This window comes from Macrosteles quadrilineatus, unplaced genomic scaffold, assembly GCF_028750875.1.
Source record: "Macrosteles quadrilineatus isolate MER2022 unplaced genomic scaffold, UCM_ALF_1.0 Scaffold_1__1_contigs__length_201487025, whole genome shotgun sequence".
NCBI lineage: Eukaryota > Metazoa > Arthropoda > Insecta > Hemiptera > Cicadellidae > Macrosteles > Macrosteles quadrilineatus.
In genome coordinates, this window is record NW_026542594.1 from 11,438,761 (window position 1) to 11,712,720 (window position 273,960).

General features: G+C 35.8%; 3 protein-coding genes across 7 annotated transcripts; 2 read left to right on the forward strand and 1 right to left on the reverse strand.

Moving 5' to 3' along the window:
• Positions 1 to 12,273: 12,273 nt before the first annotated feature.
• LOC129003419 (protein phosphatase PP2A 55 kDa regulatory subunit) lies at positions 12,274 to 197,148 on the forward strand. Of its 5 annotated transcripts, none has more exons than XM_054431721.1 (11): positions 12,274 to 12,616; positions 88,845 to 89,010; positions 125,511 to 125,576; positions 169,312 to 169,409; positions 172,711 to 172,876; positions 175,082 to 175,194; positions 177,362 to 177,704; positions 181,512 to 181,636; positions 182,359 to 182,619; positions 191,844 to 192,040; positions 194,997 to 197,148. In XM_054431721.1, exons 2-10 carry the CDS (start codon positions 88,935 to 88,937, stop codon positions 191,994 to 191,996), a joined length of 1,401 nt encoding a protein of 466 aa, XP_054287696.1. In that variant the 5' UTR covers positions 12,274 to 12,616; positions 88,845 to 88,934; the 3' UTR covers positions 191,997 to 192,040; positions 194,997 to 197,148. The 5 variants fall into 5 exon arrangements, with proteins under 5 accessions (XP_054287696.1, XP_054287689.1, XP_054287702.1 ...); XM_054431714.1 differs by having other exon boundaries at positions 191,844 to 192,031; XM_054431727.1 differs by having other exon boundaries at positions 12,274 to 12,485; positions 191,844 to 192,031.
• A 26,887-nt stretch (positions 197,149 to 224,035) lies between these two features.
• On the reverse strand, positions 224,036 to 224,953 carry LOC128994527 (uncharacterized). Its single transcript, XM_054419142.1, has one exon. The coding sequence runs from the start codon at positions 224,951 to 224,953 to the stop codon at positions 224,036 to 224,038; it is 918 nt and encodes a 305-aa protein (XP_054275117.1).
• A 9,837-nt stretch (positions 224,954 to 234,790) lies between these two features.
• Positions 234,791 to 235,438, forward strand: LOC128983056 (cytochrome c oxidase subunit 6A, mitochondrial-like). Its single transcript, XM_054402189.1, has one exon. It carries the CDS (start codon positions 234,887 to 234,889, stop codon positions 235,358 to 235,360), a length of 474 nt encoding a protein of 157 aa, XP_054258164.1. The 5' UTR covers positions 234,791 to 234,886; the 3' UTR covers positions 235,361 to 235,438.
• The last annotated feature ends 38,522 nt before the right edge of the window (positions 235,439 to 273,960 follow it).

A 273,960-nucleotide genomic window follows, 5' to 3' on the forward strand; every position in this document is an offset into this window, starting at 1 on the left:
GGGAAGATGTATTTTGAATCATTGACTACAGCTACTGCTGTGCTACTGGAGTTATATTGATTTTCACTGTTGTGTTGATGTAGTGTGATACCTTTAAATTATTGTCCAGAACAAATGTTTTTATTCGGGTTTTTTTAAAGTAAAAATAAAATAAGATTCCTTACAGAAACAATTAATAACCATCGCAATATGTGGATAATATAAGTTGATTACTACTTATAACATTTTTTTCATACGTTTTAAAGTTTTCCATAGTGTCTAAAATTAGCAGAACATAAAGATAAAGATACAGAAAACTATAAGAAATATAAAGATTCTTATGCCGTTCAGTGTTGAATTTTTTAAGTATGTTAAAGCTGTTTTAGTTTTTATAAAAAAATATACATTACATTTCCATTACTACATTACTACTACTATATCAGGTCACAAACATTGACCAGATTCCTGGGTAGGTTCCATCATAAACATCTGCTACAAAAATATTGAAAGAGAGCTTGAAAAGTTTAAATGTTAAGTTAAAAACGTTAAAACATGCCATTTTCACTATTTATGATCTATTTTAGCGTTGTTGTTGTTGGCTGAGTTCTTGTAGATATAATGCTTGTGTGACCCTATGCATTTTGCCACATGAAATTCAAATATATGGTAATTTTCTACTGTGGAACCCTGATGAACGTAATGGCCTGATGGGCCATTAAATACCTAGGAGTATGGCTGGATACAAAACTAAATTGGAACAACTACCGTTTAAGTAAAAAAAGACTTTCCCAAGGTTATAAAAATTAAAGCCTTGCAAAATAAGCTTTTCTCTTTGATTAGTATTTAATCTAAAACTAATAATTCAACGTTTAATAACATATATTACCTATCTGGGAATTAGCAATTTAAAAAAATTAACTGTTCTAAATTCAAGTGATCCAAAACAAAATTCTTATAATAGTTGAGGAATGCTGTACACGGAGAGCTTGGAGTTGAATCTACCTCGACCTTCATTTCTAAAATCTCTAATCAATGTTCCTGGAGCACTGGCATTCAATCTTGGCAAAACAACAGAAAATTCGTTCCCCAAGAATTGTTGGAAGAAGTCTGAAGAAAATTGAACATGTTTAACTGTAACTAAATTTACTATGTTACGGGGTGTCTAAAGTTTGAGTGAACCCACAATGTTATTAATGTTATTTTCTTTTTCTTATTTTTGTTCAAACTTTTACTTCTGTGAATAATGTTTATATATTGGACCAGGATAGTCATTTGTTTAAGGCTTAAACATAAGGCTGGTGCCACACTATCCGGTTTCGCCGGTCCGGTCAAACGGGAGCCATTTGGGGGAAACGGGAGCCGTTTGGGGGGATGACTTAAACTCATGGGTTTTGATGGGGGCTTGCTGCTGCGGCTTAGCGGGACGATGGGATAAAAAGCGAAACACATGCAGTTAAATGAGAGCAGCCACACCATCCGGTTGTGCTGTGCGTTTATCCCTACTGTTGTCGCTATCAACAGTGATCAGCATGTGATGCTCGCGCTCTTCACTCGAAGTAAATTCCGGTAGAGCAGGAAGGGGTGACAGGGTAATGTCAATGCGGTAAAAGCCCATCCCGCTCAACCGCGTGTCGCTAAACGGAATAGTAAGGTTTCTCTAGTTACACATTATATTTTTCCGACAGTTGCTATAAAGCATATAATTAGTCTTTCAAACACTGTACAACATGTTTTTAGGTTAGGTTAGATCCAAACATTCGCTCGGAAATTCGCTTAGTCTGCAGGTTTGCTGCGACTCGTATTTTATTACTGTTTACACAAAAATATATCTAAAAATTAATTTTCATAAAACTCAGGATAAGAGCCTAGGTCAATTATTATAGAATCTCAATTATTTCCTATATCCATTAATAATCTCAATTACCGCATTTCACAAATTATTAGAAGAGACTCTCAGTATGGATAATAAACATAAACAAATGATGTAACTGAAAGGATGTTTTATCTATGTCCAACCTTTGCTTATACTAATGACATCAACATATGGTTTGACAGTTCCATTTAAGTAATGTTAAATAATGTTTACCTTCGGGCGAATGACATAATTTTTTATACCCTTTCTGTTCTAATATTCTTGCAGTATTTAATATGTTGGAACCAGCTGTGTGGAAATTTTTTTGTTAACATTTTATTTAATTTACAATCTGTTCAACAAAAATAGGGGAGGTTACACTTAACTAAAATATCAAAAATAAACAAGCTGTAAACAGTCATCAGTTTCTCAAATACAAATAAGGGTTTGCAATGTGCGTCATAAGAAGCATCAGATATTAACCTAATTGCCTTCTTTTGAGTAGTTAAGATACTTTTAACATCAGTTGCACTGCCCCATAGGCTTAGGCCGTATAAAATTATACTTTGAAAAAATGCAAAAAGGCTACTTTTAAGTATTGTTTGGGAACATTTACCTTCAAATTCCTTAATAAATGTACAACTCTTGATAATTTGCTGCATGTCACTGCAATTTGATCATCCCATAACAACTTATTGTCTAGGATCAACACTAAAATTGGATTTACACTAAAATATACCACATTTATTCCCTATTTAAATAAAATTAGTTTAAGGAGTACTTAGGTTTGCTGCAACAGGGAGGGTAAAAAAGTGTTTTTTGTTGTAAAATGTTAATAGTTTAGGAACAAATTAATTTATTTTCCAAATTCCATTAAAATATGTTCATTAACAAGCAAACTACAACAGTTGATTTATTCCCCATAAAAATAACATGGGAATTTTAAATTTTGGAATTTTCTCCGTAACCATTAGGCGCACAATAACGCTTCAATATACAAAATGATTTTTTTTAAGCTCTACAAGATGGTTTGGAAAGAAATTGTGAAATTTTGTGTTTTAAGGGTCGAAAATGGGAAAACCCTATTTTTACCCCAAAAAAAACCCCATAAACCCCCGTTCCCATAGTCCGATCATGCTGGTTCGCGAACTCGTTCGAATAAATGTAGGTTTACATGTTCATACCAAATTTCATCATTCCGTGAAAATTTACATTTATGTACCCAGTTTCGTGGCCATCGGTCCAGCGGTGTCTTGAGTTTATCAATGGCAAATATACAAATATAAAAACCAACATCCTCTTTTATACATATAGATAACACTTAACATCGCTTCGTAACTTTGTTGTTATCTATAAATAAAAATGTTAACATTTAAAAGCAACTAAGGCCAAACAAACATCGAAAATAGCGAAACAAACCTAAACAAACGATAAACTATCGATTTCAATGGTTTTTAACTCAAAATGACCAATGGGCGCTGCTACCTTCACACGAGCTGCGCCCACTCTTTTCCAATTCTTAAGCAACTATGGCAAAACAAACGACGAAAATAGCTAAACAAACCCAAACAAACGATTTCAATGGTTTTTAGCTCAAAATGACGGGCGCTGCTATTATCACACCAGCAGTACCCACTTTTTTCTAATTCTTAAGCAACTATGGCCAAACAAACGACGAAAATAGCTAAACCAACCTAAACAAACGATAAACAATCGATTTCAATGGTTTTTAACTCAAAATGACCAATGGGCGCTGCTGGCTTCACACCTGTTACTGTTGCTGTGTTGTGTCTTCACTTTCTTTAACCGAAAATTTAGATTTCTTAAAGAACTTTTGTTTCTTTTGTCCAACAAAAACAGCAGTATCGTGTACCACTGAACCAAACTCACCTTTCATGCGTACTTATTCAGTTAACAACTGATTTTTCAGAAAATGAAAGTAAAGTTCTTATCGTTATCATGCGTGCTACAGGAGCGAATATTTCTTCACATGACATCTCCCCCTGAAGAAATCCGCGAGCAACAAGCCGTGCTTTCTTAACTAGGTTGCCATTAACAGATTTTTCCCGAAAAATCCACCGAGAATCAATTATTTTAGCGTCTTTAGGAGTTTCAAACAAATCCCAAGTTTCGTTTCTGTGTAGACAGTTTAATTCTTCATTCACTGCACTACGCCATCCTTCATCTTGAACTGCCTCCTCATAAGTCTTTGGTCCATCGTTCAAAATTTCATCCACAGAATAAGCAGCTACATAATTTACCTCATATTCATCCAGCCATGTAGGTAGTTTCTTTTGCCTTGTCGACTTTCTTAAATTTTCTTGTGTTTCATTGAGGTGATAGTCATTGACCTCTGGTTCTTGAAAGATTCCACCTTGTTCAATTTCAGGATTTTCATGCAGTTGATTAACATTACCTTCAACTTCTCTATCACTGTCATTCGAGTATACATCAGGTATGTAGATTGAAGATTCAAACTGTAGAATGTCTTGTTTGTCTTTCACATCATAGTACAGCTCATTTTCAAAGAACTTGACATGTTTAGCTAGGATGACTTTTTCTTTCACAGGGTCCCATAAACGATGACCATTGTTTGCATAACCAACCATGATCATTTTTGAACTGCGGTCATCCAGCTTCTTCCGAAGTTCCTTATCGACATGACAGTACGCTACACAACCAAAGAGTTTGATTTTGGCCAGATCAGGTTTATATCCATACCATATTTCAGCAGGTGTAACATTTTTGTCTAGAGTTGCAGTAGGTCTGTGATTTATTAAATACACAGCTGATCGCAAAGCATCACCCCAGAAGTGTTGTGGCATTTTCGAGTCAAGTAAAATAAGTCAATAAGTCATTTATTAGGCCAGATCAACATATACATGCATTAGCCAAGTCAAATTAATCTTAATTGATAAAACATATTGATTATCTTACAGTGAAAACAACTAAAGTACCTACAAGCAACCACTCAATTAAGTTAACTCAAGTTAATTAAACAAGTGCCAACAAGTAAAAGTCTACCAGTTTTCACGGACGCTGTATACTGCCTTATCTAACAGGATGGACTTTAACTCCCTTCTAAATTTACCCACATCCTGTTCAGCCTGTAATGGGAAAGGGAGGTTATTGAAGAGTTTCACAGCATTGTAGTGAAAGTGCCTCTGGAAAAATGCAGTTGAATGACGGGGAATGGCAAGGTTTGAAGTGTTCCGGAAAGAATATCTGTGGTTGACTGGAGTGGTGAAAGATGATATGTTTTTCTTAGCAAATGACAACGTTTCCAGAATATAGATGGATGGAAAGGTAAGGATTCTGAATGATCTGAATATTTCTTTGCAGGAGTGACGTTTTGGAAGGGAGAACACAATACGGATCGCCTTCCTCTGGAGTCTGAACAAAAACAGTGTTCTTTGGGTTTCACAACCCCATACAGGAATGGCGTATGTCAGATAGGGATAGATGAGCCCGTAGTATGCAGACAGGAGAACATCGGAGTTGGCTGTTTGTCGGAGCATTCGAAGCAAGAAAATACCTACCGAAACCCTTTTTACTACATGCTCAATATGTTGATGAAATCTGAGATTTTCATCAAGGAGGACTCCAAGGAACTTCACATTTTGGGAGGGACAGATTATGGTTTCGTCTTAACAGGACATTTAGAAGACTGTGATTTTTCTGGGATCGTCTTTTAGAAATTTGAAATTGTAGAAGTTGGGTTTTCTCAGGATTTAGGGATAAATGATTCTCTTCGCACCATTCAAGAAGACAGTTTGATTCGATAAAAGCGATTTGTTCTAACACCTCCATACTGGGATTGGAGATAGTGAGGGAGGAGTCGTCGGCAAATAAGCATATATTTGCCTTCTTCACACTAGTTGGTAGGTTGTTTATGAAAATGAGGAAGAGGATTGGTCCCAGGATGGAACCCTGTGGCACCCCCCTGCTAACTAAAGCTTCTGAGGAATAAATATTTTTCAAGCACCCCTTTGCATCTACTGCAGGGATCGTGACTGACTGCCTTCTCCCCTCCAGGTATGAGGAGAACCAGTGAAGAGCAGTGCTCCTAATCCCAATTTCATTCATTTTACTTAAAAGTAGCCCATGGTCAACCATATCAAAGGCCTTCGTGAGGTCGAAGAAAATGCCCACCGCAAACTGATTAGAATCCAAGTCTTTTACAACTCTATTTATTAGACTGAGTATGGCACTAGTGGTGGATCTGTTCCTGACAAACCCATGCTGGCCCTCAAACACTATTTCATAGGTTTCAAGGAAACTCCACAATCTTTCCAGAACTGCCTTTTCAAACACTTTGGAGAAAGTCGAAATGAGACTGATAGGTCTGTAATTTTTGCAGCACAATTTGTCCCCAGATTTCAGGATCGGCTTAACAATTGTCTGCTTAAGTTTGGATGGAAAGTGGCCTTCAACAAAGGAACTATTAAGTGTGTGACATAATGGTGCTACAATTATATCCAATATTGATTTGAGCAGTTTAGGAGAGATTTCGTCAACTCCAGCTGATTTTTTGTTTTTCAGTCCACTTATTATGCTTTTCATTTCCTCATTTGTGACAGGGCTCATGAAAAACGAAGATATTATTTGTCTGCTTGGATGACCAAGGGCATTATTTGTTTGTCTTTGGCAGTTGGAATTACCTACTTCAACAAAGTATTTATTGAAACTCTCGCAGACCTCTTCAGGATTCGAAAGTATGTCACCCTTGCTGTTCTTGGGGCAAATGCTTTCTGGTTCTCTCTTTAGATGAGGCCTACTTGCATTTATAACTTTCCAAACTCCCTTAGTTTTATTATCTGCTTTTTCAATTGTCTCTAGTATCGACTTTGCCTTAAGCTCTCTTACTTTTCTCCTATACTGGTATTTAAGCCTTAAGTAATATTGTTTTAGAAAGTGATCTGGATGTAAGTGTTTTGTTTTTTCATGAAATAAAAGACATTGCTCCTTTAATTTTAGAATTTAATCTGTAAATTTGATATGTTTGTTTGTTTTCGGCTTTATTTTTGTTGACTTTTTTGGGGAATGATATTTCGAAGTAATGTTTCAGGAGGCTAATGAATGCATTAAATTTCTCTTCAGCATTCTCAGCCCCGTACACTTCATTCCAATCCTCACGCTTTAGATAGCATTTGAAGGTATCTATATTAGATGCGCTGAAGCTTCTCCCATATCTAAACTTTATACTACTATCATCATCATTGAGATTTTGTTTTATCGTTATAGTTTGAGCAGTATGGTCTGATAATATGGTTTTTATGACTTCGCTCTTGAGATGTTCATGATCATTAGTAAATATATGGTCAATCAATGTTCGTGAGCCCAGAGCCTCCCTCGTCAACTCATGACTTGACAACATTCAAGAGACCAAATGCAACGCAAACACTCACAAATAGTCCTATTAAGCCGTTCACTGCCACTGCATCCACTCTGTTGGGGATTCCGTGGTACAGTATACTCTAAGGTTATACCCTTTTCACGACAAAATTTTTGAAATTCTTTAGATGCATATTGCCCATTGTTATCACACCGAAGGCGGTCAATTTTACTTCCAAAACGTGCAGAAACAGAGGCTTCAAATGATTTAAAATGTTCTAATACTTAATTCTTGGTTCTCATTAAATAAACATAAGTAAAATGTGAATAATGGTCTAGAAAAGAGACAAAGTACTTCATATCATCATATGTCTTAGTTTCAAACGGACCACAAACATCATTAGAAACGACCTCAAGAATTCTCTTTGGTTTCCTTTCAATTGGTAAAGAAGAAAAACTGTTTCTTGTTTGCTTACCCTTTAAACAAGTATCACAAGGTTGTTTACATGGAAATGTTGATGAATGCCCCAACCGTCTATGTAGCCTAATAAAAGTTGATTGTCACTACCTTTAACAACATTAGCTTCAGAGTTGAAGGGTAAACCTAGTTTAACCATGTATAAGTTACCATATATCTGACCTTTCAGAAGTACATTCCCAAGAGGTTTTTCAATGGAACCCTTATTTTCTGAAAATATTACAGAATGTCCCTTTTGCTCAATTCTACGCACAGATAATAAATTTCTTGTAAGGTTCGGACATTCAATGACATTTTCGATTGTGACACTTTTCCCGCTTGGTAGTAGTAACCTTAAATCACCACATCTAATAGCCTTTAGTTGTTGACCATGCTTGGCCACTTGAATATTAAAATCAACATCTTTTACATTTTAAAGAAATGCTCCAGTGATAGAATCAACCAGATGATGTGTAGAACCAGAATCTACTACAAAATTCACTAGAGTCCTACTATGGATACTACTATGAGAGCTACGTCATCTTCAGTCACAAAACATGCGTCATATTATCTGCTATATGAGATTTAAACTGTTTACCTCTTAACTTAGGACAGTCTGCTTTACGGTGTCCTTTTTCGTTGCACTCATAACATCTAAATTTAAACGGTTTGTTTCGCTCTTCACTTTCTTTAACCAAAAATTTAGATTTCTTAAAGAACTTTTGTTTCTTTTGTCCAACAAAAACAGCACTATCGTGTACCACTGAACCAAACTCACCTTTCATGTGTACTTCTTCAGATAACAACTGATTTTTCAGAAAATCTAAAGTACTTGCATCAGGATTTTGGTGAAATAAAATATCTACAGTACGAGTTACTGTTTGATAATTTGAGGGCATAGAAGACAAAAGTGTCGTTATTATTTCCTGATTGTCCATTGTTTCACCAGCAGACTTAAGGTCATTTACCAAAGATTCAAATTTTGTGAAATAAGACAGTAATGAGCTCTCACCATTGAGCTTTAAGTTGGCCAGTTCCTGTTTTATTCTTACTTGCTCTCCAATGCCAGTTGTTCCATACGTCCTCTTGAGGAGATTCATCATCCCTTTTGCTGTTCTCTGGCCCTTGATGGTCGACATGATATCATCCGTGATATGCTGTACTATCAGACCTCTTGCTTTGACATCTTTTTCCATGAAGGCAGACCTTGGTCCTTCTTCTTCAGGAATTTCTTGAGTCAAGACATCTAGGACTTTACCACTGTTCCAATACCTACTCTAATCTGAACAGCCAATTACCAAAATTGTGTCCATCAAAAGGTTTCAATACCAAAATTGGAGTTCCCATTGCCATTCCAAGTCAACCTTATCCTAAATTTAGTATCCCATAACCTGTTATTAGTAGGAAACTTTAAGACTTATTTGGAAATTAAATTAAACTTTTAATAGACAGAACAGAACACAACACCAATACAAACTGAACTAAACAATTACACATTATAAATAATGTCATATGTTTCATGATTTATATGACATTATAAGCAGGCTTATTGAAATTGCTATAACAACACCAGCAGCGACCACTTTTTCCCAATTCTAAAGCAACTAAGGCCAAACAAACGACGAAAATAGCTTAACAAACGATAAACAATCGATTTCAATGGTTTTTAGCTCAAAACGACGAATAAGCGCTGCTAGCTTCACACTAGCAGCGACCACTTTTTTCCTAATTCTAAAGCAACTAAGGCCAAACAAACGACGAAAATAGCTAAACAAACCTAAACAAACGATAAACAATCGATTTCAATGGTTTTTAACTCAAAATGACCAATGGGCGCTGCTAGCTTCACACCAGCAGCGACCACTTTTTTCCCAATTCTAAAGCAACTAAGGCCAAACAAACGACGAAAATAGCTAAACAAACCTAAACAAATGATAAACAATCGATTTCAATGGTTTTTAGCTCAAAACGACTAATGGGCGCTGCTGGTGTGAAGCTAGTAGCGCCCACTTTATTTTTCGTTTTTAAAAGCAACTAAGGCCAAACAAACGTCAAAAATAGCTAAACAAACGATAAACAAACGATTTAGGTTATTTTGAAGTTTATTTTAAATATGGGCGCTGCTAGCTTCACATACCTAAATTCAGCCAGGTAAATGGAAATTCGCTCAGTCTGCAGGTTTGCTATTGCTGCGGTGGCAGCGAGGGTATTTTAAACTAGCCTTTTCCTACAGTCACTCGACAAAGTTACTATGAGCAGCTGAGCTGATTGACTATTATAATATAACTAGCTGGCCCGACAGACGTCGTCCTGTCCTAAAACGTGGTTTTATGTCAAATGCTTGTTCATTTTCACGATCCTGGTTGAAGTTCGTTCGCTATGCTCACTCACCTTTAGGTTCGAGCTCGTTCGCTGCGCTCACTTGCCTTCAGGTTAGCTCGTTCGCTACGCTAACTCTCCTCCAGGTTGAAGTTCGTTCGCAACGCTCACTCACCTTTTGGTTACATAATTAGATGTTGTCAAAAATAAAAAAAATAATCGTGCTGCACCCTGTTGGTAAACTTATTAACTTTTTAATACCATTGAACATCACAGAATCAAATTGCTTAGTTGAACCAGCTGTTAAGATTCTTTAATTCCATTTAAATATGAGTACTCATAAGGTTAACATGGGAAACTCCAGAGCCACTGGGGCGGAGCCCTTTTGACGGATCTGCACCAAACTTCACACAAACCATCCTTGAATAATGCTTAAATGCCTGAAAGTTTCATTACAATCTGTCAAGCGGTTTCGGAGTCCATAAAGGACAAACAAAGAAACATACATACAAACATACATTGGATTTTATATATAGACTACGATTTAACCTGTCATTTCGTGTTTATAGTTTCAGTATTTCTGAATGTTCTGTACTTTTCTTTTAAAAGTTTTTAAAACATTCCTACGATCTTAATAAACAAGAAAATACCTTTAAAGCATTTTTTTAGGCGCGGAAACCGCGTCAAATTACAAAAACATACGGAACTATATTCTCAAGTCGCGGAGCACATTTCTTGACGAGTAAAAAAGCGGAGTGATACGGGCCGGGTACTACTTTCTCTAGGGCATCTATTTGTGTTGCCAGCTGAACCTAAAAACGTGTTGTATAGTGTTTGAAAGACTAATTATTTATATGCTTTATAGTGACTGTAGGAAAAATATAATGTGTAACACGAGTGCAAAAGGCCTTTGCTGCACTCGAGATCATTCCGCACAAGCCGCCTCTTGTGCAGCAAAGTGCCACTTTGCCCACTATAGCCCACTATAGTTACGAAATAGTTATTTGTGTAACTAGTGGTGAAAGTGGCACTTTGCTGCACACGAGAGCAATGTTGTGCGGAATGATCTCGAGTGCAGCAAAGGCCTTTTTCACTCGTGTTACACATTATATTTTTCCTACAGTCACTATAAAGCTATAAATAATTAGTCTTTCAAACACTATACAACACGTTTTTAGGTTCAGCTGGCAACACAAATGGTGCCCTAGAGAAAGTAGTACCCGCGGTCCGTATCACTCCGCTATTTTTCCTCGGCAAGAAATGTGCTCCGCGTTTTGAGAATAAAGTTCCGTATGTTTTTGTAATTTGAAGTGGTTTCCACGCCTAAAAAATGCTTTAAGGGTATTTTCTTGTTTATTAAGATCGTAGGAATGTTGTAAAAACGTTTAAAAGAAAAGTCCAGAAAGTTCAGAAATACCGAAACTATAAACACGAAATGACAGGTTAAATCGTAGTTATAATAGTCAATCAGCTGCTCATAGTATAATTATCTTTAAGTGCTGCCAACCTATTTCCAAGCGTACACGGATTACGCGCCTAATAGAACCACGCTGTTTTGTGTTGTTTCGTTGGAATCCTGATGTGCGGCAAAGTATAAACCGTACGACAAAGTATAAATATGCAGCAATTAGCAACTTTCTGTACTATAAACAGTACAAGGAAGCCAACTTTGTCGGGTGACTGTAGGAAAATAACTATTTCAATTCAACAGTGTATTGTCGGTATTGTTTACCGTACTTACTTTACGTTTACAGCATTGTTTAGTTACTTTACAGTACATGTTTGGACCAATGAGGTTCAAGGAGCGAGAGAAAGAAGTAGATTTGTAAAGTGTTTATCATCAACTTATCAGCTGTTAAGGCCAAATTTAATTGATTAGGTACAGTGAGTGGTTGGAACAACGAGAGTCGTTGCATCACAATCTCACAATCAGTGGCAACGACTAACAAGAGGTTATAAACAAAAACATAACCTCTTTTAGACGTTATGAGGAGTGATTGTTAGTAATAAAAAAGCTGTTGTAGGTAAAGTAGTGTACGCAACTCGCGTAATTAGCCTTCAAGACATTCGTCGCCTTTGCTCGTGTAGGCTACCTTAAATTTTCTACTCGTCTCGTAAACTACTAAATCACTATATGTTACTGTTTCAGATCGTTGATATTGATAATTAATTGATTTGTCCAATACACTTTTGACTTGACTGATATGTGATATGAAGTGACAGTAGTGGTAACACAGGTGACAGGTTGCAACACTGGTTTGTTTCCCACCATCCCACCACAGTCAGTTTGGCAACCCTGTCGTCAAGTTTTAGTTGAGTTGAGTTGGTCATTGGATACAAGCGGGAAAGGACGTTAAAAGCTGCGAGTTTTAAATGGTGTGTGTGTGTCTTCAACTGTATAAAACATTACTGTAATTCTGTCTTTAATGCTAAATTTGTTGGCGCTTCAGTGAAAAAGTGTTGGGATTTTTTTATCGGGGCCGTTCGTCAATACTTTTCACTCTTCGCTCTGCTTAAAGTTATCAGAGTTTTCGTCTTGATAAGGTCAGAAATTGATGTTTGTGTGTGAATTTTATGTCATTTGTTTGAAGTTAATTCTCGCCAAGTCACACAATTAGTTGCCCGACGAGTAGTAAACTGGATGTTTTCCTTAGAAAGCCAGCCAAGATATTTCGGTAAGTCAGTTTTGTGGATATTGGAATGCTCATATTCGTTTGATAACACAATTGTAATGGTAGACATTTCACAAAAATACTCTGTTGGAATAAAAGTTGTTAGTTAATCTATAAGGATGTGATGGGACAGACTTTTCTACAAGTTTTATTAATTTAAATTTCTACATTTAATTAATTTATGCTTGGGTGTACTGCAATGTACTGAGCTAATTATTTTATTTTAATATTTTGTATCTCTGACGAGCTGGAACTAAATAATTAACCTGATAAATAATATAATATACATCGTTAAACGAATGTAAACAACTTCAAACTTAGGTTGTTAAATGTTAAAATCAGTCATTATTAATGATCGAACTAAAAAAATTAGAGTTCAATGAATGCCAGTGTAAAATGAAATCAGAAATCAAAACGATCCTCTGCGGTTTTTCGCTACTACGCAGCCTCAGGTTATAATGGCATCTGACGAAATTTAGTGGAGAAGATCTTATTTATTTGTAGTGTAGAGTCGTTGTGATATCTGATTCCTCTCACACGGACTTCTTGACGAATACCATTTTACTTTTGTTTACAGCTACAGTATTGATTTTCTATTTTGAGTATGGTGTACCTAGTTTGCACATAGTTTTTGGATTCGATTTGACTTGGTTACGTATGGAAGATTTTGTGAAATTTTGCTACCCGAAGTCTCACTCCTACAATGATGATTTTTGATAGTTCTGTATTTTTGGACTAGGCTACCCTTAATTTTCCAACAAAACTTCAAGAACCATCCGGTTGTAATATTTCAATTTCCATGTGAACCATGCTGTTTTAATTAATTTCCAATCGAATAGATAGGTGGTGTAGTGTAAAAATAAAGTGTATAATCACAGTTTATTTTTTCCAATTGACCATACTCGCGCAACCTTGAGGACCAAAACATAATAAATACGTGTGTTTTGATGTATTAATTAACTATCAAGGATACATTAGGCTAAAGTAAAACCCTTCTCTCCGAAAATAATAGAGTTTACAATTCGTGAGTCACAAACCAAGTTATCAATATCCAGTTAATTATTGCTACTACGCAGCCTGTAACCAAATTTCATTATTAATTTTGCTTTCCACAAAATCGCATATTGAATGCTGATATCGGTCTAGGTGATGGCGCCAGTTCATCGTAAAACGACCTCTGTGTGATTTTGTATTAACTGTTGTAACCGTTATTACACATTGTTTGAATAGAACGCGGCGTCGTCGTCGGTAAATTCAATCAACAGCCGATGAGGCAAGAGAGCAAAGAGGAGGTTAGTGAGGAGAGGCAGTGGAAGGGGGGTCAGTCAGCTGATCAACTGTGCGTAAACAGCTGTTGGGGTCAACTTGGTTATTAATTGTTTCTGTTTTGCTGATCATAACTGGAAATCTCGTAATTAAAATTACGTCACTAATGGATTGCGACAGTTGATTGCAGATCATACTGTTCTTGGGATAATTAATTTACAACATCGTATACGTTATAGCCTAGCTGTTAAAATATAATTACATTTCATCATAATTCAAATTTACATTTGATTACACTGTACACATGGATCAATATACTACACGAACTTTTCGTACGCAAAATAGCATTTCTTTATGACCTAATATTAAATAAAAGTATATACTGTATTTTATTTACCTCTACGTGGTTGCTTACGTAAATTCATTACAATATCTCTCAGAGTTTTGGAATCCTCGTAAATTTTATTTTTATCGTATTTTACTGTGACGCCTAGGTGCATTAACGCCAAATTGATATACCAAAGTCGTTGTAGAGATTGACTCAACTAGGAAGTGAAGTCTTCTGAGGTTTTTGGATAATTGTAATGATTTAGTAGGTAAGCCTTGTCACAGCAAAATCGTGAGGCGACTGAGGTGATAACACTCACTAAACTATGTAGTCGCTATCAATTCCACCTCCGAGGTCGACTTTGTGAAGTAAGTGGTTAGTGGAAGTTCAAATTCCTCCACGACCTTCCTTCACCAAACTGCCTTCACATTACCTTCGTTTGAGCTTTTAAATTGTAATTTATTACACCGTTGAACCATATGCGTAATACGCGTCCGTGTTCATCATATTCTTCGAAAATAGACGTTCAAATAAGATGTGCGTAATCGCTTGAAAAAATTATGACATTGATGGTTGCGATACATGGGCTACCGTACATAGCATCATGCCAGGTGCACATTAGCGCGTTACACATGTCGTATACAATTAGTTAGGGTGTGCTGTTAATGAGGTACACTGTATTCAATAGTCTAGTAATCGACTGACATCAGAGACGTCAATGTAAATAGTGAGGTGTTGCATCTCACTACATTGAATAGACAATACAATGTATTCAATAGTATATTTATCGACTAAGGCATCAGTGATGTCACTGTCAATGCCAAGCAGGAAGCAGGGAGGTGTTGCATCTCACTACATTGTATAGACAATACAATGTATTCAATAGTATATTTATCGACTAAGGCATCAGTGATGTCACTGTCAATGCCAAGCAGGAAGCAGGGAGGTGTTGCATCTCACTACATTGTATAGACAATACAATGTATTCAATAGTATATTTATCGACTAAGGCATCAGTGATGTCACTGTCAATGCCAAGCAGGAAGCAGGGAGGTGTTGCATCTCACTACATTGTATAGACAATACAATGTATTCAATAGTCTAGTTATCGACTAAGGCATCAGCGATGTCACTGTCAATGCCAAGTACAGTAGCGAGGTGTTGCATATCACAGCATATCCTATCCTATACTCTAATACGAGCAATGTTTGCTTGTATGTATGTATGCTTGCACCAAGATCTCGAAAACGGCTCCGACGATTTTCTTCAAATGTTGTAAATAGTTTATTTTTGACCTAAAAACGAGTTTACTGCAGTCGGAACTGCCAACAAAAATCTAATTACGTAGAAAAATGAAACTGAAAGTCACATTTTTTTAACATTAGTCTTATGGGTTGCTAGGTAACCATGTTGGCTGAATTAAATAACAAGGAAAAAGTAAACAAAAGACTTGTAATTTGTCTATCCACAGTATACTAGCAAAACAAAATACAGTACAAAAGGAAAACATCAGTTGATACTATTGAGCAAAGATTATAGTGAAGATTACTCGATTCTATAGTCAAGGGTAGCAGTGTGGAGTGTGGGATCTGTTGATGACGATTAGATTACGGTATCTGCAATCCTTAAATGCTATGGGAAGGGAAGGAAACAGGTCCCCGATGTAGGAAGTGATGAAGGAAGTAGTAAAGGCGAGCAGTCCGGAGTGTGGGAACTGTTTATGACGATTAGATTAAGGTATCTACAATCCTAAAATGCTATGGGAATGGAGGGAAACAGGTCCGCGAAGTGGGAAGTGATGAAGAAAGTAATAAAGGCGAGCAGTCTGGAGTGTGAAAACTGTTTATGACGATTAGATTAAGGAATCTACAATCCTAAAAAGCTATGGGAATGGAGGGAAACAGGTCCGCGACGTAGGAAGTGGTGAAGGAAGTAGTAAATGCGAGCAGTCTGGAGTGTGATCTCATTGCGATTTTGGCCACTCCATGGGCAATACAGTGGAAACAAAGAGAGCCAAAAAAGTCAATCTATTTTAAACGTTGTACTGTATACTGCTATTTTAAAAACTCGGATTTCATTTCACACATAAAATGGTAGACTAACGATATTTGTTAGATTTCCCAAATTTTACACACGACCCCGAGTAGTAGCGATGTTTCAGTTTTGCAATCCATTTCCAACATCACCGACGCGACGCCCGAGTTGAGTGGCAGCGCCAAACGAGAACCGGCTTTGCTGCCAAAGTCTACTGTGGTGGCAACTGTTGTTGTTAATCTAGCCCAATTTTTGCACAGCCTTTTTATGGCTGAACCCCAACTCGATACGAGAGGCATCAATTTCCCCGAGTATATACCATAATATCAAACACATGGATTTGTTTTGTCTCAGCACCATCGCCATGTGTGAACGCTTAAGATCCGAGTTTGGTTTATTTCCCCATTCCTCGTTGTATAAAATCTGCTAAGCATTGACTAGGGATGGCTTAATACAGAGAGCATATATTGTCTCAGTCGTGTACTACCTATATGTAAATTTGTTAACATACAGAGCAGATATTGTTGTGCTGGAAGGCACGCAAGTAGCGTGGTCGGTGGTGTGAAAGGTGAGGTTGGCCATGTTCTCTCAGTCGTGTACTACCTATCTGTAAATTTGTTAACATACAGAGCAGATATTGTTGTGCTGGAAGGCACGCAAGTAGTGTGGTCGGTGGTGTGAAAGGTGAGGTTGGCCATGTTCTCTCAGTCGTGTACTACCTATCTGTAAATTTGTTAACATACAGAGCAGATATTGTTGTGCTGGAAGGCACGCAAGTAGTGTGGTCGGTGGTGTGAAAGGTGTCACTGAGCTCAGATGAGGTTGGCCATGTTCTCTCAGTCGTGTACCACCTATCTGTAAATTTGTTAACATACAACAGAGCAGATATTGTTGTGCTGGAAGGCACGCAAGTAGTGTGTTCGGGGGTGTGAAAGGTGTCACTGAGCTCAGATGAGGTTGGCCATGTTCTCTCAGTCGTGTACTACCTATCTGTAAATTTGTTAACATACAGAGCAGATATTGTTGTGCTGGAAGGCACGCAAGTATTGTGGTCGGTGGTGTGAAAGGTGTCACTGAGCTCAGATGAGGTTGGCCATGTTCTCTCAGTCGTGTACCACCTATCTGTAATTTTGTTAACATACAACAGAGCAGATATTGTTGTGCTGGAAGGCACGCAAGTAGTGTGGTCGGTGGTGTGAAAGGTGAGGTTGGCCATGTTCTCTCAGTCGTGTACTACCTATCTGTAAATTTGTTAACATACAGAGCAGATATTGTTGTGGTGGAAGGCACGCAAATAGTGTGGTCGGTGGTGTGAAAGGTGTCACTGAGCTCAGATGAGGTTGACCATGTTCTCTCAGTCCTGTGCATTGTGCAATCTGTATCCTGTTAACATAATGTGTCGCCTGTTGTACATGTGCTATGTGTCTCAACTCTATGTATTTTACCATATAAAATTCTTGACTTGTCCTATTGCATTATCTGTATGCTTAAAGGGATAAATATATATTGTCTTGTCTATAAAACAAACCATGGTAGCCTATATTGCCAGATTTCAGTTTTTGTTATGCTAGATATCGCGTATAATGATGCAAAACAATTTTTTATCGCTACCTATGAAGTTAGCAATCGGTATGTTTACGGCATAGCTGGATAATATTAGTCGCAACCACCGAGCGCAGTATTCGAGAATGAGGATAGTCGCTAAGCTGTATTAATTACTCAATAACTTCATTTATCCAACCAAACAAAGTCAGCGATAAAATAAATAGTTATTAATTAATAATCACATTTGGCCTGAATTGATTTATTTAGCTAATTTCCCATATCCTATATTCTAATACGAGCAATGTTTGCTTGTATGTATGTATGTATGTATGCTTGCTTGCAGAAAGATCTCGAAAACGGCTCCGACGATTTTCTTCAAATGTTGTAAATAGTTTATTTTTGGCCTAAAAACGAGTTTACTGCCGTTAGAACTGCTAACAAAAATCTAATTACGTAGAAAAATAAAACTGAAAGTCACATTTTTCCACAGTATACTAGAAATTACAAAATGCAGTACAAAAGCAAAAACATCACTTGTTACTATTGAGCAATGATTATACTGAAGCTTACTCGATACATTGTAGTAAAGGCTAACAATTAGCAGTGCGGAGTGTGGGATCTGTTATGACGATTAGATTAAGGTAGATTTCCCATCCTTATGGAACAGCTGAAGCTGAAGCCAATTTTATTGTTAGTTCTGTCAGGTTTTCTGTAGATGTCGTGCTTTGTTTACAATTTGTTTCTTGTTATTTCAGTAATTTAAAACCTCGTTTAACCAAATAATACTATTTGCAAACACCCTCGCCAATAGCGTACTACCCCCGTGGTAGTACCGCGGTAGTGCGGTGGTGTACCCCGCGGTTCGTTAGTATACCGTACTATTACTATATTACTATCGTTGGCTATACAGTATAACCAAACAGTGAGACACAATTAATGAGAAACTAACCCTAAAATAATATAAACAAATTGTAAACAAAACACGACATCTACACTACAGAAAACCAGACAGAACTAACAATAAAAGTGGCTTCAGCTGTTCCATAAGGATGGTAAGGTATCTGCAATCCTAATATGCCATGGGAAGGTAAGGAAACAGGTTCGCGACGTAGGAAGAGGTGAAGGAAGTAGTCAATGCGAGATATCCTGAGTGCGGGAACTGTTTATGACGATTAGATTAAAGTATAGTATCTGCAATTCTAAAATGCTATGGGAAGGTAAGGAAACAGGTCCGTGACGCAGGAAGTGGTAAAGGAAATAGTAAAGGTGAGCGGTCCGGAGTGTGGGAACTGCTTATGACGATTATATTAAGGTATATACAATCCTAAAATACTATGGGAAGGGAGGGAAACAGGTCTGCAACGTAGGAAATGGTGAAGGAAGTAGTAAAGGCTGGCATCGCAGAGTGGGGGATTGATTTTCCCCGAGCAAGGCTCGGTCCCCAGGTACTGAGGAATAAATAGAGCATTGCACCGAAGCGGCAATAATGGGTTCCCTAATCCTTTTGATCATTTGGACTTCCTAGAACTTTAAGAATGATTAAACAGGGAAGATGAGAAAAAACATTCAAATCAAACTACTACATTTTATTTCCTGGCCTTGTGACCTACACACTTGACTAAAGTTAACAAACTAATTTCTCAGTCTCTCAGTTGTTTCAGTTTCACATCAATAAACTTTTGCCGTAAGGGTGTCCTTCCTTTGCTTTGACCTTCTTTCCTTTGCACGGGAAAGGTAATGTAGAAAGTTTTTTTGTAAAATACAAATAGCTTAGGATTTAGGATGAAATATACCAATTTACCAAATGTGTTCAAATATATCCATAAACAAGCACACGACAACAGTTTACTTATTCTGCATAAGATATAAAATCTGGCTATTTTAATTGAATCTATTTTATTTCCCCCCACTAAAATATATATTTTTCGAGCATTTTTTTTCTTTCGTAGAAAAAATTATTTGATTAGTTTTATTACTGTTCAGAAATAAATGTTTTGTATAAAAAGATTTCAATTATTTTTAATTTCACTTGACACGCTTTTTAAAGGTCAAGGTAAGATTTAGCAGTGGTTATCAAGTTTGCATCATCAGCATAAAGTACTAACTGACTTTCTGTTCCAAAAATTTTTTTTTATTGAAGGCATTCCTTGGACATAACACAGAACTAATAAAGGCCCCAGAATGGAGCCTTGACGAACTCCATGTTAAATAGTTAAAGTTTCTGACCTAAACATGGTTAGTGCATTTTGGTCTTTTGACACTATTTCTACATATTGCATTCTTTCTTAAAGATATGACCTAAACCAATTTAATGTAGGTAGTGTTGAAAATACGTAAATAATTAATTGTAAGAGGTGGTCTTAACTTTGCCTGGTAAAATAAACATATTTTCATTTCATTTCATTTTTAAAAATACCTAAAGCTTTTAATTTATGTAAAAGAACTTCATGAGATATGCTATTGAATGCTTTTGATAAATCCATAAAAATACTAACTACGTTATTGCCTTTGTCAACAGCATCAATAATAACTATGATAGTGGTTTGAATACCTTATTCATGCAATCCAATTGTTGTCTCCACAACTAGTTTCAACCTGCTAGGAGGTCATCATCAGGTGAGTACAAGGATGAATTACTTCATATGAAGGTCGTCAGTAACAGTTTTTTTTACATTTACACAAACACGATGAATAATAAACACATAGTGCGCACACATATACGGCCGATAAAAACATTGAACTACTAGTTGTGGAGACAACAATTGGATTGCATGAATAAGGTATTTAAACCACTATTATAGTTATTATTCGCAATCTGGAGGCTACCCACACCATAATGAAGCATCAATAATAGTTTCTGAAAAGAGCAGAATTAGTAGATTTACCCTTACGAAAACCATGCTGCTGTTCGTTAAAGAGATTATTATTATGAAGATGAACAACTAATCGATTATACATTACACGTTCGTATATTTTTGATATAGAAGGCAAAAGTGATACAGGGCGATAATTACCTATTTCATCCCCTTTCACCTTTTTTGTAAATGGGCATTACTCTAGACATTTTTTAAGCAGTCAGGGAAAATACCGGTTATTTATGAACTGTTTATTAAATGCACCAGTGGTTTTAACGGTGATTTCGCTATGAATTTGAATAGTGTTAAGGGTACTTCGTCATGACCACTAGATGAGTTATTTTTAAAAGTTGAAATTATTTATCCTATCTCATCTTCATCTACTGAGCTACATCTAAAAGGAATTTTAATATTTATTTGATCAAGATGGCTGGTTATATTTTTATCGTCTTTAGATTGAATATTACATGGGGCACTATTGGTCAAATCTTCTATTACCGTCCTTTGACAAAGTTTGAAGAATGGCGTTGCATACTAGGACAGGGGCAAAGGGGGACACCAATCAGTGTTTACAACGGGTGTCTGAGGATTTAAATAGCAATGGTGCTGGCGGACGTCCAACACTACATTGTACAGACAACTGAGGTAATGTTGTCCTGCAGCATGTCACCACTCACCCCAGTAGGCCAACAAGATCCGTATTGCTTTGCAGTATAAGCACCACTAATGACAACCTTAGCCTTAGTGCCCTAGCGACCTGTTAACGATTCGATTACCACCACCCGTGCATTAAAAACAGATACTTTGTTGTTCTGTTGTGATAACTATAGTCACTTAAAACTACACTACAACAGTCGAAATATGCCATCAACAGTAAACACGACATAAAATACAGTAAACTGGACCACAACAGACGATGCGACATCGGCAAGTGAGGGTCTACAGGTTGCAACGATGACCGAACGCTAGCAACGACTGCAACGACTTGTCGCTGCGATCTACAGAAATTGTTGGAAATTTCCACCAACCTTCCAACCTCATTCTATCTCAGACAAAACGCAACGACTTCCAGTTTGCACGTTTCGTCTTGCTTTAACGTTTTTTCGTTGCAGACAAACAAACCGTTACGTTTTATCGTAGCGTGTAAACCAGGCTTAGTGTTGTTCTGCAGTGTTATACAGTATAGTCAATGGTCAAACTCAGCGACCTGTACAACCCGTGTATTGTACAGTGTGGTGAATGGCGTTGTAATGTAATATGTCAAACAATTATTATTTTCTTTTTTAATGTACCTACTAATAGACGTGACGTTCTGACAAGCGAGTATGTGTTTTCTGTTATCACTTCAGTTACTTTAACTTGTTACACCATTCAACCAATTAGGCGACCATTTAACATTACTTGCATAGCATTAAGGAAAGGAGATAACATCACTCCCATTTCCTAACACATTTTATTTAACTGTATAATGAACCATCGTTCTATAGCACTAGTATTGCTTTCATTGCAGTGAAAGCCAGTTGAGCGGAGCGATCACATTTCATGGGTTTTAAATATAGCATAAAATTAAAACAATCCTATATATTAATAGGCAAGCATTTTTCTTGAAAACCTTTTTTCTCAGTTCGTGTGCATCGCAGGGAATATTCTACGCATATTGTTAGAAAGACATTTTCCTGTAGATGTGCAGAATCCCTTTATAAATTAAAATGGGCTCAAAAATAAGCACAAAAAATAATTTAAAATTAAAAAAATAACATGGGCCTTATGTGTTGCGTTACTGGTGACGAAATAACAACGAAATATAAACTGAAAATCAAAACAAATGGAAGAAATCACATGTTTTATTTACAGCGTGGGGAGAAAATAGAGAAGTTTTCACAATTCATATTTTGGTCGAATTTTCGACCACGCGTTGGCCTTAGTGTTTATAGATGTATTACTACTAGTTAATAAATTTAACTTAGCAGTTTGTCTCAGAACTATTAACTTCTATAACAAGTGAAGTTTCACAAGTAAAGGTGTGGGCATTACATACATATCCTTTGTATCGGTATTTTTTCTATGTTTGCTTGGTAATGTCATCTGGTGAACCAAGAGTTCTGAATAAACCCGAGTAATCAGCGTTTTCTCAATCTTGGCCAGATTTGGCGATTCAGGCAGAAATAATCCCTCATGGATCTTTATGATTAGCAGATATATTTGCTTTGAGAGAATTTTACGAATAGTTTTCACCATACTTTATAAGGTATGTTTCCTTAGATTTTGTACATTTAACATAGGAATAACATTGTTTTCAAGCTAGTGTTCTACAGTCAACTATCTCAAAACATTGCCAGAAGCAGTTGTTCGTGCGTGTCTTGCTCGTTTTAGCTTTCTACAAATATCAAGCAGTTTTTGAGAATACATTCTGAAATTTTCCTTATTACGACACTCTTATGCGAGTTGGTACGTTGTCACTGGTGCGGCTGGAACTGCAGTCGTTGAACGATAATCGTAGAGTGACTGCTTCGCATAGCATTGTTTTCAATGGCACCGTTGTCACTGACGCGACTGTAGCCGCAGTCGTAGACGGTTATAGTACGGGTCTGCTCCTGGAGCAGTCAGAGTCGCAGTCGTTGGACGATTTTTGATGCATTCACGGATTGTTATTGGGATTATACATTATGGCCATCATCACTTAGGCTATCTCAGTTATGAGTTAAGTTAACTCCTTACAATAAAATACAATACAATTAATTTTATATACCGTATATATACAGGGTTAGTAAAAAGTGTGGAGACCCCTGTTATTTTTTAACGGCCCATACTGGAAAAACTAAACTTGGCACACCATTATGGCATGTTATGAAGTACTTTTTGGGCATAACCACCACTTGGTGTTCATCCCCAAAATGGGGGATTTTGGGGGAAACTAAAAAATTTCAAATACAAAGACCCATCGAGTGACCCCTCATTTTAAAAGTCCTGGTAAAAGAAAACCACCAACGCAAATTAGAGGTCTATATCTCAGTTCAATAAAAAATGGCAGCCAATTGAAATTCTCATAAGTTCCCAAACCCAAAATGGGGGATTTTGGGGGAAACTCAAAAATTTTAAATGATAAGCCCCATCGAGTGACCCCTCATTTTGAAGGTCATAATAAAAGAAAACTAACAACGCAAACTATAGGTCTCTATCTTAACACAGAAAAAATATGGCAGCCAATCTATATCTATAAAAGAGGAACTATGTATGTATGTATGTGTGTGTGTGTGTATATACGTTATGGACTCCGAAACCGCTCGACAGATTGTAATGAAACTTTCAGGCATTATTAAGCATCTTTCAAGGATGGTTCGAGGGAAGTTTGGTGCAGATCCGTCAAAAGGGCTCTGTCCCAGAGGGTTTTAAGTGGGCCAGTGTCAGACTTTTTGATCTACAATGTTTACAAATAAATATAATTCAAAAGCAGATGTTTATTTTCACCAATTGTTTTGTAGGTTTGAATAATCACAACATTCTGTATTAGCAATGGTTATGATTTGAAATAGTGCCACAGTGTTTCTACAGAGTGCAGCACAGTAAACTATTTTACTTTTAAATAAGTCCAAATGTATTAAACCCCAATCGCAGCACACCTGTGCACTTAACAACGTTTAAATTCTCCAATGTTAAATATTAAAACATAAAACCCTTTATCAAAGTATTATAAACAATAAAAGGGATGACTTTTTTAAATTTATGACAACAGCTAATTTGCAACCAAAAGGTGAGTGAGCGTAGCGAACGAACATTGACCTGGAGGCGAGTTAGCGTAGCGAACGAGCTAACCTGAAAACAAGTGAGCGCAGCGAACGAGCTCCAACCTGAAGGTGAGTGAGCGTAGCGAACGAACTTCAACCAGGACGTGATTGAGCCATGCGAATACTTATTAAGTTAAACGGGACAAACCCCGTGGGTACAGCTAGTTGAATATAAAATTGCAAGTTATTACCGATTTCTAAAGATTACAATCAGCTTCCATTTTTTACTGGATTGAGATAGAAACCTCTAGTTTGCCTTGTTAGTTTTCTTTTACCAGGACCTTAAAAATGACTGGTCGCTTGATGGGGCTTATCATTTAAAATCTTTGAGTTTCCCCCCAAATCCCCCATTTTGGGTTGGTAAGCAAGTGGCTATTAGGCTTAAAAAGTACTTCATAACATGCCAAAAAGGTATGTAGAGTTTAGTTTTCCTAGTGTGAGCCACTACAAAATTTACAGGGGATCTCCAGACTTGGAAAACTGTAAGTTAAATTTAACTTCTGATAATTTCAATTGGCTGCCATTTTTTACTGGATTGAGATAAAGACCTCTAGTTTGCGTTGTTGGTCTTCTTTTACCAGGACCTTCAAAATGGGGCGTCACTCAATGGGTTTTTGTATTTGACATTTTTAAGTTTCCCCCCAAATCCCCATTTTGGGGGTGTACACCAAGTGACGGTTATGCCCAAAAAGTACTTCATAAGATGTCATAAAGGTGTGCTGAGTTTAGTTTTTCTAGTATGGGCCGTTAAAAAAATAACAGGGGGTCTCCACACTTTTTACTAACCCTGTATATTAACTTTGTATAAGTTAAGTTTTAGTTTTCACCATTGCATTTAAGCTTAAAAAACAAACAATTTACTGCTTTCAATTATTGCTTAAGGTCAATTTGTTACCGAGATATTAAGAGTGCTAAATCTATTGATATTTTCATACAAAAAACCATTTATGTTGTGATCCTTGTTGCAGCAAACCTGTGTAGCCTACTCAACACCAATATTATTCTTATGGAGAATAACTAAAATGTTATATATCGCTTTCGGTAATTTTTGATGCATTATTTTGGTACTTGGTAAGTGGGTTTATGTGGTATTAAGACACACATAAATGCATTGGAAACTCCCTGAGTACTCAGGTTTGCTTTGACTGGGGTATTATTTTGTTTTTATTCTATTATTTTATACACTTTTACCAAAAAAAATGGTTGATTTTGAAAACATGTTATTATTATTTTAGTGCTGCTTCTTCTGTTGAGGCGGGGTTTTTACAATTTATTACTTTTTGTATGTCTACAACACATATATTCAGTGTCTCAAATAACCTGCTTAGTAGTATATACAAAATATTAGCAATATATGTACTTCTTTATTTAATTTTTGAGTACAATAAAACAACGTGAAAGATTTGTAAATAATATTTTAAACGTAAATGCATTTTCATATAACATATTTTAAATAATCAGTAACAAACTCTACCGAAGTTAAGTTTATTGTTTTACTTAAATGTTAGAGATAGTACTTGTGGAATTGTATAACTATCGAACGTCATTACTCACACAGCTACAGTATTAGATTACGTAAATTGTTTCTGTATGATTAGTTGTCAGCAACAGTTCGCTATATTGTTGAGATATCATTGAAAGTGAAACAAAAAGCGCCACCCTCGGCGTCGGGGAGGAGCGCCTGCGCACTCTGCTGGGGGTTATTACTCTTTCTGTACTCTTGCTTAATAATAAATCCTTTGACAACTGTGCAGACTGTGCTCAATCTTGGGATGCCTCTTGGCAATTATCTCCGTCTCTCACTTTAAACCAGAGCATTAAGTTGTTACTGGTTTGTGTTGTGAATAAGCAATGAACACTTGTTTTTATTAGCGAATTTCCCATATAGGGAATAAGCTATTACCGTAGGTCTCATGGTATATATATATTTGTGTGTGTGTGTGTGTGTGTGTGTGTGCGTCCGTCCGTTAGCACGATAATTCGAGAAAAAATGATCCGATTTCGATTAAATTTGGTACAAACGTGTAAACCTACGTTTATTTGAACGAGTTCGCGAACCATCATGATCAGACTATGGGAACGGGGTTTTATGGGGTAAAAATTGGGTTTTCCCATTTTATTTTCTCTAAAAACATAAAATTTCACAATTTCTTTCCAGACCATTTTGTAGAGCTTTAAAAAATAAAAAAATGTTGTAGGCCCTATATTGAAGCATTGTTGTATGCCTAACGGTTACAGAGATAATTTAAAAAAACTTTAAATTTAAAATTCCCATATTATTCTTATAAAGGATAAATAAACTGTTGTAGTTTGGTAGTTTATGGATATATTTTAATCGAATTTGGCAATTTTGTTGATTTCATACTAAGCTATCAACATTTCAATAAAAACACACCTCAATACCTTCCCTAATCCCTGTAGCAGCAAACCTAGGTACTCATCAAAATTAATGTTTTTTTAATAGGAAATAAATCTGCCGATTTTCAGGGAATATTTGAGTAGGAATCCAGCCAGGTAAATGGAAATTCGCTTAGTCTGCAGGTTTGCTGCGGTGGGGGTATTTTTATATAAGATGTTAAATATCATTTCTTCAAGTTTTCAGTGTTACATCATCCAAACATAAACATCAGACAGAGTGGTACTATTTGTCCACCTTGAATACAATCATATATGTAAATTATTAAACCGTCACTTATCGTACCAATAACTAAAACAATTACTGTAGTTCTTTTCAACGTTAATGATGTTTTCATACTGATCTGTACAATGAAGTGGTTAACCGCGTACAGACACGTGTAGAGAAATTAAAGCATTTTAGCTACTTGAAAAGTGTTATAAATGACCAAGTTAGATAGAAGTCTAGTCCCGGTCCTGTGTCTCAGGTAACAATGTATATACAGTACCTGCCACGTTTTACCACGGACCAAGGCTTAGCACAAGGAACACTTGACCTAGAAAGCTGTTGTCAGTTGCGGAATAACAAACACGCTAATGACAGTTCTGAGTCTGACTAACTGTTGCTAACAAGCGAGCGATAATGAAGAGAATGAGAAATTGTTATTAGTACAATTCAGAATGCAGAAGGCAAAGGTTAAAACCACAGTTCAAACGTGCCAACATATTCGTTGTTGACCCCCTTCAACATGAAACCATGGTTTGAAAATCAAAACTAAAAGTGGCAAAGTTAGGGCTATCGATATTGATTGATTTACATACGTAATTTAGTTACTACACAAATCGTCCATGATAGTTTAAAATTTCTGTTCTAGATAGATAGCCAAGGTAGGAAGTGAAGGAAAATACCAAAACGTTTACTTACGTAAGTCCAATGAAGGAAGGCCTATAACAGTAGTATTGTCTGTAAAACATACATGCTTAAAACTCCGTTCAAACAGCCGTGGCACCTGACGGATTAGGAGACCCCATGGAAACCCTTGGGGCCTCATAATCCCTCAGGTGCCACGGCTGTTTGAACGGAGTATAATAGTGACAGATATCAGCTAACCTTCAAGAATATTGGGCAATTAGTGGATAGGCTTTAAACCAGTGGCACTTTCTCCTTATACATTATATTTCAGTCTACACAAAAATACATAGTTTTCATTACACTGTCTCAAAATCAGCTGTCTTACGGACCGTTTTGAGTCCCTAAAGATAGGTTTTTGCGGACTAGTCCGTAAAATTTTACGGACTCGAATCATATGGTTATGTCAAAGCTTATCTGGTTATCTCAAAAACAAATCAGCTGTTATGATCTTTTAAAATGCTTCAACAATATATAAACAAACTTTGTTTGTTTCTTACATAACCTAATTCAGGTTTTGGCTATATTTTGCATTTTCTGCTATAATATATGACAATGTAGTAAAAAATATTGTTCTAACTCGTCCTAAAAATTTTTTGTGACTTAATCGAATTTCCGGATAACACAATATCTTCCCAAAAAGAAATTTTCATTTACAAAGGTGCTCTTGTCTTTTCCAAGAAACACTGAGAAATAAGGACATTATGCGTTACCAACAGACATACACACACAATAACAGAATTGAATTAGGGGATTTGCTACGCTTTAACCAAAGCAAATTACAAACAAAATAATTATTTAAAAGTTTTGATAGTGTCATCAAATGTTATGATAATCGTTTTTAGGCCTAATCAAACTGTAAAATTTGTGTAAATCCGTTACTTTCTAAGTAGGAAAAGTACCGATATCGTTGTCGAAATGTAAGTAGTAAAAACCAAAAGTGACACATTGGAAAAGCGAGTTTAGCTACATCTGTAAGTAAAACCTCTGTTACGATCACAGCAAAATCAGAAAGATCTTCCAAGATCGCAGCAACATCCACGATCACCCAGTCACCCACTGCAGTTGTGATTTTTTACTTTGCACTTTACTTAAATGTCCTAGAAGCACCGTCAATGAGTGGAAACTTTTTTTGTAAGCTACTTGCGATTAATTAACCCGGTTAGGTAAGGCACAACATTTTTAATCTCACTTGGTTTGGATGTGCTAACAAAACTTGATCGGAAATGGTTGCGGTATTTGTAAACAACTTTTACTGTAAACATATCAGTGACAGCTAGAAGTGAGAACTAATCCAAACAGCTGATCGTTATTTCATCAAATGTAATTCATTAGGAGAAAATTTGAAAAAAATCGAACAAAATTGGGTTTTTGATGCTACGTTATTTTGCTTTAAAGGAAGCGAGGCCATGTTTTTATAGCCAAAGACACTCTCACCAATCTAGTAAATACAGACAAATGATTAGAATCTTGATCGGTATTCTAGTTTTCTAGGAGTAGGCCGCGTAAAATGACATTTTGGCGTTACAGACGCAATCACAGCATGGACAAACAGACATACAGACAGAAATTGAGATAAGACTCGTTTCGGCTTTCTTAGGCTATGAAACGAAAAATAACCAAAAACTGCATGATTCCAAGCAATGTACAGACAAAACTGTAATTTTATTTATATAGATTACCAATATCTCCAATATAAGTTATACGAAATGTAGTCCATCTAAAAATACACATTTTTTGTATTTACTATCTTTCTCTAAACCCAACGGTTTTTTAGTTATTTTGGATTAAGTATATTTAATTTTTCTATTTATCCAAAATAGGCAATACCCATGGAAATCGACGGCTACTTTCAAGGTTTACGACAATTCATCCCATTTAGCTAAATAGTGTGATAATATAAAATCTTAAAATTTTACTTTATTTTATGAGTAAAACAACTCCGCCACAGCTAACCTGCAGACTCAGCAAATTTCCATTTAACTGATTGGATGTTTTATTAATACGAGTAAATAACATGTTAACTGGGCGACACTAGTGTCGCACAGTGCTGAGATTTTGTCGCTGAGTGACTATGGGTGGTGCCGGCATACTTTGTAATGATTCACATTTTAAATGTATCGGAATAAAAATACCCCCGCCGCAGCAAACCTGCAGACTAAGCGAATTTTAACTTGTCTGATTACATTTTTGCTAAAATATTTCCATAAATAAGACATATTTATTCCCCATTAATATAATATTAGATTTAACAAGGGCTTACGTTTGCTGCTACGGGGATGGTAAAAAGTGTTATTTGACCATACGTCAATAGTATAGGATAAAATAAATAAATTTGTCAATTTTTATCAATATATATATATCTAAACAAGTAAACTACAACAATTTTCATTTCCTCCATAAGAATAACATGGGAATTTTAAATTACACTATTTTTGAATTTTCATCGTGACCGTTAGGCATAAAACAGCGCTTCAATATACTAAATTATTTCTTTTTTTAAGCTCTACAAAACTGTTGCAAAAGAAATTGCAAAATTTTTATTTTTAGGGTCAAAAATGGGAAAATCCCATTTTGACCCCATAAACCCCCGTTCCCATGATCCGATTATGCTGGATCGCGAGCTTGTTCGAATAAACGTAGGTTTACACGTTTGTACCAAATTTCATCAAAACAGGATCATTTTTGCTCGAGTTATCGTGCTAATGGATATATATATATATATATATATATATTCTTCTAATATATAAAATTCTCGTGTCACAGTGTTTGTCTGCAAACTCCTCCGGAACGACTTCACCGATCGTTATGAAATTTGGTGTGTAAATTCTGTAGGTATGCGAATCGGACGTAAACTATTTCCCGTTTCGAAATTCTTAAAAGGGCTCCGCCCCAGTGGCTCTGGAGTTTCCCATGTTAACCTTATGAGAAATGGAATTAATGAATCTTAACAGCTGTTTCAATTAAACAAGTTGGTTCTGTTCTATGATGTTTAATAGCATTAAAGTTACAAGGATTACCAACAGGGTGCAGCACTATTATTTCTTTTACATTTATGACAACAGCTAATTTGCAACCAAAAGGTGAGTGAGCGTAGCGAACGAGCTCCAACCCAAAGGTGAGTGAGCGTAGCGAACGAACTTCAACCTGGAGGCGAGTTAGCGTAGCGAACGAGCTAACCTGAAGGCAAGTGAGCGCAGCGAACGAGCTCCAACCCAAAGGTGAGTGAGCGTAGCGAACGAACTTCAACCAGGACGTGATTGAGCGATGCGAACGAGACCATCTTGAAAATTAAACGTAACGGTACTTTCTTTCCATCGGTCTGTCTTAGGGGAAACCTATAACTTAGGCGATACGAAGTTCGCCGGGTCAGCTAGTATATATATATATATTAATTTGAACGGATGGTGTTTTTGGCCTCTAGGGACCTCAAAATGAAAAATTAAATCGGTCCTGGGTCCAGGTCTTACCACGACTACGGTAATAGCTTATTCCCTATACGGGATATTCGCTAAAAATAACATTATAAAAATATTTTAGAGTATTGAGCTATGATTTTGGCCCAAGAGGTTGTGAAGGGAGCCTTGTCCTGTTTCAACATTCTAGAATACGTAACTAAGTGAGTTAATATGGACCATGTACAAGCAAATATAATCGTAAAATCCATTAAAAGATACGTAGAAATGTGGTGCATCAAAATAATAAAATGTAACTGTATTAATTGGTAAAAAATTTGGATAAAATATTAATATGACTATTGCGTACTTTACAAAATGTGGTTGATCACCTCACTGCATATATCCGGTACTTGGTACGAATTAATATTACTTAAATAACTTGCTCCACCTCCTTTTGGAATCCCCTTCGGTTAGTATTTGAATCGTGACGAATAATCGCCATATTTTTAGTAAACACAACCAAAATTTGTATATTTAAATTTGTAAATTGTAAATTTAAAACTCCTATACTATTCTTATGAATTACCTAGTTAACTGTTGTAGTTTGCTTGTATATAAATTTATTATGATCAAACTTGGAAAATTAGTTTTTTTTTACTAAGTTGTTGATAGTTTAATAAAAAACACACTATACTACCCTCCCTTTAGCAGCAAACCTAGGTACCTGTTAAACCTAATTTTATTTAAGTACATTTAATAAAACCATAGATTAAACATACTCCCTAAGGGAGTCTATGATAAAACATCCAATCAGTCAAATGGAAATTTGCTGAGTCTGCAGGTTAGCTTTGGCGGAGTTGTTTTACTCATAAAATAAAGTTAAATTTTAATCTATATATATAAAAGGCAGAGCCCTCACTGACTCACTGACTCACTCACTCACTCATCACTAATTCTCCCACTTCCCATTTACCTAGGAGGCTGAAATTCGGTACACCGATTCTTTGGGCATTAAATAGGAAAACTAAGTAGTTTTTATTCTGATCGGGCTTTCGGGCTACGCCCCAGTGGCTCTGGAGTTTCCCATGTTAACCTTATGAGTACTCATATTTAAATGGAATTAAAGAATCTTAACAGCTGTTTCAATTAAACAAGTTGGTTCTGTTCTATGATGTTCAATAGCATTAAAATTACAAGGATTACCAACAGGGTGCAGCACTATTATTTTTTTAAATTTATGACACAGCTGATTTGCAACCAAAAGGTGAGTGAGCGTAGCGAACGAACTTCAACCTGGAGGCGAGTTAGCATAGCGAACGAGCTAACCTGAAGGCAAGTGAGCGCAGCGAACGAGCTCATCTTGAAAATTAAGAAGTTAAACGGGGCAAAGCCCGCGGGTGCAGCTAGTATTTGATAGTATAACACTATCTATACTTATTTAATACGCAAGCAGGTTTTTTGTCACAATGACTCCTCCAAAACGCATGTTTTTGCTGTCATTGGAAAGAGCGTAACGTGAAGTTGTGCAAGAAAATTTTTTTGGGAAATAATTGGAGAGTGAGGCCCTGGGACCCTTTAAAGTTTCTTATTTCTCCATAAGATTAACATGGGAACAAATATTGTTATGACAGTCCAGCTGTTGTCAGAAATTAAAAGTGAGAAGAAGAACATATGTCAATTGTAAACCGTCAATAAGTTTGCTAATTTAACAGTTTGCGAAAAACATTTACTGACTTGGTTGAAAAGAAATATTTACTATTTGAGTTTGGGTTGGCGTAAATATTACAAAGGAAAAAGCGAGAGAGTCTGGATAATTTGATATAATAAAAAGAAAACTGAATAAACACTGTGCTGAATTTCTTAGTAATCATTGAAAGAGCCGATTTGTAAACTATCGAAATAGAAATAATGTTTTTATGAATTTATAATCGTTATTATGGACAACCTAATGCGGCTATAAGGCTATTTAAACACTACAAAACAAGATCAGCTTTTGATTACAAATACAAAAAATGTGTATTTTTAGATGGACTACATTTTGTATGTTTATTTTTTCCTGTATCTCTAATAATAAAGTCACTATAGCCAAAAGTACAGAAATATGCCGCCATTTTCCAACATGGCGGCCGTAGCACAGCTTCAATTTTAGGGGACTTTTAGTATGTTCAAAAGAAAGGTACACCCAACATTTGTACCAATTCCTTGGTTGTGCTTTTTTTGGGCGGGTCAAACATATTTTTATTGTACTATTACTAAACAGCAGTTTCTTCCATCAGCAAATTATATGGAAACAAGTTAGAAGTAGTTTTGAGAGATTATCTTCAAATGAAAACTATTTTTCGTCATACTGCAGCAAAAACAGCCGTTTTTAATGCATGCGTTTACTGGTGTAAAGTAGCATGTTTACGCTCCAGGGAGTCAAAATCATTTTTAGTCCCTATGGAGTAAAGATCAGCTTTTGTAAACAGTTGTAAATTTCGATTTTGGGATGTAATCCTTACATAAACATTATTTAGTTTTCTAGCTTAGTTTGTTAGTTAAAGATGGAATATTTAGAAAAAATGTGTGAAAATGTGAAATATGAGATCACCACTCGGGCAAACAGTGTCTTTTCAACCCTCGCTCATTTTCCGTTCTCGGCTTCGTCTCGATCGTAAAACTTGAGCTCGAGTCGGAAAGAGTCACTTTACGCCCTAGTGATGAACAATATACTAGTTCACAATTGAATCTCTCTTGCAAGTCAAAATATTTTTGCAACACATATTGCACAATACTTACTAGTTAAGCTTTGGCGAATGGACATACCAAGCTTGTGAGAGTGTTAGACATTGAATGGTATGTCGCTATGTCCCTGTCAATGTACCATACATGGTGAACAAGGCTCCATCTTCCTGCAGTCACAACCCAACAGTTGACCAGCTGACCTTGACCCACATCCTAGTGACCTTGACCATGTCACAGACATATGGACTTGTGTCCGAAGTGGCCCATATCCTCATTTTGAGAACTAACCTTGCTATATTTTAACAGTATTTTACTGTGCCCATTCAGGTCTGCATTCAGAAATTCACCGTTCCTAGCGCTATTTCTATTTCCCCCCATTGTGTTATTCTTTGGGAATAACATTGCACATTACTGACTTTGGAATGAGGATCTAACCCATTTCGAACGAACGGAAGACTTAAAAATAGCCAAGAACGTAGAACGTGATCTTAAAACTTATCGGTAAAATTTGCAAAAGTTACATTTTCAAAATTTAACCCCTTAAAAATTCCAAATGGCGGATAGCTGAAAACGCCAGAACACTTTTTCCTACTAGCCCTGGTGGGTCGTATCGCAAAACCACAGATGAAAGACGAGTGTAGAAATGTGAGTAGACTGTCCACTATTTATTCTGTAGTATACCGGACAGCACCAAGTAGACACATTTATATAAATTTCGTCAAAAATTCCATTACTGAGATCTGTAACCAATAGGGTCCACTATAAAGCTTTGCACACTTTATTCAAGGTTTTATACAAGCACAAAATCAGCAATAATTATTAATTACTATCAATTAACTTTAATTTTACGTTAAGGAAGTGTAGATAAACAAAACCCCCTTAGTACAGTTATTTTATAATGAATTATTTTGTTGCAGCCTGAATGAAGCTACGTACTCCCAGGGCCATTTATATTATAAGTAACTAGTGTACCTGTTGCTCGAATTCGAGCAATTGCGAAGCATTACTGGCGTTATTTTTAAACGAATAACGGTCATAATTTCCGATGACTTTATTAAAGTCGACTCAAAGATTATGGAAATACTCACGATGTACACAATAGTTAGATATAATCAAAATTGTTTGTAAATATCTTATCTTTTTTCAAAAGCTGATCTTGTTTTTTTAGAGTTTTCTACAAATGTTTCCCACTCATAGCGGCGTTAGATTCTCTATAATAACGATTATAAATGAAGAAAAAAAACATTCTTTCTATTTCTTCTACTTGGTTGTGTTCTATGACTTTCTTATGTTTCCATTGTTTGCAAATCGGCTCTTTCAATGATTGCTCAAGAAATGTAGCACAGTGTTGATACAGTTTTATTTTAGTAGGCCTGTATCAAACTGTCCAGGATTTCTCGCTTTTTTCCATTGTAATAATAATTACACCAACCCAAGTATCGTCTACAGATGCAATACGCCAAAGAATATCATCTACGTGCAACACGCCTACGTACATCAGAATGATGACACTCTTCAGAGGCTGACTGTTATGACAATAAAGATATTCTTATTCTTACAATCTCGAAGAAGTGGTAAAAAAAGGCAGAAACCAACCCATACAATAGACATAAGTTACCTCCATAAGAAATAATTTTAAGAGTTACTGTGATATTAGGATTTTCCACTGATTTGGTAATAAAACATTATATTGCAATTTAACATGACACGATGCAGAAGAAAATCAATTTTAAAATCTGAAAAAACCATTGCAAATACTTCATTTTGACAAATTCAGTGAATCACAATTTAAATATTAACAGCTGTTTCATTAAAAAGTAGTGTAAACTTTTACTTATGGTCATAATGTAAACAAACCTGCTGAGGGGACTTTAAAGGCCTCTAGGGCAGAGCCCCAAGGGAATTTACCTCGTTTCTCTTTTGATGGCTTATCTACAGACCAAGACCTTTCTTTAGAGACCCCTACCAAGTTTCTACGCCCAGCCGTTCTCTGAAATTAGCTGTGACAAAAACCTGTTTTTCCCTCATAAGAATAACATGGGATGGAAATTTAAAGGCCACTGGGGCAGAGCCCCAAGGGAATTTACCACGTTTCTCTTTTGATGGCTCATCTACAGACCAAGTCCTTTCTTTAGACACCTCTACCGAGTTTCTACGCCCAGCCGTTCTCTCAAATTAGCTGTCACAAAGAAAAACAGTTTCAAATTAATATATAATACTGTATATTTAGCCGCAATTTTTCTATTTCCACTTGTATTAATTTATTCATTTGCATGAAGTTAGGATAAATACTTTTTATGAAAGTATTTTAATTTTTTATTTACAGTACATATTACATTTTTCATAAAAAATTGAAATAGCATAATGTAAGGTAATTGTTCAGCTTTTGTTGTCTTAGGGGGGTTTTCCTGTCCCTTCAGCAGTTTTCACTGTTAAGCATTGACTTCGACTTATATATAATCTACGTTGGCAGTCTCTTCTTTTTGAAATTTCCACCAGCCTTAAGTTAATTACCCTGTATCCAATAATTACTTTTAACAGTTAGGTGACCACGTGTAACCATGAAGAAATTTGTCATATATTGGTATCTTGAAAAGTCTATTATGGTTTTTGAAGGTTTGTGACCGACTCAGTGGTTGTCACTAATGGGATGCAATGGTAATCAATAGTAAATTATTGATTTCATGATCAATGATTTTTTCATAGTAGCCAATTTTGGTCAGTATACAAAATTAGACAGACAGTAAAAACATAATTTTTTCTCAATTTTGTACTCGTTCTAAATTTATAATTAACTAAAATCTTTTACTATTAATACAACTAGACGTTCCATCTCAAATGTATAAAGATGTTGACAGTATTTTTATCAAAATCATCATAGTTGATGTGAGCATCTGACAGAATGAGCTGATCTAAATTACTAATTTTTGCCCAATACACAAACCTGTTTACCAAGTAAAACTGATGGAATCACTTATAGCTACTGTTATGAGACATCAACTTTGTCAGCAAAAAAGAAATAGTGCATATTCTGTGACTGGTTCACACAACTATGTCCTTTTTTTTGGCGACACCCTCTGGTCCATGTGGGTTGTCCTATCTACTTCACACATCTTCCGGTATACAAAAGTCAACGCCAAAACTAAACTAGGATTGCTTTTATAGCAGTGAAAGCCAGGATCACGTTTCATGGGTTTAATAAACTAGGAGTACGCTCCGAAGTCACGTGTGAGAATGAACGAAGACCATTTCATACATAAGTTGATCAGCTGCTCAAGCAGTTTTAACTCCATTAAGGCACTAAGTTACATTATTGACTCTACACATCCTGTGTCAATGGTTACATCAAATCCATAAGCACTTTCTTTACTGCACTTTGGGCTTGCGTCATTAACAAGGATTCATTACAAGGAATCAGGGAGTTGGTTTATGCAAGGAAACTTTGGTCCAAGGTCATAAGGCAGGTTTGAGAAAATCCACTAAAACACAGACAAATCTTTCCAAATTCTGTGATGTACAATTAATGAATGTATTTCAATGTAATACTAAAAACAGCAATATTACTGGAACTGGAACCTACAGTTCTGGTTCAACCCGACCTTGAACCTAAACCAATCGACATTTTCTCAATCTTGGACAGATTATGCAGTTACGGCAGAAATAATCCTGCATGGATCCATACGATTGACGGATGTAACTTTTTGAAGACTTGCCTTCTTTGAGAGAATTACACAAATAGTTATCACCATACCTTATGAGGTTTGTTTTCTTAAATTTTGTACATCTATATATAAAGCCAAAAGTACCCATGAACTTTTGAGAAAACTACAAGTCACACCCCCATAAACAGCCCCCATAACCCCCATAACCATATACTTAAAATGTTCGTCATGACGAGAAACCTTGCGCAAAATTATCCATTATTTCATAAATTGCCCTATAAGGTCGTAATTGCTTTCCAAAGGAAACTTTCCATTTACCTAATGTTAAAAATACCTCAGCTGTTATTATTTGTTTGTATTACCATTACTGTATTCTGTTTTGTTTATTTCATCTTAACTTAACCAATCAATAGTTTTATTAATACGTAGCATATGTAATCTTTGTTAATACTAATGTAGTAAAACGGGGTGGAGCCTGTGGGTAACAGCTAGTTTAACATAATTATGAAAAGCATTGTTTTCAAGCAGGTGTTCTACATTCAACTTCTCAAAACCTTGCCAGAAGTAGTTGTTGTTCGTACGTTTATTGCTCGTCTTCAATTCTACAAATATCAGGCAGTTTTTGAGAGTGCATTCTGCAATTTATGACACTCTTATGCAAATTAGGTATTTTCTTGTAAAACGAAAACGCAAAAAATACTTCATCCTTCTTGGGTGATAATATACAGAGGGTGATTGATATAAGTGAGCCAGCTGTTTTATTCGAAAACTTTAAGAGATATAATAAAAGTTAAATGGCAAGTATCGTGGATTTTTTATCAAACAAATTGCCGTAAAGTCGAAAAAAATATTTTAACTGCCATTTTTCCAATATGGCCGCAAACTTCGATTTTTCTTACGGAACACCCTGTATTTTATTATCTATTCTGGTAGAAAATGTAATTTTAAAACGAGTTTACTCCTGTGTTTTTTTTCATAAACCCAACCGTTTCAAAGACAAAAGACAATAATGGTTAAAGTTGTAAAATTTCGGCATGAGAATGAGTTTCGATAAAGGCCTAAGCAATCGTGCCAGCTGTTTTATTCGAAAACTATTCAATACTAAATCGACGGTTAGATACGCTAAATTCATCTAACTGTGATAAATTGAGTGAAATTATACATACTTTGAGAATATTTTGGAACGTATTTTGGAAGAACCTTTAAATAGTATTAAAATCGTTTTTGTTGATCCTTTGTAGTTAAACACTTCCGCGATTTCATCAGTGTAATGCATATTAATCTATGATTTTATTTGAAAAAAATCTGTTTGTTGGGAATACACGTTATAACTTCAAAGGGAGGTATATCCGTTACAGAGTAAGTTTGATTTTTCCTTAGTTGTCTCAGCCTTATCAATTACATAAAGTTGTCAAAATAATCTCTCTACGGAATGTTAGGTGTAGTGGAATATACTCGAAGTGAAGTTGGCTTTTATTCTTGAACTGTTAGGGGCCTCCTCATTTATATGGTCGTGCGGCAACAAATAATGCAAATCACAAAGTAATGTGGCATTTCCAAAAAGGAAATAGTTATTTGTGCAACTAGTGAGCAATTGACTCACTCGAGAGAAATCCTTACTCACGAGCCGTAGGCGAGTTACTTGTTTTTACACTTGTTTTTACAGTTAAAAAACATTGTTTATCCACTGGCAACTAAGTAAAATATTCTATTTTTATTTTTGGTACAGGCCTACACTTTTATTATTCATCGTAAAGAACAAATTACCATTTAAAATAATAGTTTTTAAGCGCAGCAACATGTGCCGGGTAACTGCTAGTATATCCATAAACAAGCAAACTAGAACATTTTACATTATCTTACTAATATTATAAATGTGCAAGTTTGTGTGTTTGTTTGTTTGTTGCATAAACTACTGAACGGATTGGGCTGAAATTTTGCATGATGATAGCTCATATTCCCGATTTAGGCATATTATTATCTCAAAAATCCTTTCGGGCTCCGCCCCAGTGGCTCTGTAGTTCCCCATGTTACCCTTATGAGTATTCATATTTAAAGTGAATTAAAGAATTTAGTCAGCTGTTTCAACTAAAAAAGTTGGTTCTATGATACCGGTATGCAAAAGCATTAAAAGTTATAAGATTTACCAACAGGGTGCAGCACTATATTTTTTTGCATTTATGAAAACAGCTAATTTTAACTAAGCAGCAGCAAAAAACTGTGATATGCAATGAAAACTACTGTCAAAGTAGGATTGTTTACAGTTATGATTATGTTTTTCATTAATAATTTTTTTTTATTTCGTGAATTTATAATTAATTTTTTCCTATTGTTTAGGTTAAGTGGTGGAACAATATGGCTATGGTATATGTGTGATACTATAGTATACCGTAAATTTAAAAAAGCAAAATTTATCAAAATGTGTCCTCCCCCATTGCAAACGCAAAACTTGAGTATATCTGCAATAAGCATTTTAAATATTTATTTCTCAACCCCGTATGAAGGACAGGTACACTGCTTGTTTTCCATAAGAATCACATGCAAATTTTCAAATTTACATTTTTTTCGAATTTTCTCCGTTACTAAAAACCGTACAAAAACACTTTGATATACCATATTATTTGTGTGTTTTTTTAGCTCTTTAAAAAGGTCTAGAGGGAAACTGGTAAATTTTGTGTTTTGAGGGTTTAAAATGAGAAAAAACCAATTTTTACCCCGTAAAACCCCGTTCCCATGGTCCGATCATTCTGGTTCGCGAACTCATTTAAGTTTATTCGGCCTTACACCTTTAAACCAAATTTCATCAAAATCTTACAAAAATGACTCAAGTTATCGCGTTCACGGACGGATATATATATATATATATATATACAGTATTTATATATATATTGGCCTCTGGGGACATCAAAATGAAAAAGTAAATCGGTCCCGTGCCTAGGTCTTACCGTGCCACCTACGGTAATAGCTACTTCCCTATGAGGAAATTCGCTAAAAACCTTGGATAGTTTGGATGTTAAGCGGTTTAGCCGTTATTGAGATTATGTATTAAAAAGTTTACATTGAAGTTGATCTCAAAGAGCTTCGCTTCGCTCCGCTCAACAACCATTTTACTGTCCAGCTGTCCCATTTAAATAATTCGAAGTGTTCATGCACTGCATATTTAAATATGGTAAAATTGTGCCCTTATCAGTTATAAAAATATCTGATTTCCTAATAGTTTGTGTATTTGGAAGGAGATTTTTTTTTATTATGTCCATAACACTTGTATAGTTGATTGACCTATAAGGTCGTAATTGCTTTCCAAAGGAAACTTTCCATTTACCTAATGTTCAAAATACCTCAGCTGTTATTATTTGTTTGTATTACCATTACTGTATTCTGTTTTGTTTATTTCATCTTAACTTAACCAATCAATAGTTTTATTAATACGTAGCATATGTAATCTTTGTTAATACTAATGTAGTAAAATGGGGTGGAGCCCTGTGGGTAACAGCTAGTTTAACATAATTATGAAAAGCATTGTTTTCAAGCAGGTGTTCTACATTCAACTTCTCAAAACCTTGCCAGAAGTAGTTGTTGTTCGTACGTTTATTGCTCGTCTTCAATTCTACAAATATCAGGCAGTTTTTGAGAGTGCATTCTGCAATTTATGTCACTCTTATGCAAATTAGGTATTTTCTTGTAAAACGAAAACGCAAAAAATACTTCATCCTTCTTGGGCGATAATATACAGAGGGTGATTGATATAAGTGAGCCAGCTGTTTTATTCGAAAACTTTAAGAGATATAATAAAAGTTAAATGGCAAGTATCGTGGATTTTTTATCAAACAAATTGCCGTAAAGTCGAAAAAATATTTTAACTGCCATTTTTCCAATATGGCCGCAAACTTCGATTTTTCTTACGGAACACCCTGTATTTTATTATCTATTCTGGTAGAAAATGTAATTTTAAAACGAGTTTACTCCTGTGTTTTTTTTCATAAACCCAACTGTTTCAAAGACAAAAGACAATAATGGTTAAAGTTGTAAAATTTCGGCATGAGAATGAGTTTCGATAAAGGCCTAAGCAATCGTGCCAGCTGTTTTATTCGAAAACTATTCAATACTAAATCGGCGGTTAGATACGCTAAATTCATCTAACTGTGATAAATTGAGTGAAATTATACATACTTTGAGAATATTTTGGAACGTATTTTGGAAGAACCTTTAAATAGTATTAAAATCGTTTTGGTTGATCCTTTGTAGTTAAACACTTCCGCGATTTCATCAGTGTAATGCATATTAATCTATGATTTTATTTGAAAAAAATCTGTTTGTTGGGAATACACGTTATAACTTCAAAGGGAGGTATATCCGTTACAGAGTAAGTTTGATTTTTCCTTAGTTGTCTCAGCCTTATCAATTACATAAAGTTGTCAAAATAATCTCTCTACGGAATGTTAGGTGTAGTGGAATATACTCGAAGTGAAGTTGGCTTTTATTCTTGAACTGTTAGGGGCCTCCTCATTTATATGGTCGTGCGGCAACAAATAATGCAAATCACAAAGTAATGTGGCATTTCCAAAAAGGAAATAGTTATTTGTGCAACTAGTGAGCAATTGACTCACTCGAGAGAAATCCTTACTCACGAGCCGTAGGCGAGTTACTTGTTTTTACACTTGTTTTTACAGTTAAAAAACATTGTTTATCCACTGGCAACTAAGTAAAATATTCTATTTTTATTTTTGGTACAGGCCTACACTTTTATTATTCATCGTAAAGAACAAATTACCATTTAAAATAATAGTTTTTAAGCGCAGCAACATGTGCCGGGTAACTGCTAGTATATCCATAAACAAGCAAACTAGAACATTTTACATTATCTTACTAATATTATAAATGTGCAAGTTTGTGTGTTTGTTTGTTTGTTGCATAAACTACTGAACGGATTGGGCTGAAATTTTGCATGATGATAGCTCATATTCCCGATTTAGGCATATTATTATCTCAAAAATCCTTTCGGGCTCCGCCCCAGTGGCTCTGTAGTTCCCCATGTTAACCTTATGAGTATTCATATTTAAAGTGAATTAAAGAATTTAGTCAGCTGTTTCAACTAAAAAAGTTGGTTCTATGATACCGGTATGCAAAAGCATTAAAAGTTATAAGATTTACCAACAGGGTGCAGCACTATATTTTTTTGCATTTATGAAAACAGCTAATTTTAACTAAGCAGCAGCAAAAAACTGTGATATGCAATGAAAACTACTGTCAAAGTAGGATTGTTTACAGTTATGATTATGTTTTTCATTAATAATTTTTTTTTATTTCGTGAATTTATAATTAATTTTTTCCTATTGTTTAGGTTAAGTGGTGGAACAATATGGCTATGGTATATGTGTGATACTATAGTATACCGTAAATTAAAAAAAAGCAAAATTTATCAAAATGTGTCCTCCCCCATTGCAAACGCAAAACTTGAGTATATCTGCAATAAGCATTTTAAATATTTATTTCTCAACCCCGTATGAAGGACAGGTACACTGCTTGTTTTCCATAAGAATAACATGAAAATTTTCAAATTTACATTTTTTTCGAATTTTCTCCGTTACTAAAAACCGTACAAAAACACTTTGATATACCATATTATTTGTGTGTTTTTTTAGCTCTTTAAAAAGGTCTAGAGGGAAACTGGTAAATTTTGTGTTTTGAGGGTTTAAAATGAGAAAAAACCAATTTTTACCCCGTAAAACCCCGTTCCCATGGTCCGATCATTCTGGTTCGCGAACTCATTTAAGTTTATTCGGCCTTACACCTTTAAACCAAATTTCATCAAAATCTTACAAAAATGACTCAAGTTATCGCGTTCACGGACGGATATATATATATATACAGTATTTATATATATATTGGCCTCTGGGGACATCAAAATGAAAAAGTAAATCGGTCCCGTGCCTAGGTCTTACCGTGCCACCTACGGTAATAGCTACTTCCCTATGAGGAAATTCGCTAAAAACCTTGGATAGTTTGGATGTTAAGCGGTTTAGCCGTTATTGAGATTATGTATTAAAAAGTTTACATTGAAGTTGATCTCAAAGAGCTTCGCTTCGCTCCGCTCAACAACCATTTTACTGTCCAGCTGTCCCATTTAAATAATTCGAAGTGTTCATGCACTGCATATTTAAATATGGTAAAATTGTGCCCTTATCAGTTATAAAAATATCTGATTTCCTAATAGTTTGTGTATTTGGAAGGAGATTTTTTTTTATTATGTCCATAACACTTGTATAGTTGATTGACCTATAAGGTCGTAATTGCTTTCCAAAGGAAACTTTCCATTTACCTAATGTTAAAAATACCTCAGCTGTTATTATTTGTTTGTATTACCATTACTGTATTCTGTTTTGTTTATTTCATCTTAACTTAACCAATCAATAGTTTTATTAATACGTAGCATATGTAATCTTTGTTAATACTAATGTAGTAAAACGGGGTGGAGCCTGTGGGTAACAGCTAGTTTAACATAATTATGAAAAGCATTGTTTTCAAGCAGGTGTTCTACATTCAACTTCTCAAAACCTTGCCAGAAGTAGTTGTTGTTCGTACGTTTATTGCTCGTCTTCAATTCTACAAATATCAGGCAGTTTTTGAGAGTGCATTCTGCAATTTATGACACTCTTATGCAAATTAGGTATTTTCTTGTAAAACGAAAACGCAAAAAATACTTCATCCTTCTTGGGCGATAATATACAGAGGGTGATTGATATAAGTGAGCCAGCTGTTTTATTCGAAAACTTTAAGAGATATAATAAAAGTTAAATGGCAAGTATCGTGGATTTTTTATCAAACAAATTGCCGTAAAGTCGAAAAAATATTTTAACTGCCATTTTTCCAATATGGCCGCAAACTTCGATTTTTCTTACGGAACACCCTGTATTTTATTATCTATTCTGGTAGAAAATGTAATTTTAAAACGAGTTTACTCCTGTGTTTTTTTTTCATAAACCCAACCGTTTCAAAGACAAAAGACAATAATGGTTAAAGTTGTAAAATTTCGGCATGAGAATGAGTTTCGATAAAGGCCTAAGCAATCGTGCCAGCTGTTTTATTCGAAAACTATTCAATACTAAATCGACGGTTAGATACGCTAAATTCATCTAACTGTGATAAATTGAGTGAAATTATACATACTTTGAGAATATTTTGGAACGTATTTTGGAAGAACCTTTAAATAGTATTAAAATCGTTTTGGTTGATCCTTTGTAGTTAAACACTTCCGCGATTTCATCAGTGTAATGCATATTAATCTATGATTTTATTTGAAAAAAATCTGTTTGTTGGGAATACACGTTATAACTTCAAAGGGAGGTATATCCGTTACAGAGTAAGTTTGATTTTTCCTTAGTTGTCTCAGCCTTATCAATTACATAAAGTTGTCAAAATAATCTCTCTACGGAATGTTAGGTGTAGTGGAATATACTCGAAGTGAAGTTGGCTTTTATTCTTGAACTGTTAGGGGCCTCCTCATTTATATGGTCGTGCGGCAACAAATAATGCAAATCACAAAGTAATGTGGCATTTCCAAAAAGGAAATAGTTATTTGTGCAACTAGTGAGCAATTGACTCACTCGAGAGAAATCCTTACTCACGAGCCGTAGGCGAGTTACTTGTTTTTACACTTGTTTTTACAGTTAAAAAACATTGTTTATCCACTGGCAACTAAGTAAAATATTCTATTTTTATTTTTGGTACAGGCCTACACTTTTATTATTCATCGTAAAGAACAAATTACCATTTAAAATAATAGTTTTTAAGCGCAGCAACATGTGCCGGGTAACTGCTAGTATATCCATAAACAAGCAAACTAGAACATTTTACATTATCTTACTAATATTATAAATGTGCAAGTTTGTGTGTTTGTTTGTTTGTTGCATAAACTACTGAACGGATTGGGCTGAAATTTTGCATGATGATAGCTCATATTCCCGATTTAGGCATATTATTATCTCAAAAATCCTTTCGGGCTCCGCCCCAGTGGCTCTGTAGTTCCCCATGTTAACCTTATGAGTATTCATATTTAAAGTGAATTAAAGAATTTAGTCAGCTGTTTCAACTAAAAAAGTTGGTTCTATGATACCGGTATGCAAAAGCATTAAAAGTTATAAGATTTACCAACAGGGTGCAGCACTATATTTTTTTGCATTTATGAAAACAGCTAATTTTAACTAAGCAGCAGCAAAAAACTGTGATATGCAATGAAAACTACTGTCAAAGTAGGATTGTTTACAGTTATGATTATGTTTTTCATTAATAATTTTTTTTTATTTCGTGAATTTATAATTAATTTTTTCCTATTGTTTAGGTTAAGTGGTGGAACAATATGGCTATGGTATATGTGTGATACTATAGTATACCGTAAATTTAAAAAAACAAAATTTATCAAAATGTGTCCTCCCCCATTGCAAACGCAAAACTTGAGTATATCTGCAATAAGCATTTTAAATATTTATTTCTCAACCCCGTATGAAGAACAGGTACACTGCTTGTTTTCCATAAGAATAACATGAAAATTTTCAAATTTACATTTTTTTCGAATTTTCTCCGTTACTAAAAACCGTACAAAAACACTTTGATATACCATATTATTTGTGTGTTTTTTTAGCTCTTTAAAAAGGTCTAGAGGGAAACTGGTAAATTTTGTGTTTTGAGGGTTTAAAATGAGAAAAAACCAATTTTTACCCCGTAAAACCCCGTTCCCATGGTCCGATCATTCTGGTTCGCGAACTCATTTAAGTTTATTCGGCCTTACACCTTTAAACCAAATTTCATCAAAATCTTACAAAAATGACTCAAGTTATCGCGTTCACGGACGGATATATATATATATACAGTATTTATATATATATTGGCCTCTGGGGACATCAAAATGAAAAAGTAAATCGGTCCCGTGCCTAGGTCTTACCGTGCCACCTACGGTAATAGCTACTTCCCTATGAGGAAATTCGCTAAAAACCTTGGATAGTTTGGATGTTAAGCGGTTTAGCCGTTATTGAGATTATGTATTAAAAAGTTTACATTGAAGTTGATCTCAAAGAGCTTCGCTTCGCTCCGCTCAACAACCATTTTACTGTCCAGCTGTCCCATTTAAATAATTCGAAGTGTTCATGCACTGCATATTTAAATATGGTAAAATTGTGCCCTTATCAGTTATAAAAATATCTGATTTCCTAATAGTTTGTGTATTTGGAAGGAGATTTTTTTTATTATGTCCATAACACTTGTATAGTTGATTGACCTATAAGGTCGTAATTGCTTTCCAAAGGAAACTTTCCATTTACCTAATGTTAAAAATACCTCAGCTGTTATTATTTGTTTGTATTACCATTACTGTATTGTGTTTTGTTTATTTCATCTTAACTTAACCAATCAATAGTTTTATTAATACGTAGCATATGTAATCTTTGTTAATACTAATGTAGTAAAACGGGGTGGAGCCTGTGGGTAACAGCTAGTTTAACATAATTATGAAAAGCATTGTTTTCAAGCAGGTGTTCTACATTCAACTTCTCAAAACCTTGCCAGAAGTAGTTGTTGTTCGTACGTTTATTGCTCGTCTTCAATTCTACAAATATCAGGCAGTTTTTGAGAGTGCATTCTGCAATTTATGACACTCTAATGCAAATTAGGTATTTTCTTGTAAAACGAAAACGCAAAAAATACTTCATCCTTCTTGGGCGATAATATACAGAGGGTGATTGATATAAGTGAGCCAGCTGTTTTATTCGAAAACTTTAAGAGATATAATAAAAGTTAAATGGCAAGTATCGTGGATTTTTTATCAAACAAATTGCCGTAAAGTCGAAAAAATATTTTAACTGCCATTTTTCCAATATGGCCGCAAACTTCGATTTTTCTTACGGAACACCCTGTATTTTATTATCTATTCTGGTAGAAAATGTAATTTTAAAACGAGTTTACTCTTGTGTTTTTTTTCATAAACCCAACCGTTTCAAAGACAAAAGACAATAATGGTTAAAGTTGTAAAATTTCGGCATGAGAATGAGTTTCGATAAAGGCCTAAGCAATCGTGCCAGCTGTTTTATTCGAAAACTATTCAATACTAAATCGACGGTTAGATACGCTAAATTCATCTAACTGTGATAAATTGAGTGAAATTATACATACTTTGAGAATATTTTGGAACGTATTTTGGAAGAACCTTTAAATAGTATTAAAATCGTTTTTGTTGATCCTTTGTAGTTAAACACTTCCGCGATTTCATCAGTGTAATGCATATTAATCTATGATTTTATTTGAAAAAAATCTGTTTGTTGGGAATACACGTTATAACTTCAAAGGGAGGTATATCCGTTACAGAGTAAGTTTGATTTTTCCTTAGTTGTCTCAGCCTTATCAATTACATAAAGTTGTCAAAATAATCTCTCTACGGAATGTTAGGTGTAGTGGAATATACTCGAAGTGAAGTTGGCTTTTATTCTTGAACTGTTAGGGGCCTCCTCATTTATATGGTCGTGCGGCAACAAATAATGCAAATCACAAAGTAATGTGGCATTTCCAAAAAGGAAATAGTTATTTGTGCAACTAGTGAGCAATTGACTCACTCGAGAGAAATCCTTACTCACGAGCCGTAGGCGAGTTACTTGTTTTTACACTTGTTTTTACAGTTAAAAAACATTGTTTATCCACTGGCAACTAAGTAAAATATTCTATTTTTATTTTTGGTACAGGCCTACACTTTTATTATTCATCGTAAAGAACAAATTACCATTTAAAATAATAGTTTTTAAGCGCAGCAACATGTGCCGGGTAACTGCTAGTATATCCATAAACAAGCAAACTAGAACATTTTACATTATCTTACTAATATTATAAATGTGCAAGTTTGTGTGTTTGTTTGTTTGTTGCATAAACTACTGAACGGATTGGGCTGAAATTTTGCATGATGATAGCTCATATTCCCGATTTAGGCATATTATTATCTCAAAAATCCTTTCGGGCTCCGCCCCAGTGGCTCTGTAGTTCCCCATGTTAACCTTATGAGTATTCATATTTAAAGTGAATTAAAGAATTTAGTCAGCTGTTTCAACTAAAAAAGTTGGTTCTATGATACCGGTATGCAAAAGCATTAAAAGTTATAAGATTTACCAACAGGGTGCAGCACTATATTTTTTTGCATTTATGAAAACAGCTAATTTTAACTAAGCAGCAGCAAAAAACTGTGATATGCAATGAAAACTACTGTCAAAGTAGGATTGTTTACAGTTATGATTATGTTTTTCATTAATAATTTTTTTTTATTTCGTGAATTTATAATTAATTTTTTCCTATTGTTTAGGTTAAGTGGTGGAACAATATGGCTATGGTATATGTGTGATACTATAGTATACCGTAAATTAAAAAAAAGCAAAATTTATCAAAATGTGTCCTCCCCCATTGCAAACGCAAAACTTGAGTATATCTGCAATAAGCATTTTAAATATTTATTTCTCAACCCCGTATGAAGGACAGGTACACTGCTTGTTTTCCATAAGAATAACATGAAAATTTTCAAATTTACATTTTTTTCGAATTTTCTCCGTTACTAAAAACCGTACAAAAACACTTTGATATACCATATTATTTGTGTGTTTTTTTAGCTCTTTAAAAAGGTCTAGAGGGAAACTGGTAAATTTTGTGTTTTGAGGGTTTAAAATGAGAAAAAACCAATTTTTACCCCGTAAAACCCCGTTCCCATGGTCCGATCATTCTGGTTCGCGAACTCATTTAAGTTTATTCGGCCTTACACCTTTAAACCAAATTTCATCAAAATCTTACAAAAATGACTCAAGTTATCGCGTTCACGGACGGATATATATATATATACAGTATTTATATATATATTGGCCTCTGGGGACATCAAAATGAAAAAGTAAATCGGTCCCGTGCCTAGGTCTTACCGTGCCACCTACGGTAATAGCTACTTCCCTATGAGGAAATTCGCTAAAAACCTTGGATAGTTTGGATGTTAAGCGGTTTAGCCGTTATTGAGATTATGTATTAAAAAGTTTACATTGAAGTTGATCTCAAAGAGCTTCGCTTCGCTCCGCTCAACAACCATTTTACTGTCCAGCTGTCCCATTTAAATAATTCGAAGTGTTCATGCACTGCATATTTAAATATGGTAAAATTGTGCCCTTATCAGTTATAAAAATATCTGATTTCCTAATAGTTTGTGTATTTGGAAGGAGATTTTTTTTTATTATGTCCATAACACTTGTATAGTTGATTGACCTATAAGGTCGTAATTGCTTTCCAAAGGAAACTTTCCATTTACCTAATGTTCAAAATACCTCAGCTGTTATTATTTGTTTGTATTACCATTACTGTATTCTGTTTTGTTTATTTCATCTTAACTTAACCAATCAATAGTTTTATTAATACGTAGCATATGTAATCTTTGTTAATACTAATGTAGTAAAATGGGGTGGAGCCCTGTGGGTAACAGCTAGTTTAACATAATTATGAAAAGCATTGTTTTCAAGCAGGTGTTCTACATTCAACTTCTCAAAACCTTGCCAGAAGTAGTTGTTGTTCGTACGTTTATTGCTCGTCTTCAATTCTACAAATATCAGGCAGTTTTTGAGAGTGCATTCTGCAATTTATGTCACTCTTATGCAAATTAGGTATTTTCTTGTAAAACGAAAACGCAAAAAATACTTCATCCTTCTTGGGCGATAATATACAGAGGGTGATTGATATAAGTGAGCCAGCTGTTTTATTCGAAAACTTTAAGAGATATAATAAAAGTTAAATGGCAAGTATCGTGGATTTTTTATCAAACAAATTGCCGTAAAGTCGAAAAAATATTTTAACTGCCATTTTTCCAATATGGCCGCAAACTTCGATTTTTCTTACGGAACACCCTGTATTTTATTATCTATTCTGGTAGAAAATGTAATTTTAAAACGAGTTTACTCCTGTGTTTTTTTTTCATAAACCCAACTGTTTCAAAGACAAAAGACAATAATGGTTAAAGTTGTAAAATTTCGGCATGAGAATGAGTTTCGATAAAGGCCTAAGCAATCGTGCCAGCTGTTTTATTCGAAAACTATTCAATACTAAATCGGCGGTTAGATACGCTAAATTCATCTAACTGTGATAAATTGAGTGAAATTATACATACTTTGAGAATATTTTGGAACGTATTTTGGAAGAACCTTTAAATAGTATTAAAATCGTTTTGGTTGATCCTTTGTAGTTAAACACTTCCGCGATTTCATCAGTGTAATGCATATTAATCTATGATTTTATTTGAAAAAAATCTGTTTGTTGGGAATACACGTTATAACTTCAAAGGGAGGTATATCCGTTACAGAGTAAGTTTGATTTTTCCTTAGTTGTCTCAGCCTTATCAATTACATAAAGTTGTCAAAATAATCTCTCTACGGAATGTTAGGTGTAGTGGAATATACTCGAAGTGAAGTTGGCTTTTATTCTTGAACTGTTAGGGGCCTCCTCATTTATATGGTCGTGCGGCAACAAATAATGCAAATCACAAAGTAATGTGGCATTTCCAAAAAGGAAATAGTTATTTGTGCAACTAGTGAGCAATTGACTCACTCGAGAGAAATCCTTACTCACGAGCCGTAGGCGAGTTACTTGTTTTTACACTTGTTTTTACAGTTAAAAAACATTGTTTATCCACTGGCAACTAAGTAAAATATTCTATTTTTATTTTTGGTACAGGCCTACACTTTTATTATTCATCGTAAAGAACAAATTACCATTTAAAATAATAGTTTTTAAGCGCAGCAACATGTGCCGGGTAACTGCTAGTATATCCATAAACAAGCAAACTAGAACATTTTACATTATCTTACTAATATTATAAATGTGCAAGTTTGTGTGTTTGTTTGTTTGTTGCATAAACTACTGAACGGATTGGGCTGAAATTTTGCATGATGATAGCTCATATTCCCGATTTAGGCATATTATTATCTCAAAAATCCTTTCGGGCTCCGCCCCAGTGGCTCTGTAGTTCCCCATGTTAACCTTATGAGTATTCATATTTAAAGTGAATTAAAGAATTTAGTCAGCTGTTTCAACTAAAAAAGTTGGTTCTATGATACCGGTATGCAAAAGCATTAAAAGTTATAAGATTTACCAACAGGGTGCAGCACTATATTTTTTTGCATTTATGAAAACAGCTAATTTTAACTAAGCAGCAGCAAAAAACTGTGATATGCAATGAAAACTACTGTCAAAGTAGGATTGTTTACAGTTATGATTATGTTTTTCATTAATAATTTTTTTTTATTTCGTGAATTTATAATTAATTTTTTCCTATTGTTTAGGTTAAGTGGTGGAACAATATGGCTATGGTATATGTGTGATACTATAGTATACCGTAAATTTAAAAAAGCAAAATTCATCAAAATGTGTCCTCCCCCATTGCAAACGCAAAACTTGAGTATATCTGCAATAAGCATTTTAAATATTTATTTCTCAACCCCGTATGAAGGACAGGTACACTGCTTGTTTTCCATAAGAATAACATGAAAATTTTCAAATTTACATTTTTTTCGAATTTTCTCCGTTACTAAAAACCGTACAAAAACACTTTGATATACCATATTATTTGTGTGTTTTTTTAGCTCTTTAAAAAGGTCTAGAGGGAAACTGGTAAATTTTGTGTTTTGAGGGTTTAAAATGAGAAAAAACCAATTTTTACCCCGTAAAACCCCGTTCCCATGGTCCGATCATTCTGGTTCGCGAACTCATTTAAGTTTATTCGGCCTTACACCTTTAAACCAAATTTCATCAAAATCTTACAAAAATGACTCAAGTTATCGCGTTCACGGACGGATATATATATATATACAGTATTTATATATATATTGGCCTCTGGGGACATCAAAATGAAAAAGTAAATCGGTCCCGTGCCTAGGTCTTACCGTGCCACCTACGGTAATAGCTACTTCCCTATGAGGAAATTCGCTAAAAACCTTGGATAGTTTGGATGTTAAGCGGTTTAGCCGTTATTGAGATTATGTATTAAAAAGTTTACATTGAAGTTGATCTCAAAGAGCTTCGCTTCGCTCCGCTCAACAACCATTTTACTGTCCAGCTGTCCCATTTAAATAATTCGAAGTGTTCATGCACTGCATATTTAAATATGGTAAAATTGTGCCCTTATCAGTTATAAAAATATCTGATTTCCTAATAGTTTGTGTATTTGGAAGGAGATTTTTTTTTATTATGTCCATAACACTTGTATAGTTGATTTAGTTTAATCCTACTAGCTGAATATCGGGCTTGCTGGCTGTTCCAGTTTGGAATCAGAGCAGTCGTGATATAAACACAGTTTTAAAACTGTTCTTATTTTTAGCTGACACTGGCAAGTCCATCAACCGAGTTCCATATTTACTCCTTCTCTTACCGCAGAGGACACAATTTAATAAACCATATATAGTCCATAGTATCAACTCAAAGAATTCATTAAACAGGAATTATTGATTATACATCTCCCCTTGGAGATGATTATAGGAGCTTGGGGCAAGAGTGCGTACTTAAAGTTTAACTCCCCAACAAATAGGTCAAATGATTAACAATTGAAACAAAACTAATAGTAAGCAATCGTATGATAGTTGATAACCAAACTACATTTTATTTTTACAATTATTATCATTAATGTATCCATTTAAAAAATAATAATGTTACAAAAAGTTACATTTGCGAACTCCTGCCCCGTGGGTGGGACAATAGTTCTGCACGTAACGGGGCAAGAGTACGCACATTGTTTAAAAAAGCACGCAAGACATACTGAAACAGATTTTATTAGTACAGTGAAAATAAGTTCTTTTTAGCAGTAATCAGAATTGAATTTGCTCCCATCCTCATAATTTGAACAAGAGTCACGAACTTGCATGAAATGCTTTAAATCCAGTCCTCCTTTGGCGGTTCCGCTGGACAGATAATTTTGGTACTTGATGTCCTTGGTTTTTTAATTGTTCTTTTACCTTTGTGTTTTTTCAACGAGGTGTGAACACTGAAATAACATGTTTGGGGCATTCGAACTCTTGCCCCAACGGCATGCGAACTCTTACCCCACATTCAAAGTTTTGTACATGTAATGAGCTGCTGCTCGCCGTGGCCATTAATGGATCTAAACTAACATGGCTATAACTAGAGAATTAAATGACCATTTAAACAATATAGGATTGAGACGATTGAATTAATTATTGGAACAACGTATATTAATTATCGAATTCTTATTAGATCAAAATAACGGTAAAAATATTTTACCTCGTTGTGAGATGAATGAATGAAGAGGAACCATCAAACTACGGAGGAATGACGAGGGTACTGTCTTGCACCAGATGAGACTTAGTGGTACCAACTAGCTCAAGCGCAAAGTACAAATTTTTTGCTCTGTGTACTCTTACTCCGTATGCACTCTTGCCCCGAGTTACTCTACTACAATGTATAATATCGATGCAGGAATGTACTCTGATGCCAGATATGAAGTCAATTTTTGCAAAATATAATAAGCCAGGTTTTACGCTTTAAAAATGTATTTAGTGCACATGTATCTGATTGTTTTTCTAGTTTCCATTTTAGCGAACTCCCTATAGGGAAGAAGCTATTACCGTAGGTGGCACGGAAACACTTAGACCCGGGACCGATTTACTTTTTCATTTTGCACCCACATTGCAAACGCTCACTAATAATAACTGTTATTACACAACAGCTACTTGAAAAAAAAAACAAAGGCATCCATAAAAAATACATGAACCACATACATGAATACATGAAATACATGAATACATGAATAATTACATCCGAAGTAAAGTGTACATGAACAATTATGACGTAGGACGTGTTGGGAAGAATGTTGGTGTCCCCAGAGGCTAAAAACACTATTCATTCAAATTTTTATTAATATGTATTATGTCTGTGAAAACAATAAACCAAATAATTTTGATCCGATTTTGATTAAAATTGGCATGAATGTGTAAAGCTTAATACACTTGAAAGTGTTCACGAACCAGCAAGATCGATTAATGAGAAAATAGGGTCTTATTGGGTTTTGAAGTATTTTAAAAATAAAAATTGGGTTTTCCAAATGATTACTCATAGAATGTGGAAATGCCCTATTAGGCCAGTCAAATTGGACAATAAAATCGCAAAGCGTGATGTATTGCTGCATTTTTAATATGTTGTTGGGACCAGTTAGGGTAACTCAAAACCAAGTTTGCAGCTTCGAGATCCCTGTGCTCCCTGCGTAATAAGTAAAATATTAAAAAACTTATGTATTTTTTTTAGTTTTTGGTCTATAACTTATTACCAGTGAATTTTTCTTAATACTACTTAAATGTAATAGTTAAAGAACATAAAATTTCCAACAATTTAAGCATAGTTTCATTTTTGTGTGTGAAATAGTTTTTGAGCAATGGTTTTTTAAATATTACAATTTTTTTTAAAGTAGTTACCATAGTTTACATTTTTCCTGGGTTGGACCCACAAACACTGTGTAATACCCATATTATGTGAGAATTCTTAAAAACTGCTTTTATAGTAAATTTTATTGGCTTTCGTTTTATTACAAAGCCAAGTCTGTACCTCCAACACCTTTCTTAAAACTTTACAAATAATAATTTAGGAATATAACGATTTTTTTATTTAATGTGTTGAAATAATGTCCTCCAACCATTAAGTGATAAAAAACAAAATGAGGAAAAACATATTTAAGATTAAAAGTTATATTTCAAGATAAATTATGACAAAACTTTCTTATAATTAGTATTTTGGCTTTTGAACACTGAAGACAAGGTATAAGAAATGTTTCCTGATTCAAACTCATCGGGTAAAGACATATTATCGTCAGGGTCATCTTCATCCTCTTCAATAAATGGTAACGTAATATTTTGGCAAATCTTAGCAGAGCAAGGAGTACATAATGGTGAACACTTTAGCACGGCCTTCCGACATTTTAATAATCACCCGTGTATCCCTTTTTGCACCTACATGACATTAGTTTCAGAAGGTTGGATGGAGCTGGACTGCATGAGGTTGTCACTGGAACCAATCCTGCTGTGCTGTTTGACCAACCCCACTCTGTGGGATCCTTTTCAATCCCTAACCATTTTTGCACTTAGTGGTATGCTCGAAATGAGTGGAAGGAAGCTGCATCTTGGGTGGGGGAAAAGCGTGATAAGTTTACCTTAGTGCTGGCTGCTGCCTTTAACAGGCGGAACCGAAAGTTTTTTGATTCATCGTGGAATCTATTGCCACCATACAAAGCAATTAGGCACGTTTCTCCAGCTTCCTAGGAGGAATTTTTAGGTTGAGAATGGGGAAACCTATTTCAATCCCATAAAACCCCGTTCCCTTTAGTACGATCATACTGGTTCGCGAACTCGTTCGGATGTAAGAATAACATTAGCTTCTAATTTGAACAAAATTGGATGAGTTTTACTCTAGTTAATGTGCTGATGAACATACACACACATTTACATAAACTTGAACGGAAGGCATTTTTGACCCCTGGAAATTTGAAGTCGAAAAAGTTAATCAGTCCCGGCTGTGTATAAATAATGATATATTTTCGACATCTAAAGAAACAAAATTATAAGGTTTTAGCAAATTTCCTATAAATGGAATGAGCTATTACCGTAGTACTCATGGTAAGACCTGAACCCGGGACCGATTTCAATACAGTACAAAATCAATAATATTCACCCTATAGATATGAATAGCAGATCAACTCAACTCTTATCTTTTGCCATTTTAACTTAACAAAGTCATTTTTCCATTTGTTTTAATAAAAATCCTGCAAGTGACGTCCTTGTCCTTTTAACCAGTGAACAAGGTTGACAACAACAGGAGGTCGTCTTTCAGGCTCTCGGAAAAGATGCTGCGGGAAAAGGTACATCAGCAATCAGCTGAGTCTTATTGATGTAGAACCTGTACTATTGTAGTTAAAATGCATAAAATCAGTATAGTCTTTAGCCTATTTCATATTGTAGCCTACATAAATCAGTACATGGAATGGCGTCAAAAACTATATCTAAAACTTGAACATAAAGAAAACAATTCTAATAGAAATAAAACACTAATTTTAACATATGAGTATATTCTTCTTTTTTACTTACTAATAGGAAGTAGCTATTACCATAGGTGGTACGGTAAGGCATAGTGCCGATACCGATATATTTGATCCTTTTCTGCGGTGGGGATATTTACTGTAAGTTATTTGTACACAAATTTATATTATATTTATAAAAAAAATTGCATAGTAAAATGTATTTAACTAACTCTCAATAACTCAAACACATGTTGTAAAAACAATTAACTCGTTATATGAAAAAATAGTGATATTCATAAATTATTATTTGTATAGTTTTCAGAGAAGTATTGGAGTTGCAGACTTGACTTTGTGATAAAACGAAAGCCAATAAAATTTACTACAAAAGCAGCTTTTAAGAATTCTCCCTTAATATGAGTATTACACAGTTTTTGTGGGTCCAACCCAGGAATAATGTAAATTATCGTAATTACTATAAAAAATGTGTAATATTTAAAAAATCATTGCTCAAAAACTATTTGACACACAAAAATGAAGCTATGCTTAAATTGTTCGACATTTTATGTACTTTAATTATTACATTTGGGTAGTATTAAGAAAAATGCACTGTTAATAAGTTATAGACCAAAAACTAAAAAAAAATACATTAATTTTTTAATATTTGACTTATTACGCAGGCAGCACAGGGATCTCGAAGCTGCAAACTTGGTTTTGAGTTACCCTAACTGGTCCCAACAACATATTAAAAATGCAGCAATACATCACGCTTTGATATTTTAGCCTCTTTTTATGTACGATTTGACTGGCCTATATCCTATACTCTAATACGAGCAAAGTTTGCTTGTATGTATGTATGTATGTATGTATGCGTGCACCAAGATCTCGAAAACGGCTCCGACGATTTTCTTCAAATGTTGTATATTTTTTTTTTTTTTTTTTTTAAAGAGGTTGGCGGCCTCTTTTAACCTTGCATTTGCCCGTCCACATAGACTACAGATCTGTGCGTGGAACGTATCCAGCAAAGCAAGGGGTGAGCCGGTACAGTACAAAGGTGAACTGTACTGATAAAAGTTAGTGGCAGTGACCAGGATCCGAACCCACGACACTACTGCCTTGGGCCCGAAGTCCGCGACGCTACCGACTGAGCCACCGACTCACCTGTCAGATATAGTTTATTTCTGGCCTAAAAACGAGTTTATTTCTGGCCTAAAACAACTCAAGAAAAATTATACAACAGATATGATAGCAACCAAAAAGAGGTTTATTGAAAGTAGCATAGAAAATGCTGACAATGTTATCAAAGCCACGTGGAAAATAATAAATAATGAGATTAAAGAAAATTCTTTTCACAACGATGAAATTAAATTAGTTGTAGACAAAATATTATATACAAATCCTAAAGATGTTAGTGAAGTTTTTAACGAGTATTTTGTAAGTGTTGTTGACAAATATATTAACCCTAAACTAAATAATCATAGACAGTTTGTCCAAATGCCAATTCCAAATAATGTATCAAAATTCCATATTAAACCTTTAGATGAACCAGAACTCGAGCAAATATTATCTTCTTTTGATAACAAGTTCACTTCAGGCTACGATGAGATTCCAATGCCCATTATAAAAAGTTCTAAAAACGCATTACTAAAACCCTTGGTACATATTATCAACTCTTCTTTCATTTCTGGAATTTTTCCAAATAAACTAAAAATTTCTAGAATCAAAACATTACACAAAAATGGAAAAAAAACAGTACCATCTAATTACAGGCCTTTATCAATATTGCCCACCATATCTAAGCTCTACGAGCGTGCAATGTACTCCCGATTGGTAAGTTTTTTGGAAAATAATCAATTATTTGACGAAGAACAACATGGTTTTAGGTCTGGAAAATCTGTAACAACTGCTGGTATTGATCTAGTTGAGGCTATTATTGATGCCATTGATAGAGGTGACAACTCTGTTGGAATTTTCATGGACCTTAGTAAAGCTTTTGATAGCGTTTCGCATCAGACACTTATTTCAATATTACAACATTTTGGTATTACTGGTAATTCACTAAATTGGTTTAAATCATATTTAGAAAACAGGCAGCAATATGTTGAACTGAATACGATTACAGAATTCAATCAATTACTTAAAGTCAAATCATCTCTAAAACAAGTCAAATATGGAGTCCCTCAGGGGTCTATTCTTGGTCCAATTTTATTCCTCTGTTATATAAAAGGCCTGCCTTCAGCTCTAACAAACTTAAATAGTAAATTATGCCTCTATGCTGATGATGCAAATTTAATAGTTTCTGGTAGATCAAAAAATGACATTGAATATATAGGCAATAGTAGCCTTGAATCTATATATGAATATTTATCTTGCAAAAACTTATTGCTTAACTCAGAGAAAACCAATTACATAAATTTTTCAACTGCCCAAAAAAAACCTTTAAAACCTAATTTAAAAATTGATAACAATTACTTAACTCAAGTGACTCAAACTAAATTCTTAGGACTAATAATTGATCAACATTTATCTTGGTTGTACCACATTGATAAACTAAAAAGTAAAATTTGTTCAGGTCTATTTATGCTGCACAACTTGTCTAAACTCTGCTCGTTGAATGTTTTACTGAAGGTTTACTATGCTCACATAAACTCACATATTGCATTCGGCATTGAATTATATGGTGCAACAACCATTCAAAATTTAGATGGTATATTAATTTTACAAAAGAGAGCCATACGTATCATGTTAAACTTAGGAGAAAACCAATCGGCTAAACAGTATTTTGCTAAATTAAATATCTTTACAGTGTATGGATTATATATTTATAAAACTATAATTAATCTAAAAAGTGAAATGAATACACATACACTTCCAAAATTGGGAATGTCACATAATTATAATACTCGGCATCGGAACTACCCAGCCATCCAGAGGCATAATTTAGAGTTTTATAATAAAAAACCCACTGCTGCAGGTACTAGGTTTTTTTATGCTCTGCCTAAAGATTTAATGGAAATTAATAATATTAAGACATTTAAAAAGAAATTGAAAATATTTATATTAAGCAAATGTTACTACTCATTTAGTGAGCATTTTGATAATATTTTATAGAATTAATTGTATTTATTGACGCCATTCTGCATTTATATTTGTAAAATGTAAATCTTGAATAAAGTGTTTCTGAATCTGAATCTGAATCTGAAGTTTACTACAATTAGAACTGCCAACAAAAATCTAATTACGTAGAAAAATGAAACTGAAAATCACATTTTTTTTACATTAGTCTTATGGGTTGCTAGGTAACCATGTTTACTGAATTAAATAACAAGGAAAAAGTAAACAAAAGACTTGTAATTTGTCTATCCACAGTATACTAGCAAAACAAAATACAGTACAAAAGGAAAAACATCAGTTGTTACTATTGAGCAAAGATTATACTGAAGATTACTTGATTCTATAGTCAAGGGTAGCAGTGTGGAGTGAGGGATCTGTTTATGACGATTAGATTACGGTATCTGCAATCCTTAAATGCTATGGAAAGGGAGGAAAAAAGGTCCACGACATAGGAAGTGGTGAAGGAAGTAGTAAAGGCGAGCAGTCTGGAGTGTGGGAACTGTTTTACGATTAAATTAAGGTATCTGCAATCCTAAAATGTAATGGGAAGGGAGGAAAACAGGTCCATGACGTAGGAAATGGGGAAGGAAGTTGTAAGGCTAGCAGTGCAGAGTGTGGGAACCGTCTGTGGCATTTATGTATCTGCAATTCTAAAATAGTATAAGGAAGGAGGGCAAACAGGTCTACGACATAGGGAGTGGTGAAGGAAGTAGTAAGGGTGAGCAGTCCGGAGTGTGGGAATTGTTAATAACGATTAGATCAAGTTATCTACAATCCTAAAATCCTATGGGAAGGGAGGGAATCAGGTCCGCGACGTAGGAAGTGGTGAAGGAAGTAGTAAAGGCGAGCAGTCTGGAGTGTGAAAACTGTTTATGACAATTAGATTAAGGAATCTGCAATCCTAAAATCCTATGGGAAGGGATGGAAAGAGGTCCGCGACGTAGGAAGTGTTGAAGGAAGTAGTAAAGGCGAGCAGTCTGGAGTGTGAAAACTGTTTATGTCGATTAGATTAAGGAATCTACAATCCTAAAATGCTATGGGAATGGATGGAAAGAGGTCTGCGACATAGGAAGTGGTGAAGGAAGTAGTAAAGGTGAGCAGTCCGGAGTGTGGGAAATGTTTATGACGATTAGATTAAGGTATCTGCAATCCTAAAATGCTACAAGAAGGGAGGAAAACAGGTCCATGACGTAGGAAATGGTGTAGGAAGTAGTAATGCTAGCAGTGCAGAGTGAGGGAACTGTCTGTGGCATTTATGTATCTGCAATTCTAAAATGGTATAGGGAAGGAGGGCAAACAGGTCCACGACGTAGGGAGTGGTGAAGTCAGTAGTGAAGGTGAGCAGTGTGGAGATTGGGAGTGGAGTAATGTATCTGCAATACTTTTTAGAGTAAACTAATAATTTTCCCCGAGCAAAGCTCGGTCCCCAGGTACTTTTCATTAAAACCATCATGTAACTTAGAGCTTAAAAAAACAACAATTTCGTACCAAATAATTTCGATCGGATTTTGATAAAAATTGGCATGAATGTGTAAAGCTAAATACACTTGAAAGTGTTCACGAACCAGCAAGATCGGTTAATGAGAAAACAAGGTCTTATTGGGTTTTGAAGTATTTAAAAAATAAAAATTGGGTTTTCCAAACGATTACTCTTAGAATGTGGAAATTAAATAAAAAACTGTTTAAAAACACTAAGAAGTAGAAAATAATTTATAAATATGTGGAGAGTATAAATACTTGTAAGATTTAAAACGAAAAACGTGGGGTGCATGCAATAGATAATTTACGATTACCTTCACCTATTGAACTAATGTATTATTATCAATTGCATGCACCCCACTTTTTTCGTTTTAAATCTTACATGTATTTATACTCTCCACATATTTATAAACTATTTTCTACTTGTTAGTGCGTTTAAAAATGTTTTGTTTTAAAAAAGTTTTTAATTTATAAATTATTTTCTACTTTTTGGGTTTTAATGTGTGTGGATGTTAAATATATTTCAAGCATATATATCAGATAGACAGTCAGAGGCATGTGGGAAATCTAAGGTTTATTTGAGTTTCTTTTCATATAATTATGTTTTAGATTGAATGTATGGCCTACCTACTAACTATAAATATATCAATCTATTTAATTTATTTTTTACTTTATAGAATACAAAATAAATAACAATTGACATTATTAACAAACACCTTTATATCTGCAATCAAATTTTTTTTATCTCAACGTGAGCTGAGGTCCAAAACATGAATCCTTTTCAGTCTGTATATAGCGGAACTGTTGTCCAAGAGGTTTTTAATAGGAGACGTTAATATAAATATTTTGGAAAGTAGTCTGTTAACTGATAAATACAATTCCTGTTTTGCTATGTATGGATTGGAATGTTTGATAAAGGAACCTACAAGAATAACTAGTGAAACAATATCTTGCATTGATCACGTTTTTGTTAAGATATCTAACAAAGATGAGGTGGAGGTTGATAGTAAAATACTACATGCCAATGTGACTGATCATACAATGGCAGTGGTGAGTGTGCGTGTCGTGCGTGTGGCGAGTCCGCAGGGGGTGGAGGGGCTGACGGAACAGCTGATCGCTCCGACGACCTTGCGTGCCGCGTGGACTATCGGCTGCTCTCCTCACTCCTTGATAACACTGACTGGACAGATGAATACAGTAGTAGAGACCATTCCGTTGCTTTTGATATATTTCATCTCAAATTACAATATGCAATTCTTCATAGTAAAGTTGCAAAGAAAATTAAAATTCAAACAAATACATCCTTGGATGAATCATAAAATCTATGACAAAGTTAGAAAACATCCTAATCCTATACTCTAATACGAGCAATGTTTGCTTGTATGTATGCTTGCACCAAGATCTCGAAAACGGCTCCGACGATTTTCTCCAAATGTTGTATATAGTTTATTTCTGGCCTAAAAACGAGTTTACTGCAATTAGAACTGCCATCAAAAATCTAATTACGTAGAAAAATGAAATTGAAAATCACATTTTTTTAACATTAGTCTTATGGGTTGCTAGGTAACCATGTTGGCTGAATTAAATAACAAGGAAAAAGTAAACAAAAGACTTGTAGCTTGTAATTTGTCTATCCACAGTATACTAGCAAAACAAAATACAGTACAAAAGGAAAAACATCAGTTGTTACTATTGAGCAAAGATTATACTGAAGATTACTAGATTCTATAGTCAAGGGTAGCAGTGTGGAGTGTGGGATCTGTTTATGACGATTAGATTACGGTATCTGCAATCCTTAAATGCTATGGAAAGGGAGGAAAACAGGTCCACGACATAGGAAGTGGTGAAGGAAGTAGTAAAGGCGAGCAGTCTGGAGTGTGGGAACTGTTTATCCTATACTCTAATACGAGCAATGTTTGCTTGTATGTATGCTTGCACCAAGATCTCGAAAACGGCTCCGACGATTTTCTTCAAATGTTGTATCCTATACTCTAATACGAGCAATGTTTGCTTGTATGTATGCTTGCACCAAGATCTCGAAAACGGCTCCGACGATTTTCTTCAAATGTTGTATATAGTTTATTTCTGGCCTAAAAACGAGTTTACTGCAATTAGAACTGCCATCAAAAATCTAATTACGTAGAAAAATGAAATTGAAAATCACATTTTTTTAACATTAGTCTTATGGGTTGCTAGGTAACCATGTTGGCTGAATTAAATAACAAGGAAAAAGTAAACAAAAGACTTGTAGCTTGTAATTTGTCTATCCACAGTATACTAGCAAAACAAAATACAGTACAAAAGGAAAAATACCCCCGCCGCAGCAAACCTAGAGACTAAGCGAATTTCCATTTGACTGATTAGATTTACACTGAAATGTCTACTTAAAAATATAACATTTATTCTCTATTTAAATAGAATTAGTTTAACTAGTACTTAGGTTTGCTGCATCAGGGAGGGTAAAACTGTTTTATTTTTTTGTAAAACGTTAACATTTAGTAAGAAATAAAAACATTTTCCAAATTTGATCAAAATATGTTTATAAACAAGCAAACTACAACAATTTACTTATTCTACATAAGAATAACATGGGAATTTTAAATTTACAATTTTTTGGAATTTTCTCCGTAACCATTAGGCGCATAATAACGCTTCAATATACTAAATTATTTGTTTTTTTAAGCTCTACAAAATGGTTTGGAAAAAAATTGCTAAATTTTATGTTTTTTGGGTCAAAAATGGGAAAAACCTATTTTTACCCCATAAAACCCCCCCTAAACCCCCGTTCCCATGGTCCGATCATGCTGGATCGCGAACTCGTTCGAATAAACGTAGGTTTATACGTTTTTACCAAATTTCATCAAAATCGGATCATTTTTGCTCGAGTTATCGTGCTAACGGACACATATATATATATATATATATATATATATATATATATATATATATATGAATTTGAACGGATGGTGTTTTTGGCCTCTAGGGACCTCAAAATGAAAAAAAAAATCGGTCCCGCGTCCAGGTCTAACCATGAGTACTACGGTAATAGCTTATTCCCTATATGGGAAATTCGCTAACATCAGTTGTTACTATTGAGCAAAGATTATACTGAAGATTACTAGATTCTATAGTCAAGGGTAGCAGTGTGGAGTGTGGGATCTGTTTATGACGATTAGATTACGGTATCTGCAATCCAAATGCTATGGAAAGGGAGGAAAACAGGTCCCCGACGTAGGAAGTGGTGAAGGAAGTAGTAAAGGCGAGCAGTCTGGAGTGTGGAAACTGTTTATGACGATTAAATTAAGGTATCTGCAATCCTAAAATGTAATGGGAGGGAGGAAAACAGGTCCATGACGTAGGAAATGGGGAAGGAAGTTGTAAGGCTAGCAGTGCAGAGTGTGGAAACCGTCTGTGGCATTTATGTATCTGCAATTTTAAAATAGTATAAAGAAGGAGGGCAAACAGGTCTACGACATAGGGAGTGGTGAAGGAAGTAGCAAGGGTGAGCAGTCCGGAGTGTGGGAATTGTTAATAACGATTAAAACAAGTTATCTACAATCCTAAAATGCTATGGGAAGGGAGGGAATCAGGTCCGCGACGTAGGAAGTGGTGAAGGAAGTAGTAAAGGCGAGCAGTCTGGAGTGTGGAAACTGTTTAAGACGATTAGATTAAGGAATCTGCAATCCTAAAATCCTATGGGAAGGGATGGAAAGAAGTCCGCGACGTAGGAAGTGGTGAAGGAAGTAGTAAAGGCGAGCAGTCTGGAGTGTGACAACTGTTTATGACGATTAGATTAAGGAATCTACAATCCTAAAATGCAATGGGAATGGAGGGAAACAGGTCCGCGACGTAGGAAGTGGGGAAGGAAGTTGTAAGGCTAGCAGTGCAGAGTGTGGAAACCGTCTGTGGCATTTATGTATCTGCAATTTTAAAATAGTATAAAGAAGGAGGGCAAACAGGTCTACGACATAGGGAGTGGTGAAGGAAGTAGCAAGGGTGAGCAGTCCGGAGTATGGGAATTGTTAATAACGATTAAAACAAGTTATCTACAATCCTAAAATGCTATGGGAAGGGAGGGAATCAGGTCCGCGACGTAGGAAGTAGTGAAGGAAGTAGTAAAGGCGAGCAGTCTGGAGTGTGGAAACTGTTTAAGACGATTAGATTAAGGAATCTGCAATCCTAAAATCCTATGGGAAGGGATGGAAAGAGGTCCGCGACGTAGGAAGTGGTGAAGGAAGTAGTAAAGGCGAGCAGTCTGGAGTGTGAAAACTGTTAATGACGATTAGATTAAGGAATCTACAATCCTAAAATGCAATGGGAATGGAGGGAAAGAGGTCCGCGACGTAGGAAGTAGTGAAGGAAGTAGTAAAGGCGAGCAGTCTGGAGTGTGACAACTGTTTATGACGATTAGATTAAGGAATCTATAATCCTAAAATGCAATGGGAATGGAGGGAAACAGGTCCGCGACGTAGGAAGTGGGGAAGGAAGTAGCAAGGCTGAGCAGTCCGGAGTGTGGGAATTGTTAATAACGATTAAAACAAGTTATCTACAATCCTAAAATGCTATGGGAAGGGAGGGAATCAGGTCCGCGACGTAGGAAGTGGTGAAGGAAGTAGTAAAGGCGTGCAGTCTGGAGTGTTGAAACTGTTTAAGACGATTAGAATAAGGAATCTGCAATCCTAAAATCCTATGGGAAGGGATGGAAAGAGGTCCGGGACGTAGGAAGTGGTGAAGGAAGTAGTAAAGGCGAGCAGTCTTTAGTGTGAAAACTGTTTATGACGATTAGATTAAGGAATCTACAATCCTAAAATGCTATGGGAATAGAGGGAAACAGGTCCGCGACGTAGGAAGTGGTGAAGAAAGTAGTAAAGGCGAGCAGTCTGGAGTGTGAAAACTGTTTATGACGATTAGATTAAGGAATCTGCAATCCTAAAATGCTATGGGAAGGGAAGGAAACAGGTTCACGACGTAGGAAGTGGTGAAGGAAGTAGTAAATGTGAGCAGTCCGGAGTGTGGGAACTGTTAATAATGATTAGATTAAAGAATCAACAATCCTAAAATCTTATGGGAAGGGATGGAAAGAGGTCTGCGACATAGGAAGTGGTGAAGGAAGTAGTAAAGGTGAGCAGTCCGGAGTGTGGGAAATGTTTATGACGATTAGATTACGGTATCTGCAATCCAAATGCTATGGAAAGGGAGGAAAACAGGTCCACGACATAGGAAGTGGTGAAGGAAGTAGTAAAGGCGAGCAGTCTGGAGTGTGGAAACTGTTTATGACGATTAAATTAAGGTATCTGCAATCCTAAAATGTAATGGGAGGGAGGAAAACAGGTCCATGACGTAGGAAATGGGGAAGGAAGTTGTAAGGCTAGCAGTGCAGAGTGTGGAAACCGTCTGTGGCATTTATGTATCTGCAATTTTAAAATAGTATAAAGAAGGAGGGCAAACAGGTCTACGACATAGGGAGTGGTGAAGGAAGTAGCAAGGGTGAGCAGTCCGGAGTGTGGGAATTGTTAATAACGATTAAAACAAGTTATCTACAATCCTAAAATGCTATGGGAAGGGAGGGAATCAGGTCCGCGACGTAGGAAGTGGTGAAGGAAGTAGTAAAGGCGAGCAATCTGGAGTGTGACAACTGTTTATGACGATTAGATTAAGGAATCTACAATCCTAAAATGCAATGGGAATGGAGGGAAACAGGTCCGCGACGTAGGAAGTGGGGAAGGAAGTTGTAAGGCTAGCAGTGCAGAGTGTGGAAACCGTCAGTGGCATTTATGTATCTGCAATTTTAAAATAGTATAAAGAAGGAGGGCAAACAGGTCTACGACATAGGGATTGGTGAAGGAAGTAGCAAGGGTGAGCAGTCCGGAGTATGGGAATTGTTAATAACGATTAAAACAAGTTATCTACAATCCTAAAATGCTATGGGAAGGGAGGGAATCAGGTCCGCGACGTAGGAAGTAGTGAAGGAAGTAGTAAAGGCGAGCAGTCTGGAGTATGGAAACTGTTTAAGATGATTAGATTAAGGAATCTGCAATCCTAAAATCCTATGGGAAGGGATGGAAAGAGGTCCGCGACGTAGGAAGTGGAATCTGCAATCCTAAAATGCTATGGGAAGGGAAGGAAACAGGTTCACGACGTAGGAAGTGGTGAAGGAAGTAGTAAATGTGAGCAGTCCGGAGTGTGGGAACTGTTAATAACGATTAGATTAAAGAATCAACAATCCTAAAATCCTATGGGAAGGGATGGAAAGAGGTCTGCAACATAGGAAGTGGTGAAGGAAGTAGTAAAGGTGAGCTGTCCGGAGTGTGGGAAATGTTTATGACGATTAGATTAAGGTATCTACAATCCTAAAATGCTATGGGAATGGAGGGAAACAGGTCTGCGACGTAGGAAGAGGTGAAGGAAGTAGTAAAGGCAAGCAGCCCGGAGTGTTGAAACTGTTAATGACGATTAGATTAAGGAATCTACAATCCTAAAATGCAATGGGAATGGAGGGAAACAGGTCCGCGACGTAGGAAGTGGTGAAGGAAGTAGTAAAGGCGAGCAGTCTGGAGTGTGACAACTGTTTATGACGATTAGATTAAGGAATCTACAATCATAAAATGCAATGGGAATGGAGGGAAACAGGTCCGCGACGTAGGAAGTGGGGAAGGAAGTTGTAAGGCTAGCAGTGCAGAGTGTGGAAACCGTCTGTGGCATTTATGTATCTGCAATTTTAAAATAGTATAAAGAAGGAGGGCAAAAAGGTCTACGACGTAGGGAGTGGTGAAGGAAGTAGTAAAGGCGAGTAGTCTGGAGCCTGGGAACTGTTTATGGGAACTACATTAAGGTATCTACAATCCTAAAATGCTACGAGAAGGGAGGAGAGGAAAACAGGTCCATGACGTAGGAAATGGTGTAGGAAGTAGTAATGCTAGCAGTGCAGAGTGTGGGAACTGTCTGTGGCATTTATGTATCTGCAATTCTAAAATGGTATAGGGAAGGAGGGCAAACAGGTCCACGACGTAGGGAGTGGTGAAGTAAGTAGTGAAGGTTAGCAGTGTGGAGATTGGGAGTGGATTAATGTATCTGCAATACTTTTCAGAGTAAAGTAATAATTTTCCCCGAGCAAAGCTCGGTCCCCAGGTACTAATATTAAACTGAAACAATATAACCTTCAGAAATAAATTAGTTGTTGAAATAAGAAATTTAAAACATATGATGGTGTTTTAAAAATTGTATTGGTGATTCTAAAAAAATTTGGAGAACTGTAAATAGTGTTACTGGACAATCTCGCAATAAGATAGCAATTAAGAGTTTAAATAATAATGGTAATTTAGTAGATGACGAGAAAATAATCTGTAATGAGTTTAATAACTATTTCTTATCAATTGTTCATAAATTAAATATAAATGAATCGAGACCAACTACTTTTGATCTATGTAATGAAAGTAGAAGGAAGTAGTCAAGGCGAGCTGTCCGGAATGTGGGGACTGTTTATGACGATTTGATTAAGGTGTCTGCAATTCTGAAATGCTATGGGAAGGGAGGAAAACAGGCCCTCTACGTTGGAAGTGGTGAAGTAAGTAGTCAAGGCGAGCTGCCCGGAGTGTGGGAACTGTTAATAACGATTAGATTAAGGTATCTATACAATCCTAAAGTGCTATGGGAATGGAAGGAAACAGGTCCGTGACGTAGGAATCGGTGTAGGACGTAGTAAAGGAGAGCAGTGTGGAGTTTGGGAATGGATTTATATATCTCCAATACTAAGACTGATTTCATAGTGAACTAATGATTTTCCCCGAGCAAAGCTTGGTCCCCAGGTACTGTCTTTAAAAAACGGAACTTCTCCAGGATTAGATGGTATTAGTTCTTTTTTAATTAAATCAATATTTCCTAAGATAATACACGTTTTGTTACACTTAGTTAATTTGAGCTTTGAGGAAGGAATCTTCCCAGAATGTTTAAAAACGGCTGTGGTGATTCCCTTGCATAAAACCGGCTCAACGTTTGATTGCAATAATTATCGGCCAATATCTCTTCTTTTGAACTTCTCCAAGATTTTTGAAAAGGTAATGAAGAAAAAAATCATAAAATATTTTGATATGACAAAAATTGTTTAGCAAGAATCAATTTAGTTTCAGGGAAGGTTTGAATACAGAATCAGCGTTAAAGAGCTTTATGGATTGTGTTTACAATGGGATAAATGCAGGTCAAAAAGTCACTGGGATGTTTCTTGACATCAAAAAGGCTTTTGACACAGTTAATCATAAAATTCTTTTGGAAAAACTGTTTAATTGTGGTATAAGAGGGGTAGCCTTTTCGTGGTTCGAATGTTATTTAACACAGCGAACACAGTTTGTTAAATTAATAATACTTTAAGTGAAAAAGGTTATATTGAATATGGTGTAGGCTACCCCAGGGCTCTGTATTGGGTCCAATATTATTTTTAATTTATATCAATGATCTTTGTAATGCTAATTTGAAAGGTAAACTAACATCCTTCGCTGACGACACTGCATTGTGCTACTTAAAAGACAATTGGAGCGATGTAGAAGAAGCAATAAATTCGGATTTGAATGCCCTAAAATGGTGGTTTACTACAAACCAAATGCTGTTAAGCCCTAAAAAACAAAATTTATAAATTTTAATTTAAAATTTGAAAAGAGATTTGTAAGTTCTATTTATTACAAATGTGTTGATTGTCTTTGTAATAATTCACAGTGTTCTGTGTGTGCCACGGTAGAACAAACAAAAAAGATCAAATATTTGGATTTAATCTTGGATCAAGAATTACTCCCTACGTCGTAGACCTTTTTGCCCTCCTTCTTTATACTATTTTAAAATTGCAGATACATAAATGCCACAGACGGTTTCCACACTCTGCACTGCTAGCCTTACAACTTCCTTCCCCACTTCCTACGTCGCGGACCTGTTTCCCTCCATTCCCATTGCATTTTATGATTGTAGATTCCTTAATCTAATCGTCATAAACAGTTGTCACACTCCAGACTGCTCGCCTTTACTACTTCCTTCACCACTTCCTACGTCGCGGACCTGTTTCCCTCCATTCCCATTGCATTTTAGGATTGTAGATTCCTTAATCTAATCGTCATTAACAGTTTCAACACTCCGGGCTGCTTGCCTTTACTACTTCCTTCACCTCTTCCTACGTCGCAGACCTGTTTCCCTCCATTCCCATAGCATTTTAGGATTGTAGATACCTTAATCTAATCGTCATAAACATTTCCCACACTCCGGACAGCTCACCTTTACTACTTCCTTCACCACTTCCTATGTTGCAGACCTCTTTCCATCCCTTCCCATAGGATTTTAGGATTGTTGATTCTTTAATCTAATCGTTATTAACAGTTCCCACACTCCGGACTGCTCACATTTACTACTTCCTTCACCACTTCCTACGTCGTGAACCTGTTTCCTTCCCTTCCCATAGCATTTTAGGATTGCAGATTCCTTAATCTAATCGTCATAAACAGTTTTCACACTCCAGACTGCTCGCCTTTACTACTTTCTTCACCACTTCCTACGTCGCAGACCTGTTTCCCTCCATTCCCATAGCATTTTAGGATTGTAGATTCCTTAATCTAATCGTCATAAACAGTTTTCACACTCCAGACTGCTCGCCTTTACTACTTCCTTCACCACTTCCTACGTCGCGGACCTCTTTCCATCCCTTCCCATAGGATTTTAGGATTGCAGATTCCTTATTCTAATCGTCTTAAACAGTTTCCACACTCCAGACTGCACGCCTTTACTACTTCCTTCACCACTTCCTACGTCGCGGACCTGATTCCCTCCCTTCCCATAGCATTTTAGGATTGTAGATAACTTGTTTTAATCGTTATTAACAATTCCCACACTCCGGACTGCTCAGCCTTGCTACTTCCTTCCCCACTTCCTACGTCGCGGACCTGTTTCCCTCCATTCCCATTGCATTTTAGGATTGTAGATTCCTTAATCTAATCGTCATAAACAGTTGTCACACTCCAGACTGCTCGCCTTTACTACTTCCTTCACCACTTCCTACGTCGCGGACCTGTTTCCCTCCATTCCCATTGCATTTTAGGATTGTAGATTCCTTAATCTAATCGTCATTAACAGTTTTCACACTCCAGACTGCTCGCCTTTACTACTTCCTTCACCACTTCCTACGTCGCGGACCTCTTTCCATCCCTTCCCATAGGATTTTAGGATTGCAGATTCCTTAATCTAATCATCTTAAACAGTTTCCATACTCCAGACTGCTCGCCTTTACTACTTCCTTCACTACTTCCTACGTCGCGGACCTGATTCCCTCCCTTCCCATAGCATTTTAGGATTGTAGATAACTTGTTTTAATCGTTATTAACAATTCCCATACTCCGGACTGCTCACCCTTGCTACTTCCTTCACCACTCCCTATGTCGTAGACCTGTTTGCCCTCCTTCTTTATACTATTTTAAAATTGCAGATACATAAATGCCACAGACGGTTTCCACACTCTGCACTGCTAGCCTTACAACTTCCTTCCCCACTTCCTACGTCGCGGACCTGTTTCCCTCCATTCCCATTGCATTTTAGGATTGTAGATTCCTTAATCTAATCGTCATAAACAGTTGTCACACTCCAGATTGCTCGCCTTTACTACTTCCTTCACCACTTCCTACGTCGCGGACCTGATTCCCTCCCTTCCCATAGCATTTTAGGATTGTAGATAACTTGTTTTAATCGTTATTAACAATTCCCACACTCCGGACTGCTCACCCTTGCTACTTCCTTCACCACTCCCTATGTCGTAGACCTGTTTGCCCTCCTTCTTTATACTATTTTAAAATTGCAGATACATAAATGCCACAGACGGTTTCCACACTCTGCACTGCTAGCCTTACAACTTCCTTCCCCATTTCCTACGTCATGGACCTGTTTTCCTCCCTCCCATTACATTTTAGGATTGCAGATACCTTAATTTAATCGTCATAAACAGTTTCCACACTCCAGACTGCTCGCCTTTACTACTTCCTTCACCACTTCCTATGTCGTGGACCTGTTTTCCTCCCTTTCCATAGCATTTGGATTGCAGATACCGTAATCTAATCGTCATAAACATTTCCCACACTCCGGACTGCTCACCTTTACTACTTCCTTCACCACTTCCTATGTCGCAGACCTCTTTCCATCCCTTCCCATAGGATTTTAGGATTGTTGATTCTTTAATCTAATCATTATTAACAGTTCCCACACTCCGGACTGCTCACATTTACTACTTCCTTCACCACTTCCTACGTCGTGAACCTGTTTCCTTCCCTTCCCATAGCATTTTAGGATTGCAGATTCCTTAATCTAATCGTCATAAACAGTTTTCACACTCCAGACTGCTCGCCTTTACTACTTTCTTCACCACTTCCTACGTCGCGGACCTGTTTCCCTCTATTCCCATAGCATTTTAGGATTGTAGATTCCTTAATCTAATCGTCATAAACAGTTTTCACACTAAAGACTGCTCGCCTTTACTACTTCCTTCACCACTTCCTACGTCGCGGACCTCTTTCCATCCCTTCCCATAGGATTTTAGGATTGCAGATTCCTTATTCTAATCGTCTTAAACAGTTTCAACACTCCAGACTGCACGCCTTTACTACTTCCTTCACCACTTCCTACGTCGCGGACCTGATTCCCTCCCTTCCCATAGCATTTTAGGATTGTAGATAACTTGTTTTAATCGTTATTAACAATTCCCACACTCCGGACTGCTCAGCCTTGCTACTTCCTTCCCCACTTCCTACGTCGCGGACCTGTTTCCCTCCATTCCCATTGCATTTTAGGATTGTAGATTCCTTAATCTAATCGTCATAAACAGTTGTCACACTCCAGACTGCTCGCCTTTACTACTTCCTTCACTACTTCCTACGTCGCGGACCTCTTTCCCTCCATTCCCATTGCATTTTAGGATTGTAGATTCCTTAATCTAATCATCATTAACAGTTTTCACACTCCAGACTGCTCGCCTTTACTACTTCCTTCACCACTTCCTACGTCGCGGACCTCTTTCCATCCCTTCCCATAGGATTTTAGGATTGCAGATTCCTTAATCTAATCGTCTTAAACAGTTTCCACACTCCAGACTGCTCGCCTTTACTACTTCCTTCACTACTTCCTACGTCGCGGACCTGATTCCCTCCCTTCCCATAGCATTTTAGGATTGTAGATAACTTGTTTTAATCGTTATTAACAATTCCCATACTCCGGACTGCTCACCCTTGCTACTTCCTTCACCACTCCCTATGTCGTAGACCTGTTTGCCCTCCTTCTTTATACTATTTTAAAATTGCAGATACATAAATGCCACAGACGGTTTCCACACTCTGCACTGCTAGCCTTACAACTTCCTTCCCCACTTCCTACGTCGCGGACCTGTTTCCCTCCATTCCCATTGCATTTTAGGATTGTAGATTCCTTAATCTAATCGTCATAAACAGTTGTCACACTCCAGACTGCTTGCCTTTACTACTTCCTTCACCACTTCCTACGTCGCGGACCTGTTTCCCTCCATTCCCATTGCATTTTAGGATTGTAGATTCCTTAATCTAATCGTCATTAACAGTTTTCACACTCCAGACTGCTCGCCTTTACTACTTCCTTCACCACTTCCTACGTCGCGGACCTCTTTCCATCCCTTCCCATAGGATTTTAGGATTGCAGATTCCTTAATCTAATCATCTTAAACAGTTTCCATACTCCAGACTGCTCGCCTTTACTACTTCCTTCACTACTTCCTACGTCGCGGACCTGATTCCCTCCCTTCCCATAGCATTTTAGGATTGTAGATAACTTGTTTTAATCGTTATTAACAATTCCCATACTCCGGACTGCTCACCCTTGCTACTTCCTTCACCACTCCCTATGTCGTAGACCTGTTTGCCCTCCTTCTTTATACTATTTTAAAATTGCAGATACATAAATGCCACAGACGGTTTCCACACTCTGCACTGCTAGCCTTACAACTTCCTTCCCCACTTCCTACGTCGCGGACCTGTTTCCCTCCATTCCCATTGCATTTTAGGATTGTAGATTCCTTAATCTAATCGTCATAAACAGTTGTCACACTCCAGATTGCTCGCCTTTACTACTTCCTTCACCACTTCCTACGTCGCGGACCTGATTCCCTCCCTTCCCATAGCATTTTAGGATTGTAGATAACTTGTTTTAATCGTTATTAACAATTCCCACACTCCGGACTGCTCACCCTTGCTACTTCCTTCACCACTCCCTATGTCGTAGACCTGTTTGCCCTCCTTCTTTATACTATTTTAAAATTGCAGATACATAAATGCCACAGACGGTTTCCACACTCTGCACTGCTAGCCTTACAACTTCCTTCCCCATTTCCTACGTCATGGACCTGTTTTCCTCCCTCCCATTACATTTTAGGATTGCAGATACCTTAATTTAATCGTCATAAACAGTTTCCACACTCCAGACTGCTCGCCTTTACTACTTCCTTCACCACTTCCTATGTCGTGGACCTGTTTTCCTCCCTTTCCATAGCATTTGGATTGCAGATACCGTAATCTAATCGTCATAAACATTTCCCACACTCCGGACTGCTCACCTTTACTACTTCCTTCACCACTTCCTATGTCGCAGACCTCTTTCCATCCCTTCCCATAGGATTTTAGGATTGTTGATTCTTTAATCTAATCATTATTAACAGTTCCCACACTCCGGACTGCTCACATTTACTACTTCCTTCACCACTTCCTACGTCGTGAACCTGTTTCCTTCCCTTCCCATAGCATTTTAGGATTGCAGATTCCTTAATCTAATCGTCATAAACAGTTTTCACACTCCAGACTGCTCGCCTTTACTACTTTCTTCACCACTTCCTACGTCGCGGACCTGTTTCCCTCTATTCCCATAGCATTTTAGGATTGTAGATTCCTTAATCTAATCGTCATAAACAGTTTTCACACTAAAGACTGCTCGCCTTTACTACTTCCTTCACCACTTCCTACGTCGCGGACCTCTTTCCATCCCTTCCCATAGGATTTTAGGATTGCAGATTCCTTATTCTAATCGTCTTAAACAGTTTCAACACTCCAGACTGCACGCCTTTACTACTTCCTTCACCACTTCCTACGTCGCGGACCTGATTCCCTCCCTTCCCATAGCATTTTAGGATTGTAGATAACTTGTTTTAATCGTTATTAACAATTCCCACACTCCGGACTGCTCAGCCTTGCTACTTCCTTCCCCACTTCCTACGTCGCGGACCTGTTTCCCTCCATTCCCATTGCATTTTAGGATTGTAGATTCCTTAATCTAATCGTCATAAACAGTTGTCACACTCCAGACTGCTCGCCTTTACTACTTCCTTCACTACTTCCTACGTCGCGGACCTCTTTCCCTCCATTCCCATTGCATTTTAGGATTGTAGATTCCTTAATCTAATCATCATTAACAGTTTTCACACTCCAGACTGCTCGCCTTTACTACTTCCTTCACCACTTCCTACGTCGCGGACCTCTTTCCATCCCTTCCCATAGGATTTTAGGATTGCAGATTCCTTAATCTAATCGTCTTAAACAGTTTCCACACTCCAGACTGCTCGCCTTTACTACTTCCTTCACTACTTCCTACGTCGCGGACCTGATTCCCTCCCTTCCCATAGCATTTTAGGATTGTAGATAACTTGTTTTAATCGTTATTAACAATTCCCATACTCCGGACTGCTCACCCTTGCTACTTCCTTCACCACTCCCTATGTCGTAGACCTGTTTGCCCTCCTTCTTTATACTATTTTAAAATTGCAGATACATAAATGCCACAGACGGTTTCCAAACTCTGCACTGCTAGCCTTACAACTTCCTTCCCCACTTCCTACGTCGCGGACCTGTTTCCCTCCATTCCCATTGCATTTTAGGATTGTAGATTCCTTAATCTAATCGTCATAAACAGTTGTCACACTCCAGACTGCTCGCCTTTACTACTTCCTTCACCACTTCCTACGTCGCGGACTTCTTTCCATCCCTTCCCATAGGATTTTAGGATTGCAGATTCCTTAATCTAATCGTCTTAAACAGTTTCCACACTCCAGACTGCTCGCCTTTACTACTTCCTTCACCACTTCCTACGTCGCGGACCTGATTCCCTCCCTTCCCATAGCATTTTAGGATTGTAGATAACTTGTTTTAATCGTTATTAACAATTCCCACACTCCGGACTGCTCACCCTTGCTACTTCCTTCACCACTCCCTATGTCGTAGACCTGTTTGCCCTCCTTCTTTATACTATTTTAAAATTGCAGATACATAAATGCCACAGACGGTTTCCACACTCTGCACTGCTAGCCTTACAACTTCCTTCCCCATTTCCTACGTCATGGACCTGTTTTCCTCCCTCCCATTACATTTTAGGATTGCAGATACCTTAATTTAATCGTCATAAACAGTTTCCACACTCCAGACTGCTCGCCTTTACTACTTCCTTCACCACTTCCTACGTCGTGGACCTGTTTTCCTCCCTTTCCATAGCATTTGGATTGCAGATACCGTAATCTAATCGTCATAAACAGATCCCACACTCCACACTGCTACCCTTGACTATAGAATCTAGTAATCTTCAGTATAATCTTTGCTCAATAGTAACAACTGATGTTAGCGAATTTCCCATATAGGGAATAAGCTATTACCGTAGTACTCATGGTAAGACCTGGACGCGGGACCGATTTTTTTTTTCATTTTGAGGTCCCTAGAGGCCAAAAACACCATCCGTTCAAATTCATATATATATATATATATATATATGTGTGTCCGTTAGCACGATAACTCGAGCAAAAATGATCCGATTTTGATGAAATTTGGTACAAACGTATAAACCTACGTTTATTCGAACGAGTTCGCGATCCAGCATGATCGGACCATGGGAACGGGGGTTTACGGGGGGTTTTATGGGGTAAAAATAGGTTTTTCCCATTTTTGACCCAAAAAACATAAAATTTAGCAATTTTTTTCCAAACCATTTTGTAGAGCTTAAAAAAACAAATAATTTAGTATATTGAAGCGTTATTATGCGCCTAATGGTTACGGAGAAAATTCCAAAAAATTGTAAATTTAAAATTCCCATGTTATTCTTATGTAGAATAAGTAAATTGTTGTAGTTTGCTTGTTTATAAACATATTTTGATCAAATTTGGAAAATGTTTTTATTTCTTACTAAATGTTAACGTTTTACAAAAAAATAAAACAGTTTTACCCTCCCTGATGCAGCAAACCTAAGTACTAGTTAAACTAATTCTATTTAAATAGAGAATAAATGTTATATTTTTAAGTAGACATTTCAGTGTAAATCTAATCAGTCAAATGGAAATTCGCTTAGTCTCTAGGTTTGCTGCGGCGGGGGTATTTTTCCTTTTGTACTGTATTTTGTTTTGCTAGTATACTGTGGATAGACAAATTACAAGCTACAAGTCTTTTGTTTACTTTTTCCTTGTTATTTAATTCAGCCAACATGGTTACCTAGCAACCCATAAGACTAATGTTAAAAAAATGTGATTTTCAATTTCATTTTTCTACGTAATTAGATTTTTGATGGCAGTTCTAATTGCAGTAAACTCGTTTTTAGGCCAGAAATAAACTATATACAACATTTGAAGAAAATCGTCGGAGCCGTTTTCGAGATCTTGGTGCAAGCATACATACAAGCAAACATTGCTCGTATTAGAGTATAGGATACAACATTTGAAGAAAATCGTCGGAGCCGTTTTCGAGATCTTGGTGCAAGCATACATACAAGCAAACATTGCTCGTATTAGAGTATAGGATAAACAGTTCCCACACTCCAGACTGCTCGCCTTTACTACTTCCTTCACCACTTCCTATGTCGTGGACCTGTTTTCCTCCCTTTCCATAGCATTTAAGGATTGCAGATACCGTAATCTAATCGTCATAAACAGATCCCACACTCCACACTGCTACCCTTGACTATAGAATCTAGTAATCTTCAGTATAATCTTTGCTCAATAGTAACAACTGATGTTTTTCCTTTTGTACTGTATTTTGTTTTGCTAGTATACTGTGGATAGACAAATTACAAGCTACAAGTCTTTTGTTTACTTTTTCCTTGTTATTTAATTCAGCCAACATGGTTACCTAGCAACCCATAAGACTAATGTTAAAAAAATGTGATTTTCAATTTCATTTTTCTACGTAATTAGATTTTTGATGGCAGTTCTAATTGCAGTAAACTCGTTTTTAGGCCAGAAATAAACTATATACAACATTTGGAGAAAATCGTCGGAGCCGTTTTCGAGATCTTGGTGCAAGCATACATACAAGCAAACATTGCTCGTATTAGAGTATAGGATTAGGATGTTTTCTAACTTTGTCATAGATTTTATGATTCATCCAAGGATGTATTTGTTTGAATTTTAATTTTCTTTGCAACTTTACTATGAAGAATTGCATATTGTAATTTGAGATGAAATATATCAAAAGCAACGGAATGGTCTCTACTACTGTATACATCTGTCCAGTCAGTGTTATCAAGGAGTGAGGAGAGCAGCCGATAGTCCACGCGGCACGCAAGGTCGTCGGAGCGATCAGCTGTTCCGTCAGCCCCTCCACCCCCTGCGGACTCGCCACACGCACGACACGCACACTCACCACTGCCATTGTATGATCAGTCACATTGGCATGTAGTATTTTACTATCAACCTCCACCTCATCTTTGTTAGATATCTTAACAAAAACGTGATCAATGCAAGATATTGTTTCACTAGTTATTCTTGTAGGTTCCTTTATCAAACATTCCAATCCATACATAGCAAAACAGGAATTGTATTTATCAGTTAACAGACTACTTTCCAAAATATTTATATTAACGTCTCCTATTAAAAACCTCTTGGACAACAGTTCCGCTATATACAGACTGAAAAGGATTCATGTTTTGGACCTCAGCTCACGTTGAGATAAAAAAAATTTGATTGCAGATATAAAGGTGTTTGTTAATAATGTCAATTGTTATTTATTTTGTATTCTATAAAGTAAAAAATAAATTAAATAGATTGATATATTTATAGTTAGTAGGTAGGCCATACATTCAATCTAAAACATAATTATATGAAAAGAAACTCAAATAAACCTTAGATTTCCCACATGCCTCTGACTGTCTATCTGATATATATGCTTGAAATATATTTAACATCCACACACATTAAAACCCAAAAAGTAGAAAATAATTTATAAATTAAAAACTTTTTTAAAACAAAACATTTTTAAACGCACTAACAAGTAGAAAATAGTTTATAAATATGTGGAGAGTATAAATACATGTAAGATTTAAAACGAAAAAAGTGGGGTGCATGCAATTGATAATAATACATTAGTTCAATAGGTGAAGGTAATCGTAAATTATCTATTGCATGCACCCCACGTTTTTCGTTTTAAATCTTACAAGTATTTATACTCTCCACATATTTATAAATTATTTTCTACTTCTTAGTGTTTTTAAACAGTTTTTTATTTAATTTCCACATTCTAAGAGTAATCGTTTGGAAAACCCAATTTTTATTTTTTAAATACTTCAAAACCCAATAAGACCTTGTTTTCTCATTAACCGATCTTGCTGGTTCGTGAACACTTTCAAGTGTATTTAGCTTTACACATTCATGCCAATTTTTATCAAAATCCGATCGAAATTATTTGGTACGAAATTGTTGTTTTTTTAAGCTCTAAGTTACATGATGGTTTTAATGAAAAGTACCTGGGGACCGAGCTTTGCTCGGGGAAAATTATTAGTTTACTCTAAAAAGTATTGCAGATACATTACTCCACTCCCAATCTCCACACTGCTCACCTTCACTACTGACTTCACCACTCCCTACGTCGTGGACCTGTTTGCCCTCCTTCCCTATACCATTTTAGAATTGCAGATACATAAATGCCACAGACAGTTCCCTCACTCTGCACTGCTAGCATTACTACTTCCTACACCATTTCCTACGTCATGGACCTGTTTTCCTCCCTTCTTGTAGCATTTTAGGATTGCAGATACCTTAATCTAATCGTCATAAACATTTCCCACACTCCGGACTGCTCACCTTTACTACTTCCTTCACCACTTCCTATGTCGCAGACCTCTTTCCATCCATTCCCATAGCATTTTAGGATTGTAGATTCCTTAATCTAATCGACATAAACAGTTTTCACACTCCAGACTGCTCGCCTTTACTACTTCCTTCAACACTTCCTACGTCGCGGACCTCTTTCCATCCCTTCCCATAGGATTTTAGGATTGCAGATTCCTTAATCTAATTGTCATAAACAGTTTTCACACTCCAGACTGCTCGCCTTTACTACTTCCTTCACCACTTCCTACGTCGCGGACCTGATTCCCTCCCTTCCCATAGGATTTTAGGATTGTAGATAACTTGATCTAATCGTTATTAACAATTCCCACACTCCGGACTGCTCACCCTTACTACTTCCTTCACCACTCCCTATGTCGTAGACCTGTTTGCCCTCCTTCCTTATACTATTTTAGAATTGCAGATACATAAATGCCACAGACGGTTCCCACACTCTGCACTGCTAGCCTTACATTGTTTTGGTCTGTCGAACGAGCAAATCAAGACGTCAGAGGCCAATGTGGACGGGCAAATCAGAGGTTAAAAGGGTCGCCAACCTCTTTAAAAAAAACAAGGTTTTATAAGATGTGGTTGCAAGAAGAACTGAGTAAATCATGTAAATGTGTCAAACGTAAAATGCAATTCTAAATGCCATGGCAGCACCTCTTGTGCCAATAGGTAAAAGAAAGATGTAACAAGAACTGTGTGATAATCGGCGTTTTTAAGGCTACTCCTATTTTTGTAAAGCGGAAAAACATAATTTCAATGTATGTGTAATGTACCTTTTTATATTTGTTCCAATTCGGTAATTTGCTGTTTTTTTGTATTTTCTTAAATGCTATTTATACATTAAATAATTAGAATCACAAACATAAATTTTATTTATTTTACCTAGTGATTGTGGATTTCATGTAGATTTATGGGTATACGGTAGTTTATAAACTACTAGTCGGCGTTTGCGCAAACTAGAAACACCCACTACCTGACGTGGGCAATCACTTTTGCTCACATCGCGTTGTGGGTATTTTGAACTTGCTCAATCGCCGAAGAAGGTTTCGACTTCGGTGTTTGAGTAAATCAGTTTACCCACAACGAGGTCTGGGTATTTCGTTTCGGCCAATGTCCGAAATTAAATGCTCACATCGCGACGTGGGTATTTTACACTATGCACATTGCGGAGTGGGTAGAAATTTCGGACATTGTCCGAATTCGGAGATTGAGTGTAACATATATATAGATAGATAGTCTACCTTTATGAATGAAAATAGGCTGAAAAATAAGCACAAAAAATTAGTTAATTTTTTTTTTAAATCACATGGGCTTTATGGGTTGCTACGCTGGGGACGAAATATAAGCAGAAAAACAAAACAAATTAAAGAAATTCCAATCACATGTTTTCTTTACAGCGCGGCGTTTAATATTAGTATTCAATGAACATTATTAAAATTTACTTTATATATATAAATAAACGTGTTTGACAATAGGCAAACATGTTCTTTAATAATTGTTTTGCTCTTTCGCTTTCAACTTACGATTATTCATAACTAGCTGTAACCCGCGGGCTTTGCCCCGTTTAACTTCTTAATTATCAAGATGATCTCGTTCGCATGGCTCAATCACGTCCTGACGTCCTGGTTGAAGTTCGTTCGCTACGCTCACTCACCTTTTGGTTGCAAATTAGCTGTTAATGTAAAAGAAATAATAGTGCTGCACCCTGTTGGTAATCCTTGTAACGTTAATGCTATTGAACATCATAGAACAGAACCAACTTGTTTAATTGAAACAGCTGTTAAGATTCATTAATTCCGTTTAAATATGAGTACTCATAAGGTTAACATGCGAAACTCCAGAGCCACTGGGGAGGAGCCCAGAGGTCGGAGGGTAAAATCCTTTCTTAGTGAGCGTCTACTACCCAAAAGGAAGGTGCCTGCCAAGTTTCAGGTTCCTAGGTCTTATGGTTTCTGAGATTTCGTGATGAGTGAGTGAATGAATGAATGAGTCAGTGGTAATTGAGCTTTATGTATATAGACTAGCTGTACCCGCGGGCCTTGCCCCGTTTAACTTCATATGTGAGCTCGTTCGCATGGCTCAATCTCGTCCTGGTTGAAGTTCGTTCGCTACGCTCACTCACCTTTAGGTTGGAGCTCGTTCGCTGCGCTCACACGTCCTGGTTGAAGTTCGTTCGCTACGCTCACTCACCTTTACGGTTGGAGCTCGTTCGCTGCGCTCACTTGCCTTCAAGTTAGCTCGTTCGCTAAGCTAACTCGCCTCCGGGTTGAAGTTCGTTCGCTACGCTCACTCACCTTTTGGTTGCAAATTAGCTGTTGTCATAAATTAAAAAAAATAATAGTGCTGCACTCTGTTGGTAACCCTTGTAACTTTAATGCTATTGAACATCACAGAACATAACCAACTTGTTTAATTGAAACAGCTCTTATGATTCATTAATTCCATTTAAATATGAGTACTCATTAGGTTAACATGGGAAACTCCAGAGCCACTGGGGCGGAGCCCGAGAGTCCGATCAGAATAAAAACCACTTAGTTTTCCTATTTAACGCCTAAAGAATCAGTGTACCAAATTTCAGCCTCCTAGGTAAGTGGGAAGTGGGAGAATTAGTGATGAGTGAGTCAGTCAGTCAATCAGTGAGGGCTTTGCCTTTTATATACTGTACTAGCTGTACCCGCGGGCTTCGCCCCGTTTAACTTCATAAGTATTCGCATGGCTCATTCACGTCCTGGTTGAAGTTCGTTCGCTACGCTCACTCACCTTTAGGTTCGAGCTCGTTCGCTGCGCTCACTTGCCGTCAGGTTAGCTCGTTCGCTACGCTAACTCGCCTCCAGGTTGAAGTTCGTTCGCTACACTCACTCACCTTTTGGTTGGAAATTAGCTGTTGTCATAAATAAAAAAAAAACATAGAGGATACGCGTCCGGTAACCGGGCGTGGATAAGGCGTACGGCAATGACGTCATGGGGTTGCGGGAACCTGGAACGCCTTTACTACAACAATACCATCACCAACCATCGGTGGTCGTGGTGTAGTGGATAAGATGCTCGACTGATATGCAAGAGGTCCAGGGTTCAACCCGGAGGCGAGTTAGCTTAGCGAACGAGCTAACTTGAAGGCAAGTGAGCGCAGCGAACGAGCTCCAACCGTAAAGGTGAGTGAGCGTAGCGAACGAACTTCAACCAGGACGTGTGAGCGCAGCGAACGAGCTCCAACCTAAAGGTGAGTGAGCGTAGCGAACGAACTTCAACCAGGACGAGATTGAGCCATGCGAACGAGCTCACATATGAAGTTAAACGGGGCAAGGCCCGCGGGTACAGCTAGTCTATATACATAAAGCTCAATTACCACTGACTCATTCATTCATTCACTCACTCATCACGAAATCTCAGAAACCATAAGACCTAGGAACCTGAAACTTGGCAGGCACCTTCCTTTTGGGTAGTAGACGCTCACTAAGAAAGGATTTTACCCTCCGACCTCTGGGCTCCTCCCCAGTGGCTCTGGAGTTTCGCATGTTAACCTTATGAGTACTCATATTTAAACGGAATTAATGAATCTTAACAGCTGTTTCAATTAAACAAGTTGGTTCTGTTCTATGATGTTCAATAGCATTAAAGTTACAAGGATTACCAACAGGGTGCAGCACTATTATTTCTTTTACATTAACAGCTAATTTGCAACCAAAAGGTGAGTGAGCGTAGCGAACGAACTTCAACCAGGACGTCAGGACGTGATTGAGCCATGCGAACGAGATCATCTTGATAATTAAGAAGTTAAACGGGGCAAAGCCCGCGGGTTACAGCTAGTTATGAATAATCGTAAGTTGAAAGCGAAAGAGCAAAACAATTATTAAAGAACATGTTTGCCTATTGTCAAACACGTTTATTTATATATATAAAGTAAATTTTAATAATGTTCATTGAATACTAATATTAAACGCCGCGCTGTAAAGAAAACATGTGATTGGAATTTCTTTAATTTGTTTTGTTTTTCTGCTTATATTTCGTCCCCAGTGTAGCAACCCATAAAGCCCATGTGATTTAAAAAAAAAAATTAACTAATTTTTTGTGCTTATTTTTCAGCCTATTTTCATTCATAAAGGTAGACTATCTATCTATATATATGTTACACTCAATCTCCGAATTCGGACAATGTCCGAAATTTCTACCCACTCCGCGATGTGCATAGTGTAAAATACCCACGTCGCGATGTGAGCATTTAATTTCGGACATTGGCCGAAACGAAATGCCCAGACCTCGTTGTGGGTAAACTGATTTACTCAAACACCGAAGTCGAAACCTTCTTCGGCGATTGAGCAAGTTCAAAATACCCACAACGCGATGTGAGCAAAAGTGATTGCCCACGTCAGGTAGTGGGTGTTTCTAGTTTGCGCAAACGCCGACTAGTAGTTTATAAACTACCGTATACCCATAAATCTACATGAAATCCACAATCACTAGGTAAAATAAATAAAATTTATGTTTGTGATTCTAATTATTTAATGTATAAATAGCATTTAAGAAAATACAAAAAAACAGCAAATTACCGAATTGGAACAAATATAAAAAGGTACATTACACATACATTGAAATTATGTTTTTCCGCTTTACAAAAATAGGAGTAGCCTTAAAAACGCCGATTATCACACAGTTCTTGTTACATCTTTCTTTTACCTATTGGCACAAGAGGTGCTGCCATGGCATTTAGAATTGCATTTTACGTTTGACACATTTACATGATTTACTCAGTTCTTCTTGCAACCACATCTTATAAAACCTTGTTTTTTTTAAAGAGGTTGGCGACCCTTTTAACCTCTGATTTGCCCGTCCACATTGGCCTCTGACGTCTTGATTTGCTCGTTCGACAGACCAAAACAATATCTTACAAAAGGTAATCACTGAACATATATTAACTTGATCATGTGCATATCCCTACAGGACAGCAACTTAACAGTTAAAGAAAACACAATGCAGGTGCAGGCCCGTCCATCCTAATCGCAGATAGCGCAAATGGTAGGGGTAACATGTCTAAACGTAAATTCGGCGTTTGCACAAACTAGAAATACCCACAACCCGACGTGGGCAACCCCTCTTGCTCACATCGCGTTGTGGGTATTTTAGATTTGCTCAATCGCCGAAGAACGTTATGACTTCGGCATTTGAGTAAATCAATTTACCCACAACGCGGTCTGGGCATTTCACTTCGTCCAATATCCGAATAAAATGCTCAACTCCGCGACGTGGGTATTTCACACTATCCACATCGCGGAGTGGGTAGAAATTTCGGACATTGTCCGAATTCGGAGATTGAGTGTAACATATATAATACGTGAAGCCGTTTTTTGTTAACGCAACTCCTCCCTTATTTTTGGGCCAATTTCAACGTTTAAGGTGTCAACAGATTCGTCTCAATATGTAGTTTTGCAATAAAGTTTTAGAATTTTAAAACTACTCTTAAGGACGTGCGACCCTCTCAAAGGTCGGGTTTTCCCCATAAGAAATACATAGAACAGATTTAAAAACAAAAACAGCTGTTTATAAAAAGAAACTCATCAGTTTTTTGGGACTTTGGGAGTAAATATCAATGTTTGTAATATTGAAAAGGTTAAGGCCAAGTTAAACAGTTTTTTGTTGGAATAACAGAAAATGTCTCAAGTTCAAAGAAAAAATATTGAAAACGGGAGGAGGAGAATATTAATTAATAATAAGATATATTATGCGTATGAGGAGAGTAGAAAAAGACAGGCCTGGTCTAACAGATACCCATCCAGATACACATTCACTTAATGAGATGTAGTAATAAAGATCGATGAGTGAGATGAATAATATTTGCCAGTTCTGCTATGCAACTTACTTTGGAAGTGAAAAAAATATACGAAGCACATGTTGTTGTCACGGTGGTAAAGTAAACTTGCCTATTGTCAGATCAAATGAATGCATGCAAGAAATGTTTACTTCTGACCCTGCTAGATCGTGATATCTCAAAACATTTAGTAGAAACTATAATAATGCCTTGACTATGATAAGTTCAAGTAGTGAGATTATACAGTACCAAATCATGGTGAACCTTTTGTTTTTATTGTAAACTTTTGTACTACTTGCTTTACTCCAATTGAGAAAAAAGGAAATGGATTGTTTACTTCTAGGTTATGTTGCCAGTTCCTCGGACAAACTTAAAAAGATTTTTGACTGAATTCCCCAAAACAATCCAGACATTTTAAGTTTCAAAAACTCATTTGCTATTGAAAGTTTTAGTGGCAATATTAGACCAAACATAAGTGAAGGAATCAGTGTTAATGTATTCAACGATCGAGTAGTTACTGCAAGTTTATTTTTCTGATTCAGGAGAGGCAAATAATATACGCTGTTCAAAAAGAGAAAATGTAAAGTGCTATCCAAATCTTATAGCTACAAGAGTTATCCAACCAATTTCTACAAACGAATCCATACTTTCAAAACTTTGGGACAGGTATATTAAGAGAAACTCCACTAAACAACGCGTGAGACTGCCAGACAATACGTTAAAATACGTTCGTTAAACAACTTCCAATGGTGTTGCTGCTTTAGCCTATTCAAAGCAGATTATGGCTGTCCAATTGGTAACCAAGAGTTTGTGGGTAAAAAGGCCAATGTTAACATTTAAAACTTTGAGTTACTTTTAAATTATATAGGCACTATCAAAATTTGAAATTGGTTACGTCTAAACCATCCAAACATTTGATAAAACAACCTTGGTAAGTTTGGCTAAAATATGTTCAGCCGTTATTGAGATTAAAATTGTTGTATAATTATTGCATTGAAGTTGATCCCAAAGAGCTTCGCTTCGCTCCGCTCAATAATCTTAACATTCTAATGGCAAATTACAGCTTTCCTGGGAAGTTGAGCAGTTAAAGTGTTCGCCTAACAATCAAAAAAGGTTGCCAGTTTGATCCTGACAAAAGTAGTAGCTTTTGGATGGTTCAAAACCAGACTCCAGCTGGTCCTGATCATTGGATGAGCTTTAAAAATAATGATCCTGACTGATGAACCAGCTGATCTTAGTCAGTAACTAACAAAACTACACAACACAGATCATCTCACATTTACTCATCCATCACTCATATTTGGGTTAAAATATGCACCTTGGTGGCGCCCCAATTTCAAATAATTAACAATTGATAATTGGCAGTTAAAATACACCAGTTAAATTTGAAATGTAATGAGTAATTTAAAAGTTCAATGAATTTGTCATCTGACTAAGAATAAAAGTACTGAATGTTAAGGCCTGGTTCCACAGGATGCGGAATCTCCGCCGTGCGGTGCGATTTTTTCCGCTGCGGAATTAAAACGACACTGGTTTAATGGAGTTCCCATGTGTGCGGTTCCACTGACTTGCGATTCCGCATCCCGAAATTTCCGTTCCGCATTGCGGAGAAATCATACTGGTCTGAGAGCAGTAGCAGTGCGGATTCCGCCAGCGGAGAAGAGCCATCAAATATTGTGACCGTCAGTTTCATTATGTCTTGTGCTGTAAAAAGAGTTATGGATGAACGTTTTTATTCGACCAAAGAGGAAGAACTTGTCGAGTTGGTGTCTCAACATGATGTGGAAATCGCATGTCAGTGGATTTCTGAGAAATTAGCGAAGACGTATGCACACAATCACACCAGAATACATTCAATGATAAAAGTAATGGTTTTTTTTAGGTCACGTTTACCTATACACAACATTTGAGCCAATTGTAAGTAATACCTATAATCGCAACACCGACTTTCAACAAACTAACTGCTTAAATAAATCATTATAATACATTTAACATAAACTGTCGAAAATGGTAGACCTGACGAACAATTATCCTGAGACGTTTGGGTATCAAGTGTTGAACGGGATCTGATCGTGATTGGAACCCCTTAAGTTTCGTTAAACAAATAGCAAAAATATTAAGTATTGGTACAAACCCTAGTGTAACCGCTAGTTTCATCTCGGCATTCAATGGTTGTTTCTTGTTTGTCTCGATTAGTAGCGTTGGTGGGTAAGTCATCTTTGATGAGATCAACCAAAAAGAAAAATTGGTCTTTTGACACACGGAAGTACTTAGTTTCGTTATAGCACTAAATTATTACGAACCAGAATGTTATACGCCCCTTCACTGTCCCGATTCTTAAATATGTCACTTCGGTCACTGCGACTTGACACTAACAAGGATAAAAGATCTACAACATCATCATCAATGTCATCATATAGCATCAAAGCCAAAAGGGCTTTCCTCTTTCTATTCATACTCGTCGCTAGTTTGGACGGAACTGAATCTCCGCAACGTTATTTTCGCAGTCTGTAGAACCACCCCTCTGATTTTTCGCTGCGTAATTTTCCGCTGCGAAAGATTACGCACCGCATGGCGGATATTCCGCATCCTGTGGAACCATAGCTTTACTGTGTATGAGTGTACTGTGTAGGCTAATCATAAAACCAACGATTGTGTCCCATGTAAATCTGTCCCTTCGTCAGTTGTCCTTTACTGCAATTTTCATCTGAGACGGGCTATATAGCAAGTTTGTTTGATCCTAGTGTTTATTTGTTACAGGGAAGTGTGTCAGCACCGTTGGACACAATTCGCCACGCGGGGGTGGTGGGGCTGTGGGGCTTGGCCCCCTCCCCCACAGAAAAGTTGACTATGATCCGACAATCTAGCCTCACCAGGCTGGGGGTCATGATCAACACTGCTGTCAATAAAGGAAAAAATAATTCTGGTAGGTATCATAATATGTCAGGGTTACACTATTACTGGGGAGTGGGGACTCCACTAGGCATTTAAAAAAAAAATAGTAGTATGTTTTCTGTGCTCTTGGGCACCTATTTGTGTTGCCAGCTGATCTTACTAATATTATAAATGTGAAAGTTTGTGTGTTTGTTTGTTTGTGTGTTTGAAGTTCAATCACGCATAAACCACTGGACGGATTGGGCTGAAATTTGGAATGATGATAGCTTACATTCCCGATTAACATATAGGCATATTCTTATCTCAAAAATCCTTTCGGGCTCCGCCCCAGTGGCTCTGTAATTCCCCATGTTAACCTTATGAGTATTCATATTTAAAGGGAATTAAAGAATTTAGTCAGCTGTTTCAACTAAAAAAGTTGGTTCTATCATAGACTAACCAACACAAGTAGACTTCTCATCCCATTGTAAATTTTGAAGCACGTTTTTCGTGTATAGTTCATGTACGCGACACAAAGGCGCTAGTGTTGATGAAACTTTGTTTCCATTATTTTAGGGTTAATTTCTTGATTTGTGCTTTACTGTTTGGTTATATAACTAGGGGACAAGTTATTATGTATGATTAGATCGTATTATTTGGTTAAACAAGGTTTTAAATGGCTGTAATAACGGGAAACAAATAGTAAACAAAACACGACCTCTACATAAACCGTACATGAACTAACAATAAAATTGTCTTCAGCTGTTCCATAAGGATAAGAAATCTACTAAGGGAGTATGTTTTATCTATGGTTCTATGATATGGAAAAGCATCAAATAGTAAGGATAAGATTTACCAACAGGGTGCAGCACTATATTTTTTTTGCATTTATGAAAACAGCTAATTTGAACTAAGCAGCAACAAACAACTGTGATTCGCAATGAGAACTGTCAAAGTAGGATTGTTTACAGTTATGTTTATGTTTTCATTTCATGAATAATTTGTGATATTTTGCGAATTGTTGATAATTTATTTTTCTCTATTGTTTAGGTGAAGTGGTAGAACATTATGGCTATGGTAGATGTGTAATACTATAGAATACTGTAAATTTAAAAAAAGCAAATTTTATCAAACTGTGTCCTCCCTTATTGCAAACGCAAAGCTTGAGTCTAACTGCAATAAGCATTTTATACTTATATTCCAAAACCGTACGAAGGACAGGTACTCTGCTAGTTAGAAATAAAGATTTAATAAGCGATATATCGAACCGCATTGAAATCGATATTTAATCCAATAATACCTCACAGGTTATATGTTGAACTACATCGACGGTACAGTAATTTATTACACTTATTAATAAAACGCAGATTGAACACTGGTCTAATTTAGGCATGTGGGGAAGGTAGGTTGGGGCTTATGAGTATTCGTGACTACATTTAGTGTTTTGAAGTAAGGTTAAATTAGGAAGGTAAAGTGTAGGTTATAGGTAGTTGATCGGGTTGTTTATTTGTGTTGCACTATATTATTGTTATCTTTTGGAATAGTTGGTTAAATAGTCTAGTAAACTTATGATTTGACTGGGTAAAATTGCTTTATAAGCCATTGAAGTGGTATTCGACTCAACAAATGTTACTGAGATGACTTTCGAGTGGAATATTAGAATATAAAAAGACAGAGTGTTGAAAATAGAAGTAACTGTGTTATATTAAAGATCAGAATAGAAAAGTAAACAGCATTTCATAATAAACATTTTGGTTGCTATGGTAACAACTACATATGTTCATAACATTCTCCCCCACTTAATCGCTGGAGAGCAAAGTCCTTAAAGATAGGACGGAACCTTGCGCTGTCCGCAAGGACGAGTTAATTTGTTTTCTTTTTGTTCTGTGGCTTGAGGTCTGTCTAGATTTTCTTCCCTTAGAGTACCGTCTAGTTCTGTTGGATTGTTTGAACTTGATTCAGACTCTGGGTGGATCTCTTGTGGTGGTGCTTGACAGTCTATAACAGGTATCCGTCTTGGAACAACAGAACTATCTTGTTCGTTGTGTCTTGTAAATGTAACTTTCTTCTTGAATACAAGAGTCGAAATCAATTGATTTATATGTGTCGTTTTAAACTTCGTCCAGAATCCAATTCAACAATGTAATGGTATTGACCTAATTTTTTCTTGACTGTACCAAAACTGCCATATGTCTTTATTTCCCAGGTGAACTCTTGCCTGAACTCTCTCCCCCACTTTAAGAGAGCGGAAGCGAAGAGGTGCAATTGATTTTGATGGAAGTTTTGCCTTTGGGTTAGGGAGAAGTGTGGCAAGTCTAATCCGAATCTTCCTGTTCAAATACAACTCTGCTGGAGTCTTGCCTGATGCCAAAGGTGTTGCTCGATATCTGAACATAATGTTTTGTAGCTTTGTGGTAATTGGGGTTGGATCATCGGCAGCAGCAATAAGTCTTCTCTTTAATGTTTGTATGTTTCGTTCCGCCAGGCCATTTGTTGCAGGATGGTTAGGAGCAGTAAATTTTTGGAAAATCCCACGTTCTTTACAGTAGTTGATAAACTCCTCACTTTTGAATATAGTGGCATTGTCCGAGACTAAGAACGAGGGGTACCCATGAACCGAGAAAATATTTTCAAGTAGTGTCATCGTCGTTGCTGAGGAAGGAGCATTTCGAAGAATGCGAACTTCTGCCCACTTTGATTTAGCATCTACACACATGAGGAAATAATTTCCATCCAATGGACCGGCATAATCAATATGCACTCTTTCCCAGTTTTCATCGGGCTGATCCCACGGATGTACCGGAGCTTTTGGTGGATTGTGACGAACTTTAGCACAAGCTTCATAGCTTTTCACTAATCTTTCTATGTCTTTGTCCATACCTTCCCAATATACATATCTTCTAGCAAGCTGTTTCAATTTAGTAATTCCGAGGTGTGATTCATGGAGCTCATTTAAAATTTGATTTTGAAGACATTTGGGAATTACGACTCGATCTGATCGGAAAAGTATGTTGTCTGAGATCATGTAAGGGCTATCTTTGCGACTATTTTTCAGTTCATGTAAAAGAACTTGAAGCTCAGGGTCTTTTGCTGTTTCTTCTTTTATAGTTTCTGCGGTTATCACTGTGCTGGAGATTTGAAGTAAGGTTTCTGCATTGATTGTGTTTATTTCTTTGTCGAATGTTAGTTCAGATGAAATTGATGATTGAACTGGGCTTCGAGACAAACAATCCACGTTTTCATTGTCTTTCCCTTTCTTGCATCGAACTGTATAGTCAAGACCACTGAGGAATGAAGAATAACGCAATAAGCGAGATGATGTCATTCGTGGCAGAGCACGTCCTGGATGAAAAATATGTGACAATGGTTCAACATCAACTGTATTCATCGGTGATTGCTTTCTGTTGTCTACCTCACTGAGTTCAATTCCAAGTCCACGAATCCAAATTCGTCCTAACAAAGCAGAATGACCTGCAGGTACTATAAATAAATCAGCATTTAGTGATTGTAAGAGACTGAGCCAGTTACTTTACCTTTAGGTTTTATTATATGGTCAGAGTAAGAGCGAAATGAGGTAGGAGTTGGTTGAAGTGGCACTTTAAGTCCAAGTTTATCAAAGTCCGTTTCTGAGATTAAGGAAAATCGTGCACCAGAGTCTACTTCAAATGTTTGAGGCTTGTTGTTGATAGTGACTGTAACCATGTACCTATTTGTCTGAGTCTGGTCCTACTATGTAAAGATCTTCCACATCGTTGATTTGTGTGATTCCATACTCATCTGGGTGACTGGATTCATCTTCTGTGTAGTGAGACAACAGGGTGTTTGTTTTAGAGTTCTTTAGTAGAGACGTTATACACACTTTTGATACGTGGCCTTGTTTTCCACAGGAAGTGCATTTAAGATAATTCCGATTAGTTTTGCATTCATTAGAATTAGACTGATGGTTTGATCGACCACATTTGAAACAAAGTCCATCAATACCCAAAGCTTTGTAGTCAACGTGTCTTTTTAAGCTTTTGTTACGGAAATGTTGTGATTGAGATCTATTGGAAACGCGGTCATCATATTTGGGAGTCTTAAATTGCTTGAAACTTTGATATTCCTTTGTCTTAGACCTTGAATGCCTATAAATTTTGTGTGTATCTGCATTTTCACTTGATTATTGTGTGACAGGAATACAAATTTTATTTGATTCATAGCGGGAAGCTTCTAGGGCAATTGTTTTTTTGAGGAGTGTGTCAAAACTGTTGAGATTAGTGTCTTGTAGAAGTTGTTCACGTATCCAATTGTCTTTTAGTCCTCTAATAAATTGAGGGCGGAGAAATTCATCAGCAATTGAAATTTTACTTTCACATTCATTGCAAGAAGTGTAAAAATTACAATCATTCAGGTTACCTTTCAGGACTGTGACAAAATCAGAGATAGATTGATGCAACTGTTGTGAAACACTGAGAAAATAGTGTTGTGCAACAATATGAGATACTGTAGGTAACAACATCACTGTGAAAAATGTTCGATTAATTTTGAAAAATTAAGGTCTTTTACAGGATTGTCTGGGCCCAAAAGAGTTGTCAGATTATTGTAATGTTCCTTACCAATGGATGAGCACAGGAGTTGAGCTTTCATCTTGTCTTCTTTAATGTTCTTCAAATTGCAATAATTTTCAAAACGTTCCAAATATGATTTGAATTTATCATTATTTGGATCAAAATGTTCAAAGGGATTGATCTGAGGAGTTGAAGTTTTATTACCTAGAGCTGCAGCCAAAACATTCATGAGCCTTTAAAATTGTTCTTCATTCATTTTAAGTTAAAATGTTTAACAAAATAAAATATCTTGAAAATAATAGAATAAAACAAGAATTGATAATAGTTTTTTACCAAATCGTCGCCAACTGAGATGACTTTCGAGTGGAATATTAGAATATAAAAAGACAGAGTGTTGAAAATAGAAGTAACTGTGTTAGAAAAGTAAACAGCATTTGATAATAAACATTTTGGTTGCTATGGTAACAACTACATATGTTCATAACAGTTACTTTACAACATATCCAAAATCCGACAATGGGAAAGTGTCTAAAAATAAATTTTAAAATGGCGGCTATTTTTCTTAAGAGCTATTTATTTTAAAACATGAATAGTCAGATAAATATGGGATATGGCCTTAAAACAATGCAAGAAAACATTGTATGGTTTTATTTGGTATAGTGTTAGGTGTGCAGAGTGATGTACCTACTAAAAGTTGCCTATAATCGGTCTACAGTAAACCCCCTCAAATGACGATAAAAAATTGCGGTTATCCCCAACATTGGACACATTAAAAAATATATCACATGCATTTTTATGCATATTTTTGAGATATTCACTTAAGATTACCACCGATATTTATAGTGTAGTTAATCCTTTATTTTGATAGGGAACGCATTTTGGCCGCCATTTTGGATCTGCCATATTGGATCCACCATATTGGATATAAATATATATTTTTAAACGTAATGATAGTGTTGTGACACGTCATTATAAATTAGATTTTCACGCTGATTTCAATGCTGAAATCCGTTTTTAAAGATATCTTTTCGTTTTGAAGATATATTCAAACGAAGATTCTTCCTCATACATTTCTTATGGACGTTACGTAGTTTGAACATTTTTTAAGATAATTTTTCTTTTATCTCCAGTTGTTACTAACGCTTGCAGTTTGTTCTAGCCTTAAAATATTCGGTGATAAAAGTGTTTTCATTTGAGCTATTGATCATTAAAATCGGACATGTTATAGACGAGCTACAAACCCTAACACAATATTAAATTTAACTTTTTAGAAATAATTTTTTATTAAAAGATGTATATCTCGGGTTGCTAATATGTAACCAAGTTCTTTCTTGTCTCAAATTACTCAGTGGATGTTTGGCTTTAATTTTATGTATTACATAATAAAATCTGACAAATTTAAAATGAGTCATGAATCTTTATTTAACAGTAAATTATTTCTTTTACAAAATTTGTCTTTAGTTTAGGGAATTTATCCCCAATTTTAATAACTCCCAAAAAGTAATCCATAGCTAAAACAAAAGTCAATAATGTTACTATTTATTTAAGACTGTAGAGATTTTTGGGAGTTATTTATAATTGGGGATATATGTCTAAAACTAAATACCAATTTTGAAAAATAAACAATCTACTGTTAAATAAAGATTCATGACTGAATTAAAATTCATCAGATTTTATTAAATGGTTAATAAAATTAAAGCCAAAGATTCCCTGAGTAATTTGAGACCAGAATGAACTTGGTGGCATATTAACAACCCGAGATATACATCTTTTAATAAAAACTTATATCTAAAAAGTTAAATTTAATATTGTGATAAGGTTCGTAGCTCGTTTCTAAATCATCCGATTTTAATGATCAATATCTCAAATGTAAACCATTTTATCACAGAATATTAGAAGGCTAGAACAAACTGCAAGCGTTAGTAAAAACTGGAGTTATAAGAAAAATGATCTTAAAAAATGTTCAAACTACGAAACGTCCATAAGAAATGCATGGGGGTACAACTTTTTGTTTTGTAGTCTTTTTGCATTTTATTTTATTTTATTTTATTTATACATGCCAACGGCTAAGCAAGCCAATACATAGATGAAAAAACAAGCTGAACAATAATTCAATACTCAATAGAATACAAAATACATGTACATCAAACATTGCCTGTTTTGATATGTTTACTGTTTCATACTATAGTATTCATGTTTATTGTTTCCTATAATAGTTATTTTTTCACACATTTGTTCAAACGTCTGAGAATAATGTCCTTCTTCGTGAAAAACTCGTACTACCGTACAGTATCTGATACAGTATACAGTACTACCAACCCTAGAGTGATTATCAGGGCCGGATCTAGTATTTTGGCGCCCCTAGGCCCAAATAATTTTCCGCCCCCTAGTCTGGTCACAGTTAGGCCTACTTTCCTTCAAACCTTTATTAAAAACTATATCATGCCCATAGGCCTAAAAATACCACTCCTCGTCGGAATTTTATCATTGCAAGTTTTTTGAAGAATTGACTTGTTTAGCCTTAACAAAATGCCGTCTTATACACCTTTAAAATGCTCACGTTTGTGGCCTGTGGGGCTAAAACAAAAAAACTCAACCGACCGAGCATTACTGCAAAAAACATGGCCATTGATTCCAATTTCAGGTCCAAAAACATGAACTCCATGCAGTACGTAATACCATAGATTAAACATACTCTTTTAGTAGATTTGTCATCATTATGGATTAGCTGAAAACAATTCTTGTTATTTAAACCTAGTTTATGCAAAATAAAACGATCTAATCATAAACAATAGATCGTCTCCTGGTTATATTACAAGAAATTAAAACATACATAGAACTAACCCTAAAATAATAGAAACAAAATTACGTCAAACAAAACTAACGTCCAGTGTCACCAACATGAACTATACATGAAAATACTTTTGAATTATCAATGTGATAGAAGTCTACTTGAGTTATATTTAATCTATGGTGGTACTGCATCTAGGTTAAATTTCCAAAGCAAAACAGAGCAATATTCCGGCCAACCATACCGATCCTTAGGTCTGAGGATAAGATGACAGCATTAATGGTGCTTTGGAGGGTATTGATTTTTTCTAAAACCTATTGCAAACTGAGATTAATATTTTTTCGTTGATTTTAAAGATACATTCATGGTTTATTTTTTAATATTCAACACATCGTATTATATATTTTAACTTTATACTGCAGATTGATGTTAACTAATAAAAAGATTAGTTATTTTTTGTGAGGTGAGGGAGGTAACAGTGTCTAGCATGCATGCGCCCCTAATCACTCCGATCAGTAGCGCCGAGCCAGCATAGTGGCAGTGCAGTAGCAACTAGCTACTATCCCCGGCCCTGGTAGCAACGATGCGTACCGTCACAGAAGTATGTTTTCTGTGGTACCGCTCGGGCGCTCGTCAACCCTACATCCTACCCGTATAACCAATGTTCGTTACCAATGTTGTAATAAAATTGATGCATAATTCTGAAAATTAGTTTAAATTCTCCAACAATTATTTCTTCCTATAAACTTAAGAATCAGAATGATTTATTAGCCAGAGTTTTTTTTTATCAATTATTTACTTTTATTTTTAGATATTCAAGCCCTGTACACACCGGAGCGATACTTTATCGCTAGAGTGGCGCGATACTTTTCTTAGAATTATATCTGCGATATTTGGGCGATAATATCGCAGCGAAAACAGGTGCTTCCATACCAGAGCGGGAAAGGGACGCGCGGGAAAGCCAGTACACCTCAGAGGGTGCGGTGGTTGTGAGACTCTCTAGTTGCAAAAGTGTTGTGTTATAGTTAGTGTTTGTACACTGTACTGTGTGTAAACTTAAAACTATGACATGGTCTGATGAAGAAGAAGCTTTTCTGTTAACTAGCCGTGCTATTATAGAAGATGAGAGAGCAAGGAAAATGTGGGTATACGACATAAATAAAGAACGGCTGCGATTTGGCGAGTACCATATACGCTCATGACCCAGTTAAGAAAAGATTAAACAAGATTCTACATATTCTGGAATTAATCAGGAATGTTTTGACGAGTTGCTGAGTTTGATTTCTGGCATTATCGAAAAGGAAAGTACCCACTACCGTGAAGCGAGTGCCGAAGAACGGCTAGCAATCACTTTAAGGTTTTTTTCCTAGGACGCTAGGCACGAGCCTGGGATTGTTTTTCACATTACTTCAGGCTAGACCTAGGGGTTGCGGCATTACCAGTTAGATAAAATCCATTGGTGACTTGGCGGGGATCGAACCCGGGACCTCAGGGACTGAAGTCCCGCGCTCTAACCACTACGCCAGCTCGCTCCCCAATCACTTTAAGGTAAGACTGGTATGTAGATATATTTTTCAATGAGTTGACGGATCAATTAGCATTCCACCCACCTCCATTACCATTACCATTACCTACCATCTCTCTAGTTCGTCTAGTCTGACTAGCAAAACCTCTACAATATGCTGTGCTATAGCTAATATAATATTGTATGAACTATTAAATAGTAATTTGAATCATCATCAAACCAGTATTAAACGTTATTCTGTCAGCAATCACCCAACATTGGATTGACAGCGGCACTGGAAAAACTATTGATAATTCAAATCAAATGTTTAAGTGTTAAAATCTATATATATATATATATATATCTTACTAATATTATCTATATCTATACTATTATATAAAAATCTAATGGTGTCTGTATGTGTGTTACTAATAGGTACAAAAACTACTGAACCAACTGGGCTTAAATTTTTACAAAAACATAGCTACCATACCAAGGACCCTTATAGGATTATTCACATTTCGATACTGACCGTAGGCTTTGCCCCTTTGGCTTAAAAAGTACTGAGGTGAACATTTTAAAAGTAAATATTGATTGGTCTCCATGGCTGCGATTTGAACACTAACAATGTTTGTATACATTTGCTTTGACATTTAAATGTAAACAAGAAGAACTGCTAAACTGCATATTTCACAATTTCAGACAGCTGATACAAAGAAATTAAATATAATATTTTCCATAACTATGAGGTAGGTTTATTTTAATCTAACCTTTTATCGTAGATTATTTATTCAAAAAACTATGTCAATGATTATAGAAAAAAAAGATTCTATAACCGTTGCTGTATCAACTCCGGCTCTGCTTTGGATTTTTTAAAACGTCTAAGTTATGAAAATAATGTTATTGATATGTTTTCATGGAAACAGTATGAAAATTACAATGTATAGATGTTTTGTATGAATTTGGAGGCTACTTTAAATAAATTATAACTGCTTAATTAACATGTGTTGGATTAACTTAACATAACTTGCACATCACATTGTTTTTATATTTAGGTAAATTGAGTTGTGTTTTGCTAAACCTATGCTTTAATCAAACTAAAGAATATCATCAATAACTAAATTGTACGTCGTTGATTTTTGTTTTCTAAAATCTGTTGTATATGTGTAACTATATTTAATTATCAATAGTAATATAAAATACTCTTATTTTATCTTAACATACCTTTCAGTTCACATTTACTTTATTTAATACATTTCTTATTTGTGTTTTGCCACACCACTGATTAATTTTAAACCAAGGAAATATCATAAAACTAAGCAGTACACAGTGTTCTTTTGTTTCTAAAATATCTGTTACTATGTTTACTTAATGGTAAGTGTGAAAATGTAAAGGCAATGGACGATGGAACTGATTAAAAGAACTGGTTTGTATATTAAGTTGTTTGTTGATATTTTTAGAGTAGAATCAGAGATGCAATGAAACATATACTGTATTTGCTATTACATTTTTTAGTCCTTGATGCTGTGATAATCATATTAGTTTTGTCTGCTGTCCTTAATGCTAAATTATTTGTTTAAAATTTTTTATAGTACGTATGGATATAGTTTCTTTAATATTTCAAAATTAATAAGGCACAGCAATATTTCTAAAGTTTATAACAGCTGACTTAGTTTTGCTAATGATTTATTGTGAGTGAAGAAACTGAAGATGGAAGGATTTGTGATTTAATATAAAGAAGAGTGAAATTATAAAAATGTTCATTTAAATTTAATAATTAGTAGGTACTTTTGCAACTTCAAAATTGAAATTTAAAATGTCAATGATAAATTTAAAAAATACGTAACTAAGGGGCATGAAGGCAAATCATGTATGTCAAAGTTTTATTCGAAGATTTGGTCAGTTTTTCTCACATCAGCCAACACAAGATTTAAAATTAATCAAAACCAAAATGGTGGTATCCACTACATACCAGATTTAAAAGTCATAACTTAAACGTTTCTATTATGGCTATAAAAGTTGAATATTGTTTCTAAAAGCGTTGACAGATGTGTAACTATTATATGCAACATGCAACAGATGTAAAGATTAAAATGTTTCTATTTTGTGTCCTCTTCCCGTTGCAAAGCACGGGTACAACAGCTAGTATATATATATATATAAGGCAAAGCCCTCACTGACTCACTGACTCACTGACTCACTCATCACTAATTCTCCCACTTCCCATTTACCTAGGAAGCTGAAATTTGGTACACTGATTCTTTAGGCATTAAATAGGAAAACTAAGCTATTTTTATTCTGATCGGACTCTCGGGCTCCGCCCCAGTGGCTCTGGAGTTTCCCATGTTAACCTTATGAGTACTCATATTTAAATGGAATTAATGAATCTTAACAGCTGTTTCAATTAAACAAGTTGGTTCTGTTCTATGATGTGCAATTAGCATTTAAGTTACAAGGATTACCAACAGGGTGCAGCACACTATTATTTTTTTAAATTTATGACTACAGACATCTAATTTGCAACCAAAAGGTGAGTGAGCGTAGCGAACGAACTTCAACCTAGAGGCGAGTTAGCGTAGCAAACGAGCTAACCTGAAGACAAAGTGAGCGCAGCGAACGAGCTCCAACCTAAAGGTGAGTGAGCGTAGCGAACGAACTTCAACCAGGACGTGATTGAGCCATGCGAATGAGCTCACTTATGAAGTAAAACGGGGCAAAGCCCGCGGGTACAGCTAGTAATTAATAAATCCAAGATGTCTGAATGTTTGGGAATTCTATTGTAAATTCTTCAGAAAAACGTAGTTTAATAACAAATAATGAAGACGAACCCTATTTTAAATTTCTAGTTGCTAAAACGTGATATAAATCATAGTGCATCGGGTATGTATAAACAACTTCAAGTAAATGTTCGGTGATACACGACATGTTGTTGTTGTTTTTACACGTACAGAGAAAAGACAAAACTGAGTAGTTCATCGTTTGGCCACATTGGTATCGCCGCGATACAGCGCTGCAAACAGTGCATGCAGCGTTACCGCGATACTATCGCTACGGTATCGCATTCGCCTCGGTATCGCGTATCGCGGTTCGCTCTGGTGTGTGCGGCTCCATAAGGCTCCATGGTTTCGCAAGAGAATTTCCAAGAAAAAGTATCGCGCCCGCTCCAGTATCGCACGGAGTATCGCTCTGGTGTGTGCAGGGCTTCAAAAAGATTTTCCTCTCGGCCGTGCGCCCTTCGGGAGCTCGAGCCCATAGGCCCGGGCCTACCGGGCCTATTGGGAAATCCGGCCCTGGTGATTATTGAAAATGGTCCATTCTTCTTTTATGACCCATTGCGCAACTGTGGGTGTAAAAGGCCCTTATTAGACGAGGCAGCCAAGTTGCGCAGCCAGCCGGGCAGCCAGTCGGCCAGCTAGTCACTGGGCATTGGTTCTTATGGAGCTTATTACACGAGGGCAGCCAGTTGCGCAGCCACTGTTTGGCTGCCGGCTGGTTGCCGAGCCCGGCGACCGCACAGGCAACCACTGGCTGCTCGGTCTGGTCGCGCTCCTGTGTAGCTTACGGATCTTATTACACTGGGCAGCCAGTCGCCCTCTGCCACACACATCAGTAGTAGATCATCACTCGTGGAAGTGCGGTCATCTCTGCCGGTCACATCATTGTGTGTTGTTTTCCTCAGTATTCTTGTAATATAATTGTGTAATTGGTGTAATATAATCCTTTTTCTGTTCTTGATGAAAGAATAGGATGTATATGCATTCTTCTCTTCCTTCATCTTCTCTTTTTCATGAGTAGCAGAAGAAGCAAATATTCATCTCGCATTCTGACAGCGTCTCTCCCCAACAGAACTGTTCCACCAACACTGTTCCACTGTCAACAAGAGACTGGCCTATTTGGTAATTTTGTGGCTGCTCTACTGGTTGCTCTACTGGTTGCTACGCTAGGCAGCCAGACAGGCGACTGGCTGCCCGGCTGGTTGCGCAACTTTAAGAGCCTAAACAGAACGGACTGTCTTGTTCTGCTTCTTGAGGGGAGTGCCAGATCAATTACCTAATGTGAGAACATTGAAACAAAATGATAACAGTTAGGGGCCTATTCAAATTAATAGTTTGTCAAAGAAAACTTATTAAATTTAGTTATTTTTTGTAACTATGGAAACTTAAATGTACATACAAATATGCCCTTAACGTTTTAATAAAGTATATATCTAATTTTGTATCAAGATTTGGGGAATTTCACTATTTTTCCCGCCGTCACGGGGTCGAGACCTTTAATTTGAGCCCTCTCCCGTCCTTCTACAACTTCCCAGTCGCCCATAATTTTGACGCAAAGAATCTGCTTACGTAATTAATATATACATAGATATTATTGTATTTATTTGATATTTCAATATCCAAACTGATATTTAATTTATGTATATGTGCTTTCCCATCATCCCATACCGCCAAAAGTCTTAAAACAAAAATCACAAAAATTTGAAATTTTGCCGCCATTTTGAATTTGATTTTTTAATAATTTTCCATCGTCGGATTTTGGATGTTATAAAGCATAATTTTCTGTGTTGAATACCACTTCAATCGCTTTTGAAGCAATTTTGCCCAGGTTTAAGGGTAGGCATCCTAATTTGGCTTAGTTTGACTGGACTAAAACGGGCAAACGATTTCAAAAATTAATGCTTGCATGGTCTTAACCATCTACAGTATTCTAGCGGGACGATGTCGAAGTTGGACAACGTTAAACGTGGACTACGTTAAAAGCAGACACCGCCTCCATCAGACAACGATAAAAGCAGACAACGACGAACATGGACACATTCAAATGTGTCCAAGCTTAACGTTGCACGCAAACGACGAACCTGGACACATTTATAAGTTGTCCAGGGGTGGCGTTGCACGACACGACGAATATGGACACATTCAAATGTGTCCAAGTTTAACGTTGCATGCAAACGACGAACCTGGACAAGTTTTCAAGTTGTCCAGGGTTGTCGTTTGCGTGCAACGTTACCCTTGGACACATTCAAATGTGTCCAAGTTTAACGTTGCATGAAAACGACGAACCTGGACAAGTTTTTAAGTTGTCCAGGGGTGGCGTTTCACGACACGACGAAACTGGACACATTCAAAAGTGTCCAAGGGTAACGTTGCACGCAAACGACGAACCTGGACACTTTTAGTTTTTGAATAGACTGTACACCAGGCTCATCAAATTCTCAGTCTCGCTCGGTTGGTAAACTCAGAATGAGCTTCCTAAAACAGAAATGCCGTGAATACGCCTTATTGTTACAAGGCTTCTTTCTAACACACTGTTACTAATACACTGTGTTGTAGTGACTCATAGTCCGCGAAACACATTGTACATTATAAATTCGGAAATTTAATTGCATGTTTATTTGGTCGTTGTAAATGTTTGCTGGATATTAACTAGTAGTACGCTTATTCCGCGCGTAACGGGATGAGTGAACATGAGCGCAGTAATGAAAGAGTCCACCCACACCTAGCCTACTTACCGGTGTCACTGGTGAACACAATGTTATTTGTATGGGCAAATCAACCAAATCTTAGTCAACAACAATCCTAACTTCTCATCCATTAATCAACCAAAGTCATTGGTAATATACGTAATGGATTTCCAACAGTTATTGATAGGACGTAAATCCATCGTTCCTGTACAACATGTCTTTTGATTAAATGAAGCCTATTTCCATATTTGTTATGAGGCCTATCATAAACAAAACTAAGCCAAACTGAACTAATCTAACTTAACGTAATTGCCAAAGCACGATGTAAGGAATCTCCTAAAAAATATCGTATGGCTTACAATGATGATTTAAAACAACGATATCGTAATTATATCATCTAAAAATGATTAAAAATCCAATATATGTTTATCTAACTAATGAAGGGTCCCCACACTCCGGACTGTCCGCCTCAACTACTTCCATCACCACTTCCTACGTCGTGGACATGTTTCCCTCCCTTCCCATAGCATTTTAGTATTGCAGGTACATTAACCTAACTGTCACAAAGGGCCCCCACACTCTGGACTGCTCGCCTTGACTACTTCCATCACCACTTCCTACGTCATACCTGTTTAATTCCCTTCCTTTAGAATTTTTTTTGATTGCAGATCCATTAACCTAACTGTCGCAAAGGGTCCCCACACCCCGGACTGCTCGCCTTGACTACTTCCATCACCACTTCCTACGTCGTGGACATGTTTCCCTCCCTTCCTATGGCATTTTAGTATTGCAGGTACATTAACCTAACCCTCACAAAGGGTCCCCACACTCCGGACTGCTCGCCTTGACTACTTCCATCACCACGTCCTACGTCGTGGACATGTTTCCCTCCCTTCCTATGGTATTTTAGTATTGCAGGTACATTAACCTAACTGTCACAACGGGTTCCCACACTCCGGACTGCTCGCCTTAACTACTTCCTTCACCACTTCCTACGTCGTGGACCTGTTTCCCTCCCTTCCTTTAGCATTTTATTAATGCAGATACATTAATCTAACTGCCACAAAGGGTTCCCACACTCCGGACTGCTGGCATTGACTACTTCCTTCACCACTTCCTACGTCGTGGACCTGTTTCCCTCCCTTCCTTTAGAATTTTTTTATCACAGATCCATTAATCTAACTGTCACAACGGGTTTCCTCACTCCGGGCTGCTCGCCTTGACTACTTCCTTCACCACTTCCTACGTCGTGGACCTGTTTCCCTCCCTTCCTTTAGCATTTTATTAATGCAGATCCATTAATCTAACTGTCCCAAAGGGTCCCCACACTCCGGACTGCTCGCCTTGACTACTTCCATCATCACTTCCTACGTCGTGGACATGTTTCCCTCCCTTCCTATGACATTTTAGTATTGCAGGTACATTAACCTAACAGTCAAAAAGGGTCCCCACACTCCGGACTGCTCGCCTTGACTACTTCCATCACCACTTTCTACGTCGTGGACATGTTTCCCTCCCTTCCTATAGCATTTTAGTATTGCAGGTACATTAACTTAACTGTCACAAAGGGTTCCCATACTCCGGACTGTTCGCCTTGACTACTTCCTTCACCACTTCCTACGTCGTGGACCTGTTTCCCTCCCTTCCTTTAGCATTTTTTTTATTGCAGATCCATTAATCTAACTGTCACAACGGGTTCCCACACTCCGGACTGCTCGCTTTGACTACTTCCTTCAACACTTCCTACGTCGTGGACCTGTTTCCCTCCTTTCCTTTAGCATTTTATTATTGCAGATACATTAATCTAATTGTTACAATGGGTTCCCACACTCCGGACTGCTCGCCTTGACTACTTCTTTCACCACTTCCTACGTCGTGGACCTGTTTCCCTCCCTTCCTTTAGCATTTTATTATTGCAGATTCATTAATCTAACTGTCACAAAGGGTTCCCACACTCCCGAGTGCTCACCTTGACTACTTCCTTTACTACTTCCTACGTCGTGGACCTGTTTCTCTCCCTTCCTATAGCATTTTTAGATTTGCAGATACATTATTCTAACTGTCACAAAGGGTTCCCACGCTCCGGAATGGTCGCCTCGACTACTTCCTTCACCACTTCCTACGTTGTGGACCTGTTTCTCTCCCTTCCCATTGCGTTTTTAGAATTGTAGATACATTATTATAACTGTCACAAAGGCTTTCCACACTCCGGAGCGCTCGCCTTGACTACTGCCTTCACTACTTCCTACATCGTAGACCTGTTTCCCTCTCTTTCCATAGCATTTAAGTATTACAGATATATTAATTTAACAGTCACAAAGGATTTCCACATTCCGCACTGCTCACCTTTCCGCTTCCTTTACCACTCTCTACGTCGTGGACGTGTTTCCCCCCTCTTCGCATAGGAGTTTAGTACTAAAATCTTTGAATTTTTAATATTCAATGCCAACATTAAATTGAATAATGTATAAAGCTGCTTTGTTCTAAATATATACATATATATTTTTAATTTAAAGGTGAATTTTAATACTGAATAAAAACGGTATATAACTGCCGATAAATATTGTAAAGTTCAATTTATTATTCAGAAAGTTGTGAAATTTAATTAACTTAAACAACATTATTCTGAAACCTGTGAAATTATAATGATATATATTCATAGACGCCAAACTGTTTACTCCATGAATAAAATAGCTTAGAGTAAAAGTCGTTCTCTCTGTCTTAAGTAGACAACAAAATTGTTGGTCGCAAAACGTAAACAAATAATAAGAAGAAGAAGGTAGCTCCTAATGTTATTCTTATGGGACAAATTTAAAAATGTTTTTAAGGTTTTTATAATTACTACTGAACGGAATCGTCTAGAATTTTAATGAGGTCTTCCCACTGGTGTCATAATTATTTGTGCAAAATTTGAACGCTATAAGTGCGACGGTTCTTGAGTTTTTGGTGCGAACACACACACAGATAGACAGACAGACAAGCGGACAACTTTTCTCCGACTCCGCTATACACGATACATAGATTCGTTCACTTCGTTCACTCATCTATAAAAAATTAAAACCTATGGGACCTGGATACACCGCGTCCCAAACGGACGGTTCAAATCTACAGCTTTTGTTCAATATACGTGTTGCTAAGTGTCGTAGAAAAGTTAATTAAGTCTCATTTTTAACCGACTTCCCCACTACCAACAAAAGGAGGAGGTTCTCAATTTGTTTGTGGCGATGTTTTTTTTTCTATGTATGTTCACCAATTTCTCTGTGATTCCTTTACCGATCAGTGTGGTTCCACCACCAAAATAGCCAGTAGAGTTTCTATTTGGTACCTTATATATTATGTTTAAGTATAATATTTGTTTCGGTGAAAAATTCTGAAAACCTTAAATATTCAACACTTATTTTGTTTACATTTGTGCAGAGAAGGCAATAAATAATAATAACATTCCTACAGCTGTTAGTTGAAACCATTTAAATGAAGCTACAGACAATTCTTCATGAAACAGTTGCTTCATATTGATCAATAAACTATTTCTTGCCATGGAGCCTAAATGAATTACATTGAGAAAAATGCATTTTCTTTTGGTTACTATAAAAAATATATTTCGACGTTTGACCTGATTTGTGTATACAGTAATTCTGTTTTTAGTATTGAATATTCTGACTTACAAAAACATATATGTTTCAGTGAATAGCTGTATGCTATTGACAAATAAAGGTGTATTGTGAAAACCAAAGCATTCGTAAAACAGGTCTAAATATAAATCAAATGCAATTATTCCTCACACGACCTAAGAAGTGTGACAGTGCATAATCGTCAATTGTCTTAAAAGTGTTAAATATTTTAATTACTAAACATGCATTTGCAGATGTGGAATGTTAATTGAAATTCTCTACCCAGTTACTATATCATATCTATACTATTATGCCTGCTTCGGAAAGTCCTAGAGGAAGATGATTTGCAATTTCGACTAGGCTATATCTTGAGCAAACAAAACCCCCTACATGACTTACACCATTTTTAGCTGAACCAATCTTCATATAATATTTTCCAAAGGTACTATACGAAAGGTACTATGGTGTTAACGACCAATTTTCAACTTTTGAAAGATTTTTTAGTGCTGGTAGCTGAGGAATAACTTTCATATTGTTCCAAAAGGCTTGAGACGTTACTGTATTTCTTTTTATAATGTAGAAGTACACCAATTGCAGGAAACGATGATGTCTGACATTTCATTGTATCTAGAAAAGACAATTAGTTTTTCATTAGGCCTAATGTAATGGACAACTCTTTCTTTCTTAAGGAATATCTAAAGATGTTTATTTTCATACCCATTGATTATGTAACCTGAACAGGTGACTCAAGCAGTTTTAAAATAATGATTGTTCTGTGGAACTTTTGATTGTTTCATACAGTTTTGCTTATCAAAAATCCTCAAGTAATTAATATATAAAAAATTATATAGTCACTAAAAATCATGAAATAATTTATTTTTGTAAAAAAATACAACCGACTTCAAACGCTCTAAAAAGAATGAAATAATTTCAATAAAGTAAACTTTTGTATTAGGCAAGCTCACGTATTTCAAGTCGGCGCGGCTCAAACTGCAAATATGATTGAAATTAAATATTGTGTGTGTATTTTGAAAATCAATAAATTGTAGCTGGATAACATAAATATATAAAAAACATACTGAACTGTTTTGTTTATATATCAAAGGAAATATTTTCTTGTATTTTATGTTTACTTCAGAATAAATGCATTATGAAAATAACACACACAAATGTTCTATATGAATAGGAAAATAATTTAGTTTGATATTATGATAGGGAAAAGAAGCTAGTTTAGTATTAAAACGTTACTTTCCCAAGTTAGAAGCATTTAGCGTTATAATCTTTTTAAAGATACTCGTTAATACCACTATAATGCCGATCTCTGATTACGGTAATAAAATAACACTTAGCGCATAACTATAAAAAAGACATGCAGATTAACACCTTTAGTTATAGATAGTCACCTGCAATATAGACACCCTCTTTCAATTTTGTATCAAAAATCATCATAGAGCCGCACCGACTTAAAATACGTGAGCTTGCCTAATACAAAAGTTTACTTTATTGAAATTATTTCATTCTTTTTAGAGCGTTTGAAGTCGGTTGTATTTTTTTACAAAAATAAATTATAAAACTGCCATATTAAAGTGATTTTTAGTGCCCTTCAATAGTAATTAGCTGTCCATTGTTTTTGGCACATTTGAATCTTCAAAACATACATTTGCAATATGGAGCTGCGGCTGAAATCAAAATTTGTTAATGGTTTATAGAAACGAAATATGTGGAATGTTTTTGTCTGGGGGTTTGTCCTTGGTTTTTCAATGATTGATCAGTCGTCAACCTCTAACATGGATAAACTAACAAAATGAAGCAAACCTTAGATTTTAACGTTTTCGTGGCGAAACAACTGCAATAGAGCAGTCAAATTGTTATGGATTATTTAATTACGGTATGTGTAAATGGATCCTGCTCGACTAAACCTGTTTCACAATGTGCAGTCTATCGTATCCTACGATCACATATCGTACCTACATAGGTTGAAATAATAAAACTGATTCGTTTGAGGATTATTTGAACAAAGCAGCAAAATAGCGGTGACACACAATGACAACATATCAGGCGTGTATTTGAGATCGTTAGTGAATCCACTACGGGTAATACTTTGCAAAACCGTTACGGAACTATAACTACACCCGCCACAACGAACCTGCAGAAAGCTACTTTACTTTAGTCTGACTGTGTTGTCAATAAAATATCTCCTTAAAAATGAAATATTTATTCCCTATTACTATAACATTAGTTTAACAAGTTTTTGTGTATGCTGCTACAGGGAAGGCTGTAAGGTGTTTTTATAGTTCAATGTTGACAGTATAGTATAAATAAATACATTTTCCAAATTTGATCATATTTTGTTTAAAAACAAGCAAACAACAACAGTTCACTTATTCTCCATAAGAGTACTCTCCTAGGGCTCTGCCCTGCCTGCCTTAAAAGTTTCTACGTTATTCTTATGAATACACTAATATTGGAATTTTCAAATTTATTACGTAATTTATTTCATTATATCGTATAAATTTATACGAAAAGTAATTTGAAAATGATCAGGCTCCTGATCTATCGAAATTTTGTTTATTTATTCGTTGGTTCTTTTCATCCAGTATATCTATGGAACATATTCTCTCTCGCTGCGAATCACGGATATAGCACGGACGTAGGAGGGAAGAGAACACGGTGAGGGAAGTAATAAAGGTGAGCAGTGTTGAGTGTGGGAATTGATTAATGTATCTGCAATGCTAAAATGTTATGGGAAGAGACTGTAGACTGTAGGTTAAAATGGTTACGAAGCACGAATCGATACATATTTTCGATATATGCAATCGTTTACGATAGAAATTTACAACTGAGTTGACAACAGCTGATTTTTACTCCATAGAGGCCTAAAAATGATTCTTATTCCCTAAAGAGTAAAACTGCTACTTAAGACCCGCAACGCATGCATTAAAAACGACTGTTTTATGTAGTATGACAAAAACAATATATTATGAACCCTTGATGATTCCGCTCAATTTTGTGGATGCTTCTGCAAACGCCACCTAGTAGTATAAACCTGAAATGGCTAACAAAATACTAAAAGCTTTTTGGTTATTAGAATTTGTAAGAAAATTGTAGTGGAAAATATAAACTTAGTTCCAAATCATAACATATGTAGCATTTGAGACTAAATCTTTAAGATGCTGTCTGACTTCTGGCCAATTAATCATACATTTAAATAGCTCATAATGTATTTGGAAGAATTAATAATTATTTACCACTAGGCCTTCTATTGTAGCGAGAGAAGTGTCTTGCTTGCATTTAAACACAAAAATGAACAACTTAAATAAGTAAAATTAATTATGAGATATCAGAGATTCCAAATATAAACTTTCAATCCTAGCCAAAAAACAGTAACTAACTGAGAGAAACTTATCTTACATATTGGACAAAAAAAGCGTGGAAGTTCAAGAATAGACTTTTAAATATCAAAGAATTTATTTCCCTCTCCCAAAACGTAAAAAAATCTTAATACAAAAACAAATATACAAATCAATACACATCTAAAAATTATTACAAAGAGACAAAGAAATATTTACATTTTTACAAAATTTACAAAATAAAAGCTCTTATAAACTTTCCCACTATGGCACGACATGCCGGGCAGGTGATTGGCAATCGAATGTCTGTTTCGCCAATTTCGCCACTTGCCAGAGTGACACGGTAATACATCTCCTGCCCGGCGAGGTCCATGTCACAAGTGCCGCACAACACTACGTGTCCACAGGGACTGCATAACCTCGTTGGTTTTTGTGTTGTGCAAATTAGGCACACGGGTCCTCCATCTTCTGCCGTTTGAAGATAGAAATCTACGTTTCATATTAGTTATGTATGGACAACATATACAATATTTACATGCTAATAATAAGAAAGTCTGGTCTTTATACACACATTCCAATCAAAAATAATTTTATGTGAAATGAAGAGGCTTGAAAACCAAACAGATATTTTTAAATAGTCGCCCGAAACTATATTACGATTGGCAACGTTAGACGTATATGTAATCTTACTAATACTGTCATTATTATTTCATTCATTTAATTCATAATTTCCGTAAAACTAAAAATAATACTAAGCTATGAAAACAGAAAAAGTATAGTTCAAATAATCTGAAAGATTGGCGACAAACATGGACAACGCAAAACAAAAGCCTGAGGGATGCATTTTCTTTATCCTAAAGGCGGTTCCAGACATGCGCCAGTCACCAAGCACGAAATATTAACGTTCAGTGATTTAGTTGTCTTGCTATTCACCGATTAAAAAGTAGACTTATACTACACACATGTGTTGTTTTAAGAGCAAGTGTTAGTTTTTCCGTCCGTAGGGAACAGAAAATATTCGTTTACTTTTATGTATGCAAAAATACCGATTATGTGCAACACTACGTCACAGTGGTGGATAGTTGTACGAAAATGTAACCGTAAAATCTGAAAACAGCCAGCTTTATTACCTAAAACATATGGGATATTGCAGTGAATCTATCCACTAGTGTGACGTCATGAACCTTCAGCATGGCGTGTTTTTCTAGTGGGGCCTTGGTCGAAATCCCAAACAATGGACTTTGACAGGTAGAATGTACAGTCAGGTCCCAAAACAAGAGACTTAAGACAAATGTCCAGATTCGTCGTTGCACGACACGACGAAACTGGGCACATTCAAATGTGTCCAAGCTTAACGTTGCACGCAAACGACGAACCTGGACACATTTATAAGTTGTCCAGGGTTGTCGTTTGCGTGCAACGTTACCCTTGGACACATTCAAATGTGTCCAAGTTTAACGTTGCATGCAAACGACAAACCTGGACAAGTTTTTAAGTTGTCCAGGGTTGTCGTTTGCGTGCAACGTTACCCTTGGACACATTCAAATGTGTCCAAGTTTAACGTTGCATGCAAACGACGAACCTGGACAAGTTTTTAAGTTGTCCAGGGGTGGTGTTGCACGACACGACGAATCTGGACACATTCAAAAGTGTCCAAGGGTAACGTTGCACGCAAACGACAACCCTGGAAACTTAATCTGTCCAACTTTAACGTTGTCCACGTGTGTCGTTGTCCAAGTTCGGCGCGGTCCCATTCTAGCATTGACTTTAATAAAGTCAATGATTCTAGCAAATTACTACATACAGACCAAAATAAAACAATATTTGGATTTGGACCTTTGGAGTATGTTTTATCTATGCTTTGACCATAGCAAAACTAACATATAATTTATGAAATGTGAAAAGTTGTATATCATTAAATACTATTCTGTAATTATAATAACGAGGTGTTAGCCCGTCCTACGTACGGGAATTCAGTAGTCAGTTAAAACCGTGTACAAATCAGATCAGCTAGTTTACACATAGGCTAAAGACAAAGTTTTTTGCAGTTTTAATGTGAAAAATCATCTTGTAAACAAATGTTGTGTGACCAAATGTGTTTTTATTCCATCATAGGCCTATACGATATGCATTTTAAATCTGATAATTTTACAATAAAACAGCAATTCTGCAATTTTTACGATGTGAAAAGCGTTGAAGTGAGATTTGCAGCCGATTCGCACAGACGCACACTGACTATAAGTAGCCTACAGTAGAGAGAGTAATAGCTTGAGGAGTATGTTTTATCTATGGTAATAGTCAATTGAGAAGTGTATAGACCTAGTCAACGATACCACCTTCCATCGCATACCTGCCTCTTTCATAATTATTATCACCACAATACAACTACTATACACAATTGCCAGTAGGTCTGAATAGAAACGACCTAAAATAAAACGATAATATCCAATAAAATTCACAGTACACATAATTTAAGTTTGGTGTCCTAACATCAAAACTAATCGTCACACCTATCCTTTATATTTATATCAATTATTTCACTGCATTAGTTGCTAAATAAATAAGTGTAAACAAAGAAAAGTAAAAACAATAACAGTTTGTTTTGGAACAGCTGTTTGGTTCAAATATCATTCATTTGAAAAAAAGAACTGGTCACATGTAGCAGGAATATAAAAAGTAAACACGCTAGTAAAGCTAATGACGTAATTGTCAATGTTTATTATCCATGCCGTTATCAGTTCTATCATAGATAAAACATACTCCCCCAAGTGTTTGTTTAGTTTGTTGTGTTGCTTAGTCTATGGTTCTATCCTTGACAATTACCCACCCTCATTGAATAAATATACATCGTAATTTCCCATATTAGTTAATTTAAACTACAATATATTCATAATTGAAATAAAAGAATTATTTTCACGTTTGGGGGTGCTGATATAGGCACCCCCAAACGTAACCACAACTGAACACGATTTCATAAAAGGATGGTTTGTCTAATTGCAGTATCCTAGGTCAATGTTGACGTTGTGTTCAATCTATGTCATCCTTCTGTTTATCTTTGTATAAAACCCGGCTTAGGCCCCCCATACACGTAACGATCGGCCGGCCGGCGAGAGCCGGAAGGCCACACGCAACGATTCGCCTGCCGGCCGGACTGAAATTTCTCCGCCTAGTGGCAAGTATGCACTCAGTTTTGTACGGCAAAAACGTTTTTGTTAACTTGCTATAAGCTGGATCTTTTAAGTCCCTGTTGTGGTATGCCTTTGTTTTGACCCTCCGCCGACATTCATGCTTTCTGTATTCTTCTATAAAGGCTAGCACATGCTGATTAGTCCACGTAGCCATATTAGTACAAAGACTGAACAGAAAATAAAGTTAGGTTATGTCAATGACCTTAAAAATGAACGTAAATAAAAAAAATAATGCTACTACTGTACTGTCGGCCTTCCGGCGGCCTGCCGGCGACCCCATACACGTAACGATCGGCCTGAAGGCGGGGGTTGGCCGGACAACGACTGATGGGAATCCCATCAGTCGTCAACCGGCCAATTTGGTCGTCCGGCGGCCGGACGACGACCCCATACACGTAACGATCGGCCGGCCGGCGTGGACTGTTCAGGCCGGGCCGGCCGGCCGATCGTTACGTGTATGGGGGCCTTAGGTTGTGGTGGTAATTTAAAATCGTGATTCCTGATTATTCTTGATCTTCTTTTTATGACATCAATATTTCCGGGCCTAATCCAAACAAAGTTAAAGCAGACAAACATTAATTGTAAACAAAAGGCTACCATGAAGAATTAAAACATGTAAACATTGTCATTTTTCTAATCTTTCCTTGAAAAGTGGAGCAGTAATATAATTTGCATTTATCCTTTTTTAATTAGACTCGTGTACAGAGCCTCGATTTGTACTGTGGTTTAATTAATTTTGGTCTAAACTATTTTAAACTGTGGTCTAATTATCTCTACTAATCTTACTTATTTCCTATAATCAATGACAAAATAAGAGTAAATAAAATAACCTCATAGTTCCATAGTTTATATTTAACCAGCTGTTAGTTAAAACAAATTATATTGCTCTAAAACAAATCGAAGATTACAAAGATTGCTTTAAAAAATAATTTGAACATCCTAGTATTTTACTATGTATATTTAATTAATCTGTCATCCTCTTACAGAAGAATTGAACGTATCAATGATTAGCATTACACATAGTATAAATAAGTCAACCCTATGTATGTCTTTACATTTTTACCCAAATGCTGAATTTGTGACACAAAAGCTGAATGTTTACAGCTGTTATGTAAAGCAAATTATTTTATGCCAAAAGCTAGTTTAGAATCTTAGCGTCGGCTGCTAGACTTTTTAAAAATTAAAACCTAATTTATAAAAAACTGGGACCCTAAACTAAAATTATGGCTTCGACATTCCCTAGTTCTCAAAATTATCTTTCTTTCAATACAAAAATCATGAAAATCCGTCGAGTGGTTGATTCAGAATCGTGAAATAAAAAAACACTGTTTCGTTTTAATATTATAGATAGATAGATTGTTCGGCAAATCCCCATTTTAATGGCTCGGCTGAAATGGAATCTGCATTTTGTGAAACAGTAATTTGGTAACAATTCAGCAATTTAAAAATGTTGATAATAGTAGCCTATCCTATATAAATACTGTTATTTGATTGCCAAGCCACGGACTATACATACGTCCAGTTACAACCATAATAATAAGTTAATAATTAATTAACTAGGCTTATAGAAGTCCACTTTTAACCACGGTATGGATAATTGTCTAGGCCTGTCCAGAAGTGGAAGTAGGCTACTAATTTCTAATTATATATATAGCCTACTAGCAACAGTGCCCGTTGTGGTTAAATACAACGGTCTCTAGTAAAATAATGGTTATGAAATCCATACACCACTTTACTCAATAATATTAATGCTACAGTTTAAGCACATAACATTAGAATCACACATTTAACATAAGGAACACACTTTAAACATAAATGCAAATTGTTAACAACAACATTTAATCAAAGAATAATTAATTAGATAACAATATAACAATAAGCTGTTGAATTATTAACACATGTTTCGTATGATTAGATTATGCATACTGGTAAACCAATTATTGCCATCTGAAATAGTTATTTGTGTAACTGTAACTAGTGGTGAAAGTGGCACTTTGCTGCACACGAGAGCAATGTTTATGCACGAGCCGCAGGCGAGTGCGGAATGATCTCGAGTGCAGCAAAGGCCTTTTTCACTCGTGTTACACATTATATTTTTCCTACAGTCACTATAAAGCATTTAAATAATTAGTCTTCCAAACACTATACAACACGTTTTTAGGTTCAGCTGGCAACACAAATGGTGCCCTAGAGAAAGTAGTACCCGCGGTCCGTATCACTCCGCTATTTTTCCTCGGCAAGAAATGTGCTATGTGCTCCGCGTTTAGAGAATATAGTTCCGTATTTTTTTGTAATTTGAAGTGGTTTCCGCGCCTAAAAAAATATGCTTTAAAGGTATTTTCTTGTTTATTAAGATCGTAGGAATGTTTTAAAAACGTTTAAAAGAAAAGTCCAGAAAGTTCAGAAATACCGAAACTATAAACACGAAATGACAGGTTAAATCGTAGTTATAATAGTCAATCAGCTGCTCGTAGAATTTTTATCTTTAAGTGTTGCCAACCTATTTCCAAGCGTACACGGATTACGTGCGTAATAGAACCACGCTGTTTTGTGTTGTTTCGTTGGAATCCTGATGTGCGGCAAAGTATAAACCGTACGGCAAAGTATAAATATGCAGCAATTAGCAGCTTTCTGTACTATAAACAGTACAAGGAAGCCAACTTTGTCGGGTGACTGTAGGAAAAAATAATTGGTTTTTCTTTTCCGAGTCGGGTTAGCTCTTCTACCTGACCGATTTTCATAATTTTGGCCTTAAACTAAAGGTATGGACGTGCCACAGATTTGGCATCAAGCATCGGCATTCATTTTGACGTATATTTCGAGTTATACACGAACTGCCTCCCTGTACATTTCTTATGGGAGTTAAATTCGGTTTTTTTCAAGTTCAGTGTTTCGCAGGCGGGCAATGGTTTACAGGAGGGCTCTTCTACCTGCCCGATTTTCAAAGGCCTTAAAATAAAGCTATGCAAGCACATATTTGTCATCAAGCATCATCATTAATTTATCTAATGTATTACTCTACGAAAGAATTTTTATTCTCTTCAAATTAAAAATGTATTTTAGCATTTCTAATTACACTATACATTTTGGTCTAAAAACCTTAAGTGAAATACCAGCTTTCATTTGAGCTATTGATTATTAAGATCGGACTACCTAAAGCACACTGCTGAATCACGAATCAAAAATACAACCGTTTTAGTACCTATCTGCAATCAATGATACGTAACTCTATTTTTATTTAAGTTTTTTTATATGTCTTGGTCTTAAAATACTTCAAAGGCTTTCACTTGAGATATTGATAGTTTTAATCAGTTAAGTTCAAGATACTGTATCGCTCAATCAGAAAATATAAATTTGATTATATCTTGGATATGGAATATAGTTTTAGATACATTTACTTAATTATAATTACGTTATTCTATTTGTTTTGGCCTAAGAACCTTCATTGAAATACCAGCTTCCATTTCATTAAAGCACGCAGCTAAATCACGACCAACACAAATTGTTCAAAAAATTGAGTTGTTTATCATCGATTTATAGCCAAACGATCTTACTTGCAACCTCAACAGTACTTTCATAATTATTTGTAAATCTTTACAAATTAGGCTATCCAATGACCTATTAAAATAAAGTCGGTTCAGTAGAACTGTAGATTTAATTGTACAAAGTTTAACAACAACATCTTTAATTCAGTATTTTCTCACTACTATAAACCTGGAGGTTGCTTAACGTTTTTGCAAATAACTTTGAAACGGCGAGGAAATCGACCTAAGTGGAAGGTGATATTCTGAAAGAGAATAAAATTTCCTACAAATTACTGTTATGAATTTCTTGAATATACTGAATAAAGGCAGCCTAAAGTTGGCTACAAATATAAAATTGAAAATATAAACCTGGAATAAAAGGAGTTTTAAATGTATTATTTTTTATTTTTCATTTTTTTACCTTAAATATCGAATAAAATCAAACTTTCATAATTATTTGCAAATCTACACAAATTAGGCTTTCCAACGACCCATTAAGTAACAAAATCGGTCTGGTAGAAGTCTAGATTTAGTTGTACAAAGTTTAACAAAAATATATCTAATTCAGTATTTTCTCACCACTATAAATTTGGAGATCACGTAGATTATTGCCAATATCTTTTAAATGGAGGGTAAATCGACCAAAGTGAATGTGATATTCTGAAAGAAAATAAAATTTACTACAAATAACTACTATGCAATTGTTGAAAATACTTAATAAAGGCAGCCAAAAGCTGGCTACAAATAGAATCTTCAAAACAGAAACTTGAAAAACCCAGTTTTTCATGTATTTTTGTTATTTTTAATTTTTCACCACAAATATTTAATAAAATCACAATTTTATAATTATTTGCAAATCTACATGAGTTAGGCTTTCTAATGACCCATTAATTACCAAAATCGGTCGAGTAGAAGTCTAGATTTAGTTGTACAAAGTTTAACAAAACTATCCCAAACTCAATATTTTCATATTATATATAAATTCGGAGGATGCTTAGCTTTTTTGTAAATAACTTTTAAATGGTGAGGAAATCGACTTAAGTGGAAGGTGATATTCTGAAAGAGAATAAAATTTCCTACAAATTGATACCGTGCACTTCTTGGAAATATTCAAAAATGGCAGCTAAAAGTTGCGCCCAAATAAAAAGTGTGAAAAACGCCGTTTTCAATGTATTTCTTATGGAAAACACGTTTTCTTTAATTTATCACCTTAAATCATAACAAAAACAAACTTTCATACTTATTTGCAAATCTACACGACTTAAGCTTTCCAACGACCCATTAATTAATAAAATCGGTCCAGTAGAACTCTAGATTTAGTTGTACAAAGATTTTTAAAACTGAATTATATATAGAATAGATTGAATAATTATTTGTAGTTTATTAGGAATGTATTTTCCTACAGTTACCTAACAATGTACATGTTCTCTCACTGATTTGAGAAAGCAAAGTGGCCAATTCGCTCACCAGTGAGACAATGTTAACATTGTCTCACTCTAATTACTTTGTCTCACTCCAGATTCGCAACGTGAAGGCACGAAATAGTGAGCACGAAACATGCAGGCAACGTCGTATGCGCGCGAAATACGTTGGCAGCACTGGCTGTAAATCAGCTGGTCAGCTGTTGTACTGTTGTATTTGTCACTTCACGTTAAATGTTATATTAAAAGTTCACTTCTGTGTAAAAATAGGTTATGTTTCTTCGCCAATTTATTTGTTTTATTGTAACTGTAGGAAAAGTATAATGTGCAACTTGAGTTCAAACTTCAAAGTACAATTGCCTCACTCGAGAAACCATTCCTCACTCGCCTACGGCTCATGAGTAAGGATTTCTCTCGAGTGAGTCAATTGCTCACTTTTCTATCTAGTTGCACAAATAACTATTATTTATTCTTGCTATCATTCATTGTTGGGAATATAACTTACATAATATTTAATTCATTCATTCACTGTACCGCAATTCATTCGGTTCTACCACAGAAAACATATTACTATAACCATAGTAGTATGTTTATAGTATAGTATGTTTATAGTTGGTTATAGTAGTATGTTTTCTGTGGTTCTACACAGTATTTTCCATTCGCCAATCCCGGGAGTAGTTGTCACCAGACATTATTAGAAGTCTCTAAATCGTCCTAATATTGGTAGAAGACCTATTCCAGTTACATTACAATCATATCCTCCATCAAGAATACTTGGTATTAACAATCATAAATTATTTCCAGCAAAGAAAGCTGAGTTTAACCGATTGCAAGGGTTGTAATGAAGACAAATTTTTATGTTGCACAGTTGTATTTAAAAATGTCAAATTTCCCCTCCTTATTTTATACTTAAATACTAGTTTTTTAAATAGTGACTGTTTTTTTTTTATACCTACATACTTTAACCGATTGTAAGGGTGAAAAATGAAGTCCAATGTTTTTGTTCAAGGCTACATTTGAATTTGAATGTTAAATTTCCTTTCTCTTTTTTATACTTTAATGTCCTTTTTGGATGTTAATATCAGATACTGTAATATTTTCCTGGTCAAAACTACCATAATCCACTTTTGGAAGAGGTATCTGAATAACAAGATGTAGTAAAAATAACTAAATTTGAATTATTATAGTTTTAATTAATAAAACAAGCTTTATAAACCACATATATAACCACTGAGCTATAATTCTAACTGGAGGTAGCACTGAAGCCTCGTCAGTGTCATCCCTCGACAAAGACTCAAGTGAAGATAAGTCATGGTTTCTCAGTGCCCTAGATGACCTAAAAACTAAAATCAATTCTAACACAGACGAAAGGGTATCAGCTCTTCAACAACAACTGTCTGAGTTTAAAATTCAGTTAGACACCATAGTCCGGCGTACAGACTCCGTGGAGACGTCTCAACAGCATCTGGAAGAGAGATGTACCAAGTTTGAAGAGGAAAACGTGCGGCTTCGTGACGAGCTCCGGACGACGCGCATGCAACTCGCTGACATCGAGCAGTACACCCGTGTCAACAACCTCGAGATCACCGGCATTCCTGTAACTGCGGAAGAAGACATTTACACCTGTCTAGAGATGCTAGCCAATGTCATCGGCGTTACATACAGGAGGGCGTTCATCTCCATTGCTCATCGGCTTCGTTTGTTCTCGGATAAACTCGACCACCCTCCCATCATCGTACAATTCACCTCGAGAACAGCGAAGGACGCCTGGCTGTCAGCGGCGAGGCGCAAGAAGACCATCGAGACCAGGGAGATCGCCGCAAACCTTCGTCCAGGGAAGGTGTACGTCAACGAGCATCTGACACCTCTCAACAAAACCATCCTGGGACGGGCCAGACGACTGAAAAAGGCAGGGAAGCTGCACTACGCGGGATTCGTCAATGGCAAGATCCTCGTCAAGCTGTCCGAGGAAGCAGCCGCCATCCGGATCCAGCAGAAGGCAGACTTGGATAAATACGATGATGTTAACAGTAATTAGGTAAAACTACCATTTTTTTCATAATTTATTTTAGGCATGCATAAAATATACTACAAATCTACTACAAAATAAAAATTTATAATATTTTAATTTTATGATAAACTTATATGTTGTATTCAGTTATGTTTCTTTCTATGGTTAAAGCTAAAGTAGTTTCATTTTTATCAAAATATTTATTGATCTCAGTTCAGTTAGCTTTGCTCTTTGAATTTAAATTTAGAATCACTATTTTAATGTTTCATTTAATCAAGGTCGTTGTTAATGTTATGTTTATGTCTTTCACATTTTTTTTTTTAAAGCATGATTATTGCAACATAAATATGTTTCATTATTCATTAACTTTTATTTATTATTTGCAAGTGTTGACTTATTTTTTTTTACCAGCCTTTATCACTACTATTGAGAGAAAAACTAATTATCTAGTACTCTAAAGATCATGTGTTGAACAATTGCATGGAGTTTAATAAGTGAAATATTTCATTAAATTATTTGTTACCTCAGTTCAATCTTTGTAATAGCATGTTTCTTTGCATGTAAAATTAGTAGAATTATTTATTCAGTATTTAATTGAGATGCAAGGGATGCAAGAAAAGTCCATTAGTTATTTTATAATATTTATTACACCAAAATACCATTAATTTAATTTAAGCTATTCAATAACAATTTTATTTATTTAGTTCCAAAAGAAATTTATGTATTTAAGTGTTCTGAGGTTAAGCAATCCTAATAGTAAACTTTTCGTGTATTAACTCATATTATATCTAATTCAAGTAATTTTCGATGATTAGATTTGTATGGTTTGATTAATAATTGCATAATTTCATTTTATGTATGTAAATATTAATTTATTATTTAAGTTATCAGGATAGGCACGGGCAGGGGGGCCTATGCGGGACGATGATTGGCAACATAGATGAAAATACACCTTTTGAATACGATTCTTGCTTGGAGCTGGATAATGTTTTTGAAAGCGAAATTTTTTTTAATGAACCCCCAATAAATAGTAGTCTTAAAATATTTCACACGAACATCAGAAGTTTCTCAAAAAATTTTGACAATTTATCAGTGTATTTACAGTCTTTGAATGCTAATCTAGATATCATCGTCTTATCAGAGTGTTGGTTGAGCGGGGGGAGGTGGGTCACATGGACGGGTTTGACTGTACAATGACGGATACACAAAACAACAAAAATGACGGAGTCATTGTTTTCATCAACAAACAACTGTCTGCTACCGTAACACAAGTAAACATCAACAGAGTTTTTGGTATTTCTTTGGAATTCAGTCTTTTTAATAAAACATTCAATCTGTTAGCTGTTTATAGGACTTTTGATTGTGAAATTGATCATTTTATATCTGGTTTGGAATGCTATTATAATCGCATAAGTAAAGATACTAACTGTATCTTTTTGGGTGATATTAACATCGACTTACACAAAACTGATGCAATAACGGATCTTTACTTAAACACTTTACTAGGCGCTGGACTAGTCCAGTGCATCGACAAGCCGACCAGAGTGACACACAACACATCTACTTGTATTGACCACATTTTTGTCCGTTTCCAAGATATGAGACGAGTCAAATCTGCTGTCATACACTCTCATATCACTGACCATTACAGCACTGCTCTTACAATCACTAACACCATTCAGACACCTACAGGAACTGAAACTCAGTCACAGAACCAATTTCGCACCTACATTGATCACGCTACATTAACTGAACATATTACAAAAACAGACTGGAGTCCAATCATGAGCAATCACGAGGTTAATCAGTGCACAGCATGTTTTTGTTCGACACTGAGTAACTGCATCAAAGCCTCAACTAAAACAATCAAACATCACTCTACAAGATTAAAAAAAATAAAGCCTTGGATTACCGTAGATCTCATAAAATTAATTCGAAAACGAGACAAGCTAAGTAAAAAGATCAAAACCCAACCGTTTAATTTATTACTACTAGATAGATTCAGGGCCCTGCGCCTATCTTTAAATCAAAACATAAAAATTGCAAAGAAAAATTATTATAGGGGTAAAATTTCAGAATCTAACAGGGATCCAAAATTATTTTGGGGCATAGTTAGTGAAATATCAGGCAGGAATTGCACTAAGGACCATTTCCCATTTGAAAAAGTTTTACCTGGTTCTTCGAATAATGCGAACATTAAGATTAAAATAGCAAACGATTTCAATAACTTTTTTACATCAGTAGGTTCTAAATTGGCCAACTCAATAAATTCAGCACACGGTCACACACGCTGACATAGAACGTTACGTCCAGGGTCTGCGCGGAGGGTCTGCGCCGGGCCATGATGGTATCTCGGCCTTTGTTCTTAGAGAAAACATCCACTCTCTATGTGCTCCTCTTCTGCACATTGTCAATATTAGCCTGACATCTGGTATATTCCCAAACGAGCTGAAATTGGCCAAGATCATTCCATTGCACAAATCTAATGATTTCACAGACATGAATAACTATCGTCCGATTTCTTTGTTAAGTGTAATTGCTAAGCTTTTAGAGAAAATTGCCAAAGACCAACTTGTTTTTTACCTCCACCAGTGCAATATTTTAAGTGAAAATCAGTATGGTTTCAGGAGTGACAAAAACATATCTGATGCTTTATTTGATATTAATAAATACATTAACGAGGCAATTTATGGCAACAAACGAAGCATGTTAATTTTCTTAGACTTGAAAAAAGCTTTTGACTCAGTGGACAGAAGTAGATTGTTGCGTAAACTTGAGCTTGTCGGGGTGCGTGGCACCTCGCTCGCTTGGTTCAGCAGCTACCTCTCTGATAGGCTGCAAACTGTCGCACTTGGTGAAGTGGCAAGCGATGTATTGCCAGTGGAGTATGGTGTAGTCCAGGGTTCGACCCTTGGTCCTGTTTTATTCCTCATTTATATTAATAATATTTCTAAAATTCAAACAGAAGGAAAATTAACATTATTTGCTGATGATACTCTAATATTTGTAACCGGAGCATCCTGGGAGGAGGTTAAAAACAAGGCAGAATCAGACCTCTGTTTACTAAAAAAATGGCTTGATCAAAATGTATTGTCCCTTAATATATCTAAAACAAAATTTATGCCAATTTCATTACGCAAGATAACCGAATACAAACTTGATAACCTAACTATTCATGTCTGTGGAAATCATTTCAATAACTCTTGTTTTTGTAGCAAAATTGAAAAAGTTGATTCATACAAATATCTTGGTATTGTTTTTGATTCAAAGATGAAATGGTCGGAACATGTTGAATACCTAAAAAATAAATTACGTAAATATATTTATGCATTTAGGCAACTTAGTGATATTCTCGAAGAGCAAGAAATTAAAATAGCATACTATGCATATGTTCAATCATTGTTGTCTTTTGGAATTATTGCTTTTGGTGGTGCTTACAAAACTATCTTGCAACCTGTTTTTGTAGTGCAGAAAACAATACTTAAAGTTGCTTTTAAAAAACACTTTAGATATTCAACTGACGATCTTTTTGTAGAATCGGGAGTTTTGACAGTCAGGCAGTTATTTTTAAAATTTATTTTAGTTCACATGTACAAAAACTTTGATAATATTTTTGTAAAAATTACTCATCCCCACAATACGCGCTTTTCTCGAAATGTTGGTGTAAGTGTTCCACAAACTTTCAAATCATTTTCAAATACGAATTGCTTTCACTTAACCCAAATCATTTATCGTAACATGTGTAACAGATATCAAAATGTCAACATTCTAAATTCACCCTCTCTCTCTCTATTTAAGAAGCATGTTGTGGGGTGGCTTGTTGGTCTGAGTACGGAGGACACCGAGGCCGTTATCGCGTTGGGCGGACCTGACCGTTGACCCTACACAATCACTGATACACCACTTTCACTGACTGACTAATACACTACACCCCACCTCTCCTCTTCAATCTTCACCAGATATTATAAATTACCTCTGTTTGCACAAAGAGTTTTTTTTTTTTTTTTTTTTTTTTTACCGTCAATTTATTCCAGAACACTAAAAATTCAGCTTCAAGCAAGACAAATAAAAAAAAAGGTTTAAATTATACGATTTTTTTTCTCCTATATATTTTTACTTCCCATTTAAATTAATCTTTTCGCAACTCAGTCTACGCACAGGCCCTGCCTATGTAGACTTTTTCCTTTCTTATAGAATGTATTTTTTTTTTAACACTTTTATTTACTTATTTCTACAGTATATAATTTTTGTTTTGTTAGCTAGTTAGTAATATTTTGCTGTTTCATATTTAAGAAAAGAAAAAAATACAATGTACTTGTCTGTAAATAATTAATGGGAAATAAAATATTATTTCATTTCATTTCATTTCATTTCATGAATGTCAAAGATGCGTGTCGCCAGCCGCCATGTTTGCGTGAGTCTGGTGTCATAAGAAGCCATATTATTGCTATAACTATTATTATACTTGGCTTAAAATACCTACTTTGTATGGTCGCCATTTCAAAGAAAATTATTAAAGTATTAAAAGTATTCAAGTATGACAAAAATACTCACTGCTATACCAACCTAGTTATAAGAAGCCATGTCATTGCTATGGATAAGAAAACTTACTGCTATACCAACCTAACAAAATCAGCGACACGCTTTTGACAGACTTCTGCCATGGCAGTGCTACCTCCAGTTATAATTTTAGCTCAGTGCGTATAACCAATATAACACATCACTAAAATGTTAAACCTCTTTGGAAAAGCTGTGCGCTTGCTTCCTTGCTTGTGCTTTTGCGCTTCTGTGAGTGACGTCATGTGTAGATTATTTGCACTGGTAAATGCCGCCATTGTGTACGAGAATTCTTTCTCAAAATAAATCCCATTTAATCCATGTTTATATTGCAAATTTCTAATGTTTGAGGGCTGATGTAAAAGGAACAGTGAGTTCAGTTTTAGTTAAGATACCTTCGCTTTGATATGGCCGGTAAGTGTAACAAGTTTTTCAATTGCAAGTGGGTCGAAGATTGACCTAGGTTCTTGCGTCTTGCCCTATTTTAAATTAAACGTTAACATTGAAAGCCATTTGCTTGTTCAAAGACATATTTATCACTTTGTACAATGTTTTACACATATTTCTCTTACCACTATTTGTTTCAGGGAACGGTGACATTCAATGGTGTTTTTCTCAGGTGAAAGGGACGCTCGACGACGACGTTACCGAAGGTGAGTTAATTACTAAAGATTTAATGTTAGGTATACCCTTAGTGCTTAAATTGTGGACTAGGCCTATGTTCAGTATCTGTTTCTTCTATCTTAAATCTAACTTAAACAATCTTAAAGGTTTCATCCTTTTTGAGGCGTAATAGATCAATGTTTACTACACAGTTAGTTGCTTCTTTGAGGTTAGGCCAAGTTATATGCTGGTAAGGTAGGTAGGCCTAATCAGATCTTTATTAGAAAAATTGACTTAATTTCTAAGTATAGACACGGCAATTATGCAGGAGATTGTGACCAAGAGAACTATAGAAATTTAGGTAATTATTTACCCTATTTACACTGGGATTTGATGTAATTTATATATGTCTACTTACAGTATTTTTAACGCTGAATCAAAAAATGCAATCAGTTTTAGTCGGAGAGATTCCTAAGTAGCCGTACAGTTATATAATTAATATTAAGCTTCAGTTTTGTTGATTTATTAACATATTTGTGGTACACTAATAGGGGTGGGAGGTTTGTGGAGTGGAAACAGCTGTCGGCTGTATACATTCTATACTAAACAGACAAAACCACACACAACGCCATGAGAACAAAATCAGAGTTGTTACAATATGCAATAACTAGATTTTAAAAAGAAAATGGACTTTGGTGCTGTTTAGAAAATACAATAAATCAACTACGATAATCCATTTTCCTAATCCATTTTTGGATTACATAAACTATTACTGTAATCACATGAACATAAATTTTAAAACAAAATAGGCCTATAATTTATTCACGTGAAATATCAGTAATAGAAGCTAGGCCACTGCCGCCATGATCATCGTCCCATTCCAATTCTCAACCATTGACTAATGCCTCAACGTCTGGTAATGAACGTGCTATAGTGCATAATCCCATAGTACATAAGTTAATCCCATTGTGTCTAAAAGTGAAAACGTGCCACAGTGCATAATTGAATGTATCAGTAACTAACCCAACCCAACCTTAATATTAATGTTTAAATCACATTTTATGTCAGAAAAGGCATCTGAGGAAGATAGGCCGGACTTTGTGCGGATTCGTGACTATATTAAGACCTTTAAAGTGAGGTTAGATTAGGAAGGTAAAGGTTAGGTTATAATGAACCGACTCATTAATTTATGCAACTTCCAGACTGTTTTTGCACAATTAAATAGTGGGTTAAACACATTGAAATAACTATTTAAAAAATGTGCAAGCTTTTTGACCTTCCTTTAACCTTTAACCTTCCTAATCTAACCTCACTTCAAAACACTTAGGCCTAATACAGTCACGAATCCGCATAAAACCCAACTTACCTTCCTCACATGAATAAATAAGAACTGATTATTTGGTTTCAAAACGAATTGATTTGATTTCATTCCGCATTAGATGAAGTACATAAACAGTTGTTTGCTCTTCTCACTCAGTCCTCACTCTTCACTCTTCAATCACTCAGTACGGACCCGTCCAGACCACGCCATATTACCATTAGCCTACCACCTTCAGTACCGCTCAATTATCCTTAGATTCGTAATCCTAACCTTCGTTTTACGGCTACTTAGGAATCTTTCCGACTAAAACTGATTGCATTTTTGGATTCAGCCTTAAAAATACTGTAAGTAGACATATAAAAATTACATCATATCCCAATGTAAATAGCCTACGGTAAATATTTGCCGAAATTTATATATCATTAGAAACTAGATTTTTACCTTAAAACAATCCTGCAAAAAATTGCTGTCAAAAAGTGAATTAAACTACGTTTGAAATTCATTTTAATGTTGTATTAGGAACGTTGAATCTGCACTTCAATATTTACACTTTAAAATTGAAGGGTAATTCTGAGCAATTACTTGGTCAACCCCAATTTTTTTCATATTATAACTTACTACACAGTCATTAGGATGTTCTCAGAAAGCAAGAAACATATCATTCAAGCCCCGCTAGGCCATCGTATAGTTTGCCGAGCGATAAGAAGGTTTAATGTCCAAGCGATAACAGAGGCTTGCGGGAAACGCGCGGAAGGCCACTTGTGACAGTACCGCTATGGCTTAGTGGTTCCTCCGAATCCTTTTCTATCTGACGGGTGTGAGAACACGTTACTTAGTTTAGAATACTGATCCAGTTGCCGCTGACTCGGATGAGGACGTTGAACCCGGCGATTACTGAGGTAATTTCTATTTGTATATAACATATATTAACTTTCCTAAATTATGTTTTTTTTTTAGTTTTAGGTAAGTACATACATCTCTAAGGCCAATTGTGACAGTACCGTTATGTTAGGTTAGGTAGCAGTTTAAGTAAGGTTATTAATTAACCTAACCAAACCTAACGTAACCCAACACCCGTCACATAGAAAAGGATTATCAGAGGAACCACTAGCCATAGCCATAACGGTACATTCACAACTGGCTTTCCGCGCGTCTCCCGCAAGCCTCTGTTATTGCTTGGACTTTGAACCTTCTTATCGCTCGGCAACATGTACGATGGCCTTGCGGGGCTTGAATTATAAGTTTCTTGCTTTCTGAGAACATCCTGATGACTATAGTAAGATATGAAAAAAATTGGGGTTGACCAAGTACTTAATTGCTCAGAATTACCAATCGAAGTTATTAGGCCAAGTCACATTAACTTATTGATTGATTATACGGTAGGCTATGCACGGCTATTAAAGAAAATATTACCCTCAACCCACAATCAGACAGGTAGGCCTAGGCTAGGATTTAAATATGTTAAATTAGAGGCTAAATGAAATATTTGGTAATTATTTGATATATCTACAATGCTATAACTTATCGTGCAATTTTTAGATGTCTACTTACAGTATTTTTCACGCTGAGTCCAAAAATGCAATCAGTTTGTCGGAGTGATTCCTAAGTGGGCGTACAGTTAAAGATTCATATTAAGCTTTAGTTTTGTTGGGATATTCACCTATTTGTGGTTTGGACGAGTCCAAGTTCTAGTGCCGACTAACACTGAAAAGGGTGGAAGGTTTGTGGAGTGGAAACATCTGTCAGTTGTTTACATTCTATACTAAACAGACAAAACCACACACGACGCCATGAGAGCAAAATTAGAGCTACAATATACAATAACTCGATTTTTAAAAGAATATAGACTTTGGTACCGTTTAGAAAATACAATAAATCAACTACCATACATAAACTATTAATCACATCAACATAAATTATTAAAAAAATTAGAATTGATTCACGTAAAATATCAGTAATAGAAGCTAGGCCACTGCCGACATGATCGTCCCCATTCCAATCCTCAACGTCTGTTAATGAACGTGCCATAGTACATAATCCAATTGTGCCTAAAAGTGAAAACGTGCCACAGTGCATAATTTTATGTATCAACAACTAATAGCCTAAATGATGTTAGGCTATATAATCTAATCTAATCTAACCTAACTCAAACCAATTTTAATATTAATTTTTGAATAAAATTTTATGTCAGAAAAGGCATGTGAGAAAGATAGATCGGGTTTTATGCGGATTCGTGACTGTATTAAGTGTTTTGAAGTGAGGTTAGATTAGGAAGGTAAAGGTTAGGTTATAATGAACCGATTCATTAATTTATGCAACTTCCAGACTGTTTTTGTACAATTAAATAGGTAGTGGGTGAAACACAATGAAATAACAATATCAAAAATGCGTAAAAATGTGTCTTATGGAGAAAAAGAAAATTGTTGTAGTTTACTTGGTTATGGATATATATTGATAAAATTTGGTAAATTTATTTATTTCATCCTCTACTGTTGACATATGGTCAAAAAACACTTTTTACCTTCCCCGTAGCAGCAAACCTAAGCACGCATTAAATCTAATGTTATTTAAATAGGGTAATAAATTAAAAGAATAACAAACAAATAAGTACAGCTGAAGTATTTTTAACGTTAGGTACTGTATATGAAAGTTCCCTTTAGAAAGGAATTACGACCTTAAAGGGCAATTTGTGAAATAATGGATAATTTTGCGCAAGGTTTCTCGTCATGACGAACAATTTAAGTATATGGTTTATGGGGGTGTGACTTGTAGTTTTCTCAAAAGTTCATGGGTACTTTTGGCTTTATATATAGATAGGGAATAAATATGTCTTATTTATAGAAATACTAGCTGTACCCACGGGCTTTGCCCCGTTTAACTTCATAAGTATTCGCATGGCTCAATCACGTCCCGGTTGATGTTCGTTCGCTTCGCTCACTCACCTTTAGGTTGGAGCTCGTTCGCTGCGCTCACTTGTTTTCAGGTTAGCTCGTTAGCTACGCTAACTCGCCTCCAGGTTGATGTTCGTACGCTACGCTCACTCACCTTTTGTTTGCAAATTAGCTGTTGTCATAAATTTTAAAAAGTCATCCCTTTTTTTGTTTATACAGTAATACTTTGATAAAGGTTTTTATGTTTTAATTTTTAACATTAGAGAATTTAAACGTTGTTAAGTGCAAAGGTGTGCTGCGATTGGGGTTTAATACATTTGGACGTGTTCAAAAGTAAAATAGTTTTCTGTGCTGCATTCTGTAGAAACACTGTGGCACTATTTCAAATCATGACTAATGCTAATACAGAATGTTGTAATCATTCAAACCTACAAAACAGTTGGTGAAAGTAAACATCTGCTTTTAAATTATATTTATTTGTAAACATTGTAGATCAAAAAGTCTGACATTGGCCCACTTAAAACCCTCTGGGGCAGAGCCCTTTTGACAGATCTGCACCAAACTTCACTCGAACCATCCTTGAAAGATGCTTAATAATGCCTGAAAGTTTCATTACAATCTGTCAAGCGGTTTCGGAGTCCATAACGTATATACATACACACACACATACATAGTTCCTCTTTTATAGATATAGATTTTAGTAAAAATGTAATAGACAAGTTGAAATTCACTTAGTCTGCAGGTTTGCTGCGGTGGAGGTATTTATATTTTACTGTGTTCCAACTGAATATATTTCTAGTGCGGTTAGTAGACTACAGTAGCCTAATAGTTTTGTTTTAAAAAAATAATCCCCCTTTAAACAAATTTCCCACATATAATAGGGAATAAGCTATTACCGTAGGACTCTTGGTAAGTAGGTAAGATCTAGACCCGGGCCCAATTTACATTTTCATTTTGAGGTCCCCAGAGGCAAAAAAAAAACCTGTGTACAAATTGTACAAATTTATATATACTAGTTCTAGAAAACATAGTGATTCTTCACTGACTTTGTCCAATGCAAACTGCTAGTTGATTAAGCACTTGTTCTTGATGTAAATTAATTTTTTGTCCATGTCACAAGAAAAAATCTTGCCACCGTCTTGGGATATCGGAAACGGTAAGAATTAGAGAAAAATTTTCATGGGAGACATTCCTTTATATTTTGTGACAATTAAAAATATGAATTTAGTTTTAGCGAATTATCCATAGAGGGAATAAGCTATTACCGTAGGTCTCATGGTAAGACTAGCTTACCTTCCTCACATGCCTAAATAAGAACTGATTATTTGGTTTCAAAACGAATTGATTTCATTCCGCATTAAGTCAAGTATAAACAGCTGTTTGCTATCCTCCTCACTCAGTCCACAGTCCACATAATAACCTCACCATATTACCATCAGTACCGCTCAATGAACCTTAGATTCATAATTTTAACCTTCGTTTTACGGCCACTTATAAATCTCTCCGACAAAAACTGATTGCGTTTTTGGATTCAGCGTTAAAAATACTGTAAGTAGACATCTAAAAATTACACGATATCGCATTGTAGATATAGGCTATCAAATATTTGATCAAAATGTAATTAAGTTAATCTAAAATTAATAACACCTAAGTCGGACTTATTTAACTTGGACTGGACTGGATTATGAAAAAAGAAGAAGGAATTCATATAACTTAGTTCTTCTCTTCACTTTACCGAGTGGCTTAGCTTAGGTTTTGACCATGTAACTGTTTTGACCAATTATGATTATAGTGTAGGCCTAGTGGTAGTTTCAATATAACGAATAAACAACATATTGACACTATTCTAACCTAACATAATCCAACCAAACTTCTCGAATAGCCCAGGCAAATTAGACATATGCTCCCAAAAAAATCGTCTAAAACTGGAAAGTGTTTTAATACCTTTTGGGGGTCCCAAATAAGACTCCTGTGAGTTTGCGACGGATTCTGACATCTGCTTAAGTTTTGGGAGTCGAAAAACTATGAAAATTTCGCACTTTTTCAGTTTTTCGCTTATAACGCCTAAATAACGAATCCTAAGGAAAATGTTGATCAGAGGTGTCTTTTAGTGCATTAAATTCCGTGTCGATTGATGTTAAATACGTCAAAATCGGCCGAGCCGTTTACCTGCTGTAGCTTTTCAAAGTTGGGATATTTTCATCAACATGGCCAAAAGGTTGATTATTTTACCAGTTTTCGGCTTACAACTCCTAAACGACGCATGCTATACAAAAATGCACCTGTAGTTAGTTTGGAAAACACAAAATTTGGCGTAGAATTATGATTATGAATTGCTAGATAGTGGTTTATTCCATGGTTATCATCCAGAGGTTTATCCAAGAATGTGTGAAGGGAAGGGTAGCAAGACCCCCTATGTAATTTTTAATCTAATATCGTTATCTGGGGTTACAAAAATTCTAGAATTTGTCCTAAGCTCCCATTTATGCGATCCCATCTCTTGACACTCCAAAATGGTGTTAAGCGATTCTAATATATAGGCCTAATAAGATATTACAACGAGAAAGATTTTATTAAATGTAGCAAAAATGTTATTTTTAGCGAATTTCCCTATAGGGAAGTAGCTATTACCGTAGGTGGCACGGTAAGACCTAGACCCGGGACCGATTTACTTTTTCATTTTGATGTTCCCAGAGGCCAAAAACACCATTTGTTCAAATTTTTATATATGTATATATATATATATACGTCCGAACGCGATAACTTGAGTAATTTTTGTCCGATTTTGATGAAATTTGGTTTAAAGGTGTAAAGCGGGATAAACTTGAATGAGTTCGCGAACCAGCACGATCGGACCATGGGAACGGGGCTTTACGGGGGGTTTTATGGGGTAAAAATTGGTTTTTCTCACTTTTGACCCTCAAAACACAAAATTTCCCAATTTCTCTTTAGACCATTTTAAAGAGCTTAAAAAAACAAACAATTTAGTATATAAAAGTATTTTTGTTCGATTGTTAGTGACGGAGAAAATTAAAAAAATTGTAAATTTAAAATTCCCTTGTTATTCTTATGGAGAATATTGTCAAATGTTGTAGTTTGCTTGTTTATGGATATATTTTGATCAAACTTGGCAAATTTATTTATTTTGTACTAAGCTATCAATATTTTACTCAAAAACACAATTTATTAGTTTCCTTGTAGCAGCAAACCTAGGTACTCGTTAAACCTAATGTTATTAAAATATATTTAACTGAAAATCAATTCAGACAAATGGAAATTCGCTTAGTCAGCAGGTTTGCTGCGGCAGGGGTATTTAGCTTAATAAACGAAAGATGATAATGGGACGGATGTACATAGTTTTACTATGTATTTAGCCTATTAAAAAAAAACCATTGGGAGTTTTCGTAGATTTTACCATATAACTTTTCTACTTCTCATCATTGGAATCTTAAGAATAAGGATTCATTCTTTGCTCTTATTGGTCTTGCCACAAATGGTGACATTCGGTACCATCTTTTTCGTCAGATATCGAATTGAGATAATCGTGCCCCTTGCAAGTCTTTCAGACAGTAGTGCATTATATCCCTGCATTTCAAAAGGAGCAAGATAATGTAAACCTTTTTTAACATGTACACCATAGTCGAGATAGGTAGACGGAGTTGAGAAGTTCTTGTCGAACCGGTGGATTAACCGCAGTGATGTGAGTTAACCCATTGGCGTTAATTTTCCATACCTATCTCTCTGAATTAAGCACACTTTTAAATGAGCCCTAAAGGATTGGTGGATGAGCAGCCCCTTTTGTTAGAATCAAAGTCAAAATTAGTTGAAAGTGTCTTCTAGAAGAGACCAACCCTCACTTGATTTGGATATTTTCTGCTCCCAAGCATGTATAGGGCCAACCTGCTTCTGCAACTTCGCCAAGCGTTGTAACCCGTCAGAACACAGTGAGATCTACATTGAATGGAGTAAACAGCATGAATAGTTTTAGGCTACATGAATAGTTAGATGTTCGACTCTTCTACATCACGCTTTCTTCATCAAACTGCGCTAGTGGGTACGGCCCTATTTTTAATCCAAATTATGATTGAAATTGAGGCTTGGATTTAATGTGGAATATCATGTGCTGACTGATGGGGGCAGATTCTTCTTAAATCTTTGCTGTTGCCATCACAACTCGCAATTAAGGTCACCACTTCCATTTATTCTGCACAGTTTATGGTCATTATAGGCTTGCCTATTTACGATTTTCTTGCAAACTGTGCCTTTTCATTATGCTTTATACATATCTTGCGTTGATGCTATCATATGGGATAACTGCTGAGCTGATTGACATGAGCGAACTATTTTCAGTAAATGGGTCGTGACACTGGAACCATTTGATGAATTTCTTTTTGATCCCACCGTATCCGTGGAGTTTATATTGTCAACTTGCTGATAATATGTCGAAGAGGTGATCCCACAATATCCCTTAATTTGATGGGTAGCATTCACTGCGATGGGCATGCCAGCTATCCATCGTGCTAGATCCCCATCATTGATTCCTCTATCTCAGAAAAGCTCTCCACAGTAAGATGTTGCTCTCAAGAGCACTTACTTGTTCATAGGCCATGCTGCAGGATCCATGACGTCACACTAGTGGATAGATTCACTGCCATATCCCCTATGTTTTTGGTAATTATGCTGGTTGCTTGCCAGATTTCAATGGTAAACTTCGGAAACTTGACAAGCATCTGATCTAGTGTTAACAATCAATAGCGGTTAAATGGTGAAGCCGATCTTAATTAATTGGAAAACATTCTACGCAGACGTTTATATGCTCTTCAAACTAACTACAGGAACATTTTTTTATAGCATGCGTTAGAAGATGTAAGCCAAAAACTGAAAGATGAATACAGGGATAGATCGTATATAATGGGTGGTTGGGATGAATCCTAGAATTTTCGGAAACTCAGACAACAATATTAGACTTAAAATTACATAGGGGGTCTTACTCTCATCACACCTTATTAGATAAACCTTTTGGATGACCATCATGGCATAAACCACTATCTAATAATTCATTATTCATTTAAGGACAGGATCTATGTTGTTACCAATTTTAGTAAAATTTCCCAACCTATTAAAGTATTTAACTTCAATAGGTTAAGTATTAATACTTAAGTGATTATTAAGTATTTAACTATTGTATTTAACTTTAATACTTTTTTCAATGAAATGGCGACCATACAAAGTAGGTAACAATCAATTGCCGTTATTGATTAATAAAAAAAAAACATTATACACAGAGTTTTGTGTTTTCCAAACTAACTACAGGTGCATTTTTGTATAGCATGCGTTGTTTAGGAGTTGTAAGCCGAAAACTGGTCAAATAATCAACCTTTTGGCCATGTTTATGCAAATATCCCAATTTGAAAAGATACAGCGGCTAAACAGCTCAGCCGATTTTGACGTATTTAACACCAATCGACGCAAAATTAAATGCACCAAAAGACACCTTTGAACAACATTTTCCTTAGGACTGGTTATTTAGGAGTTATAAGCGAAAAACTGAAAAAAAGTGTGAGATTTTCATAGTTTTTCGTCTCCCAAATCTTAAGCAGACGTCAGAATCCGTCGCAAACTCACAGGAGTCTTATTTGGGACCCCCAAAAGGTATTAAAACACTTTCCAGCTTTAGAAGATTTTTTGGGGAGCACACCCTATATTTGATCTAATTTGCCTGGACTAGAACAGCTTTTTTATAAGTTGAAAAGACATGTGAGGTAGGTAGGTCGGTCGTTATGCGGATTCATGAAGGTAGGTTAGATTAGGGAAGTTAAAGTTTAGGCCTATAGAATCGAGTTGTTGATTTAAGTATGTTATCTCCAGGCTATTTTTGAACAGTGCATTTGAATGCATCAACAGTAAATAAAAAATATGATTAGGCCTATGACTAAATTTTGGGTAGAGAGAAAAAATTATCTTTTAAAATCTGGCAATAGTGAAATAATGAGTTATTCGTCTCACCTGAAATTCAGTCACACCTTAAAATTTGTCCAGATAGCCTAGCCTACAATGAGATAGTCTAGTATTCTAAATGTGTACGTTAATAATTATCGTTTCGAGCTCAGACTCGGAATATAATTACAACAATGCTAATAACTATATTAGCCTATCTTATCTTAAACAAGTGATCATCACAGACACTCGAAATATGCGTTGAGATCGAATTTGGAATTTAATACCGTGCGAATAAGAATATAACGGAATAATTTAACGAGATTTAATAAAAACGAGAATTGATACTTGTGTCCTAATAAATGTGTCCTAATAATAACTCGGTCAATCACCAGAGTCGTTCGTAACTAATTTTATTCAGCTGATATAACGTGGTGTTTATAACACAAATTGAAATAGCCTAATAAAATGTATACAGTAGACTCCCTCTTATCCGTACACCTTTTAACCGGCCATCGGTTTGACCGGACTACACTCGGTAGAAGTGACATCTCTTTATCCGAATAATTTTTATCAGCAGATCGGTTTAACCGTACTAGATTGGTAGGAAGTGGGCGGTGTGGTACTGAAACGACTGTTATTTATTTATTTATTTATTTGTTTGTTAACGGTTGCACCATTTTTACATGAATAATACAATGTCTTACATGCAGAAGAAGCAGAAAAAAATCACAGGCCAGTACAAAAGTAGGGAAAAAAACTGGAAAGCAAGACTTCAATAACAAGTCATAAAAAGATAAATAACAACTATAAATAGGTAACAAACTATAATAACAAACTATGAATAACAAACTATAAGTAACAACTATGAATAACAAACTATCTGAACAAGTTGACAAAATGAGATATTCGAAAAACAAAACCAGTATAGGAACAATAACAATGATGCAATGCAGTAGCCGAGTGAAACTTCAGTAAAGAGACAGAACAAACTTAATGAAAAACAGATAAAACTTTCAGAAAAATAACAATATGATAAACTCTGTACAAGAACAAGATATAACAATGCAATAACAACAGGATAGACTATATTAACAAAAATAGATAACAATGCAATAAAAAGAAAGTTTGGAAACATGCAAAGATTGATGCAGGAGTTCAGGATAGAGTAGGAGTTCAGGATGGAGTAGGAGTTCAGGATGGAGTAGTACAAAGGTCGGAGGTAAGCATTACCCTCAGCAAACCGATGCCAACACACGCACAACCCCTGGATCCCCCCACTGACCCCACACTATTGACATAGACTCACTGAACCACCGTGTTCTCGTGGGAAAGATTTGAGACCAGTGATTACGTTTCTAAATACAATGCTCTCCTAATTTTAAGTCAAATACTGCATAGAGTATGCATTTAAACGGTCCGTTTTAACGAGATTTTGGGGACGTCGGTATAACCGGAAAAACCGTTATCCGGACTGGCCTCAGTCCCGAGGAGTCCGGATAAGAGGGAGTCTACTGTATAATGCTTGGTAACCACCAAAGCCTCGTGTAAGACAGAATCTACACTTACTCGTGCATGTAGAATCCTGCCTTGAACATGTGAAATAGACTAATGCAAAATATAACTTCAAATAATTATATTAACCGGTCCGACTGGTAAATAAATAGAGCATGTACACTTGCCAGTGTTCGTATCGTCTCGTGATTTTAATATCGGCTATCGCCAGATATTGGTTTATAGGGAGTCGTGTAGCGAACGTTTTGTGGTTGAAGGACGACTGACAAACCCGGGGCGCTTCTTGAGTGGTTCTCTCCTACCACCCCCGGTGTCGGGATTGAGAACTACGGTCCTACAGCCGCGTTACCTACAGCACCTACAGCGTACCTACAGCGTTCGTTGCGGCCTGTTTGTGAAACAAATCAACGTATTTGGGATGACCATGAAATATTACCTGACGTTAATTTGGACCCGTTGCATGATCACTACAAAATAGAACAATAAAAGAGCTATCTAAAAATATATACTTAGCCTTAGCCTATTGGAATAATGAGCTAGCAGCAACAAATTAACAAAATTTGATAAATTAACACAGACCAGGAGCAATGAATTTACAGTATAGGCCTATTCTAAATTAGGCCTAGATACTTGTTAACCCTAGATCTGGCGCTTGTTGATTATCGACCAGAAAAACGTGAGTCATCAGTGGCACTGGTCGATTAAGTTTATCGACCAACACGACATTGGTCGGGTTTTTCTATGAAAAAGGCTTAAAAACGCTATGAATCTTATACCATTATAAAGATGAGATTCTGAGGATTCTTTTTTATATATAAAACATTAATGAGCGAGTATTATGTAGCGAGAAACATTGTTTGAAAAACTACAGAGTTTAAAATATATTTTGGCGGCTTAAATTTTTCATCACCTGACTACTAAAAAAGCTGTTTTTGGCGATCGACAATAATTCTGTACAACATTATGAGGCCTACATATTCTGAAACTACAATAAATTCGCTCCGAATCTTTATCAGGTTGGTTATAAGATTTTATGTGGTTTGAAAATGTCATAAAAATTGTGTTTTTGTAAAAAATTCAAAATTTTGCATTCAGATGTCAATTACTCTGAAATTTTAGAATTCAACTCCATATCTAGGGTAGGCTAAGTATATATTTTTAGAAAGCTCTTTTATTGTTCTATTGTGTAGTATTATATTTATTTACTGTTGGTGCATTCAAATTATTTCCTATGAAAAAAAAATTATGTTGAATTTTTTTGTCATAATTTTACTTATTTTTATATGGGTTTTTAAAAAACTAACATTGATATTTCTACGTAGGGAATGATATTTCACACTCCTTTATATTTAGATCAAATGTGTAAAAAAAAAAATATTTTGTGGTTTTCTTGTGGGTTGCTTTCAAAATTTTTAATTTTTATCATAGGCCTAATCCAAAAATTCGCAGATTTGGTTACTACCCCTAAACGCATTGCTGGAAAAAAATTTTAGATTGTTATATTCTACGTTTATCACTGAAACAGAAAACTTATTTAAGTTATTTATGTAACCTACTTATATTCACAAATAACTGTTCTGTGGCAAAATATATGGTACCACTACAAAAGGGCCGAAACATACCCACCACTGTAAACATATATAGGAACTTTACATATACCTATAGGGAACATGTAAACATATAGGCTATAGGAATAATAATTTGACACAGTTTTATCTTTTATAATTATAGTTATCTTATATACAAAATAATTAAAAAAAATCTATAACGGTCTCACAGACCCCAAGTGTCATAATAATCATGACACCAATCTAGGGTTAACCTACATTTATTATTGTTAAATCACTCTTATTTATTGTTAACTGCAGTCTAACCTTGATATCACGAATCTCGACAATAACAAATTCCGTGTTGTATAACAAATTTTTTTAAATCCCCTAGAACTCCCCATATAAGACATAATGTATGTTTTACTTCTACAACAAACAAACCATCTTATTAACAACCTTGATTTAACAAATTTTTTATGATTCCGGCTAAAATAAGACACCTCAATATAGCAAATTTATCATTGTTAGAACCTCTACATAGTGAATTTAACCTCTGCTTAACGAATTGTCTGTGTCTTTCCCTCAATATAACGGACCTATAGGTATATAGTTTTTGCCATAGGTACCATGTTTGGCTAGAATTTAGGTGGAGTAAGCTGTGATTAAAATAAACGTTGCAGTTTGTAAACTGAACTTACCAAGGTCAAAGACTTGAAATGTCATGATGCGCATTATTAATGATTGTGTAATATTGTATTTTGTTGATTAAAAATGTAAATTGTGACATTAATCAAGGCCCCACTAGAAAAAACAGGCCATTCTGCAGTGCAACACTACGTCACAAAGGTGAATAGTTGTACATAAATCTCCCCGTCAAAATCTAACAAACAGCCATCTTGTTTACCTAAAACATATGGGATATTGCAGTGAATCTATCCACTAGTGTGAAGTCATGGATCCTGCGGCATGGCCTGTTTTCTAGTGGGGCCTTGCATTAATAGCCAAATTTTTATTTACACAGTATTATAGTGTTTTTATGGGTTTGTCATCTTATTTTATACCATGTTGGATTAACCGTGTTTTTCACTATCCGTAGTCTCCCTCCACCTTATTACCCCTCATAATCGAGGTTGTACTTACTTTACTTCAATGTCAATACTGTTGTAAAGTATTGTATCCTTTTCTACTTTAATGTGTTATAATGAGGTCAAATCTTGACCTATATTGACAGATGCTGTTTCTGAACCTCGACTTAGCGAAATTCCTCTAAACCTAACCTCAATATAACAAACAGCAACAACGTCAATATAACTAATGTATTGTATTATAAAAATGGTCTTTACCGTTGAAAATAAATAAAATTAAATTAAAACCTTGTTTTAATTATTAAATCGTTATTGTTGTTATTATCGATTATTAACTACTATTTATTATTATTCGTTAGTCTATGAATGTTTCACATTAATATCCTATATTCTAATACGAGCTATGTCTGTTTGTCTGTCTGTTTGAACTTTGGACTTTGTCCGCCTCTGCCATTTGTGTCATCTAGTTTTGACCTTTATAGTTTTGTAAGGGATACAAACAATAGATTTGACTGGAAAACACATTCAACAAATTTTGAGAGTGTTTCCTTGTAGCTTTATAAATCTCATAATTTTCCAATGCAGTTAATCTATGTCCTTTTCTATGTCCTTTACTGCTAATGTGTATTGGTATTAAATTAGTAACAATACGGTATTTGTATAGTTGTGGTTACTATTGGTCAGATGTGTTATTTGAATACGGAATACATTTCACACTTTTAAGGAGGTATTTGAGATAAAATACAATCACGCAAATGGAAATTAGCTTATTCTGTAGGTTTGCTGCAACAGGGGTGTTTTCAAGTGAACAACTAGTATTGTTTCATCCACACAGTATCCACACATCCACACTGTATCCACACAGTGATTATTGGAAAAATTATGATTGTTTTGCATAGGTCTATTACTTAGAAAGTAAAACATGTATCAAATACAAGTTCAAGGCTGAAGTTAAAATAAAAATATGTCGGGTTGCTAATAAATAAATTTAAATTTGGCAGGTTTCCTAAGAGTCCACTCCTACATTCCTCTGGCCACCCATAGTTTTATTTAAAGTGTCACCGTTAGTGCTCATGACTTGTCATGTGAGCAGATGTGATTTTATTTGGGATTACCAATTACGTAAGTGTTGCCAAATGAAGTTTACAGCTCTCATCAACGATAACAGTTACCTATTATTTCAAATTATTCTTATTTTCCAACAAATGTTTCTTCAAGCAAACACCAGATAGGTGCTACTCACATGGCAGCTTTGCAATTCTATCTCTTAGTTTGGTGTATAGGCCTACAAGGACTTTGATTATAAATTGAATACTTTTTAGCTAACTAACTTTTGTCTGCACCCTGTTGGATTATAAGTTGAGTCTACAATTATTTGATTTGACAGTTAATTTCTCAACACTTCAATGTTTTAAATGTAGGATATTAATTTATTCTTTGAGGGAGTGTATTATACTGTTTATATATGCTCGGTTGTTTAAGCATCAGGTAGAGCCTCCAAAGTTATTTTACCAAAATAGGGTTTTATACGTACAGTAGAACCCTAAAATCCGGCCTTTATTTTACCGCTCCTCATTTATCCTGCCACTTCTCGGAAGCCAATATCAAAACGTTTTTCCCACCGCTTACATAACTTACGCAGTTGCAAACAATAGTCTCCACGACTCGAGTACTCTCACGATTAGGCCTATCTATTTTTAGCGAATTTCCCATATTGGGAATAAGCTATTACCGTAGTACTCATGGTAAGACCTGGACCCGGGACCGATTTAATTTTTCATTTTGAGGTCCCTAGAGGCCAAAAACACCATCCGTTCAAATTTATATATATATATATATATACTAGCTGTACCCGCGGGCTTTGCCCCGTTTATCTTCATATGTGAGCTCGTTTGCATGGCTCAATCACGTCCTGGTTGAAGTTCGTTCGCTACGCTCACTCACCTTAAGGTTGAAGCTCGTTCGCTGCGCTCACACGTCCTGGTTGAAGTTCGTTCGCTACGCTCACTCACCTTTACGGTTGGAGCTCGTTCGCTGTGCTCACTTGCCTTCAGGTTAGCTTGTTCGCTACGCTACCTCGCCTCCGGGTTGAAGTTCGTTCGCTACGCTCACTCACCTTTTGGTTTCAAATTAGCTGTTGTCAAATATAAAAAAAAAATAATAGTGCTGCACTCTGTTGGTAATCCTTGTAACTTTAATGCTATTGAATATCATAGAACATAACCAACTTGTTTAATTGAAACAGCTGTTAAGATTCATTAATTCCATTTAAATATGAGTACTCATAAGGTTAACATGGGAAACTCCAGAGCCACTGGGGCGGAGCCTGTGAAAGTCTGATCAGAATAAAAACAACTTAGTTTTCCTATTTAATGCCTAAAGAATCAGTGTACCAAATTTCAGTCTCCTAGGTAAGTGGGAAGTGGGAGAATTAGTGATGAGTGAGTGAGTGAGTCAGTCAGTCAGTCAGTCAGTCAGTGAGGGCTTTGCCTTTTATATATATAGATAATGTGTCCGTTAGCGCGATAACTCGAGCAAAAATGATTCGATGTTGATGAAATTTAGTACAAACATGTAAACCTACATTTATTTGAATGAGTTTGCGATCCAGCATAATCGGACCATGGGAACGGGGGTTTTATGGGGTGAAAATGGGGTTTTCCCATTTTTGACCCTAAAAACAAAAAAATTTTGCAATTTCTTTTTAAACCGTTTTGTAGAGCTTAGAAAAAGAAATAATTTAGTAAATTGAAGCGCTGTTGTATGCCTAACGGTCACGGAGAAAATTCAAAAATAGTGTAATTTCAAATTTTAATGTTATTTTTATGGAGAAAAAGAAAATTGTTGTAGTTTACTTGTTTATGGATATATATTGATAAAATTTGGTAAATTTTTTTATTTCATCCTATACTGTTGAAATATGTTCAAAAAACACTTTTTACCTTCCCCGTAGCAGCAAACCTAAGCACTCGTTAAATCTAATGTTATTTAAATCTATATAATTAATACGCTACATGAAACTTTGTCGGTTGAACTCCTCCACCATTTCTTAACCGATTTTATCCATTGACGTCTCATTGGAAAGAGCGTGTCGCGTAGATTTGCAAACTGGCCTTACATTTTTGAAAAAGTCCCTTGGGCACTGCCCCAGTGGATTTGAAAGTTCCCATGTTATCCTTATGAAGAACATATGTGTTTACATTTTGATCAGCTGTATAATTTAATTGCAGATATTTATTTTTCAATTCATTGAAACGCATTGCGTACATTTATTTACTATTTCAGTTTGTGTAAACATAACCTCCTAGACGGATCGCGTTAGTATGGTTGTATCTATCGTGTATTTATCGTTGTTTTGTGCCCCTATGACGGATTGTGTTAGCATGATTGTAACTTAAATTTGTGTATTTATCGTTGTTTTGTGTCCCTATGACGGATCGTGTTAGCATGATTGTAACTTAAATTTGTGCATTTATCGTTGTTTTGTGTAGCTATAATTTGTTTATTTGTTGTTTTTTTTTCTCTTTTAAATGCCTCCGACGCGACGACAACGAAACATAGACAGGAGGCATAATCGTGATAACGAACGCAGCTACAGAAAAGTGGCGCGTAATAGGCAATCAGCACCTGACCCCTGGACAATCTCAACTATTAGGTTACAAATGCGCCCTAACACTACCCCAAAACGACTTTTCGTTCTCAATTGGCCCTCTATCAATGACCTGTGTTGCCTGTATGTACAGCGAGGCATTTTGAGAAGAAGAAAACCGGCCGGAATGTTTTAGGTTTTTCAATAACGAATATAAACTTGGTCTGAGTTTCACACCGGTAATCTTTAAATCGACTCTTTTAAACTCATCGTATATATGACTGTTATTCGTTTTGAAATAACTCCTGTAATACTTTGCAATTGCTCGAATTCGAGCAACATGTACACTAGTAGGGAATAAATGTGTCTTATTTATGGAAATATTTTAGTAAAAATGTAAAATACAAGTTGAAATTCGCTTAGTCTGCAGGTTTGCTGCGGCGGAGGTATTTATATTTTACTGTGTTCCAACTCAGTTGAGCTGGTAGGCCAGAACCTTTAAACCGTTGGTTGAATATATTTCTAGTGCGGTTAGTAGACTAAGTAGCCTAATAGTTTTGTTTTAAAAAATAATCCCCCTTTAAACGAATTTCCCACATATATAGGGAATAAGCTATTACCGTAGGTCTCATTGTACGTAAGATCTAGACCCGGGCCCAATTTACATTTTCATTTTGAGATCCCCAGAGGCCAAAAAAACCCTCTGTACAAATTGTACAAATTTATATTATACTAGTTCTAGAAAACAGAAAAGATATAGTGATTCTTGGGTCGCCGGAATTTTATCCCCCTGGAATTTTACCCCCTGGGCAAAGCTGACGTCACTATGACGTAGTAACCTGAGCGGCCAAAAGTTTGTTCGCGGCCGGAATTTTACCCCCGCGGATATGGAAGTCTAATGAAAATAGTCAGAGAGTGATTAATTAGATTAGCGATGAAAACCGGAATTTTACCCCCTGTCCATATAACTAGCGTTTAGACAACTAAATATGTACGGGCCGGATTTTTACCCCCGGAATTTTACCCCCAGATTTTCACCCTCCGGAATTTTACCCCCGGAATTTTACCCCCTAGCCAATTTTAGAAATTGAATGATTGATTTTCTTATTTCTGTTTTTAATTAATTGTAAACATTTCATTATTTAGTAGCCTATCTTTATTTATTTTGTAATCTCAACTAAGTAACCAGAATTTGCTGTTTAATTTTGATCATATTAACCGACAGTTGGCTTCAAAGATCGAATCCTGATACTCGAATCTCAAAATTAAAATTAATAAGCTGTTCAATTAGTTAATGTTACAAATAAATTAATAATAAAATGTTTAATATTAAATTAAAACTGAATGAATATAATTAATCATTCTCACTAATTTATATATCTGGCCAGGGGGTAAAATTCCGGGGGTAAAAATCCAGGGGGTAAAAAGAATTAGAGAAAAATTTTCATGTGAGACATTCCTTTATATTTTGTGGCAATTAAAAATATGAACTTAGTTTTAGCGAATGAATTATCCATAGAGGGGGAATAAGCTATTACCGTAGGTCTCATGGTAAGACCCAGACCCGGGACCAATTTACTTTTTGTTTTCCCCAGAGGCCAAAAACACCATCCGTTCCAATTCATATTCATATTCATTAGTTAATGTTACAAATAAATTAATACAGTAATAAAAGGTTTAATATTAAATTAAAACTGAATGAATATAATTAACCATTCTCACTAATTTATATATCTGGCCAGGGGGTAAAAATCCGGGGGGTAAAATTCCGGGGGTAAAAATCCGGGGGGTAAAAATCCGGGGGGTAAAATTCCTGGGGGTAAAAATCCGGGCCGTACATTCTAGGTTTTTATAATTTGATGTGTTCTGATTAAATTCACAACCGTGAAAATATATGTTTAATTCCGTGTTTAATCCATCGAGCTGATGTCGCGAAACTCAAAAGTTCGCGGCCGGAATTTTACCCCCTGGTTTGTGACGTCACGTTTGCCCAGGGGGTAAAATTCCAGGGGGATAGAAATCCGCTACCCCTGATTCTTCACTGCCTTGTCCAATGCAAACTGCTAGTTGATTAAGCACTTGTTCTTGATGTAAATTAATTTTATGTCCATGTCACAAGGAAAAATCTTGCCACCATTGGGATATCGGAAACAGTAAGAATTAGAGAAAAATGTTCATGTGAGACATTCCTTTATATTTTGTGGCAATTAAAAATATGAACTTAGTTTTAGCGAATTATCCATAGAGGGGGGAATAAGCTATTACCGTAGGTCTCATGGTAAGACCCAGACCCGGGACCAATTTACTTTTTGTTTTCCCCAGAGGCCAAAAACACCATCCGTTCCAATTCATATATATGTATGTCCGTTAGCGCAATAACTCGAGCAAAAATCATCCAATTTTAATGAAATGTTGTACAAACGTGTAAACCTACGTTTATTCGAAGGAGTTCGCGAACCAGCATAAACGGGCTATGGGAACGGGGTTTTATGGGGTAAATATTAATTTTCATATTTTTGACCCAAAAAACACAAAATTTCATAATTTATCTCCAAACCATTTTATAGAGCATAAAAAAAGAAATAATTCGTATATTGAAGCGTTGTTGTATGCCCAACGGTTACGGAGATAATGAAAAAAAATTGTAAATTAAAAATTCTCATTTTGTTCTTATGGAGAATAAATAAACTATTGTAGTTTGCTTGTTTATGGATATATTTTAATCAAAATTGGCATATTTATTTATTTCATACTAAGCTATCAACATTAATAATAATAATAATAATAATAAAACACCTCAATATCTTCCCTGTTGCAGCAAACATAAGTACTCACTAAAATTAATGTTAATTAAATAAGAAATAAATCTGACAATTATTAGGGAATATCTTAGTAGAAATCAAACCGGGTAAAAATGGAAATTCGCTTAGTCTGCTGGTTTGCTGCGGCGGGGGTATTTTGAAATTCAGCTGCCATTTTCCAATATGGCGACATCTTTGAAATATCTTATGGGACTTTGTATATTTTATTGGTTTTTGGATAGAACATGCAATTTAAAAGCATTTTTATTCTTGAAATTTTTTTCTTTAAAGCTCGTTTAGGAGTTATAGCCTTATAAAAAATGACTCCCGGTGTACATTTAGCATCATGTAGCTCCTAAACGAGTAAGTTTAGAGCGAAAATGCGAAGAGTAAATAAGTCTTAAAATTGTATCTACTGTACATTATATAATACATAATAAAATACAGTTTTCCACTTAAAAGTTTGCTGCCATTTTGGAAAATGTCAGAAATTTTTAATAACTTAATTTCAATTGAAATTGTCAGATTTATTTTCTATTTAAATAACATTAATTTGAGTGAGTACTTAGGTTTGCTGCTACGGGGAAGATATTGAGGTGTGTTTTGTTTTTTAATAATGGAATAAATATTTTTGATGTTGATACCTCACCAGGGGTTGCTGGTCGGCTTTTGATTTTTAATGCAAACTCTTAATTAAGGGTAGGTGATGAAATTCAAAATCATGTTTAAAAGTGTGTTTTTTATCACCCTGGTCACGTGTACTAAAGGTTATTTGAATTACAGCCATGAAAAAATAAAAGTGAAGGAATGTAAAGTTCCAGTTAAATTAATGTCTAACATTTCTTGCCATAACTTTTTGAAAATTTGTCTTCTCAAAGTCGGATTTGTGGCATTAATTATTTCCTTTTTTAAAGCTCTTTAAAGTGATATACAACTTGATAGGGGTTGCCATTTAAAAATTTAAGTCACCCCCAGCAACTCCTGTTTGGAGGTAGGGGTGACTTTAAAAATACCCCGAAAAAGTACATTACATTACCCACAGCGTGTATCGAAGGTCGTTTGAATATATGCAGACATTAAAAAATTAACTAGGGGGGAAGTATTACACCCGGTATATGATAAAGAAGCCCATGATTTACCAAATAAAATTATAGTAGTGTCTAAAAAGCTCAAATGTAAAGCAAATTATTGTACTATTAAACATAGGATGAAATGATCTTTCTCGCAGCCAGTGGCGTACCGACGGGGCGGTCTGGCCCAGGCCCCAAACCAACAGAGCCCCCAAATCAGGGCCGTATTCCCCTAACGGCGGACACGGCGATTGCCGAAAGCCTCGGCCTAGGGAGGGCCTCACTTGGTTCTAAAAAAAACTTAATTAAAATATATATATTTTAGAGTGTTTTAGCGAATTTCCCATATAGGGATAAGCTATTACTGCTGGTCCATGGTAGACCTATACCCGGGACCGATATTTTTTGTTTGTTTTTATGTCCCCAGAGGCCAACAACACCCACCATCTGTTCAAAATCTTAAAATTCCGTGACCAATCATTTATTTTACTATATAGCTAACTTTGTATTACGCAAATTAAATTACCACTCCAGATAAGAAACATGCAAGCCCCTATCAATGTTTATAAAAAGGCCTTAACTATTTTGTTGTTGGAGATGGGCACAGATAATGCTAAGTCGCTTATCAGCTCGGAATACTCACTGTGACGTTTACAACAGAACATGACTTTCCTTACAATTCATTCTGCTTCCCTAGTCACTTAAATTCAACCTAGTGTGTTGTGAAAAAAGAATATAATTTTTTTTAGTACATATTTTTCCCCATTTGCTGTATAAATTTACCTTTACCAAATAACGTTAATATTATTTCATCACAAATTGTAAGCTCTTAATATTTAACATTTACTGACAAAAGAAACTGAGTCTATTTGATTACTGTCCAAACCTGCAGTCCCCAATCCATTTCCTAATCTCGCCCCACCTAAAATGTGTATTTAAATTATATTAGACTAAGAAGTGTAAATGTTTTTTTTGTGTGTAAGTAGTATCAAGATAACCATTAAGCAGACAGTGATGAACTCTTATCAAGCACAGGCAGAAGCCCATGTGATAATTTTTATATATAGTATATATAATTATGTAATGCTGCACTATCATTTGTAAAAAATAAAGATTGATTTGATTTGTTTTACACCAAGGTATTAATATTTAAAAAAAAAACACATTTAATTAGCCTCCCTGTAGCAGCAAACCTCGGTAGGCCTACTCTTTAAACCTAGAATGTTATTAAAATAGATTTAATTGAAAATCAATTGTGGCAAATGGAAATTAGCTTAATGTGCAGGTTTGCTGCGGCAGGGTTATTAATCAGTGTTTTATAGGTAGGCTACTCTTTTTATGGTTAGCCTACAATGGCCATTTAAAAAAAAAATAATAGTTTTATTTTTTCAACACTTGTGTTAGGTCTACTTTAAAAAACTAATTGAATAGAAAATACTTCAAATCGACTGACCATGATTAGTTTTTGGTTTTAACGCAAGTAGGCCAAATACAACAGGTTCACGAAGCTGTGAAAGCAGCGACCTAGAATTAGGCAATGGAGATTTATGGCTTAGAAGGGCAGATTGGCACATCCTACTGTACTACCGAATGTTAATCAATTTCCTCACCACCATCACTTCCCCCTCAGATAACTTTATTTCCGGCTGTTAAAAAACTTAATTTTATTCAGTACTACGAACACCTTCCGTGCTGATTAGAAGACAACACTTATTTTAAACAAATGGATCGGTTGTATCTGATTTTTGTTTACAGCACGGAAACATTGACTTGGTCTTATGCTACCCTCAAATGTTTTCTACATAGAATGTTTCCATAGTTTTTTTAACTTGTATGGTCGCTAGGGTGAATCTTTCTGGGATGTTCTGCAATTAGTTGTACTGTATGTTGTTAAATAATAAAGTCTTAGGCCAGGCGCACACAGGCGATTTTGAGTCGCGCAACAGTTGCCCGACTAAAATGTTCAACATTGTTTTAAATTGGAGTGCGCACACGAAGGAAACAGTCTGGGGACAGTCGCGCAACTGTTGCAACCGATGTTCCCGGACCCAATTTGCCAGCAACTGCTCTGCGACTGAATTGTTGCGGGACTATCGCTCCAGGTTTGGTATCCATTGAAACTAGTGTAGATGCGCACACATGCAACTAAATAGTCGCTGTGTCGCCCAGTCTCACCCCAGGAATTCAGCTACTCGTGGCCAGAACTGTCACTAGTGTTTGCTCTCTTGTTGTGTGAAGGTTTTTTGAAAATTACAAGTATGAGTGTGCGTGATGAGGATGTCGAACAATTAATTGATGGTGTTGAGAAGAGGCCGACTATATTTAAAGTCATTGAAACTGTCCTTTCACAAGTCGCTCACTATATATAAGGGATGAACCCAGTATCTTCTCTTTTTTTCGCGCGCGAAACTTCAGCAACAAAGCACATACTACGGCTGTATCATTGAAATCCATTCGGAACGCTGTAACGAATGTATTTCCAACACGTCTCAAGACTAGATCCGCGACTAAAAAGTTGCCTGTGTGCGCACTCCAGCTCAACTGTCGCTAGACTTCAGAGTCTCCGAGAGAGTTGCGCAACAGTCCCCCGATTAGTCGGGCAACTGTTGCGCAACTCAAAATCGCCTGTGTGCGCCTGGCCTTAGATATTTATTTTGCTTGATGATTTAGGTGTGTGTGGAATGTTGTTTTAATAAGTGCATACCAATTTGGCTACTTTGTTTTATGGAGGTGGAATTAGATTGATAACTGGTCTGATGGGGGTTTCCTACTTTATGGGGTTTTATTGACAGTTTGAAGATGGGTGGGGCTGGGTTATTGTTTGATTGGTATTTTATTTTGTTTGGATAAATGTTAGAATTGTTAATCAACAAGTTTTTATTACCTTGTTGTATTCTTTAATTTAGATTACGTTTCTTTTGCAGGAAATAAAACATATACAATTAAGTGTATTTTTTAATAAAAAAAGTGAAATTTACTCCCTCTTATCCAGACTCCTCGGGACCAAGGCCAGTCCGGATAGCGGTTTTTCCGGTTAAACCGACGTCCCCAAAATCTCGTTAAAACGGACCGTTTAAATGCACACTCTATACAGTATTTGACTTAAAATTAGGAGAGCATTGTATTTAGACACGTAATCACTGGTCTCAAATCTTTCCCACGAGAACAGTCGTTTAACTACAGCCCACTTCCTGCAAATCTAGTCCGGTTAAACCGATGTGCTGATCAAAATTATCCGGATAAAGAGATGTCACTTCTACCGACTGTAGTCCGGTCAAACCGATGTCCGGTTAAAAGGTGTGCTTTGAATGAAAATCAAAATAACATAAAGTATTAAATAATAAATGGACATAATAAAACTCAAGCTGTAAACATAACCTCTTTGTACAAACTTTGTTTGTTATTGTTATAAATAAATACAACTTTTGGTAGGAATACTTACTCTTAATTTAGGGTTTTGGTGGGAAAATTACCTTATTAGTTTTACATGAAGAGACAGGAATTCCTAGTAGTATGGCGGGGTGTTATGATACTGTCTAAAGAGGGTTTGAACTGGAAGCAGTTGGCTCTACATAATTTCCTAAAGGATAAAGTATTTGGAGGAAAAGCAGTTTGAGCTGTGTGTCTCTTGTTTTATTAAAAGTAATTTTTAATTATTTTAAATTATTGTTAGTAATAGGCATTTATCGATCTACAAATTGAAATATAAAGATTTTTCTAGACAGATTAAGTACTGTGATTGATTATTTTTTTACAAGTTTACAAATGTGATAATAGGAGGAGATTTAAATATAGATGTTATTAAAGATGATTATAAACATAATTTACTGAAAGACCTATTGAAAAGCCATGACATGAAATATATGGTCAATTTTCCAACTAGAGTAACTGATAACACAAAAACAGCTATAGACAACTTTCTTGTAAATGCATCAAAATCTTGTGATAGACGATTACAGGCATAATAAATTATTTATTAGATCATGATGGGCAAATCTTAAAAATTAAAATTCCCAAATTAGAAAAGCATTACCAACAGCCAATTATTAAGCAAGAAATTTGTAAGTTTTCTTGTGAAAAGATAGAATATTTTGTTAAACTTATAAAATATGAAAAATGGCTTGGTTGTTTATTTAGCTCCTGTAGAAAATAAATTTGACATCTTCCAAAAAACATTTATTTATTACTTTAAATTGGCTTTTCCAAAAACTTAAATAACAAAAAATAGTAAAAAAAAATTGGCTTACAGAAGAAATAAAAATCAAACGTCACATACTCATGGAAATCAGTAAGGAAATCAGAAACAAAAAAAAAAACATTAATAGAAGTATATTTTCAAAAAAGAAGTAAAAGACTTTAAGAAAATATTAACCTGAAAAAAAATAGAAAATATTAAATCAAACCAAAACTAACTATTTTACAAAAAATTAATAATTCTTCTAACATCCAAAATACCTCCGCCGCAGCAAACCTGCAGATTAAGCGAATTTCCATTTGCCTGATTGGATTTACACTAAAATGTCAACTTAAAAATATAACATTTATTTCCTATTTAAATAGAATTAATTTAACAAGTACTTAGGTTTGCAGCATCAGGAAGGGTAAAACTGTTTTTTTTTGTTTTTTTTTTTTTTTAAATATTAATAGTTTGTAAGAAATAAAAACATTTTTCAAATTTGATCAAAATATTTTCATAAACAAGCAAACTACAACAGTTTACTTTTTCTCCATAAGAATAACATGAGAATTTTAATTTAAATTTTTTTTTAATTTTCTCCGTAACAATTAGGCGCATAATAACGTTTCAATATACTAAATTATTTGTTTTTTTAAGCTCTACAAATGGTTTGGAAAGAAATTGCTAAATTTTATGTTTTTTTGGTCAAAAATGGGAAAACCTATTTTTACCCTATAAAACCCCCCCGTAACATAGTCCGATCATGCTGGTTTGCAAACTCGTTCGAATAAATGTAGGTTTACACGTTTATACCAAATTTCATCAAAAACGGATCATTTTTGCTCGAGTTGTGCTAACGGACACACACACACACATATATATATATACTAGCTGTACCCGCGGGCTTTGCCCCGTTTAACTTCTTAAGTTCAAGATGATCTCGTTCGCATCACGTCCTGGTTGAAGTTCGTTCGCTACGCTCACTCACCTTTAGGTTGGAGCTCGTTCGCTACGCTAACTCGCCTCCAGGTTGAAGTTCGTTCGCTACGCTCACTCACCTTTTAGTTGCAAATTAGCTCTTGTCATAAATAAAAAAAATAATAATAGTGCTGCACCCTGTTGGTAATCATTGTAGCTTTAATGCTATTGAATTTCATAGAACAGAACCAACTTGTTTAATTGAAACAGCTGTTAAGATTCATTAATTCCTTTGAAATATGAAAATTCATAAGGTTAACATGGGAAACTCCAGAGCCACTGGGGCGGAGCCCGAGAGTCCGATCAGAATAAAAACAACTTAGTTTTCCTATTTTATGCCTAAAGAATCAATGTGCCAAATTTCAGCCTCCTAGGTAAATGGGAAGTGAGAGAATTAGTGATGAGTGAGTGAGTGAGTGTGTCAGTGAGGGCTTTGCCTTTTATATATTTAGATAAACGGATCATTTTTGCTCGAGTTGTGCTAACGGACACACACACACACATATATATATATACTAGCTGTACCCGCGGGCTTTGCCCCGTTTAACTTCTTAAGTTCAAGATGATCTCGTTCGCATCACGTCCTGGTTGAAGTTCGTTCGCTACGCTCACTCACCTTTAGGTTGGAGCTCGTTCGCTACGCTAACTCGCCTCCAGGTTGAAGTTCGTTCGCTACGCTCACTCACCTTTTAGTTGCAAATTAGCTCTTGTCATAAATAAAAAAAATAATAATAGTGCTGCACCCTGTTGGTAATCATTGTAGCTTTAATGCTATTGAATTTCATAGAACAGAACCAACTTGTTTAATTGAAACAGCTGTTAAGATTCATTAATTCCTTTGAAATATGAAAATTCATAAGGTTAACATGGGAAACTCCAGAGCCACTGGGGCGGAGCCCGAGAGTCCGATCAGAATAAAAACAACTTAGTTTTCCTATTTTATGCCTAAAGAATCAATGTGCCAAATTTCAGCCTCCTAGGTAAATGGGAAGTGAGAGAATTAGTGATGAGTGAGTGAGTGAGTGTGTCAGTGAGGGCTTTGCCTTTTATATATTTAGATATATATACACAGGGTGACCGTTAAGTCTTAGGACGACTTTATAACTTTTAAACGACAAACGATATCACAACCACATTTGGTATACCGTTACTGGAAATTGTAAGCTACTTTTCTGTGTACATGGTGGTCGGATATCACCTTTGGGGGACTAAAATTAAAACACTTTTTTAAATCTTTAAACAACTGTCATTTTTTAACGGATGGTCCTTTTGAAGTACGGTTTGCGGCATTCTTCTTTGCTTAAAATTCCCTTTAAAATGATCCCCATAACTTCACATTCAGTGATCCAAATAACTCTTCAGGGCGACGGCCCATAAGGAGTCGCAAGTAAATCTTGAATGGAAGCATAGGTTGATATGCACATCAAATTAAAGGTATTTATTAGTAGAATACAATGCCGCAAACCGTACTTCAAAAGGACCATCCGTTAAAAAATGATAGTTGTTTAAAGATATAAAAAAGTGTTTTAATTTAAAGAAATTGGCTAATTTTGAAAATCTTTGAACATCTGCCATTTTGCGCAGGATCACCCGTTTGAAGTGCGGTTTGCGGCATTGTTTTCAGTTGAAGTAGACCTTTAAAATGATGTACAACTCAACATAGGCTGTCATTAAAGATTTTCTTCTGACCCCCGACGGGCCGTCCACGGTGAGGTGATATCCGACCACCATGTACACAGAAAAGTAGCTTACAATTTCCAGTAACGGTATACTAAATGTGGTTGTGATATCGTTTGTCGTTTAAAAGTTATAAAGTCGTCCTAAGACTTAACGGTCACCCTGTATATGGATTTGAACGGATCGTGTTTTTGGCCTCTAGGGACCTCAAAACGAAAAAAAAAAAAATTGGTCCCGCGTCCAGGTCTTACCATGAGTACTACGGTAATAGCTTATTCCCTATATGGGAAATTCGCTAAAACTGTATGGGACATTATTAACTCGGAAGTTGGAAATAAAAAAACATGGGCATGATGATGTACCTATTAATTTACTTATAAAGTAGGTCATAATATCAGTAAAGTTTTTACTCATCTGATAAACTCTTCCTTCATTTCTGATTTGTTCCTAGATCAATTAAAATACCCCCGTCGCAGCAAACCTGCCGACTAAGCGAATTTCCATTTGTCTGAATTGATTTTCAACTAAATATATTTTAATAACATTAGGTTTAACGAGTACCTAGGTTTGCTGCTACAAAGAAACTAATAAATTGTGTTTTTTAGTAAAATATTGATAGCTTAGTACAAAATAAATAAATTTACCAAGTTTGATCAAAATATATCCATAAACAAGCAAACTACAACATTTGACAATATTCTCCATAAGAATAACATAGGAATTTTAAATTTACAATTTTTTTAATTTTCTCCGATACTAATAACCGAACAAAAATACTTTTATATACTAAATTATTTATTTTTTTAAGCTCTTTTAAAAGGTCTAAAGAGAAATTGGGAAATTTTGTGTTTTGAGGGTCAAAAGTGAGAAAAACCAATTTTTACCCCATAAAACCCCCCGTAAAGCCCCGTTCCCATGGTTTGATCATGCTGGTTCGCGAACTCATTCAAGTTTATCCCGCTTTACACCTCTAAACCAAATTTCATCAAAATCGAACAAAAATTACTCAAGTTCACGGACGTGTATATATATATATATATACATATATAAAAATTTGAACAAATGGTGTTCTTGGCCTTTGGGAACATCAAAATGAAAAATAAATCGGTCCTGGGTCTAGGTCTTACCGTGCCACCTACGGTAATAGCTACTTCCCTATAGGGAAATTCGCTAAAAGGAAAAAATTATCACTCTGCATAAAAAAGATTATGAGGCAGATGTAATAAACTACAGACCCATTCCACTTCTTAAGTGATTATCTTGAAAAGTTCAACTTACTTGATGTTTACTAGTATGGTTTTAGGGCTGGATGGTCGGTTGTCACTGCTGCAGTATCATTTTTAGAGTCAGTTATTGAATCTTTTGAAAGAGGTGAAACAACAATTGGCATATTCATGGACCTATCTAAAGCTTATGATAGTGTAAAACATCCAATAATATTGAATAAATTTAAATTTCTTGGAATAAATGAAAATGCATTGCAATGGTTTTAATTCCTATGTACGGAAAGTAAATAAAGAGACGTCTTATAACACTTAAAACATATATTTACGCTTATACTGTTGCTCACAAGGCGGTAAATATACAAAAAAGATGGTAAGTGGTGATTGATTTCGATTGGAGTGTCCAATCTTGAGGTACTCCATATTTTATTGTTTTAATTTCTGAGGCAGTTTGAATAATTTTATTATTTTTGTATTGAGTATTTCAACATATTGTGTTCTATTACTCAGATAGGAATTAAATAACTTCTTGATCAGCATTGTACGTGTTATTAAATTTACGGAAAGTAAATAAAGAGACGTCTTATAACACTTAAAACATATATTTACGCTTATACTGTTGCTCACAAGATGGTAAATATACAAAAAGATGGTAAGTGGTGATCGATTTCGATTGGAGTGTCGAGTAAAATATAGGTTTTAAGTGTTATAAGATGTCTCTTTATTTACTTTCCGTAAATTTAATAACACGTAAAATGCTGATCAAGAAGTTATTTAATTCCTATCTGAGTAATAGAACACAATATGTTGAAATACTCAATACAAAAATAATAAAATTATTCAAACTGCCTCAGAAATTAAAACAATAAAATATGGAGTACTTCAAGGGTCTATTCTAGGGCCATTGCTATTTTTGTGCTATTTAAAGGACATAAGCAGTGCCCTAGTATGTAGAACTAGAAGTGAATTGTCCCTGTATGCTGACGATGCTAATTTAATGATTTCCTCTCCTACACTGGAACAAACAGAAATTTCTGCTTTCCTAGAACTTGGAAATTCTGACAGTTATCTGGTGTGCCAAAACCTAAAATTAAATTTAAAAAAAAATAATTTTATCACATTTAAAACACCACAAAATCAAAATTCTAATCACCAAATAATAATGCATGACTCACAACTTATTGAGCCAAAGACCAGCACAAACTTTTTGGGTCTAACAATAGATGAAAATTTGAATTGGAATGAGCATACAAAAAAAAATAGTTTCAAAAATCAACTCTAGAATTTTTGCCCTTTCGTCTCTCTACTGTGATGTTAAAACTTTGAAAAACATTTACTTTGCATATATTCATTCGCATATTTCCTTTAGTATCTGTCTACAGTAGACTCCCTGTTATCCGGACTCCTCGGGACCGAGGCCAGTCCGGATAGCGGTTTTTCCGGTTAAACCGACGTCCCCAAAAACTAGTTAAAACGGACCGTTTAAGAGCATACTGTAGACAGTATTTGACTTAAATTTAGGAGAGCGTTTACATGATCACTGGTCTCAAATCTTTCCTATGAGAACAGTCGTTTCAGTACCGCCCACTTCCTTCCAATCTAGTCCGGTTAAACCAATGTGCTGATAAAAATTTTCTGGTTAAAGAGATGTAATTTCCGCCGAGTGTAGTCCGGTTAAACAGATGTCCGGTTAAAAGGTGTCCGGATAAGAGGGAGTCTACTGTGTATGGAGCAACAATTCAAATCAATCTAGATAAAATATTAAAACATCAAAAAAGAGCAGTGAGAGTACTGCTCAGACTAAATTCTGATGTCTCGGCAAAAGAGCACTTTAAACAGCTAAACATACTAACTGTTTATGGGCAATATATTTTTGATTCAATTTTAATTTTTAAATATAAAACCTCATCCGATGTATCCAATCTCCAAACCAGGTTCACCAATATGAAAGAAGGAAAAAAAATCTTTTTTTGCAAAATATGCACAGATAAAAGTTTTATGAAAAAAATTCATCAGTTTTAAGAAAAAAGTTTTTTAACCATATCCCTAGAGCAATTAGAAATTTAAAAGATCTAAGAAAGTTTAAAACAAAACTAAAAGATTTCTTAATAAACATGGCCATTTATTCTCAAGAATTTTTCCACCTCCCTCAAGAATACTAAGAAGGCATCTATGGGAAGATGTATTTTTTAATTTATAATTTATTTTTTTATCTGTATTTTATATTTTAATAATTGTAACCTTTGACACTTTTCAAATGCTGTATTATCTATACTTCTCAATGAATAAAGAAATTGAAATTGAAAAATATGATTTGGAATATTGTTCTGGCTGTGTGCTGTCAAAAACAAGTGGGTACTGTAGAGGCCAGTGACATTTAGTTATTGATCTTCTTTGTGTGTTGGGCTTAAAACCATAAATTTATCTTTCAAAAAACACAATACAGTAATAATAATTTATTAAGTAATCACTGAAACTTTCAAGATAAATTCAAACGTTAATGCCTATTACGCACATAATTATTGACTATGAACATTTTATGACTCAGTATATTCAATTATAAACTGTCATCTGATGATCCACAAATAAAAGGCAACCCATATATATAGCTCTACATTTAAATTCACTACTTTTCACTTTGGTTGTTTGTTATCATGATTAGGATTGTGAGGGTTCAATTTAGTCTCAATCCTATCAGTTAAGAACATTAGTTGTAATCATCTGTTGCCGCGCTTACACCGGAGTTAGGTACACATGTTTACAAACATGTTCCTAAAAAACCAAGAAACGCTGCCTTTGAACAGAAACACTTTGATGATGGAAACAGTTTTTTCTAGTGATTACAAGAGAATTTTTTTTCTGTTATCGCTATATATTTAATTGAAATGGTATCATTGTAAGTGATTTGTAAACTTAAGCTATCCCAAGTCTTTGTACAAAAAATCTCTCCTTGTCATAAGAAAATTCTTTATTTTTATGCCCATCAAAATTGTAAACAAAGATTTATTAAAAAAGTTTAAACTAAAAAAAAAAACATGTAAAAATTGTAATCATGCCTCATGATGCTTCCAAGAAAATTGATCAAAAAACTTGAGAGCAGAACCTAGGTTGATATATACGCACGGTCATTCTATGACCAATGGTCTTTTTTTTAAGGGAGGCTGAGGTAAAATACTTTTACCCACACAGGTAGCCAGCCTGTAGTGTGTGACTCCTGAATCTACTACTCACTAAAAAACCTCCTCTACTCTGTTGGACACAGACCTGGAATTGTTTGTCACATTACTTCAAGTCAGGCCAACATGTGACCTAAGCCCTCAGGGCTCTCACCGTTATTGGCATTTAGATACTTTATGACTTACACCACATCCCGGTCAAGATCGAGCTTCTTGGCGCTTCCTGGATGTACTGTGACACACACGTTTCCACAGACAGCAGTCCTACTAACTGTTGAGCCTCCATGCAGGGCCTTTCCCAATGCTGGCAGTGGAAAAAGGTATGTTCCACGTCATCGGGAATGGGAATGCCTGGGCAGTTTATGCAAACAGGTGACACGGCTTTGTCCATCCTGAACAGGAACGACTGGAAAAAGCCGTGACCTGTCAGAAATTGGGTGAGGTAGAAGTCCATCTCCCCGCACCGCCGATTAACCCAAGGTTTGACTTGCTGTATCAGTGGTGAAGGTCCCTATGTCTGGTTTTTTGGGTGGCTATTGCATGTAGGAAGGTTTGACAGATGTGGAGTGACACCATAGTTGTTCTTTGAAAGGTTCACGGCTGCTGTCTTGTTGTCCAATGCCAACCAAACACCTGAATGCCCTCTTTTGTTGGATGAGAATGCGCTCTAGGTTGAATGCAGTGGATCCCCTCCCAGACCTCTATGCCATGTCTCACGTGAGATTAAAAAAGAGTGGAATAGGCTACCTTTGCTGAACCTGTTCCACTTATTTGTTTTATCCTTCTGATGACGTAAGTGGCAGAAGAAAGTTTTTTGCATAGTGGGTCTACGTGAGGTTTCGATGTTAGTCTGGAGGCAATGGTTGTTAGTTCTTATTTCTGTGACTCTATTCATGTATGTATGTACAGTTTGAATAAAGATGATTTGATTTGATGGTCATGCCAAGGTACTCCTTGAAGGGTACAATATATGCTCACGAGTGTTGCTGCGATGGCGCAAGAAAATCACTTTGCCAAGACTGAGCTATACAGGGTGTCCAGCTTCAACTAGGACAAACTCCTGGAAATGGTTCTACGGGTCAAAATGAAGAAAAAATCTAGAATGAAACTTTTCCAAAATCTCTATGTTAACCACATATCCACCATTTTATAAGTGTGCCAGCTGTTTTATTGAAAAATTATAAAGACTACCTTACCCCGTCGTAGCTTTGCTCACGAAAACTTCAGTGAGTTTTATGTGACCACTTTAGTTAATTAAACTAAGAGAGAACTTCTTCATTTAAAACATTAACTGTCCTTCTACCAGGAGCTTTGGACTGCTCACTCAGAAACCACCTACATAACATTTTGACCAGAAAACTATTTAATATAATATAAAACTATATATATGTATACACGCTGTATCTACTTTTAGATAGGTTTACATGCTTAAACCTTATTATCCAATAGTACTGTCAGATCTCCCATAAATATATTGGGAAGTTTGATGTCTTATCTTAAAGTAACATTAAGTGATATTAAACCTTGTACGATGTTTTATTGTGGTTCTTATAACCATCAAAGGGCCTAAACAGTTGCAGGTCTTCAGTATCTATGAGGCAAACTTCCTGGAATTCTGAGTCTGTAATGTCACTAAGTTAATTATTTTTAATTTTATTATTTAACATGGGTTTCTTCTACTTAAGCATGCATACCAAGTTTCATAACAATCGGTTGGAACAATACAAAGATAAAAATGTTTATGTAAAAAACACAAAATGGCGGATAATCTGGTTAGCGAAGCGATTAATTGGAAAATGTTTCATTCTAGATTTTCTCTACAATTTGATTCATAGAACTATTTCCTGGAGTTTGTCCTAGTTGAAGCTGGACACTCTGTATAGTGGACAATCGTCGTATCGCTGAGGGTGTTATATTATCTGGCTACGAGTGTTGCCTTGATCGTGGGAGAGGGAACTGGTCACTAGGTGGGGGGAAGACAGGAAGATGACTTTTTCGAGGGAAAAGGCAGTGATGGTGCTCCTGAACCTGAAAGGAAGGTTAGTCGAAAGATTCATCCGTGTCAACATTGGAGACGTGAAAATCCTGTGCTCAAATGAGACAAAGTATTTGGGAGTCAAAGTAAGAAGTGGATTGAAGTTTGCAGAACATTATGACCAAGTGATCGAAGGCATTCGGGAAGCTAAAAGGACTGGCCAAGGCAAACAACGGCTTGAGATGCGAGAACTTAAGAAGATTGTACATTGGTGCGCTTGAACCAATGGTGCTGTACGGCTGTGAGATTTGGGGTCAACAAATGAGGGAACGAGATGAGAAGTATAAGTTGATGAGTATTAAAATCCATTTTTAGCCCCTGAGCTGTGATATTAATTAAAAATAGGTATTTACCTTCGTCTACAGCTCAATCTGTTGTAACTTGGGTTACGGCCGTTTCGGCATTATAATGCCATCGTCAGACGTTGAACATTCAGCTGAAGTAGCGTCGTTATAGTTGAAACACATAACACGAACACGAATAACATTTTACAATTACTAACGAAGACACAACGAACAGGCCTGTCGCACACACGGTACCGGTAGACATTGCCCATGTCCAAGAGCCGACAAACAAAAATCATCCTTTGCTCAACACCTGGTTGACAAAAACCATGACATGTATGATCTGAACACTGGCCTCGATATACTCCACACAAGCAAGAAAGGAAATAAATTGGACACATTAGAAGAATACGAAATTTACAGAGCCTATACAGAAAATAATTTTGATGACACAATATTAAATGACAAACTACAATATAAATCACACATCATTTTCAATAGTATTTTAGACCAGGACAAGAGACAAAAGGCAGGAGTACAAAGGTCAGCTGATAACACCACTACGCAAAGAACGATGCAGGATTAACCTCCAGTCGGCATCCAGTTCAGATCGTGGCAATGTCTACCGGTACCGTGTGTGCGACAGGCCTGTTCGTTGTGTCTTCGTTAGTAATTGTAAAATGTTATTCGTGTTCGTGTTATGTGTTTCAACTATAACGACGCTACTTCAGCTGAATGTTCAACGTCTGACGATGGCATTATAATGCCGAAACGGCCGTAACCCAAGTTACAACAGATTGAGCTGTAGACGAAGGTAAATACCTATTTTTAATTGATGAGTATGCAGAGAAAACTGTTGTTGGGTGTGATCAAGGGCTACAGCTCGATATCCCACGAAGCTGTCCGAGTGATTGCCAGGGTCATCCCGCTTGACTTGATGGTTGAAGAAAGGATTAGAGATGAAGGGACAAATAAGAAGGTGTCGACAACAAGGATAGCATTAGGATCCGAAGAAAAGAAACACTCGTTGACTGGCAGAGACGGTGGAAGTCAAGAAAAAAAGGAAGGGAAACCTTTGCGTTCGTTCCGGATGTGAGGTTCAGGAAAAAAGTGCATTGGGGACATCACTACACGACACAGTTCGTTAGCGGACACGGCAACTGCAAGGCCAAGCTGAAAAGTTTCAACCTCGTTGATGATGATCATTGCACTAATTGCGGAGAGCTGGAGAAATCGCAACACGTACTCCATTCTCTTCTTTGTACTGATGGAGTGCCCATTCTACGAAGAAGAAAGAAGCAACATGAGGGAATTCTTTCGACAAAAGACATGGAATCGGGAGAAGATTAACTTCTTGATAAGTAAAAATTAAGATGATTGAAAAAAGTTAAATCCGATGATCCTAGTACAGAGGGTACTAGGACTAGGTGAGGGGAGAGGTGTTGGTTAGGCACAGAAGGAAAGACAAATAATGAAGCCGACAGCTGGAAGAGGAATCCGAAGATTTTTTCAGGAAAGCGGTGAATAAGTCTCTGACTTAAACTAGGGGTGGTGGTGGGACCGCTGGGCTTCGGCCAAACACCTCTCTCTCTCTCTCATTCTTCACTGTAACGTTGTAATGAGGATATTTACTGTACCTAGTTTTAGATAAGCTTATCTTTTTGTCAAGATGCAAGCGTTTAAGGGACTACAATTGTTTTGTAAGAATATTTATAGGATTACAAATGCTGCTTAATACGGTTGACAGAACAACTATAAATTAGGTCAATAACTAACCAGTGTGTTTGGCAGGTGTTCCCTCCTTTGAGCGATGTTAAATACAGTAGTTAAGTATTTCGGTCCTATGTTTTTATGAGATGGGATTACTTTAAATTTCCACTTATATTTTTAAGGAAATCTTGCCATTTGAAATTTGTTAAACATCTAATCTTAGTGTAACATGTTACTGTATTTTTTAAATTTGAATTCATGTAAATAAGGCACAAAACCTACAGCAACATCAATTGTCGTTATTGTTTACCATTTTTGTTCTCTAAGTGTTGTAACTGTATGAACAATAAACATGTAATTTTTAAGAAGACATTTTTTAGTAATAGTCTGATCAGGCAAACAGAAATTCGCTTAGTCTGCAGTTTTGCTACAGCGGGGGTATTTTTTTTAAATTTCAAACATGTTACAAAGCCTTTTTCCAATCATATAGTATAGTAGATAGATTTAATTTTTTTTTTTTGTAATTTGAACATAACAGATATTGTTTGTGCAAGTGTAGGCTATAAGTGTGAGTGAGTCGTTGGACGGTAGAGATGTGAAAGTGACCCGTTGAGATCTGGCTTGTCCAAGTTTGGCAGTCACTTCTGGGCATTTAGCCATGGCAATGTGTCATATAACACTTTGTTCAATTAGACATATCTGATCAACTACCTAATCAATCTATTCCTCACATGTGTTCAATGAACTCGCACTTATTTCTTATCCATTTTAACAGCATTTAATATGTTTAATATTTCTTCTATTTATTTTGCAATATTATTTTGTAGGCTAATTTTAGAACTATTCATAGAAATAATTACAGCTATTATTTTGAATAAGGAGACCCGTACTCAAATTGCATTTTTTAATTGGGTTCGATTTGGAGTCTATAAACGAATAATGGAATACACTTTTTACTTTTCAAATATAATCGTTGTTTGAGGCAGTTAGGTGAATAATTTTTTTGCTCTTAGATCTACAACATGAAGAGTGATTTAATCAGTACCTTGAATCAGGTTACATTTAAAACCCGTTTTCATAAACTATTTTGTCTCTTGTTTACAATCTGTCTTGTGGTTACATTCAACTGAAAGATCACCGGTTCACAACTAAATTGGGGTAGCGGATTTTTATTCCTCTGGAATTTTACCCCTGGGCAAAACTGACTTCACAAACCAATGGGTAAAATTTTGGCCACAAACTTTTGAGTTACACTACATCAGTTTGATGGATTAAAGATGGAATGAAACATATAATTTCACAGTTTGAATTTAATCAAAACACATCAAATTATAAAAACCTATAGTGTACGGGCCAGAATTTTCGGATATTTACCCCCAGCTAGTTTTGATGTCCCCAGAGAGCTTATAGCCTATGTGTAAGTCTCCATTACCGCAATAGTCATCTTGCACACAACTTTCGTCTCATATGTTGGACAATCTGTTTGTGTGCAACAAACTTTCCGCGCAGCACACACAATTAGTTGTCAAGGTGGACAAAAGTAACTACTCCTCCGAGTCTGATATAGAAATTGAGGAATTGGTTCTTTTTTATTGTGTTTCGTACTTGTGCCCAAGTTGTGTCGCATGCGTCATTAACTGTGACATGTCAGTTCACGCATGTGCCAGACACATACATGGGTGCGTCTCAGCTTACGCGGCGCCATAAGATAACATGACGGCACAGTTTGCTTTCTGCTGTGTTGCGTGCATTGCACCAAGAACGTTTCAGTATATGCCCGGCATAACCTGGCATGCTTAAGAAAAAACTTTCGTTAAAATTCAATCAGATAAAAATTAACTCGGTGCTGGGGGGTTATTTTGTGTCTAAAAATTCTCTCAAAATGAATTGCGTTGCAGTTCATCTAGTCACGGTGAGTACTCACGAATACCATGGCGCGCAACAATTCGTCTAGTTACCACTAGATGTCACTAGCCAAATTGCGCTGCTGTTTGTCTAGTCACCGCTAGGATTCTACATCCATCGGGTTGTATTGGTTTATTATCAATAAAAAAGTATTAAATTATAATAAATAAACTTAGCTTAAGTTACGAAAAAGCTACTAGTTAAAAACTAAATACAAATTTTGTGATTTAAAGTCTCTTTAGCTTGCTATGAGTCCTCTGGATCCACCGACACTCGCAGGGATTTTTGAGTAGCTAGTACATGACTACCGCGTTTGACTACGAGAAATATGACATAAACCATATGAAACTCAACCACTGTTTGAAAAGCCAAGAGTCAAGTCTCTAGTTTGAGACTGATGATTGGCTTATAATTAATTATAAAACCATTTCAGCCTCAGCTCAGCTTGGGTGTGACCGTCAGTGTAGGCAGTTCCCTCGTCCCTCACCCATTTGTCTAATTTTATTAATTCATCCCAGTAAACCGGAAAATGTAAACCGGGTTCTACGTTCTAAGGGTCAAAATAAAGAGAAATAAAGTCAGCTGATAAAATAAACATCTGATTGCAACGGCCTATTTTATTTTCTGAAATATAAAAATATTATAATTTATGTTATGTCCTAAATAAATTGTGTTATAAGTTTAAAATGTACTAATTTTTCTGTGTAGTACAATGTAAAGTATCGTAGGTTACTCGCACGAAAAAACACCACTTACCGGGCTAGTAACGTAATATATTATTAAATTATGATCAGCTGGATAATTTAATTGTTGTTAATATTTTAGTTGCAATTTAAGGAAACGTGTGCTACAAGGAATATTTAACATATTTCTAGATTTAATACAAGTACCAAAATACGTGTACATCTATGAAGAGAGAAAAAAATTAATTCCATAACCACTTATTGTACATTGTATATTTTTATACGGGCAAAACCGGGTTTTATACCTTCTGGCCAGATATAGAAAGTGAGAATGATTGATTTTCTTCTTTCAGTTTTAATTTAATAGTAAACATTTTATTATTAAGTAGCCTATCTTAATTTATTTGTAACCTTAACTAATCAAACAGGTTTTAAATTTTAATTTTGATATTCCAGTTTTGGGATTTCATTTTTGGGGACAACTGTTGGTTAATATGTATATACAAACATTTAGGGTTCCTTTGCTGTAGTCAACACAACAATTGGTCGAATACTTTGTACCGTATGCCTATAACTACATTTACAACGGGCATTTAGATGGCCTTTCTCAGTACAAACCATAAATAGCTCTTGGTTTGTGCCTGAAGAAACAAAAAGGCATATTGTGTTATTGTACAACAGAAACAAGATAAATTGTTTTTTCACAGTGGTATATTAAATATTTTAAGAAATGTATAATAAATAGTAAGAAATGTATCATTTAAATGAGATACTCAGTTTATTATACATACATATTAACCCACAGTTGGCCCCAAACCCAAATCCCGAAATCAAAATTAAACAGCAAAACCTGTTTACTTAGTAGAGATTACAAATAAATTAAGATAGGCTGCTTAATAATAAAATGTTTACTATTAAATTAAAACAGAAAGAAGAAAATGAATCATTTTTAATAATTTCTATATAGGGCGGAAAATCTGGGGGTAAGAATCCAGGCTGTAATCTACAGTTGCCTAAACACTAGTTAATTGGACTAGGGGTAAAATTCCGTTTTTTTATTGCTAATCTAATTTATTACGCTCTGACGCTCTGTTTATTTTCATTAGACTTCCAAATCCGCGGGGGTAAAATTCCGCCCGCGAACAAACTTTAGAGCACTCAGGTTACTACGTCATAGCGACTTCAGCTTTGCCCAGGGGGTACAATTCCAGGGGGATAAAATTCCAGGCGACCCATTAAATTGACATAATAACTGCTGTTATAAAAGTTGGTCAGCATTATTACTGCAACTTTGAAAGCAAATTTTGTAATAACTCAGACGCTAGGGAGTTTTACAGTACAATAACAATAACACCTCAATCGTACAAATCGGTTAAGTAGCTCAGCTGAAAAAGGAGAAACGTTACAGAGAAAACCCTTTTTGTATTAAACATAAATAGATGTTTAGTATTTCCTCTATTAATTGTAACATGTAAAATAATTTTAGAACTGTTATACAAATAATTAGACATATTATTTGAAAGTTTTTGTTCAAAAAGTTTTTCAGTACAACCTACAACAATGAGTGGGACAGCTGTTGCTCACAATGTACAAATGCACAATTGAACTTTTGAACTTTTCCAAATAAAAACACGCGTACATTTTTAACATGCACTCGAAATGCACGTTTTTAATTCAGAAAAGCTTAAATTTCTCCACTGTTAGTTGTCCGATCATCATAATTTTTATTATCAGAGTTAATAGAGTATTATTAGAGTTAAATTTCACAACTTTTTGTCTCTTGTAAAATGTTTTTTTTTTAATTCATGATTTTTAAGATATTTAGCCTTAAAAACAAAAAACGGCTGCCATTTTGAAACGGTACAATGTAGAAACTTGGTACTCAATACCGAAATACATCCTGTTATTCCACATGCACATACCAAGTTTGAATTTAATACCTCAGGAGGTTCGTAAGATATGATAAATTATGTAAAAAACAGACAGAAAATTAAGCGCTTTAAAACGTATGTTTATATAAACTTTTTCTTATTTTCACCTCTACAATCATGTACTGAAATATTTTACCATAATTTTCAGGCACCCTGCATATTACAGTTTGAATGAATAGTGTATCCCTGGGGACATCAAAATGGATAAAGTAAATTGGTCCCAGGTCTAGGTCTTACCCTGCCATCTATGGTAACTTCTCTATAGGGATATTCACTAATAATATCAATCAGTATTTTAACTCTTTTGAAGTATGGTTTAATTTTAACAATTAGGAGACAGTTAAACTATTTTATATGTTGATTGATTAAAAATATATGTATGTAAAAAATATATGTTGACCAATTATTAAAAAAAAGTTGATTAGCTTAGTTCATTTAGCAATACTGTAATCTGTTAGTGTTTCTTCCTTGTAATTTTGTCTTTATTCACTAGAAGCTTTGCCAATTAGAGGAGTTGTTATTTAATTAAGACATTAAGAGTGTTATAGACATAGGTTCTTTGTGATTAGCTTTTCCAAATTTAAACAATGTTTTATAGGCCATGGATATGTTTAAAGAACTCTTTTTCAATAAGTAGTATAGGCCTAACAGTAGAGGAGATGTAATATTGATATCATTGTTATCTTACTTCTTACTTAATATCTTACTAATATTATAAATGTGAAAGTTTGTGTGTTTGTTTGTTTGAAGTTCAATCACGCATAAACCACTGGACGGATTGGGCTGAAATTTGGCATGATGATAGCTTACATTCCCGATTAACATATAGGCATATTCTTATCTCAAAAATCCTTTCGGGCTCCGCACCAGTGGCTCTGTAATTCCCCATGTTAACCTTATGAGTATTCATATTTAAAGGGAATTAAAGAATTTAGTCAGCTGTTTCAACTAAAAAAGTTGGTTCTATGATATGGAAAAGCATTAAAAAGTTATAAGATTTACCAACAGGGTGCAGCACTATATTTTTTTTGCATTTATGAAAACAGCTAATTTGAACTAAGCAGCAACAAAAAACTGTGATTCGCAATGAGAACTGTCAAAGTAGGATTGTTTACAGTTATGTTTATGTTTTTCATTTCATGAATAATCTGTGATATTTTGCGAATTGTTGATAATTTATTTTTCCCTATTGTTTAGGTGAAGTAATAGAACATTATGGCTATGGTAGATGTGTAATACTATAGAATACTGTAAATTTAAAAAAGCAAATTTTATCATACTGTGTCCTCCACCCATTGCAATCGCAAAGCTTGAGTATAACTGCAATAAGCATTTTATACTTATATTCCGACCCCGGTACTCTGCTAGTAATATTATAAATGTGAAAGTTTGTGTGTTTGTTTGTGTGTTTGAAGGTCAATCGCGCATAAACCACTGGATGGATTGGGCTGAAATTTGGCATGATGATAGCTCACATTCCCGATTAACATATAGGCATATTCTTATCTCAAAAATCCTTTCGGGCTCCGCCCCAGTGGCTCTTTAGTTCCCCATGTTAACCTTATGAGTATTCATATTTAAAGGGAATTAAAGAATTTAGTCAGCTGTTTCAACTAAAAAAGTTGGTTCTATGATATACAAAAGCATTAAAAAGTTACGCATTAGTTAATAAGTATAAGATTTACCAACAGGGTGCAGCACTATATTTTTTTTGCATTTATGTAAACAGCTAATTTGAACTAAGCAGCAACAAACAACTGTGATACGCAATGAGAACTGTCAAAGTAGGATTGTTTACAGTTATGTTTATGTTTTTAATGTCATGAATAATTTGTGATTTTTTAAAATTTGTAATACTTTATTTTTCTTTATTGTTTAGGTGAAGAGGTAGAACATTATGGCTATGGTAGATGTGTAATACCATAGTATACCGTAAATTTAAAGAAGCAAATTTTATCAAACTTTGTCCTCCCCCATTACAAACGCAAAGCTTGAGTATAACTGCAATAAGCAATTTAAACTTATATGCCAACCCCGTACAAAGGACGGGTACTCTGCTAGTTTATAATAAATTAAATGAAACATGGCTTGATGACGTTACCTGACAACATTAGATGATAAAGTTAATACTGGCAAGTCCTCTTAACCTCTAAAAAAATTAATAATCCCCTAATATGAAATAACATCGATGTATTATTACAACTGTGTAAAATTAAAAATTATGTTATCAATTATTTGTTGTTGCAGCGGACATCATATCATGTGTGGAATTCAACCACGATGGAGATCTTCTGGCCACTGGGGACAAGGGAGGAAGGGTTGTCATCTTTCAAAGAGATCCAATTGTGAGTACTTATTGTTAGAAAATAATTGAATGATTAAAAAAGTAATAATAGGCATATTTATAGTCGGTCCTGTATGGCTTTGGTAGTAGTGGTTCTGGATTTATTTTAAAAACAAGAGTGATAATGTGTTTGATCCTAGTATATTAGCATTATACTTGCAAAGTTAAAGCTCAATTCATTGTCAAATAGTTTTTAGTGAAGAAACAATAAAAAGTACACAGTAAAGAAGGAATTCTTCACCTATCATTGAGTTCTTGGCTGGAAAGTTAATGTTAATGTCAGTTTTGTAGTATCATTGACTATTGGATACAGAAGAAGACATCCCACATATGTGAAGAAAGACATATATGGATCAGCTGTCGCCAATTTTATTAAAAAAGAATGTAGGCCTAGTTTTGTGAGCCAGTCACAGATTGCGCTAGTGTCTAAAACTCTATTTTGTACCTTATTTTTCGTTACTGTCATAGTTGCTGGGTCACAATAGTTGCTATAGCTCATAATAAGTCATTCCATCGGTAAAAACCATCATGTAATCGGCAGAAATCAGTAATTTAGATCAGCGCAATCTATAGAGGTAGTATGCAATTTTGCAGCTGGGATGGTTATCATAGGACTGCTTCAGCCCTTGTATTGTAAAAAAAAAATCCTTCAGTGAATTTCTCTACAGGGAAGTGGCTAAGACTGGTGGTCCTTGTTGTAAATCTGGATCCAAGCTAACAGTACCATTTTGTTTTTTTTCCCCCCAAAAAACCCGCTGTATGTTCATTTTTATATACAGTGGAACCTCAATAATTTGAAAACCTTGATAAATTGAATTTTAATTATTCCCCTTAAACTTTTCTATCTGTTGCAATGTTAATTTTACCTCTACAATTTGAATAGTTCACGAGAAATACCTTGATAGATCAAAGTTTTATGGTATTTTCAGTCTTAAAAGTACCTCTATAAATAGAAATTTTTGTCCAAAAACCTCTTAAATTGTAATTAGTGCAACTACCCCACCTCTACAATTTGAAGTAATAGCAAGAAACCCTGTATTAATCGAAGTTGTATGAAATTTGTTATGATCAAAACATCGATACTGTATTTTACTGCGCCGAGTTTCAACAGGAAATACCAATTCTTTATTCTGTCCAACTTCCGCTCCTGTTGCGATCTATGTCAGTCATGGACGAGATTTGAAAGTGCATGTACTCGTGTACTTTAGATACAGTGTCTCCTTTGTTTTGGAGTGTTTGGTGCTAGTATGTTTCTTTAAGCCAATATGGCAAAATGTCCTTACTAGACACTAACCAATGAGGATAAGTTAAAAGTTATCGAAGCCGATCATTCATTGTAAAAGTGAAATTCCAAACAGGTGATAAGAGAGCAGAAGCCTGTCTTGTAATAATCAGGTAATAGCCGAGGGGCGATAAACTGAGAGGGCTCATTTATACCGATGACTCATTTGTTTGTTTACTCCATCCCCTACTCTATAACCGTTCCACTGGAAAATGGCTAAGAGCAGTAGAATAGGTTTAACAAAGAAGCAGTTTGAAATTAAATCTAACTTAACTCCCGATTAACCACGTTGTGGCTTAATCAGTAAACGTTCCAGGAAAAATAATTAAAATTAAATGCAGACGGACAGTCTTAATTACCAACACAAGTCAATGTTTTTGAACTGTAAATCCATGTTTTTAAACTGCAGTGTCTTTTTTTCCGAAAGAAGGGCAGTAGGATGTAAACAAACCATAAATCACTGTCACTAGCCGGGCCCGGGCCAACTCAAGGTCATATATATTCGTTTTTACCCTCTTACCCCGTTTGCAAAACAATAAGTACAAAATACAATTATTTTTGTATTTTAATACCATTTCTCATTCAATTCTATTTTTGGGGTTAACTGCGATTTTACATATCCGGGAAGCCTCAACCCTCCCGGTTAATCAGGAGTTGAGCAGTCGTTCCATTTTAATGTACTAAATTTTATATTTGCACTAGCTGAACCCGGCAGACGTTGTCTTGCCTTTGACTATTTATAATTTAAGTACCGTAACGTTTAATTGTCTTATTGTATATGAAGTGCTTATAACTAAATTAAAATACGTACGACAACTAATGAAACAAATATAGTACAAAGGATAACCGATTCTTTATTATTGCTCTTATATTAATGCTAGTGGGTAGACAATATTTTTTGTCTTTCTATTCGGCTCAATCACGTCCTGGTTGAAGTTCGTTCGCTACGCTCACTCACCTTTACGTTGGAGCTCGTTCGCTGCGCTCACTTGCCTTCAGGTTAGCTCGTTCACTACGCTAACTCGCCTTCAGGTTGAAGTTCGTTCGCTATGCTTACTCACCTTTTGGTTGCAAATTAGCTGTTGTCATAAATGTAAAAGAAATAATAGTGCTGCACCCTGTTGGTAATCCTTGTAACTTTAATGCTATTGAACATCATAGAACAGAACCAACTTGTTTAATTGAAACAGCTGTTAAGATTCATTAATTCCATTTCTCATAAGGTTAACATGGGAAACTCCAGAGCCACTGGGGCGGAGCCGATTGGACGGATCACGAAATTGATGGTGTATAAACCTATTCCATGAAATTCTACACATATGTCCCAAGTTTCGTGGCAATCGGTTCAGCGGTATCTGAGTTTATCACTGCCAAATATATATATATATACAAACATCCTCTTTTATACTTATAGATTATTATCCAGTCATTTACAATGCACAACGTACAAAATACCATATTTTAGAAGGCAATCAATTCGCCTGATTTATTTTTTGCACTGAATTGAACCATTGTAAATCTAATTTTGGGGAGGATGAACCTTGATAAATCAAACCTTTATTATTACTCAATAATTCAAAATTTCCTCGTTCCCCTTGGGATTTTATTTATTGAGGTTTCACTGTTCATGCAGAGTATCAAAATAGTGTTGTTAGCTATTCATATTTTTATTCAACATGCAAAAATAAATGAAAATAATCAGTTACATATTACTTTTTTCTTTTTAATATCAGTCGAACACCAATGTTTTAATTTCAGTCCCTACTCTATCTCGATCATTAATACAATTTTTAACCCTGAATCTATCCGTCCATATAAGCCTTAAAGGTCTGTGTGTGGAATATATAAATTTCAAGTGGTGGTACTGGGACACAAACCCAAAGACATCACTGTCCATTGCGCTGGGCCTACTGATTGAGCTGCAGACTCACTAACTAGTGGTACTATTGTACAATGTTGTAGCATGTTATAATCAACAGTGTATTTAAATATTTTTCTTATAATACATTTTCTTTTTTAGAGTAAAAATTGCATTCCAAGGAGAGGAGAGTACAATGTGTACTCCACCTTCCAAAGTCATGAGCCTGAGTTTGACTACCTCAAGAGTTTGGAGATAGAAGAAAAAATTAATAAGATTAGATGGCTCAAGCGGAAAAACCAAGCCCATTTTCTCCTATCCACTAATGGTAGGTATTGCAGATAGTTCTCCGCTATGCATAGTCCTGGTTTGCTTCAAGTTGCATACTTACAGTAGAACTGAAATTGTCCCAACTTCAATCACACTGATTGCCAATCATCCGTATCACCTCAAGGAGAGAATAACAAATCATTCAGGAAAATTAATTTTTATGCAGTTTTTGTCATCTGTTTCATTTTTTAATGTATTCCAATTGATTTCATTATGTGGCGAGAGTATCCTAGTGTCGTACCAATTGGCGGGTGATTAATTCATCTGTCTAGTGATTTGTTTTGTACACTTTTTAATGGCAAAAGCCATCTCTGGAACTTTTATTATCTGGGCCATTAACGCTCCTTTCACACTATCCGATTGTTAGTCGACGGGAAGCCCTCCCCGAGTGCAGTTCATTACATATAGTTTTAAGATATATTTTTGTACAGTTTAAATTATTTAGTTACTGAGTTAAATTGTATTTGTTTCATTTAGTATTCAACGTACGCATTAGGCTATTAAACAATTTTTATTTTAAAATGTAATAAAATACATATTTTATCAGTACTTAAGTAAGGCATTATTATGAAATGCTAATATTCTACTCATTGTGTAGTGATACAGAACAAGATAAATATAAAAACCATCAAAATGAAAAAATCAAGATTTTTATTATCTACTAGCTGCAAAACCTGGTGTTGCTTGAGTCAAAATGAAATTTTACAATAATGGTAATTCTTTCTACAACATTCAAGACAAACCTCTATCAAGCATTTCGATAGTTTGTTTGAAAGTTGTAAAACAGACTTGAGCATTTAGAGTGTTTTTACGCCAGTGGCATTTTTTAAGTTTTTGGAAGGGAACAGTCCAAACCCTGGTCTTGATACAGTCAACCTTTTTGTTAGATAGCATCATTAAATCATAGCACAATGACAAATGGCATCTGGGACTGGAAACGATCTCCATGATGATGATTCCAACCAGCAACCTTCAGATTTGAGCACTCGGCTACCTAGATAATTAGCATTACCGATTGAATTTCCCTGTAGGGAAGTAGCTATTACTGTGGGTGGCACAGTAAGACCTTGAACCGAGACCGATATACTTTTTCATTTTGATGTCCCTAAAGGCCAAAAACACTATTCGTTCAAATTTTTATATGTGTATTTTTTTATACAGGGTCAGTTTTAAATGAGTTCCCCCCTTACTTCTTCCTACATTTCTTTTTTTAAGATATCAACTCCGGACCACGTCAGATCATTGTAAAGTAGTAAGTACTTAATTTTGACTGGGTATAAATTTTTAGACGCCATTATTGGATACAAAGTTTTTTTTTTCAAATGTAAAGGTAGGGTTGTGATCCATCAATTCAAACTAGAATTTTATGCTGAGTAAAATCCATTTTTCAAAATATTGATCCGTTGAAAAGTTATAACGAGTTTTCAAAAATTAATTTTTGAACCAGTTCGTTTATAACCTAATGTTAAAATATGCCCCTAGTCTCAATAATTACCTAGAAAAGGAGAGAAATGTACCACTCAACATTTCGGGTCATATTTTCTTCTTTTTGACGAATTGGACATTTTCAGCCGCCATATATTGGATACAAAAAGTTTGGAATGTCAAATTTACTTCATTTTAACGAATTATTAATTTTCGGTCAAAAAAATTTATACAAAAATTATTTAAGAAATTCCTAATAACTCTCTAACGGATTAAGATTTTGAAAAACGGATTGCAGCATTGTATTCAGCGTAAAAATCTAGTTTAGTACGATTGGTCACAACCCAACCTTTACATTTGAAAATAAGTTTTTGTATCAAATATGGTGGATTCAAGATGGCGGTCAAAAATTTATACTCAGTCAAAATGAAGTACTTTCTACTCTACAATGATCTTACGTGATCCGGAGTTGATATATACTCTATTATATTTAATCAAATAGCACCACACAATAGTCTGTTGCTCATCGTTGGGTTGACAGTAGAGCCGTGGTGCTACAGTAACTGAACTGGTCAGAAGTCTGTCAGGCTCTTCATGCTAACAGATCTTTGTACAGTTTGTACATGACTTCTTTATTTTAGTAACACAATTGTTTAATTAATTAAAACAAAAATGTCTTTATTGAGTGTTTCTCTGGTCCACCTGACTTCAAAACAACTTTTGTCACATTAAAGATTGAAACCAAATAAATAGTACATTGATTTTGATTTGTTTACAGATAAAACAATAAAGTTATGGAAAGTGTCGGAGCGAGACAAGAGAGTTGAGGGTTACAACACCAAAGAGGAGAATGGCCAAGTTAGGGATCCCACAAATGTTACTGCATTGAGGGTGAGAGTGCTAAGTATATCTTTATATTAATAACTAGCAGAGTACCCGTCCTTCGTACGGGGTTGGCATTTAAGTATAAAATGCTTATTGTAGTTATACTCGAGCTTTACGTTTGCAATGGGGGAGGACACAGTTTGATAAAATTTACTTCTTTAAATTTACGGTATACTATAGTATTACACATCTACCATAGCCATAATGTTCTACCTCTTCACCTAAACAATTGAGGAAAAAATTACAGTAGAACCTCTTTAATCCGAACTAATTGTGACCGGGGGTAGTTCGGACTATTGAATAGTTTGGATTACAGAACATATTGTTGTTTTTACATAACAATAGGTAGGGAAAAGTGAAAAATGCTTTATAAAGTAAAATACAGTGTTTATTTGATACAGTAGTAAACATAGGGAATTATCAGTACCTACTGTACATTACAATCGAAATAATTACGGTGCGTAGCCTACATAAATAAATACAGTATACAATAAAGAACTTCTGTACTGTGTATAGAGTACAGTAATGAGGCGTTCGGATTAGTGGACGTTCGGATTACAGGGGTTCGGATTAAAGAGGTTCTACTGTATTAGAAATTTGCAAAATGTCACAAATTATTCATGAAATTAAAAACATAAACACAACTGTAAACAATCCTACTTTGACTGTTCTCATTGTGTATCAGTTTTTTGTTGCTGCTTAGTACAAACATAGACTAACCAACACAAGTTGACTTCTCATCCCATTGTAAATTTTGAAGCACGTTTTTCGTGTCTAGTTCATGTGCGGTGACACTGGGCGCTAGTATCAACGAAATTTTGTTTCTATTATTTTAGGGTTGATTTTTTTATTTGTGCTTTACTGTTTGGTTATATATTTAGGGTGCAAATTATTGTTTATGATTTGATGGTATTATTTGGTTAAACGAGGTTTTAAATGACTGTAATAACGGGAAACAAATTTTAAACAAAACACGACCTCTACATAATTCGTACAGAACTAACAATAAAGTTTTCTTAAGCTGTTCCATAAGGATGAGAAATCTACTAAGAGAGTATTTTTCATCTATAGTTAGCTGTTTTCATAAATAATAATGCTGCACCCCATTGGTAAATTTTATAACTTTGCTTTTGCATATCATAGAACCAACTTTTTTAGTTGAAACAGCTGACTAAATTCTTTAATTCCCTTTAAATATGAATACTCTTTAGGTTTACTTGGGGAACTGCAGAGCCCGAAAGGATTTTTGAAATAAGAATATGCCTATACCTATGTTAATCGGGAATGTGAGCTATCATCAAGCCAAATTTCAGCCCAATCCATCCAGAAGTTAACGCGTGATTGAACTTCAAACAAACAAAGAAACACACAATCTTTCACATTTATAATATTAGTAAGATTATAAGGCATAGTAAGCTTTTAAAATGTATATTTTCATTTTGCTTTTTACATAATCTATCTAGCATAAATTGTCTTCGCAAAGAAGGAGGTATTCAGGTAATCTACAAACAGTGCCTGTATAAGATAGGCTATACCAGCAGCCCTCAAAATTTAAGATTGAAATTTTACTATTGGTGCTTGTTCTCCGACATTAAACTGTGCAGCTGCAATATAGTAGTAACAATAACTGTTCATCATCATTCAGTAACATAAAAACACAATAGACAACATCAAGATACAAATAAGGACCTTTCTTAAATCTTATCTCAATCCTATGAAGTGCATATTCAAAAACATGTTAAAAATAAAATAAAAATAGTTTATAATACACAACAATCTAGTAGAGTGCATGACTAAATACATGTTAGAACGGTATAGCCTACCTCAAAATTGTAACACCATTGGTAAGCTGTTGTTAATTTTACTTCTTTTGAATTATGTTTCCATAACATAACAACGGCATTAAATAAGATTAAAAATATAAATCTAATTTTCAGTTAATACTGTTCATTTTATAGACTTGTTTCAAAACTTTCTTTTTATGCACAGGAAAAAAAATCCCGTCCCGAAAATCGGGAAGGAAATAAAAATCCTGTCTCGTCCCGTCTCGAACTAAAAATTAAATCCCATCTTCTTGTGTCGCGACGTGATAGCTTTTTTTATAATAATAGTAATAAGCTAGAAATAAAACCTGATCTGGTAAACAAAAATGTAATAACAATGGTCAATGTAGGTACCGGTGATAAAGCCAATGGAGCTGATGGTTGAAGCATCCCCACGGAGGATATTTGCCAACGCTCACACATACCACATAAACTCCATCAGTGTAAACAGTGACCAAGAGACTTATCTGTCTGCGGACGATCTCCGGATCAACCTGTGGCATCTGGAGATCACAGACCAGAGCTTCAACATCGTAGACATCAAGCCGAGCAACATGGAGGAGTTGACAGAAGTGATCACTGCAGCTGAGTTCCATCCCCAGGAGTGTAACTTGTTTGTGTACAGTAGCAGTAAAGGGACAATACGCTTGTGTGATATGAGACAGGCAGCACTTTGTGATAGACATTCTAAATGTGAGTAGCTTAATTACCTAACATCTATTGCATCAGTGTGCACAGTATTCATTTAGAGTTGTTTTATTTGGTAGACCCTGGACCAATTTACATTTTCCAGGATGTCTAGTAGTCGTGAAAGTCGGGAGTTAGTATTAAATTTCAAAATGGTCTTGAAAAGTCGGGATTTTTACTTTTCGATATCAAAGTCGGGAATTCTCATGATTTTGTCACGTTCGCGCTTAAGACGATGATTGTGTTCCCATGATCGCGGGAGACGATGATGATGTCTACAAGGGCGGGATTTGTTCATGATTAAGCCGCAATCGCGCTAGATGACAATCGCGGGAAAAATGATCATGATTTTGCCACAATAGTGGACAACGACTATGACGTTTCCATGACCGTGGGAGACGATGATGTCTACACGGCCGCCACAAATGTTCATGATTTTGCCGCAGTTGCGGACGACAACGAAAATGTTTCCGTGAAAGGTTAAAAAAATCTGGAATTAGTCTTGAATTTAAAAATGGAAAAAATAGACATCCTGTTTTTCGTTTTGATGTCCCCAGATGCCAAAAACACTTTACAGAAAAAAATCACAGAATTGTAAATTTAAAATTCCAATGTTATTCTTATAAAAACTATTGTAGTTTGCTTGTTTACGGATATATTTTGATCAAACTTGGCAAATTAATCTATTTTATACCAATCCTTGTTTTTGTCCCTGAGCTGAGATATAAACAAAGTAGGTTTTACCTTTGTCTACAGCTCAATCATTTGTACCTTAAGTTATGGCCATAAGTTACAAGTGACTGAAGATGTCTCATGATGGCATTGCAATGCAGAAACAGCCGTAACGCAAGTTACAACTGATGGAGCTGTAGATGAACGTAAAACCTATTTTCCTACAGTCACCCGACAAAGTTGGCTTCCTTGTACTGTTTATAGTACAGAAAGCTGCTAATTGCTGCATATTTATACTTTGTCGTACGGTTTATACTTTGGCGCACATCAGGATTCCAACGAAACAACACAAAACAGCGTGGTTCTATTATGCACGTAATCCGTGTACGCTTGGTAATAGGTTGGCAACACTTAAAGATAATAATACTATGAGCAGCTGATTGACTATTATAACTACGATTTAACCTGTCATTTCGTGTTTATAGTTTCGGTATTTCTGAACTTTCTGGACTTTTCTTTTAAACGTTTTTAAAACATTCCTACGATCTTAATAAACAAGAAAATACCTTTAAAGCATTTTTTTAGGCGCGGGAACCACTTCAAATTACAAAAACATACGGAACTATTATATTCTCAAGTCGCGGAGCACATTTCTTGCCAAGGAAAAAGCGGAGTGATACGGACCGGGTACTACTTTCTCTAGGGCACCTATTTGTGTTGCCAGCTGAACCTAAAAACGTGTTGTATAGTGTTTTAAATACTAATTATTTATATGCTTTATAGTGACTGTAGGAAAAATATAATGTGTAACACGAGTGCAAAAAGCCTTTGCTGTACTCGAGATCATTCCGCACTCGCCTGCGGGCTCGTTCGTAAACATTGCTCTCGTGTGCAGCAACAAATAACTGTTTATTAACATTTTACTAAAAACACAATTTATTACCATTTACCTACCCCCCTGTACCAGCAAACCTAAGTACCAATTGGGGACGAAATCTGACATTTTTAAGGGAATATTTAAGTGAAAATCCAATCAACCAAAAAGAAATTTAGTAGAACCTTGTAACAAGACTCTCATGAGAAATTATTAAAAAAGACTTGTTATCAAGGTTGCCTTCTTATCGAGGTTTGCAATAACATATGATTAGGGGTAAAATAAATTCTAGGGGATTTAAAAATTACACTTGTTATTAAGGGCGACTTGTTATCGAGGGTCTTTTTATCGAAGTTCCACTGTACGTTTGGTCTGTAGGTTTGCAGCAGCTGGGCCGCTGAGATATTACTTATATACTCTCCTTTATTTTTCAAGAGTGTTTGGGGTATGGAAAATAATTCAAACTTAACAAACTTAGGCAAATAGATTTTAACTGTAGGACTGCCGATGTCATTTTATTGCCGATCCGGGTCCTTTGTGTACCATTCTATCCAGTATATAAGCTTATAATTTACAGATTGACTTATGTTAAGCATGGATTTAAAGTTTTAGTTTAAGATGTTTGTAGGGCTATCCTGCTAACTTGCTCGTAATATTTTTTTGTTGGGTTAGCGTAGTTGGATACTTTTTTCTCCGTCTACTGACTTCAAAATTCAAGGTCAGCCTATGAGTTGTTTCATAACCAAACAACAAAACATTCCATTTTTATAGAAAATTCACAACAAATAATAAAAAAAAATACAAAAGAGTTATACTAGGTATGGACGTGTCCCAAAATTTCAGGAAATTTCCGGGAAGAAAATATTTCCGATTTTCGGGACTGGATTACGTTTGATTTGGGAATTTTTCAGGACAGGATTTGATCCGTCGGCGACTATGTCTCTTCGCAAGTGACGATGACGCAAACGCAGGAGGCTAAGTCATTTCAACGAATGTGCCATCACCACGAGTAAATTCGATGATCGCACCTTGACTGCGGAGTCATACCGACGATCGTGCCATGACCGCGTAGTCATACCAACGATCGTGCTGTGACTGCGGAGTCACACGTTTCTATACCTGTAAATTTTTACCCATTTTTTTGTTTTTGCCTAGATCAGTGCCACAAATGGTAAAAATTGATTTTGTTTGTCCTTTTTGGTAACTGCAATACTCAAGACTTTCTTTTTATGCAGAGGAAAAATCCCGTCCCGAACTAAAAATTCAATTCCGTCCATTCCTAAGCAATACTAATATCTATATAATGAAATTTAAATATGGTCTATTTTTGATATGACCCATAAGAAATATATAGTATGAACATTTTTGGTAGAACCTAAAATTAAAGTGGTCATAAAATAATATGTAAGGTAGGTTTTATTACGATATATATAATATAATAATACTCTCAGTTTCTTGCTGAAACAAATTATATACAACATAGTATAACTTTCTTAACCCTCTGAGTGCTTGGCCAATAGTTCATATTGTGTAAGACTTTTTGTTTGCCTTTTAATTCCATTGCCTGATGTTAAATTGTAACTGTATTGTTCACACTATTTTATTAATCAGGCTAATCCATATATAGATCCCAAAGTATCCATGAACTTTTGAGAAAACTGCAAGTCACGCCCCCTTAAACTTAAACTTATTTTAATATTTTTATTCACTTTTTAAATTCAACTTGAAAACTCAAGGTCAGCTGTTGAGCTGAAGCAGTTTAAACAAACAAAATCATTCAATTTGTATTGGATGGAAAGTTACAACAAAAAAATACTTATTTCCAATAAGTAAATAAGATTTCCTATGAAATGTATATACACCGTTCATCGTGTATTTTTTAAATGACCCATAAAATAGGCTATATAATATGACACTTCTGGGTACAACCTTTAAATAAAGAGGTTATAAATATTGTGGTTAAGTGTTGTCATCACAATATAAATAACATAATAATGTTCTCTGTTTCTTCCAGAAACAAATCATACTCAATATTTATCCAACATTCTTGAAAACAATATTTTTTATTTGACTTTAAAATAACTACAAACTGCAGCAAAATGTGCTAGCATTTTAACGGATCTAATCGGCAGTTCCAGCATTAAGCAAGTAGCATTTATGTATTTGGGCCATGTGTAATTAGTTATTAACACACTTGCTTGGCCATCATTAATATACAACTCTCTGGCCATAATTTAATCTATTTTTATTATGTTTACTATTTTCAGTATTTGAAGAACCTGAAGATCCTACAAATCGCAGTTTCTTCTCTGAAATCATATCCAGTATTTCTGACGTGAAGATTTCAAATTCCGGCCGATACATGATCTCAAGAGATTACCTTTCCGTTAAGGTAATTTATACAAAATGACTTGACAAAAACTAAAAAATGCCTGAAATGATAACAAAAATTACAAAATGTTTGAAATTTTTGGGAGTTGCTTGGTAATTAATTAACAATAAAGGGATACAGTATTAGATTTTTTTAATTTGAAGCACAGTTGACTTATTTCTTTGAAGCAATAGAAAATAACAATTGGGAAAAAATGATACTATTAGATAATTAAATCAGAAGTAATTACAGGAATGTAAAATTGAATCAAGTAAACTCTATTCAAGGATGTTAAAAGTCCTGTAATTGTCCTTGAATTGTAATCGTTGTTTTGAATATAAATTATAATGTAACAATATTGAGAAACTACAGTAAAATATCACTAACTTGATACCCGGTAACTTGACAGTCCATGTAAGCCGACAGTCAACAGCGTACCGGACACACTAAAAAAAGGCAATTTTTTTGTTTTAATTGTTGGATATTCAACATAATAAAGATAAATACTCACCACACAATAGTCTGTTGCTCATCATTGGGTTGACAGTAGAGCCGTGGTGCTACAGTAACTGAACTGGTCAGAAGTCTGTCAGGCTCTTCATGCTAACAGATCTTTGTACAGTTTGTATATTTTTATTTAGCCTATAACGGTTTTGATTTTCACATTATTGTGTAATTTATTGTTAATTTTTATCTAATTGCTGTGTTTCTATTGATTTTTCACAACACCGCAATTATTTCAGGTTTGGGATCTTCACATGGAAACAAAACCCATAGAGTCGTTTCCGGTTCACGAGTATTTGCGTTCCAAACTATGCTCGCTGTACGAGAACGACTGCATTTTTGACAAGTTTGAATGCTGTTGGAGTGGCAACGACTCATGCATCATGACTGGCTCATACAACAACTTCTTCCGCATGTTTGACAGAGGCACCAAACGGGATGTCACTTTGGAGGCTGCTAAGGAGATAGCTAAACCCAAAACTGTCTTAAAACCAAGGAAGGTAAATGTTATGTAGGCCTCAATTATTTGACCACCGGGAGGTATGGTTATCTAGAGTGTGGGGGGTTTTCTCTGGAACCTCAATTGAGTTAAGGGTGTCTCCACCTTTGGTGGATAGGTTCATCCGGGTGGGTCCCACTTCTAAACCCGCCTCCTTTTGGGAAACCCTGAGGGCCTGGCAGTGATGTTGGGCTTGATGGGCAAACGAAGTAGATCGGGTGTTGGGATCAAGCCCGCTAGGGGTATCTGGGGATCTATCGCCCTGGGTATCCCTGGTTTCCCAGCAATGGGATGGCCTCGATCGGGTAGTGGTGGAAATGGGGGGTTGGTGTTCCCCCGTCAGCTTGCTGGCGGTCCCCTTCCTCCTGGCTTTGATGGCGGGTTTCGGCCTGTCAGGGATTGGATAGGTCCCGAGTGTTGCTTGCACTAAATGCGTCAGGGCATTTCATTATGGGCCTTCAGGTTTTGTACCTGCTGGTTCCAGGTGGAGTGACGCTTAACCAAGTAGCCGGTATCCCTGGTTAGGATTGAGGGGCAACCCTCTTTCCGAAGGGTTGCTTCGGCAGCCAGTGAGCCTGATGACCTTACGTCATCCGCCCATGGTGTACCAAGGTTGGTGCGTATGCTCCGGCCTACACCATGGGGCCCGGGTATGTTTAATTATAGGTACCGGGTATGTTTAATTATAGGTACCGGGTTGCAGTTGAAGGGCTTCGGCTCTTTTGACACAAACAAATGGAAATGGTAAGGCCTCAATTATTAAGTGTATCAAGAATTAATTTTTTATTTTACACAACCCGCCATGTTTAACTTCCCTATCCCAAGCGTGATGTAAACAACTTCTTTACTTCACTTGTGAAGTAAAGTTTCAAAAACTCACTAGTGAAGTAATGAAACCCATTTAAATAACATTGAGTGCTCAACGTAAAAAAATATACCTCTATGGAGTCAACGACGTTCAGCGCTAGAAATCAGCTGTGCGCTTGAATGTTATTGATATGCTTTAAAGAATTTTCCTAACCTAGCTTTTGTCTGTAGAAGAACGTTACTGTTTGAAGATGAGTGAAATGGATAATGAAAAGTATTGTACGTAGCCCCCTGTATATTGTCGGGTCAGGTAAAATAGTGTATCACGTTACCCAAGAGTGTGTTTACATTACTTAGATGAATTATGCAACTTGCTTCCGCTCGTTGCACAACATTCACCTGCCTGATGTAAAAACGCTCTTACTACACTTGTAAGGTAAATAGCTATTATGGAAGCTTTAAAATTATAGAAAATATTATTTTAGAAAACTGTCATATAGCCCATAGGCAAATACCTGCTTGGATATTATTGTCTATGTAATGAGACTTAGGTCCAGGACTACTGTGATTGCTTGGTTTTGTTTTGATTTTAGGGTTCCAGAAGGCCTAAATCCTCTGTTAAAGTGTATATATGTATAATGTTTTGCTTGTGTATAAATATATAAATAATTAACGGATTGTAGATATTTAGGCAAGCACTGTGGATGCGATGCTCTCTGGTGTGGATTAACTTCTGCACTAGTGATAACTATGACTATCCACAGTACTATCCTGAAAATTAGACCAATTTGTTTATTACAAGGAAAAATGTGGTTCGGATTCCACTATAAACTGTAGGTCCCTTAGTTGCCATTAGCTGTATGGGCTATTAATTAACATCTGTGTCTAAGGAACATGTCAAGCCTTAGTCACTAACAAGACTAGAAGATCGCGCCACTCATCCTTCACACATATTTGTGTTAAAATATGCACATAGTGACGTCCATATCTTAAATAATATATGTAATTGAATTTGAATTGATATATCTCAATAAAATAGATAAGCTATTTTAATTTCAATGCAAAAAATATATAAAATTAATGGCAGGATATGCTACATACATTTGCAATTGTTACATATTAAATAAAAGATGTGTAAAATAAAATAGGTGTATTCTGAATTGAATCCTAAATAACAATGATTGTAAACAAAAACAATGTTAACTTATTAAACATATCATATGGTATTTTGTTAAACATACAGTATGTTAGAAAAGACACATCAATTTTCCCCCTTTAAGGGCCGGCGCGCACTATCCCGACCACGACCACGACCACGACTCCGACTGGTCGGATACGACCAGTTTTATAATAGGAATAAATGGAACAGCGCGCACTGGTCGACTGGTCGGACCCTGGTCGGGCCCTGGTCGCACGACCAAAATTTTCCAGTTTGGTCGGGCCCGACCCGCTGGTCGTTGCAGCCAAAAATAGCACACAATGTAATGGGACGACGCGCACTACCCCCGACTTGCCTCCGACCCGACCAGTACACCACTCAACCCCCAGTATTCCTAGACCAATCAAACGGTGAGCACTAGTTTTTTGCGCCGGTCTGTAAAGTGACTCATTTGGTAAAATGTCGCAGGATTTTGACACTTTTGAAACCTGTCTTCATATTGACGTAGCTCTTCATAAAATGTTGCAAAATGCCCTTTCAGACCTGACAATTAACATTGGATGTACCCAGTATAGTTTCTTCTTCCGCTTAACGTACTTACAATACAAATGCGCCATAACAACTACTTCTTCAACAATCATCTTGACACTGAAGTTTGTAAAATATTCGTTGCCTTGGTCGGGTCGTGGTCGGGTCGTGCTCTGGTCGCATGGTGAATGACAACCACTGGTCGGGCGTTTGGTCGTGGTCGTGGTCGTGGTCGGGATAGTGCGCGCCCGGCCTAAAGTCTTGATCGCAGCATTTGATCTACATGTCGTCTGCATGTTACTCCGTTCTCCAGTTCAACGTTGTAATGTAGATTTCCATCTCTTGATGTAACTTTTCCGAAACTCCATTTTGTCTGACCCTTGTAGTAGTTTCTCACTTGAACACGGTCTCCCACCTTAAATATGCGTGTTATACCTTTAGGTTTGTCTTTTGAGTCCTCGATTCTAGAAGGTATCATAACACTGAGGTATGTTCTTACTTGTCTGTTGAACATGAGATAGTATGCCGAGTTTCCTGTTGAGTTTGGTACTTGACGGAGTTGAATTAACGCCTTGTGAATTTTACTGTCAAGTGTTCCTGGTTCATCTAATATCGACTTCAACATCTTCTTCACTGTTTGTACAAAGCGTTCAGCTTGTCCATTAGATGATGGGTGGAACGGAGCAGTCGTTTTGTGTTGAGTTCCACATGACTTAAGAAACTCTTGAAAAGTAAGAGAAGTGAAACTTCGTCCATTGTCTGAAATTAGGAGGCTTGGAAGACCAAAAGTACTAAAAAGTTTCTTCAACTCCTTAATAGTCCAATCGGTAGTTGCTGTTTTTGTGGGTATTACCTCTACCCATTTGGAGAAGGCATCAACAACAATGAAAAATTGTTGTCCATTTGTTGGGCCCATGAAATCTATATGTATTCTCTCCCATGGCTGAGTTGCTGGTTCCCAAGGATGGTTGATCTCTTTCGTTGGAGAATTTTGTTTCTCACGACAAGGCTTGCAAACAGCAATCATGTTTTCAATGTCTTTATCCATTCCTCTCCAAAAGCAGTAACTTCTTGCCAAAGCTTTGGTTTTTACTATACCAATGTGCCCGTAGTGTAGTTCATTGAGAATTCTTTTCTTGAGGGAATTTGGGATGATTACTTTCCACCCTTTGAAGAGGCATCCTTCATGTAATGTAACTTCATTATCGTGAAATCCCAATGGCTCTAATGATTGACCCTCCTCAAGAGCCTCAAGAATTTGTTTTAGATATGCGTCCTTCTTAGTTTCTTCGGCTAGTTCTTTGGGATTGATAGTTATGGTGTTCAATTGGTTTGTTTGAAAATGTCCAAACTGGTCAATACTTGTAAATTTTGAATCTTCCACAGGAAATCTTGAGAGGAAATCTGCATTCCCATGGTCACCAGTTCTCTTGAATTCAATTGTGTAGTTAAATCCTGATAAAAAATGGGAGTAGTTGAATAGTCGCATAGCTGACATTGACGGTAGGCTCTTGTTGGGATTGAAGATTGACACTAATGGTTTATGGTCCGTGATGAGTGTGAAATGACGTCCGTAGCAATAAGAAAAAAATTTCTTTAACCCCCAGTATATACCTGTGGCTTCTTTATCGATTTGGCTGTAATGTTTTTCAGCATTGGTCAATGATCTTGAAGCAAAAGCTATAGGCTTTTCACTTCCATCTGGGAAACGATGTGATATCACTGCTCCAAGTCCCACTGGTGAAGCGTCAGTTGCAAGGATCAATGGCAGGTCTGGGTTAAAGTGACAAAGAACTGTGTCACTTGTTATTCTTTTCTTGATGTTTTGGAAACTTTCTTCACACTTACTGTCCCATATGAATGACTGCCCTTTTCTTAGAAGTCTATGTAAAGGATTTAAAACAGTGGACAAATTCTTTACAAACCGGTTGTAGTAATTAACAAGCCCTAGGAAAGATCGGAGTTCCTGTATGTTTTGAGGTCTTCGTGCATTTATAATTGCTGTGATTTTATCCTTACTTTTGTGGATTCCAGTGGCATCAATAACATGTCCTAAGTATTCAATTTTCTTTTGAAAAAATTTGCACTTGTCACGGTTCAACTTCAAATTTTGACTCCTTAAACGCTCAAACACTTGCTTTAGTCTTTCTAGTGGTTCTTTTGATGACGTTCCTTGAATTATTATATCGTCGAAGAAGCACTGCACACCTTGAAGGTCTTGAAGGATTCCGTCCATCACCTTTTGCCAAACTCCTGGAGCAACTTTTACACCAAACATCAGTCTGTTAACTCTGTATTGTCCTTTGTGAGTGCTCAAAGTTTGAATTTCTGCACTCTCAGCATCCATTTCCAAGTGGAGATAAGCGTTACTTAAATCCAAAGTACAGAACAACTGTCCTCCATTCATTTGAGCAAAAATGTCTTCGATCCGAGGTATTGGATGATGTTCTTCTTTGATTTGTTTATTTACTGTAACCTTGTAATCAGCGCATATTCGTATGTTACCATTAGGCTTTACTACAGGTACAATTGGAGTACCCCAATCGGACTTGTCTGTTTTGGAAATGATTCCAGCTTCTTCCAGACGATTCAACTCGAGTTCTACTTTTTCAGTTAGTGCATATGGGACTGGACGAGCCTTCACAAAAATAGGTCTTGCCCCTTCAACAAGCTGTAAGTGTGCTTTTTTGTGAGGTATGAGTCCTACTCCTGGTTCAAATAATTCCTTGAATTCATCCAAAAGATCTTCGAGTGCAGTAGATGTAGTATTGTTACTAACTGTTTTAAGTTCTGCCCAATCCAGTTTGACCTCTCTAATCCATTCTCTTCCGAAAATTGCATCGAAATTTTGGTTCACTATGTAGAGTTTCCCAACAAACACCTGATCATTGTAAGTGCATTCTACAAAGACGACACCCCGGGGTTTGATTATTTCGTTTGAGTATGTCCTTAGTTCTATGTTTGTGTGGAAAATCTTTTTATTTATGTTGAGACTTTTGAAGGTAGAGTATGGTAGAATACTTATTGCTGCTCCAGTATCTAACTCCATCCGCACAGGTTTACCTTCAATAAGTATCTCGACCATAAACTTGTCATTACCGCCACTCTGGTTGTGTATCTTAAAAACCTCTTGTTTCTCTTCCTTATAATAGTCTATAGTATTGTCAGTTTCGGTACAATGAATTTCTGTTTGTTTTGTGCCTAAACATACGCTAGCAATATGCCCTTGTTTGTTGCATTTCTTACATATTTCTCCGATAAATTTACACTGATGTGCCCTGTGTCTAGGTGATCCACAACGATAGCATTTACCTTTGAGGCGTTCAAATGGAGACTTTAACTTTTTGTTCCAAGTAGGAGAAAAATGGGGTGGTTTTGTTCCTGTACCTGCTATCTTGTTGATTTTCTCATTTGAATGAATGTTTTCTTCTACTATATAGCTTTCGTTCTTTGCCAATTCCATGATGGAGGCAAGTTTCACTACATCTTGAAACGATGAAGCAGATCTTGTAATAATTTTGTTCTTATGTCTGAATTGCTAATACCTCTTATAAACTGCATGCGTAGTAATGTGTTTGCAATTGATTTCCCACAATTATTACAGTTGAAGTCACAGTCTGAAGATAACTTTTGAAGCTCAACGGAATATATTTTTACGGTTTCTTCAGATTCTTGTGTTCTTGTCATAAATTTGTGTTGTAAGGCCCAAGTACTAGGTTTAGGGTCAACATAATCAGCCAAAAGATTTACTAATTCAGCATATGTTTTATCCAAAGGACTTTCGGGAGCGCACAAATCATACAGCTTCTGATGTAAATGTGGGGTTAAGGCATGTAGCATTGTGTACACTTGATCCTTTGGTTCCAATTCTTGGCTATGTAGATATAGAAATATCTCAAATCGACGAATAAAGTTCTTGAATGATTCATTTTCCTGATATGGTGTGAAAATCATTGAGGAAGTAGTGGATCGACGTTGTGGAGTAGACAAATTTGATGTACTAGGCACAATATTTTGAGTGTTCACTTGTAGTTCTGCAAGCTGTCCCATACGTTTTTGTAACTCATCCATTACCTTGTAATATTTGTCCTCCATTTCTACTCTGTAATCTATTTCTTTCTCAATTTCAGCTTCTTCAGTTTTCTCTTCTATTAATTGTTGTACAGAATTAAATCTTTCCCAATAATCTTCAATTGTTGTTATCCTGGTTTTGATTACTTCTTTTGACATGTTTTGTAGGTTTGCTAGCCATCTTTCAGCCTTAGACAACTGGCCCTTCACTACTACTCTAATCTTCTTTAAATCAGTCAAACTTTCAGTGTAACTTAGGTCACTCATATTAAAAAAAATAAATTGTAATAAATAGAATGTAAAAAAAAATTAAAAACTGGTTTTCCTCGTCGCCAAACTGTTACATATTAAATAAAAGATGTGTAAAATAAAATAGGTGTATTCTGAATTGAATCCAATTATCAATCAATTATCAATTATCAATTATTTAAGATGGGGACGCCACTATGTGCGTATTTTAACCCAAATATGAGTGAAGGATGAGTGTAGGATGAGTGGCGCGATCTTGTAGTCTTGTTAGTGACTAAGGCCGACATGTTCCTTAGACACAGCTGTTAATTAATAGCCCATACAGCTAATGGCAACTAAGGGACCTACAGTTTATAGTGGAATCCGAACCACATTTTTCCTTGTAATTTACGAATTGGTCTAATTATCAGGATAGTACTGCGGATAGTCGTAGTACTCACTAGTGCGGACGTTAATCCACACCAGTGAGCATCGCATCCACAGTGCATCCCTATAAATATCTGATTTGCACTTGTCACGGTTCAACTTCAAATTTTGACTCCCAAAATGTTTGAATTAGCCTACATCAAACAATAAAAAAAATCCTAAATAACAATGATTGTAAACAAAAACAATGTTAACTTATTAAACATATCATATGGTATTTTGTTAAACATACAGTATGTTAGAAAAGACACATCAGCAATAATCCCAATAATTTTCCTACTTTCTGAAAGGGTAGTTTTTAAGGATAAAAAGCAACTTGGCTTTAGAATTATTGTTAAGGAAAGGAAGGATACACAACTAACTCACCTGAATAAAGTGTCCCAGGAGGTTAATAGAACACATACAAATTACACATTAAACTGATATTTCGGGCCTTTCAGGGTCTTCTTTAGGCCGCGGCTCCACTTGCCGTAGATTGCTGCGCTGCAAATTGTAGCTTGTCAGTTGAGGAAATGGGAATGCAGCGATCAAACGAAGGTGGCTCCACTAGCGACAGTCTGCAGCGCGCTACATTTTACAGCGCGCCGTAGAATGTAGCGTCGCGCGGGAATGGAACTCGGACCATTTTCGCGCTACATTTTGCAGCCAAAAGGTGGCTCCACTAGCTGTAGATTGTAGTGCCGCGCCAAGTTAGTGTACGTACAGCCGACAGGCATACATGGACAAGACACACACGCTACAATCAGTTTCGACTTTTTAGTGTCTTTAGTTTTTTTTTTTTTGTTTTTTTTTGTGGATTGATTTGTACCAATGGAGCCTGAACTGGACTGTGAAATTTGTATATTAGAAATTATTAAATTATTACATCGGGAGTGTGGGAATCTTGTTTTATAGAGGTTGTGTAGGGGTTTCCTACTTTATATTATAAAGTAAAACAGTAGTGATTGGAGAAACAAATATGTGAAAACATTCAATTTGTTTTTAAGTGCAGCAGTCGTACAAATTGTTATAATTATCCCTATAATAAAAAGCTCCTAATGGCTGTTTTAGATTATTTTTAATAGGTGCAACAAAAACTCACGAAACTCATATTGATATTCACCTTACATTGGTTACTTAGAAATATTACTTCTGAGGTTGAATAAAATTAATTACACTAAAATTACCTTAATGTCACTGGGAAAACCTTTCCTATACTCCAATTGCTTCTCTTAGTTTGGTATCCTTCTTAAAACGTGTTGATACTGATTCTATTAAGCAATCAAACGAGTTTTGGGACATTCGATAATATTCAAAAAACTTGTCTGAATACTTTCAGTATGCAATGTGTGGAACATCCCTTCGGACTTTACGTTGCTTAATATTGGATGGATCCACCATTTTCCTGCTGTGATCGGCGTCGTCTTGATAAAGTACACTGATAACGATAACAACACTACGAATGTTAATTTGCGGCATGATCCAGGGCCACGTTTACCTCCGCGCTACACTTAACTGCTAGTGGAGCCACGGTGCATCTGAGGACGCTGCAGATTGTAGTTCGTACTCTGCTGCTAGTGGAGCCACCAACTGTAGCGTGTATCGCGCTACAATTTGCAGCGCGACAATTTACGGCAAGTGGAGCCGCAGCCTTAGAGGTAGAAGGTAGAATGGCAGTTACAGTTCTAGCACTGTTAAAACTTTCTGAATGTAATGTAATATTAGTATGTCACCAAAATGTTTGAATTAGCCTACATCAAACAATTAAAAAAATTAAATTATCAAAATCTCTTAGATAGTTAATCTTTCTATTGGTAATACCACAATAAGGATAAGATGCCAATGCCTTTATGTTATTTATTGAATTTTAAACATTAATTGAATTCAATTTGATTATACTGTACATTCTGATTTTTTTGTAGAATTTATGATTTACGACCTTATCTGTGCAATTATCGTTTGAGTTCATTAGTGTGTGTCAGGTATGCAGTTTTTGTGTGTGTCAGGTATGCACTGGAGGCAAGCGAAAGAAGGACGAGATCAGTGTGGATTGCCTGGACTTCAACAAGAAGATCCTACACACAGCCTGGCATCCCTCTGAGAACATAATAGCAGTGGCAGCCACCAACAATCTGTTCCTACTGCAGGACAAGTTGTAGCCCCAGGCTCTCACCTGCCTCCCCCTGCCTCTGGGGTAAACCAAGTAATCATACATACTACTACCTCCCCTCCCCCAATACGCTACTTAGTCCAGGATAAACCTTAAACACACGACATAAACATAAGAATAAATACATTCAACAGGATAGTTTCTACACGGAAATTCAACATTGCCAATCCGTGAGCATATCTGGTTGAATTGTCTTTGTTATCAATGGTGAGCTGATCCATATATGTAGTGGGTTGTTGAAAAATAACTTGAACTAGTTTCTCGTTGATGAACATAAGTGATCAGATGAATTTTTTTTTCGACTTTTATATCTCAAATTCCTTAAAAATATCCACTTTACACCTCTTGTAACACACACTTTCAAACATTTTATATTTACATATGTTGTATAAAATATTTAGACATTCGCCAACACTATTAGAAACAAAATTCAACCATACCACTTGATAAACGTTTATGGCTTTTAAGTCAGATAAGTAGTGGAATTTTTATTTGTTTACACCAAAACATATCTTTATTTGTAAAACCAACAATGTACAATAGGTAGGCTAACATTCTTAGCAATGTGATGAAGTAAAATTATGAAATAGCAGCTCACTGACATTTCCAGCAATACAGGTTCTTCTAATATATGTTTAAAAATAAATATTTTTCACCTAAAAGTCATTTCCATATGTATGAATAGGCCTAATACCACATCAACAGAAATGTGCATTACACAAACTAGCTGTTACCCACAGGCTCCACCCCGTTTTACTACATTAGTATTAATAAAACTATTGATTGGTTAAGTTAAGATGAAATAAGCAAAACAGAATACAGTAATGGTAATACAAACAAATAATAACAGCTGAGGTATTTTTAACATTAGGTAAATAGAAAATTCTCTTTGGAAAGCAATTACGACCTTATAGGGCAATTTATGAAATAATGGATGATTTTGCGCAAGGTTTCTCGTCATGACGAACATTTTAATGGTTTATAGGGGTGTGACTTGTAGCTTTCTCAAAAGTTCATGGGTACTTTTGGCTTTATATATAGATGGGGTCAATTTTAATTATTGTTACTTCACTCAATTGACAAGTATGAATAGAAAAATGCCGTGTTGCTTTGAATCAAAAATTTGTTGCTGGTTCACACACCCCTACTATTTATTATAATCATAAATAACATGATTATAATATTAAAACTGGACGGTCATTTTTGATCGAATATTGAAAGTAATGTGCTCGATTTTTTTATGTAACAGGAACCGTGTTCTGACTGAAAGCATAAACTTTCAAAATAAAATATGTGGATGCTGTAAAATGAAAGACAATAATGTGACCACCCTGGGTAGCCGATAGTCATGGCCACATCTTATCAGATGTATAGTATATATTTTTGTGACTTTATTATGACTGATTTCTAATAGTGATGGTCGGATCCGGATATCGGACTACCGGATCCGCCGGATCCAAGCTAGAACCGGCACCGGATCGGATCCAAAAAATTCCGGATCTTGGGCTGGATCCGGTTTTGATGGATCCGATTTTTTCAAATTTTTCCCGATTTTTTTCCTAACACAAAGCTGTCTGTATCACTGTACAACCCCGATTTTTTTTACCAATACAAAGCAGTCTGTATCACTGCACAACCCCGATTATTTTACTAACACAAAGCTGTCTGTATCACTGTACAACCCCGATTTGTTTACTAACATAAAGCTATCTGTATCACTGTACAACCCCGATTTTTTTACTAACATAAAGCTGTCTGTATCACTGTACAAACCCGATTTGTTTACTAAAATAAAGCTGTCTGTATCACTGTACAACCCCGATTTGTTTACTAAAATAAAGCTGTCTGTATCACTGTACAACTCCCAATTTTTTTACTAAAATAAAGCTATCTGTATCCATGTAAGAGACCGATTTTCCCCCGATTTGTTTACTAACACAAAGCAGTTTGTATCTCTGTACAACCCCGATTTGTTTACCAACACAAAGCTGTCTGTATCACTGTACAACCCCGATTTTTTTTTACCAACACAAAGCAGTCTGTATCACTGTACAACCCCGAATTGTTTACTAACATATAGCTGTCTGTATCACTGTACAACCCCGATTTTTTTACTAACACAAAGCTGTCTGTATCCATGTACAAGACCGTTTTTCCCCCGAGTGTTTGTCTCTTGATGCAAACAACTTATATGGCTAGGCCATGACTCAGTGTTTGTCTCAGATGCAAATAACTTATATGGCTAGGCCATGTCTCGATGTTTGTCTCAAATGCAAATAACTTATATGGCAAGGCCATGTCTCGATGTTTGTCTCTAGATGCAAATAACTTATATGGCAAGGCCATGTCTCGATGTTTGTCTCTAGATGCAAATACTTATATGGCAAGGCCATGTCTCGATGTTTGTCTCAGATGCAAATAACTTATATGGCTAGGCCATGTCTCGATTTTTGTCTCTAGATGCAAATAACTTGTATGGCTAGGCCATGACTCAGTGTTTGTCTCTAGATGCAAATAACTTATATGGCAAGGCCATGTCTCGATGTTTGTCTCTAGATGCAAATACTTATATGGCAAGTCCATGTCTCGATGTTTGTCTCTAGATGCAAATAACTTATATGGCTAGGCCATGTCTCGATGTTTGTCTCTAGATGCAAATAACTTATATGGCTAGGCCATGTCTCGATGTTTTAGATGCAAATAACTTAAATGACAAGGCCATGACTCAGTGTTTGTCTCTTGATTTAAATAACTTATATGGCAAGGCCATGTCTCAGTGTATAAGATATATTAACCTTCAAACATTACCGATTTAATTTTAAACAGTATGATTTAAATTGGCATTCTGTTAATTAGGTTTTTTTTACCCGCCTTTATGACAGTGTGTATCTGGATCCGGATCTGGCCGGATCCGGTACCGACATTTTCTTGGATCCGCCCATCACTAATTTCTAATTCTGTGAGAGTAGTATTAATTATTTTGTTTTAGGGCAGTGTCAAAGTGGGAGGAGCTCGATGCGCGGATCGCGCGAAGCCTTAAGAAATACACACTCTGGTGACATTTGGGCTTCCAGTGCCATGGGTGTCGCACTCGTCTGTGTGGTACAAGGGATTAGCTTGTTTTGTGCCTTAGTTTGACAAATAAATAAAGCTAATCTGTTTTTCCTTCTGGTAGATAACTAAACAAGCATAAGCTTTAACTGTGGCATATTTCAATGTTGCGGTGTTGAATATATTATTATGACAACTACTATAAACAGTGCAGCTAATTTAATATTTGACTCCCAGTTAAATTTATACTGTTGTGTACACATATTTATTTTTGAGGTTATGTGACCTATATATATGAAATAGTATTTTTATAAATTATCTTGTTTTTAAGTAGCATACACATTTTTTACGCACAATTGAATCGTAGTGTTACCTCAGTACCACACAGATGGAATGTTGACCGCTCGGACAGAACAAATCTCGAGAATCAAAATAACTCACATGTGCGTTGTGTGAAGGTATTGACCAAACAGTGACTTCGAGTGGATCGAAACATTGTTGTTGTTGATTATTGTATATTTGCGACCTTAAAAGTTATTCATTTCATTTCTTAGGTTTATGTGCATCACAGATGTATTTATAGATAATTTTATAATATATATTTTCTTAGGAAACGAATTAAAACCTGTGAATGCTTTGTATGTTAATTTAATAAGTTTTATGGTACTCTCACTAAAATTTCATGATCACAATGTACGAATAAACCTATCCATTGCCTGTCTTCTTTTAACTATAGTAGATTTTGTAATCTTATTACTGGAAAGAAAATTTACTTGTAAAGAAAAGTTTGCTATTTGTAAGATTTCAGCAATAAAATGCAATAAATTATATAAAATTTACTTAAACCTAGACTGGTATTTTGTTTTAGCTTTATTGTTTTTAAGTATTTTCGTACTCTGCTTTATTTTATGTTTAAAATATAGCCATGTATACAACTAATTGAGACATATTATGAATATATTTAATGATGTGTGATTTTTAATGTACTTTGTTTAATATTTGTATGTTAGAGCAGAAAAGATTTTATATGACAAAAAGTGCTCAATTTAATTGAATTTCATTTATTGGTATTAGATTGTTTTGTGAATTGTGTACATATGTAATATTTTAGTGTTAGGAAGACATTTTAGTATTAAAATTAATTCTTTTTTTTTACTTAATTGTATTAAAAGACCCCAGTCTTTTATTTATTCCCCTACAAGCTTTCAAGATACAGGTAATATTACTTCATGTCAAATTGCATACAATACTTGATTGTTTACATGTTACATTTATAGTACCGTTTTCTTTTTGTATAGTTTTTGGTTATTTCTCTTGTTTTGTATTCATACAAGTAATATCTTACTAAGGGTTTTATCTGTAGTTGAAAACCTTCCTTGACATGACTGCAGTAAATTGCAAATGAACTGTCTAGTGAAACTATTTTCTCCTGATGCTGTTTTAGCAGACAACAAGAAAAATTACATTTAAACTAAGGAGTTAACAACTCTCAATTTAAGTAAGAATTTGAAATTCGGTCTATAAATTTTAATCAGTACTGCTGGTGTCTTAATTACATGTTATTGTTATAAAGGAAAATTTATTTTGTAAAATTGTAAATATTTAGTTGTAGGCAATGTTTCATTAACTACCAACTCGAAGGCTGGATACGTGATTTTGTATATTTGTAATTGATCTAGTTTATTTTACATTGTGGTCATGAAGTGTCTCTGTTAGTAGTTTATCGTAATATTTGTGGTTTTGTATCAAACAAAATTATGAACAAATGTATTATGGTTCAAAATAATGCTTGTTATGGTATAACCTCATTTACCACAGTTAAAAACACTTTTTAAGATCTCTATTTTTAATATGTTGTAAATTTTAGTTACTGTTTTGGTTTTTTTATATCTCCGGTGCTACTGAAGCAAATTTATCTGCTTTAGCTTCATCTCAATGATAAGTATTTAAGTACTCATATTTAAAAGTATATTAAACTGTCTGGCTGCACTTGGGTACAGAACATTACAAAATCTAGTAATTTCAATTTAAATTCCACAAGAAAAGTTATACTAATTTATTTTTCTCAATAAAACAAAATATAAATCACATTTTATGTGTTTACTTTACAAACTGTTGCCTAAAAATTTCTATCCAATGCAGAGTAGTGCTTCATTCTATAATATTATGGACGCGTTGCAGAAAGTCAACAGTGCCGGAAGGTCAAATAATTTATACTAGGTATACATATACATATAAATACTTTATAGGTCAAAAACTACAATGTTTGCAGTGTCTGTAGATCAAAAATCCCAGTAAGTCAAATAATACAGTCCGTGCTAAAAACGTAGTCTATGTTAAAGCTATTGACACATTGGGAATTTGACCTAATGCAACAGCAGTTTTAATATGATGAAATACGATAAAATATAAGTTCAGTTTCGCTGAGTCAACAGTGCCGGAAGGTCAAAAGTATATTCTGTTAAAAACAACAATAGTCCTCTCGACGCATGACTTCAATGATTTCGTGTTTTGGTGTACAATACTTAAAGTTGTGCTAAAATTTTGAAAATTGGCACAGAGCTTCTTGGTTAGTCCTACTTGATGACCGTTTTGTTGGAACTTCAAACTATTTACCGATCTAATTAATAAAAATTTATATGTATGGTGAAATAGTTTTAAATCGTGATTTGTAATATGAAAAAGTTGGCATGCAAGAATTTTTTTTTTTTTTTTGTTAGAGAAGATTTGTCTGTGGCAAAGTTGTAGCCAAAAGTTTGATGCGTAAAATATAATTCTTTGAATTTTTTACAATCAGTGGTTCAATAGATAACTTGGGTTGAAGAGGAATGGAAATTTAGCATTTCGCAACGCATGGAAAGGATCGTACAATGCGCCTGCTGAGTCGACGTTTACTTAACAGTTCTAATGACAAGAAAAAGATTAATATTATACAAATCATCAGTACATTCATATTATTAAAAAAAAAACATCTTTCTGTATTACCAGCTTACATTTTTCACTTAAATTCATAAGAATACAACATATATAGGGTGTTTAAAAAAGGAGGGGGCTTATTTTACCTAGTGATTCCTTGGGTCAAAATAAACAGAAAATCAAAGATAACATTTTTTCCAAAATCGCTTCGTTAACCAGATATCCGCCATTTTGTATTTTTACATACAAATAATTATCTTTAGACTTTTCCAACCAATGGTTATGAAACTTGGTATGTATGTTAAGGTAGGAGAGACGCATATTTAAAAAAAGATTAATCTCGATTCACCTTAAAATTTCAAAATGGCTGCCATTTCAATTTCTCAAACCTAAACTACTCTAAAACTGCAGATTTTGTGAAAAAATGCCAAGAACACTTTAATTTAGCATTGTTAATTCCCTATCAAACGATACCAAGTTAAAAAAGACCAAATAATAAATAGCTGAAATATACGATTTTAGCTGTAAAAGGGGGCAAAACTGACTAGATCACCCATTTTTTTACCCCATTTTAGAACTAAAATTCTTAATATTTCAGCAATTTCTTTTTCGATCTTTTTGAACTTGGAACCGTTTGATAGGGAATTAAAAACCCTATTTAAAAGTGTTATTGACCTTTTTTCATAAAATCAGCCGTATTTGAGTCTAGTAATAAGATTAGCTGAAATATTAAGATTTTTAGTTGTAAAATGGGGTAAACAGGACTATTTTAGCCTTATTTTACCCCATTTTACACATGAAAATCGTAATATTTCAGCTATTTATAATTTGATCTTTTTTAACTTGGTATCGTTTGGTAGGGAATTAAAAATACCAAGTAAAAGTGTTCTCGACATCTTTTCATAAAATTTGCCGTTTTTGAGTAATTTAAGGTTAAAAAATTTTAATGGACGCCATTTAGAAATTTTTATTTAAATCAAGATGATTTTTTTTTCTAACACTAGTCTAGTTTACCTTAACGTACATACAAAGTTTCATAAAGATCGGTTAAAAAACGCAAAAGAGAAAAATGTTTTTCAAAAAATACAAAATGGCGGATATCTATTTAACGAAGTGATTTTAGAAAAAATGTTATTCTTTATTTTCACCTTTTTTGACCCATAGAACCATTTCCCGCAATTGCTGTTTACTTACGGGACACTGTATATGCATGAAAATGTATTAAATTTGGAAATTACATGAAAACTATAACTATAAACCTACGAGAAAGCTATAAAATTTCAGAAACATTGTTCAAGTGTTTCTTTTATCAGATCAGGCTAGCAATTTGTACAACAGTATCATCAATAATTCACAAGGCTGAACCTTCCACTTACTGTAGCTGACAATTATTTAGGTAAACTAGTATCTCCTCACATACAATTTATTTGTCGATTTAGCAGAGTAGAAACAGCGATGCATCATTTTAATGAAAACACAAATCAAATAGAATATTCCTAAAATAAAGAAAATAGTTTACAGGTAATCATGACATGTAAATTAATTGTTCCTAAGGCTGTGGTTTCCTAGACGCGTAATAGATGCGCAGCGGTTTAGATGCGCAGCGTCTTTTATGCAGGTCCCAAAACGCAGCTACCGTGAGTGGTTTCCTAGACTGCGTACAATACACACGGTTGATGCGTAATATAAGTTCACGGGAGAGATTACTAGTGGCTACTATGATGTTATACGATGATTTAGATAATGAAATGGATATTTTGGCATTAAAAGCTTTGAAGAAGCGTAAGCAGTGAAAAGTACATGTTAGGAACTGTACGTGGCCCTCACGCATCTTTTAACTGTAGTGTTAAAGCAAACATGTCAATTTAAAATGAAAACAGTAAATCTTAATTTACCCTGTCAAACTTTGCTTTTACTGTTATTATATTTACCTCTTCGGGATTTACTGAATCGATGAAAATAGGCCTACCTTTTACAAGTATAACTGCAATAATCATTTTATACTTATACGCCATCCCCGTAAGAAGTTTGGGTACTATGCTATAATTACTATAGAGTTATTACTAAGGTGTTCAGGAGTTCTTAAAATAATTATGGGGTCACTTATATTTGGGAGTTGGTTGTGCTGACTTGAAAAGAATATTTTTTAATATTAGGTTTACAGTAACAACAATAAGAAAATATGTGAGGACAAATTAATTGTAGGGAACATGTAACAAGGGGATTAAATATTAAAATCACACATTATGGGGAAATTAACACTACATAACGAATGATATGAAATATAAGACTATAAAATTTTAATTGTATGAACAAAGTATTTCCATAATATGTCATTAGAAGAGACAAATTCAATCAATTTTTCGTCGTTGTTGGAGAATTTTGCCTTTTGTACAACATTTATTTGCGTATCCATTGCACAAGACATGTCTAAAACGCAGCGTAACTCAGATTCGACTGCTCCGAGAGCAGTCGGTCAAATACGCAGCTATTGGTGCGCGCGTATTAGATGCGCGCGCATTAGATACGCAGCCTTGGAAACCGCTTACACGAAACTCCATAAGACAAGTGTGCTGCGTCTTAGATGCGCATGCGCAGCGCATCTATTACGCGTCTAGGAAACCACAGCCTTAGTTGTTAACATAACAATAATTGATTTTTTATCGGGGCTTTAGCGGCTTCTGCCCCTACAAGCCACTAGTCATATTATTTTAAAACGTGGTTATTTGCGTCAAAATTGTGGGAGTCTGGAAAGCGATAGACAGATAGGAGTGGGCGTAAATAAAAGGCATACAATAGTGGAACACCGAGAGTGTCAACAAAATTGTTTGACATAAAATAGTCAAAGGTATAACGTAAAATTTTATGCGTAATAATAGCGTTGGAAGTCATAATTAGCTGATTTTTAGCTAATTTCTCAATAGGGAAGTAGCTATTACTGTAGTTGGCATGGTAAGACCTAGGCCCGGGACCGATTTACTTTTTAATTTTATGTCCACAGAGGCCAACAACACCATTAGTTCAAATGTATGATATTTTGGTTTCATATGTATACATGTACATATTTATTCCCTATTTATATAACATTAGATTAAACGAGTGCTTAGGTTTGCTGCTACGGGGAAAGTAAAAAGTGTTTTTTGACCATACATCAATAGAAATAAATAAATTTGCCAAATTTTATCAATATATATCCATAAACAAGTAAACTACAACAAGTTTAATTTTCTCCGAGACCGTTAGGCATACAACAGCGCTTCAATATACTTAATTATTTATTTTTTTAAGGTCTACAAAACGGTTTAAAAATAAAATGCAAAATTTGTTGTTTTTAAGGTAAAAAATTGGAAAACCCCATTTTTACCACATAAAACCTCCGTTCCCATGGTCCGATCATGCTGGTTCGCGAACTCGTTCGAATAATTGTAGGTTTACATGTTTTTACCAAATTTAATCTAAATCGGATTATTTTCACTTGAGTTATCGGTCACATATATATCTATAAATATATATATATATATATATATATGAATTTGGACGGATGGTGTTTTTGGCCTCTAGGGTCTTCAAAACGAAAAATTTAATCGGTCCCGGGTCCAGGTCTTACCATGAGTACTACAGTAATAGCAATAGCTTATTCCCTATATGGGAAATTTGCTAAAAATACACAAATTTGAAAAGTTTCACAGTATAGTTATTTGTGTAACTGTAACTAGTGGGCAAAGTGGCACTTTGCTGCACACAAGAGCAATGTTTACTCGCCTGGAATGATCTCAAGTGCAGCAAAGGCCTTTTGCACTCGTGTTACACATTATATACCAAACATACAGTGGAACTTCGATAACAAGACCCTCGATAACAAGTCGCCCTTAATAACAAGTGTAATTTTTAAATCTCCTAGAATTTATTTTACCCCTAATCATGTTATTGCAAACCTCAATAAGAAGTCAACCTTGATAACAAGTCTTTTTTAATAATTTCTCATGAGTCTTGTTACAAGGTTCTACTAAATTTCTTTTTGGTTGATTGGATTTTCACTTATTCCCTTAAAAATGCCAGATTTCGTCCCCAACGGGTACTTAGGTTTGCTGGTACAGGGGGGTAGGTAAATGGTAATAAATTGTGTTTTTAGTAAAATGTTAATAAATAGTTATTTGTGTAACTAGTGGGCAAAGTGGCACTTTGCTGCACACGAGAGCAATGTTTACGAACGAGCCGCAGGCGAGTTGAGAATGATCTCGAGTGCAGCAAAGGCCTTTTGCACTCGTGTTACACATTATATTTTTCCTACAGTCACTATGAAGCATATAAATAATTAGTATTTCAAACACTATACAACACGTTTTTAGGTTCAGCTGGCAACACAAATAGGTGCCCTAGAGAAAGTAGTACCCGGTCCGTATCACTCCGCTATTTTTCCTCGGCAAGAAATGTGCTCCGCGACTTGAGAATATAATAGTTCCGTATGTTTTTGTAATTTGAAGTGGTTCCCGCGCCTAAAAAAATGCTTTAAAGGTATTTTCTTGTTTATTAAGATCGTAGGAATGTTTTAAAAACGTTTAAAAGAAAAGTCCAGAAAGTTCAGAAATGCCGAAACTATAAACACGAAATGACAGGTTAAATCTTAGTTATAATAGTCAATCAGCTGCTCATAGTATTTTTATCTTTAAGTGTTGCCAACCTATTTCCAAGTGTACACGGATTACGTGCATAATAGAACCACGCTGTTTTGTGTTGTTTCGTTGGAATCCTGATGTGCGCCAAAGTATAAACCGTACGACAAAGTATAAATATGCAACAATTAGCAGCTTTCTGTACTATAAACAGTACAAGGAAGCCAACTTTGTCGGGTGACTGTAGGAAAATATAATTTATTTCCACATTCTATAAAGTTACTAAAAAGTCTTAATTATTATAGGTAACGTTGTCCCTGGATTTATATAGTACATTGCAAAACTTATTGGCAAATAAGTAATCCAAATAAATATTAACATTGCGTACTGGCTTGATGGTAAATCACGATCAGCTTTATTGAAGTACAGTAAACAAAAATCAGCAGTAAATGGCTTCTAAAGCTATTCTCATGGAGAACATTTTACGTTATATCTCATTTACTGGTAACTTTATGGGAATTCTGCTATTTTTCCCTAGTCCCTAGGGTCAAGACCTTTAATTTAATACCTCTCCCACGTTTCTGCGACTTACCAGACTTTCACAATTTTCTGGTAAAGATTTTGTCTTACAGAATTATATACAGGGTGTCCCGTAACTCTCTGGACACTTGTATATAGCGTTATTCCTTAGGTCAAGACAAACACATTTCACCATAGGAACATGGGTCTGTGGTGTCTAGTTTACCGACTGTCGGCATTTATGTGTTTTTTACATAAACATTAATAACTCCTAAACAGTTTGAGATACAGCTTTGATATTTTGCAAAAATGTTAACCTTATGAAGACCTATTATCGTTAGAAATTATACTAAAAAATCATTATCCGTTTCAAAATGGCGGCCATTTAAAATATTTGATGCCAAATTTCACAAAAACCGTTAACTTTACAAAAAAATTGCAAGAGACAAAAAAGTTTGTAAATTTTATGTAGTTTTCAATGATACCTTATTTGTTAAGATTGGATAATTAATAACAGAGAAACGTGTTGTTTTTGTAATGTATGACCACTTTTCTCCATTTAAACAATGCTAATACTCCTTTTACATTGTTTAATGATTTTTTAGTATAATTTCTAACAATAATAGGTCTTAATAAGATTAACATTTTTGCAAAATATCAAAGCTGTATCTCAAACCGTTTAGGATTTATTAATGTTTATGTACACATAAATGCCGACAGTCGGTAAACTAGACACCACAGATCCATGTTCCTATAATGACATGTGTTTGTCTTGACCTAAGGAATAACGCTATGTACAAGTGTCCAGAGAGTTACGGGACACCCTGTATAAGGATATGGGTAAACAACTTAACTGTGCCACCATTGGTATCTCAGAAACTATTAGATTTAGAGAGAACATTAAATGGGGAACTTTAACTAGTTTTTAATGATATTAAAAAATATGAATTCCAATGTTTCAAAAATGGCCGCCATTTTCCAATATGGCGGAGACTTTGAAATTTCTTATGTAACACCCTATATTTTATCATGTTTTCAGAAAGAACATGCAATTTAAAAACTTTTTATTCTTGACATTTTTTCGATAAACCCAGTCGTTTAGGAGTTACAGCCTATGGAAAAATTACTTCCGGTATACATTTTACATCATGTAGCTCCTGAACAAGTAGGTTTATAGCGAAAATGCGAAGAGTAAATAAGTCTTAAAATTGCATCCACATTCCTTAAAGACCATAAAATACACAGTTTTCCACTTTTCAAGTTGGCCACCACTTTTTAAATAATAGAATTAATATATTTAACAAATTTTAGTTTCAACGGTAATAGCTTATTCCCTATATTGGAAATTCGCCAAAAACCTAATCTATAAAGTATAAAAGAGGATGTTTGTATATATATATATATATATATATATATATATATATTTGTTTAGCAGTGATAAACTCAGACACCGCTGAACCGATTGCCACGAAACTTGGTACATACGTGTAGAATTTCATGGAATAGGTTTATACACCATCAATTTCGTGATCCGTCCAATGGGCTCCGCCCCAGTGGCTCTGGAGTTTCCCATGTTAACCTTATGAGAAATGGAATTAATGAATCTTAACAGCTGTTTCAATTAAACAAGTTGGTTCTGTTCTATGATGTTCAATAGCATTAAAGTTACAAGGATTACCAACAGGGTGCAGCACTAGGGGATTTCTTTTACATTTATGACAACAGCTAATTTGCAACCAAAAGGTGAGTGAGCATAGCGACAGTGACGTAGCCAGGGGGGGGTCCTGGGGGTCCGGACCCCCCCCTTCTGGTCTTAAATATAATATTTTTTTGTTAAATTAAATGTAAAAATCATATAATCATACTGTATTGACGTTGAAGCTGATTATTTTCAATGCCAAGAGAGCTAAAAAAGACCGATTTAGGGCCTATATTTTTAAAAATTTTCCCGGACCCCCCCTTTTACCTGGGGGACCAGAACCCCCAGTCGGTCGACCCCCCCTATTTTGAAATCCTGACTACGTCACTGATAGCGAACGAACTTCAACCTGGATGCGAGTTAGCGTAGCGAACGAGCTCCAACCTAAAGGTGAGTGAGCGTAGCGAACGAGCTCCAACCTAAAGATGAGTGAGCGTAGCGAACGAACTTGAACCAGGACATGATTGAGCCATGCGAACGAGATCATCTTGAAAATTAAGAAGTTAAACCGTGGGTTACAGCTAGTAGTTATATAGAATAATATTACATTCAACCGGCTGTTAGTTAAAACAAATTATATTGGGCTAAAACAAATCAATGATTACAAAGATTGCTTTAACAAATAATCTAAACATTCTACCACTTTTACTATGCATATTTAATTAATCTGCCATCCTCGTACCGAAGAATTTAATGTATCAATGGTTAGTAATCCAGAGACTCCGACTAAAACCCAGATTGCCTCAAGATTTTATTTAGTGTTTTTTATATTAGGTATACTTATATATTTTATATTATATTTTTATATTTTTTTTTATTAGTGTTTTATTATAACCATTTTTTTTTCATTTGTGTTTCATTGGTGGACAGTGCCTTTACAGTCCGACCCGCTAAAACAGTGACAATAAGTGCCTGAGGGGCTAGCCATAGCTGACCTCTACCTATGTTAATGTAATTAATAATGTTATGTTTTCTTTCTTATATTATACCTAACCTGTATAGCAATGTAATTCTGATTGGTTAATAAAATCTTTTAAAAAAAAGCTAGCTTAGAAGGTTAGCGTCGGCTGCTAGACTTTTTAAAAATTAAACCTTAATTTCTAAATAACTGGGACCCTAATTTACAAATATTCGAAAAATAAACTATACCTATTTACAGTTTTGACCAAACAGTTGGCAAGAAGCATTAATAGATAAGCTATGTACCAAATATGATAATTTTAGCTCTATTCTAATTATGACAAAACACGAAGTAACTAAAAGCGCGTTTTGTTGGTTGTGAGCGTTGCAGGAGGTCTACACTTAACTCTGAATCGACGTTACTTTTAATTGCTTTTGACCTTCCGGCACTGTTGACTCAGCGAAACTGAACTTGTATTTTATCGTATTTCGTTATATTAAAACTGTTGTTGCATTAGGTCAAATTCCCAATGTGTCAATCGCTTTAACATAGACTACGTTTTTTGCACGTATTGTATTATTTGACTCAATGGGATTTTTGATCTACAGACACTGCAAACGTCGTAGTTTTTTACCTATCAGCATAAGTATAAATTATTTGACCTTCCGGCACTGTTGACTTCCAGTAACATTCCCAATACACGTTCGGATGTACACATAAAGAATATGCCTGATAATGAAACAACAGTTTGTGAAATATAAGTTAAATACTTGAAGCATGTTAAACAAGTTACCTGCTACAGGGTGTCCACCCAACAGGGACTCCGGTAATCATACGGGAATTTTATATCGGCTAGAATTTTCCGGGAATTATACGCGATTTTCATATTATTTTATGAGTCATTAACGTTAGTTTTAAGCCAGAGGTTGCTAAAACCATAGATAAAACATAGTCCCTTAGTAGATTTCCCATCGTTATGGAACAGCTGAAGCCAATTCTATTGTTAGTTCTGTCTGGTTTTCTGTAGATGTCATGTTTTGTTTACAATTTTTTTTCTATTATTTTAAGGTTAGTTTCTCATTATTTGTGTCTCACTGTTTGGTTATATAGCTAGTGGACTAGGGGCAGACATTTCATCAGGGGCAGACACGGGAACTTATCGTGCGTCTATCTGAGTCAGAGCTACGGTAGAGTCGACATGCAGGTCATACGCAACAATGTGAACCTGTTATGTGTTTTCAAGCAGAATAAACACTACACAAAGCGTATCTATGACGACTTTGTGGGCGCCGATCGCGATATGACGATTGGTGAATTTGAAACAATGTGTAAGAAATGCCGGTTGGATTTTTGTCCATAAATATGACTAAAAAGGCCCACAATGGTAAATATATGCGCAACCTGAAAGACACATTGACAAACAATATTACTAAAGGGCCTGAGGGTGTTTTACGTTAAACGATATATACGTCATATTTTCGAAATCCGTGTGTATGTGGCGTTTTTTTGCAGACCTAACAATAAACGCTATATATACGTGATATTTTTGAAATCCGTGTGTATGCAGCGTTTTTTGCAGACCCAACAATAAACGCTATATATACGTGATATTTTTGAAATCCGTGTGTATGCAGCGTTTTTTTTATCATAATACATATGAAGACACGATGTTTTTTAATATAAAATTAACAAGGTTTTAATGGTTTATTGAGCGGAGCGAGCGAAGCTCTTTGAGATCGGAACTTATGCAAACTATGTAATCAATTAACTCAATAACGGCTGAACATATTGAATCCAATCTTACCAGGGATATTTCGACAAATATTTTTGATGTTTCGAAACAAACAAATTTCAATTTGATGATACCTGTACAATTTAAGACTGACATAAAATTTGCAATGTTTAACATGTGTCTTATGAGTTGCCATGATGGTTACGAGATAACAACGTAGATGTAAACAAAGAATCGAAGCGTATGCGACTCGACATTCTGTACCCACGCGCACCTCAGCTTGCACATGCACGTCACATCACATGGCCTATTAACAAAAGACAGTACAAAAGAAAAGGAGTCCGATGAATACCATTAAGTGTTACACCGATTCGCATAATTTCTGGCGGCCTTACTGAATTATTCCAAGCAGATTATTTCTTTTAATTGTTGTTTTTAGTTTTGTGGTGAATATTAGTCCGGAGTGTGGTAACTGTTTATGACGATTTGATTAAGGTATCTGTTATCCTAAAATGCTATGGGAAGGGAGGGAAACAGGTCCGCGACGTAGGAAGTCGTGAAGGAAGCAGTAAAGGTGAGCGGTCCGGAGTGTGGGAACTGTTTATGACGATTAGATTAAGGTATCTACAATCTTAAAATGCTATGGGAAGGGAGGGAAACAGGTCCGCGACGTAGGAAGTGGTGAAGGAAGTAGTAGAGGTGAGTAGTCCGGAGTGTGGGAACTGTTTATGACGATTAGATTAAGGTATCTACAATTCTAAAATGCTATGGGAAGGGAGGGAAACAGGTCCGCGACGTAGGAGGAGGTGAAGGAAGTAGTAAAGGCGAGCACTGTGGAGTCTGGGAACTGGAAACCAATTGTAACAGTTCGATTTCTGCATCTGACATTGAAATACTGAAATGCTATGAGATGGGATGGAAAGATGTCCAAGACATAGGAAATGGTTAAAGAATTAGTAAATGCTAGCAGTGCGGAGTGTGGGAAATGTTGTTGGCAATTTGATTAATGTATTTAAAATACTAAAATACAATGGAAAGAGATGACAACATGTCCACGACGTAGGAAGTAGTAAAGTTTAGCATCGCAGAGTGTGGGAACCGTTTGTGGCAGTTAGATTAATGTATCTGTAATACTTAAATGCTATGAGAAGGGAAGGAAACAATGACGTAGGGAATGGTGAAGGAAGTAGTAAATGAGTAAAGCATCGCAGAGTGGGGGAATGATTTCCCCGAGCAAAGCTCGGTCTCCAGGTACTTAGTTTATAAACAGTAAAAGAGAGTATTCAAATTGAAAACTATAGAAACTGTATTTCCGAAGCAGAAGCAGGAATTCAGTATTTTCAAATATTATTAACGGTAGCCTATCCTAAATAAATACAGCGATATGCTGGGCTTGCACACTAAAGTCCAGTTGCGACTACAATAAATAAATAATTAATTAAATAAATAATTATTTATTTTAATAATTTATTATTATTATTTTATAGAAGTCCACTTTTACTAAGGCGTGTAAATAATTTGTTAGGCTTGTACAGTTACGATTACGATGCGTAGGCCTAATGCCTAGACTGCTAGGCCTATACAGAAGTTCAGTTATAGCTATTTATTATAATAGCTAACAGGTTTCCTAAAACTGTATTCTTATCGCTCATTGTGTCGGGCTAGCCGACGGACAACAGCTGGTTTAATTTATTTTGGTGAGTCCTGCAGTCGTTCATACAACCTATTCGTTTAACTCGGCAGAATGTAAAATATTAAGTTCAACATTTTGCTTGGCTTGAATAATTTTCAAAAAATGTTGAGGTGAAATGTTGATCAATTTCTCCAATTACTTATGAAGTGTGTAACGGTTTACATTCCATAGTTAATGACTGCAATTTGAAAACATCAATCATCATAATAACACTTGCTAGTTACACAAACTAGTTCACCACCTAATTATTGTACAGTTGTTTTTCCTTGCCAGAAGTCATACTCTTGCACTTGAGCGGAGCGAGCGGAGCGAGCGAAGCTCTTTGAGATCGGAACTTATGCAAACTATGTAATCAATTAACTCAATAACGGCTGAACATATTGAATCCAAACTTACCAGGGATATTTCGACAAATATTTTTGATGTTTCGAAACAAACAAATTTCAATTTGATGATACCTGTACAATTTAAGACAGACATAAAATTTGCAATGTTTAACATGTGTCTTATGAGTTGCCATGATGGTTACGAGATAACAACGTAGATGTAAACAAAGAATCGAAGCGTATGCGACTCGACATTCTGTACCCACGCGCACCTCAGCTTGCACATGCACGTCACATCACATGGCCTATAATGTGTTCTTGGTTCTCGTTCGCTGCGCTCACTTGCCTTCAGGTTAGCTCGTTCGCTACGCTAACTCGCCTCCAGGTAGAAGTTCGTTCGCTACGCTCACTCACCTTTTGGTTGCAAATTAGCTGTTGTCATAAATTTTAAAAAATAATAGTGCTGCACCCTGTTGGTAATCCTTGTAACTTTAATGGTATTGAACATCATAGAACAGAACCAACTTGTTTAATTGAAACAGCTGTTAAGATTCATCAATTCCTTTTTAAATATGAAAAATCATAAGGTTAACATGGGAAACTCCAGAGCCACTGGGGCGGAGCCCGAAAGCCCGATCAGAATAAAAACTACTTAGTTTTCCTATTTAATGCCCAAAGAATCGGTGTACCAAATTTCAGCCTCCTAGGTAAATGGGAAGTGGGAGAATTAGTGATGAGTGTGTCAGTGAGTCAGTGAGTCAGTGAGGGCTTTGCCTTTTATAAGTATAGATTTTAATAATTTTGTTGTACAGTAGTTTATTATGCATATACAGTATTTTACTTAATCATGCTGTAATTTAGCATGAGGAATAAATATATTCTTGTTTAATTCATCAATTCTCTATCCAGTGCCGTCTTTAAAATCTAATCTATTTATTGAGTACATCAGTAGGCCTATTTTGGCAACGGGGCGGAGCTAGCGCAAACGTCACCAATTCAATGCCACCATCAGCTTCTTGCAGCTTCGCGGCAACCACCATCTTTTTTAGGGTATCATCAGCTCGTGAAATTAGCCACGCCTTATTTCCTGTGGTGACCATTGACTATGGTATTGCTATATAGTCACCTTCTTCTGTCATTCTGTTCGCTGAGCAAAGTTTACTAATTGGCTAAATGTTTTAGTTGGAGAAAATGAGAAGGAAGCCTATAGGCCTATTACATAAATGGGAGCTAAACAAACATTAGGATATTGACAAAATAATACTTATCTTTATGCTATTACAAAAACACAGTTTTACTATTAGGCTACTCATATATACAAGTAAAAATCAATGACCTAATAGAAACAGCTGACTGGATTCATATTTCCTTCAACTCTTCCAACCAACCACGAGAATTCAATTGGATTGTTGCTATGGTGACGTCATCATGTATTCAATTTGAATCATGAAAACAAATTAAAGTTATTTGTTTATATCAAAGCTTGCTTACTCCGCTCAATTGGCGGACCTGAGGCCGCATGCCTAGTATTTATTTTTTTTCAACCTTTTAGCGAATTTCCCATATAGGGAATAAGCTATTACCGTAGTACTCATGGTAAGACCTGGACCCGAGACCGATTTAACTTTTCATTTTGAGGTCCCTAGAGGCCAAAAACACCATCCGTTCAAATTCATATATATATATATATATATTTATATGTGTCCGTTAGCGCGATAACTCGAGCAAAAATGATCCGATTTTGATGAAATTTGGTACAAACATGTAAACCTACGTTTATTCGAACGAGTTCGCGATCCAGCATAATCGGACCATGGGAACGGGGGTTTATGGGGGGTTTTATGGGGTAAAAATGGGTTTTTCCCATTTTTGAACCTAAAAACAAAAGATTTTGCGATTTCTTTCTAAACCGTTTTGTAGAGCTTAAAAAAAAGAAATAATTTAGTATATTGAAGCGCTGTTGTATGCCTAACGGTCACGGAGAAAATACAAAAATAGTGTAATTAAAAATTCCCATGTTATTCTTATGGAGAAAATGAAAATTGTTGTAGTTTACTTGTTTATGGGTATATATTGATAAAATTTGGCAAATTTATTTATTTCATCCTATACTATTGACGTATGGTCAAAAAACAATTTTACCTTCCCCGTAGCAGCAAACCTAAGCACTCGTTAAATCTAATGTTATTTAAATAGGGAATAATGTCTTATTTATGGAAATATTTTAGTAAAAATGTAATCAGACGAGTTGAAATTCGCTTAGTCTGCAGGTTTGCTGCGGCGGGGGTATTTTGTGAAATGAAACTGGAAAAGTCAAAACAGTTATAGATATGAAAAATAAGAGGAACACTGACGATAAAGACATTATCTTATCTTATCTTATCTAACAGGGGCAGGTCGAGACCTTAAAGCACTTAATCCGAAATCGAATTATTGCGCACCCCAGATACTTAATTGCTTTCTTGTTGACCTACAAGTTGAGGCGCCCAATGAATGCCTGTAGCTTCCCAATTAGTTCATCCTCAGGAAGATATCTACCTCTAGCCATATTTCCAAGAGTTATCAATTTAGCGTCAGAGAGCTCGTTACAATCAAAGAGTAAGTGATCAGCTGTCTCTTCTGACCTATCACAGTACCTACAGATCGGTTCACCATCATATAAGCCCATCCGTTGTAGATGTTTCCTGAATCTTCCATGACCAGTTATCAGTTCAACAATTAATTTAATTCTTCGTCTGTCTAGTCTCAAGAGGTCAAAGGCAACCTTTTTGGATGGCCTAAACAGAGTAAGCTTGCTGACCCTAAGAAGGGGAACATCGACCCAGCGTTTGCGATGCTTTTCCTTGGCCCATGACGCAATCGCAGAACATACACTGTTTCGTGAGATGCCACAGAAGGGTTGTGGGCCTAACAGTGATGTTGCAGAGACAGTATTTGCCAATCTGTCTGCAGCTTCATTTCCTTTAATGCCTGAGTGTCCTGGCACCCAGCAAAGCGTAAGGTCATTTTTCCTACCCAACTCAGACACAGAAGCAAGACAATCCCACACGAGCCTGGAGTTGAATTCGTAAGAGTTTAATGCTTTTAAGGTTGCTTGACTATCAGTATAGATATTGATTGCTTTGTCTCTGATATCTTTGTTAAGATGTTCTTGAGCACAAACTAGAATGGCAGTGACCTCCGCTTGAAAGACAGTTGGGTACACCCCCATTGGAAGACAAATGCCAGTGCCTCCATTCATCCAATGCACACCTGCTCCAGTGCCGCCATTTTTGATCTTAGAACCATCAGTATAGCATTCTAAGTCACCTGTGGGTATAGGTCCTTTTCCGCCAGACCAATCCTTCCTATCTGGTATTAGTACTTTGAAAGGCTTTCCAAAGGAGTATTTTTTGGACATGTGATCTGAAGGTAAGTCCAATTCATCATTACGTACCACCTGAACAATTTTGGAGTGCCCTTTATTGTTTCCTGAGGCTATCCATAAGTTTTTGCATCTAAGGCGTTGGGCTGTTTTACTTGCTACCACCTTAATATAAATGTCAATAGGTAGCATGTCAAGCAGACAGTCAAGTGCCGCTCCAGGACAGCTACTTACTGCCCTAGTTATCATAATAAGAGCAAGCCTCTGAACTCCTGCTAAAGCTTTAACAGCTATAGTTGATTCCATCTTTGGCCACCACACAAGCGAACCATATGTAAGGGCGGGTCGAACAACAGATGCCTGCATGCCATAAGGGACCATTTGCCACGCTCAGTGACTTTTTGAAGATGTGGTCCCCAGTGAAGTGATCTGTCCAAAATTACACCAAGATACTTCACCTGATTCTGCAGCTCTATTACAGTACCCTGCAGTCTTAGTGGGCCGATCCCATCCAGTTTCCTCCTTCTTGTGAAGGGTACCATTACAACTTTCCTGGGATTTATAGAGAGCCCAACTTCCTGGGATAAAGACATTATAAAGACGCTGATAAAAAAACAAAAGATGGCGGATAAAAAGTGGCCCGACGAAATGACTTCTGAGGCAGCAAGAAGAATTGAAAAACTGCAGGAACAGTGGAAAACAGATGGTGAAATAAATCAACGAAAACAGGCAGAAGAGATGAGAACCATTTTCAGTGTGCACCCGACTTTCCCTACTAAGCCGAAAAACCAAATGATACTACCAACTAAATGCGAAAACAAACCCCTAACTGTTAACAGGGCTAGGGCGTTGGATAAGCTGCAGGACAAATTAAAGAGTGATTCTGAAACTGTACGAGTATCTGAGGCCGATAATGCACGTAAACGGGAGGAAATTCAGGAGCCTATTGTTAAGGCGATAAAAGAACAGACCGAAACTATTAAGTTTGAAAGAAAACCTAAACGCGTACAAGTCATTAGAAAACCGTCATTAGGAGTGACGTCCGAGCTTCAGAATCGCCATTACCTAAAGATCCAGAGAACGTGTTTGAAAATCCTACTGTATCTGCAACACCGGCTGTGGAAGCTGAGGAATTGCAAAATCGATCGATGCGCGAATTTACAGAAAATGAAAATATCGGAAGTATTGCAAAACAATGTCTCGCATCCAGTAATGACAAAACTTTTGGTTTTTATTACGACTTCAACAACAACAAAGTCGCGATTGGATCATAGACTGTGTCGATCAAAAACAACGACAACATTTTAGATAAAACGATGGACAGATATGTCGGAACTCCGGGATTGTTGAAACTCTTAACGAGGACGGAACTTCCCGGTATAAATTCCGAATCGGCTGTTGGTGTCACATCGAGGATGAGGCTTATAAGTGCGGGCGTGTTCACTTCACAGGATTTTGAAAAATACTAAGACATCTTAATTAAGACGCACGCCCTGTATCGAAACAACGATCCTTTATCACGTAGGCCCAAGTCGAGTGGGGGTTGGAAATGGACGAACTTGATAAGTGATATATGGAGGGATTTTTAAAAGACTCTAAAGCACAGGGTAAGGGTCTGCTTATAGACACAAACAACCCTGTGGAATACAGATATATAGACGATTACAACAAACTGAGTGATAGAATAAAATTCATACAGGCAGAGGAAGAGGCCGGCAACAATAGTTTCAACAATGAGAAACTCGCAATTGTTAAGCTCTTGAGCGATAAGATGGAAAAAGCTATCCCGAGACCAAAGGGTATCTCGACTTTAAACGGATGCCTAACAGTACTCTCAGAGGGGGACGGGATAAACTCTGTCTTGTCTAAATGTTATAGACACAACGGTTTGGTGTCGGACAGAAAAAAATATATACACATGTTCAACAGAACATGAATTTATTACAACTTCCGTATTCTGTGTCGATTTCTTAAAAACAACATTGCGAGGTTTTATATTTTTTATTGGGGACTGAAAACTTGAAATCTATATATAGGTATGGAGAAATATTATAATGAGGCATCTGACAAGATTGAGAGGTGTGAATACAACACCGTGCTGCCCGTGTCGGATCTGAACTTCAATTCGCCCAATAAATTTACAGTGTTCAAATTAGACCACGGGGATTCGTTCTACGACAGACGCATACAGTTCCACATACAGGGCGAGGTGGTTAAATAAGGCAGGTGGGGCTTATACCCAAACGGATCCGATCAGGCTTATAGACAATTTTGCGGCGTTTCTGTTTAAAAGAATCGAACTGAGAAAACACAATCAGCTGATCGACTCTGTGGACGAGGTGGGTATCACTAGCACAATCAAGGCGTTGACGACGTACAGCAAATCGGGCGAAAACACCTACAACAGCAGTGGGTTCAAATCGAAATGCGACAAAGGGGGAGGTAAGTTTGAGGCCATAGGCACACTTTCCCACTTGGAATTAGCGTTTTTCGATAATCAGTTGTACCCCATGTACAACTGTATGGGGCATTATAAATTCTGAAGTTGGAGCTAACAACAACAAAAAATATAGTGATATTAGTTTAGTTAGGGGCAAACATCTTATAGAAGATCCTAAAAATGTCTCAGATACTTTTAATAATTATTTTATAGACATAGTAAAAGACGTAGAGCCAGACTATAACAGTAAAGTGCCATGCATAGATGAAGAAGCTATATCTGTTCAGGAATGGTCAATTAAGCCTAAGTTTAATTTTCAACCTGTTGATAAGAGGGAGGTGGAAAAAGTTATATCATCATTAAAAAATAAAAATTCCAGTGGCTATGATGAAGTGCCTGTTACACTTCTTAAGAGTATAAAATATGAGATAAGCCAAATTATAGCTCACTTAATTAACTCCTCTTTCGTTACAGGTATATTTCCAGATCAATTAAAGAAGGCAAAAGTCATTCCAGTACATAAAAAGGATGACACAAAAATATTATTAATTATCGACCTGTTTCGTTGTTACCAGCCATTTCCAAAATTTATGAAAAAATAGTAAATAGTCAGTTTACATCATACCTTGAAAAATTTAATCTGATGGATAGTAATCAACATGGGTTCAGGTCTGGGAGATCGGTTGTTACTGCTGCTGTTTCATTTATAGAGTTAGTAATTGACCGTGTTGATAAAGGTGAAAATACAATTGGCATATTCATGGACCTATCTAAAGCTTTTGATAGTGTCAAACATTCTTTACTTTTGAAAAAATTACAAACTATTGGAGTATCAAATAATTCATTGCAATGGTTTCATTCATATCTAACAAATAGAACTCAATATGTGGAAATCACACATCAAAAAAACAATAAAATCATTAAGACAGCATCAGATTTAAAGACAATAAAATATGGCGTTCCGCAAGGGTCTATTCTTGGTCCATTGCTTTTCCTGTGCTATGTCAAGGACATGGACAAATCACTTTCATGTAAGCCTATCAGTGAACTATGCCTGAATGCTGATGATTCTAATTTACTCATTTCAACACCTAAAATAGAACAAACGGAAATGGCGGCTTTCATAGAACTTGGAAACCTTGGAGATTACTTAACGCAGGTATCAAAATTTAACATTAAATCATGATAAAACAAATTTTATTACATTTAAAACTCCACAAAGTAAAAGTCAAATAGAACCAATGATTGTGTCTGATTCCCACATAATTGATCCAAAGTCAAGTACAAATTTCCTTGGCCTGACTATCGATAAACACCTTAATTGGAATGAACACGTAAACAAGATCTTGACAAAAATGAACTCTGGCATTCACGCGCTTTCAAAAATGTCTTTTTATTGTAATGTAACAACATTGAAAAATATTTATTTTGCTTACATACATTCTCATATTTCTTTTGGTATTTGTTTATTTGGAGCAACAAAAAAAACAAATTTGGATGGTATGTTAAGACTCCAAAAGAGGTCTATAAGAGTAATGCTGAAATTGAATCAAGATGATTCGGCCAGAGAACATTTCAAACAGTTAAAAATACTGACGGTTTATGGCCAATATGTTCTTAAATAACTTCTTGATCAGCATTGTACGTGTTATTAAATTTATGGAAAGTAAATAAAAGAAACGTCTTATAACACTTAAAACATATATTTACGCTTATACTGTTACTCACAAGACGGTAAATATACAAAAACGATGGTAAGTGGTGATCGATTTCGATTGGACACTCCAATCATCATCAGACCCAATAGGCGAATGACAAGAATCTTGAATGGCGTCCCTACTTATACCCTATTGGCTACCGGAAGCACCGGCCAATACATTTTTATAAGTACAACTGGAATCAAAATGTATTTGTTCTAGGGATGGACGGGATTGAATTTTTAGTTCGGGACGGGACGGGACGGGATTTTTATTTCCTTCCCAATTTTCGGGACGGGACGGGACGGGATTTTTTTCTGTGCATAAAAAGAAAGTACTGTATTGCAGTTACCAAAAAAAGACATACGAAATAAATTTTTACCATTTGTGGCACTGATCTATAAAAACCAAAAAATGGGTAACAATTTACAGGTACCCATAGTAACTTGTGACTCGCGGGTCACGGGGTGATCGTCTGTATGACTCACGGTCACGGCGAGATCGTCGTCATGACTCGCGATCACGGCGCGATCTTCGGTATGACTCGCGGTCACGGCGCGATCGTCGGTATGACTCGCGGTCACGACGCGATCGTCGTCATGACTCGCGGTCACGGCGCGATCGTCGGTAGGACCCCGCGGTCACGGCGCGATCGTCGGTATGACTTCGCGGTCACGGGGTTATCGTCGGGATGACTCGCGGTCACGGCATGATCGTCGGTATGACTCGCGAACACGGTTCGATCGTCAGCATGACTCCGCGGTCACGGCGCGATCGTCGTCATGACTCGCGGTCACGGCGCGATCGTCGGTATGACTCGCGGTGACAGCGCGATCGTTGGTATGACTCGCGGTCACGGCGCGATCGTCGGTATGACTCCGCGGTCACGGGGTTATCGTCGGTATGACTCGCGGTGACAGCGCGATCGTCGGTTTGACTCGCGGTCACGGCGCGATCGTCGGTATGACTCCGCGGTCACGGGGTTATCGTCGGTATGACTCGCGGTCACGGCGCGATCGTCGGTATGACTCGCGATCACGGCTCGATCGTCAGCATGACTCCGCGGTCACGGCGCGATCGTCGTCATGACTCGCGGTCACGGCATGATCGTCGGTATGACTTGCGGTCACGGCGCGATCGTCGGTATGACTCGCGATCACGGCTCGATCGTCGTCATGACTCGCGGTCACGGCGCGATCGTCGGTATGACTCGCGTTCACGGCGCGATCGTCGGTATGACTCGCGGTCACGTCGCGATCGTCGGTAGGACTCCGCGGTCACGGCGCGATCGTCGGTATGACTTCGTCTCCTGCGTTCGCGGACCTATCGCTCGCAATAACGGCGTTATCGGCACTCGCGAAGCGGAAAAATCGCCGACGATCGGACCAAATCCCGTCCCGAAAAATTCCCGAGTCAAATGTAATCCCGTCCCGATAATCGGGAATATTTTTTTCCCGAAAAATTCCCGAAATTTCGGGACCCGTCCATCCCTAATTTGTTCATTAATCAACTTATTTCTATCTTTACATTTTTCCTTATAAATATACAATTCCTCCCAAGCATTCATTACATATCCTTTCTTACAATTCTTTAAAATATCTAGACTATCCTCCATTTTTCCTAGTGAGTGCCCATTTTGTAACAGGTGTTGTGCGACATTTGATCTTTCCGGTTTGTTGTTCCTCCACGCAGATATGTGGTTTTTGAAGCGGTTTACGAAGTTCACAGTCTGTCCAATGTAGAAGCTATCACAATCGTTACAATTGATTTTATAGATGCCCGAAGTGTCAAATTTGTTACAATCTTCTATTTTTGGATGCAGTATTTTACTCATGGTGTTCTGAGTCCTGTAGGCTATTGAAACTCCGTATTTCTTGAATCTGTTAGCAGTCCTTTGTGTTGTAGTCCCCGTGTAGCTAAATGTGATATATCTGGTGCTTTCCTCTTTTATCTCTTCTAATGTTGTTCTGCTGTTTAGTGTATTCTGTCTATCGATTTTTCTCCTCGTCTTCCTTGCGATGTCCTCTATCGTCTTGGTTCGAAATCCATTCACTTGGGCGATCTTCTTAATGGTGTCCAGTTCTTTTTTCCTATTGGCTTGGCTAAGTGGGATCTTATAGGCTCGGTACAGCATAGATCTAAAGGCTGCGGTCTTGTGGATTGTCGGATGGATAGACTTGTTGTTGATTGTAGTGTCCGTTTGCGTAGGTTTCCTGTAGATGCCAAACTCTATCTTGCTGTCTTTTCTCTCTAATGTGAGGTACAGGAAGTTGATCTTTTTGTTTTCTTCAAACTCGTTGGTAAAGGTGAGGTTTGGGTGGTGGCTGTTTAGTGTCTGCATCATCGTTTCATGCTCCTGCTCCTGGGCTTGTCTGAAGATAACAAGAATGTCGTCTACATATCTAACATACAGTTTTACATCATGATTCTTTCTTAAATTCATTAACATTTCTTTTTCCTGGTGCTGTAAAAATATTTCTGACAAAATTGCCGAAAGTGGACTTCCCATAGCTAAACCATCTGTTTGTTCGTAAAATCTATTGTTAAATCTAAAATAATTTTGCTTCAAAACAGTCACAAGCAATTTTACAATCTGATTGACATATTCATCGTCTAAACTATTCTGCAAAAGCCTACATTTAACAAGATCTACAGTTTCTGATACAGGTATGTTTGTGTACAGATTTGCGATATCAAATGAGACTAGCCTACTATTCGAATCTATATCTATGTTCTTTACACGTTCAACAAATTCATAACTATTCTTTACATTGTATACATATTCTAATTCTAAATCATTGCTGAGCTTACTTGCTAACAATTTTGAAACATTGTAGGTAGGAGCACATTTAAAGTTAACTAATGGTCTGATGGGTACATTCTTCTTGTGTATTTTTGGGATTCCTTTCATCACGGGCGCTTTAGAATTTAGGATGTTCATCTTCTGTCGATATTCTTCGGGAATCCGGGAACGGGAATACACCACAATACGCTAAAATCAAGGTCAACTGTAATACCACTGCCGCTAAAAGAACAAAGGAACAAGGAGAGGTATTATTCATCAAAAATATGATCAAACAACTTTACTGTGAAAAAGAAGAACTGAACCAGATTGCCTACGACATCCACCTACAATTTTTGAGATTATACGGACTAATTGCGTGGAATTTACTACACGAAGTCGTCAGTGAAGAGGTTGAAGACGCCATGGACCGGAAATATTTACGGATAAACGACAAATTAGACAAACTCGTAGAGAAGAATACACCTAATGAAGACTTGGATAGGACCAATACAGAACACAAATTCCAGAAGAGAGTCATCAACCTTACAGACATTCAATTCAGTGAAGAAGAAACGAAAATACTGAACTACGGAATGAAGTACAATTTCCCAATGAAGAAGAAGGACGAAAATGAACTACTAGCTACTGAAGTCGAAGCAAATGTAAAATCACTCAGAGACGTAGACCATTATGCCGTTCGGAAGGAAGTGACAGCCAACGATTTCACCAGCCTAGGACCCATAGACCCCAGCAGAAATGAAGAACTGAAGACATGCAACAATATAAAGAAGAAGCTGGAAGAGAATAGCTCAATTGTTGTGAAAGCAGACAAAAGCAACGCCATCGTAGTGCTCGGAAAAGAAGAATATATAAAGAAGACGGAAGATTTCATCAAAGAAAATAACTTCAAAGAGCTGAAAAAGGATCCAACGCAGAGGTACCAAAGAGAGCTGTCCGACGTCGTGAAGAGATGCACCAGAGTGATTCCCGAAGAATATCGACAGAAGATGAACATCCTAAATTCTAAAGCGCCCGTGATGAAAGGAATCCCAAAAATACACAAGAAGAATGTACCCATCAGACCATTAGTTAACTTTAAATGTGCTCCTACCTACAATGTTTCAAAATTGTTAGCAAGTAAGCTCAGCAATGATTTAGAATTAGAATATGTATACAATGTAAAGAATAGTTATGAATTTGTTGAACGTGTAAAGAACATAGATATAGATTCGAATAGTAGGCTAGTCTCATTTGATATCGCAAATCTGTACACAAACATACCTGTATCAGAAACTGTAGATCTTGTTAAATGTAGGCTTTTGCAGAATAGTTTAGACGATGAATATGTCAATCAGATTGTAAAATTGCTTGTGACTGTTTTGAAGCAAAATTATTTTAGATTTAACAATAGATTTTACGAACAAACAGATGGTTTAGCTATGGGAAGTCCACTTTCGGCAATTTTGTCAGAAATATTTTTACAGCACCAGGAAAAAGAAATGTTAATGAATTTAAGAAAGAATCATGATGTAAAACTGTATGTTAGATATGTAGACGACATTCTTGTTATCTTCAGACAAGCCCAGGAGCAGGAGCATGAAACGATGATGCAGACACTAAACAGCCACCACCCAAACCTCACCTTTACCAACGAGTTTGAAGAAAACAAAAAGATCAACTTCCTGGACCTCACATTAGAGAGAAAAGACAGCAAGATAGAGTTTGGCATCTACAGGAAACCTACGCAAACGGACACTACAATCAACAACAAGTCTATCCATCCGACAATCCACAAGACCGCAGCCTTTAGATCTATGCTGTACCGAGCCTATAAGATCCCACTTAGCCAAGCCAATAGGAAAAAAGAACTGGACACCATTAAGAAGATCGCCCAAGTGAATGGATTTCGAACCAAGACGATAGAGGACATCGCAAGGAAGACGAGGAGAAAAATCGATAGACAGAATACACTAAACAGCAGAACAACATTAGAAGAGATAAAAGAGGAAAGCACCAGATATATCACATTTAGCTACACGGGGACTACAACACAAAGGACTGCTAACAGATTCAAGAAATACGGAGTTTCAATAGCCTACAGGACTCAGAACACCATGAGTAAAATACTGCATCCAAAAATAGAAGATTGTAACAAATTTGACACTTCGGGCATCTATAAAATCAATTGTAACGATTGTGATAGCTTCTACATTGGACAGACTGTGAACTTCGTAAACCGCTTCAAAAACCACATATCTGCGTGGAGGAACAACAAACCGGAAAGATCAAATGTCGCACAACACCTGTTACAAAATGGGCACTCACTAGGAAAAATGGAGGATAGTCTAGATATTTTAAAGAATTGTAAGAAAGGATATGTAATGAATGCTTGGGAGGAATTGTATATTTATAAGGAAAAATGTAAAGATAGAAATAAGTTGATTAATGAACAAATACATTTTGATTCCAGTTGTACTTATAAAAATGTATTGGCCGGTGCTTCCGGTAGCCAATAGGGTATAAGTAGGGACGCCATTCAAGATTCTTGTCATTCGCCTATTGGGTCTGATGATGATTGGAGTGTCCAATCGAAATCGATCACCACTTACCATCGTTTTTGTATATTTACCGTCTTGTGAGTAACAGTATAAGCGTAAATATATGTTTTAAGTGTTATAAGACGTTTCTTTTATTTACTTTCCGCAATATGTTCTTGACGTCATTTTGTGTGCAAAGAACAAAATTCCTAATGATGTCCCTCACGAACCCACACATCATTATAACACTAGAAAAAAGAACTCTATAAGGCAAAATCAGCACAGACTGAAGCTCTATGAAAAAAAAACCAACATACGTTGGTGAACAGTTTTTAAAATTAATCCCAGAAAATATTAATAAAGAAAAAAATTCAATTAAATTTAAAAGACAACTGAAAGCTTATTTAATTAACGAGGTAATTTACTCGCTGGATGAATTTCTAAACCTCCCTCTTAAATAAATAAACTAAATATGAATGTATCAACAAAGCTTCCTTAGATGAGTTGTAGGAAATAATGTTAATTTAAGCATTGATAATTTTAAGAAACCTTTGATTATACTTTTTCATACCTGTATTTTGACACTATTTATGTATGTTATATGCTACTTACAAATAAAGATTATTTGAATTTGAATATACTTGGCAATGTGTCGAAAAATTTGGCATATTCGGCTCGTCGTTTAGTTTTGATGTATCAAACATATTCAGGAATATTTCCAACCCCATATTCGTAATCGTGGGGCTGCAGACAAATCGTAAGAACGATCAAACAAAGGACCCCAGCAAATTCGACAGTGTCAATATAAAAAATTACAGTGTTAAAATAAATGGTCTGCGCTATCCATAAGAGCCGCAGAACCTGAACATTACGGAAAAACAATATGGTGTTTTATACAAAAGCTATTCCGCCATCCGGCAGGTGTTGTTTAAAGACGAAGATGTGTATCTAAACGATGTGGACTTTGTAAATAATTACCCACTGATCGTCGTGGACACTCATCATCATCCGTTTAGCAGCGACATGAACAGGAACGATATTCAAATAAATTTGGACTTAACAAACGCCGTAAGTAGTCCAGTAGCCGATCAGGGGACAACTGCTTATGTTGTAATTATTTCAGAAGCGGGGTTCACTTATGACATTAATAAGAATTATATTAAAATGTTCTGACTCATATTTTTTTATAACACAAAAAAATTTACAACAAATGTTTAAAATACAAACCGCTTTCGGTCTGAATAAATTATTAATATATGAAATACGAATTACTAATATAGGAATGGATAATTTTGCATCGTTGATTTGGAAAGAATACAGGGAACCAAAAGGGGTTCTCACAGACAATTTTGTCAAAAGGTTCGATCGCTATGTTGATTGGAGTCCGCTTTCGAGGTATATTATGCCATAAACGCACCTTTTGAATTTATCAGAATGTATCAACATCGATTGGTGTGGGCGACTCTATTACGATTTCGCACATTTTCAGAAAGCGAACTTGATGAAATGATGATTCATTTTGACGACTGTTGGCAGGCGTTGAGTAGATATCAAAAACTAACAGAGGAATTTGTTCACAACCACAGATATAAAGTGGATTGGGAGATGATTGGAAAACACCAAAATGTCAGTGATGCATTTTTGAACAATCATAAAAGATATGCATCCGCCGAAGGAGGCTATTGAGTGATTATTTGTTTTTGTAATTGTTATAAATAATTGAAAAAAAATATTTTTTTTACTCTGTCGATATTTTTAATCTATATCTTCAGCCGCTTGAATCTCCAGCTCTGCGACTAGTTCAATCGGCACGTTGTAATGGCCCCACGGAAGAGTGTCAATGCCGTTATCTAGAATGTAGTGTTTATCATCATGAGCAGATAGGGACTTTTTGTGCAGCTCTATCGAGTAGAGTTCGTGGCCCTTGCTTCTTATGGAGTTCATTGTTTTATAAATGTCCACACTGTCAAACAGGCAGGTCTTATAATCGTCGAACGTCAGCTCGTGTTTTACTACGGATTTCTTCACACCTTTGGCCTTCTTTCCGCTTTTTTTCTTTTCGTCCTTGTATGCGTACATCTTCGACCTCAGACCCACAAACTCCCTCATCACCACACCGGTGAGTTCGTTTTTCCACTTACCCAAGACCTTCTTGTTTACGCGGGGCATGCCGTAGAGGTTATTTTCTTTATAGTCGCTGGTATCGAAATGCTCAATCATGCTTTTCACATCCTCGTAAACATCATTGGTGACTATGGCCACGTTAAGAGAATCTGTGTCAGTATACTCGACTCTAACCCTGTTGCCATATTTCTTCTTCAGAACATTATAATGGAAGTCATAAAGAAACGTCTTCGATATGTCCAAAACACTCATTCCGACATAAATGGGCTTGTTGAAATAACAGGTGGTTTTGCTCATATGAATAGCGGCCAGGTTTTCTGTGAAAACAGTGCTGCTCTTGAAATTGGGCCGGGCAACCCACTTCTCTATCTGTCTGTCTTGTGTGGCGAGTCGGATGTCTACGCGGTTCCGGATGTTCTCCATAGTTTTTCCAAACACCGAATTGTTCATGAGTTTAAAGAAATCCTTTTCAAAATCGTTGGTCGCTTTGGTTCTCATATCTGTGTTTAGATCTATATATGGCTTCAACCACGGTCCTTGGTGAAACATTATAACTCTATGGATTTTTTTCAGTCTCATCCCCAACGAGAGGTATAATTTCAAGTTGCGATAATGTAGTACGTATTTTTCTTTTTCATACAAGGTGGTGAGTAGCTTTTTAGTTTTCGAACCCGGAGGCGATCGTAACTCTGGTGCTAGTGGGAGATCTCTGTGCTTGTCATGTAGCTCTTTAGGATACTCCAAATCAACCTCTAGTATATAACCAGTCGACGATGTGTCTGATACCCCACGTACGCCAAAATTATCTATGTTCTCTAACCACCGTATATTCCCCTAACATAGCAACAACACCATAGCAAAACCATACATATTGTTCTGGTCAAGGTATAAAAGATAGGAGTTGGGTTCTTCTGGATCATAATCGTGCATATATGGGTTGTTGGCCTTAGCGTATCGGTGACAACACTGCGAGACCCCTCCTCGAATTCCTTTGGTGATCATTAAAACCATCTCATAGTCTGTTAACTGATCCAGACTTACACGTGAAATTTTCAACATGGCGTCCCACGCTAAGCCCGGAGAGGTATAATACCAAGCCGGATCGAGTTTGTAGGTATTCATACAAACTTCACGAAAGTTCTCAATGACATCCGCAAGGAGCAGCGTGTCTGTTCTGTTATACAGCATGGTGTATTCTTTTAAGTTTTTAATCTGGAAACTCTCCCACACTTTGCAGGCATGCTCGTAGTCGCTATCCTCGATGTTGGATTTATTTAATCTATATAAATAAAATTAGAGTTTTGTCTGTATATTGCTTAGAATCATGCAGTTTTTGGTTATTTTTACGTTTCATAGCCTAAGAAAGCCAAAACGAGTCTTATCTCAATTTCTGTCTGTATGTCTGTTTGTCTGTTTGTCCATTCTGTGACTCCGTCTGTAACGCCAAAATGTCATTTTACGCGGCCTTCTCCTAGAAAACTAGATTACCGATCAAGGTTCTAATCATTTTCTGTATTTACTGGATTGGTGAGAGTGTCTTTGGCTATAAAAACATGGCCTCGCTTCTTTGAAAACAAAATAACGAACCATCAAAATCCCAATTTCGTTCGATTTTTGTCAAATTTTCTCCTAATGTTAACTACTACATTTTATGAAATAACGATCAGCTGTTTGGATTAGTTCTCACTTCTAGCTGTCACTGATATGTTTACATTAAAAGTTGTTTACAAATACCGCAACCATTTCCGATCAAGTTTTGTTAGCACATCCAAACCAAGTGAGATTAAAAACGTTGTGCCTTACTTAACCGGTTTAATTAATCGCAAGTGCAACGATTGTTCTTGAGTTATGATAACCGGGGAAAATGCCGTAAATCAGTGTTGTATTAGTGCTGGGAAACTTACCAACATTTTTTTAATCATCGTCACCAATAGCTTACAAAAAGGTTTTCACTTATTGACAACGTTTCAAGGACAGTTGTGTAAAGTGCAAAGTAAAAAATCACAAATGCAGTGGGTGATCGTGGATGTTGCTGAAATCTTGGAAGATCTATCTGATTTCGCTGTGATCGTAACAGAAGTTTAACTTACAGATGTAGCTAAACTCGCTTTTCCAATGTGTTGTTCACTTTTGGTTTCTACTTATATTTCGACAACGATATCGGTACTTTTCCTAACTAGGAAGTAAAACTAAAAACGTCCAAAACCCCAGATTTGTGCGTTTTTGTAACATTTCCTCCGAATGTTTGCTAGATATATGTACCGATTATCGTTTAGAGATTACGTAATCTTTTAAATAAGAAACCCTTTGTTTGGATAAAGGTGGTTTCTTTAAACTGTCATTAATATGTTAACATTAAAAGTTGCTTACAAATAATGCTATTAATGGGAAATAACTTTGATTTTTGAAAACTTAAAAAGAAAATTAAAACCAAGGGAGATTAATAACTTCGGTACTGCACCCCCGACTGCACCCCATCAAGTGCAAGTTTTTTTTTTTAGCAAACCATAGTGAGTTTTTAAAGCTTTACGTTGTTAACGTTACATGTTACATGTTTTGTGGCCTGTGTATTTATTTATTTATATATTTGCCAACGGATTAACACCTATAATACAGTTTGATTAGAAGGACAGTTTGAATTGGTCGTAAGTACTATAGTTATTTTCTTAAATGTAAACGTTGGTTTTTGGTACTGCTTCTTTTCCTTAGAACCGGTGGTAGCAGTAAGAATCATTTTTACGTACAAACACATTACTATTTACAACTAGCCATTTGATGACACTATAAAAACTTTCAAATAATTGTTTTGTTTGCAATGTTAATGCGTAGGAAATCAACCTAAATCAAACCTAATTCAATTCTGTATTTGTGTGTGTATGCTGTCTGTTGGTAACGCATTAATGTCCTTATTTCTCAGTGTTTCGTGGAAAAGACGAGATGTTTTAAGCATTAACATTAAGCACCTTTGTTAATGAAAATTTCAACCCGAATAAGTGTGCAGTAGTGAGGTTGAGGTAGTATTTTAACTACTTTTAACCAGTGTGAAAAGTAACTTTTAATTACAGGCCTACCTTACTCCTTAGGCGTATGCCTCATAGATCTATGAAGCAATTCCTTTTATCATTAGATATAAAATATGGACTAACACGATTGGGTGACATATAATTTTGAAGCATTTGTTTTGGCTTTGAAACTGTCAGATATTGTATTTGCGAAGGTTGATATGTATTCCTATACAGTAGTTTTGCCAGCATATCAGGAAATATTCATATGCAAACCAACTCCTGTTCTGAAAATAAGAAGGTTTCAACTTGCTACAAGATTCCCGTACGTAGAACGGGCAAACAGCTAGTCTGTTATAAAATGACTCTTTCGGGGGTAAAGCGGTCTCATCAAACTTTTCAATACAGTCCATATAATCATATGGATACACTCCTTTTTTACACACCAGTTTTAGTTTATCCCCACTAAAATATTTTGAAGTGTGTCGGAATTTATCTCTGTTTAGGTTTTAACCAAACTATCAAGGCTAGAAGGCATGAATCTGAATGAATCTAAAAATCGTAAATTTACACCACCAGGAACAACCACCTCATAAGATATGTATTTTTCTTCATTATTAGGCACAACACGAATGTTCTCATTGTTTATACCAAACATCTTTACAAACAGGTGGGTGTCATAATTACTCAAATTGTGAACAAAGATTGGTGTGAAGTTGGGTTTGCGGAAATTCAGATTACAAACTTTATCATGTGCCACACCTCGAAACTTTCCAGAGAGATGATCGTGGTCAAGAGCTCTCTCATCTTTTTCGTTAAAGCGCCCACAACAAATATGACAGCAGTAGCTATAGTTAGACGATCATCATCTGTTAAACACATGGGTTTGGTAGCATCTCTACTGTATAATGTGGCTACTTCTTTAGATACATTCTCAATACTTTCAACAAACATCTTTGCAGCATCTGGACCGAAATAATCAATTGGGTCCTTATAATCACCCTCACTATATACAACATATAATGAGAAACTGATGGCTTCGTGAGATTGATATTTTTTGGTATATGACTTATCATCCGACAACTCGGGATCACATGACGCTATGGGTGCTAAAATACTTTCAAAATCGGCATAGCATACAAAGGGGACTTTCATCTTTTTATAATGATTGCGGAAATAAACCTGTGGAGGAAAATCCCCACTCTTTGTAGTTATCATTTTTGGCATTTTTACACTTATAGGATTATGATTGTTGCAATTTTCCTTGTGTGTTTGTAGTAGACGCTCCTCTCTAAAATGCATGAGGCAGCGATTACATATCCATTTTGTGTGTGCATTTTTACTGATTTGGGTTGACACTAATCGACTTAAGTTTTTTTATCCAGCAATACCTTCTACATTTTTTAAATACAACGAATTTACATGACTGTCTTTTTCGTCTTTAGTTATGTATAATGGATATGTAATGTATTTTGATTTATTTTCCTCAGTTTCTTTGTAATTTTTCTTGTTGCATCCAGGATAATCTTCAAAGTATTCCCCATCATTGATATTTTCTTGTTTTTCACAACCATACACATTTACAGAAACCCCCGATCGTTTTTCAAATTTTACTACATCAGTCAAAACTATTGGGAAATCAATATCTTTAAAAGCATCATCAAATTTGTGTTCATGTTGTTTGTATTTTGTAACTCTTTGAGGATCCTTTGCGGCAGGATAAAGGGCTGATAAAACAGACCACAAGAAACACTTGGTCATTGTTTCTCACATTTATTACAGCCTTTTTTCTCTTATTCCATCAGGCAATTCTATATAACTCGAACCCCTGATTGGTTTGTATTAATTTATATGCAGTTCTAATCTAATAATTTTGCTAAGTGACAAACCAGAACCTTTTTTTGAAAAATCCTCCATTTCTGCTAAAAGATCCCCTATAGCGGTCTCAAAATATTCTGATAAATCACTTGCTAATAAAATAGGTTCATATTTTGTTTTATAATTAAACTCTGCAATTTCTGGATCCCTCACATAATCAATCAGCAATACAAATCTAACTTTAACTTTAGATGTTTTCAGGTGGTGTTGAATTTTCTCAACAACTAAACTTTTAAGTCTATTTAAAAATGTTTTGGGATCTTTTATATTATGATTGTTTTCTATTTGATAAACATTCAATCTCCTCTTAAATGCGTGTTTGCTAAGAGTAATTTCAGCATCAGTAGTCGGAGGATAGTTGGTATTTGTTACAATCTTCTTTATGCCAGAATAAATAGAGCTCGCAGTATTATATATTTTGTTAAACATTGAAGGTGGTGTAAATGGAATACCGGAAGGTCTAAACCCATTTTCCAAACGTATAACTTTATTTGGGGACTGCCCATTAGTAATCGAATCCGGTAAGGATTTACGTTTTAAGCTACTAATCCCACTAGTGCTGGGTTGAGGCTCATCTTCATTAGAAGGAGCCAACCGATTTGTTATAGGCTGTTGTATGGTTGGATTTTATTTACAAATATCAACATGACTAGAAAGATAGTTTTCATTAAACAATATTCTACAATAATCACATGGCACTTTAGGATTCCGATTAGGATTCTGCAGATATATTTTCTGTGCCAGTCCCAATGAGAATCACAAGCATTCAGAACAGACAACCTATTTTTTCTCTCTTGTCATTACATGTTTATGTCTTTTCACTGTAACATACTTTCTCAACTTTTCCTTTCTACGGCTTTATACCTTTTTCAGTAGGGGTGTGAACAGAGTAAACAGTAGCATGAGCATTGATTTTCAAATTCCTTTCCCAGCTGACGTGAGCTAGGCGATGACCGGTAGGGCTAACTTCTAAGGAACAACTATAACCTATAAGCCACACACACTATTGGTAATCAGCCAATGAGAAGGTCCAATGAAGAAGGTGGAGGGGTGACTAGTCTTGGAGTTGGAGGACCTGGGAGGAAAAATCGAGGAGATTACCGCGAGCTGAAAGGAAGATTGGAGTGCGTGTGTTGTGGGTGCGTATGCTTCAGGGACCATTTGGCAGTATGAAAAATAAACTTAATTTATAAAGATTTAAAAAAAATTAAGTCATATAATTTGTTATTAACTCATCTTTTAATTTTTCCATTTTTTTTTTTACTTAACCTTATAAATCTTTTTTTACTATTGTTGCTCTTTATTTTTTCAAATCGTGATTTCAATAAGGTGAGTGATGCCCAAAATATGTATCATACCGTACTGAAGTATTGACCTCACCTAATATACCATGTCGTTTAGGAATTCACACAGATCTTCAGGAAGAACTTCATATTGGAAAGCTTCATTACCAGCCCAGAATGTAGTAAAGGCAACACGTCTAAAAGAAATATATAGTCCCAAATGTCATGGCAAGATCGTCGGATTACAACTTCAAGCCCATCAAAAGATCAACCATATACTTAATCTGCTAAAAGCAGTACAAAAAAAATATATATATAAAAAAAATACAAATTATTACCGATATACTCCCGTCAAAACCTTTAGCTTAGTTTTAATTAATGTAAGTTAGTTAGGGCCATCAACAAGTTCAAAAGTATAATTCCACAAACAAACAAAATTGTTCGATCAATAGTTCATTAGTTTAGCGAAGGGATAGATATATTTTTCCCTCTCACAAAACCAGACGCACATTATCAAAGCACAAGCAGTAGTATAAGGAAGTCTCAACACACCAGAACATCCGAAAAGCACCTAAGCCTCAGAAGTACAGTGGTGACTGTCGCGCTAGCCCGCCACTGGATTGCCCATGGTAGCAGGGACCCACGCCGAGACGTGCCACGAAGGAAAGCGCGAACTCAAGCGGCACCACCACTGTCATCAAGTACCCAAGTCCGGCGCAAACACAGGGGTAGTTCTACCTAATACCTACCCTACCTTCCTACCATACCTAAAAATTTTCTTTCTTTTTTAAGTCAGGGAGGTTGTGACGCTCGCGTCACAGCTGACCGCGTCATACCGTATATCAGCTGACATCTGGAGAACTTGGGAGGGGGTAGGAAAGGCCGTGAGACTAGGATTTGTGTGCCAGGAGTCTACCCGAGTGGATTCATGCTGGACGCCTGTCTACAGATGGATAAGTTTTACCACTAGAACTAAATATTTATATAATGTTCAAAATCTTTCAGAAAGGGGGGGGGGATAAGGGGTTTAGGGGACTATTAACTATATCTGCTTAGTATGTAAATTATACTTTTTAGCACACTCCGGCCCTTAAGGTGCGAGTGGAAGGTTTACTTGTTCTTAACTTTATATATTTAATCAGATGAATTAGAAATACTAGGGGAAACCCGTCGAAATCGACGGTTACTTTCAAGGCTTACGTTAATTCATCTAACTGCGATAAATTGGGTGAAATATACATATTTTGAGCATTTAGCATTGTTTAAAGGGTAGTAAGTGTGAAAACAATAATGATTTTAATTGCGTTAGTTGCCAAATTTGGTTGATCATTCAATGATTAAAATATTTCCCATACCGTACGTCATTTGACTCATCGGAGTTATTATTAGTATGTTATATGATATCCCTTCCTTTGGAAGAACCTTTAAATAGTATTAAAATCGTATTGGTGGGTCTTTTGTAGTTAAACACTTCTGTGATTTCATCAGTGTAATATGATTTTATTTTAAATGAAAATATTTTTTGGGAAGAAATGTTCTAACTTCAAAGGGAGGTATATCCGTTACAGTGTAAGTTTGATTTTTCCTTCGTCACGTTGCGTCAGTTCATATCGTACTTCTGTGCCAATGAATGAACCCTCTAGCATAGTTATGAGAAATTTATTGTGGGGTTACTGTTAAAGCTGGAATTCCTTGACATGGGGGATGTCAGTTAGTTGTCTCAGCCTTATCAATAACATAAAGTTGTCAATATAATCTCTCTACGGAATGATAGGTGTAGTGGAATACTTGAAGTGAAGTTGGCTTTTATTCTTAAACTGTTAGGGACCTCCTAGTTTATATGGTCTTGCGGCTTCATTGGCAACAAATAATGCAAATGACATAGCAATGGGACATTTCCAAAAAGAAAAAATACTGTAAATTGGCTGTTGCGTATATATTGACGTTTACATATTGTAAATCAACGTATCTTATAAAGGATTATGAGGTCTAGTTTAAAAGGAATATGACCTTTCTGTCATGACAGTAACTGCTAAAATAGTATTTTCTCTTTGTACCATATTTTACAGCCAAAATGTCGTGTTATTTTCAATAATGTTACCAACCCAGTGCGCCAAAGTCCGTAATATAGGCAGGTGCAAATAATTTGTTGCAATGTTTCTATGTTTGGATTTTATTAGACACGATAAGAGCAGATATTTCTACATGAATATTTGATATGTGTAGAATAATATGATAAAATTTAGGCAAAAGTGGTGAAAAAGGCAGACACCAACCCGTACAATAGATATAAGATAGTTCAATAAGAAATAATTTAAGAATTTCTGTTATCAAAGGATTTTCCACTGATTTCGTAATAGAACGTTATATTGCAAAACATGACATGATAAAGAGGAAAATTAATTTTAAAATCAGAAAATAACATTGCAAATACTTATTTGGTACAATTCAGTAACCCAATAAATATGTGTGGTTTGAAATACAATTTAAAAATGAACAGCTGTTTTATTAAAAAGTATTATTCACATGGCCAAAATGTAAACAACTCTGTGGAGGGATCTTTAAAGGCTTCTGGGGCAGAGCCCTAAGGGATTTTGCTTAGTTTTTCTTTTGATATCTCATCTACAGACCAAGACCTTTCTTTGGACACCTCTACCAAGTTTCTACGCCCATCCGTTCTCTCAAATTAGTGGGGACAAAGTTTCCAATTAAATATTTAAATTCCCCCATGTTAATCTTATGGGAGAAAATCCAACTTTGATGGCCTGTGGGGCAAAGCCCGAGGATTTTTATTACATGAATTGGTGAAAGGGGGCGTCTACACAAAAAATACTTTATTTTGACACGTCGTTTGTAAAAATCCGTCCATTATTAACGGAGGAGTAGTGTTTTCAAGAAATCGCCTTCACGTATTATATATAAGGATTAGATCATCAAAATGGCTGATATGGATGTGGTTTGGCTCAGTAATTAATTTAAATTTATTATAATTCACCTTAGAATGTTGCACACATCTATAAATTGATTATATTGAACATTAACGATCCTTATGAGTCCAGTACCGTAACTATGAATAATAGTACACGCTTCACATGCCTCTCTTAAAATAAAGTCTCTTAAAGTTACACTCGCTTAGCTGTTCTAGAGAGGTGAAAGGGTGTAAAAGACATAAGACTGCTATAGGTGTGACTAAACGAGTAAAAAACAAATAAATTTAGAAAACAAAAGAAGTTACAAAGGGTGATAACAGCAAATAAGAACTTTGAAAAAAATAAAGAGCAATAATAGTAAAAAAAGATTTATAAGGTTAAGTAAAAAAAAAAATGGAAAAATTAAAAGATGAGTTAATAACAAACTATATCACTTAATTTTTTTTTTATCTTTATAAATTAAGTCCCTGAAGCATACGCACCCACAACACACGCACTCCGATCTTCCTTTCAGCTCGCGGTAATCTCCTCGATTTTTCCTCCCAGGTCCTCCAACTCCAAGACTAGTCATCCCTCCACCTTCTTCATTGGACTTTCTCATTGGCTGATTACCAATAGTGTGTGTGGCTTATAGGTTATAGTTGTTCCTTAGAAGTTAGCCCTACCGGTCATCGCCTAGCTCACGTCAGCTGGGAAAGGAATTTGAAAATCAATGCTCATGCTACTGTTTACTCTGTTCACACCAACTGGTCGACTAAGTGTAATGTGAACAGGAGTGTCTGCGTAGATGATCACCGTGTGTACAGGGTTAATCCCCTTTCTTACAGTATCATAATTTCTTCAAGTGTTCAGTCAATGAGAGTCCTGAAAAAGGTATAAAGCCGTAGAAAGGAAAAGTTGAGAAAGTATGTTACAATGAAAAGACATAAACATGTAATGACAAGAGAGAAAAAATAGGTTGTCTGTTCTGAATGCTTGTGATTCTCATTGGGACTGGCACAGCACTTCAAAGCAATGATATTCCCATTCCAAGGAGTCAGTTATGCTAAGGTCAGATAAGGGGACTTCTACTGTATTTATGATGTGGATATTAATACAAGACGTAAAAGCGATAGTAGGGGGTATTGCTAACTAATTATCATTCACTCTTATAGAAAAGTGATCATATCAAATTAAGATAATTAATAAGTAACCAAAAATCAAAGGCAATTTTCAATATAAAAATACTGATATAGGTAACCAAGCCTGTAACAACTAACAATCAAGTTTATAAATAAGCCATATGTTGACTATTGATAAAATCTGTTAAACTGCTAAATAAACATTTGAATATTAATTTCAATCAACCAAGTAAAATCAAAATTATGTTTTGTAAATTATGAATTGATAATGAAAATATTTAATATGTCTCTTTGGTGCAGATTAATTGGGAACTGGAGTTTTACTGGGCAATGTCGTCTTAGTTCCACTCTCAAGTATGCACTAGAATGTAAAAACAATGCCTCTACTAAACATGAACTTCCGTGCCAAGAAAAGGAGAGGAAATCTGTGTGTCCACCAGAACTGCGCTGCGATGGACCTCAGCAGACCCAAAACGGAGGCCACAGTTACAAAACCTACAAGGCGATTGCTCTGTTTGTGTGTTTACCTGCAATATTGGTAACTACCGTTGTGCAGTACAAGAGTGCTGTTGCTAAGAAAACCGAGTGTGAGGAACAGCTTGAGTTTATTCCCTACGATCATTTGAGAATCCGTACAAAGAAATTTCCCTGGGGCGACGGTAACCATTCTTTCTTCCATAATGCTCATGTCAATCCATTACCAGATGGGTATGAGGAGAATGAAAATGAAGATGATGACTAAGCAGTAGGCCCTACACACAAGATTAATGATAATTGTCATTCATGTCCAATCAAAGTCGAATAAATTACAACTCTAATAGAGGTGTCCTTATTTGTATATTGCATGATCTAGTTTGCAACCATGAGCTCAAAAACACCTAAACAGTGGCAGATCTAGCTTTAGATTGAGGGGGGGGGGCGAGATTAGAGGCAAAGCCCTCCCCCCCACATCATCGTAATTTTCTCCCACGGTCACGCCAAAACCCTGAATAACTCCCGCAGTAATGGAACATCATCGTCGTCTTCTGCAATCGCAGCAAAATCATGAACAACTCCCACACAATCCTATTCAGATTCATAATATTTACAGGGTGTCCTTCAAAACGATTCAGGAATTTGGTATGATTCCTCATACCAAAATAAAGAAAAATGTTCATATAAAGGTATGTCAGAACATGAATATATACCCAGATATCCACCATTTTGCTTTTTATACATTTTTATCTTTGACATTTTCCAACCGATCTTTACGAAACTTGGTGTATTATGTTAAAATAGTAGTTTAGGTTGATCTTTTGGTGGCTATAGGGGTGGGTAGAATGGCTGCAGAGGAAGTAGCTACTGTATTACCCGTAGGTGGTAAGACCCAATACCGATATACCTTTTAATTTTTATGTCCCCAGAGGTCAAAGTCTTATTTGATATATATGTATAGGCCTAAACAGAGTGTCCCGTAAGAAAACAGCTAAACTCTGGGAAATGGTTCATCGGGTCCAAATAAATAGAAATTCAAGAATAACATTTGTTTTAAAATAAATTTGTTAACCAAATATCCAAAATGTTATCTTTTAGCGAATTTCCCATATAGGGATTAAGCTACCGTATTACCGTAGTACTCATGGTAAGACCTGGACCCGGGACCGATTTACTTTTTCGTTTAGAGGTCCTTAGAGGCCAAAAACACCATCCGTTCAAATTCATATATATATTTATTTTAAAATATTGTAGTAAATAAGTACAACTGAGCACCCTGAATATTATATTTTTTAAAGAAGTGACATGTTTCGAACATAAGTCCATTTTCAAACTTCAAATACATTAAATACTTAACTGTTGTTTATATTGTTTGTTTGTATATAAATAAATATAATTTAGATATACAGATGATTTATGAACGTATTTTGATCAAATTTGGAAAATGCATTTATTTCTTACTAAACTATAAAATGTATTTATTTATTTATTTATATACATATGTGTCCGTTAGCACGATAACTCGAGCAAAAATGTTCCGATTTTGATGAAATTTTGTATAAACCTACATTTATTCAAACGAGTTCGAGTTCGCGAACCAGCATGATCAGACTATGGGAACAGGATTTTATGGGGTAAAAATTGGTATTGCCTATTTTTGACCCCAAATCATAATATTTCTTTCGGAACCCATTTTGTAGAGCTTAAAAAAACAAATAATTTAGTATATTGAAGCGTTATTATGTGTACAGTACAGGAGACGACGTGACATGGACCAAATCAGTATTATGATAGCGCTATCTAAATGTCTATCGTGTATTCGTACCGTATTAATGTTTACTTTATTCGTGTCCGTGTTTTCAATGTGTTTTTGACGAGTTGCAAGCTTTGAAAATGTTGTCTTCGTAACAAAACATGTAAGCTGTTGAGTAATATCATTTATTGGACTATTTGACTGAGGTATGTACAAAATCTATTATTGTGTTATTATGTGCCTGTTGTTACGGAGAAAGTTCCAAAATATTATATTTTCAAAATTCCCATGTTATTCTTATGGAGAATAAGTAAACTGTTGTAGTTTGCTTGTTTATGAACGTTTTGATCAAATTTAGAAAATGCATTTATTTCTTACTAAACTATAAAATTTTTACAAAAAAAAAACACTTTTTCACCCTCCCTGTTGCAGCAAACCTAAGAACTCGTTAAACTAATCCATATATTAATAGGCAAACATGTTTCTTTAAAATCTTTTTTCTCAGCTCGTGTGCATCGCAGGGAAAATCTACGCATACTGTTGGAAAGATATTTTCCTGTAGATGTGCAGAATCTCAAATTAAAATAGGCTCAAATATAAGCACAACAAATGAATTTGAAATAAAAAAAAATAACATGGGCTTTATGGGTTACTATGCAACGAACGTTATTGATTATGGGTTACTATGGGTGACGAAATAACAACGGAATATAAACCACAGAAAATCAAAACAAATGGAAGAAATTACAATCACATGTTTTATTCACAGCGTGGGGTGAAAATAGAGAAGCCTGTACCTTTGACTTACAACTAGACATTCCATCCCTATGTTACAGATGTCGCCAGTTTTAATTAAATTCGCCGTAGTTGATGTGGGCCACCAACAGATTGCGCTTATCCAAATGACTAATTTCTCTCGAATACAAGATGATTTTTACAAAGTCAAACTTATGAAATGACTTATTAAGAGCTACAGCAACTAACTCTTATGACTCATCAACTTTGTCAGCAACAAAAAATAAGATAGAAAATATAATTTTAGTCACGCATACCGGTACTGTGACTGGTTCACACAACTACATGTTTTTAATAAAAAAATTGTGACAACTGGTCCATATATATGGAATGTCTACTTCAGTATCCAATATTTAATGCGGGTACATTACATATTTTTGGTCGAGTTTTCGACCACTGGACGACCACTAGTTCTATTTAAATAGGGAATAAATGTCATATTTTTAAGGAGACATTTTATAGTGTAAATCCAATCAGGCTAATGGAAATTCGCTTAGTCTGCAGGTTTCCTGCGGCGGGGGTTATTCAAATTAACATTTTTATTTTTGGATTGATCATACATTTATGATTTATTTATTGATAATGATTTATGAAACTGTGTATGTATGTTAGGATAGAAGATACCAATGATAGAAAAAATTGTTTTGGTCCCACTAAACCTTTCAGAATGGTGACCATTTAATCTTTTACATTTAAATTACTAAAAATTTGCAGATTTTTTCAAAGAATGTCAGGAAAACTTTAATTGTGCATTTTTAATTTCCTATGAAACGATACCAAATTCAAAAAGATCAAATAACAAATAGGCTCTAACTGAAATATCAAATATTTTAGTTGTATAATGAGGTGTTTTGTGACTTATCCAAGGCGTTTGACTGTGTCAATCATGATATCCTCATTAAAAAACTAGAGTCGTATCCCTTTTCTGGAAATTCAGTGTCATGGTTGAAATCTTACTTAAATAATCGCTATCAGAGAACAGTCATTTGTAAAGATAATTTAAAAGTAAAGTCAAAATGGCAAAAAATTAAAATAGGTGTTAAAAGGTTCGATTTTGGGGCCTCTTCTATTTCTTATATATATCAATGATCTTCCAAAAAATGTTTCAAATAATCTAATTCTGTACGCAGATGATACTACTGCAGTAGTTAAAACAAAAAACAATGAGGGATTAAAACATAATATTGAAGAAAGCCTAACCGAATTGGGGAAGTGGTTTGAGAACAATGGATTGAAAATGAATGAAGAGAAAACCAAATTTGTAAGATTTTGTACACCCCAATCAATGGCACTCACTGATCAATCTCAACCAACTGATGATAATGTAAAATTTTTAGGGCTATATATTGATAAACACTTGACCTGGAGTAAGTGCATTCAGTCGGTAATTGGAAAATTAAATTCAGCCTGTTTTCAAATGTTATGCTTAAGAAATTCTATAGACCTGAAAACTTCTGTCATGCTCTATTATGCTTACTTTTATTCAATAGTACAGTATTGAATTGAATTTTGGGGGTTCGCCTCTGAAATTGAAAAAGTTTTTAAAATTCAAAAAAAGTTTATAAGAATTATGACTTTTTTACCATGGAAATCTTCGTGCAAAACAGTTTTTAAAGAATTGAATATTATGACTATTCCAAATTTGATTATTTACAAAACATTGTTAGCGTTGCATTCAAATTTTGATGACTACACTAGCGAAAACTTTGACCACATATATAACACTAGATTTAAAAACAATTTCCAATATCCGAGACACCAACTGAAGCTTGTAGAAAAAACACCTAAATACATGGGAAAAAAACTTTTTAATAAACTACCCTCAACTCTAAAAAATGTAATTAATAATAAATCTTTTAAAAGCAGCCTTGCTGATTTTCTGATTAGCAAAACGTATTACAGTGTTGATGATTATCTCAATGAAACTAACCAATCAATATGACTCTATTTTGTATGACATAGAAACTAATTTTCTTTCTGTCATTGTTTAACAAATTTTGCCAACTTGTTTACAAACATCTTTTATGCATAAGACATATTGTTGTACATTAGGTTAAGTTAGTAATAATCTTGACAATGTCATCTGTTTTTTAGCTGTGCTATGATTTAAAACGTTGATGTGACAATAAAGAATTATTTATTTATTTAGGTTGAACAAGGCTAAGCTGGTTAAGTTTGCCTCATTTTACAACTAAAAATCTTATATTTTGGCTATTTTCTATTTGACCTTTTTGAAATTGAGGTAGTTTGATAGGAAATTTCCAATGATAAATAAAAGTGTTCTTGACATTCTTTCATAAAATCAACCATTTTCTTGTAATTAAAAAATGCAACCCTGCAGACTAAGCGAATTTCCATTTGCCTGATTGGATTTACACTAAAATATCTCCTTAAAAATATCATATTTATTTCCTATTTAAATAACATTAGTTTAACAAGTACTTAGGTTTGCTGCAACAAGGAGGATAAAAAGGTTTTTATTATGTTAATAGTTTAGTATGAAATGAATGCATTTTCCAAATTTCATCAAAATATGTTTATAAACAAGCAAACTACAACAGTTTACTTATTCTCCATAAGAATAAAATAGGAATTTTAAATTTACAGATTTTTGGAATTTTCTCCGTAACCATTAGGCGCATATTAAACGCATCAATATACTAAATTATTTGTTTTTTTAGGCTCTACAAAATGGTTTGGAAAGAAATTGCTAAATTTTAAGTTTTTAGGGTCAAAATGGAAAAAACAAATTTTTACCCCATAAAACCCCCCATAAACCCCTGTTCCCATAGTCCGATCATGCTGGTTTGCGAACTCGTTCGAATAAACATAGGTTTACACGTTTGTACCAAATTTCATCAAAATCGAATGATTGCTCGAGTTATAGTGCTAACAGAGACGTATATATACAAATATATATTATGAAAACTGTAGTGATTAGGGCTACTATTTTTAAATAAAAATACATTATTTGAAACTAAGTACCCTTTAAAAAAATCATTTTATTGAACAACCAAGATTATCAATAAAATGATTTTTCAAAAGGGTACTTAGTTTCAAATAATGTATTTTATATAAATATATATATATATATATATGAATTTGAACAGATGGTGTTTTTGGCCTCTAGGGACCTCAAAACAAAAAAGTAAATCGGTCCCGGGTTCAGGTCTTACCATGAGTACTACGGTAATAGCTTATTCCCTATAGGGGAAATTTGCTAAAAAATGACTACCATTTTGAAGTGTTAAATTGATTCCAAATCATATTTTTTTATAAATTCAAAATAACATGGGTCTCTCTTTTACCTTAAATATTTTTAAATTTACAAATTTCTTTTTCCTACAGTCACCCGACAAAGTTGGCTTACTTGTACTGTTTATAGTACAGAAAGCTGCTAATTGCTGCATATTTATACTTTGCCGTACTGTTTATACTTTGCCGTACGGTTTATACTTTGCCGCACATCAGGATTCCAACGAAACAACACAAAACAGCGTGGTTCCATTATGCACGTAATCCGTGTACGCTTGGAAATAGGTTGGCAACACCTAAAGATAATTATACTATGAGCAGCTGATTGACTATTATAACTACGATTTAACCTGTCATTTCGTGTTTATAGTTTCGGTATATCTGAACTTTCTGGACTTTTCTTTTAAACGTTTTTAAAACCTTCCTAGGATCTTAATAAACAAGAAAATACCTTTTAAGCATTTTTTTTTAGGCGTGGAAACCACTTCAAATTACAAAAACATACGGAACTATATTCTCAAAACACGGAGCACATTTCTTGCCGAGGAAAAATAGCGGAGTGATATGGACCCCGGGTACTACTTTCTCTAGGGCACCATTTGTGTTGCCAGCTGAACCTAAAAACGTGTTGCATAGTGTTTGAAAGACTAATTATTTATGTGCTTTATAGTGACTGTAGGAAAAATATAATGTGTAACACGAGTGAAAAAGGCCTTTGCTGCACTCGAGATCATTCCACACTCGCCTGCGGCTCGTGCGTAAACATTGCTCTCGTGTGCAGCAAAGTGCCACTTTCACCACTAGTTACACAAATAACTATATTATACAGGGTGATTGGTACTCAGTGTGACAAAAGTTTTTTGGTGTAAGTACAAAGTAAATGCAGTGTGATGATGCATATAAAAGGTCCCAAGTCTAAAAATTAGCTTCTCAAAGAATTGTTTGATGTTTTTCCAAAATAACTAGGCTATGTTTTTAAACTTAATACAGCTAGTTCTCAATTACCTGTAAATGGATTTGAGTAGATAATGTAATTTTCGTGTTCTACATTAAATTTTGAATAAGAATAATAGAAAATAACGGGGGAACAGTTGTAAAAACTCCATTGTAAATAGATTCAAAGATAAAAATTAAGATATTTGATAAAAAAAAAAAAACATTGGTCTATTGCATTTTTTCACACCCTGTATACAAGAAAGTGTCCGAATATGGTAAAAACTGCGCCATTTTATAAGCTTTCCAACCATATGCTACACCATTGAGATTTATGTCTGCTTATGTACGCTTTAGTGGTTTGAAGACTACAAAACATGGTGTCTTTAACATTTAAAACATAGAAAGTCGGCATGTATTAATAAAAGTTGTATTTTTGTTTCAGCTTGAACAGTAAAAACAGTAAAAAAGTTCCATGTTTTCTGGTATTAAAACCACTAAAACAAACAAAAGAATATCTAAACCTCAATAGTGTAGCATGGTTGGAAAGCTTATAAAATGGCACAGTTTTTACCATATTCGGACACTTTCTTGTATACAGGGTGTGAAAAAATGCAATAGACCAATGTTTTTTTTAAATTTTTATCAAATATCTTAATTTTTATCTTTGAATCTATTTACAATGGAGTTTTTACAACTGATCCTCCGTCATTTTATAATACTAGTGCACCTGTTGCTCGAATTCGAGCAATTGCAAAGTATTACCAGCGTTATTTCAAAACAAATAACAGTCATAATTTCCGATGACTTAAAAGAGACAACTCCATGATAATGCAATCAATCACTCCACTCCAGTTTTCGAAACTGAAAACGAACTCACTCTGAAAACGAACGCTCTTGTGTGTATCATGTGTTTACTATGAACAGCTGTAGTTAATACAAATTATTAGTGCGTTTAAGCATAGACAAAAAGAATTAAAATATAGACCGTCAGCTGTGCTGCGGTTACCATAGGTTCTGGCGCACACCGTTTGGAGCACCACGGTAGTTACGGCGTACGCGCTTGTAACGTACTTTCTCAGGTTTTTACCTTTGTACAGCATTCAGACCTTTTCGGGGATTTTAGGACTCAGATTGACTGAACACTTGCATGGATTACAACACATTTATTATTTCAGGACTATTTACACAAAAACTATACACAATATATACAAATCTCTTCTGTTCGTGAAGCCCAACCTGTGGCTTCTCCCACTTGCTCCACGGCTCTCAGGAGTCCTAACAGCACGGCTCTACCCTTCTCCTCTCGGCTCAGGCAGACCTTTTCTCACGGCTCCTGCAGTCCTCTCCTTGGCTCCTGTAGTCCTCTCCTCGGCTCCTGCAGTTCTCTCCTTTCGGCTCCTGCAGTCCTCTCCTCTCGGCTCCTGCAGTCCTCTCCTCTCGGCTCCTGCAGTCCTCTTCTCTCAGCTCCTGCAGTCCTCTAACTGGCTCCGTCTCGGGAAGTGCTGGGCGGCTCACCAACCAGAGCCCAAACGCAGCAGCTCCACACGATGCCACCAGTCTCGCTGTCGGACGTCGGCTCCTCTGTCTCGAGAAGTGCTGGGCGGCTCACCAACCAGAGCCCAAACGCAGCAGCTCCTTACAAGGTCGCCTGTCCCACTGTCGGATGCGGACTGCCCGAGAAGTGCTGGGCGGATCGCTGTCCCAAGCGCAGCAGCTCCTCGCGATGTCGCCAGCAACGCTGACGGATGTCGACTGCCATCTCTCCTAGACGGCACTGCTCTTACATAGTGGAGGTGGGCCTCTTAATCCCCCTCCAGACGGATTCATGGTCCCGGGAGGCAGCTCCATTGGCCACCGGGGACTTAAACGGAAATAAAACGGATGCTGGGGCTCAACACGCCAACCAGCTGCACCGGGCTCAACACGCCTCTAGTGCCGGAACGGAATGTACCGGGCTCAACACGCCTCTAGTACAGGAACGGAATGTACCGGGCTCAACACGCCTCTAGTACGGGAACGGAATGCACCGAGCTCAACACGCCTCTAGTGCGGGGACGGGATGCACCGAGCTCAACACGCCTCTTGTGCTGGGGAACGGGATGCACCGAGCTCAACACGCCTCTAGTGCGGGGACGGGAAGCACCGAGCTCAACACGCCTCTAGTGCTGGGGAACGGGATGCACCGAGCTCAACACGCCTCTAGTGCGGGTACGGGAAGCACCGAGCTCAACACGCATCTAGTGCGGGGGACTGGATGCACCGAGCTCAACACGCCTCTAGTGCGGGGGACTGGATGCACCGAGCTCAACACGCCTCTAGTGCTGGGGAACAGGATGCACCGAGCTCAACACGCCTCTAGTGCTGGGGGACTGGATGCACCGAGCTCAACACGCCTCTAGTGCTGGGGAACGGGATGCACCGAGCTCAACACGCCTCTAGTGCGGGGACGGGAAGCACCGAGCTCAACACGCCTCTAGTGCAGGGGACGGGATGCACCGAGCTCAACACGCCTCTAGTGCTGGGAAGGGATGCACCGAGCTCAACACGCCTCTAGTGCGGGTACGGGAAGCACCGAGCTCAACACGCCTCTAGTGCGGGGAACGGGATGCACCGAGCTCAACACGCCTCTAGTGCTGGGGAACGGGAAGCACCGAGCTCAACACGCCTCTAGTGCTGGGGGACAGGATGCACCGAGCTCAACACGCCTCTAGTGCTGGGGAACGGGAAGCACCGAGCTCAACACGCCTCTAGTGCTGTGGGACAGGATGCACCGAGCTCAACACGCCTCTAGTGCTGGGGAACGGGAAGCACCGAGCTCAACACGCCTCTAGTGCTGGGGGACAGGATGCACCGAGCTCAACACGCCTCTAGTGCTGGGGAACGGGAAGCACCGAGCTCAGCACGCCTCTAGTGCTGGGGGACAGGATGCACCGAGCTCAACACGCCTCTAGTGCGGGGATGGGATGCACCGAGCTCAACACGCCTCTAGTGGTGGGGAACGGGAAGCACCGAGCTCAACACGCCTCTAGTGCTGGGGGACAGGATGCACCGAGCTCAACACGCCTCTAGTGCGGGGATGGGATGCACCGAGCTCAACACGCCTCTAGTGCGGGGAAGGGACCCACCGGTGGCGCCTACCGGCGGGGGCAGGCCCGGAGGCCCAACTGACGAAGTCCCCCAAGGATGCTCCTTATATAGGGCCAGAAAGTGCTTTGAGAGTGGGGGAAGGTACCCAGTACCCAACGAAAGTCCTGCGCACTTTTCCCTGAGCACTTTCCCTCAGTACTTTTCCCTCTGGTCTCTGAGTACCTTTTCTTGGTGCTTTCCCTCAGGTCTTTCCCTCAGTACTTTTTCCTTCATGTCACCGAGTACCTTTTCTGGTGTTTGGTGTTTTTGTCCATATTTCGATACCAAACCTTGGCCTTCTTTAACACTTCATTACACGCTACGTAAACTACTGCGGTGTGCGCCGGAACCAATGGTAACTATGGCAACCGCAGCACGGCTGACAGTCTATATTTCATTCTTTTTGTCTATGGTTTAAAAAGTAAACAAAATCTTTTCTTCATAAGAAATACATTGGTATTTTGATGGCCTGTGGGGCAAAGCCCGAGGACTTTTATTACAGGAATTGGTGAAAGGGGGCGTCCATACAAACAATATTTCATTTTGACACATCGTTTGTAAAAATCCGTTCATTATTAACGGAGGAGTAGTGTTTTGTAGAAATCGCCTTCACGTATTATATATAAGGATTCTTACTCAAAATTTAATGTAGAACACGAAAATGACATTATCTACTCAAATCCATATACAGGTAATTGAGGAATTGCTGTATTAAGTTTAAATACCCCCCAAATTTCCATTTGCCTGACTGGATTTACACTAAAATGTCTCCTTAAAAATATCACATTTTCCCTATTTAAATAACATTAGTTTAACGAGTACTTAGGTTTGCTGCAACAGGGAGGGTAAAAAGGTTTTTTTTTTGTAAAATGTAATAGTTTAGTATGAAATAAATGCATTTTCCAAATTTTATCAAAATATGTTCATAAACAAGCAAACTACAACAGTTTACATATTCTCCATAAAAATAACATGGGAATTTTAAATTTACAGATTTTTAGAATTTTCTCCGTAACCATTAGGCGCATAATAACGCTTCAATATACTAAATTATTTGTTTTAAGCTCTTCAAAATGGTTTGGAAAGAAATTGCTAAATCTTAAGTTTTTAGGGTCAAAAATGGGAAAAACAAATTTTTACCCCATAAAACCCCTGTTCCCATAGTCCGATCAAGCTGGTTCGCGAACTCGTTTGAATAAACGTAGGCCTACACGTTTGTACCAAATTTCATCAAAATTGGATGATTTTGATTTTTTGACCAATTATTTTTTACAAAAGCTTTAAGGTCAGCTACAATGGGCCTCAATTCGGCTACAAGGTCCTCATCCCTATATTTTATGTTAAATTTTGACAAAATAAGCTGTAATTGCTCCTTTTTAACCCTATATATGTCTGAAGGTAGATCAACTTCTGTTAATGGCATTTCATTTTTTATGTTTAAAAATTCCTAAACAGAGTATGTTATTTATGATTAGTTACTTGACTGCAATTTAATTAAAACTAAATGTGTATTTTTTTACTACTGTATTTATATTTTGCTATTAACGGTTTGTGTTAATTACCTATTAGATCGTTTATAAGTTCCCTAAGGTATTTTATGTGTTGAACATCTATAACCTGACAAAGTCTTAACTTAATCTAAGCATATACACGGTTTTGTCGCTTTGCTAAATCAAAATCCCTGCTATGCGATTGTCACTTTCTTAAAACATATTTAATCATACAACACTTATTTTAACATGCATAACTCATCTGTGCCAGTCCAATCATTGTTGATAATTAAATCAAATCGGCAGCCTCCACCATGTAAACTTATGGGGTTTTCATTTACTTTAAATGTGAAAAATACAAAATGACTACAACTAAGCTCAGCATACTCGCTTGGCATATGTGAGAATACTCAGGAACTGATTGAACTGACACCATTGTATGAGTTACTAAATTTTATTTGACCACTCACTCTAATCTACAACCCTTTAAAACACAATACATTTATATAATAATCAATAAATCAAATGACGTATTTACCAAAGGAATTAAATATTTTGGGGCCCCAGTATCAAAATAAGAGAATTGAACACGTATATAAGTTTAAAAGTGATAGATATAATACATAACAAACAAAGACTATTCACATTTAGCAAGCTACCAAATATACGCACGTTTGAAAATAAAATACTAAATGAGAACTTACTTAGGCTATTTCAAAAACATTATTTTACAGGTTTAACCTTTAAGGCTATTTTGTTGTTGTTTTTATTTAGCAGGAAATAATATTTTTATTATTATTTATGATTTATATCATCGATTATTTAGGTTTTAAATTTTTATTTTTAAGTTAGGTTTAATTTTAATGAATTGTAGTTATTTAACTTAGGCCCTTTTTTATGTAATTTAAATTTATCTTCTTTCTTCTAAAATTTGTTGTCCTGGGAATTATAATTGAATTTTGACATACCGAGGAGAAGATCTTGAGGGTAGATGAATTCCCCGAGGTGACGTCTCGTGATGTCCAGGCCTCCCCTTGTCTCCGTTGGCAGATGACTCGGTGGTTGATCCTGGTCCTCGATGGCGGATGACGACCCCCTGGAACCTCTTCTCTCGGCGTGGGCTGAGTAGGTGAAGTAGTTTGGCCTAGGACGTATTCAGGTGGCAGATTTTACCAATCCTGATATATTAAGTGGGGTCTACTCGATCCGACCCCGTCCTAAGCCTCGCAAATCTTCTTCCAGACTGATGCCATCTTGTTCCTCCTGTCCCTTCCTTTTTCCAGATTTCCCATCATTCTAATTAACCCCGCCTACAGTGTCCAATCATAGTTGATCCCTTTGGTGCTCAATGCTGTGATTGGCTGCCACTTCGATCAGCAGTTCACTGTAGACGTCAGGTTGTGCGTTCATTGCCCGGGACCTTGAATATGACACTTGTAGACTCGTCGGTGCCATTCAACATGTCTCTTTGTATTAGAAAATTGTAATATTTGATTTACTTCGGATTAATATAATTGTTTTAAATGGGCCTAATACGAATTTTAAAAATATGAGCATGAATGAAATTTAGGAATTTAATTAAAATAGAAATATGTTTACACTCCCCTGCTCGGGAAAATTTTTCGTCCCCGAAAAATTATCTTTAGTGCCCCAGTTACTCGAAGATGTCTTCGCATCGTCCATTGGATTGTGCTACTGTGCGGTGTCAGCCTGTTGTGTAGCCTCTTGTTGCTCCACTGGTTTACATGATTTGAATTGTAATGGATTGAATAAGAACCATATATTCCATAATTAAAATTACGATCGAGAGGAGATCCTATCAGTACTCATTGTGTAAATTTGTGCTAATAAGTAGATCAAGTTCGTTGTTTGATAATTTTTATTTTCTTGATAGATGTTACTTAAAAGCTTGGTGTAAATTGACATATTAATTAATTGTATTTGTGTATTGAACAGCTTTCCATTTGTATGTTTGATTGTTTATATCTGTAATTAATCACTCTTTCTTTTTATACCCTATTAAATGTCATGAAGCATCTAGACTGCGCGCTTAGACTAGATATCTTCGCAAGATGTAATAGTCATAAAATTATTTTGAATTTTATAGTATCTTTAGTTCGAATATAAATTGGAGAATATTTTTGATCTATTTCATATAGAAGTGGTGATGTTAAGTTTTTTTACTCGGAAAAGATACAATCTCACAATGTTTGAATGAGATTGCGTACAAAGGCAATGCACCTAGATGCTGAGTCTGCTTGATATCATCTTTCTGCTGGAGTCATGAAGCTGCTGTCTTTGTCGTCCAAGCTTGAGAACTCAGTGAGATGTTTGTTCCGCGTCGCGTGTGAAGTTATGTGCGTTATTTGATTTCTTATTGTTTGTGTCTCTGGTTTCGTGTTTCTTGCTGTGTTGTTTCTTGTGTATCAATTGGATATTCACACGATGGGTAGGCTATTGTTATTCTCGTTTATGCTGATCGTTTTATAATTGCTATGAGTTGATAAATGTATTCCTCTCGTAATGTCACGTATTTTATTTATAAATTCTTGTACAGTATCTTCTATTTATGACTTAATTAAACATTTTTATTTGTGTCGTTATTAAATATGACGCTGTGAATTATAATACTCTTCAGAATTTAATGCAAATTAAATAATATTTTCCTTTCTCTCCCAACATGATGATTATTTACAAGCTTAATAAAGATGCTAGTGAGGGTTAAACGTTAATAATTTGTATTTATCTTCTTTGAAACGGCTTAATATTTTGTACATGTACCGGCTCTTCACACAATCTACCTCTTTTTCTAGAGCTACCATGTAGGTCAAATCATTTGTTTTCCCGGTAATGTGATATGGCCCCTTGAAACAGTTTTGAAATTTGCTATATTTCTTTGTGTGATCAGTAGGATATTTAATTAATATCTCATCCCCTGGCTGTAAGTCTAAATCCCTTTTATTTTGATCAAAGAAAGATTTTTGTTTATGTTGGGCTTTTTCTAAGATTTTGGGAACCTCTGTCCTAATTTTGTGAATTAGTTTGATTTCTTTTACGATGTCCGTGTCCTGATCTTCGTGTGTATAGATGTAATCAGATGGATGTCTAGCTTCTCGTGCAAAATTTAAGTAAAAGGGCGTGTAACCTGTGCTCTTGTTTATTGTAGTATTATAGGCAAATGTAACATACTTCAAAATGTCGGACCAATGGTGTGGATTTTCCTCAATGTAGTGGGAAATTGCTGTTTTAATTACTAAATTGGCTCTTTCGGTTAAACCTTGAACTCGTTGTGCATAGGGCGGGCTAGCTTTTTGCTCTATCCCTAAACTTTGTAACAACTGTTTAAGAACTTGTCCCATGAAGTGTGTTCCCTGGTCGTGGGTTATGATTTTTGGCACACCATATAAACAAAACAGATCTAGCAGTACTTTAGCTACGGTTTTACAATCCGCGGCTCGTGTTGCACGCGTGTAAACCATTCTAGTGGTAGGGTCTGTAATGATTAAAATGTATTTGTATCCATGACTTTGCGTTATTGGCCCTAAAAAGTCTATAATAATCCTTTCAAATGGTGTTATTGGAGGTATTTGGGGATTTAATTTACCATATTGCTTATACGTGGGAGATCGCCTTAACTGACATTGTTCACATGTTTTTGTGTAGTGTTCAATGTCTTGATTCATGTTAGGGCAATAATAACGAGATTTGATTTTCTTTGCAGTTTTGAAATTTGAAAAATGTCCTCCTGAGAAAATGTTATCATGAAAAGTTTTCAATATGTCGTTAACCTTCTCCTGGGTATTGCTAATAAATGTTCAGTGTTACTTCCGTTAAAATGCTTGTAATACAATATGTTATCTCGCTCTACATACTTCCTGGATTCATGTCTTATTTTCTTGGGAACTGAATCTGGTGATAGTTTAGCTAACTTAATTTGTTTTAAATAGGGATCTTTTGCTTGAAGTTCTTCAAAGTTTTCGGTTTTAATTTCCTGTGTATTTAAAGTTAGTTCAATTAATCCCTGATCTATTATTTCCTCGGGTGGGTTTCTTGAAAGACTGTCTGCTAATAAATTTGAAGTTCCTTGTTTATATGTCACAATAATGTCGTAATCGACCAAAGAAAGAGCTAACCGATTTAGGCGTGAAGAAGTGTTCTTGAAATTTTTGTAATGTATGAGTGCTTGACAGTCGGTGAAAACTGTAGTTTGTCTACCTAAAGTGAATTCTCTCCAGTAGTTAACCGCATAACTTAGAGCTAGCATTTCTCTTTCCGCGTTAGTGTACCTCTTCTCAGTGTCAGTGTATTTTCTGGATAGATATGCAATAGGATGCATTTGATTATTTTCAGGGTTAATTTGTAGCATGCAAGCCCCAAGTGCAAATAATGAGCTGTCAACAAATATTACTGTTTCCCAATCTTCCCTAAAATGTGAAAATTGGTGGATTTGTCAAAATTTGTTTGATTTCATTGAAAGCTTTTTCGCAATCATCTTTCCATTCAAAAGGCAAATTTTGATTTGATTGTTTTATTAGTTCTGTTAGGGGTAACGTTATTTGAGCATAGTTCTTTATATGTTTCCTAAAGAATGATGATGCTCCTAGAAATTGACGTACGCGTCTTATGCAGTCTGGCCTTTTAAATTCCTGGATGGCCTTAACTGTAGATTCTTGCGGTAAAATTCCTTCTTTAGACACGGTATATCCTAATATGTCTACCTTTTCAAATAAAAACTTGCATTTTTGTGTATTAAGCTTTAAATTTGCCTTATGTAAAATTTCTAAAATAGTTGCTAAATTCTCTATTTCTTGATTGAAAGTTGTCCCATAAACTATCACATCATCTATATATGCTATAACTTTGTTGTACAAGTGTTTGTTTAATAATGCCAGTAATGCCTTACTGAATAAAGCTGTGGAAACTTTAAGTCCCATTGTTAATCTTTTATATCTTAAAAGCCTGTCTTGAGTTTTTATAGCAAGTAAATTTCGATCCTCTTCTCTTACTAACAATTGATGAAATGCTCCTTTGAGATCTAATTTTGTAAATGTGTTGGCTTTGTTTAGACAATTTAAGACTAGGTTAACTGATGGAGTTGGATATACGCAGTTCTTTAATATGTTATTAACTTTACGCATATCTCCTACAAGTCTTGGCGATTTATCTTTATTTCTTGTAATAAATACGGGTGAAGAGTTTTCACAGTAGTCGGGACACTCCTCTAAAATGTCTGCTTTTAGTAGTTGGTCCAAAAGTTGGTTAAGTTCCTGTCTTTCTTGAGTACTTTGTTTATATGGGGGTGAGTTTACCGCTTTGTAATTTGGAACTGTTTCTAAAGCTACTGGTGGCAAATTAGCTGGTTCTAAATCTTCAATTTTTGTAGTGAACATTGTCTTATAATTTTGTAATAAGTCTATTACTTTATTGTGCTGTTCTACCGTGAGATGGTGTGATATGTTAAACGGTATACCATCTTTATCAAATAATTGCCGTTTATTGGGATCCATTTGGGATTCATGTTTTATTTTAGCACTCGTAATGTTAGTATTTGTTTCCTCAGTGAGGTAGCCAAGTAGAGTGTTTGCATTAATGTGTTTGGGAAAGTTTGATGCATTTTATAGGTTTATATAGCTATTACCATCATTATCTTTATCAATTAAGTATGCGTGACATTTCTTTTTTTCCTTTAAAGATTTTTCCGACTCAAAATATGTTTTGTCATTTATTTCAACATTTAATTTAATTTTCCTATGTTGATGAGGTGCAATCACCATATCCTCTTCAGTTCTTATGTCAGTAATTTTACTTTTAGGGACTATTGCATTAGTGTTAATAGATTCAATTTGAATTAACCACTGTTTTTGCATTTTTATTCTGTGTTTATATCCACCTAAGTTCATGATAATCTCTTTGGTGTCAAAGTTTAGTTCAACTCGGTTTTTGTTTAGGAATTTATTACCTAAGATTATTTCACTATTGGTATCAGGTGTTATATAAAATTTGTCTCTAATGATTATGTTGTCTATCTCTAACGCAATCTCCGTTGTCCCTATAATATTTATAGGAGAGTCGTTTGCTGAAACTACAGTTGGTAGCTTTTCGGTCTCAATTTTATTTCCCGATAACAAGTTAGAGTTTATCAAATTTATATTTGAGCCTGTGTCTACAATACAGTTAATTACTTTGTTAGGATTTTGAGTTAACCTAGCATTTAGTGTTAACACTGATAGTCTCTTATCTTCCGTCTGTTGTATCTTAAAAAGAGTATCATGTAGTTCTATTCTCTCTAAATTCTCCCTTTTCCTTGGCTTGTGTACCCTTCCGTCTGAGACTAGGGATATATCACAGCTATGGATCATGTGTTTGGTTTCTTGTTCATTTAGCTCTATGCAAATGTTCTTCTTATCTTCTTCTATTAGCTCCTTTTCTTCAATTTTCCTGTCTTCCTGCTCTTCTTTTGAAGTCAGTTCTTCTTCTCCATTCCTTTCTTCATTAGTCTTCTGCTCATGGGGTTTTCTAGGATTTGGTGAAGAGAAACCGTTACTATGTTCTCGTATCTTCCTTGTCTGATATTTACAAAGGTTTGTATTATGTACAGTTACTCTGGAAAATCCGTAATTATTTTCCTGTCCCGTAGGTTGAGTAAAAATTTTACGTTTATACTGTTTCCTATATCTAGCTTCATTTAAGGTGGGAAATTCACTATCATAATTGGTTATATACAACTGGTTGTGTGTGTTACTGTGTGTAGGTTTTATGCTAAACGGCTGGGGAGGTTGCCTTGTGTAGTTAGTATTAGGAACTCCCCATTTTACACGTTTTTTGACCTATTGTGGGTGGGATTTAGCCTAAAACACTGTTCCCTGCTGTGATTAGTCATTTTACAGTGGTCGCAGTACCTAGTTGTAGTGGGTGAACTGTTATTCCTATCGTTGTGGTTCCTGTATCTGCAGTCCTGGGTTTTGTGGTTGTTTCTTTTGCAGATATTGCAGTATACATTATCTCTTCTCATGTATGAAGATGATGGTTGATGTGTCCCGTAGTTGTAGTAGTGTGGCGCTGGCTGTCTATGACCGGAGGTAGTCGGTGAACTCCGTGAACTCTGGAACAGCTGATTTGCTCCTCTGTGTACGTTGTGTTGCGGATTCCACTCTGCAGGCGTTCCATATTGTTGTCTAGGTCTGTAGATCGCTGAACTTCTGAAGCTGTGTCCTCTTCCATTGTTGTTGGGGAAAGATCTTTGTTGTTGCTGCATTTGTGGATAAAAGTCTGGTTGTATTTGTCTTTGTGGTGCTCCTGCCATGGTCATGTTGGATACTATTTGAGTTAAGGACCTAATCTCGGCTTGTAAATTGTTTATTTGTTCCCTACTGTCAGTGTCCCCCCGAATTAATTCCTCTCTTTCTGCTCTGTTGTATTTTTCCCTATTAACTAATTTGATTTGAAGTTGTAGTTCAATTTTTCTTAAGCTTGTTTCTAGTTGTTCTAATGTTTCACACGTTTCGGACAAAACCCTGTCACAAAATTCAGGTCGTAGACCTTGTATAATGTATTGACCTATCCGTTTCTCTGACATTTCGGGGTCATGACGTTTACATAGTGTTAGTACTTCTAAGTAATACGTCAGCACCGGCTGATCCTGCCCTTGTACTTTTTTATCCAAAATGTTTTGAAGTGTTTGAGCTTGTGCAACGGGTGTGAATGTACTTATAAAGGTGTTTTTAAGTTCATCCCAACTATCAATTAGTCTCCCTTTCATGTAGTGTTGGTACCAAGTGAGTGCAGTTCCCGCTAAGTGGGCTGGGAATAAATTTAATTTTGACGTTTCCTGCCAATTGTTTGATTGAGCTGCGATTTCGTATTTGTCTATGAAATCGCTGGGGTTTTCTGTGACTAGACCGTGGTATGTACCAGCAGAAATTAATGGTAAATTTTCTTTGGGTTGTGTCATGTTGTTTGCTAAAGGTGGCTGATTTACGTAACAAACCGTATTGTTTAAGGGTTGTGGTAAATGTACGTTTAAAGATGTGCCGGCTAATTGGATCTCTCCTAAGTCCTCTGATGCTATTTCAATGTCCTCGTAATTTTCGTCCTCCTCACTGTCACTATCTGGGGTGTCATACAAGTTTTCCCTGTCACTGATGAATTTGTGTATGCGATTCAATGAAGGGTGTTTTAACAGTTCAGCTTCCGAAAGACATCTTTTACTTAAAAGTTTCTTTAAAATCAACTTTTTCTCTTCAGACCAATTATTTTTTACAAAAGCTTTAAGGTCAGCTACAATGGGCCTCAATTCGGCTACAAGGTCCTCATCCCTATATTTTATGTTAAATTTTGACAAAATAAGCTGTAATTGCTCCTTTTTAACCCTATATATGTCTGAAGGTAGATCAACTTCTGTTAATGGCATTTCATTTTTTATGTTTAAAAATTCCTAAACAGAGTATGTTATTTATGATTAGTTACTTGACTGCAATTTAATTAAAACTAAATGTGTATTTTTTTACTACTGTATTTATATTTTGCTATTAACGGTTTGTGTTAATTACCTATTAGATCGTTTATAAGTTCCCTAAGGTATTTTATGTGTTGAACATCTATAACCTGACAAAGTCTTAACTTAATCTAAGCATATACACGGTTTTGTCGCTTTGCTAAATCAAAATCCCTGCTATGCGATTGTCACTTTCTTAAAACATATTTAATCATACAACACTTATTTTAACATGCATAACTCATCTGTGCCAGTCCAATCATTGTTGATAATTAAATCAAATCGGCAGCCTCCACCATGTAAACTTATGGGGTTTTCATTTACTTTAAATGTGAAAAATACAAAATGACTACAACTAAGCTCAGCATACTCGCTTGGCATATGTGAGAATACTCAGGAACTGATTGAACTGACACCATTGTATGAGTTACTAAATTTTATTTGACCACTCACTCTAATCTACAACCCTTTAAAACACAATACATTTATATAATAATCAATAAATCAAATGACGTATTTACCAAAGGAATTAAATATTTTGGGGCCCCAGTATCAAAATAAGAGAATTGAACCCGTATATAAGTTTAAAAGTGATAGATATAATACATATGTAAAACGACTCGATCTTAATTAATTAAACCCTTTTACAAAAAAATATAGATATTCATAAAATGTTATTATTCTACATCTTTGCCATTTGGCCAAAGTCCAGTTCACAAAACTTAAACCACAAGGCTAATATGAAATTCTATAAAATTAATACACTTAACAAACAAAGACTATTCACATTTAGCAAGCTACCAAATATACGCACGTTTGAAAATAAAATACTAAATGAGAACTTACTTAGGCTATTTCAAAAACATTATTTTACAGGTTTAACCTTTAAGGCTATTTTGTTGTTGTTTTTATTTAGCAGGAAATAATATTTTTATTATTATTTATGATTTATATCATCGATTATTTAGGTTTTAAATTTTTATTTTTAAGTTAGGTTTAATTTTAATGAATTGTAGTTATTTAACTTAGGCCCTTTTTTATGTAATTTAAATTTATCTTCTTTCTTCTAAAATTTGTTGTCCTGGGAATTATAATTGAATTTTGACATACCGAGGAGAAGATCTTGAGGGTAGATGAATTCCCCGAGGTGACGTCTCGTGATGTCCAGGCCTCCCCTTGTCTCCGTTGGCAGATGACTCGGTGGTTGATCCTGGTCCTCGATGGCGGATGACGACCCCCTGGAACCTCTTCTCTCGGCGTGGGCTGAGTAGGTGAAGTAGTTTGGCCTAGGACGTATTCAGGTGGCAGATTTTACCAATCCTGATATATTAAGTGGGGTCTACTCGATCCGACCCCGTCCTAAGCCTCGCAAATCTTCTTCCAGACTGATGCCATCTTGTTCCTCCTGTCCCTTCCTTTTTCCAGATTTCCCATCATTCTAATTAACCCCACCTACAGTGTCCAATCATAGTTGATCCCTTTGGTGCTCAATGCTGTGATTGGCTGCCACTTCGATCAGCAGTTCACTGTAGACGTCAGGTTGTGCGTTCATTGCCCGGGACCTTGAATATGACACTTGTAGACTCGTCGGTGCCATTCAACATGTCTCTTTGTATTAGAAAATTGTAATATTTGATTTACTTCGGATTAATATAATTGTTTTAAATGGGCCTAATACGAATTTTAAAAATATGAGCATGAATGAAATTTAGGAATTTAATTAAAATAGAAATATGTTTACACTCCCCTGCTCGGGAAAATTTTTCGTCCCCGAAAAATTATCTTTAGTGCCCCAGTTACTCGAAGATGTCTTCGCATCGTCCATTGGATTGTGCTACTGTGCGGTGTCAGCCTGTTGTGTAGCCTCTTGTTGCTCCACTGGTTTACATGATTTGAATTGTAATGGATTGAATAAGAACCATATATTCCATAATTAAAATTACGATCGAGAGGAGATCCTATCAGTACTCATTGTGTAAATTTGTGCTAATAAGTAGATCAAGTTCGTTGTTTGATAATTTTTATTTTCTTGATAGATGTTACTTAAAAGCTTGGTGTAAATTGACATATTAATTAATTGTATTTGTGTATTGAACAGCTTTCCATTTGTATGTTTGATTGTTTATATCTGTAATTAATCACTCTTTCTTTTTATACCCTATTAAATGTCATGAAGCATCTAGACTGCGCGCTTAGACTAGATATCTTCGCAAGATGTAATAGTCATAAAATTATTTTGAATTTTATAGTATCTTTAGTTCGAATATAAATTGGAGAATATTTTTGATCTATTTCATATAGAAGTGGTGATGTTAAGTTTTTTTACTCGGAAAAGATACAATCTCACAATGTTTGAATGAGATTGCGTACAAAGGCAATGCACCTAGATGCTGAGTCTGCTTGATATCATCTTTCTGCTGGAGTCATGAAGCTGCTGTCTTTGTCGTCCAAGCTTGAGAACTCAGTGAGATGTTTGTTCCGCGTCGCGTGTGAAGTTATGTGCGTTATTTGATTTCTTATTGTTTGTGTCTCTGGTTTCGTGTTTCTTGCTGTGTTGTTTCTTGTGTATCAATTGGATATTCACACGATGGGTAGGCTATTGTTATTCTCGTTTATGCTGATCGTTTTATAATTGCTATGAGTTGATAAATGTATTCCTCTCGTAATGTCACGTATTTTATTTATAAATTCTTGTACAGTATCTTCTATTTATGACTTAATTAAACATTTTTATTTGTGTCGTTATTAAATATGACGCTGTGAATTATAATACTCTTCAGAATTTAATGCAAATTAAATAATATTTTCCTTTCTCTCCCAACATGATGATTATTTACAAGCTTAATAAAGATGCTAGTGAGGGTTAAACGTTAATAATTTGTATTTATCTTCTTTGAAACGGCTTAATATTTTGTACATGTACCGGCTCTTCACACAATCTACCTCTTTTTCTAGAGCTACCATGTAGGTCAAATCATTTGTTTTCCCGGTAATGTGATATGGCCCCTTGAAACAGTTTTGAAATTTGCTATATTTCTTTGTGTGATCAGTAGGATATTTAATTAATATCTCATCCCCTGGCTGTAAGTCTAAATCCCTTTTATTTTGATCAAAGAAAGATTTTTGTTTATGTTGGGCTTTTTCTAAGATTTTGGGAACCTCTGTCCTAATTTTGTGAATTAGTTTGATTTCTTTTACGATGTCCGTGTCCTGATCTTCGTGTGTATAGATGTAATCAGATGGATGTCTAGCTTCTCGTGCAAAATTTAAGTAAAAGGGCGTGTAACCTGTGCTCTTGTTTATTGTAGTATTATAGGCAAATGTAACATACTTCAAAATGTCGGACCAATGGTGTGGATTTTCCTCAATGTAGTGGGAAATTGCTGTTTTAATTACTAAATTGGCTCTTTCGGTTAAACCTTGAACTCGTTGTGCATAGGGCGGGCTAGCTTTTTGCTCTATCCCTAAACTTTGTAACAACTGTTTAAGAACTTGTCCCATGAAGTGTGTTCCCTGGTCGTGGGTTATGATTTTTGGCACACCATATAAACAAAACAGATCTAGCAGTACTTTAGCTACGGTTTTACAATCCGCGGCTCGTGTTGCACGCGTGTAAACCATTCTAGTGGTAGGGTCTGTAATGATTAAAATGTATTTGTATCCATGACTTTGCGTTATTGGCCCTAAAAAGTCTATAATAATCCTTTCAAATGGTGTTATTGGAGGTATTTGGGGATTTAATTTACCATATTGCTTATACGTGGGAGATCGCCTTAACTGACATTGTTCACATGTTTTTGTGTAGTGTTCAATGTCTTGATTCATGTTAGGGCAATAATAACGAGATTTGATTTTCTTTGCAGTTTTGAAATTTGAAAAATGTCCTCCTGAGAAAATGTTATCATGAAAAGTTTTCAATATGTCGTTAACCTTCTCCTGGGTATTGCTAATAAATGTTCAGTGTTACTTCCGTTAAAATGCTTGTAATACAATATGTTATCTCGCTCTACATACTTCCTGGATTCATGTCTTATTTTCTTGGGAACTGAATCTGGTGATAGTTTAGCTAACTTAATTTGTTTTAAATAGGGATCTTTTGCTTGAAGTTCTTCAAAGTTTTCGGTTTTAATTTCCTGTGTATTTAAAGTTAGTTCAATTAATCCCTGATCTATTATTTCCTCGGGTGGGTTTCTTGAAAGACTGTCTGCTAATAAATTTGAAGTTCCTTGTTTATATGTCACAATAATGTCGTAATCGACCAAAGAAAGAGCTAACCGATTTAGGCGTGAAGAAGTGTTCTTGAAATTTTTGTAATGTATGAGTGCTTGACAGTCGGTGAAAACTGTAGTTTGTCTACCTAAAGTGAATTCTCTCCAGTAGTTAACCGCATAACTTAGAGCTAGCATTTCTCTTTCCGCGTTAGTGTACCTCTTCTCAGTGTCAGTGTATTTTCTGGATAGATATGCAATAGGATGCATTTGATTATTTTCAGGGTTAATTTGTAGCATGCAAGCCCCAAGTGCAAATAATGAGCTGTCAACAAATATTACTGTTTCCCAATCTTCCCTAAAATGTGAAAGGATTGGTGGATTTGTCAAAATTTGTTTGATTTCATTGAAAGCTTTTTCGCAATCATCTTTCCATTCAAAAGGCAAATTTTGATTTGATTGTTTTATTAGTTCTGTTAGGGGTAACGTTATTTGAGCATAGTTCTTTATATGTTTCCTAAAGAATGATGATGCTCCTAGAAATTGACGTACGCGTCTTATGCAGTCTGGCCTTTTAAATTCCTGGATGGCCTTAACTGTAGATTCTTGCGGTAAAATTCCTTCTTTAGACACGGTATATCCTAATATGTCTACCTTTTCAAATAAAAACTTGCATTTTTGTGTATTAAGCTTTAAATTTGCCTTATGTAAAATTTCTAAAATAGTTGCTAAATTCTCTATTTCTTGATTGAAAGTTGTCCCATAAACTATCACATCATCTATATATGCTATAACTTTGTTGTACAAGTGTTTGTTTAATAATGCCAGTAATGCCTTACTGAATAAAGCTGTGGAAACTTTAAGTCCCATTGTTAATCTTTTATATCTTAAAAGCCTGTCTTGAGTTTTTATAGCAAGTAAATTTCGATCCTCTTCTCTTACTAACAATTGATGAAATGCTCCTTTGAGATCTAATTTTGTAAATGTGTTGGCTTTGTTTAGACAATTTAAGACTAGGTTAACTGATGGAGTTGGATATACGCAGTTCTTTAATATGTTATTAACTTTACGCATATCTCCTACAAGTCTTGGCGATTTATCTTTATTTCTTGTAATAAATACGGGTGAAGAGTTTTCACAGTAGTCGGGACACTCCTCTAAAATGTCTGCTTTTAGTAGTTGGTCCAAAAGTTGGTTAAGTTCCTGTCTTTCTTGAGTACTTTGTTTATATGGGGGTGAGTTTACCGCTTTGTAATTTGGAACTGTTTCTAAAGCTACTGGTGGCAAATTAGCTGGTTCTAAATCTTCAATTTTTGTAGTGAACATTGTCTTATAATTTTGTAATAAGTCTATTACTTTATTGTGCTGTTCTACCGTGAGATGGTGTGATATGTTAAACGGTATACCATCTTTATCAAATAATTGCCGTTTATTGGGATCCATTTGGGATTCATGTTTTATTTTAGCACTCGTAATGTTAGTATTTGTTTCCTCAGTGAGGTAGCCAAGTAGAGTGTTTGCATTAATGTGTTTGGGAAAGTTTGATGCATTTTATAGGTTTATATAGCTATTACCATCATTATCTTTATCAATTAAGTATGCGTGACATTTCTTTTTTTCCTTTAAAGATTTTTCCGACTCAAAATATGTTTTGTCATTTATTTCAACATTTAATTTAATTTTCCTATGTTGATGAGGTGCAATCACCATATCCTCTTCAGTTCTTATGTCAGTAATTTTACTTTTAGGGACTATTGCATTAGTGTTAATAGATTCAATTTGAATTAACCACTGTTTTTGCATTTTTATTCTGTGTTTATATCCACCTAAGTTCATGATAATCTCTTTGGTGTCAAAGTTTAGTTCAACTCGGTTTTTGTTTAGGAATTTATTACCTAAGATTATTTCACTATTGGTATCAGGTGTTATATAAAATTTGTCTCTAATGATTATGTTGTCTATCTCTAACGCAATCTCCGTTGTCCCTATAATATTTATAGGAGAGTCGTTTGCTGAAACTACAGTTGGTAGCTTTTCGGTCTCAATTTTATTTCCCGATAACAAGTTAGAGTTTATCAAATTTATATTTGAGCCTGTGTCTACAATACAGTTAATTACTTTGTTAGGATTTTGAGTTAACCTAGCATTTAGTGTTAACACTGATAGTCTCTTATCTTCCGTCTGTTGTATCTTAAAAAGAGTATCATGTAGTTCTATTCTCTCTAAATTCTCCCTTTTCCTTGGCTTGTGTACCCTTCCGTCTGAGACTAGGGATATATCACAGCTATGGATCATGTGTTTGGTTTCTTGTTCATTTAGCTCTATGCAAATGTTCTTCTTATCTTCTTCTATTAGCTCCTTTTCTTCAATTTTCCTGTCTTCCTGCTCTTCTTTTGAAGTCAGTTCTTCTTCTCCATTCCTTTCTTCATTAGTCTTCTGCTCATGGGGTTTTCTAGGATTTGGTGAAGAGAAACCGTTACTATGTTCTCGTATCTTCCTTGTCTGATATTTACAAAGGTTTGTATTATGTACAGTTACTCTGGAAAATCCGTAATTATTTTCCTGTCCCGTAGGTTGAGTAAAAATTTTACGTTTATACTGTTTCCTATATCTAGCTTCATTTAAGGTGGGAAATTCACTATCATAATTGGTTATATACAACTGGTTGTGTGTGTTACTGTGTGTAGGTTTTATGCTAAACGGCTGGGGAGGTTGCCTTGTGTAGTTAGTATTAGGAACTCCCCATTTTACACGTTTTTTGACCTATTGTGGGTGGGATTTAGCCTAAAACACTGTTCCCTGCTGTGATTAGTCATTTTACAGTGGTCGCAGTACCTAGTTGTAGTGGGTGAACTGTTATTCCTATCGTTGTGGTTCCTGTATCTGCAGTCCTGGGTTTTGTGGTTGTTTCTTTTGCAGATATTGCAGTATACATTATCTCTTCTCATGTATGAAGATGATGGTTGATGTGTCCCGTAGTTGTAGTAGTGTGGCGCTGGCTGTCTATGACCGGAGGTAGTCGGTGAACTCCGTGAACTCTGGAACAGCTGATTTGCTCCTCTGTGTACGTTGTGTTGCGGATTCCACTCTGCAGGCGTTCCATATTGTTGTCTAGGTCTGTAGATCGCTGAACTTCTGAAGCTGTGTCCTCTTCCATTGTTGTTGGGGAAAGATCTTTGTTGTTGCTGCATTTGTGGATAAAAGTCTGGTTGTATTTGTCTTTGTGGTGCTCCTGCCATGGTCATGTTGGATACTATTTGAGTTAAGGACCTAATCTCGGCTTGTAAATTGTTTATTTGTTCCCTACTGTCAGTGTCCCCCCGAATTAATTCCTCTCTTTCTGCTCTGTTGTATTTTTCCCTATTAACTAATTTGATTTGAAGTTGTAGTTCAATTTTTCTTAAGCTTGTTTCTAGTTGTTCTAATGTTTCACACGTTTCGGACAAAACCCTGTCACAAAATTCAGGTCGTAGACCTTGTATAATGTATTGACCTATCCGTTTCTCTGACATTTCGGGGTCATGACGTTTACATAGTGTTAGTACTTCTAAGTAATACGTCAGCACCGGCTGATCCTGCCCTTGTACTTTTTTATCCAAAATGTTTTGAAGTGTTTGAGCTTGTGCAACGGGTGTGAATGTACTTATAAAGGTGTTTTTAAGTTCATCCCAACTATCAATTAGTCTCCCTTTCATGTAGTGTTGGTACCAAGTGAGTGCAGTTCCCGCTAAGTGGGCTGGGAATAAATTTAATTTTGACGTTTCCTGCCAATTGTTTGATTGAGCTGCGATTTCGTATTTGTCTATGAAATCGCTGGGGTTTTCTGTGACTAGACCGTGGTATGTACCAGCAGAAATTAATGGTAAATTTTCTTTGGGTTGTGTCATGTTGTTTGCTAAAGGTGGCTGATTTACGTAACAAACCGTATTGTTTAAGGGTTGTGGTAAATGTACGTTTAAAGATGTGCCGGCTAATTGGATCTCTCCTAAGTCCTCTGATGCTATTTCAATGTCCTCGTAATTTTCGTCCTCCTCACTGTCACTATCTGGGGTGTCATACAAGTTTTCCCTGTCACTGATGAATTTGTGTATGCGATTCAATGAAGGGTGTTTTAACAGTTCAGCTTCCGAAAGACATCTTTTACTTAAAAGTTTCTTTAAAATCAACTTTTTCTCTTCAGACCAATTATTTTTTACAAAAGCTTTAAGGTCAGCTACAATGGGCCTCAATTCGGCTACAAGGTCCTCATCCCTATATTTTATGTTAAATTTTGACAAAATAAGCTGTAATTGCTCCTTTTTAACCCTATATATGTCTGAAGGTAGATCAACTTCTGTTAATGGCATTTCATTTTTTATGTTTAAAAATTCCTAAACAGAGTATGTTATTTATGATTAGTTACTTGACTGCAATTTAATTAAAACTAAATGTGTATTTTTTTACTACTGTATTTATATTTTGCTATTAACGGTTTGTGTTAATTACCTATTAGATCGTTTATAAGTTCCCTAAGGTATTTTATGTGTTGAACATCTATAACCTGACAAAGTCTTAACTTAATCTAAGCATATACACGGTTTTGTCGCTTTGCTAAATCAAAATCCCTGCTATGCGATTGTCACTTTCTTAAAACATATTTAATCATACAACACTTATTTTAACATGCATAACTCATCTGTGCCAGTCCAATCATTGTTGATAATTAAATCAAATCGGCAGCCTCCACCATGTAAACTTATGGGGTTTTCATTTACTTTAAATGTGAAAAATACAAAATGACTACAACTAAGCTCAGCATACTCGCTTGGCATATGTGAGAATACTCAGGAACTGATTGAACTGACACCATTGTATGAGTTACTAAATTTTATTTGACCACTCACTCTAATCTACAACCCTTTAAAACACAATACATTTATATAATAATCAATAAATCAAATGACGTATTTACCAAAGGAATTAAATATTTTGGGGCCCCAGTATCAAAATAAGAGAATTGAACACGTATATAAGTTTAAAAGTGATAGATATAATACATATGTAAAACGACTCGATCTTAATTAATTAAACCCTTTTACAAAAAAATATAGATATTCATAAAATGTTATTATTCTACATCTTTGCCATTTGGCCAAAGTCCAGTTCACAAAACTTAAACCACAAGGCTAATATGAAATTCTATAAAATTAATACACTTAACAAACAAAGACTATTCACATTTAGCAAGCTACCAAATATACACGTTTGAAAATAAAATACTAAATGAGAACTTACTTAGGCTATTTCAAAAACATTATTTTACAGGTTTAACCTTTAAGGCTATTTTGTTGTTGTTTTTATTTAGCAGGAAATAATATTTTTATTATTATTTATGATTTATATCATCGATTATTTAGGTTTTAAATTTTTATTTTTAAGTTAGGTTTAATTTTAATGAATTGTAGTTATTTAACTTAGGCCCTTTTTTATGTAATTTAAATTTATCTTCTTTCTTCTAAAATTTGTTGTCCTGGGAATTATAATTGAATTTTGACATACCGAGGAGAAGATCTTGAGGGTAGATGAATTCCCCGAGGTGACGTCTCGTGATGTCCAGGCCTCCCCTTGTCTCCGTTGGCAGATGACTCGGTGGTTGATCCTGGTCCTCGATGGCGGATGACGACCCCCTGGAACCTCTTCTCTCGGCGTGGGCTGAGTAGGTGAAGTAGTTTGGCCTAGGACGTATTCAGGTGGCAGATTTTACCAATCCTGATATATTAAGTGGGGTCTACTCGATCCGACCCCGTCCTAAGCCTCGCAAATCTTCTTCCAGACTGATGCCATCTTGTTCCTCCTGTCCCTTCCTTTTTCCAGATTTCCCATCATTCTAATTAACCCCGCCTACAGTGTCCAATCATAGTTGATCCCTTTGGTGCTCAATGCTGTGATTGGCTGCCACTTCGATCAGCAGTTCACTGTAGACGTCAGGTTGTGCGTTCATTGCCCGGGACCTTGAATATGACACTTGTAGACTCGTCGGTGCCATTCAACATGTCTCTTTGTATTAGAAAATTGTAATATTTGATTTACTTCGGATTAATATAATTGTTTTAAATGGGCCTAATACGAATTTTAAAAATATGAGCATGAATGAAATTTAGGAATTTAATTAAAATAGAAATATGTTTACATTATACAGAAGTTATTTTAAAACTACAGTAATAACGGTCATAATTTTTGATGAGTTTAAAAGACCCGACTAAATACTTATGTAACTAATTGAAATACTCACGCTATTTAATAGCGCTTTGAAATAATAAACTCATCTTGTAAAAATATTTTAGCATTTTTTGGATCCAGCCTTATTTTTTAGTGTTTTCTACAAAATGTTTCCCGACTTAAAGCTGTTACCAGTAAACAATTCTTGCATGTATTTATTTTATCTGACTTTAGGTAGGTTTACTTTACCACTGTGACAACATGATGTATTCTTGATGTTTTTTTTTTTTTTTTTTTTTACTTCCAAAAAGTGTCTTAGCATAACTGGCAAAAATGATTCATCTCCCCAAGTGATTGTGTACCTGGATTCCTTACTGCGACACCAGGCCTCTCCTCTACTCTTCTCATACGTATAAGATTTCCTATTAATTGTCTCCTCCTCCTGTTTTCAATATTTATCCTTTAAACTCAAGAAATTGTCTGTTAGCGAATTTCCCTATAGGGAAGTAGCTATTACCGTAGGTCTCATGGTAAGACCTAGGCCCGGAACCGATTTACTTTTTCATTTTGATGTCCCCAGAGGCCAAAAACTCCATTTGTTCAAATTTGTATAATTGTATATATATATATATATATAGATATATATATATATAAATGTGTGTCCGTCCGGACGATAACTTGAGTAATTTTTGTCCGATTGTGATGAAATTTGGTTTGAAGGTGTAAGGCAGGATAAACTTGAATGAGTTTGCGAACCAGCATGATCGGACCATGGGAACGGGGTTTAACTAATTTATAATTATTATAATTATATTATATTATATTATTATATTATTATATTATTATATTATTATATTATTATATTATTATATTATTATATTATAATATTATATTATATTATAATTAATAATTTTTTTATGGGGTAAAAATTGGTTTTTCTCATTTTTGACTCTCAAAACAAAAAAATTCCCAATTTCTTTATAGACTTCTTAAAGAGCTTAAAAAACAAATAATTAAGTATATCAAAGAGTTTTGTACGGTGATTTGTTGTAAAACATTTATTGAGCTTTCAGGATCAGAATTAACATTTAGAAATTTGCAAGTTTCTGTAAAGAATTTGTTAACATAATGTAACTGATTTTTGATGTTTACGGATTCGGATAAAAATGGAAATTTATCTATTTTACTGGCGGAAGTATTCGTTTCTGTTTTTACAATTTGCCAAGCAGTTTTAGTCTTGTTGAACGATTGTTTAATTTTATTTTTATTATGTAATATTTTAGCAGTTCTTATACATTTACTGAGCACTTTGCTGTACTTTTTAACATAGTTTTTAAAATGCAGATTTGTGGATTGTTTGCTGAGCTCAAAAAGTTCCCGTTTATGTTTACTAGATCTTTTTATCCCACTTGTAAGCCAACCTTTATCTTTATTCCGGTTAAGACTATTTTTAGCCTTAACTAATGGAAAAGACGCATTAAAATGTAGTTTGAAAATATGTAAAAACACTTATAAATAGTATTTACATCAGATGTTACATTCAATTTCTGAAAGAAGTAAGACCAATCCTCCGATTTTAAAGAATTGACAAAATTGGAGATATTAACCTTAGAATAATGTCTTACGTATATTGTTTTTTTGTTAACCACAGTTTCTATATGTTTCTTAGTAAAATATTCACAATTCACTTGAAGATATTGAGTTAAGTGATCAGATAAACCATTTTGTATCACAGAAGGCAAACATAAATTAGGTTTTAAATTAGTTATAATATTATCAATACATGTACTAGAAATATTTGAAACCCGAGTGGGTACCTTTATAGTTGTAAAAAGATTGAAAGAATTTAATATTGAAAGAAACTCCTCAGATTGAGAACTATTTTTCAAAATATCAATGTTAAAATCTCCTGTAAGTATAAAAAAGGATTTAGGATTCTTAAGAATAGAATATTGTAAAAGTGAACACAAGCTAGAAAAAAAAATATCATATGCGATTTGAATGTACCGGTATAATTAGCTAATGTTATATGACTGGGCATTGATGTATCACTTGATTCTTCAGAACTGTAGGCCATAACATTTTACATATACCACAAACTTGAGTTGGCTGTGTGTATATAAAGAACGGTGATTAGAATGTCACAAACGTAGGTTGGCTATGTTTATACGACTTCGTGTGATTATAGCAAACTTAAGTTGACTTTGTCAACACGAAGTAATTTGAGTGACATAAAAACTGTATGACAAAAACATGTTGGTTAATTTTATATATGAAGTAATTTGAATATCTCAACCATATTTATCTACGAATGTTCTATAACTATTTCAAATCACGACTAATACGGAATGTTGTGATTATTCAAACCTACAAAACAGTTGGTGAAAGTAAACACCTGCTTTTAAATTATACTAGCTGTGTAGGGCGGGTATCTTTTAGTCAGTTGAAACATTCTTAAATTCCGAACAGCAGTTGGTTTTCATATTTAGTATTAATTTTTTTTCAGAAATGCAGGCAAAACTATTATAGGAATATAAATAAAAATTCACAAATTCAGTATCTGACAGTTTCAAGCCAAAACAAATGCTTTGCAAAAAACCCCCCAGATGTAGATATTGTTAGTATATATTGTATATCTAATGATTAAACTAAAGAATACTGCTTTATAGATCTATACTAGTAGTACGCTTATTCTGCGCGTAACAGGATGAGTGAACATAAGCGCAATAATGAAAGAGTTTACCCACACCTAGCACACTTACCGGTGTCACTGGTGTACACAATAATGTTATTTGTATGGGCAAATCAACCCATGAGTCGGGGCAAACAATGGTGAGTCGGTGACTCAAGTCGGTAGCGTCACGCGAACTTCGGGCCCAAGGCAGCGATGTCGTGAGTTCGGATCCTGGTCACTGCCACTAAATTTTATCAGTACAGTTCACCTTTGTACTGTACTGGCTCACCAATTGCTTTGCTGTAAACGATCCACGCACGGGCGAGGTTAAAAGAGGCTGGACCAACCTCTTAAAAAAAACCAAATCTCAGTCAACAACAATCCTAACATCTCGTCCATTAATTAACCAAAGTCATTGGTAATATACGTAATGTATTTCCTGTTTCCCTCTCTTCTCATAGCATTTTATTATTGCAAATACGTTAATCTAACTGTCACAAAGAGTTCCCACACTCTGGACTGTTCACCTTGACTACTTCCTTTACCACTTCCTACGTCGTGGACCTGTTTCCCTCCCTTCCCATAGCATTTTAGCATTGCAGATACATTAATCTAACTGTCACAAAGGGTTCCCACACTCCGGACTCCTCGCCTCGACTACTCCCTTCACCACTTCCTACGTCGTGGACCTGTTTCCCTCCCTTCCCATAGCATTTTTAGAATTGCAGATACTGTACATTATTCTAATTATCCCAAAGGGTTTCTACACTCCGGAATGCTCGCCTCGACTATTTCCTTCACCACTTCCTACGTCGTAGACCTGTTTCCCTCCCTTCCTATAGCATTTTAGTATTGCAGGTATATTAATCTAACTGTCACAAAGGGTTTCTACTCTCCGGACTAATCGCCTTGACTACTTCAATCACCGCTTCCTTCGTCAAGGACCTGTTTCCTTCCCTTCCGATAGCATTTTAGAATTGCAGTTACACTAATCTAACTTTCACAAAGGGTTTCTACACTCCAGAATGCTCGCATCGACTACTTCCATTACCACTTCCTACGTCGTGGACCTGTTTCCCTCCTTTCCTATAGCATTTTAGTATTGCAGGTATATTAATCTAACTGTCACAAAGGGTTTCTACACTCCGGACTGCTCGCCTCGACTACTTCCATTACCACTTCCTACGTCGTGGACCTGTTTTCCTCCCTTCCTATAGCATTTTAGAATTTCAGTTACACTAATCTAACTGTCACAAAGGGTTTCTACACTCCAGAATGCTCGCCTCGACTACTTCCATTACCACTTCCTACGTCGTGGACCTGTTTCCCTCCCTTCCTATAGCATTTTAGTATTGCAGGTATATTAATCTAACTGCCACAAAGGGTTTCTACACTCCGGACTGCTCGCCTTGACTACTTCCTTTACCGCTTCCTACGTCGTGGACCAGTTTCCCTCCCTTCCTATAGCATTTCATTATGGCAGATACATTAATCTAACTGCCACAAAGGGTTCCCACACTCCGGAATGCTCGCCTTGACTACTTCCTTACTACTTCCTAAGTGTCGTGAACCTGTTTCCCTCCCTTCCCATAGCATTTTTAGAATTGCAGATACATTATTCTAACTGTCACAAAGGCTTCCGACACTCCGGACTGCTCACATTAACTACTTCCTTCACCACTTCCTACGTCGTGGACCTGTTTCCCTCCCTTCCTAATAGCGTTTTAGTATTGCAGGTATATTAATCTAACTGTCACAAAGGGTTTCTACTCTCCAGACTGCTCGCCTTGACTACTTCCATACCGCTTCCTTCTCGGTGGACCTGTTTCCCTCCCTTCCCATAACATTTTCGAATTGCAGTTACACTAATCTAACTGTCACAAAGGGTTTCTACACTCCAGAATGCTCACCTCGACTACTTCCATTACCACTTTCTACGTCGTGGACCTGTTTCCGTCCCTTCCTATAGTATTTTAGTATTGCAGATACATTAATCTAACTGCCACAAAGGGTTCCCACACTCCGGAATGCTCGCCTTGACTACTTCTTTCACCACTTCCTAAGTGTCGTGAACCTGTTTCCTTCCCTTCCCATAGCATTTTTAGAATTGCAGATACATTATTCTAATTGTCACAAAGACTTCCCACACACTCCGGACTGCTCACTTTGACTACTTCCTTCACCACTTCCTACATCGTGGACCTGTTTCTCTCCCTTCCCATAGCATTTTTAGAATTTGCAGATACATTATTCTAACTGTCATAAAGGCCCCCCACACTCCGCAGCGCTCGCCTTGACTACTTCCTTCACTATTTCCTCCACTACTTCCTACATCGTAGACCTGTTTCCCTATCTTTCCATAGCATTTAAGTATTACAGATACGTTAATTTAACAGTCATAAAGGGTTTCCGTACTCCTTTTTTTTCACTGCTCACCTTTCCACTTTCTTTACTACTCTCTACGTCGGGGACCTGTTCCCCCCCCCCTTCGCATAGCATTTTAGTATAACAATATACCAACATTTTTGAATATTTAATATTCAATGCCAACATTAAATTGAATAATGTAAAAAGCTGCTTTGTTCTAAATACATACATACCTATATACTTTTAATTAAAAGGCGAAATTTTAATACTGAACATAAACGGTATATAACTGCCGACTAATATTGTTAAGTTCAATTTATTATTATGAAAGTTGTGAAATTTAATTAGCTTAAATAACATTATTCTGAAAGCTGTGGAATTATAATGATATATATTCATAGACGCCAAACTGTTTACTCCATGAATGAAAGAGCTTAGAGTAAAAGTCGTTCTCTCTGTCTTAAGTAGACAACAAAATTGTTGGTCGCAAAACGTAAACAAATAAAAAGAAGAAGAAGGTAGCTCCTAATGTTATTCTTATGGGACAAATTTAAAAATGTTTTTTAAGTATTTTATAATTACTACTGAGCGGAATCGTCTAGAATTTTAATGGTGTCTTTACACTGGTGTCATAACTATTTGTGCAAAATTTGAACGCTATAAGTGCAACGGTTCTTGAGTTTTAGGTGCGAACACACACACACACACACACACACACATACTCCAGCGGACAACTTTTCTCCGAATCCGTTATACACGATACATAGATTCGTTCACTTCGTTCACTCATCTATTATGCAAAGCCCTAAGGTAAAATTGAAAGCTACTCCCACATTGGATAAAGTAGTTAAACTACTACCTCACCATTGCATTGCACACTTTATTCCGGTTGACATTTTTATTAACAAAGGCGCTCTTGTCTTTTCCGCGATACACTGAGAAATAAGCCCTCTGCGTTAACAACAGACACACAGAACTAATTCTGTACACGTTATTGCACTTACGATTAATTAAATCTGTTATGTAAAGCTTAAAGTTTTTAATCTCACTTGGTTTTGGATTTTCTTACAAAACGTGATCGGAAATGGTTGCAGTATTTGTAAACAACATTTAATATAAACATATCGGTGACAGCTAGAAGTAGGAATTAATCCAAACAGCTGTTCGTTATCTCATAAAACGTAGTTGTAAACACTGGGAGAAAACTTGACAAAATCGCACAAAATTGGGTTTTTGAACGTCCATTATTTTATTCCAAAAGTAGTGAAGCCATATTTTTATGGCTAAAGACACTCTCGCCAATCCAGTGTATACATGAAGACTTTTTGGTCGCGTAAAATGCTTTCTGGGCCGTGACAGACAGACAGAAATTGAGATAACTTTTGTTTCGGCTTCTTTAATGTATAAAACGTAAAAATAACAAAAAATATATAATTTTGAGCAATGTACAATGACTAATTTTATTTATATAGATAGTTAGATTTATTTGTAAACATTGTAGTTCCAAAAGTCTGACATTGAACCCCTTAAAACCCTCTGGGGCGGAGCCCTTTTGACGGATCTGCACCAAACTTCACACAAACCATCCTTGAAAAATGCTCAATATTGCCTGAAAGTTCCATTACAATCTGTCGAGTGGTTTCGGATTCCATTGGGTACATACATATATACTTCCTCTTTTATAGATATAGATGAATACACAATGTACCTAGGTACACAAGCCGCTTCCTAATAACTCACAACAAAATCTCATTCTGCTTATTTGATTAAAGGAAAACGGAAATTTTGTTAGTGTTCGAGCAGTACGGTTTTTCGTGCCATAACTATTTTTATAACTAAAAAATAGTTTTTTAGCAGTAAACCCAGTAATAAACTTATCTAAGCATACACAAAATACAATTTGTATTGGCAAATTTAAACAAGAAATTGGAAAAAAATTGATTCAGAACCTGTACGATAGGTCTTGAAGTACATACCTGTTATTTCTATAGCAAGTGATTTTGAAGCTGAAACAAAACGTGGCATTTCAAACTATTAAATACATTTTGATATTTGTATTAATTTAAACCTATATTTAAATATGTTCTAAGCATAAATAATCCTTTTTTTTTTTTACTTCCAAAAAGTGTCTTAGCATAACTGGCAAAAATGATTCATCTCCCCAAGTGATTGTGTACCTGGATTCCTTACTGCGACACCAGGCCTCTCCTCTACTCTTCTCATACGTATAAGATTTCCTATTAATTGTCTCCTCCTCCTGTTTTCAATATTTATCCTTTAAACTCAAGAAATTGTCTGTTAGCGAATTTCCCTATAGGGAAGTAGCTATTACCGTAGGTCTCATGGTAAGACCTAGGCCCGGAACCGATTTACTTTTTCATTTTGATGTCCCCAGAGGCCAAAAACTCCATTTGTTCAAATTTGTATAATTGTATATATATATATATATATAGATATATATATATATAAATGTGTGTCCGTCCGGACGATAACTTGAGTAATTTTTGTCCGATTGTGATGAAATTTGGTTTGAAGGTGTAAGGCAGGATAAACTTGAATGAGTTTGCGAACCAGCATGATCGGACCATGGGAACGGGGTTTAACTAATTTATAATTATTATAATTATATTATATTATATTATTATATTATTATATTATTATATTATTATATTATAATATTATATTATATTATAATTAATAATTTTTTATGGGGTAAAAATTGGTTTTTCTCATTTTTGACTCTCAAAACAAAAAAATTCCCAATTTCTTTATAGACTTCTTAAAGAGCTTAAAAAACAAATAATTAAGTATAAAGAGTTTTGTACGGTGATTGGTTACGGAGACAACTCAAAAAAATTTAAATTTAAAATTACCATGTTATTCTTATGGAGAATATTGTAAAATATTGTAGTTTGCTAATTTATGGATATATTTTGATCAAACTTGGCAAATTTATTGATTTTATACTAAGCTATAATTATTTTACTTAAAAAGACACTTTTTTAGTTTCCTTGTAGCAGAAAACCTAGGTACAGTACTCGTTAAACCTAATGTTTTAAAAATAGATTTATTGAAAATTGATTCAGGCAAATGGAAATTCGCTTAGACGGCAGGTTTGCTGCGGCGGGGGTATTCTTCCAACAAAACTGATTGACTTTTTAGATTTGTCTATAACCTCCTACAAACATCAATATTTACCCCAAAAAAGCTGGTGAGTTTATTTTTATATACAGCTGTTTTTGTTTTTAAATTTGTTTTCAATGTAATTCTTATGGGGAAAATGCGACCTTTGAGAGCATCTCGTACCCTTAAGGGTAAGAGTTTTAAAATTCTAAAACCTTTATACAAAACTATGGATTGAGACAAATTATTTGACACCTCAAAAGTTAAAATCGGTCTAGAATTAACGGAGGAGTTTTGTTCACAAAAAACAGCTCTCACATTAATATAAGAGATATCGTTAGAAATTATACTAAAAAATCATTAACCGTTTCAAAATGGCGGCCATTTAAAATATTTGATGCCAAATTTCACGAAAACCGTTAACTTAACAAAAAAACTGCAAGAGACAA

Excerpts from the sequence above, each read along its gene's own strand:
- LOC129003419 (XM_054431721.1), top strand. The coding sequence starts at position 88,935 with ATGATCCGACAATCTAGCCTCACCAGGCTGGGGGTCATGATCAACACT. Across the intron at positions 89,011-125,510 it reads TAAAGGAAAAAATAATTCTG|GGAACGGTGACATTCAATGG; the intron begins GTAGGTATCATA and ends TATTTGTTTCAG. Across the intron at positions 175,195-177,361 it reads CAAATGTTACTGCATTGAGG|GTACCGGTGATAAAGCCAAT; the intron begins GTGAGAGTGCTA and ends TGGTCAATGTAG.
- LOC128994527 (XM_054419142.1), bottom strand. The coding sequence starts at position 224,953 with ATGTTTCACCAAGGACCGTGGTTGAAGCCATATATAGATCTAAACACA.
- LOC128983056 (XM_054402189.1), top strand. The coding sequence starts at position 234,887 with ATGAAAATATTTAATATGTCTCTTTGGTGCAGATTAATTGGGAACTGG.